Source organism: Gasterosteus aculeatus, chromosome 3, assembly GCF_964276395.1.
Source record: "Gasterosteus aculeatus chromosome 3, fGasAcu3.hap1.1, whole genome shotgun sequence".
In the NCBI taxonomy this organism is placed as follows: Eukaryota; Metazoa; Chordata; class Actinopteri; order Perciformes; family Gasterosteidae; genus Gasterosteus; species Gasterosteus aculeatus.
In genome coordinates, this window is record NC_135690.1 from 12,362,562 (window position 1) to 12,649,628 (window position 287,067).

The following is a 287,067-nucleotide window of genomic DNA, read 5'->3' on the forward strand; positions in this document are numbered from 1 at the left end:
GTGCACACTGAGCAGAGACTGTGACCCCCCCCCTGATGGTGCACCAGATGGAAATATATGGAAAACACCGAGGTGTGAGAGAGCATACATTTCACAAAGCAGCAGATGTTTCTGCAGCGGCTTCCTATGATGAACTCGCCCCCCCACAAACTCTTCTGTCCTATGGTTTGTTTGGGAGGGGGGGGGGGGGTGGCGGTCAGCACGAGCAGGTCAGATTGGGCAGGGACGGGTCAATCTCTATGAACAGGGCACCATCTAGTGTCGCAGGCAGAGTATGAGAGAGATGGTTTCTTTTTTGCTGACGCATTTGGACTTGTTTTGTGGTGTGCTGAGTGCTTTCACCGCCCCCCCCCCCCAAAAAAACAACACTGGTCACTGGGAGGTTAGTTTTTTTTTTGTCAGAGGCAAACAGGGTAAAAAGATCTCCAGTGTACTTTCACGTGACTAAAAGAAAAGAAACACGTGGTCAGTTAAAAGATTTAATAGCAACCGCTTTAATAGTCGTACAAGAGCGTTTGAGGCGAACAAATTGTGTCGGTTTCTCTGCTGCTCGTCCGTCACATCACTGTAACCGAAATATATTATTTACAGAAGGTCGGACGCAACCAAACCTTTGAAGATCTCACCGTAGGATCTGATGAACCCAGGTGGACATTTTATGGACCAAAACGATTAATCGAGGACGCGATCGGCAGGAGAATCAATAAGGAAAATAATCAAAAACAGCAGCAGTGGCCATTAAAAGCTACATGTTTGCTGTTATCTAAGCAAACGACACGTCTTCCCATTTCATTTTTCGAAGGGCTCTGCTGCACTCCTGGTTTGTAAAAAAGAAAACCCCAGAAAAGTTGGAACTTTTAGTTTCGCTTTTACCCGCTCGCCACAGATAGACGTCCTCAAAGGGAACACGGGGTCCACAAAGCTTTCCGCTACAACCACAACAAACCCACCAATTTCACCAATGTGGCAACTGCAGAGGAGCGATATCTCTGACCTGTGACCCCCCCACAAGACACAGACTGCACCGTCAGCGGACTTTGACCGCTGCGACGTGACAGAATAATCTTTCACATGACCCAGTCTTCAGGTGTTTGAGTGGTTTTGGGTGTGGCACATAAACCCCCCCCCCCCCCGTCAAAACAAGAGCCTAAATAATCTCATCAACAAAAACCAAATTTTTGCAAAGACAATAAAACACAGCAAATGGTGTTTATTGTCAAAGTGTAGGAGTAGGACAATGTTATATGTGCATATTTCATTACTGTGTACTCTAATTGTGCAACGAACTACGCTACAGTATATACAGACATCTATCATTAACTGTTGATAGCTGGATGACAGTTATACTGTATAACAGTAAATCTAGTTAGCCGGTTGCTTGGGCGGGAGAGTCCGCGAAGACAATCCGTCAAATGCCCAAGACTTTGGTATCATCTGCATCAAATGCAAAATGGTGACTTACTCTTACAGTGTAATATCAATCAATACAACTAAACACGTCCATTAAAAACATCCACATGAATATACTCAATGCAACAAATGTTATGCAGAAAGATCCCCCCCCCCCCCCTTCTCCCTCCCTCCCCCCCTCCCTACGACCGTTCGGTTTCTCTCTTTTAGCTCCATAAAAATCCAGTAAAGGTTAAACAAACATTTAAATGTTACATATCCCATAAAAAGTAAAAGAATTAATGTTATGAGAACCCCCCAGTCTACACGGCAACGACGCTTTGTGAAAAATATACGTAGAGTGGACTAAACATTTACATGATTTTACAGGTGGAAAGAAAAACGCGGCTTTTGACATAACTCTTCTGAATAATAATAACAATAATAATAATAATACAGCCCCACAGTCTCATGAACATGCTAAGGTCTCTCGTTACTCACTCCGATCATCGTCCGTGTGACGTCGGGCCGGCGGCCCGTCACAGGCTCGTGGTTGTGTCAGTATGTGTGCGGATACTTTTTTAAACATTTTTTAAATTGTGTTTTGTTTTAAATGAATGCTGTGGATGTATGCGGACCACCAGCGCGCCCGAGACCCGGCGCGTCCGCCGGCGCTCAGCAGTCCCCCGAGTTATGCGAATGTGGCCCGGTCTCCAATTTCCAGTCTCTCTGGTCGGCGGCCTCCGCCTGGCCGTGCTGGGAGGCGGCGGGGGACAGGGACATCTGTCTGCGGGGGTTGCCGCTGTGCATGGTGTTCCAGTGGCGCTTCAGGTCCGACGCCTTGATGAAGGCCTTTTCGCAGGAGCCGCAGTTGAACGGCCGCTCGCCCCGGTGCTGCCGCTCGTGGTCCTTCAGGTGGGACTTGTGCTTGAAGGCCTTTTCGCATATCTGGCACCCGAATGGCCGCTCGTTGCTGTGGACCCGCTCGTGCCGCTTCAGGTCGGGCCCCCGGATGAAGGCCTTGCCGCACACCACGCAGCGGTGGGGCTTGAAGCCGGAGTGGATCTTTAGGTGCTCCTTGAGGTGGGCGGCGGTGGTGAAGGCTTTGGGGCAGTGCTCGCAGGCGTAGGGCCGGTTGGCGGTGAGCAGGCGCTCCTTTTTGGCGTTGTGATCCAGGGTTTTGGCGCCGGCGCCCTGGCAGGAGCCGTGGTCGCGGTGGCCGTACAGCAGGTACTCCAGCTTCATGTCGCTAGTGGACGAGGAGCCCCAGCCGTGGCTGTGGGGGTCCTTGCCCATGTTGGTGTTGTAGTTGTGCGGCTGAGACACGTGAGAACCGCCGGGCCCCATCCCCTCCATCCCCTGGTCGTAGAAGCTGTTCTTCCGCACCTCCTCCATGGCCAGCTCCTTCAGGATGGCGTCCTGAGCTCGCAGCCCGTGGTCACCCGGAGCCTGGTTCTCCCGCGTCTTCATGTTGGTCAGCTCCCGTTTCTGGGTGCACAGGTTATCCAAGAAGTTGATGCCCAGGATCTGGCCGGACGACATCATCATGTTGATGTCCTTCTTCCTCACGGCGAGCCTGGCTGTGTACATGTAGTTGAGCACCTCCTCGAAGATGTCCGAGCGGATGAAGTCCAGCTCCACGATGGAGTTGTCCTCTTCGCTCTGTTTCTTAAAGAGCTTTTTGAAGTAGTTGCTGCAGGCCGCCAAGACGCAGCGGTGAGCCCTGAACTCGATGTTCTCCACCACCACCACCACGTCACAGTGCTCGCCTTCCATCCTCTGCTGGTTGAGCATCTTCAGAAAGGTGGCTTTGTGATCATAGTCAATATATCTCAGTAAGTCAGACATGCTGCAGGTGAAATCGGAGCTACCTGCAGGGGAAATAAACACAAATATTTTAGCTTTGCACGAGAAGTAGGGCACGCACGTAACCTGCACGAGCTGAGGGGGTCTGCACTTGCATGCTTCTTGCGAGAATACAAAAAGGGTGCATTCAGGAGCAAAACATTCACACGGGATTATCGCAGTAACTTGCAAACTAACGTTTGCATCGCTTCTGTTGACGGACGACCGATAGAATTGCAGAGATTAAACAGAAGTAGGTGAATCGATCATGCAGAAATGCTTGTTTAAAAAAAAAAAAAAGGAAAAAAAAAAAAAAAGAAAAGCCCCACACACGAAGGCCTGGCAGCAGTAAACGCCGCAGCAGCGCCTGTAAAATGACCTAAACGCAAACAGAAACAAACAGACGGACTCCGCTTAACTTAAGCCACTCGTTTCGGCCGTAGAGTTCGCGTGACAGTCGCGCGGGGCGTGCAGGAAAAGGATAACCTCAGCAGGAATATTTCACATTTCACTGCGCCCAGCCATCTTGGTCCGCGAGCCTCCATTGGCATGTTCCTGGTGCCTTTAAAAAAAAAAAAAAAAAAAAAAAAAGAGAGAGAAAAAAAAAAAAAGCAGTTCACGAGCCGGCAGGAAAACACGCGGCTACGCGCGCGAGCCAACTAACGGCTGAGTCCAAAAACACGACGCGTGCTTTCCCGCTACGCTTCGCTCGGGGAGTACGAAATGTTAATACCTGAAAGCCCGGAACGCGATCCTTGTGTTGTCACGCAAGGCAGTCGACGACGGTCCGGAGCTGTCGTTTTTTCCTCTTCCTCCTCTTGTTGTGACTATCGGTCTTCACAGGAAGCGACGCGCTGCTCTGCCGCCCCCTACGGCACCGGAGAGGGTACTGCAGCGGAGATCGTCTCCGCGGCGAGAGGAGGACTCACGCTTTCTGCGGCGTTGCGCTACATAAAACAAAACATGTTTTTGAATCGAGAAAATTAGAATGTTCACGGCGTGTGTCCAATCTGTACAAAACAAATGCGGTTTATTTAAAAAAAGAAGATCCCATGGTAGATCAAGCAAGACAAAGTGCTCTTTGGGGTGCCATTCCAAAAGGGAAAACATGATAAAGTGCCCTCTATAGTGGAGAATACAAGACGTGTCCTAATGGCAGTCATTTAAGGGGAAGGAAATTTATTATCTCTGGAGGCTACTATTCCAAGGCTCTTAGTTTTAATGTTTGTTGTTGTGCGCCAAAGTAACATCACAATATTAACTTTCACCTGGAAATACACCTGGTTCTGCTATTTGATAATGTGCTAAAGTGGTACTTAATGTGCAATACAATGGACATAATAATTTGGAGTGAACGGTATACACTTACATATAATAAGGTTTGCTATTATAAATACAGAACTATTTGCCATTTCCCATATATGACCCTTTGACCAGTTTATTTTTTGGGGCATTGTGTGCATTTGGTTTGCACATTATTGATATTTTTATATTGCTTTGTTTTACTTCTTTTGTTATACTACTACTACAACAATTTCCTTTACATTATGTATTTTTGCTCTTTACAGAAACCATTTGAATTATATACAGACATTGTGTGCTTTTCCTTTTTAAATATATCTATTTAGACATATATTTTCCAGCTACACTAGTTATATATGTGTTTACCTTTATTATACAGCTTTGCCATTTGTATTAGCCATTCTATTGTTTTGGGGTATTTATTTTTTGTACACATACTTGGGAAATAAAAATAATAAATAAAAATAAAAAGAACGAACAAGACATTTATTGCACAAATAAAAAAAGTCATTGAACCTGTAGCCTTTGATTAACATGTATTAACAGTTTAGGGACCTCTCCATTATCTAATACCTAGATATTACAGTTGCAGTACATCTTATTCATTGCCATTAGTTAAATATTGTTCAGTCAATAAAACAGATTATTCGTGGAAAAAACATTTGACAAATTGATCAACTTGTCCTCTCAATTCGCAGCAGAGTCAGAGTGAGAGCTCCCTTCTTTTGTTTCTCTTTGGCTCACACGCACGTTCACAGCGGGCGGAGCTTTAAACGCTTGCGTGCGTTCAGCATAATTACACTTGGCTCTAAAAATCCTGTCTTAATTACCACGCGGGCGCTTCTTTAAGTGTTTCAAACATTTAGTTTGATTAATAATAAATCGACTATAATTTACAGATCCAACCACCTTCCATCTGTGTATTCGTTTGTAATTCTGGTTTAAGCTTGAAGATTTGAATAACAACACGTTGTCCATCAGGATTTTTTAGTGCCCAGGGATATGAAATCTGCAATGGCTCCTTTAACTAGGCCTGTTCCTGAGCCCATATATTCTAGTTTATGTTTTAATTTGGCAAATAAAATTAAAAAAATCCAAAATTAGAAATTAATATTTAAGGGTCAAACCATTTCTGGGGTATTGTGATACCCATCAAATAACCAGTGCCTTATTTAAAAGGAAACTAACTTTGAAAAGCAAGTATTTAACACTGATCTAATATCAGTGCTAAAAGACATTGACGCTCAATAAATGGTGAGTTTCAGTCCTGTGGTCAACATATTTGAGGGGGAAAAAAGGAAGATTGAAACAAATGCATTTGCCACTTTTATTTCACCTTTTTTGAGGAAAACATGGCTGGTACACGAACAATACTCGGTTATTCTGTTGAACAGATGATGGAGGCATATAGTTGACATGTTCAGGGTGGAGGGGTACGGGGAGTGTGGGGGGTTTTACAGATCTCTCTTGGCTTCGCATCTCATCTGAGCAGAGCTCGGCGTCCCGAGCCCTGGATGGAACTCGGGACTCGACCGTCCATTGGGGAGAGAACATTCAGAGCCCCCGGAGGGACATTCAAACCGAAAAACACAAAACTAAAAACCGCCATTCCTTAAAAACACACCGTGGTGGAATCAAATCGCCGACCGAAGAAACACACGATAAAAACCCGCTAAAAATAGTCTTTAAAAAAAAAAAAAAAAAAGAGGAGAAATGCAATTCAAGTAGACGTGACTAAAAACATCAGGTGTGAGAGACGATTAGCGCCGATGTGCGCAGAGCGGGGTGACAGGTTAAACCAGCGGATGCTGTGGACACGTGTTCTGGAGTGATGGCTTCAATTCATAAATAAAAACGTTGCCATGTGTTCTCGGCAATCATAGAAATGCATTAAGAGTCGTAAGGCAGTGTGTCAGCAAACGGGGGGAGCGGGGGGGACGGGGGGGGGTTTGCTTGCTGCGCACGCAGAGATTCGGCGTGCGGGTCGATAACCACTTTAAAAACTAAATTAAAAAAACAAAAAAAACATAACTTTTTTTCAGTATAATCTTTCAATTTGTATTATAATGCAACATTGCGTCCTTCCCATGCAAGGTGCTTTTATTTAATTTGCAGGTGAGAGTTGACTGGCGGCAGCATTAGGAGAGCGGGAGCCGTTCCAGTCGTCTGGGAGTCCCGGGGTAAAATGTGGAGTTCTGGATGTTGGATTGTGGGCGGTTGATGAGAAAAGCGCCCTCAAGGTTTTTCAATCCTGAAAGAACAGGGGAGGGAAGAAGAAAAAAAGAAAAGAAAAAGGGCAGCAGTTAGTACATAAATGACCACATGGGGCTTATTCAATCACATGTGACCCTTCAGCACCACAGAGAACCCCGAGAGACACTGGATATGAGCCCACTCAAAGGATTGATGTAGTTTTAACACCATAAATAGATTCACTGGGGTCCTACAGTTACACAGAAAAGCACACCACCACATAGATACACACAGGCTCCTTGGCTACATTCTGGCTTGTAGCTAATGTGTTAAATTCAAAAGCACACAGACATTAAGATTAATTCATTAAATATGAGTCATTAAAAGGGGTTAGAATCTACAGGACAACATTTGTGGCCTAATATTGAAAAACATTGAACATTATCTAATGAGCTGAATCTAACGTGAGCCTGATCCCGGCAGCGTGGGTGGACGTGTGGTGGATAAAGCGAGGTGTGCGGGACATTGCCCTGCGTGCGTTTGTTGGACTCCAACTGTTTTTGACACACGACTTCTACACATTTTCCTGTTTGGCCAAAACGCGCTGTGTGTATTTACAGTGGAAAGAAACACCAGAAGAAACCTTTAGTATCCAGTTAATTTTGCTATTCAGAATACTCTTGTGTGTTAATATCGGTGTGTTAGAACCACACACACACACACACACGCAGACACAAAAGGACTGGGGGCAAGTTCCGTAGACACAAAGCCAAGCATTCTCATCTGGTGAGTCACGCATGCTCACACACGCACGCTCCTCGTCCCAAACCTGTGCGCCTTGGGATCAGTTCAGCCAAGAGCTTGTGAATAAAACCGGACCGCTTCAGGTTCTCCAGATTAAGAACCGTGGAGAGAAAGCAGGCGGCGAGGTTGCGACGTGCTCCGGCCGTGCGGTGCAAAGCGAGGTTCCCCTACACAACCGCCCCCCTCCCCCCACACGCTGCCAGCAACACAAATGGCTGCATATGTGAAGGTTGCAATCACACCACCAAAAGGACTGTTGAAACTATTTCCCCCCCCCACCGTCCACACACACACACACACACACACACACACACACACACACACACACACACACACACACACACACACACACACACACACACACACACACACACACACACACACACACACACACACACACACACACACACACGGTAAGAGTGCAACTGAAGAAGCCGCATGTCACACATTGTTTTAGAAGAACGCGTTTCCGAGACACGTCTTGAAAAGGTCAGGATTCCCCCGATGACTCAACATCGCTCCGTGAAACGACTCCACGTAGGCGGCGGTGAGGTGCAACTATTCGTTGATGTTTTATTGAATCAATTATGCTGATCATTTAATTGCAGAGTAAAAAGTACATTTAAAACCGCTATGGTTAACAGTAAATGCTTTGTCTGGTAAAGGCCGAGTAGAAAACTAAAGTAGATCTGTTGACTCAGGATCGGATTCCAAGCACAAGCCGGTTTGGCCGGTATTTAATCGCTCGTCGCTGCCGCTGCGCTTTGTCAACATAACGATGTATACGTGTTTGTACAGCACAATGCACGCCGCGGGGGGGGGGGGGGGGGGTCACTAGAACCGTCTCAGATTTAACGTTTTCCCTCAGCTGCAACAACCAATTTTCTTTACAAAGAGGAAGGGAGACCGACACAGAGAGAGACACTGCGTCACATGTTCAGTACACAGTACACTCTCTCATTAACAATAGGACCGTGTTTCTTTCCAGCAGGGGGAGGTGTTGCATTCACATTATTACAAGAGCTTGCATGAGAGCATCGGGAGCATCGCTTTAAAGCGCTTTGTGTGTGCGCGTGCGTACAAACACAACAGCATGATGCATTAGCTGTAAGTGCTACAGAAGCAGGGCTGTCCGTGCACGTGAGAAGAATTGCCGACGGGAAAAGCTGCGTGCGACAATGGAGACCAGCTTAAAAAAAACAAACACAACAACCAGTCCGACCACATCAAAACCAGACTGACTGAAACGGGACAGGGACGGGACCAGGACTGGGACCTTTGTTGTCTTACCTGCGTCAGTCCTCCCCCTCCTCTGGCGTGATCTCTGTCTCTTTATGTACCACTACTTTGGTCACTGACATGTCAGGATGCTGTTCTTTAGCCTCCTTTATGGCCTGAGCCAGAGCCTACATACAGGAGTGCAGTGCCAGAAGGGGTCACCAGGGGGGGGAGACAGAAAACGGGGAAGGCAGAGAGGAAGGGAGGGAGCAGGGATGTTTCATTGTGAGTCAAGATGAGCCAACAGGGAAGCCACTTTTAGTTACATGTGTCACACTTTCAGTAATTGTTAAAAGTCATGAGTTAATGTTTTGTGCAAAATATCACATGCTTATCCCGTCTACGTCACATGCTCGAAAAGTACAAGACGAGGTCCTGAGGACACCAGCACTTGTTCATGGTCAATGCTCAAATCCATTTATTGACTTAACAAGCAAAGTAAAATAACGAGGTAAGAGGAGAATGAATTAGAATCAGTGTGAAAACTCGAGAGAGACCTGATCGTGGTCGATGTCTGTGTCCCCTGTAATGACAATCCTTTTCTCAATTCTTGTCTCTGATATTCCTCCTTTCACCGTCTGACCAACAGAGAGCAGAAAGACCACTTAAACTTCAAGGCACAAATAACAACACACGGCATATACATTCACATGCTATCTACTCAGTTCCTCGAATGGAATTGTAAAAATAAAATTCAGTGGGACTTGAACATTTTATTATGATTTGGATTTTTGGGACAAAACAGCTGTTCATGAACTTGCAGACCCCACATTACGCGCGTTTCGGTTCGGCAGCAGAGAGCGGCTGGCGCAGACGTGCATCGGCCCGCGTAGAGAAGTGTCATGAACCCAAAAGGACCATAGATGAACCCTGACCTTTGTGATGTGTGTGGTTGTCGTGGTGCTGGTGGTTTCCGAGGTGATTGTCTGAGCACTCAGCAACACCCCAGGGTCCACGTCGCCATTAGTCTCCACCTGTGACGAGCAAAACACTACATTTCACATTCCTACTCTGGATAAAGCAAAAGCTTTAATGGTTCCTATTAAATATGAATGCAACAGAAATTTGTGTTGAAGCTGCATTAAGTGATTTTTTGTCCCAAGCCAACACAGTCGAATAGCCTTCTATGGGACTGTTAAAAGCTGCATTGTCTTCACCAGCTAATCGCTACCACTGCTCTTACTACAGTGCTTTACGGCTGCAGCAGTTTTCACCAGAAAGATCTAAAATCCCACTCTGCATACGAAGACAGTGGGGCATTTAGCCTGAGGGAGTTAGCACAGAGCCAAACAGAGCGTTAATATTTCATTCCACTCATTAGGCGGACACAGACACGCAACTCTGAGCAAATGCTAATAAACTCTGAATGTGAGGTGTGTACATAACAGAAATTACAGCTTTGTTTTTTATGGCGGAGTTCTTTCTTCCGTCATGTTTTTCAAAATGGTGCAGGAGGTAAAATGGAGGTATTGTGCTCTTCTCTACCTCTGCAGACTCGTAGGTGATCGTTTTTGTCTCCGTGTGGACTACGGGCACCTCTTTGGTTCCCACCTCGACGACGTCGCAACCCTGATGGACAAAAAGGAAAACCACACAAGTAAATGCATGCAGGGGGAGCAGAGCAGGACCATCCGTGGTCCAATTCAATTAACTGGGATTTCTGAAAAGGCTCCGCTGTGAACTGCTTTTAGAAACGTTCCACTCGGTCGTACACAAAATCAAATTAACACAAATAAATGCCGCATGCTAATAAACTAAGCCAAAAGAGCATGCAGTCATGCATTAAGAGTCCCTGTTCCGGTGAAGAGGTGAATGCTGGGTAATGCAAATCCCAAGGTTTCAATCAGGTGTGTGCGCCACATTGTATTAAGAGGTCCCCCAATCTGCTCCGCAACACACTGTGAAATTAGACGCATGTCCATGCTATCGGCCGAGTTTTGCCCTGATTATTAGTGGCAGATTGTGTTGGCAGGAGGGAGGGGGGGGCGGTGAGGTTGCAGGGCCGAGGTTGGGGGGCCCCCACCCCTTCGAGCTGATGCCGGGTTACCTCCGACCGAGTCACTGCTGGAGGTGGAGGGCTGAGCCGGCCCTCGGAGGCAAAGGGTTCAGTCAGAGTCACTTTGTGAGAGATGGCCTTCGGTTCCTCATCCTCTTTTTCTCCCTTTTCTTCAGCGTGCACTATTTCTTCCTCTGACACCAGATCTTCCGGAACCTTTTCGGCGAGACAGTATTGGGCAAGTTTCAAATTCAGCTCTTGCTCACCATGCTCCTCCTCCGGTGCTTCCTCTTCTCCATCTGTTGTCTCCACTCCATCTTCTGACCTGTCCATCTGTGCACGGTAGTATTTCTCTTTTTCAAAGGGCAAACGTTTCAAGTTGTCCGGAGAGCTTTTTTGGCTCTCATCCTCGGCTCGTGAGCATTTGTCCCTCTCTTTGTTCGCCTCCTCAAAACCATTTTCCATCCCGGGGGGGAACACGTGTTCCTCGAAATACTGCACCTGATTGGAGAACTGGACTCTCCTCCCATCTACTTCTGTGTGCTTTCTCTCCCCGGTGTCATTTAAACCCAATAATTCCTCCTCCAAGGCCTCCAAACAACTCTCGGCTGCCTCTTCCTCTTCATTGTGTTCGCCGTTTGTCAAAAGCAGCTTCTCCTCATTTTCACCACATCCGACGGGTGCAGCAGCAACAGTGAATCCGCAACTATAATTTCCATGTTTTTCCATAAACGCCTCTCCCTCCTCATCTATTTTATCTTCTGCTGAGGTCAGCACTGCAGACAAGCTCTCATCTAACTCTAAATGAGTCGCCGGCGGCTGTATTTCCGCTGCGAGCTCCACAGATGCGCACTGTCGAAGCGGCTCTGAAAGCGGTGCAGCGCCTGCAAGACCAGGTCTAGCTGGTGCATCTCCTGAACTGATGCCAGGAATATCTTCTCGTGACACATGTACGTCATCTGGCTCTCCCTCTGCAGGCTCTGCTGACATAAATGTGACTGTAGGGTGCGGCGGCTCGGCCTTTACAGCCTCTGTGGACGGGATATTCACCGTTGGGCCTGTCGACTCTGCCGGTGCTGCCTCCGTCTCCGTGGCAACCACCACCTTCTCCTCTGGTTCAGGGGGTCCCTGTGAAGGACAACGATCGCATTAGAGGATGTTTCTGCTTCTCAATTACTAAGATCCACTCAGCCCAGGGCTGTCTCACACCACACCTGATAGAGGAGAACTGTTGTGTCGGTTATACATTCATTATAGAATTAAGACAGGCACGGATATCCAAAGACATTTTAAGTTTATTGTGAATATGAGTGGTCACCTTTTCGGAGGAGGGAACCCATCCCAGCGTAGACTGAGATGTGGACAGGATGGACAAACACAAGAAAGGAAAAGAGAGGAAAGTCAAAAGTCACAGTGAACACCAGACAAAGAGTGAAGGCAGAGTGAGGGAGGGGGCGAGGGGAAAATGAAAGGACTGAAAAAGGAAACATTGTATGGAATACCATCGCGCAGTAAATCCTTAAACCTTTAAATGAGCGTCAGAACGCTGGATCCACCAGCAGCAAACATCCGCTAATCTGCTTTTGCAAAATGGTTACTTAAGAAAAGTGTAATCTCTTTTCAGGTAGGCCCATACAATTCTTTTTTCCCCTGACTAGTTCCGGAGGCAGAAGGGGATTTTTTTGGTGGAGGATGAAGTGGGGAAAGCTGCAGCTGTGGCACTAAGCCGGGGTTAAGTCACTGCTTTAAGGGAACTGATAACAGACCTGAAAGAAAGGAATGGAGCAGCGGAGCAAAAGGGCAGAAAACAAACAGGAGGCAGACATTTCTTTCCTTATCAGCCGTGGGAGCCAGCTGCTAAGGCTAGTCGAGCGGGTTTTAGTGTCAACCAACTGAAAAAAATAAAATAAAAACGTTTGTATTGGGAGAGAAGCAGTGGGCTTGATTGCAACACAAACCGGCAGTTAGGAGAGCTGTGAGCTTTGAGCGTTGAGGGACCGTTAGCCATGCAGAGCGCTCGGTTACACTGCTGTTAGACTGGTTTGGCTGCTGCTGAAGGCAATGGGGCAGGCGGAGGGCGGTGGTGGTGGTGGAGATGTGGAGGGAGGCAGCCAAAACAGAGCGGCTCATTTTAGGATTCATACAGTACCACTGCTAAGGATGTAGTCGAGGATTCGGGAGGTGTAATCTGAGAGGGGCCGGACTTTGACTGCTCTGTTTGGACCTCTTCACCCGGCTGCGGGGCGTCGGAGGCTTTCGTCGACGCACCGACGACCTCGGTGGCCTCGGTCTTCACCACCTCGGATATCCAGGACGCCATGGCCTTTTTAGGCGAGTCAGTACCTTTAATCTGAGTCACGCCATTAGCTTCCATCTTAGGACTCCATATCTCAACTCCCATAACTGCTTCGTTTTCCCCGCCTTCAGCCTCTCCGCGGAGAGCCGGCTCTTCTTCTTCACCCGCGGCGCCCGTCTCTTTGCCCTCGGCGTCTACTTTATCGTCGGCCTCCTTCAAGATTATGAGCGTCCCTTTCTTGTCACTGATGGCCTGGTACACTTCCTGCCTGACAGCTCCCGGGCTGACTTTAATCTCTTCCCTCTCGGCCACCTCGTCCACCTCCCTGAGGGTCCCGTCCATGAAGACGTCGTCGTCCATAGTGGTTGACGGACTAATCCCGTGTAGCCCAGAGGAGGAGGCCAAATCTGTTGCGACGCTATCCCCCACATACTTCACCAGATATTCTGCCGCCTGGAGGAGACACTTGGCTTATTGAAAACGGATCGTTCAGGTTAAAGAGACAAAGGGCATCACAAAAGCCAAGACGACGACAATGAGCTGAAGAGACTATTCATAAGAAGAAGACCGAAGACTGAGCTCCATACGAACTTGGACAAAGATGCACTGTCGGGATCTATTTTGTAACCTAGTTTCTCTGCACACAAATGGTACGATCAGCACCATTCAGCAACATTTCCTATATTTTTAATAATAAACTTAAATGTGTTTTTTCTGGTTAGTTCTTTTCAAGCTTTACTTATGTGATAAGTGTGAATAGAAACACGGCAGGTAAGGGAAATAAAACGGAGAAACTGTGCAAGTGTCCCGATTCGTCTGGAGCTCCATAGATGGAAAAGGGCCAAACACGACACCACACTCACAAAATCCAGGTGAAAAGAAAGAAGGCAGTTTACCTTGGTGGTTTTAGGTTCTACCTCCTCCTTTGTTTCTTCGCTTGCAGGCGGTTCGTCTTTCGTCTAAAGAAGGAAATGAATAAAAAAAGGTCACCGAATGAGACAGACAAGATAGAACATGCTCAAACAGGCACGATCCAGATCCCAGAGCTGTCCCAGTGAATCTGCTTCTCCTCATTTCCGTCGGCCACTGATGTCAGTGGTCAGTCCTCAAATTATGTAACACAGCAAAAGAAAAAAAAGGATAAAACCGCTCCCAACTCCAGCAAGTAATGTCACAGAGCACAACCATCATATCACAGATAAATTACAAATTCCTGTTCCTTATCAGCTGCTGGTGAGATCTATTGGAGACACGAAGGGATAACGGCAAAGAATACAATAAAAAGAATATGCACCAGGGATCATTTTCTGTATAAAATGCACTGCAGACTTTTTGGCGATTACCGAATTTACCGCACTATGACTCATTACGCAAACTTCAGATGGATCTTTGCTTCTGCAAAAATCTCTTAACACACACACACACACACGCCGTCACTCAGCCGGCCCGAGGACCGCGGCTTACATCCTGCAGCTCCAGAGGCTCTATCATCGGCGCTTCGTCCCCTCTGGGCGAGTGCGCGGGGGACGAGGACAGCCTCTTCTCCCACTCCGTCAGGCCCGGCGAGCTCTCGCCCGTCTCCAAGAAGGAGCGCTTCAGTTCGCTGATGTTGGTCTGGTGTTTGAGCATCTCCTCCGGAGGCGAGGTGTCCTACGGGAGCCGTTCAACCACGACACAGGTGAGGTGAGGCCCGGGAGCGGCGCAGAGGGAACGACGGCCATGCTTTATGTAGGCAATGGTAGCTTGCATATCCAACCAATTGCCACCACACACACCCACACACAAAAAAAAGAAGCTTTGGGAAACCTCAAATGCAGTTCTGAAAAGGTCTACGATCAACCAGTGCAGACCTAAAATCTCCTCTGCATTGAACGCTTGATTGTTTGTTGATCGCTACCTGAGCTACAGCGCACACAAAACAGCAACACAATGGAAACACATCCACTCGCAAGGAAGCCGCCACTGAGAAGCAGCTTGTTCTTAAATGCCTTTAAGGAGCATTTAGGATATTTAGGTTATGATATTCATGCAGATTCACAGATTGAGTTGTAAAAGGTTTTTAGTTCAGCACAAAAACTCCCAAATGTCATTTTAAGTTAACACCTCCACAAAAACTGACTTGATTCAGTTTCATACTTTATCTCTCACACGAGTGTATTTGGATGCCCACAGCAAATCCTTTAGATTAAAATCTAATAGTTTTAATTCACACGGAGAATTACTGGTTCGTTAAGATGTATTGTCATCAAACAAAAAGCACTCGCATGCAGGTTTTCTTACCAACCTCTAGCATCAGATTACTATGCCTGATAAAAACGTTTTCCCCAGTTACTCGTCTTATGAAACTATACTGTAAAGACAAAAGAGAGGACATGAAATGTAGTTAAAGGTGCTATGGTCAATTTAAACTCCTGAGACACTGGGAGCTTTGTCTTCAACTCTATAGATGTGAATGCCCTGACGGCATAAAGCGATAACAAAACAACAACTTCAAAACTGTGAAATCGGACTTATAAAATAATAAACACGACTGCACCATCTACAACACTTGGAAATGAGCTGGATGGACGAGTTTAGCAGCAGCAGCAGCAGCAGCAGTCGGTGAGGTGAGTTTAGGCAAGAGGGAATGGTCAGTCTGCTGGGTGGTCTGCTGGTCTGGACATGAACACGGAAGCGGCGGCAGGCAAGCCAAGGTGGAGAGACGGCACACAGTGACAAAGTGGCTCATTGCATCTGCCGGCGGCGGTGGTGCGATGCACTGAGCAGGGACATGTATCGAGCCCAGTGTACCTGAGTCCGCATCTCAGAGTCGTCGTCTGCGTCCGACTGACAGCACGTTAAGAGCGTGTGAGACAAGGAGGAGAAGGGTCGTTAAAACGGGAAGAAAGAAGAGTGAGCAGAAAGCAGCGGCAACATACGGGAGGGTAAAGGTGGTGGTTGAATTAAAAGTTAAAAAAAAACATATTGTGACAGTATTGTGACAGACAGAAGTGTTTTTGCTAAACACGTACACCCAAACTGCATATGCGGATTCATAGCCGTGGCCATCATGACTAGCCGAGCTTCAATTTGCTCTACAGGTTGAATTGGTGTGCGTATAGTTAAAATAAAACCCCAAAAGCTTGAGGAATGGATTAAACAATGTGTTTCTTTGCTGTGACACATTGATATTAGGTAAAGAAATACTTAAGAACATACATAGAAAGTGTATTAACATTAAAGTTCTTTTAATGCTTTGCATTAAGAACATACATAGAAAGTGTATTAACATTAAAGTTCTTTTAATGCTTTGCATTAAGAACATACATAGAAAGTGTATTAACATTAAAGTTCTTTTAATGCTTTGCATTAAGAACATACATAGAAAGTGTATTAACATTAAAGTTCTTTTAATGCTTTGCATTAAGAACATACATAGAAAGTGTATTAACATTAAAGTTCTTTTAATGCTTTGCATTAAGAACATACATAGAAAGTGTATTAACATTAAAGTTCTTTTAATGCTTTGCAAGTGGACGTAACGAGACGAAAAGCATGCGTCGCATGCACAACGTCCTGTAGACAAATTCTATTTAGTGTTTTAATACTTTGTTTCCCGTTGTCATGCCTTTCATATTAAGTCTTTCCACGATGTACAAACCTCCGTGGCAGTCATCTCCCCATCAAAGGCAAAATCAGTTTGTTCACTGTCAGTCTGCATTCGCAAGCAGACCGAAACCGTTCCGAGTGGCAAGCAAGAAAACAACAAGAACCCAACTTGTAAAAGCCGTTAAAAATGCATTTAACATCAGACTCTTCATAACCACAAATGGAAATACACCGGTTGTTTCTGTAAGTCACACGTTATCAAACAACACTGCTGATAAGGTTGGGAAGAGAACAACAAAAATTTAAAAAAAGCAAATGAAAAGTAGGCAAGCAAAACAGACTCAGAGGAAGTTGGAACCTTCTGTCAGTCACTTTGACATTAAAGTGTATTAGTTAATTTAATCTGGATTTTGATACACCTTAATCTTGGTGTGTGTGTGTATATATATATATATATATTATATATATATATATATGTGTGCATGACACATTTGCTGTGTGCTGCATAGTAAGTAAAACAACAAAATGACGAACAGTAACCTGACTTTCAGGCCCTCCTCCCTCCTCTCCATGCATGTTGACAATAGCGGTAATGTGGGTGAATTTAACTGTCACAATCTCTCTGCAACACGCCGTGTCTTACAGTATATCTGTGATTCAAAAAGATGTTACTTAAATCACATAAAAGCATCTTCTCTACAGTCAGCTTATTTTAGCCCTTTTCGGTTAATCAAATTGAAATCATTGATTCTAATTTGTGCTGCTTTGTCTGACTCACTGCAGAGAGACTGGGTGCATGTTTCATGCATCAGTGGATTGATTTTATAGCAACCACTTTCTACACTGTGATACTATGAATCTGGATAACTGAGATGGTTTAAGCACAATACTATGCTTTAAAATAAGATATTTAGCATTTTTACATGCATTCTTTTAGCATTCTTTAAAATATGATATTTAGCATTTTTTTAAATTATAGAGCAACTAGACACTAAACTTTGTTTAATTTGGGACCAAATGAAGACTTTCTTTAAATTATCATTACCTGTAATTACCACTGAGACGAATATTGAAATATTGCCACAATTAACTGTTTTCCACAGTGCACGACTGTTATTGTAAGCTGACTTGTTAGTGATGGCTAACATGTTTTCAATGTCTCAAGAAGACAAATTCCCAGTAAAAAGTCTCTTGTGTCCAACCCGCTTGTCAAGGTAAAATCAAATGCAAGCCAATCAATGAAATGAAAATGGTGGGACTCGAAGGTGCGTCCCCGTGTGATGCGGATGAGGATGTGGTCTACAGGATGAGCGTGTGACCGGGCAGAGATGAGGTTCTGAAAGTAGGACAACTGACAGACACTGGGACAGACGGTCCCCAGGTCGGCTCTACCGGGAAGGATAATAGGGGTTAACCGCGGTAATGATCTGTCAATCGAAGGACAGAGGCGGGTACCGGAACATACAGACGTACGCGCGCGCACACACACACCTCCTCTTCCTCTGAACTGTCATGGTCATGGTAGCCCTGGGCTATGGAAGCGGTCAGGGAGGCTGCCTTGGGCTCCAGGTAGCAGAGGCACAGCGCCAGGGGGAAAGAGAGGGTGAGGGCGTACGGCACCGAGAAGGAGGTGGAGAGCAAGAAGAAGAAGATGAAGAGGAAGCAGGGGATGAGCGACGGGGACTTAATCGCCATGAAGTTCTGCGCGCACATCGGGAGGAAGCGCATCTCCGACAGGTCGGGAAAGGAGATGTAGCCGTCCTCGTCCAGCAAGGAGGACAGGTCGGGCAGGTGCAGGGAGAAGGAGAAGAGCGTGCCGCCGCGGCTCTTGCCCTGCTCCAGCCGCTGCTTGCGGGCCGACAGCAGCAGCACCTGCTCGTCCAGCAGGGCGGCCTTGCGGTCGGCGTGGGCTTGCCGGCGGCGGCACCCGGCGGTGCTCTTGGCCGGACTGACAGACGAGGCCCGTTTACGCGCGTTCTCCCTGCGCCTCCGCCGTACTTTAGGTGATGACACGGGAGATGAGGGGAGTGAGAGCTCTGAGCGGAGGGGGTCGGTTGTGTACACATGGGAGGAGCACTGATGGGAGGGAAATGTCAACGAAGAGAGTGTGTGTAAATGGAGATGTGCGGAGGGGAGGGGGTGGCGAATACGCATGAGCGGAGAGACACACACACACAAGTATAGTGTGGGGTCAAAGGAAGGACAAGAAAAGAAAAGAAAAGCTAATTAGTAAAGCGCACACAGGATGAGAACAAGCACTTAGGCCTTGTCTGCTGCAGTGGGTTAAGCTGAAAGCAACTGGGAAATTATCATCAGCCTTTAAAAAGTCAAATGACAAAGAAACCAAAATCTCAAGAAAGGGACATAAAAAAAAAAAAAAAAAAAATCAAATCAGCTTCTAAGAAACATCTTCTGTTTCTTTGACAACCTGAGGACATATTTGCACACATCCAATCATCATCACACTCTTTGAACCACAAGAAAACACATTTAAAACCTCTATAAAGTCCCAGAGTCCAAATGAGGAGCAGCTCTGACTGAGCAGAACTGGTACCGCAGCAGTTTACCTTTGTGTCGTGTCTCAGCGGCGTTGTCGGTTCCTGCGTCTCTGCGGCATCCGTCGGAGCGTCCTCCTGCTCCGCCTTCTCCTCCTCTGCCTTTTTCTCGGTCGTCACCGTGGTGATAAGGTCTCCCTTAGTAAGGATTTTGGCCGCCCCAGCAGCGGCACTGTCCTTCATCGGAGTCTCATGGTTCTCCGCGATTGGTGCTGAAAGGACAGGAAGACAAAGACATGCACCACATGCATGTTCATATGCAGAAAGCAGCAGCATCTTTAGGGACAAAGGTTATACACACAATCTCAGACAATCTAAATGCACAACTTCAATAGGGAACACCCCAAATTAAAAATGTGTGTAGTTGACACAAAAGCAGTTTAAAGTAAATACCGGGGGCAAAATTAACACATTGGTCACAGACGCACTGCTCCTCACCTCCATCTAAGCTGAGCGACATGTTGTAGCGTTTGCTGGAGGAGCGTTCGACGAGCGGGGCGAGTCTGTTGATCATAGAGCTCGCCCTGCGGCTCTGAGCCTGCGTTCTGCCGCTGTAGCGAAACTTGGAGCCCAGGCTCAGGAACTTCTTCGGTTGAGACTCGGGGGACACGAGCCTGTCACGAGTTACAAACACAAGCATTAATCAAAGCAGAAATAGCATGAATTAAGCTGTCCACTGAAAAACATGAGAACTCCTACTCATTTAAATAGCCTCAAGAGAGGCCGCCGGTCTTGGCTCGTTACTCAAAACAACCCAGAGGGACCAATTTTTTTTTTGCTTAAAGCAGCGCAAAGCAACTTCACGTGTTGTCCAAAAGGGAACAATTAGAGAGCACTGCTTCTATTTCTCTACAAAGAAATCATCCCAGATGATCATCTGTAAACTTGTCTACAGGAGCGAAGTGATGGTGACCTATTAACAACAGAGGATGCTAACGACGGAAAGCAGAGTAGCTTGTGCAGACGGCTCATACTTTTTCTTGCTTTTAAGGGAAATGTTAAATTGTTCATTCCTGCAAGTCGCCATGTACCTGATACCAGAACAGGGCAACAGAATAGCATCTCAGTTAGGGAAGTTTCATTTTTATGCATAAGCATAAGCTACTTTCAGCAGCTTCAAACGCTCAAGAGGTCCTTGGTTTCTCACCTGAAGAAGGTGTGATGCTCCACGCAGACCTTCCACAGCCTTTTGGCAGCGCGGTGATTTGGAAGCTTGAAGCCGATTGTGCTTTCAAACTGCTCAAACTGCAACAGGGAAAAAAACACTGTGGTTAACTTCACCACATATTACACTAATGCATGCCCCTAAGTTACTATGCAGCATCAGAGCATTTCCTTCATAAAACATAATTCAAGTAAATTCAGTGTTTATGTTGGGTCCAGACGTTGGCTGCACCTGTAAAATGCTCCTGAAAATAGAGGCTTGTTATGGTTAGCCTGGCGTAGCTTAAACTAAGATTCTGAGCTGTATCCAGCAGTTCAGCAGATACCTAGTAAATAAAACGCCTTGATGGTCCCCCGGCTCTACTCAGCCATTTTGAAATGCTTGTTTTTGCGCTCACCTCGCCGGGCCGGATTTTGATGTAAAAGTTGTTCCTCTTGTAGGAGATCTTCAGGATTTTGGGCCAAGCGAACCGGTTGATTCGCAACCTGTCTCTGTAGATGAGCAGGCCACTTGAGCAAACTCCCAACATGATCTCCACTCCCTCAGAGTCCTAAAACGACACACACCAGGAAATGGCCAAAAAATTAATATTAACACAAATATTCCTTCGGAATGTTTCACTCTGAAAGATCCCTGGAAATCTCAAAGAAGAAGCCTCTGGCTACACTTTCTTCTTTTTGTGCTCTACACAGTTTAGGCTTCCATTAACTATACGGGATACAGAGGAGGTCCAGGAGCCAGTGCACAGCAGGGTAAAGTAGAATTTAACAGTTTGTGATAAAAACAGGGTAAGGCAGGCAGGTGGAGGAGAGTGGAGTCAGGCATGTGGTACTCTTATCTTCTTTGTGCAGGCTGTGGTTACGTTATAAAATGACTAATAAAAGGAGCACTGAATGGCTTAAGCACCAGTGAACATTTGAGAAATGGTGAATGAAGCACAAAACGATGCTCTCCACTGCACAAAGCACGAGATGAGCAGGTGAAACCAATGCGGACGTTTAAGGGGGAAGCGACGGTCCAAAGCAGGAACAATCGGACTTAGTAGAGTGTTGAAATGAGAACTCATATACTTGTATATAACCATGCATGAGTAGAAACCAAACACACACAAACGCGGGTAAGCACATGAGATGCAGCATCTTACCTCTCCCTCAGATGGAGCCAAGCAACTCCCTACCAACTTTGCATTTAATGAGAGAGGAGAGAAGACAAATAGGGATGCTGGTCTGATATGTGTATACTTTTCTTGTGTTTCAGAACCGACTCCTATATCAAACAGTTGATGTCTACTCAGTGTGATCTAAGGCCGTTTCATCATCTGTCATCTCCTCTATTCTGATCCAAATCGCTGAAGGCAATCTCCTCTCCATCACTCACATCTACACCCATTCTGACTATCAAAGCACTTTTGATAACGAAACTGATGACTGTAATGTTCTTTTATGTTGACAGCGGTCCTGCACTTTCCATCCAACTCTCTGCCGGTGCTCTAATGACTCGTTTGATCCCATCTGGCCGGTGGATTAGAAATGGCCAAAAGAAAAAAACAAATCAAGCCGACCCCCAGACCGCCGCCACCCACCCAATCCACAGAGGCAGCAGTGTTGACATAATGCCAATCAATCAGTGAAACAGGGGCATGTTAAACTGAGGCGTTACTGCAGCAGCCGGCATGTTTTTCAAGCAGCGGTGTTGTGGTGGCAAGCGTCCCTTTCGACTGCATGAGTGAAATGCATTGGTTTTGTCTGGCATAATAACAGTTTAATCATGTGACTTCTTAAAACACATTGTTTAAAAGGGAAGTTGTATGAGGGACTTTCTGTATAAAGAGCGCCGCAGACTGTGAGAAACGGACAGGAGCAAAGCTGTGTCGGTTGTGGTGGAAATGGTGCAGCTGCAAAATGCATTTTAGCCCAAAAAGAATCACTGTAGCCGAGACATTACATTCCCTAAATATTTCTATTTTTAAGAACAACTGAATGTGGTTACCAGGCTTAAAGAGTTTTCCAATTAAATAGCATTGAGCTTTCTCAAAAACCATGTTAATTTTCATTTGGTACTTAGTGGGACTTTGGTAGTGATTTGTTACCTTCGCGTGGTGCAGGTCCACGCCGTACATGGACAGTTTCTTGGCATTTTCCAGGAAGTGTATCTCTGCTTCGGCTGGCGTCATCCCCCTGATAAAACAGAAAAGGTCAGACAAGGACAAACACAACAAAAGATTTGATGCCCTCTGACCGATGTGAAGAGGCAGTGAGAGGGGGATGAATCACTTTTATTGCATAAAAGCTTTTGGAAAATGATCGTTTTAATGGAAGCTATAAACTGAAGCTCGTCCATAGTTAGCATGGAGGACTGCATTAAATTATTCAGACAGGGACAATGAAGGTCTAAGACAAAAAGACAGCCATCTATATCCATCTAAACAAAAACAGGACTCTGATGTCTGGAGACATGCTGCCTATCAGAGCTGTAATCATTCACTCGAGTTGTTCTCAGATTCAGGGCTTAAAAGCACATAAAAACTATTAATCAATTTCATAGGATGAAACTAGACATTGCCGCAGATTGTGGGCGTTGTCCACTGGTTGCCGCAGTGTTACTTCTGCAGCCGACAAACAATGGTGGTTATGACTGGGCGATATTGACTATTCCTCTCACTTTCTAAAAAAATAAATAAATCCTTGTTCTGTCCTTCTTACAAATTAAGCAAAGACTAACTTGTAGGTCTTGTGGAGTTCCATGACCTTCTCCTCAAGCTCTTTGGTTTGGTTGGGTGCGAAACGCAGTTCGCTGATGTAGTCGCTGCCCAATTCCTCGGGGTCGTAGTCTCCCAGTTCGGACTGCACTGCGTAGGAGCCCAGCACCGTGTGGGTGGCAAAGGAGCAGGGCAGACGGCCCGAAACCACGTCATCTCTCAGCTGCAGACAGAGGTAGTACCTGAGAGGAGGAGGCAATAAAGCGGTAAACTTATTTTACTCTTGTTATAAAATGTAAGCTTTCCTTTCAATATGCATACAAAAAAAAAAATAATAAAAAAAAAAACATCGATGACAATGGATCTCAGGTTCCGCTTAAAAGAAGAATGAAATGTGAAAACACATAGTGAAATGTAGATTGGTGGTTTACTCGCCTTGTGATATCCTCAGTCAGCTGGGCGGGGTCGGGAGGATAAAACTTAACGTTGAAAGCAAAGTTCCAGGGGCCGGCTGAGGAGTAGAAGGAACATTGGGTTTTCAAAGCAGCATTTTTAAATTGCATCAACCCTGTTTGGCTGTTGAAGACTAAATACTCAAGTGGCTTTATTAGATTACTTACTCCTGATCTGCTTCTTCAGCTCCTTGCCAGGGTCTATCCAATTCTGCAACACAACCAGATTTGTTGTTGTTAAATTATTACTTTAATATACAATTCTTACTGTGATAATGATTTCATAAACGCTGATTGGCACATTAGAAGGTTTTGATTTACCTTCTGATTTTCTACATCTCTGCAGGTGATGCCAAAGTAGTCCTTCTCCAGTAGATTGAGGTGTTCACATATTTTATCAAAGAGCACATGGCCTCTGGCTCGTTTCTGTGACAAATAAATAAAACTATTTAACAAAGGTTATACTGGAAATCCTCACATTGTTTTATTAACAAGACTATCATTTAAATACAATCATAGCACCAAACTTGTGTGTGTGTGTGTATAATTAATATATATATATATATATATATATATATATATATTAGAGTTGTTCTCATTTGTGATCTTACACCATATTTCAGTTATCCAGACAAAACACGTCATAACGTGACATTATAACAACATACAGTAATTTTATTTATTTTATTTATAACCCAGAGATAACTGTACACATATATAACAACATTCTTTTCAGAAAGAAAAAGCATTATGAAATCAAAACTTCCACTATGTCTCTGGCTAAGTGCTCAGTGGCTCGAGCGCTGTTGCCCTCCCTCCCTATCTCCCTATCTCTCTCCCTCCTCCCTCCCCCGCTGGAGGCGGTTAGACTTCACAGACTCATCTGGTCACATGAGATATTTTAAGGCCTGAGCTTCCACAAACACAGACGCCTCCTCCCTGCACAAAGCTAAAGACGGCTCCTCGCGCCTGGATTTACTGAATGCCGCGGCTTATTGTAGCAGCAGGAGTCATAACACACCGTCTGTCAAATTCACATGTAGCCCATGACATGGGGGTCCAGATGGAAACAAAACACACACATCCACAAGCAAGCCATAACACACATACGGTGAATTTACACCACAGTCCACCCACACGCTTTCACCACACTGGTCGTTTTCTTAGGAGGACAATTTTTTTTTTTAACAGAACCATAAAGCCGCTGAGAGAGTTAATCCCACCAGAACATCTCTGAGGGAATAAGCCCCGCTGTGACAGTGGATTGTCAACGCAGCACTAACACACAGACACACACCTCTGTGTTTCGTCAAACAGTGCTCAAGCCCCGACAAGCAGATCTGTCAGAAGTGCGGCAGACTGATCTGCCTTGTTTTCCGTCTTCCCTCGGGTTGTTCAAGAGAGTGAGCTCTGGAGGATATTTGATCTCTACATGAACCAAACAAGGAATTCAAAGTGAAACGAAATTATTCTAAATATCCATTTAACTGTACTTGAATTGCACATTCAACTAATCCATAAATTTAAACTTAAAGGAGACACTTCGTGTGCATTGTCATGTACGCGAGCGGTGGGATAGAGACGTGCATTCAAGAGGGTGAGTCGTGGGATTTTAATTCCCACATCTCACCCTAGTTTCAGCTGTACTTTGTCACAGAAAATCATGGGATGAACGATGATTGAAGACTTCCATCCGACAGGGATTTGAAGTAGAGTTGAGCTGGAAAAACTACAAAAGGTCAGAGGGATAAAAGTGTCAAATCTTGACATTCTGCACCAGTTTCAAAAAGGATCGGGAAGGGAAAGAGGACTGCCTGGCAATTATCCCAGAGTGCCCTGACCTCGACTGCATCAGTGTCAAACCCCAGGAGCTCTCCTATCTTCTGTCTGCTGGGTTTCACCTTCAGCCGCTACCCAATTTGTTCGCTCAGGAAAAGCTCTGACTCATCATGATTGTGTCACACTGGTTGCTATTACAACTCGATGACAATCGGGCAAGCAAGAAATAGCCTTTCAATTTTTGTTTTTTTTAAACCTTTCCAGTTTGGGTCTTTGTGTGTCCATTGTATGAAACAGTGATTGTTGTCGAGTATCGTCCAACTACCATTATCATCCCAGTGTGACCCAGCATAAACCGTGCGTCATTGAGGCTTTTTATATCATTGCTCTTTCTCGAGAAGTCGAAGCTTCCAGTCGTCACGACCGTACAGAAAAAAAAAAGCACACATGAAAACCAGACAGTTGAGCAGCGCTGACACTAAGGTTGCTTTAGTGCCCCGAGAAGGTCTGCATTGATTCACTCCCTCGGTCATGGGTTTATTTTACTATTGTACCGCAATCCCAAAGAGGCTTTTGTTTTGCCAAATAAAGCAAAATACGCAGTATAATCATTTTATACTTTATGTTAGTCATAGTTCCATTAAAAAGGAAAATAATCAGAGTTCCATTAAAAGGGTAAATAAAACATTGCACATGGAAGTTGGGGGCACCATACGATTTAGAATATTTTTGATTATAGAAAATATTGCATTTCTCGTTTTTAAAGTACCTGTCAATTACTTTGGGCGCGAAGGCAGGTTTCATTAGTGATTATTTATTTTACCTCTAGATATAGGATAATGACTTCAAGCGTATTGTATGCAAGTAGACAGGTATTCTCAATCTCAACATGCAGCCATTTCAGTTTTCTCCTATCAAGTGAACCTTCCTGAAGAAATGCCCCTAATCTGTTGCGCTGAGGAAACCCCACTGTCTGGAGGGCAAGAAGTCCAGACTGACCCCAGCGTCCTGAGGAATCTTTCCTTGGTCACAGTGGGACATCCAGTAATCATGCCGACCCACAGACTCAATGACACTGATTCCCTCCAACAAATGCTCTCATTTCACAGTCTGAACCCTCAACTAGCGACACAAGAACAGCCAGCTAATCCCTCCATCCAAACCCCCGGTGGGGAGGAATCTGCTCGGAAGCAGATTTGAGGAGGAGCATCTGGTACACATTTTGAGAACGAACAAAGTTTAAAAAGAACTTTGAGAAAAGACTCAACTTTCCACTGGGACGGACCGAAATATGTAAAAGTGAAATGTCAAATAAGTTCACTATTCAGATTAGTTCCTGAATTGATAATGCTCCAAGAGAGCGAATGATTGTTTGAAGGCAGAAAGAAGCTACTGTGTTGTGCACCTCTGACATTTACAACAAAAATACATTTCTTTGAAGGCCTCTTCTGAACACTGGAAACTTAAGTCTATAGACAATCTGAAGAGTTGTTCCCCTCAAAGCGACATGGCGCTGCTTTGGAATAAGAAATAGCCTCACCGAGCAATTGATACAGAACAAAACTATATGTACAGTAAAATCCAGCAAAGCAACGGCTTTATTGTGGTTGCCTCCCTGTAGTGATACAACCATCGCAGTCAATTCCATTTTCAACATTGAACGTTTAGTGAAATGGACAGCAGATCAAAATGAATATTCAACGGCGCATCCTCATGTAAGGATTAAGAAACAAACTGCTTTATTTCCTCTCTGCACAAAACCTCCCATTTCCACGTTCATTCTTTCCACATTATGATAGAAGCCATCCTGCTGGTGGAGGGGGGAGAGGGGGAGGGGGGTGACGGGACACGTGTTGCAAGCTTCCCGTTCACGTCAAACAGACACGTGTTTTCCCACCGATTGTTGGCTCTCCTTTCCTCAGACGGTTTATTTCTGTATTGCTTGGAAGTAAGAACCAAAACCAAACTATATCTTAACGCTAGATAGAGAAGCTTCGGAGAGAAGAAGAACACAATGAAAATGTAAATGTTAAGTGAAATCCACAAAACATATTTGTACATATTGATGCAGTATTCAAAGTTGCGGCCGTCCGGCAACCGTGATTCTTTATGTTTTGATGTCCAGGTTTAAATAGTTCCACATGTTTGTTTATCGAATTGATTGCAACTTCTCCCTGAACCTCGTTCACTCCTTTTTGGACAGAGAATGTTCTGATTGTTTCGCTTTGCATACACAGAGTGCAGCAAATAACTCACTCCAGATTAAGCACGCTTAGAAAGGGGAAAACAGACTGTGGTACTAGACTTAGTCGGTTTTATCAATTAAGCTTCAGCAAGGTCCTTTTTCTAATGTTACAATTTTCATCATAATCAACCCTGTTAAGCACATACTGCCCTCTAACAAGACGTCACCCGGTTTCGCTCACCTCCAAATTAAGGGTGAAGTCGGAGCCATCCAGCAGGGCAACCTTACACTCCATGATCTTCGTCTTCTTCACTCCTTTCAAAGGAGACCGGGAGAGGCGACTGATGGAGGACCTGTGGGAGACCTGGTCCACCTCCTGCTGCTCCTGAGAGAGAGAGCGAGTTTAGACTGTAATGAGTCAAATCATTAATTGTAGTTTTCCACTGGACTTCTCTGTTGTCTTTGCTGAACTTAGTGATCCCAGTGAGACGTTTTTGCATTTTATTTCATTGTATAAGTGGCACTCTGATGAAAAACATTGTCTGCCGTTATGTTATCCAATGTAATTTTCTTTAAAAAAAAAAGAAAAAGACTGATTTCCTGCATTGTGTTGTGATGATGTTCTTCTCGACGTGATCTGCTGCTCTCTCATTACATTTTCGTGTCAAATCATGCTCCATTTCTTCCCCTCAAACATTTCCATACTTCCATTTCCCCACATCACGGTAAAAGCCACAGCGGTAGGTCAGTTGTGCTGTGAATCGGAGCGTGCTCCAATTGCATTAACATGCCTAAACAAGCAGCAGATCACAAGAAAGGCCAAACATCTCAAAAGCAGCACGGATTTTTACGGCCTGTCCACATCTGGCTGTGGTGACTTCTGACTCCTCGGCGTGGATGGATTGTATACGAAGGAGGTCTAAATGTTTAAACTCGATACAGCGAGAAGCCGAAGGAATAAACAGGAATCTGCGTCGACTCATTCTTCACATGGTTCTGTGGTAAATCAGTCAAATCAGCTGTCTAGGAATAACACTATTTTGCAATATGCTTGCGCCCATTTTTCAAAATCAAAACCTTAGAGCAGTGACTGAAACACAAGCTCACTTGGACAGACGCATCCGTTGCATCGCCGCTTTGAACACTGAGGTCATGGCGTTGGTTTTTATTTTGTTCATTTACATCTCACACAAAGACACAATTCATTCCGGGCTGAATGGCATTGATGTTTTTTCAAATTCAGGCGAATCTAAAAAGGGAAATTGACATTGTTTACACTGTTGTTCACACCGTTACAAGAGTATTAGGACGAGTATTAGGGGAATATTGAAAGAGTGCATTTTAAAAGGGTCATGCTCTTATGCTGTAGTTATGAGGAGGCTGACCTGTTCTTTCCTGGCCGGGGTGCTGTGTCCGGCTGCGGCGGGAAACTGCTCCGGCTGGTTCTGAGGCGAGGCGGGTTCGGCGGCTGCTGCTGCTGCTGCTGCTTTAGCTTTTCCTTTCTCTTTCTCAGTCTCCTTGTTCTCCCGCGGCTGCTTGGCCTCCGAGTCTGCGCCCGATTCAGTTGTCATGGTAAATCACGCTGGTGCAGGGGAGGGGGGAGAAGAGGAGGGTAAATGGGGCAACCAGATGAGTCAGCCGACTAGTTATGCATTTATCTGCTGCCGCTCTCCAGGCCTGTGTAATGATCCGCTCCTCTCTGATGCCAACGCAAAAAGGTGGTCATTGTTTGACAGCACAATAATGATGATGTAAGCCGGTTTGTTGCAAGTCGCATTTTCAACAAACTCTGCAAACTCTCCAAAGTGTTTTCACTGCTGGCGCCCAGACAACTGCTTAGTTTTAGGAGAGTGTTCATTTTCTTTATGGGGGAAAATTATTTATTTTAAATATGTAAAATTTCAGAAAATAGGAAAATCATATTCATATATTTGCTCCAATGCAAGCTAAGCGTCATGTTTTGTCCAATATATTAGTACAAAACAAACAGCAGCAAGAGAATATCAAGTATTTTAAATCGATGGAAATATTTTATAAGTAAGGTTTTGGCTCCAAAATAATCAAGTAAGCATAAAAAAAAGAATGCTTGATCAAAATAGCATGTTTGTCTGGGACAGACAAGCATCCCAATAGATGAACACCAGCAGTACTGCACGTCTTTCATACCGTGAATGGCAGCGTACCGACGGATAATGTCCCAAGGGCCTAAAACTCTAACGAGAGGAAGCGGTTTGGCCAAACGAAGGTGACAGGTGGGACGGATCGCACCGCACCCACAGCGGTTGGGATGCCGGGTTTGGAGGGACGGCACGTTGGGCCTCCGCTGCAGGGAGTCTGGGGTTTGTAATGTGGATGCTTGTCATTCTGCTGCTGGGCTGCTTCTCCCTCGGCTCTATTTATAGGGCCGTGTTTACTCCGGGAGGATCTCTGACATCCATCCTGGGACAGCAGCCTCTGGATCAACAAAAGCGACAGTGTGGGCCGTGGTGATCCCCAAAGCCACGGCCGCGTTCAACAAAATACTAGGACAACTGCAATGGCAAAAACTCTGGCGACAAAAACATAAGAAAAAAAAAGAAAAAGAAAAAAAAAAAAAAAAGAATAGGAACGTCATGATATTGACTATTTTGAAACCGCTCAAGCAAGAATTTGCTTTAAAAGGGGACCAAATACTTTAGAAATTGTAAGAATTGTAAGAATAAGAAACCTGTCTCTGTCTTCAAAAACACTTGAAAGCTTTTTCAAGGACTAAATTTGGCTCACATGCTCAAGTCCACGTGTCCTGCAGGACTGTCAAGCATTTAACTGGATTTATTATCAGCTGGAGTCCATGCCCTGATCATACCTTGTTACCGTGTAGATTTCTTCATCATGCACTCAGATGCACTCCTGTAAAATACTTGAAGCTGAACTGAGAGGAATGTTTTGTTCCTTTAAAGAGCGTGAGTGTGATTATTAGCGGGGAGACTAAAACAAGCGAACAGCAATGGTTACAGCTCATTATAATGCAGAATAATACACTTCTTAAGTAGGAAATTTGTAGTAATGGAATTAATACAATACGAAGAGAGAGCTGTTGGTGCTTTAACGGATCGGGATGGTGTGGATTTAAAACGGCATTAGACTTGGACGTGTTATTTCTGCACTTGTAGACGTCACAAACATCAAAGGTCACTGAACGCAACATGCTGATCAAACCCTCACTAATGTTTGAACTTCAGGTTCCATAAAAGGTTGTAAGGATGGTCGAGAAGTTGATTACAGGCCTGAGTGGCAGAAATGTGACCGAGGCGATGAGATCACAAGATCCAAATTCCAACCCATAGCTTTAAAAAAAAAAAAAAAGCATGCTTTCCAAATGAGGTTAACTAATGCTAAAACCCCGCTGAGACAAATTCAACCGGAGTCCTTTGGAAAACAGCTGCAGTAGCTGCTGGTACTTTGCTACTGATTACTGGCATTACTGTGCAGCCATCACCGATTACTGAGCCAAACATGACACAGCAAATCGGTGCTGGCTACACAGCTAGCCTTTGCTTCTCTTAAACCACAAAAGAAACAGTAACTATATTGGGGGAAGAAAGGAACATCTTAGCACCATAGAAAACGAGGAAGAATACGTTCAGTCACTGGTGACAGGAACTCTTCACAGGGCCACACAACAGGCCTCACAGTGGCCTTGTGTGTGTCCCTCTCCATGCATGGCGCATACATTACGCATTCAGAAAGATGTATTCACAACTCATTTAGTGTCCTGGATAACTGATGGTATACAAGAGCGGCTGATTATTGTACCAATGTAGCCTTATCATAGTGGCCGAGAGATTAAGCTTGAGACAAAGTCTTTCAAATCTTGTTATCAGTCACTTTATGGTTAATAATCACGTGGCAGCTACGGGAAAGCACAGTTGTAAATTGTATCAAATTTCAACATGGAATTACAGAAGAGGCAATATTTCTTAGAGGTAAAATGTGCGTTAAAACAACCTTTTAAAAAGTCACACCCTAATCATTCTAATTCTTTAAATAAATAATAATAATAAAAACCACCATAAGCACTTTGCTACATTATATGCTTGATCTCCGGCACTAAATGCTGCCCCGCGCATGCAAACCTCCATTTAAAAAAAGGTTCATTCGTGATTGTAATGCATACTGTTGAAAAGCCGTCTGCGCACACACACAGACACACACACACACAGACACACGGATGAGGGATTGCCATCTGTGACATTAGCCAGAGTAAACCACCGCTGGGCCCCGCCCACACACTCGTGACCCTTCCTGGAGCTTATGGAGGTTACACGCAGGGGAATGGTTGCCGTTTTTTTGACACGTCCAGGCCCATCCTGAGTGGGCCTGCAGTTCATGATGAGACCCCTCTACACAGCTGCAGGGCTGACAGCTGTCACACACACACACACACACACACACACACACACACACACACACACACACACACACACACACACACACACACACACACACACACACACACACACACACACACACGTAACAGGATCCCATGTAGCTGGTCTGGATTTAAGTGAGCGGCGCCTCTGCTGAGGAGCCACAGATCCCTGCAACTTTTCAACAGTCCGTACTTTAAAAACAACAAACTCAGTCATTGATTCATCTCATCATTGACATGATTTGCCTGGAATAGAACATCACGTCATGTGTTTGTCTCCAATTTTTCCCTTTTTACCATTTCATCATTAACGTTAGATGGTTGGTGTTCTGTGAATACGTGTAACTGCGGCGACTTATAACACGCATCCTGATCTCTGCAGGCACAGTGTGAGAAGGGCTGTCCCTTCTTAGTTGATTAGCACACTAATCTGTTGTTGATCTTAGTCGAATAAAATCTGTTTAGTCAATTAGAATGATTTAATTATTTAGAAATGAGTGTGCACATACATCCCTGATAAACACAAGACATAAAGTGGTGCTTTCGCGTGACTGGTTTTACAGATCTGTCTATTAAACCAACTAATTCATTAGTTGAGCATTATGAGCATTATGAGCAGTATGAGCATTAGTTCACCAACAATTTAGTTGGTGCCACCGTTAATGGGAACTACTGTTGGTGGTTTAACAGTCACAATAACTGGCCAAATAATTTGGATCAAAATAGGACATCCTGTTGGATGTGCTGCAAGTGATCATTACACAGATCACCCTAGAATGAAGAACAGAGAGATACACTTGAACAGGATTGGAGAGCAGTTATCCTGACTCTATAGAGGGGCCACAGAAATGGTCTAACTAACAAGCAGCATACGGATAAAACATTTGGACGAGGTTGATTTAGGCATTAGACAGCCATGCAAAATGTTTCTCAATAACATCTCACAGCTTTGCAGAGTCCCGCCTTTAACTACTCGAGAAATATAAACAGACCTGATCTGTTCGCTAGTGGGTTCAGCCAGAATATTCTCCGGCTCTGGTGCAGCACAAATTGAGCGTAGAGGCAGTCCTGGCAATAGATGTTCCACTTATAGAGCCAACCAACCGGCAAGCCAATAACCCAATCCTCCATAATAAAAAAACAAACATCCTACGAAACCAAAAACAAGAAAAATGGTAGAAAGAAATCTGAAGAATGACGCTAGTGACAGTTTTTTATGTACCCATCCTTGAAGAAGTGTTGGGACAGATACATAATGTCGCTGCCAGTCTTTTAGTTAGAATTAATGCAGTCCAGTAAAACCATAAATCCTACCGCCATGCATGATTTGGAGAGCGGTTGATTTAAGCTATTAAGACATTTTGAAGACTGTATGTTCGTTTGCTGCTGAAATGTGTTGAAACAAGGCGTTTCTGCTCAGTCAGTCTTCGTTGGAATAATTGGGGCGGACACAATAATAGAAACAGGTGTCACTGGGACACAACGCGCCACAAACTGCAGCCTCCAAAATGATCATGAAGCGTAAACTACATCTCTGAAAGATTCAACCATAACGAAACACTATAATCTTCATGAAAGTAGCACTTACTGCAGACCTGCTCCATCAGGTTGCATTAGTTTCAGATAGCTGAACACAAGAACAGGCAACGGAAAATACAAGACTCCACCTAACCAACGGTCTTTTTTTTTTTTTTTTTTTACATGTCTCACCACAGCTGAAACAAATCTATGCTTGCTTCTTTCAGCGGCTTCGCAAAAATATATTTTTGTTGAACCCTTGTGAACTGGACAAGACCAGACATTTCACAGGGTAAGAGAAGCAATCGGAGGAGGGATTCTGGTCACAAGGTGACTCCAGGCTGAGAGCATTTTGGCTGGGGAGGCCATAAATTCTGTTGTACTGCTGCGTTTACATTCTTAGCCCTACGGTCCGTCGCAGCAAGGCACTCCGGGATACAAGAGACAGACCAGCTAACTTGTTGTTGTCGTCTCAACTTGACGTTGCACTTCATCATTTTAACACATTCACATTGTCTTAGTTGCCGTGCAGCAGCTTAAGGACAAGTATGAGTTTCCTTGAAAGCCCAGAATAAACCTCCATAATGAAAATACCAGAAATATATGTACAGCAGCACTCAGTACAGCAGAAGGATGAAAAAAAAAAAACGTTAATGTAAAAGGATCAGAACTAAATCTCTGAGCAAACAGCTTCTTAGAAGGGCTGACAGGGATTAAGCATTTCATGCGATTAGTTATAAGTCATCAGTAAATTACCTACGTCTCACTAACCAATTATGTTAAAATGTGTTGTTAACATCAGCTGGCACATGCCTTCACCAGACTCACTTGTATAGTTATTTTGGACACTATGCTCATTGGGAAATACCAGAGCCTCGCCTGAGGGAGACGTACTAATGAAGTAGGGCAGCAACTAATGAGGATCACAATTACCCAGAGCCAAAGTTATCATTTTTAAAATAGCTTGTCATATCAAACCAGCCCTCCAGAAGACAAAGACAACCAGGAAAGATTCACATTTGACAAGCAAGACGTAGTATTTCCCCTTTTAAACGTTCAGGCTTAATCTGAGCCCACTGTGTCGTTACCAGTTAATCTGCTAATCATTTTCACAATTCATCAGTTAATGTCTGAAAATAGAGCCAGGACGAAAAGAGGTTGGTAACCTGTAAGGGACTCTATTGCATATCTACAGGACTCACGAGAATTTTTAGAGGGACCACCTCATAATAATTGTACTTTTTTCCTCACTGGGGGTAAAGGGAAATGGGCGTCACATGTTTCTAGCAAATCCTAAGAATAAAGATGTTTTGGATCAACTTGGTTGTTTGTCCTTAAAGCTTCCCTATGCCTACAGAACCAAGACCATCCTGAATATCAAAGCAAGTCAGTCGTTTTTTAAACAAAAGGGCAACCCCCTTTATATTCCAACACTGCTAATAGGTTAAACATATTTTAGGCTGGGATGAAAATGCATCCACTGTGAAAAGCCTGCAAACGGGGCCCACGATGCTGCTGCAGCGACAGCTGTGTGCACACCGATAAAACCGTCAAGTCAGACCCCGGCCATTGCGTTTCGTGCTTGCAAAGGATGCTGAAAAAGAAAAGAGGATGCAGCGCGTGTCATCCTGCCCGCTGACCACGCCTACCGCACTGCAGATCAAAAACACAAGTATGTCGTCCCAACCCTCCGACCATTTGCCCATTCTGAGCCATTGACTGTGCTACAATGTTACCGTGTAAACCGGTGACTCAGCAGCGTCCTTCACTGATGTAAAACACGGAGAGGAGGGAGGGGGTGGGCTGTTTTAAAGGTCGCAAAAAAAACACCTCTATCGTCCCGTTTCCCCACTTTCCGCCTCGTAAACTGCAGCACGTTGAGCCTCCCGTTAACCTCCAGCGGCTTGTTGCTCTGAAAACACCCGACTTTTAGCCCCAGAGTATCGGCCGCCGCACGCTGCACATTCAGCAACAAAAAAACTAACTAACGTGTAACGCAAAAACGGCGACAACAGCGCGGTGACACGGTTAGCGACGACCTCTTCCGCCAGCATGAATCCGGTTGAAGTGCATTTTAATTTCAACGTTAATTATCTGTCATCGGCCGCGGGTGCTGTGGTCGCACGAGCCGAACGGCGCAAACGTGGAGGTTACACGAGCGTACGTGTCTCCCGAAGACTGCCTGACGTAATGGATAAGACGACGGATAAAGCAGCAAAAGCAAAAGAAAGAAGTAAAGCAGAAAAGGGTTTATTACCAGGCACGCCGTCCTCGCTCGGCTGGTTCACTGGGCTTGTGTTTCCTGACAGCGGTGCTACTCTGCTGCAGTTCCCCCGCTCCGCCATACCACTGGGTACAATGGTGGGTTACCAGGACAGCCGGGGCATTATTTTAGCAGCACCCCCCCACCTCCAACACACACACACACACGCGCGCCATCACGCACGCGCCATCACGCCAATTAATGGCATGTTTTTTTCTTGTGTTTTGGTGGAAAGAGCCGCAGATGGAACTGAACCGGTGGTGGAATTTACTCAAATGCCGCCTGAAAGTCCATCGTTTGTAGACGTTGGCGATTAACTCGCGTTATTCCACTTTGTGAAACATCAGGATGAAAATGTTGTCGATCATTCAGCTGTGTCAAGCGGAAAAGAAGAAACGGCCATTCCAGAGTTAAATGGTGCAGCAAAAAGCTTTGATGAGCTCATTAAATATGATGCGTTGCTACAGATGAAGGTACTTAACAGCATACAGTAACGTTACACAGCAGTTAAACTAAGCTCGCCCTGTTTGCAGCCACAGAAAAATACTTCTCAAAGACCCACTGATTGTATCACAGTCTGGAAGACGTTAAAATATTCTACAAATAAAAAACAACTTAATCCAAGACATATTAAAAGGAAACCAATAGTGAGCACATGAACACACACACACACACACAGACACACACAGCTGCCCTCCTTGGGGCACATACCTGTGGTTGTGCGTGCACATATACAGACATAAAAGCAAGTTTTTAATTACTGTCTGGGTTGTTCCCTGTGGGGATTTTTAGGGTTTTGCCTCCCGCCTCACAGTGGGAACTTGACCCGACTCGGTCAACCATTTGACTTTTATTTCATCTAATTGCTTTCATGCTCAAGTAAGATACGGCATGCCAACAATTTACGGTGCACGCAAATATAAAACACACGGTCCTGCGCAGAGAATATTGTGGCGCGGTCATTCATGAACTCCCTAAATAGAGACGGACACATAGCAGGCATGCTCTGCAGATAGTGGAGCTTAAATGAAAGCGCACACAGTTCAACTCTCGCTGGCGGCGAGACAACAGGCTCCTCATTCAGCTTCTAGCCAATTGTAACACGGCCGATAAAAAACATTGGAGACGTGCATTCACAGCTACTTCACTGGCAAGTTTGAAATTCCTAAAACACCAGATTTGACAAGAAGGCGTCAGTGGGGAAAGTGAGGTTTCGAGCAGTCGTGGCTGAACAAAGGATGTACCAAAATATTCCTGCCACCCTCGATGCAGTGAGGAGAGATGATCGGCGAGGAGGACGCTCACCACGAGGGTTTCTTCCCACAGACGTTGTAACAACTCATGACAGCGTCTCCCCAGTAACCATGAAAGGTCTAAAAACGTGTTCTTTTTACTGAGGAAACAGCGCGGAGAGAGGAAGCTCTCGCCACTATTAAACAATAACTTCACAGTTACACGACCATTTCTCAAAAGTACGTTCTTTCACTTCCTTTTCTGGTAACGCACACACTGCACATTAGGAAGGAACGACTAAATGAGCTGTCTTCTGCACAGCCAAACGATGGTTACCTGCGTTTGCCTACAGTGCAGTCTGCTGTGACCAGACGTGTCGTGTGAGACATTGCTCATCGTTGGACCGTCTGGCTGGTGACCGCGCGGCTGTAACGCAGAGAACATCTCAAATGGTAAATGAAGGAATCGCTCGTCTTCCGAAAGGAAATGTCCATTCTCTCATTAAAAAAACAGCTGACTACAGAGTTCTTTCTGTCCTTAGAGATGAAGATAGACATAAAACAAAAGCACAACATTTGGATATATCATATACTAACAGCCAACTAGGCACAGCCAATGTAATAAGAGAGTTAAAGCTGAAATATATTGATGCATTCTTCATTTCTATTCTCAATTCCTGTAATTAAGGTGTGGTATAAATCAGGTAGCACACACAGGCCTTCCTCGGGGAGAATATATAACTGCTGACCAGTTTTATTGTATTCAGTACATAATCTCCACTATAAACTAATGTAGTGGTTAACCTGCTGTTCTTGATCGACAATGGAAAAAAAACCATCTTGAAATGAAACATCTTCAGGATACTGAACACTTTTAAGAAATGTTTGGAGTGAAACCGAAAAAGTCCAACTACAAAAACATCTAATGCTTTTCAGTGTTCTTCTGTCTATGTGTTCTCACTTTATGCGTATAATGACCTGCAGATGAGTGTAAAGTGCAAACCTCCTCAAAGCCTCAAGAACAGCCCTTCGTCAGCATTATGATTAATACCACGCAAGACAGACAACATGTGATCTCTGGACTCTACTTAGCGCATGTGGCTGCTCAACGCTTCACTTTTTTTCTGCTGCGTACAGACACTCAGTTCCTGTGAGGCTCCTCTGCTCCAAAGCCCGACCTTGAACTCGGCTGGCTTTGAATTCCAATGTCTTTTCTAGCTTAAGTAATGACATAAATATTAGGTTACGTTGCCCTTTTCCATAGAAAATTGACGAGCAATGCTGACACAATCTCTTTTATTCTATGTGATTTGTGACGTACAACGAGAAGGTGGCATTATACACATCTCTTGCTTACACAGTCATTTGGTATTTACGGATTAAGAAAGGATTTGAAATTAGTGGTTTATATAAAAACGGTACAGCTGCGGGGGTGTTTATTCAAATCTGGGTATACTCTAAAATCAGTCACATTATGAACACCGCTATCCAAGTTACAGTGCTCAGAACAAGCAAGCGGGCACTTCATCAACACATAACTTCTTATAAGGGTGATGTTTCAATTTAAAAAGTTCCATTGTCCAATGAATGTACTTCTGAATTTTTGCATGGAAACTTCAAATGTAATTGGCTGGGTTTTTTGTCTTACACTTTGAACTCAATGAGAATTCCTGGTCGCCCCCCCCCGCTGACCAGCTTCACTCCTGAAGGGCTGCAGGTCAGCAAGCACACATGCCAAATTAGAGTCAGATTTTGACACACGCAATCAGGGCGACGCTCCCACATCGACGCCCTATCTTGCCCACACTCTCGTCACACTTCCCCTTCCTACGAGAATAGTCATTATTTTCACCTTTGGCTCCCTTCTATGTAAAGCCACGTGTACATAGTGCAGATTTGGCGTGTAAAGGGATTATTAATATGATCATGAGGAGGCCTCCCATTCTTTTTCTTGCCATGTAGATAGCACATCTTATCTTGAGGAATCATAAAAGTGTTCTGTATTCTTAACCTTTGGAAAGCAGTAAGCTAATGATTGTGCCCGTCAAATGATTGCAGAGCAGGCATTTCTAGAGAAAGAGAGGGGGGGAGGGGGGGTGGGGGGCCGCGCATATGTGGTTGAAGACAAAAAACTGCAGCTGCATTAAAAATCCTTCTTGCCTTTTAGAAGTCTGTGTTCTCTCTTCTTTCAATATGTTCAATCAGGTTTTTTTTATGACTCCTTTTGTGTTCTGTGGTTTTCTAAAGAAGGAGTGGACGTGGTCGTTTGTGCCTCTGTGATTCCTCACTACTCGCTCCTCTAGCTTGTGAACCGGACGTCCATCTCAGCGTTCCACCTCCAAACGCATTTTGGGGACTGCGGCGGCTCGCCGGTGGAGTCAGCTAGTTTGAGCAACTCAACCTGTTCAGCACAACGTGACGGGTTGAGGACTTTGAGCGCTGTGTGAAAAAGCTCAGAAAAATCCACCTTGTTGTAAAAACAGTATGACAAATTTGTTTGTACACTACCAAAGTTTGTTCAAACTTTCGACTGGTACTGTATCAAATTGCAACTGCAGATGTGGATGTGTAGAATCATCGCATAGAATTGCGGACGCCACTATCCTTTTTTTGTCAAAGATACTAATGAGAGATAAGAAAGGAAGCATTCAAGCCTGTTTCCTTTGCACTTATAGAATTAGATAAGCTCTTATCAGGACTGCCTGATTAATACTTCCGGCTCTTTTCACTCATTTACGAACCGTTTTCAGCAAAAAAAACGAGGATTGCTCCTTTGCACCGGTGCTAAGCGTCTATGGTCATGTTAGCAGATGTGCGTACAGCATTGGATTTATTGGATTGGCTGTACTGTGCTAAGCTACATGCTAACAACAACAAAAAACGTGCTGATTTTGACACAACCATACATTTACTGTTATTGTCATTAGACTGTGGTGGATCTGTACGCTTCAGTTATACGATCATGGAGAAGATGTGCTACGTGCCGTAGTTTGGGTAAGCGGAGGCCAGGACAAAGGGAAGCTCGGGGTCTAGACGTCCGCAGCTAAATAGAACGTTGGAACCAGTTCAACAGGGTTTTTGGAAGGGAGCAAAAGTTCCTTTACGGTGGCACGTTTCTGGATGACTTCAAGGACTTTAAATACTCTGTGACCGTGGAGGTGCCATCTCACGAGCTGCAGCTTTATAAGGCCACGGCAGCCTTCAAGTGATCAACACGAGGAAGATAACAAAAACTCCCCAACACCCAACGAGATGAGTCAGAGGTGTTATCTCTGACGGCCGCACCGCACTCACGTGTCGAGTTGAGCTAGAAAGAAATCCGCGTTGATGGATTCATTTGCATTTATGCTGCTGTTGAGATTACAGTAAAAATGACCAGCGAGCGGGAGGAAGTTCAGTGTTGATGTTATCGGAGGCGTCAACTTTCATGCACGTACTGGTTGTGAAGAGTTTGAACGTGGAAGTTGCAATAAAACGGTTGTTTAGCATAATAATTTGGTCTATTTGGAAATGTTATGCATGTCGTGTCTATCGAAATTATATTATTATAGAAAATGGCTGCAGATGTTTTTTCCGTCAAGCTCTAATTCTCTCGGTCTCCAATTTATCTAAATATGAGAAGAAGAAAAAAACATGAATAGTATATAAATAGATATCAAACAGTAGGAAAAGACGGTCTTATTCCAGTTCTAGATGTTGATTGTAGTTTAGTAATAGCCCACAATCTTGATCACACTGAGGGCACTCTGTTGGAAGGTCGAGGGCAGAGTGTAATGACTCAATATATGGCTCAGCCCTTTTAGTCATAAGAAGGTCTTAAGCAATGATTCTACTCTGACCCTTTGCGTATCTTATCAGTAAATCTTGATAATGCCTGAGATTTTCAGACTATTACTTTTTACCTTTAGCTTCTAGAGCTAACTCTCTCACACACACACACACACACACACACACACACACACACACACACACACACACACACACACACACACACACACACACACAACAATAATTCAGAGCTAAGAGCTTTGGGGAAGATAAAGTCTTCTCCTCCACTACAATGCCCACAGAGCTTTTCATCAGGAAACTATCGGACCGTAGCACTGCTTCTTAATTTCTAGGATAAAAAAAAAAAACTTTTATCGCTGGAAACACTACATCAAAACAATAGGAGGAAATCTCTCTGGTAGATAAATGTCTGCAGCAGGATGAGCTTTAATACTGAATAGGAACGAATGATCCTGAGTCACAGAATGAGGATTAAATCTTGTTATGTCAGCATGACAATCAACAGTGAGAAATTGAGTAACATTCAAGAAGACATCACAAAGGGAAATACATTTCCCCAATTCAGAGGAAAGGTCATTTAGGGTCAAAATATGTTATCTGATGAAACGGACACTCGTCTGCGTGCCCATACCGACAACCTTCCTGAGCTCAAGCAGCTCGGCTTTGAAAAACCAGACAAGTAACAGTCGCCTACAACAGTGAAATGCACTTTCCCCACGCTGCAGCTGGCATGGCAGTGCTCGCCAGATGTTATCAGAGAGCGCAACTTTCCATTTTGAAGTTACAGCCCCATCTCTGTCTGTCCGTCTCCTCCTCACGGGCCTCGGTTAGAACACGTGACGTCACATGCTGCTTCCATAAAACCCATCCGGATTTAGCAACAAAATCAGAGTCTGGTGACAGTTGATGGGTTTGTCTGGTCACGGTCAGTGTCAATCCGAAAAATAGAGTAGCAGTGTGGAGTTTTAAAACGCAGAAAATGAACCAGCAATTCAGCACTTTCAGTTCCCTTCCCTCAAAGTGGATGTTTCTTTTGGAATGGGTTTTGGATTGAAGGCATCGGTTAACACAAGATCGGGAGGTTTTTAAAGTTTGGTCGTACCACTTAAAACACATGTTGTATCCAACTTGGGAATTCCAGATTTGTGTGTGTGTGTGTGAGATGTAAAAACGTCTATGAAAGAAAGTACTAGATCAAAGAGCTCTTGATTCATGCACATTTATATTTTATGTGCAGGCGGAAACACACGCTGTGATGACTTCCCATTTGTCTGCCTGTGCCCAGCAAAGTTTATCAGGTTAGTGTGTTTGTTCCTAACTCAGGCTCCCTTCAGGGACTCGTTATAGACTTCAGAACAGGTTATTAATGATGGCTGGTCAAATTTGTTTAGCTTTTAAACACCAGACACTTTTCTTTTAATGCGCTGCTTCGACCTTTTTTCCACCCCAGTAGTTTACAAAAGTTGTCTGTGCCCGCGTGTGACCCCTTAACATGGGTCCTTTGGTCTCCCCTTTGACCTTAGCTCCTTCTTTTTGACCTTGGCTCCTTATTTAGAGAAACCGACGTCTCTCTTTTTCATACAAGCGCCCCAACACGTGTCCTTTTTCTACTATGCGTGGACTCCCCCCCCCCCCCCGTGTTTACGTAAAACGCTTCCCACTTCGGTGAAGAGACGCGAGTACTCACCCGTTCACGGTGGGAGTCACGGGGGGGAGAGCAGCGGCGGCGGGCGCGCGAGCGTGAAAAAAGAGACACAGAAACGGATACAAAATGAAACAAAAAACGTTTAGCGAGTGATTGAAGTCTGCTCGTCAACCTTTAAATGATGTCAAGAAACAGGCAACAGGCGAGTCCATCTGGCCCGAGTCACACAAAGCTCAGTTAACTCGCGAAGTTGTAGCGAAGGGACGTTAATACGTGTTTTTACCGCAGTGTTGATGAGAAGAACCGAGCTGCCGGTGCGTGAGACCGGAGAACAGGAATCCCGACGCGGTGCTCGTCCGGGTGAAAGAGACCAAACACCTGTAAGCGCCCTACTCTGGCAGAAAAAACCTCCCCGGAGACAGGACAAGAGCTAACCCCGCCCCCCCCACACCGCCCCCGTAGTACTTGTAAACAGGTACGCCCACGATGACGACGCAGACGGCAAAGTCCCAGCGACACCTGGTGGAGATTCGGGAGGAAGAAGGGACGTCATCGCCGTGTCACATGACCACTAGATGGCCTCGTCAGTTTGAGCTGACTGCATGTAGATGCTTCATGATAGAAGTCTGTAAACCGAAGTCAACGTTCCCGAAGGATGAATGGACGTTTAGATGATGTTGATTAGATAAGTATTGTGTATTTAGGCTACTGCTAACATATACAAATAATGATGTGATGCAGTGGTGGAAGAAGACATCAGCAGCTTAACATCAGTAAACGTAACACCTGAATGTAAATGTAACCATTGCAGATTGACCAGTAAAAGCCTTGTATTCATAAAGGTATTATAAGAAAATAAGCTTTAAATAAAATCCTCCTTCTTTTATTGATGAATTAAGTAGCATTGTAATGGTATCGCTGGTCAAAGTGGAGCGATATAGACGGTTCTATACTTGATGTTTGACCTAGCATATGCAGTGTTTTAAATCTCTAATATCACACCATAGACGCCTTTTCTTTTTTAGCTCGGCCTACAGCGAGCTAAAACTGAAATAAAAGACAAAAGGAGTTGAGTATACGCAACAATTAAAAAATACCTTATTGCCATCTAAGTATACTTTAGATATAAAACCTTACAGTAATATGCAGACTAACTTTAATCCAGTGCACCTGTCAAATAAATATAATGTGGTAAAAAGTACAGGATTATTCTTAAATGTATTTGGTAAAGATATTTTAAAAAGTAGTATAAACTAGAGGTCATCCAGAAAAATACCATCACATTTCACCCAAATAGAGCATGAATTCATCGTCCTTGTTGATTTCCATCAGTTAGAGCTATGAGCAAGGCATTTGTGTAACAACACAACAAAAACCTCTGAATAAAAAGCGCAGAGAGATAATGATTGCACATGTTTTTATACAGGGCACAAACAGCATGAAAAGTAAGTGAATTATATGATTTTCTCTTTGCTGTCAGCAGATCTCAACCCAATCAAACACTTGAGTGAGCAATGTTAGGTTTGTTCTAAAAACACCTTGTCAAGACGTGTACAGTACACTCATTTTCTTCAATGTGTCACCCATCAGAATCAGCGAAAAAGCCGGTTAATTTCCACTTTTTAACTCTGAAGCCAATTATTAAAAAGGCTGCATTAAATGTCACGTATAGGTTACTGGTCTCAGTTCAGTTAGCACCGACAGTGTAACATCAATACCACTGCAGTCTTGCAGTAATGAGAAGAAGTGCTGCTGAAGTGCAGGAAATATAAATCTATTCCATCTGCAGAATTATCACACACGTAGCCACTCACAGTCCCACAGCTTTTCATTTGTTTCCATTTATTTTCATTAAAACCTATATGGAACAAATTTGCTGTTCGTAATCTATTATCAAGCGCATACAACTAGGAGACCTGGCAAGAGGAGTGTTACAGTCAAGTTTATTCAACCATGAATGTTGCTTCTAAACAAGTGTGCACGGGGAAGACCTGGTCCTTCAGGTCCTGATCCTAAACCAAACATCTACCTGAGATTCAATTCAGTTCACCTATTCACGTGGTATTCACATAACGATGTAGAGAAACGGTTCTAGTCTATTTATTTTTCTGCGGCATGTTTCAATGCTACAGTACAACATGTCAGACAGTAGTTCTCAGTGACAGTTTTGGCAATTCTACAGGCTACATTGTTTGCCCTACTTTTATACAAAAGAAAATTGAATACTCGTCAGATCTGATTTTCTTTTTTTGTTGAAAATCATTACTAAATCTTCCTACAAGTATTTAGTATTGCTCTTGCTACATTGAAAAAATAGAAAAATTACATCTGATTATTGAGCTGTGGATGTGATATTTATAAAGAGCCTCGCTCTCAAGTGTTCATGGCTATGTTTCGATAGTCCTTAGCTGCTTCCTCTCCAGATCTCCCGTTTGGCCAGCTTCACATCGGCGATCAAAGAGGAAGGTACGAAGCAAAGAACGAGACATCAAACAGTTTTCAGACACTCATCGGAGAAGAAAAAGTCTACGATTCCGCGCAGGTGACGGATGTCAGCAGGTTGTCCTCTCCCTGAGCGTCTTCCTCCGCCGCTTCCGCGCCTGCGTCTGTTGCTACTTCCTGTCCGGTCGCCACTACAGAAGTGTCCGTGTCCGGGGCTTCGAAGGACTCGCCCCCCAGATCGGCCAGTTTGATGTAGCCCTTACTGTTGGAGCGCTCCAGCCGAGGGCAGCTGAAGCGCCGGGCTCTGTCGCCTTGACGACCCGCAGACACCGACAGGCTGCAGCGGCGTGTGGGCCTGGGCTGATCTGTGAGGGAGTTAAGCGACATCCGCGACCCCGTTGGCCTGGCGACAGGCGATGGAGGAAACAGCTGGCTCCACGGTTGCTGAGGCTCAGCCGCCGGCGCCCCCTGTTGGTCGACCGTGTCCCTGGTCATGTCCTCGTGGCTCTGATGGGGCTGCGGGGAATCCGTCGCCGACGCGTCCTTCTCCCTGGCGTCCGTCTCGACGGTCGGGCTGCCGCCGGTCCGTCCCTCCTCTCCGGCGCTTTCGGCGGCGGCCTCGTCGACGACCCCTTCCGCCGAGCGTCCCTCTTCCGCCGCTCTCTCAGACCCCTCCACCTCGCAGTTGTTCAGTTTGATGACGGGTAAGGTGAACGCGTTCACGGAGGAGGTGACGATGGAAGTGGTCTCCCACTGCCGGGGCTGCGGGGCCTGCTCGCTGCTATTGCTGTAGTCTTTGTAGATGCTGTATACGGTATCCGTGAAGGTCTGAACATCTCTGGACCAGCTACGAGGCCTGCTGGCCGACGACGGGCGTCTCAACACGTCAACGGCGCCCAACTCGCCCTGGGGGCCGAGGCCAGTGGAGGGCCAGGAGCTGCGAGTCAGCGCTCCGCTAGCGGGGAACGAGCCCGGCGGACCCTCCGCACTCCTCGACTGAGTGTAGTTCACCAAACCGTTTAGAGGCGAGTACTCCTTCGACCGTATGCTGTGCAGGTCTATGACAGTGGAGTAGATGTCCCTCAAGTTGATGATTTTTGTCTTCTTGTCTCGGTTCTCGTGGAGGACGGCGTTGGCGCAGATGAAGAGAAAAATGCCGATTCCCATCACCAGCGGTCCGAAGACTTTCAGATTATCTGAGTACAGATAATTATTCAGGAAGTCACACAGGAAGCCACAACGAGGCGAGGGCTCCTGGGCGCTGCTGTTAGAATGGCTCTGGTTGAACAAAGTGGTCTCTCCGGAGGGAGGCTTGTTATGGGTCAAGTTAGAGGAAACAGGCGGACTTTTGGAGTAGCTCATCCTGTTGTGGTATCCTCCAGTTCTGCGGCGATCCTGGTACTGCTGCTGCTGGTTCTTGCTGGGCCAGTAACCCAGCACCGCCATGGAAATCCCAACCATGAGAACTATAAGTCCCAAAGCAGCCACAAACCCGGCCGGGGAGAGCAGGTTGAGCTTCCCCTTCACCACCACCACGTCGTTCTTCTTCTTCTTCTTGCATTTCCGCTTCCTTTTGTTTTCCGCTCGGTTTTTAGAGCGGAGGGAGTCCTGGCGCCTGTTCATGCGCAGCAGGCCACCCGTGGCTATCATGGCGGCGTTCGGACTGCAGGCTCGTCACTCAACCTGGCAGGACACAAAATGGGAACAACAGAAGGTCAGATTGAAGATTTAGATGTTAAGAAAATCGTTTAAACATTTAGAGCCATGGAGTGAATTTGTTCATTTCACTGAGATTAGTCATGTAATCCAGATTTATTATAGATACAAGGATTATCAACCAAACAAAGCTGGCAACTAACCCTGAAGAACCACGGAGATCCATCACATGTATTCGGTGAAAGGCACCGGTACAACATAACTGAAATGTGAAGAGGTTCATGGTATGAAGAACTAGTTCTGCTGAGAACCTATTTTCTCAGTTAGCTTCTCGCTACGATTGCCGGGGAACATGAACACTCATATTTCTTCCAAAATAAGAACAGTTTTGAGAGACTATTTGGGTGTTTGATTGTTTTCTTCGACTAGCTTACTGGTCTGACATGGCAGCATGAAAATCAGTTAGAAAAAGACATTCAAGTACATTCAAGCATCAATCAGGATACAGCAACATTTTAATCAAAATATGAAGAGTTAGTTATCGTATCTGATGAAAAAGACCCACACAGACATTAAGCAGTTTTCTAGAGTTTTAACTATCAAATCCACCTTTTTTTGTAATGAATGTTCAAAGGTTATGGCGAAATGACACATAACATGCATCTGCAGATACTGGATCTATAAATACAATGATGTCAGAGAAACAGAGACAAAAATCCAACTTGACAGTTTAGAACAAGGAGTGCTATTTATCTATATTCAGCTGTGCCGGTGCAAGATCAGCCTATGAAAATGTAATGTGTCCAGACAGGAGGCCAGCGGGCATGTTCTCTCCACCTCGCTCTCGCTTCCATACTCTCCATCCCCTTCCCGCCTCCCCTCTCTCTCTCTCTCCCTCTCTCTTGCCAACCTCTCCTCCTCCTGCTTTCCACCCAAATCCAATCCACTGTCAACCAAACGCAGCCACGCTCCAAGATGACGGCGCCCTTCACACGTGCAGCACCTCACAAAGGGGCAAGTGGGAGCTATACTGGCCATTTGTGTACACAACCAGCACTGTGCGTGCCACGTGAGATGTTTGCGTTCCTTTTATGATCATGCAGCACAATGGTGGGAGCTTTGGTCCAAAGGGCAATGAAGGCACACACTCTTACCAGGATTACAGATATGAGATGATGAGTCCCAACCACATTGGGTGGCTGATTAATTAGACTTTAGCATTCCCTCCTTGATTGCGCTGATAGGTATTTAATTTGACTAATCCTGCCTAATTGTGTATGACTTAGGTCTCGGGTTCATGAATAACTTATTGCACAAATTCCTTGCGGAGAAGCAATTAAAAAGAGGTCGCCCTGGTTGTTGCTCCCTCAACCCCACAGTCCGTGACATCCCTTTATGATCCGAGTTATTGCGGGCACTTCCCACGGACCGCGGAACACGGCGCTCTGCACCTGAGCCTCCTCAAAACAACCCACCACCGATACTCAGCTGCTGCTTGTAACGAACTTCACTTGACTCATCGCATCGCATCCGGCGAGCGCTCCGGTGGCTCCCCCGGGCGAGAGCGCACGTCCTCCCGCACTGGAACGGATGGAGCGAAGGCGGAGCCCGCGGCAGCCGTAACGCGGAGCGGAAGTGGGTGTGGGCAAGTCGGACGGCGTCCCTGTCCGCGGCGCTGAACTGGGAGGCTGCACGCCCAACCACCTTCGCCGGAGGAGCCGCTCGCCCGATGGAGAGGAGGCCGGCGATCGACGCACGGCGCGTCCAACCTGCGGGGGCGCCTGTTTTTCGGCGCAACGTTGCATGAGTAATCGACTGTTGACATTACAGCGCATCTGTTTCCCTTCTGTTGAGGAGAGGGGTGTGGGGGGGGGGGGGGCAAATCCGACGTGCTGTGCAGGTTGGAGGTGCCACTGAAAATGTGCAGAGCCACTGCGACGCATCTCGCGCCAGCAAAAAGCTAAACATTGTATTTTTTGTGTGTGTGTGGGGGGGTGGGGGGCGACAAGGTGATGACAGACACACCTCTTCCACGGCCTGACGAAGCCCAAACGCATGCACCCTTCTCATAGCGGTTGAGCGGTGTTGTGGTTATTCCTTAACGATGTCAAACATTTCACTCATCACTAATCGGTATTTAATTACAACTTCACAGCCTTACAAAAAAAGTTTGACTGGATAAATAAGCTGAGATCCGTCTTCGGAATATTGCTCATTCCACCACCCTTTTCACTTTGTGTCTCTCGCATATTTGACGGATGCAGCCAGATCAACTATCTAAAGCAGACCGACACGTCTCCATAAAATCCGACCACATTACCGTTTCAATCTGAGGCGCATTGTTGTTGACAACAATATCTCTAAACGCAAAATAACGTCCCCCAACTAAACCTGTGCTGTTACACAATTGCTAGACTTCCCAAACCCCTGCTGCACCGAGCCTGAGTGGAATCAGACTCAGCCGAAAACAAGCACGGAAATCCCGCCGTGGCTTTAAGACGAGGAAGACAAAAAACGCTGCAAAAATAAATAAATATATATATATATATATATATATATATATATATATATATATTTAACGAAATCGTAAATCATCGAGTCTCTTACCAGAATGTGTGGTTTGAGAACCTGGCATCTTCAAAGGCGCACTCCTCGCTCAGCCCCGCATGTCGTCGTGGTGCGCCACTTGGGTACCGCGTCTGGAAGAGTCCTCTCCAGATGAACGCAGACTCACAATGGAGCGGCAGGGGCGGGCCAACTGCATCCCCATTGGTGGCGATTATTGGGCAACGTGGAAAAAGGAAAAAAAGAGGAGGGCTGCTGAGGACATTTATCCCGCTGTGCGTTGGTCTCTTAACCCTTCCGGAGCCTTTTTTTAATACATTTTTTTAAATGTATGTAACCAGTAACCTGATGAATCAAACTTGTCGTTTATGAATGCCAGTGGCCATTTTGACGGTGGCATTTATGCAATAATTGTTGCACTATAATCTCAGAATGTGTATATGCTACTGCATATGCATGTCTCTGAGAATATATAGAGGTGGGAAATACGATGCGGTCAATAAATTACGCAGAGGGCAGATGAGGTCAGAGAAAAACGCATAAAAAATACCAAATTCATCATCTCTTACAACATGCCCCTTCCTCTCCCTTTACCTTGCTGCCCTGGGTTGCTTTGCTATAATTGCTTTGTATGCCAATGTTTAACTAAATGAAATACGACACAGTCCAGATGTGTCTCAGTGGGACAGGAGACAGGAGACAGAGGCAGCAGCTACACACATGGCAGGAAGGGGAGCAGGAATTACAAAGATGCTCCAGAGAGCTGACTGACAATTTACGACCCAGAAACGTGTCTTGTTTATGGAATAAATTAGAGGAAAGGAACAGAGAAAACTCAAGCGTGCATGCCGCATGTTACGAGTCAAAGTACACACGGACATGGGGAGTAATCCGGGGGTTTTAAAGAGCCATCTTTAATCCGCCGTGTTAACCAGTGTTGGTCTGGAGGCCTGGAGCAGCTCTCAGTATAGCTCTAAGCTTGTGCAATAGCACTGACGCACAGCAGACATGTCTGTGCTTCTGACAGAGATTTAACATTTTACACTGAAACAAATACTGAGAAATACGTTGTTTTAAAAAGCGTCCAGGAGAGAAAGACAGCAGGGATTACTACAAAAGCATTGACTGAGATTGGTTAGCAGTCATTAATAATATGATTAAAAATAAACTGAATTAAGTGGTTGCACAGGTGGAACCCGATATGGAGCCAAATCCAGAGCAAACGTTTGGATCATTTGAAAAAATAATTTGAACATGAAAGTTACAGTTTTGGTCTTATATCATTATATTATATTATACTTTCAATAATAGGTTAATGGATAAATTACTATTTTACTAGCAAAAATATTCACATCATTGCCATCTCATTGTTATATGAAGTATAGTTTTCTGTGACTTACAGGTAAAAGAGTGCAAATAGCAGACTCTTGCAGAACCAAATGGAGATTAGTAATTTCTGCAGACGCTCCAACTTGCCCTAATGACTTTACCTTCACGCACTTAATCATTTATTATCGGGACACCACCAGGATGATGAAATGGGAATTGTTATTGATGGAAAGACAAAGAAAGATAATGTGAAAGAAAAGGAAAAAAAATGTGTGAGAGAAAGAGAGGGAGCTACAGTACATTTTTTTTTTAGCTTTTTGTTGTGTAACGTACTCCTGACACTTCATATCTGGGAGGAGCATTGCAAACCACACAGCGGCTGTGCTTCAATAATTCTATTAATACTCCGTCATAAATCGGTACGGTTTTTTAAGACAACTGTCTCCAGACCTGTCCGCCTTGAATGATGAGTATCATATATCCAGTTAGGCTCCTATACCATTTTCTAAAGCTTCAAAAAAGAAAAAAGAATCCCTCAAACATCCAGGCTCCCATGGGACGGTGCACTATGGCAGGGCTCACGAAGATAGTTTCAAAAATAGTTCCAGCGAATCTACTCCTGAAATCAAACCGGCTTTGTTCTGCTTTTGTATCTGCACAGACAGAGCACAAACCGCGACCTTCACATTGTCCTCTGGCTTCCTTTACTTGTCCTACACTCTTTCAATGTGCAATGTGCTGGTTAACAGTGTAAATATATATGAAATATCTATATGCTTAGGAGCCGCAGGCGGTTCATTTCATTTCTTCAGCCTGGACTCTACTGGCTAATTGGGGATGTGGAAACTTGAGACATGGGCTTAGTGAGAGATCGTCTCCCTCTGTGAAACTTTTTCATCATTACGTCTCATTTGCTGCAGGAGTCAGAGGGTTTTGCAGTTGGAGAGATAAAAGCGGTGCTCCCTTCTGAGGCCTGAGAAATGAACACACAGTAGCTGATGGCTTGTACATATTTCAGGAAGATGATGGGCCTTCAGTCAAACTGGAAACAACCATCCTTGCATATTAGATATGCAATTAGTACCCTCAGATAAGGCTGTTCTTAATGGCTCTAAAAGCCGATAAATCGCACGAATAGACCAAAAACCAGCAATGCATTATCCTGTCAGTTAGTCACAGATTGAGTTGGGCCCCCGAAGCATGAACAAGAAGTCACAATTAAACCGATTCATTTACAAAGTCACTTATCCTTTAAGTGCATAACCCATTTGTTAAATAATAATCTATTTTACATGGAATATTCTTTTTCAAACTCCAGCATCCTAATGCATGAATCACAACAGATCAGGGCACAAAACAGGGTCAGAAAGAAATAACAGTAAATACAGCTTTCTCCTTCACTAAACTAAATGCTTTTAACAATGAATTAACGCATCAACCCATTGACCTTCATTTTTGAACCGACGATGCCTCATGTTCATTATCGTGCACAATGGCAACTCAAACAGCGGAAAGGAGGACCTCCTCATAAATCACACCAGAGTTTCCCACTGCAACCACCGTTGTCTGCTCAGGCTCTGCAGGGAGAAGACCTTTTTGGGATTAATGGTCGTTCAATCTGCAGCTTCTTGCAAGTTGTTGCTAATGAGATGCACGACTGCATACCGAGCGGTACAGATCAGGGAGACACATGGGCATTTCTGGTCCATCCGTTTCTATGTTCGGCAGCCAATGCGTCTCTGACACCCCGCGGAGCAATGGAAATGGGAACCAGACACCCAGTTGGTTGGCTTGCAGAGGGGGAAAAGAATCAGGTGAGGGTGCACGAGCAGGTAAACACTCGCTCCCGACAGGTAGCCGGTTGGCACTGCTGACCTCGTTCCATTTCCCCCGGTATGAGTGGCTGATGAATAGACAAACCGAGGGGGGCCAGCATTAGCTCACATATTATCTGCTGGTAACACCAAGGGGAATACACAGGTAAAATATGGAGAGCGTTATGGAAGATTGCCCTACATAAAGAACTTGGAAATCTTTTTTAAGACTGAAGTTGTGGCTGAAAAAAGCAAAAACTTTATGTTTCCATCACTTTCTCTGAGGATGCTTATGAAGAGGATAATAAACAGCAATCTGCAGACTTTGCATTTTTTCGAGAAAAAAACAGTAATTACAGCCCTCAACATCAAAAGCTCCAATCCCCCTAAACTGCAGGCTCATGAATCCTGTAGGCTGAGCAAAGAAGCTGTTTTTCCGCTGTTTACCTTCATGGCCGCGTTTTGCATCGCAGGGAGGCAGCGCAATCAGAGCTAATTCTCGTGGTTTGTAAGATTCAAGCTTCATGGAATCCCAGGAAAGCTTTCTTTGATCTCCCATCCTTGATGATATAGGTCATCTCTTCAGGGAGAAACAACAAAGACCAAATGAGGCGGTAAATACCATTGAACCCACCTCGCTTGAGCAGGAAGCAAATAGACCCTCCAATGCATCTTTACAGACCCGAACACGAAGCCTAATGGACCTATTTTCAGGGTCCTGATCTTTTGCGATTCAACACAACTGCCCATCAGACTGTGTCCTGACAAGAGAAAAAAAAGCTGTTTTGTTTTAAATGGGAAGCATTGCATCTGTCACTTCCTATTCTGCTGCCTGTATGGCTCCTCGCCTGTTCAGACTGGGTCTCCATGGCAACCGTTTTATAATGCCTAGCGAAACACCTCAGAAGAGGTTCCTTTTTATCTGGGCTGGAGAGCTGGCAAAGAGGCAGCGAAAAATCAAAAGAGAGGGCAGAAGTGGCGGCTGATGGGTTCGTACATAAAATCTTTTTTTGTCAGCTGACAGCTTTTGAAAGCTGCAAAGGACGTCGAAAAAAAAAGAGCTCAGCCCGAGAGACCAGAGATATGATGACATGAGATATTGTCCATTTTTAAAACAGGACCACATGTCCGGGAAAAAGTCTTTTGGTTGCAGATTTCGAAAGAAACCATCATTGCACGTGATTCACTGAGATATTCTGGCGCTGGCATTCCCTGAGCATGGTCCGCGGCTCCCGGAGGACGAGTCCAGTCATGTGGAATTCAGCAGGCGTGAGCATGATGGGAAGGGGGGTAAACTGCCAGCTGGGTCTTCTGCAGGGGTGAGCTAGAGCCCACGCCAGGAGCTGACAGGACCATCGCTCAGGCGTCATCCATGCATGCTAATCAGCCCGTCAGAGGTGCCGGGGTCGAGGGCACCTGCAGGGGTTCATTGCCATGGATACAGCAGCAGTCACATGATATTACCTGTGCAGGTAAACCAAGCGGAAGGAATGCGGCGTCTTGGCATTCGCTGTATGAGCTTCAGTTACGTCACCGCTTCTCAGAACAGTCAAAGCCCGCAGGATGAGAACGCAAAAATATTCACATTTTGGATATTTTCTTGGATGCTTAGTAGTATTTCCTAATTAATTAAAGGAATACAAAACAGAATATATTTTGTGTTCTTCTCTGAAAACAGAGCTATTGGATCTAAAAAAAAGTGTAAAACAGGATCACAGATTCTAAAGGCGTGTTCATCATAACAACACAACCCTGTGAGTGAAATATTGACAAAAGTGGTGGGTTGGTTTTTTCACATCTCCACTCTCTATTTTCAGTTGTGTGGAACATACAGTGTTTTTAGTTTTTAAAGATTATTGATGGTTTGATCCTCCTTTGGATACGTTCTTTAATCATATTAAAAGACTCCACAGTGTGTGACACAAAGACATCGGTAAACGATAGTTGGAAGTGACTGCTGTGAGTCTTTTGTTTTGTTTTTGAGAACTAAAAATGCTGCAAATTTGTTGACATGGGTTCTCACCCAAACGGATTTGCTTATTCACCTGACAATGCCGTCTTGCATATGTTTAGCACATTAATCACTTATCTCCGTCACAGCATTTCCCAGTTGTGTAGCAACTGGCTGAAAACGTATTTCCAATCCAAAGAGTTCCACCTCGGTGGTCGACCTAACACAACCACTTTTGACTGCTTTTATCTGAGCATCTTTGAGGTCATTCATCCTTTTATATGCTAATACTTTAATCAGCATTTCCCAATGAATCAAGGCTCGGCAGGGCTCGGACTCGGTTGTGTTATCGGGCAAATTAACCTTCACTGCTGGAAGGACATTTGAGAATAGCAGCTGTCGAGTGTATTCAGTAGGTAGTCTATGTAGTGACATCGGCAGTTATTGGTCTGCTTCATCTTCAAGCCGTAGCTGATATCTTTCCACATATTGGATAATTGACCTACATTCAGACTTTCATTAACCACAAAGAAGCAATCAAATTAAACAAAATGAACTGTGAACGTTATGATTGTGAGCTCACTTTCATCACACGGATTGCATTACCGAGAATGAATGAAGGTTGTTGATGTCATTTGTCTTCGTATTCAGGGGGAGGTCGGATGTGACATTGAAACACGGCCTAATCGTCGATCTTATAGATTGAAGGGAGACGTAAAGAACAAGACGGTGGTTATAGCAGAGAAAAGTTTGTGAGGTACACACATGTAGAGGGTCTTGTTCTTGGCAAGGAGGCAAAGAACATCAAAGGCAAAGAATATTTTCAGATCTCTTATGACAATGTTGAAACCGCATTGATATGTATTTTTAGCCATGGTGTGGCAATGCAAGGTGCTGCAAACACAACTCTGACATTCGCCTTATAACGCTGTAGCAAAGTCAACCTTTCTTATTGCTCTGCAGATACAGAGTATTACATTTGCATCGGTCTGGAGGTAGTTAGTTAGTAATGGTCTGCAGGGAAATTATGATAATTATTATTATGTTAATCAGCTTAGTTGCTAGCTGCGTCCGTCTGGTATTTTTTTTCCTCTTGATGCGCTTGATGAAATGTGGAAAGCAGTAAGAATGAACTCAAACCGTTTCAGACTGTAAAACCAACACTATTGGCCCAGAGAGGGGATTTTTTTTTTCACAACAGCACTGAATTAGTTTTATTTTGTTTAATGTTTGGGGTTCAGTATCTCGCCCGAGGAGACTTCTACGTGGAGACTGCAGGGGCCAGTCGATGAACCAATGGCTTTCCCATTGGTGGAAGACCAATCTGCTGAAATGTAATAGATGATCACGTGTGGCCACAGCCTGGCTCCCCTTTTCAAACGGTTTGTAACTGTGACTGTGGCAACGAGGAGCGAATTCTATGTGGTTTATTTGTGCCGAGTTATTTGATACACATGCAATACAGAAATATTGCTAACTAGTAAAACATTCCGGCAGCTAGTCTGAACCATGGAAACCAAAAGCATCCTCCTCCGAGTGCATTGCAGCATTTCAACCGGCGAGTGGAAAATGTGAGTCTTTCAGTTGAGATATATTTTTAGCCATGTTTGCCGCATGGCTCTATAGGGACTGCAATGTCAGCCTGTCGGCCGGTCCGCCAGTCTGGTTCCAACTGGAATATAACTACAAACATAAGATTGTTTTGGTTAATTTGGTCGTATGTCTGCGGCCTCCGAAGGTCTGAATCAACGATAGCCAGTTGTCTGACCTTTACGGTAAACACCAAACAGAAAAAACACCATTTTGTGACAGTGCTGGTTATTATAGTAAACAATCCCCTCTGCCAAAAATCCTCCTTACGTAATGTGTGCGGTCAGCAGAACATGCTGCACACTGCTGTTATCGCCTCCTGCATCTCGGGAGAGCGTGATTTCGAGGAAAGAAAGGTGCCGCGTGGAGGTTGTGGAAGTGAGGTAAATACAAAAAACAAAGCAGGCTGCACACTGGCCCGAGACCAAGCGCTCCCCCGAGAGCGACAACTCATCCGCTTCCTCTGAAACACACAGCAGCGGAGTGCGGCAGGACAATGACCGATTGGCTCTTTTGTTTTAACCACATTATCGACACGGGGCAGTTACTTATGTGCTCTCGCTTTGCTTCATGTTAATGAGCTCTTTTTCTGCATTGTCAACAGCAAAGTTTCACCCTATCTGCTCTTATAGCATTTTTCTGCAGCAGGTAGCTTTTTTTTTTTTTTACTGGAAACGCTCCAAAGAGTGACCTAAGCACAAAATGACAGGCAAATACGGTTGGCACATGGCTGGGGAACATGGCGGAGCATTTGGAGGCTAAAAAGCGAGATATTTCCCTTGGGGAAAGTAAATGAGTGAATTAAAATGTCATTGAAAAATATAATGTTGCACATGATGTGTGGATAAAAAGTTGTTTTTTCTGTTCCACAGGAATACTGGGACAGAGGATGTTGTATGTTATACAGATTGTAAAGCCTTCGAGCAAAATTGGTGATTTGGGGGTGTGCAAAATATATGGAATGGAATTGGAACAAAAAAAACTGAATTAGTCTTTGAGTTTGAGTTGCTGAAGACTGTGCTGGTTATCACTCAGCTTTCAGTGTTGTTTCTTGTCCTAACTTTCTCAACTATCAATCAAACAATCATCTTTATTCTTTATTTCTGTGAAGTTTCTAACAACTCAAAAACTATAAAATGGGTTTAAATTCCTCACTGAAATCCATCATCATTTCGGCAGCATTGTCACAAAAGCACTGAAGTGTGAATGTCTGACAAGGAGTAAACCGAAACAGCTTGAATCGTTTAAGGCACGGGGAGTGACGCCCATGTTTCACAGGGATCTTAGTTCGCTCAACTCAACGGCATCGCTCGCATCCTGCAGAGCTTTCAGCTAAAACATTTACCCAGCAGTTTCATTCCCCTTCACAGCTCATCTCACCGATGTGCTTTATGATATTAGCTGGGACAAAGATGGAATCACTTTGTTGTTCATAGGTCCATTAATGAGTGTCAATCAGTTCATACTGCTGGGAGCTAAACGTTTTCCTGACATCAGCATCTTGTGCCTTGACAATTTCCAGCTTTTGGTCAGTGCTGCTGGTACTTAATCTCAGCAGAAGGTGAGTGACAGATCTGTCTCTCCGGGGCTTAAACAGCTCCTTTGAGAGGGAGGAGTTCCTGAAGGCAATTCCCACTCAGAAGCAGACACTCTTAACAGCCAGATGTTTCCTCCTCACATCTGAGAAGAAACGCTTCAAGACAGAGGGGCCGAGGACCTCCCTGCACAGCCCGGCATAATGAGACAGATTGCTCACACATACGTTTGATGGTAGGATGTGCAGAATGGAGCCCTGCAGGTCCTAATGACGGATGCACATGAGAATTGAGATCAAATGGAAGGCGGGGAAATCATTTTCAGAAAAGAAAAAGAAAGATTAACTCATGCACGGGCCTCAAGACATTGCGTACAGGCTTTTTACTTCTCTTAAGGCACTGGAAGATGCAGAGGTTTTGCTTTCTATTCCAGATGTTGAATGTGTAACCACACGGAATGTGGGCACATTCCTAAATGTTATTTGTCCATGGAATCTGGAAACTAAAATTGGTTAAATTAAAAAAGAAAATTGCGTTCAAAAATTAGCAACTCTATTACTGTCTATAACCACTGGCAATAACAGCATGAAATCCGCCCCTTACAGAACCAACACAATCTCAGTTACTCACAAGCAGAGACACTGGTGAAAACATGACTGTAGTGACAGGAAGTCATTTCCACATGCGTATTAGTTGCTTGCTTTGACATAGTTCCATCTGAAAGTAGATGGATTTCGTGAGGCGAGGTTCTTTACATTTGTTATAAGAAATACCAAGTCACCAAATATAGTTTAAAAAACACCACAGTTGGGGCTTATTTACAATAAGATTGATGAAATACACTCTGGTTTGATTTGGCTGTTTACTCTCGTCATAACGCTACGTGTCATCAAAGCAGCAGTAGGAAGTGAAGTGCATTTAAGCCAGGCTCGCTGAAGTGGACATGCTGGGCTCGCTCTCATGAAACGCTAAGACCGACAGACACAATAGGATTTGTGTCTTTTGAGTATGATAGCAAACATTCTTCTGCAATAGTTCTTCTAGTACTTTGCCATATTTTCTGAAAATTCAAGTACAATTTGATAACGTTTGGAAGGAAATCAGACATGGCAGTTCCTATATTCCTCCAATAAACAGGAAAGAGTGGTCAAGTGATTCGTTTGGCTGTAAATTACCACAAGTAATTTTCCATCTCCTTAATCTGTATGAGGAACAGTTCTCAACTGCTGGGCATTGGTCTTCGGAGGCAGAGAAGGGGAGCCGTAACACACAGACCTTCTTGCCAATAAAGCGCCACACATCCGACGACGACGAACACTGGATCTTTTAACATACAAGTGGCTCCGATCAGAAGACATAAAGGAAGAATCAGCGACGGAGGGCGTGAGACATCATTTAAAAATACAAAGACTACGCTGCAGCGTAATGTGAAGGAACTCCACGCTGCCCACTTCCACAGCATCTACACGTGGCCCTCTTCCTCCTCCCGAGAGGAGCAGCAGCAGCAACGTCGGTCTGGGAAACCAATCACGCAGCCAAACGTGAGTCACGACCGACCTCCGCTTTCTCCTCACAGTGAGGTTACCAAATGGTGGGAGCGATGGTTGTAATCCCAGCACTGCCATCATCTCACTACAGTGGTGAGGATGCACCGCAGAGATCGGTCTCCAAGCGGTTGCAAATGAGTTCGTCTTGATTGTCTTTCTGCTCTCAGAGCGATGGGATGAGCACTTGGCAGACAAATCAACCTCACTTTATGATAACATGGTTATGTGGTGTGCGGTTTAATGCTGTTAAAAAGCTGGAAAATCATCCTCCTTTTTATTTTTATAGGAAATCAACCAAATTGTAAAATACCCCACATGTTTTAGAGGATAGTGAGGTCAGGTTTTATTGCTTGAAGCTTTTGAGATATTCGTATTTTTGCCTGAAACCCGTCCGACAGCTGGGACAGGAACTTGTGTACCCTTCAAAAGATAAAAATGACATATCAAAAATTTAACTTGAACCTTTTTTCCAAAAGGAGCACTTTCTTTCTCCAGAGAACATTAATTCCAAAGTAAACTGTTCACATTTTGTTAAGAGTGAATGAATCCATTAAATGCTTCTTTTCTGTAAATAGTACATTTTAAAGTGTAGCTCTCTGATTTCCTCGTCGCTTTCACTCTTAATCACAGCAAATGAGGTACGACTGCACACAGCTACTCATTCTAATACAAAGTGAGACAGCTGGAGCGTCCACCCCAGGCTACCTGCTCAAGCACGTCTCCAACATGTACCACCTAAGCAGCACCCTGCCCATGCAGCTGAGCTTAGCACCACTCGAGATCTCAACAAAGATGCAGTATCTTGACATCTAGCTTCCACCCCGTTCGGCTCCCTTTGTCTGCACGCCATGTTTCGAGTGACGAACACAGGCGAGCACGGTTCAATATAATGCGTCGGAAGATAAAGGGACTGACTCCCTGCCATGCCAAATCTATCCAGAACGCTATTACGGTGCCATGGCAACAGATGAAGACACGCAGGCCTCTTTGGATGGGGGGCACCGCTGGTTCACTCATCTTCTCTGCTAGACTGACTGGCAGGAAAGCTCTGCGGGGCTGCTATGGCAACAGACTGATCCTATGTAAAGAGGGACCGTCGGCTGCCACGGTAACACGGGGGGCCAAGTCGTTAGTCCCCCCCCCCCACCCATCCCTCCGCCACCCCAGAGTTGCAGGAAACCAGATTGACTTTGACGAGGACTTGACCTCGGGCAAACTCCCAATATTATTTTGTCTCACACGATGGGGACGGACACGCCAGCTGACACCAGCTTTGTTGTGTGTGCTTGTGTGTACAGACATATTTTGCTTGTTGAGCCTACTTGAAGAAGGGTGAAAGGGATGCAATACTCCAGCCACGCAGCAAACTAGGCTATCCACTTGTGGGTTGACACTAAGCTTGCAACTTCTAAAATATGTAGTCTCAAACTACTGAAATATGTATGCCACATCTGCGCCCGGGAAGGCGGTTTCTCCAGTGTCTTCGCATGCAGCATCTAACTAAGAGGACTACGGCAGCAGCAAACTCAGAGCTGACAATGCAATCACATCAAAGGACGGATAGGAACAATGTCAGGGGAGCAGCGGCATCTTACTCTCCCCCCTCCAACGGCATGGAAATAGAGGAAATATGAGATATGGATTTGCCTCAGATGTAAGAGCTAGACAGAGCCGCTTTTTTTGTATGTTAAGCTGGTCCATTGATTGATCGCTTTCTCCCCCTTGGCAAGCGGTCGATGGCAGGGCTGCAAATCAAAGCAAATACTCCGCTGGTGCATCATTCTTTAAAAAAAGAATAACAAGGATCTGGGATTGATCCACAGATTTAAAACGTTCAAACATTACTGTCAAAACGGTTGAGAGATTTTAAAATTCGGCCAATTGGATATGATGTTAAAGGTGACAAATCGGATCACAGGGCCACGTGACGCCCAGTTTTTTGCAGTCACTTAAAACATAAAGAATTCAAAAGTAAAGAGGATGTCCTCTTCTGTTCTCAAACAAATGTGCCATCCAGTCAGTCAGTGCATTTGTTTTGTGGTAGAAAAGCAAGATGGGGTAGTGGTGGTAAAGAGATAAAGGCAGGCGGAGAGAGAGCGAGAGGAGAATAATCCAGTCCCCGGAGATGGAAGCAGGCTGTTGTCCTCCGGTTGCTTCAGCTGCCCTTTGACCGAGGACTATCGCTCTGTAGTTGTTGCATATGTGCGTGTTCACATGCGTGACGATCTGCGATATGATGCACGTGTTGTTTTAAAGGAGGCCGCATCATACGATTCAGCGAACATCTCGATTACGGGGAAGCACAACACTTAATCTTTCGTGGGAAAATTGGGGAGTCATTTATTATTTATTGTTTTTTTTATTACACAGTTGCAGTGTGCGATAGTAATATGAGGCTCATGACTCAAGATGCAGATCAAAAAAATGTAATACAGCATCTGTGAGAAAAAGATCTCGATGGGTTGAATGACCTTATACTTATACTAATGAATACAAACCAGAAATATTCGCTCTTAAACTCATTGGGCCACATTTTCTCTTTCCTGACTCCTTTCCAGGATCCTTAAAACGTTGTCTTCAGGGGATTACGTGTTAATTACTTGAATTGGACATGAGCTTTGAGCCAAATTGAGTGCGTAACAGAGTGCTTAATAGAGCTCGTGCTGCTGCCGGCTTGCTGAGTCGCTGGGAGCTTTGTCTGCACGACGCTGCCATCTACTGCACACGCAGAGCTCAGACGCGGCGCCGCCTGCAACCTGCGACCTTGGGCCTCTCAATGGCAACTCATAAAGGATTCATGCACAAATGTAATGCCTACCATTTTGGAAAAATGTGAAACTTGATCCGTTCAATATGATGTCTGGGATGAAAGTTAAGCCTCCGTGTCAAATTACGACCAAGGTTGTCGAATAAAGTAGGAGTGTTGATTTGTTTTTCCCTCATATTTTGTAGACAATTTATGTTAAAGGTCCCTTTGAGAATCTTCATTTGTAACTCGGTATCTCATTGATGGTATTTAAACTTTGTTTTTTTCCCAGGTTGTTTTGCTGACGATTGTCTGGATTATATTAAATACTATGAGCTGTTCTCATGCATCCAGCAAATTATTTATAGTTATTCAGAATGTAAGCTGAGATAAAAACGAATGTATTATTTATAATTTTATTGCCTTAAATCCAGATGAATTAACTAAGCCTAAGGATTTCACCAGACATCAGACATATGTTGTTCTTGAGCATCTTCAGCCAGGTAACATCTGGTAACATCAAGCCTCTGCAGCAGCTCCCGGTCTCCTCGGTCTCCGTCCATCAGCTCCCGGCTCTCCTTGTGTGAACAGAGAAATAATTCACCAGCAGAGCTGCAATGAAACATGAAACCATCCCTCCTGCCACAGCGCCGGTGGCTCTGACCCACTGGAACAGTGTGTGAGGGGAAAAGATGAGGCACTCGGCTTCCATGAAGACCTGCCAAAGATTCCTCCTTTCAGAGATTCCTCAAGGCGCCGCTGCTGCCTGAATCCACAAACGACTGCATTAAGCGGCAAACAAGCCCTGTGTTTTTAAAGAAATGGACTGTAATCTGCGTATTATAACAGTAGATCTGCAGAGACGGGTGTTGGCACAACAACGGGCCCAATTTGAAGTAAGGACCTTATTAAAACAGTGTTTCCGAGTCCTTCGTGGGCAACACAATGCTTTTACACTGACCTCTGGTGGTTGAAAGTGTGCTGCAGCTCGTGGTCAGAAGGGAGCGCCCCTCATTCTTTGCACTTTCAAACTACCGTTTTGAATTTACAATCAATGCAATCAATGCACCGATCAGCTGACAGCGGGGAACTTTTATATCTAAGAGTTAACAATCCTTCACACAAGGATGGTAGAGAGTTCTTAAAGCAGTGTTTTAATGTGCAGCATTAACGCATTCGGTTAAATCTTTGCACTACAAAATTCCTGATAAATCTGTTGCTTCCTCATCACCACCACTGATGTCACTGAAATAACAACATGGACAAGGATCCACACGCAAACCCGCCAGTTACATCGGTTACAAACAGTTTAACAGTTGAGGTTAATTTGCTGAATTCTTTTAAATAAATTGAAGATTTCGGTTCGAGATTTTTTAAAGTTTTTATGTCAGTAAAACTTGATGATGTTCATATCTGCTGGCCGGTGGTCCCATAAAATTAAGTTTGACCTTGATGTAGACTTTTCGACCTTTTCATCAGGGAAAGCCATGTACTATTATTATATGTATAGTTTAAAACATTACTCAGTTGTAAAACCCGACAATCATCACGGTCATATGTTTGAACGGAGTGAATCATTTTAAATGGGTTAGTACAGTTTATTCTGGGCGAATGTTAAGGGAAGGTACTCGGGGCCACCAGCAGGGGGAGGACGAACCCAAATCTATCAGGCCCTGGAAACAGCAGATTTGAGCGGTCTCAAACACATTTCAATCTAGTAGAATTTATTTTTTCTCAAATGGTGTTTCTAACAGTTTCATAGTTTTACAGAGTATAAAATCTGGATCTACTGAGCCATTTTTACATGAAACGATTCAAAACCAGTCCAGTGGCCTTTTAGCAAACAGACCATATTTTATTTTCAAAGAAACACCTTTTTTTGTTTTCTAAGCATTAAATTAGGTTCAATTTATTTATAGAATTCAAACAAAAAAGACCGCTTTCCTTTACAGTTAAAGGTAAACTTGAGAAACCGGTTTAGCTTATCCACCCTCTTCGGTGCTGCATGTCCTTTTTAGAGGTCAGATCAATTTTTACTCGAAAAACAAAACTACGCAGTATTCTGGCAGACAGTAGAAAGACTAAAATCTTTGTGTCAATCAATCTTTTTTTTAAATTAATCATCTGTTAGAATCTAAAGGTGTTGCCTTCGATTCCAATCTCCCATAGTGCGGATGTGCCAGATAAAAAGCACTTCATATTTCTTCAAGGTTAATACGTGTGCGTCTTGTTTAAAAAGTAATTCGGGGAGCAGCTTTTCAATGTGACCTATGCCAGTACACCAGCACTTACCTCAGCCTGTGTTAGCAATAAATTACCAATGATTACCCCCCGACGATCAATCGCAGAGCCGCTCTATTGGAGAGCTTTTAAGGCTGCTATTACAAGTGTACATTATAATACGTACACAGGGGAGTAATACAAGGCCTTTATTTGAGGATGGTCATTTGACCAAAACAATCACAACACAATCCGGACCTGACATCGGTTCAACAGTTTGATGTAACCTTTTAAAGTAGGTTTAGAATAACATCTGTTTCAACGTCTGTGTATCACCTATTTGTTGTAAGTGGTTGCCGTTGTGTATAGAGTTGTGCCAGTATGGCGGATTATTGCAGAAAGTAAATAGCCCACCGATTGAATGTAATTGGTGCGCTATAAACTGACTACTTGTTAGCAACAGCGTTTTTTAAGACACTTTAAAGCTTCACAATGCACGAGGTACGTATTTACGTGTTTTATATCAAGAGCCAGTGTTTGCTCCATAAACATGGAGGAGTCTATGACAAGAACCCGCTTCCGATGTGACCATGATGGGCTAGTTCTAAACTAAAACACAACCATTCTTTGTTTCAGGTACTTACACGGCCATGAAAAATAGTTATAAATATTAGATTCACTTTCTGCTGATACGTCCTTGTCCTCAACACTAATCCTTTGAAGGATCTCAGATATTTTTTATTATAGGTTCATACATTTTATGATTTTAGATAAAAATACGTATTTTGACCATGTACTAAACGGCAGCAAAAGGGGGTTCTTGTTTTGTGACTGTACCTCCTATGAGAACAAATATACCTCAAAACAATTATTTAAATTAAAAACTATTTGCAAGATTAGAGGAAAGCCCCCGTCCATGTAGTAGCACATCCTAAGTTATTATCAGGAAAACAGCTCAATACCGTGGCGCCGTTAAAAGTTGTGAGCAGGGAAGTGATTGTGTTATTCCCCATCTCCCCATCAGATGTCCCCCTAAAGTCATCTTTTACAGCTGCCCTCACAAGGCAAAAAATACTTCAATTCAATGTTTACATTGCAGATACATTTATATAATACCTTGTTTTCTTTACAGTGGAATTGATCACAGAAGTGACCGAAAGAAAAGCACACAATACAGTCAATAAACCAAACCTATAGAACATATGATTGTCACTTACTGCGAGTCACAAAAAAAGTACATACTGTGAATAAATAATCTACAGAAATATGTACAATATGCACAACAAGAATTCAAATGAAAGAGCAAATAAAGCTTTGGATCCCTGTACAGAAAATAAGGAAAGCAGATGTAGACTGAGCCAGCTGTCCCAAACACACAGTATCAAGCAATAATCATCTAGCAGTCAGACATTTACAAGACATTAAGTAACATCTAGGCTTTGCTTTCCTGCGTTTAATGACCTATAATACTGAGCAAAAAAAAAACCAAACAAAAAAACTAAAGCCAGAGATAATAAAATGAACACGTTAACGCTATGTACAGTGCATCGCATTCCACGCAAAACTGGAGAATATTTAATGCTCACAGTCCAATGAGGATCAAGGACTACAGGCGGCTGAGAGAGAGAGAGAGAGAGAGAGATGCAGGCAGAGAGAAAGAGGGATCCAGAGAGGAGGAGACTCACAGCAGAGGAGAAAAAAAAAAAAAAAAGACCCTCTTTGTGCTTCAGCCGGCTTCCTCAGCTGTCGCCGACAGACACAGGCCGCGATAATTAACACCACACAACTCTGTTACCTTTCCCCGCCAAAAAAGAAGAGACCTGGTTCAAAAAAAGGGGCGGCCGCGTGTATGGTTGTGTGCATACCTCGCTCCTTGTCGAAGTTAGTAAAACACACACAGACACACACACACAGGCGCACATAGCACAATGCACACATGTGAGCTGCGGCCTTCTGTGGCGTCGCAAAATGTCCGAGTCTCTGGTGGCTTCAGCGGCGCCGAGTTACCCAGAGTTCAAGTACTCCAGTGCGACTTCGTAGCAAAACTTGTACTGGTCCTACGAGACGAGAGGAAACAAAGCAAAACATCAGAGAGGCGCACATGGCCGCATCAACCTGCTAGAGTGTTTGACACACAAACGCTTTAACCTCTTGTGTTGACCCAGTTTAAATGAATCAAACCATCTACTGCGATCAGCAAATGGATTGGATGGACAATATCTCGATGCAGGTACTTGGAAAGTTGGGGAACAACAAGTGAAGATCCATTATATTAGTGCAAAACGGACAGGATCGGAAACGATCGGAAATGCGCAGAATTTAGTAGAAGCATTTACCGTGGTTATCAAAGTTCCCAAACTTTGTTGAAATAATATAAATTGCTGTACCATTCCCATGAAATAGCATCTGGTGGATTGGAAGGTTATAATTAACTCAAAAGAGTCAGATCAAAGTGCTGCTGCAATGCTGCTCACCAGTAGGTCCACCATGTTGGGTTTATTGTTCCTCAGTGTTTTGACGGCGTGGAAAACATCCACAGAGCGCTGATGCTGAAGCATCTCACACACAATGCTGATGGCACAGAATGTCCCGCTTCGACCGCCTCCATTCCTAGAGATCACAAACAAGCCAAGCATTAAACAAATATAATGTGAGTTGCATTTAGTACAGGAAGCTATTTGACAATCAAGCTGATGAGGAGTTTTTGATGCAAGGAGGCTCTTCAGTCAGTAGGTGGAGCTGTTTCATTCTTAATGGCAGTGCTGAGTGAAGCGACGACTTACAGACAATGGACCACAGTGCGTCCCTCGCCTCCGTCGTACTCTTCCTGCCACTTGTCCACCTGTCGAATCAGCTTGAGGAAGGAGCGCTTGGACATGGGCGTGTCTCTGTACATGGGCCAGCCCAGGAACTGGAACTGCTGCACCATCCGGTAGCCGTCCTGAGGCTGGAAGGGAAGGGGGATGCACAGGTTATCCCAGGTTAAGAGGTCGAGAGGAGGTGGGGTTAATCGCTGCGGTGAAACCACGCAATCCGACCGTAAAGATGCGACTAAGCTAAGCCTCGGTGGGGACAAGCAGGACGAGGGGATTCACATCAAGAGATGAATAGACGGGTTGATAGATGAGCACGGTCTCAGCTGGAGACGGATACTTAAGAACTACAGACACTCTGAATCACACTCCGACACGAGGATCGATAGCACTTGTTGCTGATCATGTGTGATTGGATTGTATTCCAGTTAACACGGCGGGGGGGGCGGCCTTGGGACACGCTCATATGAGGAGAGATCACAGACAACTGTGGGCAAACTGTAACAGTAAGGAGCTTACGCAGGTGACTGCAGGTCAGGTCCCTTACTGGGCAGTGATGATGGTTGCTCAACGTTAATTAAACAGGATCAATGTGAGCGGTCACGATTCTTTTTTGTGAAATATGCTTGAAATAAAATATGGAAAAAAAACTGTTTGGTTGAGCTGCTTGGCAATTAAACGTGCAACCAAAGGTCATAAGTAGCTTTATTGTGGCGGGGCACAGGAGCACTGGTTCCCAACCTCATTGGCTCATGTCCCTTCAAATCAGAGCAATTGTTGGAAGCCCGAAAGCATCTAAAAAGTGAATATATAGAGAAAATATCCTCTGACATCATCCTCTTGTGAACCGTTTGGTGGGAACCAGAATAACAAGGTGATTTCTAGAAACCACGCCGTGTTTGTTCTTCTTTTCGACTAAACCGGCGACTTCCCGTGTGTGGAGCGTGGTCGCCATGGTGTCACCGTACCCGAGCTGCGTTGTAAATCCGAAATATTCTGCTGATGATGTCCTCCTCCAGGTCGGCAGAGACAAACTCCACCTGGATGGGTCCGTGGCGGTGGACTCCGTTTTCAGGCCAGTACTGTGGGCACAACTAAACAGAACAGGCACGTACATGTACACGCACACACACACGCACACACACACACACACACACGGACGCAAACAAAGAGAAAAAAAACATAAAATGGAGAAGGATTCATTAGTTTTGGAGTCAAAATAATACCAACTGAAGACAGTGACATTGATTTCACCTCCTCATACAAAAATGCTCAAGAGTTTTCTGTGGGATTACAAGGAGGACGTGACTGATGAAGTAGGGAGAGCAAAGGGGAATTGATTGAATGTGAACCGCTTTCTTTTTAGAATTGATGAATTGATTCAGTGCAGAAGGAACTTCAGACAAAAGTCGGGATACATTTTGAAAAGAGCAAAAGACACAGATGTGTTGTAGCGACGGCAGTCTCCTGATCCAATAACCATTTTTTAAAGAAATAAGACACAAATTCCAGGAAAGAGCCTTGATATTTTTTTATCTCCAGAGAAACAGACAAACACGCGCGCACTTTCTCCTGCTTAAAAACCATGAAAAAAAGTATTTTTTAGGCTTAGAGAAAATCTCATAATCTGCTGTGTGCGGATGAAAGGTAATTAAAAGAAGAAGACATATTAAAAGATGGTTGATATAAAAGTAATTGGACATTTACCACTGATAACCACTACTACACTACATTACGTTGAGCTTTTCAAACAGCTTTCCACACAATCAGTCGTAAACAATGGCGATCAGATGTTACAGACGACAAATAACAATATTAATTTTTTTGTTATGTTTAGATGCCCCCTTGAGATTTTGGATGTTTGTCTCACTATCCTTCAACAGTTGCAAGTATACGATCGGTAAATCAATTGAAAAGGCAATACAAAATAATCGATGGCGTTATTGAGTGCAAAATAAATAAACCCCACGGGACAGCATCGCGAGAGCTTCAAAACCTCCTCCATCAACCCCCCTGGGGAGAGAAAAGCCCAGTGAGGAACAAGCACCTGCAGAGCCCACCGCTGGCCTCACAGCACTTAATCAGACAAGTGGAAGTGTGCACGCACAGATGGACAGATTCCGCACAGACATGCACAGCGATAACAGCCCGTGCGTGTAAATGGACGCACACATTTAGGCTTTCTTTGTCTAACGCAGGTTAAAAAAGCCCCAGCGGGTTTACGGCCCGTGTGGCAGGAAGAGCACCGCTTTCCAGCTTCCCAGCTTTCCTTCAGAGCATTCTCCAAATCTGACAAAGTCAAGATGCAAAACACAAAGATGCTGATGGAGAAGATAGTAAGCCTCCACCTCCCTCGCCTCCATCTACCCCCCCGTTTCCTCCCTTCATACCTGTGCTGTTTCCTTGGCTGGCTGGCTACAGTGAGAATATTGAATGAAAGGCCTTCTCTTTTCAGCCAGTCAGCCAACCAGTCAGTCAGTCAGTCACCTAGGGAAGGTGAGGGGGGGGGGATTTGGATGGGGGGAGCGAGCCTGGCTTGAGGCTTTGATCCGAGGGTGTTATGACAGAGCCTCGGGCTGAGAAAAGCTGCATAGGCTCTTCCACGGGCCTGTCTCTCCATCTACCCCAAACTTTCATGGCAAGTCCTCCTCCCACTCCGCGGCATCCACCTCATTTCTAACACATATTGCGTATATGTTGCATTGTTTTCCAGTAGAGTCACATTTATGTTTCCACCCCCCCTAAGTCCATTCTGGAAGAAAACAAAAAAGCAATCCTTCTCTGAATCCCCGTTCCCACGCTGTCCTCTTGTGTTTCTTTATTAGATACAGAAAGGCGCCACCTCATCTGTTTGTCAGCGTGCTTCTTGCGACGTGCCTGAAGGATTATTTCCGTGTATTGCACACGTGTGTTCATGCGCGCATATCAGGTCGGGTTTACCTGGGCCGGATCGACGTCGTTGAGCATTACTATGGATGTGCAGTGGTAATCCAGCACCAATCTCCAGAAGTCCTTCACTGTGTTGGGTAACGGGTGCTGGGTCACTATGAATGCAGAGGGCTGCTTGTAACTCTGGAGGAAGGAAAGGTGGAAAGATTTGAAACACTGCCGCCACATACACCTCGTGCATATCATACGGCACGCAGCATGACTATTTACCAAGAATGAAACCAATAACGTTTTAAAATGACCTGCCTCACTGTTTTTGTTACATCCCGACAGAAAAAGACAAAGGACAAAAAAAGGACTGCACGCGCCTGTCTACCTGACTACGTGCACTTACTGTCCATCAGTGGAGTCTTGCACATGCATCCAGCTAAACAGCTGTGTGTACGACTGCTCATCGTTTACTGGCTTTTAAAGGAGGACTGAAACAGGCTGTCAGTGCTTTATTAGAAATAGCTTTCTTTCAAAGCCCTTTTAATAGTTGACAAAACAATCACACCTGTATGTCTATTTATTAGCATGTCGCGTCCTCAATGATGGTGACATTGTTTGTGTTGAGATTGTTTCTCAATTCTACCGTTTCTAATGTCAAAATAGTAAAAAGAGGAAGAAGTCCATAACGCATGAAGTAAAAAGGGAAGGTGTAACATCTACAATTCCATGACAACTGGCAATCTTTATCTGATAAATGTGATTACAAACTTGAGGACAGAAATAACATTAACCTTAAATTAAAATTTGACCCTCACCTCAACGGTTAATGGTGTAAAAAATGATTTTATCACATAGAGAGACTTGAGACGTGAATAAAAACCAGACACCTGAATATCTTTGCTTTCAATGTGCCTGTCAAGGCTCAAGTCCCTCGTTTTGTGACAAAGGTCAGACTGAATTATACTCCATACACTTATTTTCAACATCTCTTCCTACATAAAGCAAAGTTAATTTCAATGAAAAAATCCCTTTGATTTGTTAATGCCTTCACTTTTGTGGGCGGCTTGTAAAGGGGGCTTTTGATCTATTTCATATCACGCATTCCTTCCTCTGATGCTTCTCCCTGCATCCCGAGCTACAGCGTGAACAACGAGCCCTGCGACTCGTAGTGAACGAATCACGGGAATCCGACTGCCCGAGAATTCCGATGACGCTGCGACGCTCATTCAAGCGACCCCGTCGAGAAAAAAGACATTCCGAAAGCAGGAGAAGAATAGGGGCTCTCACATCCATGAGCGCGGCGTTGATGTAATTGGAGCTCTCCCCGTCGATGGTGATCAGGAAGGGCAGGCAGCGGTCCGGAGGGAGGACGTCCATGCAGCGGTTCTTCTCGTGGTTCCTGGGCAGCAGGGCGATGCTGCAGTCCTCCACTCGCAGCGTGGGAGTCACCATATTCAGAGTCTGTCGACCGAGGTGGAGGCGGGAATTACGCACTGTCAGTCAAACGCTGGAAGGTAGGCACTAATTATCTCCCAATATGGTAATTAACAGTGCAATTCTTTAATCAGTTACATTAGCGAGAGCTGATGGGACTGTGATGAAACTTTGGGGGGCCATGCATCTCATATAACACTGATTGGTCCAATGGGTGGGGTACGAACACAGATTAAAGCAAGGTGATATATTTGCCTCTGATTGGCCCAGAGGGGGAGGACCGCGGCAATCACCAGGAGAAAACATGTTTACTGTTTGTTTTCAACTCATCCTTCACTTGAGATCATGCTTGATTACGGATTTTGCAAACAAGTTGTATTTGCTCACCCTAAACTCCTCTTTAATCGGGCTGGAGTTGGTCTGCGGGTCCAGGCGGTTCATGTCGTAGTACACGGAGCGGAGCTGGCTGGCAGGAATGGTGGTGTCGCCGCAGAGACACGCCTCCAAGATGGCGTCGTGGATGAAGACATACTGCTCCTGCAAGAAACGGCATCCTCATTGCGGATCTTTAAGGCTTCTGAGGCAACGACTTACAAAATATGATTTTGTTTTTAGCAAAAGCAAAGACGCTTGAGCCGGTGCATTTTTGCTGGAAGAATTCAATGACCTTAACGCAACCGGGATTATTCTCTACCCCCGAGTCACTTTCTGTGACTAATATTTGTCTGTGTTCAAAGGTTACATTATATAATTGTGCATATATTTTGGTACAAAACTCAAGAATATGTGACAAGAATATTTAGAGGCCTGTAGGACAGTATATTCCTAAAATTCCGTTAACTTTTCAGGTCAAACCTTTGGTGACCCAAGTTGAAAACTTCATTGTCATCATTGTCACGATCGAAGGAAAAGAACGAGGCTGACGTCTTCAAAACAAAAACAAACCCCGCTGTCCTTAACTTCATGCGGGGCAAACCTGCAAATCTCCTCCTCCTCCTCCTCCTCCTCCTCCTCCTCACATCAGTCAGTCAAGCAGTCGACATGGTGACACTGCTTGAGGCTTGACGCAAATCTATTCTGAAGTGACATTTTTAGCTGACACCTCCCTGTCACTTCGGACCAAAATCCGCACACATGCACACGGGTCACCGGTTTACGCAGAGAAACATGTGCTGCCATTTGTTCAGCTTAGCGCAGGGAGTGAATTGCTGACCGCAGAGACTTTGACCCCCCCCCGGCACTCGGGCCCGGGTCGGCGGCCACGCGGGGCCCTGCAACCCAGGATCCACAGATTGATCGATTGTATCGGAGCTCGTGAACTATAAACAACAACACGGCTTTTCATTTCCCGCGAACACATTGAACCACGTCGGCGAGCTAGTGTGCGGCCGCGGGCTGCGGAGCCGTGCCAATGGGGCCTGAACACCTGCGAGGGAAAAACACGCACACGCACTTTGAAGGTCACTGAATTTGAGGAGAGTGACTCAGGGTGAACAACATTTGGTCTCCAGTTACTCAAATCCCAATTCGGGCGTCAGCGATGAAACATTTGCCCATTAAGCCCAATGACGCCTGTGATTTAAAGGGAATTACGGTGAAATGATGCGTCCGACGAGACTGTGGACACCTCCAGATGGCCGGTGTTCAGGAAAGCGCAAAAGTCCTTTGGTAGTCCGCACTGGCATTGAGCTGGAGATGGAGGAGGAGCCAGCGATGCTCTCAGCCAGCAATATGAGCGGAATGCTTTCAGTTGGAGGCCTCTAAACCCTTTCATTATAGTATGTATTGCCAATCACTTGTGCTTAGCATCCTGGGTGTGTCCAACTCAATGAATGGACATAAAACAGCAATACATCTGCTCTAAATATAAAACACAATTCAGCAGATATTTCACGTCGGTTGAAACAAGCACTGAAGAGCACTCGTGCTACAGCTGCCACATAGAGGTCAATTATGCTTCGGATAGTTTAGTCACAGAATGAAATGTATTCCTATTGTCTGATGAATGCATGGCACTTCAAGTGGCACTTGAAAAATGAAAAACAATTATGCTGCTTTTTAAAAGACAGTGGGCATCATCACTCACTGGCAAAATGGCAAAAGAAAATCTTTACTGACAAGATCTCTTATCCTGCAGAAACATTAACTAATAAAAGTCAGGTGATGATTCATTTTCCTGATAAAAACAAAACGAAAGCTGCTCTCTTTTCTATGAATTCTGAGCGTCTGTTCTCAGGACCTGCTCCTCTGAGGCCACTGTGGGACCCGATCCACCGTACCTCAGTCTGGACCATGTTGACCCTCCGCGAGCGCAGCTCCCTCACGCAGTTGTAAATGTCCACCACCCCCTCCCTCTCCGCCATGTCCAGCATGATGTCGATGACGATGAAGCAGCCCGTCCGTCCCGCCCCGGCACTGTGGGGAAGCATGCAGCTTAATTAATTATTAAGACACTTACTTATTTTGTAAAATGTATTTTTTTTGTTTAACAAACACATCGCTAAAGTTGCAGTGAACACCAACCTGCAGTGAACCACCATGGGTCCAGCATTGGTCAGCGTCTTGGACTTGACTCTCCTAATAAAGCCCAGCAGGCCCGTGGCGTGGTAGGGAACGCCGTGGTCCGGCCACCCCGTGAAGTGAAACTGTCGGATCTCCCGGATCTCGTGAGCCCCTCTCTGAGGAACGGATTCATCAAGTTAAACACACAGAGCGCAGCAGAAGACGGGGAGGATGTGCCGAGGCCACAGAGGATACAGTGTGCAGACGGCGTGAGAGGTCCTTCTGAAGCAAATATCCAGCTGGACTGAATACAAATATACACTTTGTGGGCGGAGTGGAGGACGACTTTGGCAAAGATTTCAAACAGGATGTCCAAGGCCGCTCGAGTTCTGTTTATAAAGCATCATATTATATATAACATGTTTCATGTAGACGTTTTTTTGAAAAGCACTTTTTGGCAGTTTTAGGTAACACTAATATCATTTTACTTTGGATAACAAGGAGCCACATTTTATTAATGATATATGATTGTAACATAAATTACTGTTTGTTCTTCAACATGAATATTCAAAATTAAACAGCAGGATCGTAAAGGTTCGAGAAGGTCTCAGTGGGTCTCACTGGAGAAATGTGTTTATCTCAGTGATCTGGGGAGTGGAGGTTGGGGGGCTGCATTCACTGCTGCCTCCCAAACATCCAAATAACAATAATATTCCATTCCAGAAAAATAAAACAAGAAAACACATCTTAATATGCAGGATCAGGCTGGTCATTAAGTGGAATAAAATGAACTAGTCGTATGCTGTGACCTTGATAACTTGTTTGCCGAGCACAAGTAGGAATGTTTTTTTCCAACCTCTCGGTGGACAATAGAGGATGAAAAAAAAAGAAAGTACCTTCTCTACAGCAAAGGTCCTGATGACGTACTCTGACAGCAGCTCAGTCTCTATCAGCGTCACCTTGATGTCTCTGTAGATCTCAGTGTCATCGGGCCAGTACTTACAGCACTTCACCTGAGAGTGACAAAAGCCCGTTTTATAACCACGGGCACAAAATAACCTGCGGTAAAAGCATTTCACTCACATTAGCGTACATCACAAGGCCTTATTCGACTGCACAGTCAAGAGTGCAGGACATCGTTTTTTTGTTTTTCCTGTAAAGACAGTCACCCCGCATTTGCCACCTGATATTTAATTAGTTTGTAAGTAGAAATGAGATTGCTCCGTATTAGTTTCGAACCCTGATCAACGATTTGCTGCAAATGGGAATCTAATGTATGAAAGGAGAGCACTTTCTCACATTATTGCTTTTTTATTCTCACATCAATAAAGTGAGAATGCCTTTAAAAGGTAGACTGCACAGGATCTGGATCAGAGCAGAATTGACACAGAGGGGATGTGAGATTTGTCCACCTTAAGTTTTTTGACTACCGGTGCGGCGAAATAGGAAAAAACATAAAAAATAATATTGTATTACAATTGGATATAATAATAATCCAATAATGATAGTGACATAATATACCCTCAGTAGTTTAAAACAGATTTCCCAACAGAAACCTAAAACACTGGAAATATTACCTCCCCCGCCCCCTCACCCCGTCTCCCCCCTGTTCAATTACAATGAAGACACTCGGGTAGTAGGGCTGGTGATGGAGATTGAGATCATGGAGGTATATCAGAGAATGATTATTTTTGATGAGAGATAAATGTGACATCAGCCACAACGAGATTAAATCTTTCGTTTCTGGAGTCTTTGCGCTGATTAGGAATGAAATGAGATTTTGGTTTGTGGAGTGACACGGGGCAGAGCGGGACGTTCAGGTCCCTCTCTCTCTCTCTCTCTCTCTCTCTCTCTCCGACACCCCTGATGACTAATCCCCCCGATGACAATCGCAAATCCACCGTCCGCTTCCAGCCAGATTGAATTAGGCAAAAGCCATTACCCTATTAGATCACTCGGAGTCGGATGCCTGGTTTGGGTGGAATTAGCCTTTGGGCTAAAAATCATGCCAGCGTACACGCGGACTTTGTTTTCTCCGGGCGCGCGGCCTTCTCTCATGTGGATGAAGTGTATGGAAAAGAAGCGCGCGTAGCGTCACCTCATCACGCGCTGCCTCCCGAACTCCATCTCTTACACATCAAAGCAGGGAGCCATCGAGCCTCCCCCCTGTGTGCGAAACCGGCGGGACACAGACGCTGTGTGTGCCAGCATTTTCCCAGAGTTCATCAGCAGCGACTGCCGCGAGCAGATGGCCCACTGCGATATGGCGGAGTGATTTTATGGGGCCCTCTGAGGAGCCACCGCCACCGTGACCAACTGTGCCCGCCGCCCGCCATTGGACAAGGATCATGTAACAGACGGTCTGGGGGCCGGGGGAGGGGGCCCGACGTGGACGGCGGCGCTTGCTAAGCAGGTGTGGAGAAGGTGTGGGGCGTGGCGTGGCGTGCTGGGCTCGGCTACTGTGGAGGAACGGCCTAATGAGGTGCCGAGAGACGGGGCCCATGAATCATCGAGGGCTCGGCTACAAACCCCACCGAAAAATGCGCGTCAGCGAATTGAAGACGTTGCCGGTGTTTAACGGGCCTTCAGCGTGAACGCGTTCAAAAAACCCGCGGAGAAAATCCCCAGGCATTCAAAGCATTAGACGGTACTTTGAGACTTTTCATTTTCTCTTGACTGTAACCAAATCCGGAGGAGCTGCAGTGCAGGTTAAGTGGTAACAAATTAGCACTGAAGGTAGACACACATGCTGCATTGAGTAAAAAAAAAAAAAGTATCTAGCATTAGTTTGTGCATTATGAACTATCCTCACCACTCAATAGCAGCAGCTTTTCATCCAAGGAGGACAACATTAAGGGACCTTTCTAGAAGGAGCTGGCGGCTACTGCGGAGTTTAATCTCCTGTTTTAGACCCAATCAGATGAAAGAGTCCTCGGTTGCCTGAATGCCGCCCTGGTAATGAAGGCCATCAATCAGTTTCTTCTCACTTCTCATTGATCAGATAGATGGAAAAAGAGCTGGCAGCACACAAGACCAATGCCTCACTAAGCCGGTACTTAGTGCGCGCGCACACACACACACCGCACACAAAGCAACATCTGGGCACTGATGTCGAAACACACAAAGGCACTAAAAAAAAAAAAAAAAAGATAGCTCCGCTTGCCTTGAGATACAATCAGGCTGTCAGTCGACTGGGGGCCAGGTAATCCTATTTGAGATCTGCGGTTAGAGCGAACATCTAATTAATACCCACCCTGCCCACTTCCACCAGGTTGGTCACCATGACGATAGCTGCCGTGTTCTCCTGCCAGACCATCCTCCAGAAGTCAAAGACCGTCTCCTGCATGGGCCCTTAGAGAGTAAGAGAGAGGGAATTCATCTTTTTTTAAGGTTGTCAATTACATGCACCGTCACTTTTTCACATTCTCTATTGATTCTGTTCCCAGTTTTCAGACGCGTACTCTGTGGTGCATTACATCTGGATCATTCTTAAAAGGAGGCATTTCATTTCAAACACGCCAACACAGTACAGTGTATGGACAGAGGTATGCAGACACCCAAACAACACAGTATGTTGTCTGCTTAACATTACAACCATATATCATTTTTGAACATCTAATTCCACTGAGAACACTTTCCACAATATTTTGAAATCTGGCTGCAGGGATTCATTCAGCCACGGGAGCTTTGTGAATAGTCTCCGTTACCACTGGCAGCAGACGAGCAGCAGACGAGCGTGCCTTTGGTGGGTCTGTACAAAGAACCTTTCCTAAAGAGCTATAAGGAAACGGTTTGTTAAAATGTGACTGTATGCTGGAATATTAAGATATCTAGATGGTTAATGCCAAATCATACAAATTTAAAAAAAGTTATGTGGATATGGTACTTCAGGGGTCTATTTGATGACAGCAAAGGGTTGACTGATGATTTAAGCCTTATACAGACATTTCCATCATGTTTATCTGTTAATCTCTTCCTCTATTTTACCATGACTCGTATCAGTACCATCTAGCGTAATACTATTAATTGTGTGTTTTATCCACTTCGTTCTGTTTACGCACACGCTGTGGCACCATGTTTTTTGATCATAACCTCATGCGATAGCACCTCTGTCTCGGTCTTCACAGGCAGACAAGAGAAGCGGATCAACTTGCACACAATATACTGTACACAGGGGATTTGGAGGTATTACAGCGCTACAGCAACAATGCAGTTTATAGAGCGTTTTCCCTCCGTTTCACTCCGCGGATCCACATTGAACAACTTGTCAAACCAAATATATTTATAGTGCTTCCTACAACAGATTTATAGCAAAGTGCTTACTCCACAGCAAAGGGCTTAAATAAAGATGAAAACAAGAGAGTAGAAATAAATCAAACATTTGGAGATGGGGCTAAGGCCTGTGTGCATCATGTGTGTACCAGTGTGTGTGTGTGTGTATGTGTGTGTGTGTGTGTGTATGTGGCAAAGCTCAAAGTAATTACAACCACACCTCATCTGTTCAACACCAACCTTTCCACTGAACCAGAGACTAACGTGTCTGCTGAACATCAAAATAAATGAGCAGCGAACCATTGACTGCCTCCGATAGTTAAAACTTCACCGAGCAATAATTGTGGATTGATAGGATTTTAATTATTATTCTGGTTAATTAAAATTATTAATATTAGTTTTAATCAAGCACCCAGTGGGGGGAAAAAAAAAGACTTCTGACAAATTAATTAGCGAATGCAAATCTCTGCAGTTGTGCATGCTCCTGCGTTGGACTAAATTACCTGGAGACATGACAAATTATGCAGACACACACAGAGACACGGTCTAAGACATGGCACGGAGACAAACTATTACAGTTTTTTCTTCCATGTTTGCGGTAAGTAAATTCAATAAAAGTCAAGGAAACGCAGTGTGAGAAGTCTCCCGCCGGGGACATTTGTTGCTTGTTTCTCGTCATCATTCCCAATCTGTGGCTCTACATAGTCCGGCTATCAAATTAAGAAAATATGCCCCCATAAATAAATGTTTTTATTACGTATAAACCACGTGCAGTTGTTTGATGACCTCCAAGTTGCAGCTATTCCAGCATCCTTTTCCGTTATTGGACCTTTTTTGGCTTACATCTTTCCCTAAGGGCCCCAGCGAAGTGCATCAACATTTTAATGACTCGATTGATCAAACCGTGTTTGATTTTCTCTGCGGTGCCTAAACGGTTCTTCACTGTCTCTCCTCCGACTGTCCTCAAGCACGGCCCCACGTGACAGAGTTCGAATCGCTTCAATTTTTCACAAACTGAGCAATGAAATTCATGTGACTTTCCGCTGAAAAGAAGATAAATGATTGAAAATGAACCATCGTATCCACCTCATGTCGCTGCTGCCAGCCTGCTCATGTGTCACACTTTGGAAAACAAGAACATTTTGCAGGGTGTAATAGCGAAATCTTTGTGAAAATGAGTATTGAACTTCTGCTTACTTATTTCCATTCCAATTTGATATTTAGAAATTTGGAACAAAGCTCCTTTATATCCTCCATTCGTATTCCAACATTTCCTCTGCTGCGCCCGAGGTGGTTCGTCTCGATTGTAACCGCAGGACCTCAATCTCCAATTCCAGTCACTTCCAGTCTCTCCTATAACTACCCAACGCGATTGAGCCACCCACTCTTCTGCCTCCTACACTTGTCGCCGAGGGAGGATACAGACTGCTTAGAAGTTTGGGAGAGGGAGTCTGAGAAGCAGGACAGCTGGTGTGTAGGACTTTAGTAACACAATAACACTTGGCATTATACGGTAAATCATCCAATGGGAGGCTCAATCCAAGCCAATTTATGTTTCGCTTAGACGAGGAGACAGGGGATAGGTGAGCAGGAGGCGCTGGAAGTCTTAAGGAGGTTGAACGAGGTTCTGGTCGCTTCTGCCGATCTTTCCTGAAATAAAATCTGTTCGGAATCCACCGAATAGAAAGTGACAAATGGTAAGAAGCGGGAAAAGCTCGGGCGAAAGCTTGCTAGCAAACAGCGTTGGACAATGAACAAATTGTGTGACTTTCACACGGGAGGTGTGCAGATGTGCTAATTAAAAAAAAAAAAGCAATTGTTTTCCGAAAGCCCTCCCCTCTTGAGGAGCCAGTTGGAGAAGTTGAGAGGAGGCACTTCACCAGCACTTCCAGCTGTCAGAGAGCTAACGCTGCTACAGCTGCAGTCGACACGCCGTGTTTGGGGAGCAGGCCGGCTCCTCCTTTAGAAACGAGGAGCGTGACAGCTGCAGAAACCCCCCCCAGCCAGGTACGCGCCGCAAAACTCCCTATCCTGCCCATTAATATTACATGCAGCAGACTTTGGCATAACGTACACACGCTTATCATTGATTTGCTATCTCTCTCTTCTACCTCAACCCCCCCCCCCCGTTGGGCCCGGAGATGTTAACCTGTAAATAATAAACTCTGGCGCGCGGCTGGTGACATTTGGTGGGAATGGAGGAGCGACGAGGACCAGAGGGGGAAAAGCCTGATGAAATTGAACCCTTTCCAGCGTTATGAATATTTTTCACATCACCGGCAGGAAGCGTGGGGGGGGGGGGGGGGGGGCGACTTATCAGACCCTCATGTCTGGTCGCTATTTAAACAATCCCCGGGTCATAAAAAATGGACGGAGGGAGGGCGGCGGACTCGGGAGGGTCGAGAGCCGCATGCACAATCCGCCAAGTAAGGGGGGCCGCAAATGGCGTCTGTGAATTTCCAACAGTCAGTTGCTATATTGCTGCAGGAAAAAAATAAAAAAAATCCCCCGGATAAGAGAATGACCTACATAATGACGAGCGGAGCTCGGGTGATGAGCCTTTTATGGAACGACAGCTGTTCTACCTGCAGTTGTCACCTTGACAGAGCAAAGGGAGTCATCAATAAACCCACCGACTAACGAGTGCCATTGTACTTTATAGCATAAGAGAACGTCTGCCATATTAAGCACATACTCAACCACCCCCACAACCAATTTATGACAACCATTTTTTTTAAGTTCATCCAGCACAAGTGCGGGAATCATCATTTTCCTTTGAGCTGCTGCTGGTCCCAGCGGACTCGAGTGGAAGTGTCACTCACTGAGAAACTTTTACAGGAGAGAAAAACCAGTCAGATTTTCGGCAACTGTGCCAATGCCCAGGTGCTCTCTGCAGGAGCTCCGGCAGGCAGTTCGTCTGAGTGAGAGAGACACGTCTGCGACTGGCTTTCCTATCATCTCGGCCCGCTCTTCGCCTCGGTGTCAGCAGACTGAGCCTTCCTTCCCGTCAGTCTGCCGGAGCTGATGATGAATTATAAAAAGGGGGGCTGCTCTCCCGGAGAATACAGATGTTTCCACGTACACGCACGCACACATACACACACATATACATACAGAGAGAAGCGCACCTCCCCTCTATTGCATTGGATGGCTCTACACAGTGCATGCAATAGTGTTGTCGGAAAATTAGGACTTATTATGCAAGCTCAATGAGCAAAGAGGGGCTAATTAGTTTGAATGGAAACACGTTGGGCTTCTCAAGCTCTTCCATTTGCAGCCAGGCTTTCCTTGACTGTTGACGTCCGCGTGAATCTTTCGAAGGCCGATAGGGAATGTTTTTAATGACTATAGCACGATTATGAAAGTCATAATAATCCAGCCGAAATCCTTTTTTAGCGAGCGAATGTGCCCGTTAAAGGGGCTTGATTTTGGTAAACAGAAGCCCCCACAAGCAGAGCGTTGCGGAGTGCTTTGACTCGGTGGGAGCAGGTGCTGCGCCCATACAGGCCGCCGCGCGAGCCGAGCGGCCGCCGCCTGATTGGTATGCCACCCCTTTGCCGAAGTAAGAGCAAACAGAGGGTTGTTTTAATTGAGACACCGAGGAAGAGAGGCGATGCACTAATAAACAGGTAATTATGCAACTCCCAGCTCCGCCGAAGCAGATTGTGAATCCATTAAGGCCTCTACGCAAAACCGCCTCTTCTCTTTTTTTTTCCTCCTTTGCTCCACTGTGTTCTTTTTTTTTTCCCCCGCTCTCCAAAGTGGTGCGCAAAATCCCCGCGCACGCACGCCCGCCCCGTTGTGTGGGAGCAAGGCTCCTGACGCAAAATTCATAACAATTAACCATCAATCAGACTTAACCTCTGGGGGTCACGGTAAGTGCTCCTCGCCCTGCGAATCTGCCGGCCAGATTAACGCAGTGACAAAATGTGCCTGTACATGTCGGCTAATCCATTTATTTATTCAGCTCGCTCCCAGACTGCCTGATTAATGGCTCCCAAACCACCGATGGAAGGAAAGAGGAAAGAGACTGAGGGAGGGAAAGAGAGAGAGAAAGCAGAGGTCCGTAAGTGTGTGTCTGCACGTCTGTCTGCGTGCGTGTGTGTGTGTGCGTGTGTGTGTGCGCGCGCACACTGAGCAGTACCAGATTCCCCGAACACACACTTGACTGAGCATCAAAGAGGAGTTTGCAAGAGCGTATGTAAACAACCATGGGGATGGTCGGGAAAGATATTCCAGAATACCTGCCCACATTCACCCCCCCCCAAACAAACAAGACAGCGTGAAACTCTCACCGCCCACTCATTCCAACCCAGAGCTCAGAGAGTTGCGTTCTCACCTTGAGTGGCGATGTAGTGATTTGGCCTGTGGTAGCCCTGAAAAACAAAAAGAAGAGTCACTTTACTTTCTTTTTACTCGTGGAGGACAAGCTGACGTGAAGCCGTCTCCCTCAGAGAACAGATTTACACAGTATGGAAATGTTGCTCCACCTTCTGTGGGGATGGTTTAAAGGAATATGTGCACTGTGTTTGCTCCTGCGCACCCATTCACGCCACTGGCTCGACATCTGCCCGAGTGGGGCAAACGCACGAGTGATGGATGCTGCTCCGGCTGGAAGGTGCGTGAACGTCACAAATTACGCGGCGCCACCTCTGGAGTGAGCAGGCAAAGGGTTGATAATCCCTCAAGATACAAGTAACAGCCCTGATCTCCACAATGGGCCCCTGGTCTCACGGATTACTCTAATCCCTTCAAGTTTTATTTGTCCAATTCCTTGTCTCCTCTCCAGAGATATGAGGCGGGAGACAAAACGTTAGGACTTAAAGGCTCTTCCCCCGGCCCTGCCTCTTCTTGATTGTCTTCACCAGCCCTCCACCCTCCCTCCCGCCCTCCCCCATCTCCCCCAGCCTCCCCGCTGCTGCTCTGCTTATCTCACTCATATTCAATTTAACTTGGACTGTGATTAACGCTCCTCCAATGAAGGGAGAAAGACACAAAAGGATATTTCCCTCACTCTCCCTCTCATCCACGGGGCTCTTTCAGCTCATTCAACTGTCCTCCATTTTTAATGACTTCTTTATCTCTGGACTGAGGAGGAGATTTGTTTGTGCTTTCATGTAAGTTCTGTCGAGTAAAGTGGGGGCCCGGCACGCCGTCGGATTAGAGTGGGGGAGAGAAAGAAGGGCCCTGACAGTGACTGTCAGGTGAGTAGAGCTTACTATGATTGGACTAGAAGCACGTTGCCATTAGGCGCATGAGAGTGTTTCTTCATGATCAACACGAAAGAGATAAACAGAGAAATGTCCACATTGAAATTATTAATTGAACGAGCTTTGTATCCAGGGGTGTGTAAATTACTGAAGGGGAATTAAATATGTGCTATGCTCTTTGTGTTTCTGCTGCATCGCTCCTAACAACGAGTACTCGTCTATTCTATTCCTTCTTCCCGGTAAAAGTGGGCTGTCAGCATGAAATGTTTTTGCTTGTAGGCACGACTTTTTCTTTTAGCCTGAATATCATTTGATAGCCTAATTTTGTAAATACAGGGTACCAACCATGTCACCTACAGTACAAAATACATCCTCCTTTACAAATACAATTTGTTAAATTAAGTAAGAGTAAATGCTGCCTCTGCAGTGTGTAAGTATAAAATCGTTACGCGACGCATAATTCATAGGGGAGAGCGTGGCTGGGTATCTAAAAGGGGAATGTGAGCCCTAAAGGGAAGTGTACGGACCCGGTTCATTGTGCGTCAGTTGCTTTGATGAAATGTATTATAATTTTGCTGTTATACACAACTAACGCAGCATATAAACTAAAACTACAGGCGTCAGAAGTGGCGTCTGCATTATTAGTTGTCTTGTGGTTTCCAACCTGGAGGATTGAAAAAGCCATGGGTTTAAAAGTAAGTCGCTTTGGATAAAAGCGTCTGCTAAATGACCTGTAATGTAATGTAATGTAATGGAGGACAGGAACCGTCATATGTCTCGCAAGATTCTTTTTTTTTTTTTCTTCATTTTTATTTTCTGCCTGGATATTTATATGTCAAAAACACCTTCCTGCCTGCTGATGTTGACATGGAGCTAAGACCTTAGAGTAGTCTTACTCTGGTAGAAGACTCGCTGTGTGAAATATTGTGTTTTTAGACCTCCAAATGCAGACTTTGCACACAAATGGCTAAAAGTTAAGCTTTTAGCGACACCTTCTCCAGATGTTTAGGAACTGCTGTTGTAAAAATGTACACTATGTGTCTCTTTATCTCCACTGATCAAGCTCCAGATGTCAGGAAAAGCTATTGAGGTAAGAACCGAATCAAATTTGTTGATGGCTGAATAATAATAATAAAACGGTTTGCTGCCATGTTTCAATTGAAATGAAACCGTAAAGATGTTTTGTCACTGCGTTATTTTGGAGCTGACCTGTGTTTTTTCCCTTGTGTGCACACGCACACGACTCTGCAGACAAAAGGCAATAACAACATGTTTGCTGCCTCCTAAATGCTTATGAAAATACTCAATCAGGTGCTGAAAAAAAGACTGCCTCTGCTTACTCGTACATGACGTGAAATAATCGTCGGTATAATAGAGCACAATAACAAACGCTGCGGGAAATGTTCTACACATAAGACTTTATTGGGGAGGACAAGCTTCTAGATGGGTTAAAAAGCTTTCCGAAGAGCAAAAACATCATTACCCATCTGCCTTCATTTCTACTAAGTACTTTTTCAATGAAGCCGGCAGTGCGGCGCAAATCCTTTTCAATAAGAGCCCTCTTTAATATGCGTGTATTCTTATCTTATAATGGGGCCCTCTCCATTGTGAGAGTCTCCTCCGCAGCGCCCCTTTCGCGGCATAATGGTCCATAAACTGAATGGTGGGGAAAGGTAAATAATTTAAGCCGTCTGCATTTGCCGTGGCACACCTTGCATTATGAATTTATGTTTGAAGGCGTAACAAGAGATTACAAATTACCACATTAGAGGGGTGGAGGGGGAGCGGGGGAGGGGGGAGAAGATGGAGAGACGAAGTGAGAGTTCTCTCCCGAGCAGAAAAGCACTTAGGGAGTCAGGTGCATCACCAGGGCATTACACATTGAAGCGGAAGCATCTGCTCAAAGTGAGCCGCTGTGATTGGTCACATCCTGCTATTAACACCGCTATCAGCAGCGAGTCAGGTCAGTTCTGCGCTGTGCGAGTTAAGTGGGTTGGATGTGTTTTCGACATGTCTCACGCCACTTTTGAATGACTTTTGCTTACTGTAAAGGTATGCTTACTCACCGGAGTGCATGTAAGTGCTGTGCTGCAGGAACAAGAGGCTTGTGAAATAACCTCTGTAGGCAGCTGCGGGTTCTGCTTTGACTCACTCGTCTGTGCGTCACGGTTTCTTACTCGAACCTTACAGCCACCCAACGTGGACGTGACGCAGAGTGAGGGTACATCATTCTTAAGACCAGCGTCCCCCCCCCTCCTCATCCCCCTATTGAAGACAGCGCTAGTCACTTTTTCAAATGTTTAAAATGACCAGCGGCAACAATTGAGATGTCACACAGCGAACGCTTGCATCAGCAAACCCTGCAGGAAGGTGACATTGTTTTTGTGTGAGTAGATTATATTCTTCTGTGGCTGTTCGACTAAGACTTTGACCCTGAACATTTAAAAAGGTCGTCGTTTTGATCTACACGATGCACGTGTAAGTGCTATAGTGAACATCGAAAATGCACACAAGCCCAAGTAAATGTGAAGAGCATGTAACCATGACGATCAACTAGACGTGACCAAACAGTGAACAGCGTGAACACTGTAGAGTGGCAAATCCGAATATGTTCACATTGATCATTTTTTGTGACAGCAATATTGTCTTTTAGGGAAAGCAAAGACAAATCCCCTAATTTAGGAATGAGAAAGTAATGAGAATTTCACTAAATGGAATGAAGTCGACAAAACCGAGTAGTTATATAGGCCACATAAAAAGTTCTTATTATTCTAGGCCCTCCACGTTTATTGTGATGTTAAAAGCACTATGTTAAGCCTTTTTTTAAAATCCTTTTTTCACTTTAATCCATCGTTAAAACTTTACTTCTTACTCATCAATGGATTTCTCCTCCTTCTCTCCTCAGTTTAGTTTTTTTCATGATGTGTTGATGCAGTTGTTCAAAGCAAAGTCCATAACTATAACCTCAGTATCCCGTGTGTGCTGGTTTGCCTTTTTTCTCTCCCAGCGCTGTCAGCCTCTGATCTTCATTCCTCTTAATATATCCAACGAATAGTGATACAGCAGCCCTCCAAAGTTGAATATAAAGGCCACTTGTGTCTGTGTCTGTGTGTGTGTGTGCGTTTGTGATGGACAGGCAGCAGGGGCTGCTTTGTCCCTCAGGCCCCCCCACAACGGCGACACCAGCGCCCTCTCTCTCCCCGAGAGGAAGCGCAGTGACCTTTGCGTTGGTGGCACTGGCTGGTGTGTGTACTTACATCAACGTAATTTGCATTAATGTAATCAGAGCTCTGTTCCCCCTCCAGGGTCTGCAGCCTGACACGGGAGTGATCATCTGGAAGAGAGGCGGAGAGGAACCAGCGTTGAATTAATCATATTAACGAGGGCATCAGGAGAAGAAAAAGCGCGAGCGGGACAAAGAGTAAAAGGGAGGAACAGGAAGCGATGATGGAGGAGCGACCCGACTGGCGTCATGCTGGGGCACGAATGAAAACAATGCAACACGGCGAGTGTCATTTTAGCGGTTTGAAATGTGTTCAATGGAAAACCTCCAATTTATGGTTAATAAGATCAGCAGTGAGAACATCATTCAGACACTATAATAATATAACACTATCATGTCAAATAAGAACATGCATTTACGGTCAGACACTTCCATTAAATGAAAATAATACAGCTTTGACTCCATATTGTGGAGAAAGAAATGTAATTTGTTGTAGATGTATCTGTTTTTTGGTTGAACAAGGCGAAAAGCTACTGTCCAATCAGTATAGGCAATAAATGCATTGTGAAATCAAATTCGACATATCTGTAAACATTGCAGAGACATGTCATCTGCCATAAGGCTCAACGGCCTATTTCTCATAACCGAAAAGACACTGCAGAAAGATGAATATAAAAGTAGATTGGAAAGGTCAAAGCTGCTCTCGTTGGCTGATAATAAAACTCTGTTTGAGCAGCTTATAGTTATCCAGAGTCACAAGCCCGGCCAATAAATCAGCCAGAAGAATGGAAGCGGCACACAGAAAAATTCATGAGTGCTCAGGAGGTGCTTTGTACACACATGCAATGATATTCCCATATCGGTTCTTCATGCGGTTCTCATCCTTCTTGGCAGAGTCCCACGGCGCAGACTGTCCCTCAAAAAAGCTCTGAAAAGACAGAAAGCAGAGAACAGAGAAGGCGGAGATGAAATATGGTGTCGTGTGTGAGCACTCTAAATGATAACCAGGCTAAAGAACACACTCTTTCGGCTGCACAAAAAAACAAAAAAACAGGAAAGGGAACATTGGCAATAGAAAGGACGACATGGGGAGAGATATATTCACATCATTTTTAGACATGAAACGCTGAGAGGGTGCTGGATCCCGGGGCGGCTGTGTCAAACGGACAGCGCCATTAGGGCGCCAGAAGCGGCGGGTGTCGCGCTGAAACCTCTCCCCTCTGTGGCGCCTGCCCGCCTGCCTGCCTGCCTGCCTGCCCGCCCGCCCGCCCGCCTGCCCGCCCGCCTGCCCGCCCGCCTGCCTGCCTGCCTGCCTCTTCTGAAGGACTCCATCAGCTCGTCGCGGGGAAAAATAAAGCCAGCTCATCGTCTGCAGATCAAAACCGCGCCCCTGCTCAGATTACCCTCATGAAATATTTATCATCTCTCGCGGGGGACATTTCCATTCTGATGGCACACCAGGCACAATTAAGCCAAATTATGAAAATACGTCTCCGCTGCCAGTCCACCGCTGTTCTGAACGGCGGCGGGTGGGGCTGGCTCCGAGCGGGTTCGAGCCGCCGGCAAAAACTTGTTCTTGGTCTGGCTTTAAAATCGTCGGCTGATGCACACTTACAAAGTCAGCCGATACTTTGGAGTGCTGACCACGTGAGGGTAAAGATTCAGAGGCGTTTATCGGCAGTTAAAAAGATCGCCGGGAGACTTTGTTTTCGGTGCGCCGAGCAAGGCTGCGAGAAGGAGGGGGCATTGTCTTCAATCGTCAGCGTTCCACGACTTGATCGTTTTTAATTCATCTCAGGGCTGAACGGCAGGCAGGAGGCCGTTTGTCTAGCAAATAAAGGCCTTCCGGGTAACGCACAAGGACACGTTCCTATATTAAGTGCAGAGGATCGGTGGTTTCACTGAGGAACAGCTTTAATATGCTAAAAAATATGTCCCATCCCTCCAGTGAAGATGGAAGCTTGTCTCAGAGATGGATTACGTAGGCCTCTGTGGTGGTATGTCTTGAGTAAGCTCCGTCACTCTGAGGGATAAAGGTCTAACGTCGAGCAACGGAAGACAAATCATTTCGAAAGCGAAAGGCGTTACCTGCCGGCTCTGTAATAGTTCTTGCTTAAACTGAGTGAGCCCGCCTGTCTCAGCTGCCATTGTTTCGTTCCTCAGGCTGTTTAGAGGCTGAATTCATGAAGAAATAAATTATGGCGATAAAGTATTGTCCCACGAGGTAGAGATTATATGAAAGCTTTCAATTAAATGTCTGTATACCCAGACTGGGAATCCACAGGAACCGTGTGCTTGGTGTGGTACTTTTCATTTTAGCGCATCTGCAGGTAATTTTTCTACCAACCTTAAATTATTCCCCTTGGCCCAGATCCAAATTGGTGTGTTTTCAATTACAGGCTACCGGCTGCACCACAGTCCCAGCCTTGCTTGGACAATAACCACTTAAAGTGAGTGGAAAACTTTTTCTCCAAATAATCAATACGGGAACTCGCCCAGACAGTACAGCAACAACAAGGCACTCGACATAAAATAAACACAATGGGAAAGCCTGGAATGATAAAATATAATAAAAATGGTGACAACACAAAGAAGCAGAGTTGTTCTGCGAGTTGCTCCTGAATGCGTCATTTACTGTGTGAGACAAGGAGACTCATTCAAAACGGACTATAGTGTTCATTTGTGGTCGGAGCGTCCCCATAAACACAAGCTGAGAAAGAGTGAAATACGTGGAGAAAATAACATTTCAAAGCAGACAAAAAGTACTTTCTCCCAGTGCTTCACACACTCCAACATTTACGTCAACGTGCAGAAGAATTTGGACATGCAAATACTTTGATAGGGTTTATATCAAAGATTGCTTTATAAAGCTTTCACAAAGTGTTTAACATTTAGTGTGAGACGTGCAGTATCCACTTTTCATCGGCTTTTCTAATTACAAGTCAAATTGTATATTAACTTTGGGATTTGGTGGGTTTGGCAAACGTAATAATGTATCAAACTAATGAATTTGTAATTAACTAGTACAATGTCTGCAAATGCTACAAGGGGTTATTTTATCCTCCAAAATAGAATCATTTTTCTATTTTTTCCCATTGGAGTGGTACGCTTTTAAAAGCTTTATAAGTATATATTAGAATGAGGTTATGGAAGATTTATGGATCTAGGAGATTCCCATCATGAAAAAACAACTTTTACATAACTTCTGTTGGTAAATGCCCTTTTCAGACTAGATCCTAAATGTGAGACGATCTAATCCCACAGGGCCTTCAAAATAGCCGAGAAGCACCATCCACCCTTCAAGTTTGTGATATCAACTACAAATAAAAGAAAAAACTCACAAATAGTAAGTATTGGCTTACCTCGTTTATCTGATCCAAAGTTAAGGTACAGAATAACAAGAAGCATGGGTCAGAGAGAGATATAGTACAGTGTAAGTCAACAGGTTTAGAGGCGCACTGGGCTCCAATCTCATCACCAATGATAAACGGTTAAAAAGGGCATTAACCTTGAGACGGATTGAAATGAAGAAGAGCGGAACACAACATACAAATGAATTGCTCCAGCCAAGTGAGAATGAGCTCCATTACACACTTTAAGCATCCCAACGGGCCGAGGACAGATAGGTGACCACAGGGGAAAAGGGGGGGGGCGGGGTACAATTGGCCGTCGTGGCGTTGCCTCCCTTTTTGATTGACTGTTATGCATCCACGCCATGCCGCCTGCGTGAACCCAAAACACCTTTATCCATAATGGATAAGGCCCGGAAGGCAGCCCAAAGCACTCCGGCCCTTCAATGATCTGATGCTGCAGGTAGCATTGGGAGGCTGCATTATTTAGCTGTGAAGCCATGAGGGGGAAGTGGGGAGTTAATTACAGATAAATCTGGCCCGCACATCGGAGGAATGTAACAGGCAGTGAGAGTGGAAAGCAGGGAAAGAATAAAGAAGTAAATAAGAAAAATGACTGAAAAAGAGATGAAGCAAAAGACAAGTAAAGAGAATACATTCAGTGTTTGAAGGAAGGGATATGATGCAAGTTAGAAAATAGAGAGAAGGCGGGATGGGAGAAGGCAAGACAAAACAGAAGATGAGGGAGTAAAAAAGTTGCAATACTATCTGTGAAAAGGGGGATTTCCAGATAGAAAGGCTGGGGTGACACAGATGAGATATTTCAAAAAGACGGCTGTTTAAAGTATAGCTCGAAGCCAGTCTGTTCCAGCACGCCATCAGGGTGAGACGGGGCCGGCTGCTGCGGTGCTGAGGGATGGAGAGGAGGCTGGAGGGCCGCCAAGCCCTGCCAGCCTCCTGCACTAATGAGAGGAAATGAGAGCGATGCTCGTCTGGGGCAAAATCTTTTGTTTTTTTTCGGTGTCAGATAAGGAATGCTGTAGTGTGACAAAAATCCTTAAGAGAGCAGCAAGCCGGACCTCATTCAAATGAAGGAGGGGACGAGGCTAACGCATAGCAGGCTGTACCCTCACACTTTTGTGTCAGTGTGTGTGTGTGTGTGTGTGTGTGTGTGTGTGTGTGTGTGTGTGTGTGTGTGTGTGTGGCGGTTGTATTCTACGTCGTCGGCCTACAGCCGAGGAAACTGGGACCAACAAGGAACAGATGAACGACAAAACGAATCGCACTGTAAACACAGAGACATTAGGCACATTAACAATTTAGCATGAAAGGGCATCTTTCTGGTGTGGGGGTGGGGGGGGGGGACGAAACAGTTCAAGGGAGAGACGTGAGACACGAGAGACACGGGACATCACACCATAAACACACAGATACAGCCTCGTATTAGCCCGATGAACATTTCCACTCGAGAAGTTCTGTGGAGAAGTCACCAGTTTTCACCAGGCTTTATTTGTGTTTTTGGACCTTTACAGCGAAGAAGGGGGGGGGGTCCCACCTCGTACTCCTCCTTGAAGCCGTAGCCCTCGGCGCACTTCATCTGGGTGATGTGCTGCAGGAGGTCCGCCACGCGGATCGCCGGGTGCAGCTGACCCGTCTGGTACGGCACGTCCACCGGCTCCCGCTTCCTCAGCGAGTGAGTGTGCGACTGCACCAGGCTGCTGGTGTCGCTGCCCATGTTCTGGCTCTCGTCTGTCGGGGACACAGAAAACACCAACGGGGGGGGTTTGAGCCAGCCTTGCGTGATGAATCTGTACATCGGCAGCGGGTACGTGCGGGTGACATAATGCCTGAAGCAGGAAACGGCAGCGGCATTTTACCAGTTGAGCGCATATCAAGTAGAGTTTGGTTTGCTTAGGTGTTGCCCCTCTTCAAACATTTGACGTCCCTGTTACAATATTTCCCATTAGCAGATGGCCCATTAGCTCATTTACTGTTAAGCATTATGTCACCACCCTCCAGATTGACAAACAACTCTCAACTAGTAATCTGTTTGTTATGGATGGTCACAACAACACAACATCATTGAGTAATAGGATGAGTCATGTGGTGGGAAGGTTCAGGTCCATCTGTCTCAGTGTGTGGCTGGACACTATGTAATATTAAAGGCCTGCTGTCAGACAGCATGTAGCCGTTGATATACGAGGCCCTTTGAGGACAGCACTTACAATGTTAGCATTTAACACGGCTACTTTCGGAATAAAAGGAAGCAGCGGCCTCCAACTGCAAGAAACGGCATCTAGCAGTTGTAGAAATCGGCATGAAGAGCTGTAAAGCAACACGTTAACTGTTTTTTTTATTTTTTTTTTACTGGCAGTACGGGATGCCGGTTTGGGCTGCAGCTCGTGTTGACAGCCAGCGTTTGTCCAGAGCTCTTTCATACTGTAGGCCAGCCGGTGGCAGACATGAGGCACAGATGCTGTGGGGAGCCAGCGGACGATGGAGGGTGTCCAGAAACATGGTGGAGGAGGAGGAGGAGGAGGATGTGAGTGGGTGCGGCGGGGGCCACAGTGAGCATGTTGCAGCAGACGCACCGTCAGAAGCATCACACAGACACTGCGAGAGTTCAACCCCTGTCCCCCCCCACCCCCCAACCACCCCACCCTCCGCCCCCTGTTTGTCCCCCCGAAAAATGTAAAAACTAAAAATCAAACCTAGAGAAAAAATAATAATAAACAGGAGGGAGACGGAGATGGGAGGAAAATGCATGGGGTGATGCTGCCATGGGCCACGGTACGTTTTTTGACCATGCTTGGCTAATGGTGGCTCGGTTGCATGGCGTGGAGGGTGGTGAGATGCTAACATGTCCACTGGTCATGCAATACATGTCGTAATGTCCATGTCAGAAGCAGCCTCTCACTTTTTGGCTTGCTGTGTGCGTACAATCACCACCTCCTTCCCCAAAACCCAGGGCCCGCTTGGGGAAAACTTACCATTAATGGGCACTTTTTAGATAGCAGATAAATAAGAGGTTACGTATGTAGAGAGAAAGAGAGGAGAAGAGAGAGAGGAGAGAGGGGATAAGCAACAATACAGCATGAGAACCTGTTACAGTAGAGTGTTTTAGAGCTACGCTACAGGGCGAGATCACATGCCTGCTCAGTCCAAACTGCCTATAGGTAGAAAGCCTAGTCAAGGGGGGGGGGGGATGTTGAGTGGATGGATGGGGCAATTTCAACAGTGCAAGACAAAAGTAAAAGAACAAAACAAGGAAGTCATGGATTTCAAGGGAGAAATTAATGGTGAAATACTGGTCGTAAACTGTAATTGACTTGCATTTTTAATTTTTTTTTTTGGAGGATTCTGACATTCTGGAATTTCTTTCTCTAATTGCTATAATTATATTTGCATGTGCTTATGGTGGCACCTGCATTAATTCCAAATCTGTTTTTTTTGTGCAAAAAAAAAAAAGAATCCATTACGAATCCTCTAAGATCCAATCAGTTTTGATCATTATCCTCAACTGATGAGACAATGCTTTGACTGAATATGTCACAACTGAAAGCATGTAACCTTTTCTGGTTGCGACAATTTCATGTTAATTGTTTCATGCTTCATTAAATGTGAAACTAACATAAGCAGCTGTCACACCAGCAATGATGTAAGACACTGCTGTAAGTTGCCGTCAGTAGGAAGACAAAAAGAAAAAGACTGGAAAAGCAGTTAGCGTGTTTGTGGTTTGTGGAGCTGGAGTCGTTGCTTATTGCATCTTTTTTCGAGGCCTTGAGTATTAAATTATTACAGTTCTAGTGCCCCACTTAGCCGCTACATCATGTGCTTCTTTGGTATAAGAAAGCGTCTGCTCGTTTGCGATGCTGCACTCTGGGCTGATGTGCATGTTCGACAAAAGGCGGTAATAATTAACAGGAGAACAAAATACTTTTTTTTTTTTTTTGAATAAACACTGGCAAAAACAAAAACAAAACCAAGTAGGTCAGTAGCAGTTAGCCAAAAGGCACGGGGAGCGACATTAAAAAGAATAATAGAAAAGGTTGTTGTTTTTGAGGGAGGGAGGAAGGGGAGTTAAATGCGTAGTGAGGAGATAGGGGAGGGAAGGGAGGCACCGCGACTAATCTAAGACTTTAGATGTTCAGACCGAACGTATCCCGTTTTTTTTTTTAGACTTTTTGGTGAGTGGGGCCCGAGAGACAGACGTCTTCTGTCTCCTTCTCACACCGTTCAATGTCCGTAGGTCTCTCAGTGCAGCTGCTATGCCTTTCAGCAAACTGTAGCCCCCCCCCCCCCCCCCCCCCCCACAACCCCCCGCTGCCCCCCCCCTCCCCTCCCCCGCCCTTTGGACACTCCTCCGCATCCAGTCCACATGTCTGTCCATGCATATGAGAGGTCAAACATGTATGTGACATCACACGCACGACACGCAATGCGGATGGGATGGAGTGAAGCCAGCCTCAGCACAGGAGAGCCCCTCGTTTGACAAGGAGGGAGAGGAAGAGGAGGGGGAGGATGAGTAAGAGGGAAGGGGGTGGGCGGGCGGGGGGGTAAGCAGCAGGCAGGTATGAGGGTGAAGAAGCCGTCTTTAGTAAAAGAGCCAATCAAAACAAAAATGGGGGGGAAAAGAACAAAACAAAATCTGTGCTTTTTCTTTGTCCTCACAGGTAAGTCTTTCAAACAACCATCTTAGGAATAAAGCTCTGCAATATTCTTTAACGTAGACGAACGTAGAGGTAATCAACAGCAGTGGTAAAAAGAAAATGTGTCTCACCCAAGATGGCAGTTGGCACAAAGGGATCTGCACGAACACCCAACAAGTGCAGAAGTCGGAGGAGGAAAGAAAAGAACGAAACAAAATAAATCCACAAAAATGAACAATGAAAAAAAAACCCTGATTGTTTGGGTTCTTGCCAGCAGCATAACATTAAAAAAAATTAATCATATTTCCCAGAAAAGCTTGTTACACACTACGTTTAGTTGACTATAAATCTAGCTGCCCTTTACTGCACCTAATCAATGAGCTGTGATCTGATTACATAAGACATATAATTATGCATATTATTTGGAGAAATTGAAGTCATGATTGAACGTCTGAATTCCATCTTGGCAAATTGATATAAAACACCACAGATGTAGTGGCGTGTAATCCCATCTAGAGTCAATTTATCTACCTTCTCATTTGTGAAATTGTCCTCTAATTTTTAAAGCATTCCAATATATTCATACCACCCATTACTGTATTAGAATGTCATTTACATAAAAATAAGCCTTACCATGAGCATGAAACTAATTATTACTAGTTTGGAAATGTTGCCACTTGTTGACTCATCTCGCACACTTCTGGTTTCACTCTACATCACTGCTCCCATAGTGAACCCTGAAACGCAGTGTGTTTACCTTGGTAGTAGGAGTTGGTGGGGATGGAGGTACTGAGCGTGCTGGCTTTAGGCAGAGTGAAGGAAGAGGGTGACGATCCAGCTAGCCAAGAAAAAATTACCCAGAAGAAGAAGAACAAAACACAAGGAAATAAATAGTTCAGCATCGCTTTGTTATGGATTTAGAAATTCTAAACTTTCACCTCACATGAAAAAGCAATACCGCCATTTAAAAAAAGGGGTAGTGCTGTATGTGTCTGTTTTTAATGTTAAAAAGGATATTCCTAAAAATGGTACGTACTTGTCAAATTCCGCTAATGGGCATTAATTGTGCGTGGCTTTGCAGCATCTACACACACACACACACACACACACACACACACACACACACACACACTACACTCCTCTTTAACAAGACGATTTGCATGTAAGTAAATGTACTTAGTTTCCGACCATATGTATTATTTATGCACCGGAGTAGGGCAATACAGTAAATGTTTGTCTTCTTCTGTGCAGTGTAGACAACCACCTTGCTAACAGGGTGTGCGTTATCAGTGTGGCGTGTTCAGCACTATAATCTTTCAGCCATGACGCGTTGAGCCCAAATGACACGATTGACAGCCATGTAAGGTCACGGGGGGCGTTAGAGGGGTTACGTACAGTATTGAAGGCATTACACCGATAGGCAGAGTCAAAAGTAATGCATTTAAATCATTTGCCCTGGCAGACAGAGGGCCAGATTTGAAAATCCATGCTAACAGACAGTTAATCAAGGTCAGAGCATCTTTGGGGCTCATCCCCTGCAGGGGTTTGGGGACAGAAGCTGCTGTGGAGTTTTAATCTGACGGTTTTGACTGGGATTATGTCAGGTCAAGCCCTGGGTGCAGACGGCTGAGCTGTCCATCAGCACAGTATTAACTTGAACCTGGGACAGACAAAACGAGCAGTTTAATCGTAAAACAAAGGCACAACAACTGTGTGTTGTTTTTTGTCCTTCTTGAGTTGGAAAAAAACTGCTGAGTTTAGGACCTCGCAACAGACTCGATTATTGATCACAATGCAAAACTTCCTACAGGCTTCCAACACAGTGATATAACTAGTGCTGGTATCAGCAATTTCCTCAAAGTAAATTATTCATATTGCTGACTTTAGTTTACTTTTAGTTTATTTAACAAAAATAATTAAAGAAACTAAAGATATTTAAAGGGAATATATAAAAAGGGTACAACCAAACCCTGAGGGCCTATAAAGAAAAGATCAAGATCTTTCTCAAACTCATATCATAGTCTTTTTTGTCAAATGAAAGTGAATTATATTCAACTCTTATGAATAAGTTGGTTCCCTATTGGCTGACAATAACACTGGTAACAAGGGTAAATTTTCAAAAACTACACAATTACTGTTAAATCATTTGCACTGGATGAATAGAGTCTCTGTTTGAACAAGGCGAAAACAGAAAAAAACAAAGAAGCATTGAGACGGTTCTTCATTAAAAATCCATTTAACACTAATTCATGAAATTGATTTTGGAAAAAATACAGAGCGGGGCACCTTAATCATGTCAAAAAACATTGATATGGTCTCACAGAGACTTCTGAGACCTATTGTTCCACAATTCTGAGATGTCTTTGTAGCGAGTCAAAACAAATAAGATTCCAATCCTGATGTATAAGAAAATACACCATTTCACACTGCAGAGAAGAACAGCCCCTTTTCCCCCCCTGCACATGTACCTAAATCCCCAGTTCACTTTGGAAGAGGACCGAGACTCACACATGTAGCTTGTCCCCATGGAATTATTTCCTGTGCAGTCGAATTTCTTTCTCACCTGATCAAACCAAATAAATTGCTTCCAGCATGCTCGTTGTGTGTGTGTGTGTGTGTGTGTGTGACTGTTAAAGGCAGGTGGGCTGCCGCGGCGTCGCCTCACCTCGCCCGTTGAGGGGGAGCGCGCACTCGCTGCGCCCGTTGAGGGTGAGCGCGCACTCGCTCCGCCCGTTGAGTGTGAGCGCGCACTCGCTCCGCCCGTTGAGTGTGAGCGCGCACTCGCTCCGCCCGTTGAGTGTGAGCGCGCACTCGCTGCGCCCGTTGAGTGTGAGCGCGCACTCGCTGCGCCCGTTGAGGGTGAGCGCGCACTCGCTGCGGGTGTTCAGCGTGTGGTTGTGCGTGTCCATGAAGGACAGCGCCTCGTCGCAGTTGGTGCCCTGCTCCGTGTAGCTCTTGTCCATGGAGTTGACCATCACGGTCATCTCCTGGCGGGTGCTGCTCAGTGTCTCCTTGCGCTTCTTGGCCAATTTCCTTGACGGGGGGGGGGGGAGAAATGAAAACTAGAAATCAGACAAACGCGGCCACGACTAGACTGGAATTGATCCGATATGATGCTGGAAGCAATGACTCATGGGTGTAAATGAGATGGCTGAGCTAATGTGCCCCCGGGTTGTGGTCCTATTAGGCTTTATTAGGCTCCAGAGGCTTTTTCAAGGAGTGCAATATAACAATGTGACACCCTAACCCAAATACATCAGGGGCCCTGATGATTTAAAATTAGCTAAAGTATTTGGGGGCGGAAGTTAAGAGTTGTGAATGGTGAACTGAAACAGTCAACCTGCTTTTATTGACCTACTTTAGGTTGATATGCAGGAGCCTTCCAGCAATCTGCTCCTGATCAAACAGCATTAAAGCATTTTGTACGTGAAGTGAACACACAGAAAAAGAAGCGCTCTCGCACACACACACACACGCACACGCACAAACGTAGCACAGACTCTACTTATTTAAAAGCAGCTGCCGTGCTCACATCCATCCTGTCCTGGCTTCACTTTGCTAACAGATTCCAGAGTTTACTTTATCACCCATGATCAGATTATTATCTCATGTTCATGAACCGTTTACCGCTTCTGCATCATAACGTTTAGAGTCCAAGGGTCACATAGACGGAATATTTGTTCTGGTGTGCGTATGTGCATATGTGTGTGTGTGTGTGTGTTGTCCGTTTTCAAGTCCAAAACATTGAGTATAGTCTCATTGTTGTGTTTAAGTTGATTTGATGTATACTGTAAAACTATGTAATAACGCTGATTTAAGAATTGTAATGTTGTCTCCATCAAACAAGCTTTTCCCCAAAAATATTAGCTTTTTTAAATATGAATGAGTTATATTCTATCATGGTTTTCTGTTCTGAAAAGAGAAAATGTACCTATGCAGTTTTTTTTTTGAGCGACTTGTTTATTAAATTCGGGTGACCGTATGAGACGACAGGAATAACGTGGTTTCCCTTTAAAAAAAGTTGGACTTAAAAACATCAGCTCCCACAGTTCAACGTCTGCAAATCACTGAATAAATAGTCAGATCTATTTTTCCCAACTCTGCGGAAGGGTCGTCAGTGAAACCCCGCCTGCGACGCGCACCCTGCCCTCCCACAGATAGAGCCACTCGCAGCAAAAGAGAAAAGTCCCCGTGCTTTTAAATAATGCACGACATTATCACTCGGAGGAGCTAAACCCACAAAAATCCCACAGTAGTTCAACAACAGAAAAACGACAAACAGCTTGAGCGGGACGTACTGTAAAGCCGTTCTCCTATCTGACGTCTGAGGCTGCTCGGTGGCGGGAGGGTGGAGGGGGATGGGGGGGGTGGAGCGGTGTAAGAATTAACTATGGCAGCCCTCACACTGATCCTCGCACTTTGTTCCTCCCGGTGTGACCCCCGCTCCCTATTTGAATCGCAGTCACTCTCACGGACAACTGCGGTCTAACGACGCACTCCTGCTGCGGTGTTTTTCGCAAATCTCCTCTGTTTATTCAATTCTGACGCTGTCTGGCGCCATATGGCAACGGGCCCCCGCCGCCTCGAAAGAGTCATTTGCTCCGAAGGCCGCGACGTGAGACTAATAGTGGATCCGTTCTTCAGACGGCAAAGTGACAAAGTAGTGACATTTTCATCTGCAGGAATCACTTTTTTTTGGTCTTTAATCTGCAATTAGAGGGGAGAACAATATGGAAATTGTGTCTCTTGCTTCACGTTATAGCTTCATACTGTAATAGGGAGGGAAAGCTGTATGTACCCCGGGCAATGTTAAGAAGGATTCGCCACTGTGTGCACTCGTGGGGAAGACTATTAAGCCCAGCTTTTAATATTGTATCACTATTCTTATTTCTGCCTCTGTTAGGACTTAGATTTCCGCTTTCCTCGGCTGTGTAACAGCTGAAGAAAAAGCGCCGGGGATAAAACGAGGCTGCACAGACGCCACTGCCAAAACGAGAGAAAGCACCAACAATGCTGGGATGTTTGCAAGGAGCCGTGGGTGTTAGATGAAGATTAATTGGCATGCTATTCTTTCCTCATTTGTAAGAGGGAGGAATTTAATGATAGACGACTATAATACAGGGTCTGATGTGCTGACGGAGATAATAGGAGGAAGTGTACATTGGAGTGTTTGTGCATCGTGATGAATGTGAACATTTATCACCTCCCCTGGTAGTTAGCGCGAAGCCGCACGCGAGCGATCGACAACAACAAAAAACACGCATAGGAATGATTGCTGACAAGAAAATCGCACATTTCTGTTTCTACAGGAGTGGATGTGCATTTGAAGGGGAGCAGACAGACGGATGGTGGAGGTGTTTGGGGAAGTAAAGACCGAGCAAACACTCCAGGTGACTATATTAGGCGACGCTCATTAGAGGGACTTTCAGTGAAGCGCTGCACATGACAGCGTCTGGGATCTAAGCGAGCAGAGCTCCTAACTCCACGACTTCAGCTACAACAAAAAGGAAGCAGCGTGAATCGTGTGTCTGTGCGTTTTTGCACAGGATCTCTGTTCTGCGGGAGGTGATGCTGCGGCAACTTCTAAAACAAGAGCTTCAAAACCTTCGAGCTCAGCATGGTGGGCCTCATTTTCGGCGCTAGAGCCGCCCAAACCTTGTGACATTGGGACAAAGAAGGCTTCATTAGACGATCCACACACATCCGCAGTGCACGTGTGTGTGTGTGTGTGTGTGTGTGTGTGTGTGTGTGTGTGTGTGTGCGTGTTAGATGACTGACACGCAGCTGGGTGGGGCAACAGAAGCGTCTTTGATTCACCCAGTGGGGGCATTTCAGCAGTTGTTTGCACTGTGTCTCGTTTCAAACTTTGTCTGCATCTTTGACACGTTCTTCCACGAGGTCAACCGCCCTGTGTCCATCCCTCCATCTTCACACTTACTTTTGTACAAAAAAATTACAATAATAGGCACAATAATTGCTTCATCAATTGATCAAAAAGCAGTTTTGTTTTTCTTCATTAAAAGGAAGTTTATCCTTCTACTATTCATTTTTTAAATACTTTTCTTGCGCCCCATTCTTCCAAACAGGATTTATTTAACCACAAAAATAGATTTGGAGGAGTACAATAACAAAATCATTCATTTTCCTTTTTTTAATAAAACATGTAGATCTTTCAAACTGTGACATTGAAAACCTGGGGTCTAAATTATTTCTGGATTTAAAAGATATCTGTACCATATTTAGCACAATATGCTTGGTCAAGTGGTAGTGGGGTCGATCCTATATTGTACTTAAAATAACGCATCAGACCCCCTGAAACGTCTCGGGGTCTCTGAAATGAAAGACCATTTGTCAGTTGCAATTTTCACTCAAGTGTCTTTAAAAAGCTTACTTATTTTGATGTCATTATTCAAACTGCAAAACATTCATTCAAATATAAATAGTGTTTTTGAGCTTTCAACATTTTACTTTCTCAAGAACAATCATTTATTGCAATCCCGATTTCTCCCTCAATTGCGATGCACTGTCAGTGTTATTCCTACACGTGTTACATGTAGTTGGGTAGTTGAGGACGACAGCCACAACGTGCAGCACAGCGTCAATCTACGACAGACAGATGCTCCGTGAGCCGCTCGTGATAAAGTGTATGCAACGAAACCTCATCATTCTATGCATGACATCCCCTCGCCCTGCCGCTCTTCCTCTTTCCCCGTCCTCATCAACATTCAGTGCTCGTCGGTGCAAAACTCTGCAACGCTTGTACCAATTAATGTGATTCTTGCTGCATGTTCGGCTTGTAAGGTTTAATGAAGGTGTTTGCCCTGAGACCATTTCTGTTAAACACGGTGCGCCTGGTAGGCCTCTCATGAACGATGATTTCTGTGACTGTGTGTGTTTCCAGTAAAATAGAAACAATTTGGGCAATGTTTTCTCCTTTTTCATTATTCATTTTTGAATATAATCAAACTCCCTCCGCGTGGTATCGAACACTTTGCCGCCTGTGCTACAGCACGCGAGTTGATTTGAAACTCCTCCCTGGTTTTAACATGGATAACAACATAAAGCCCCCGTCGTCCTTCTGGAACTGCACAGGTCAAAACAGCGGGCTGACAATTTCCGTGACAGGAGTTGATCGGGATTAAAAACGTGGCTAAAAAAAAAGACTGTGACTATTGGATTTGCATCGGCCAGGTGGCCAGAAACACATCTGCTGGATGTTTGCAATATTTACTTAAAAGGCCAGGTTGTATCATCAACTTGCTTCCACTGCCCCCCAATTGGCCCAAAAGGGGGCCTAAAGCTTTTTGCAGAGAACAGCTGGCAGCTGTGACTGAACACGATGCTGGAATAGCAAGGAGAGCGAACCGAAGCAGGGAAGTGGCCGATGGAAGGAAGACACGTTGCCTTGTCTACTGCAGGGTCAAACCTCCATCCTTCTACTGTATGTGTTTCAGTGTAATAAAAATACGTCCGACGTTTTTTCCCTTTCTAAATTAATCTTTTTCTACAGATCTTCCACCACGGGATTAGTTTACATAATGGGGATAATATAACACACGGGAGGATTTCATGTCACATACCTGTGGTTTGAGGAGCGCGGGACAAACCACTCACAAATGATCCTATGAGCGGGCTTCTATTTAACGCCGCTGCTGCTTGATGGATGGATCCAACACGAGTGGGAATAAAGACCCAATCGGATACCTTGCCCACTGCCATTGATCTCTCTCTCCTGTCCCCGGCAGCAGCAGCAGCAGCAGCAGCGGGCGCAGCCGCCTCTACGGCCACCTGATTAAAGGACGGACGTTTATTTGATCACACATGCAACTGCATCCCGAATGAGCGCGCTGACTGATGTCGTGCGTCGGGAGACGGCCCCCGCAGCCACCTTTGGCAATGTACCGAAAGTGCATATTTTGGCAACCGCGGGATGTTCTCATGCCTTTAAGAGACTTTGATGAATGCATGAGAGCATTAATGGGGGTTCATCAATCATAGAGGTGTTGTAATCTCGCGGCTGGCGAGAAGGCCGGCATCAGAACTGCAGATGAACGCTCCACAGGAGAGCATATTTAGAAAGCAGTCTATAATTGATTTGTTGAAATAAAGTTTGGGCCCAAGCAACATATTAGTTATATTTGTTCACAAGCTGACCTTGGATACCCCACGACTAGTAAGATTAGGGCGGAAAAGGACTAAACACCCTAATTAGAGAGCAACTCACTGTGGTGAGCTACAACATCATCAGCTCAACACCTCAACACCTGCAGGCGTAAATCATCTTTCCGCTAACATGGTTCCACGCTCTCCTAACTTCAAATGCTTCCACCTGCCTTCCAATGACTGACAGAAGAGACGGATATAAAGAGAAGATGAAGAAGATGGGAGGAGGATGGCGGCGGTGCAGTATTACTAATTGGTATATTCTCGCTCACTGCAGCATTCGTCATCACCTGTTTAAAGTAAAGAGCTCGGTTTGACTGGGAGGTTCAGGCCCATTGTTGAACACAATCTGTAAGATGAACAGTTAATTCTAAAGTGTTATTGTTCATTCGCTTCTCTGGCGGTGTGCCATATAACAATTGCATTGGGAATAGGAATATTCTATGTAAAATATGGTTTATTGAGGTAATCTTGATATTTTTAATTAAACGGATTATAGTGTAATTATTTCCAGGCCTCTTGCATGTCAAAAGTTCATATTTTTCCATTACAGAAGTTGCCCAAAGGACAATGTCACATGTTAAGGAAATCCAGGAATCTGAGGTGCTATTTTATATTATTTATTCTGTAAGCAGGTTTTACTATCTAGTGGGGATCACTACTCCTTATTTAATTGTATATCATGTTGTTATCTTATCAACTTCAGACAGGACTCTCAAAATTAGCAGCCGTCTAAAATCTCAACAGTAAAACCCCCGATTCATTTTGCCCCATGAGACTGTAGAAAAACGTCGACCCGATGCTGTTGTAGTCACACGCATTCATTTTTGAAAGGTACGTGATTTGTCTTACACACTCAAACACATCCCGTTAGGTGTGTCGAGCCAGAATATCCAATTCACTAATGTAAAACCTGTCAATCAAAGCACACAAGCCTCAAAAGTAACTCTTCTTTAAGGCGCTGAATAATCATTTTCTCAATCATTACCAAAAACCCGTCTGAAAACAAGAAATTCACTTGTAGACTTAGACCAATTACCTAAGAAAACTATTTGCGTGCCACACTTAAAATAACAAAACTGATACTTTGATTGTGTCACCGACAAGCCGCTTAGCTCCGTCAATGTTTGTGCTCAGCTTTGATGACGCCGCTCCTCCGAGTCATTGAGGCCTACCATTCAAGTCAGCTGTGATCTAACGTGAGTGACACCCAGGGTATTCAGAGTCGTATTATCTCCAGGTGCATTCTGAGATGTTCTTTGATGTGAGGCAGCCCCCATTCTCTCCTCTGATCGCAGCCATCTCCAGACAGATTAGTCGGCATCCGTCACAAAGAGCGCACGGAGAGAGCCTATGAGCTACAGCGGTGACGACAGAGCTGCAGAATAAGCTTCTTTTCCCATTTCGGAGGTGTGACTGGGAGTCACGGGCTCTAATGGCAGCGAAGGCGGGGGCGCCGCGGCGGCTCTTGTTTTAGGATGTCGGAGAGACAACTAAATAGAAAAGGAGGTTATTCTGTGATCACGGCAGCTCGTTCAACAGCGAAGCAAACGGCCTGTCTGCTAAAGACACAACTCCACCAATCACCATGGAATCAATGGGAAGCATGTACAATAACCCCCAAAAACATGCTGGAAAAAAGGAGAGGAAAGAAAGGCACGAGATGGTTTGATGACAGAATGAGGGTATGGAGTAGAGGGAAGAGAAAAAGCAGAAAGTATCACATGCACGTGGAGATAATATGTCAGCCCATGCTTTCATTTCATTTCATAAATGTGGTCAATCCAACACAGCTATCGAGTGCATGGACAGAAATATTTGAACCAGCTCATTGAGGTTCTCGGCACAACTGAAGCATAGATTCACTATGAAAGGCACTTCAAAAAAAAAAAAAAATCAAACTTTGACAAGTCAACAGAGCTGAAATCATTGGAGGCAAATGAAAAATTCACGCTCAGTAAAAATGCAGCAGCTCCTGCATCGATTTTTTTTTTTTTTCCGTTCATGAGACGATTTTGGCAGCCGTACGATCGTTAAGGCAGTTTAGTTCAACATCTGCCAAACAAACTCCTTAAAGGTCTAGCAGAAATAATGTTCCCGTCTAACATTTGGGTGGCAGATTTGTGTCGTGGGGGGGTGTTGCATCCGATGCCATTTTGTCGGAAGTCGTGCCAATGTGACATACAGTATGATGCGCTCATCGTGTTGGGGGATGCATCGGAGTGGCGTCCTCCGCTTCCTCCAGCAGAGCTTACAGTCGGTCCTCTGTAACAGCTCTGAACAGGAGGATGATGACATGGCTCTTTGCATGCATGGGAAACAGCGTGTGGGTGAGAAGCATGGCACTAACATTACACAAAGTGGTTACTTACAGGTAGTAAGTGTAGGAGTGATAGGTTCTTCTGCCGAGTGGGGTGGTGGTAGGATTTAAGCAGTGGAGGAGGGAGGGGATGGAATGAAAAGGAAAGAAAAAGTAAAAATATATTAATGTTTGAAAAAAGAGTAGAAATGAACAAAATCAGATATGGTGGCGGTAAACTAGTGATCATGAGGGCAAAGGTGATCGCTTGGAGTCATGTCATGCTTTGCAAGGGGGACGGAGGGGGAGGGGCGGGGGGGGAGGGGTCACGGGGGGACTCAAGTACAATAAAGTTGAAAACTTTCTAATCGTGTTGATTTTGAGCTGAGACAACCAAAAGCGCCCCTTTTTACAAACACGTCCTTTTGTCTGTAGAAATTACCATATCTGACCTCCAGGGTCGTTACTAACTGAGTGCTTTGAATGTCTAAACACAACTCAATTCCCCCATCGGTAACAGTAAACTACCCAAAATCCCACCAATGAAGTCACCTCCATCTTCCGTTCGATTAAAGCTAATTGAAAACAATTCCATTACTCAGCGCTGATTTTCACACCTACCCACTGATCACTGTGCTGCACAGACAATTTCAGAGGTAGAATCTTCCCTTACTGTCAAAAATAAACATGGATCCTAGTGATTATATTATCACACAACCCTCAGCTCTACTATACGGAACTGTAATTTACCACAAGCTGTCTGGCATTAAAGGAGAAGGAAGGAGTAAAGTAAAGGTAATACATGAAATGCTTTCACACTCTACATATTTAAGGGAGCCAACCGACCGCCAAAGACGTCTCTGCTGGAAGTGACATTGTGTTATTTCGAGCCCTGCTGTGGACTAAAGGGGGGGGGTCGATATTTGCTGAGCGTTTAGCTTCCATGATTGCTGGGGTATGTGCAGAGGACCTTTCCCTCCAGTATGGGGTCCGGGGCTGTAATGTAAGCAGCCTTCAGATACGTGGTCACCCTCTTTCCTTCTGAGCCTTTTCATCGTCTTTTCTTTCTTATCTCCCTCCCGCTTCTCAACACCACGGGCCGCAAAATATGTTTTTCTATTCCCATTCCGGCGCCATTGAAGCGCTGCGCATTTGTTTGAGGGTGCCGTGGAAACGGATTAATTTTTCATGGCACACTAGATCTCATGGTTGTAAACAGCCCTAATGGGGCGTATCAACATAATCAAATTAATTATTCAGTACGACGCCGACAATACTACCGTTTGGGGGAGAAATATCCAAAATGATGAAAGAGAAACTTCTTACATGTGAGTGCTCTGCTGCTACGTTCAACTTGTTCCACAAAGTAGTAGTTCAACGAGTATTACAAAAAAATAAAAAAAAGAAGCTTACCTTTTCTTCATGAGGAGAACCAGTCCTAAAAAGATTATGACGAAGAGGAGGATGCCAGCGATGACCCCGGCAATCTTAACCGTGTGGTCTGTTTGTTTCTCGGGCTCCACCGCGTCGGGTTTGTGAGTGGCTGCTCCTGAAAAAAGTCACAACGCATTGAGATCAAACAAAGAAGGCACAACTCAAAGGCCGTGAAACAAATCCAACGACCCCTTTGCTTCCCCCGGGTGCACGTCCGTACTTGCATATTTTACTTTGGCCTCCTATTGATCCGACTATGCGGAGGATGGAGTTTGATTAATCAATACCGTGGCACTGTGGACTATTAATACCAACAAACAACTTTCTCAGAGTATTCTTTATTCCGAAAGTAAGTGACTCCCTAAAGCTCCACCTTTAAGCTCCGTCCTTAGTGGACATCAAGCTGCACTGGGGGAGATAAGAGTGAACCATCCTTACCCTTGGTTAATCATGTTTGGGGCGAATGGCTGCTAGGCTGTAAAAAGAAAACGTAGGATGCACGGCGGAAAAAAGATAATAACCCAAGAAGATAAAAAAAAAAAAAACGCCTGAAATAACCAAAACATTAACTATCTGCTTGCGCAGGAGATAGCCGACAACAAGAGACACAAAGTGAGAGGGGGGGGCTTTTTGTTTTCACAGCATATGCTCCCTGTGAAGTGATAAGAAGCACTAGGAGAAAAGCGATGTAAGTGGAAGGACGACTGTCCACCTGAACAACACCACCTTTCCCCGTCAACAGGGGTAAATTTAGAATGACAAATTGTTATGTCAGTCCAATCTGCTGCACCGGGCTTCCTGTGCTCCTCAGCAGTGCCATTTTCTCTGGCTATCAAAAAGGTAAATATCTATGCTGGGCTGGTTGTGACATATTGTTCTGCTCCGGTGTGTTGTTATCAACAGCTCGGCCTGCATTTAGATAAAGGCTTTTAAGGTGGAGCTGTGGAGGACTGGCTGACATATTAACAATTATGTCTAGACAAATGGAGAAAATATTGTTACAGGCTAATGTTACAGATATGCGGTCAGTGTCAAGTCCCCATTTGAGCTGCGAGTCAATATTTGTCCATTCTAGCCGGAGAGGATTTGAGACTCTTGCACAGAAACCAAGCAGAATTTAAATTTAAACTCGCCGGATCTTTAGGACGAGCACTTAAGCATCCTTTTGTGTGTTCACAGTTACCTACCAACACTGGAATCTCCCAAAAATAATGAGAAATATTCATGAAAGGGGATTAACTCCTTTCAAAAAACCTCCAACAATGGCACATCAAATGACAATCACACCTCAAACCAGTCTTTCATGTCCAGTAATGCGGAGAGGATGAAAGACGCTATTTGATTTAATCACACTGATTCTATGCAAATCAAAAGGAAAACCACACGCGTGCCGTGCGCCGCTTGTTTGTTTATCCCGCGGAGGGAGTCGTTATTATCGATGCCACGTTACAGTCGTGGCGGGCGGAACACCGAGTCAGAGAAGGGACAGAAACCCGCAGATCTGACCTGTTAGTTGGTTGTCACCGGCCGCGGGGGCGACGCGGACGTAGGGGGTCGTGAGCTGAGTCACGAGTATGGCAGCTGAGAGGAGCCAGTGGATCCAGGGTTGCATGCAGTAAAGAGAGAGAGAGAGAGAGAGAGAGAGAGAGGCCACACTGATGCTGAAAACAGCCACACCAACAATTACAACCATCATGCAACATTGAGGCACAAACATAAACCCATTACAGTGTCAGAACTCATTTGTTTAGTCAAGTTAGCAACAACAATCATTTCACCCAAGTCCCTTTCTTGGTGAGCAAAAATAATGAAACGTATCCCTCCAGGTGATAGATTCTTCTACTTCTAACACGTGCTCTTTTACCTTCGGCCTATCGAAGCAAGTGGGTGGAGATCAGGAACCAGAACGGAGTGTGACCGGGTCTCCCTCTGGCCTTATCAATCCTGCTCCCGGATCAATGGTGCCCCGACTTCATCAGCTTTAACGCGTGAAGCAGGACTTACAGGCAGCATTGCTAAGTACCCGCAGACCTAAATGGGCACACAGGCTGCCTCACAGCCGTGAAAAAACACCCGTTCCAGGTCAATGTATCGACGTGAAGACCACGCCGCACATTTCCGTTTCTCACAAACAACTAGAAAAGGTGCTGGTGTGGCGTAGTACTACGGTAAAGAGCCGTTACAGGTGAAATATAAGAGTATTAAGAAGTCCTTTGCATTCTTTGATATTAAAGTAGTTTTTTATATATAACTTAATATAAGCATGATATTATTTTCAAAAAAATGCATTACTTGATGTGTTACTTCATCTCAGTGTTTTTTTCATGAAATAATAAATTGGAATAATAAAAACTCCCCAGGCCCAGTCATTTTTATGTATTTTTCTACCTACAACGCCTAAACACAACACATTAAACTAACACACTAAATGAAGAATAATGTGGTACGGTTTGGATTATTCAGTTTGTTTCATCTTCATGTATATTGTGTTCGTACATCACATGCAAGTGGTGTTAAGAGCTACCTGCTGCAAACATCATCATCTGATCTGTTCCTACCTTTGGTGGCCACCCGAACACAGTCAATTTTGGTCTCCTGCGCAAACAGAGGAGAGCAGAGAAAAGAATCGCAGTTTAATATGACACACAGGCGCAGACAGCGGACGCACGCTCGCAGCGGCGACGGCACCCATCTAAGAACCCACGCTTACGACAAAACAGCGCGGCCCCGGTTCCACGCCGTCCCCCCCATCATCCCGTCGGGCTCAATGGCTGTGACACGAAACGCAGTTAGGCGAGGGGGGCCTACAGCACAGATTAGTGGTGCTGAGCCGCTGATTTGTCAGCCAACAGCGATCTTGTCGGCAGCCCCGCAAGCTCGAGGTGGTCGGCCAGTGTGGAGAAACCAGAGCCCTGTGACAGGCGACACCAAACTAGCATGCGGGGCTCCAAAATGACACGTCGGAGGAGCCGTCCTGAATACGTGAGGGAGTTTGAGCTCTGACAACGGCCTTCAACGGCATGACAAAGAACAAAAAACAGATCTGCCCGGCAGAGAGGTTTGTTGTCAACAATGGTCTGGGGAACAGGAAAAAGGACACAGGGCAGGGACGGGGCGGCAATGAGTAATGCAACACAGAGGACATGAGAGCCGTGTCCCTGTGTTTGACCCAGCCAAGCTGTCCAATGAGAAATGAGCACACACGGGAGAGACAGCGTTTGGAGGCCACAATGAAGTGGAGAAAGAAAACATCGATGCTTATGTGATCCTGAGTGCACGCGTTTTCAGATTACTGCAGCTTTTAAGCTGTCAGATGGTCCTTTCATTTCGGGAAACATGAGAGAAGGTCATATTTGAAAAGGAAAAATAGAATAAAAAATCTGCGTGTGGATGTCACTCACCTTCTCTAAGTGCATATTTACTTTTTAAATGCCCAAACAAATCATTCCAACACAAGTAGGCCATTAATTAATTAAAAGTAAAATGAATGAGTACATTTTGGTTCCGTGTAAATAAAAACATTGAATATAAGAATACCATTAGAAGTGTCAAACACAAACACAGGGCCCCGTGCTGTGTCAACAAGCGACTCGCTCAAAGATCAGCCCGTTCATCGCCCTCGCCGATTCGTCCACGGAAAGCTGCAGACCACCAATTCTTTCCGCTCAAGAGCAAACTCGCTAATTGGATTCAGCCCCGTTATTTCAATTGCCCCCTTAAAGACGTGCCGGTGTTCCTCGAGGAGGCTGTTCCGCGGCGATTCTAATTCAAGACCACAATCGAGTGAAGTTGAAGTCGCCATTGAGCTGCCTGCCACGGCTCTCCTCGGAGGGAGGGCCCCCCCCCCGCCAAGAGCGACTCCACGACGGAGCCTGCGACCTGTGCGATTGGTGACCCCGGCCACCCCCCCTGTTGATCAAGAGGCTCGTGACGTGACGCTCCATCGGAGCCGGGCAGGAGAACGGGGCCCACGGGGGGGGGGGGGGGGGGGTTGGGGGGGGAGAAGGGAGCGCTCTGCATTCCAGGCCCTGACCCTGCTGCAGCCTCTTACGAATGTGGACAGCGTCGTGGGCGCATCCCAGCAGGGTACTGACACGTCTTATCGGGAGGCCAAATGCAATTGTGCTGCCGCGTGCATGCGTCAGCGGCCGTGTGAGCGGTTACTGTGTAGAGTCAGGGACTTCTGCACTCAGCCACTTCGGCCCCTTTCAGTGGCCCAGTCAATCAATATGCCACTCTGCTTTTCATTCTCATTAAACCCACCGTACTGTTTGACATTGTTTCACGAACACTTGGATATTGATATGATTTAAATAGAGAGGCGAGATTTGACCAGGCAGTATGTCACAGTAAGGCCTCTATAAAGAGACTGCACGAATAAAAAAAAGCACCTCCAGAAGCTACATTGGTCTTTAAGTTGCATGAGTATTTTCTTGTTGGAGTTTGATTAAATTAAGGGTACAAATTAGACATTCTCTCGACTGTATATGCTGATTAGCACAGCGCGGTGAGACATGTGTTAACTGTTGACCTGGAACGCAAAAAAAAAAATGCAATCTAGAGAAAGTGTTCTTTTTTTACCTCTCTTTGTCTTCTTTGTTATTATTCTTTGGTTACAAACAGTGGAAGAGTAATTCCGATACTACTGTCAAGATACTTCATAAAATATAAAATACTCATTATGGAAAGTATATTATTATAAATGTCATAACATGATCTTTGTTACTGAAAAACATATTGTAGTTAATTGAGAAACTTCTTCATATTTGAACCAGTCTTGTGTTTCTCCAGATAAATGTAGTAAATGTAGTAAAGTCAAAAGTTAAAATATTTGCTTGTGGAATGTATTAGTATAAAATAACTCTAAAATATAACATTTTAGAAACTGGAAAAAACACTAAATGGTTCTTAGCTTGCCCAGAACAAAGCTAAAATAAATCAAATGAATCCCAATCATTCTTCCTATCAGAGAAGTGATTAAGTGAAAGTACGGGTTGGCATTCCACCAATGGTTATAAAGAAAGCACCAACTCCCCACATTTTGGCTTCAGTCTAACGCGTACCTAAAAATGACATAAACAAAAATACAAAATCTTCCAAAACACCCACCCCGTTGGCTGTGCTAACAGCCTGGTAATAGATGCTGTAGCTCTTCTGAGGCAGCAGAGGGGCGTTCCAGTAGCCGTTGTAGGTCTTGTTGTCCCCCACGGTGAACGGCTGGGGCGAGTGGATTCCGCCGGAGGGGAACTGAGCTGTGAAGTAGTACTGGGAGTTGAGGAGCGTGGCGTTCTGGAAGTGAATGGGAACTGGGTAGCAGCGCAGGATCTCCGCCGTTCCTCGTGCTCTGCGAGGACGTTCCTCCTCCACCACCACCTGGTACGCACTGCAAACACGAGACACAAAAACAGGATGGTAAGTCTCCAACGGGCCAAACACACAGTTGCAGAACACTGTTGGCAATGCAGGGTTCTTCTTTTTTTTGGCAAAAAATGCCTCTATATGAACATCAAATGAATGCTTTCTGCAAGGCTCCAAATCTCAGAGTACACCAAGTCTCCTGAAAATAGTCTTCATTTGAAGTGCTCATTGAAAGGTTTCATCCAAGCCCTACAATACAGGTAATGTAAATCATCCCAGGCTACAATGTGAACAGGTTACCGTTCTTTGATTTCTCTCGTGTGCAGTCGAGGCAGAAAGCGAGCTGCTGGCGTTAAAGCTAGAATTGTTGACAAAAAAAGTTCAGCTTGAAACGCATTCAAGAGTAAAGGAAGTGTACTGAAATGAATTTACATAAACACACATTTTTTTCTTAAATGATAAAATAAGAACATCGTAAAAAACTCTGCGTGTGACTGAATAGATAAAAGAATACAGTGCAAGATAAAGCAGCAGCGCTACAGGATCGGCTCTGACCTTATTTGCCTTTGTATTATTCAACAACTTAGAAGGTTAACGGCTCTTTCCATTTCCTCTACATCCGAGCGTTGTGTTTATCTTGGATCCAAAATGCAGCCCTCTGTGCCTCTGACAGAGATGACATTGTCCCTGAGCCGGCCACTTAGCTCGAGGGGGAGACTGACTGTCTCATAGACGTTCATCTTAGTATGCATCTCGCATCCACCTGTTAAATCTATTGAGTTGCTGAGTGACAAAGAGTCTGTTTACAGCCGCCTCAGAGAATAACCAGCTATGATTAGGGACTCGGTTCCTTTTCCAAAAGAGTCAGGCAAACAGGTTATTATTACAGAAGATGGAGCAATACTGGTGCGTGAATGAATGCATGAAAACATCTATAAATGTCTGCATATATGATATGCTCGGGTTACCTTGTTTCGGAAAGATGATTTCAAAATTGGATTATATGTTTATAAATGAAAAAGTAATTTGCAGTTTGTTGGACAGATTTTTGTTTTGTTTTGTTGTAGCGAGCACATACATGAGGATGCACATGCAAGCGCTACATTTTATTCCACTACACCGGGGCAGTAAGACGTTGCCACTTTCTGCAAATGTGGGAGGAAATGCATTCAATACATTTTTTAAAAGCTTGAGAAAACTAAGAGCCCCCAGATGGTCCATTTTCACTTGGTATTAACATGTGAAGTGTATCTGAAGTCGCCATTAACTGGAGTTTTTATCTTACAGATACAGCTTCAGATTGTGTGCTAATGTACTAATTGTGTGCATGAGGTAAAAAGATTAACAATACAATTCTACAGTGACCCTCTAAGTATGAACTTATGGCCTTCCCTCAATTTTACAAAAATCAATAATGTTGATTTTTGAAGTTTTCTTCGTACAACTAAAACAGCTTAACTGTGCTGATCAAAGATCAGATGCATCAGAATTAAATTCTGCAAACAGACACTTGAAACACTGAAGCATTCGTATTGGTCTAATCATTTGTTGCATTGCTCGGGACGTAACGCTTTGATGACCCTGAACATTCTCCATAAACCCACATTATCACAAAATGGCCACTGTAGTGGTTGTAATCTTAAGCCGTGTCGTCTCAGTACAAACAGCCCTTGAGCTGATCAATTGTTCCCTGCGGTTGGTACCGGATGATTAAGTGTCCCTGTGTGCATACAGCATGTGCTCCTTAACCCTGTAGTTTATCATAAGGTGCTTCCAGTGTCATTAGAAAATCCCCCCTTCTGCACTTGGTGGGTGTGTCCCAATTCCTTAGAGCTCTCGATTTAATGCTGGCTCGGGAGGCGATGAAATATTTAATCCTTCTGAGGGGCTGCAGGAGAAATCAGCCTTTAATTACTGTCCTCTATTGAGAGCAGAGGTCAAAGGGCAAGTGTAGATGGGTACATGGGAGTGGAGTGGCAGAGAAATGAGCGATGAGCCTGCTTGGGGGGCCTCATCAAAACAATGTAGATCTGATACGAGCTATGACGGGACCACACAGTATTTAAAACCATATCTGATGTCGAGCATGGTAAGTAAAGTGTATCGGATGAACAATAACTACCTGCAAAGGATGCATGTGAAGGAAGAGTTACTACACTTATTTCCAGTCTAGAATTTATGTGATGCCGGCTGTAAAAGGCTAGAAATCCTTTCTTACTCAGCAGCTTTCCCAAATTGCTATTTTCATATTCTAAATCATTCTACAGAGAGTTAAAATAAAAAACAAAAGCCAGCCCCCCCCCTCCCCCCCAGGTGGTTCCTTACTATATGATGATGCGGCTGTGCCATGACTTGATGATCGACACAGTGTGAGTGGTACTGACTTGCTGCCTCGGGCAAAAAAACAATTGCCAAAGGCTATGAAGCTCCAAAGAGTAAGAACTCTTGTAATGGGCGAATCCAAACCACTGCTTTACCTCCACAGAATAGTCACTGCAGTGGGAAAAAGGAGCTCACAATGAATTGGAATGTTCGTCTTGGTGACAATGATACTCACTTTACCTGCTTCATCTAAACTAAACTTGAGAAATATACTGTTCTCACCTCAACTGCTCGACACGAGTTAGACTTTTGCGATGTGTCAAATGCAGTGATTTCTTTTTTCGTAATTACTGATGTCATGTTAATGAGGCTTGGAGCCGCTGACACCTTGTCACCTCATGCTGAGTTCACAATTTACATGATGACTCCTTTTGACGGACCAGAGTTCTTTAGTCACTTTCTTGATTTAGCACGACATGAATGAGCAACAAACAACAGCTGATGTCTCTGATGCTCCGACGCCAAACAGAGGATTGAAAATTACACACATTTGTGTGTGATGGTCATTCAAATGTAGGGTAACTATTTAGATAATTTACTATAGGTAAATGTACTAAGATCACAGTGTAAAAATACTTTACAAATGCATTCAATAAGTTACTTAAAGTCTAAGTGTGGTGAAAATAAATATGTCTCAGATGTATGGACCCTGTGGATCTTGAACATTGCTGAAGAGCCCTCAAGGCAGCTGTTTTTGTTTTATCCTCATCTTATCGCTAAAGTAGCCTCATTAGTAGGCATTGTTAGATAAATGTAGTAAAGTAAGAAGAAGAGTAAACTTCCTGTGTTTTCCTGGGTTCCCATGAATATGAATGACACTGCTTTTTAGTCGCACCAGATGTGAAATAGTCGTCCTGGAAACAGACAACTTTGACCTACACAAACATACAAATCACAGATTTAAACCGCATGCAGAGGTGTGGAATTGTACTTAATTCAAACTCTCTCCCTGAGCAGAAATGGGAAGACAAAAGGAGGAATGAGGGCTGAAGCTGTACGAGCAGAATGGTAGAAGCTGTTAAAAGTGGTGGGCCAGTGGGGCCGGGGGGTCGGGGGGTCGGGGGGGGGTAGACCTGTATTCCTGCAAAAGCGCTGCAACCTGAGCTGACACCAATTAGTCCTCCTCCAGCCTCGCTGCCCGATAGATTTCAGCCCTGCCGCCATGCGACGCCAACCAATTATGGCGGATTGACTCGGAATCGACTGGATTGTGACCTGAAACTCAGATTTATTTTTCATGTGGGCTGATAGGGGAGAACTCAGGGCTGTTTGAGCAGATGAGGTAAGGGGTGTGGGGAGCATTTCAATCACTGTCTCTCTCTCTCACTCTCTCTCTCTCTCTCTCTAATGCTAATCGGTTGGCCCTTGCCCACGTGTCTGATTTAAGAGCGGTTGTAAGTAACACACTTCCCCTGACCAAGCATTCTTTCTCCATGTGTCTGTCTTCTAACTCTTTATATTTCCCCGGTGTCCATGAAGCTATAAAGCAAACAAATTAGAAAGCGCCATAGATTATGTTTGCCATTAAATCGTAGAAAGCATGGAGTCGTGCCACGGTTAGGTACAGCTATTAGCGTTTGCTACGCCGCGATCAAAGAAAGTTACTGCTTATTTTGGGACTGTAGAGAATCACTGATTTCAGGCCGCGGCTGAGCACAGATAATCAGATGCTACAGGCTACAAACCTCCCCAATATGCTACCTGCTATGTATTTTATAGCTTTTTATGTTTATGTGTACAGTATGTGTGTGTGTGTGTGTGTGTGTGTGTGTGTGTGTGTAAGAGCTTGCTTAAGGCCAGCGTTGTGTCAAGGAAGAGAGAGGAGCTGATTTAGTGGCGCGAATGATAAGGAAAGCATCTCAAATCGGTTATTCTTGCGAAAGCATGTAAACATTTATTTTGATGCCACCGAGTGAGGAGGCGTATTCCAGCCCTTTAGGAGAGGCCATTGCAAACATTAGTTCAACGCGACATGACTGATCGACAGTTGACTAATCCTCTTAAAGGAACAGTGTCCCCTCTGGTAAAAATTGTTCCCGGCTACGCGTCGTCCCCAGAGATTATAAGAACCAAATCCAAGTTGGAAATGTTATACTGATTAGCAATTACTCAAATATGATGAAAAAAAATGACTGCCCCCCCCCTCCATCAGTGACGTCTGCCAAAATCTATCTAAAATATCATTTGACTGCAGCGTGACTGCAAGATGCTGAAGCGAAATGGACGTTTGTCTTGTTTTTTTTTTAAGAGCCAGCGCTATCTTGTCATCTCCCAATATGTTTCCCTTCCTGCATTACAGCAAAACATCTGCTGTTTGAAATGTCTGGAGCTCTATTACCCCCTAAAACCCAATCAGCGCGCGAGATTGCGTTATCAAACCAGGCTTCCGTGCGGCTCTGCTCTGTTTTGCTGCGGATCAGGGTTCTCCCTTGTTAAATGACTTTTTCATATGGGCTTTAAAACTGATTTCATAAAGTGTTCAATTTCCAAATGAGCTTCCCACCACTCTAGAAAAGTGAAGGCTACTCTTGCAACATGAGCAGTGGCGCAATATTAAATCCAACTATGCTGTGAAATTTAAGTCCTTGGTTGACAATATTTGAACCCTTCGGCGGACCGACTGGATCCGCTGTCTTCAGCGCACAAGGTCATGGAACAACTTCCAAAAAAAAATCATCTCTTGAATGCATCTCAACTGAAAATGTCACTCAACGCTTTCAACTGGTCTGAACAGATCGAGAATTTGTTAACTTGGTAAATTCGGATGACTGAACTTATCATTATTGGCCAGACGGCAAATACCAACAGACCGACGAAGTTAACGCCTCTGAATGGAAGCCACTTTATATGCATCTTCAATTTTCAAAAGGCACAGAGTCACTTGAGGTGGAAAACACCTTCAAACGCCTGCCAGCGTCACGTCTTAGGCCTTCATCTTAATCTTTCCTGTTTGCTGCCCTCCGCCCCTTCTTCTTTTTTTGCAAATCACATTTTTTCAGACACCGTGTGCACGTCGTATGGTGGCCTTCATGTCTTGCAAGATTTAAGAGAAAGGAGAAGGTGGGGGGAAAGAAAAGAAAAGTGTACCTTGAAACCCCCCGAAGTTTAGACGTTGAGAGGCAACTGATGAATCTTTATCTAGCAATAAAAAAAATTGTTACAGAGTTTATCCCCCATCTAAAGCTGCTTAGATGACAATCCTCACATGTACGCTCATGCTGTGAAGCAATGGTGCGCGGTTACATCCCAGCTCAGTGAAACGGGATGAAGTGAGTCTCAAAGTTAACGTTTTTATCCCCAAAGACAAACCTCTTCCATCCGGTTGCGAGGTGAGCGTGCCTACAAACGGTAAACAAACGAGGAGCCCAGCGCGCTAATTAATGGACGCTCCGGATTCACGGCACTCGGTTAATTATAATTAGGGGTTTGTATTTAGCCCCCGGAAAGAATGGCAGTCTGAATAAGGCCTTTCTGAGTCGTACCTGTGAGAAGATTAAAAAACAATTGCTCGGTCTGTCCTGCTCGGGCCTCTCCGCTCGGCACCGGGGCAATCGCCTGGGCATCTGCTCAGCGGTAAACATGCGCTGACGAGCCTGACGAAAGACCTCCAGGCCCGTAATCTTTGAGGGACTCGGATGAGTAGATGGTGTAGAATTCCGTTTTACACTTGAGCACAAGTGTTTAAACCGCTCCGTAAACCGGTTGAACTGACTGAAAGTACCAATTCACTTTCCACCGCTGATGCTCAATCTTGCCCATGGAGGACTAAAGAAAGGTGTATGTTCCTATAATAAAGATCAAGGTGACAGGTGCTGTTTGTCTCCCCCTGAGCAGCTACTCTGTAAGGATGTAAAACTATTATTCCTAAATTCCATTAGACTCTGCTGTTATGCATAATCCCTCACTGGCTTCCCACTTTCAGTCGTTTTTGATGGGCCAAGCAAGAAGCGCCTTAGCTGGCCATTGCTCATTCAATGTTGACTTGCTCTGTGAAATACAACCAATGGTAACACTTTAAAGGTTTGCTGTTTTCGTGGGAAAATTACTTACTTCGCCTTCATTGCAGTGAGACACACTGTCTTGTGTGAAAATGAGGCTGCATCTTGCCAACCGGCACTTCTGAAGCTCACTGGCCAGGATGCTTTTGTTTGTGCCGAGGGGAGGATTTACCTGCCAATTCCTCCGGCCTACAGCGATAAGCTTAGCGAAGTCTTTCCTGGCAGTCGCTTTGTATTTAAAGCACACATACTGTGTTCAATCAATCAATCTCCTCATCAACAAAGCAAATTTCTAAACATTCCTTTAATGTGAAGAGGGACCGTGTACTGCAACTCCAGCTCGTCCCACTATGTAACAATTTTACGCATCACTAGGCAAAAATAATAGTTCATATATGTGTATGTGAGGAAAAGACCAAGACTTTGGTGCTAAAGAGACCTGGAGAAAAGAAATGTTTCTGTTCACTTCTGAACTTCAAAGGCATCAGATACTGAACAACAGTTGTGTGACTGCCCGACTGACACAGACTAACAAAAAGAGGCCGTGCGCAAACCCAAATGGTGACTTTTGTTAAACAGCTTGGCATTTTCCTGCGCCCGGCGCGGCTGCAGCGCTCCTCCGGTGATCATTAACAAATCCGACAGAGCGCCGGGGTTTCCGGTGGGAGCGAGCGGTGGCTCTCTGTGGGCAGCCAGGTACATGAAAAACATGTGAGGGAGAGAGAGACAGAGAGAGAGAGAGATCCTGAAGCTAGCCTCGCGTTTCATCCTCGCCTTCAAAGGCGGCGTCCTCCTTTTTCAAGAAAATCCACGAGCAAACGGAGATCAGAAAATGAGATGCACACAAGCTACTGAATTCCCCGGCAACATTCCTCACAATGGGGCATCGCCAAACACGGGCGCTTTGATAATTTGCTGTTGCTGATGGTGGCTGCTGATGTTTTAATACGGTGCTTTCTTGCCTTTACTGTGAGCTTTGTGTGCGTATGTGTGTGTGTGAGAGAGAGAGAGAGAGAGAGAGAAAGAGAGAGGGAGAAAGAGTGAGTCCCTACTATTAAAGCCTACCTCACAGGTGCCCCTCTGCTTTGTGCAGGTTTAAGCAGTACAGTGACTGTGCTGTCCGTTTGGTTCAGGGAGGTCTCCTGCTCATACGCCGGCATGGACGGAGCTGAGGAGAAAAACAAAGGAAAGTCGGTTTAGCTGCACAGCTAAGTGTAAGCTCTGAACAGAGCAGGTTTTGTCAGCATCATCTTGATAATGAGTCAATTTGTCCCTTGCACCTCTCAGGCAATTCTGCTAAAACGTAATTCCTCGACCAAGCGGCCTTTATCACTGAATGAGGTAGATGTTTCTCTCAGTCAATTTTAATTGCAATTTGGTCCGGCACATCTACATTAGTGAAATTTGCGTTGGTTAATTTAATATGCAGTGATAGGATTTACCCTCTGAGGCTAAAGAATGAAAACGCCCGGGCCATTTAAATATGCTTGAGTAAAAATCCAGTTCCGAATACCATTGACACATTTGAACATGAAAAACCTCCAGCGGCACTGACAGTAGCGTCAGCCTCACTTAATCGACTCCACCCACGGCCGTGAGTTTGACCCGACTGACCTGAGATCTTGGTGGTGAACTGGGTGACGACAGGGGGGCCGTAGCCTTTGGCCGTGCTGGCGCGCAGGGTGAAGGAGTAGGTGGAGCCCGGGTACAGGCCCGTGAACACGTGGGCGGTCTCGTTGCCCAGCTTCACTATCTTCCCGCTCTGGTTGGAGAGGTCCAGCTCCGGGTCAAACGAGCTCACCGCCTTGTAGGAGATCTAGGGGAGGAAGGGAATGAATATTCCGATAGCGGCCTCTGTTACTACGAGCTCGGGCTCGGATTTGAATTCGTACGGTGGAAACGTTTAATGTCGGAGGCGTCCAAAATGCTCGGCAAGCGGAACCATTTTCTGTACTTACCGTATTATTTTAATTATTAATTATTAATTATTTTTGCCATCAGCCCTACTCGCCTAACACAAAATATATACTCTAAATCTGATGTTTTACACTATCTCTTCATGTTCAGCGGACTTACTGTACAGCTAAATTTAATACAGACATACAAAATAAGAACTGAAGACATAATCATCATCCCCAGCTGTTCTTCGTGTTCAAACACTTAATGTGCTTAAAAATAGCATGTAGTCGTGTGTGAGCATCCTGATGTGTGCAACAATATCATCGTATGATGACGTTACAAAGCATTGTTTGGACATTTTAAGAAATGATATTGGAGCATAACGCCGTCCCAAACCACGACACAGAAGGTGTAAACTGTACTTCTTAGTGCAGCCGAATGAATAGAAGCTTTCCCTTTCACTCGTGAGCTTCTGACTTCACGTCATCGAGGCTTTCAGCTGGCATTTCGGGAATGAGTGAGGCACAAAAGGTCTCCGGACCGGAGCCGCTTGACTGTTTCGGCCGGTAGATCGTACGGTAAGAGCAGTGCTGCGTGTTTTTCCAACAAAGCCGATTCAAGCTTGTGGTTTCAAGGGGAGCGGAAATAACGTTAATGTATTCCGTCTCCATCAATACACACAAGGAACTCTGAAGGGAAGCATTAAGGTGAGTGTTTTTGCTAATATCCATTTTGAATAACTGTAAAGTCCCACTTTAAGAAAATGCCTCTGCTCGTAAAGGAAAAAACCTCCATTATAATTCCAATTAGGGAACACAAAGAGAGTTAGGAGTGCTGCATAATTTGTGTCCATCAAGTTTTGAAATGCTTGGAGGCCTTCTCATTTAGTCTTTGTCTGTGAAATGACTCTGTGATGCCAAATCCTATATCATAACATTTCACGGAGAGGGATTTGAAATGACTCATCAACACTGGGCACATGGACAGGTTTTCGCAATTATAATGGAAGTGGCTGGAAAAATAATAAGAATATTCGAAGAAATTAATTTGGGCTTGCTTGGAGCTATTACTCGATCTGATATATTAAGCTTTTTAAATTGCATTGGTTTCCATTTTTGAGGGAGGAAAATGTTGAATTTATGAGCATTCATAAAATATAAATGCCTGCATAATCTCCAGCACCTTGACTCGTAAAAAAATGAATGCAGCTGAATAAGTGTTGATGATAGATGCGGTGTACCCTTTCCTCTTACTCAAACTCAACTTAAGATATTTAACTCTCTCAAAAGGACCTGCAGGAATGATGGACAACCTAAATTCAAATAATTAAAAAAAAAAACAGCTGCACAAAATTTAATAGGGCGTTTAAGAGGAATAGCATTACCTAATGGCACCATTTGGGTGACTGAAACTACAATTTAGTGTGTATCTATCTTCATCCATACCACAGCATCACTGCGATAAACAAACTGCTACTTCAGATTTAATTTGTGCTGCTAAATATTGTAAAAAGGGATATTTGGAAAATCTGCCGTGCACCTTTAAAGCGAAGCTGGCTCACGACGGCCTGAAAGGCTGCCAACAAAATTGCATCCGCAGATCTTGGTCAGAAAGGAATGGAGCTGAAATGTCTTTGATATCAGTTCTTGTCAGACGCATTTCACTTTGAGCCCTTTGATAATGTCAAATCAAAGCAAGGTCCTGACTCATAAGAAGCAACTTCTGGGGAATACCGGCAGAACAGACTGGTTTATTTTCTGAAGGCAGAAAGTCAGACTTTCTAGGTTTGCCTCATCTGTCCTCCTATTTTAGTGAATACTCCTTTTTACCCTAAAATATCTAGGCAATGTTGAGAAATATGGGATTTGATTTAGTATATTAATACCAGGAAATTGTCAGTGACCTATTGTTTACTTTAAATAGACAAATAACTGTACTGTTACCGGCTTTCCAGACAGAGACAGTAAGTGCTTATGAATGTAGCCTGAACTGGGTATTTTCTAAAGTGAAACACGTTTGCCTCGATGTAAATACAAGTGAACCTGACAAAGCGGCAATGCACACCACGGCGTTTTGCTCTGAATGCTTTTCCTTGTACCATGAAATTTTAAAAAAGATAAACAACTGAAACACGTTGCTCTCAAAGTGATTAAGTGAGCAGTAAACCTACGGGTTTTACAGACATTGTTTTCCTGCACTCAGCCGGCACCTTTGAGTGCCTCTCTGCCATGCACACACACACACAAATGGGGATACACACTTTTCAATGATCAGGCTCTTGTTGTGGTTGTGGGGATTTAAGGACTTTAAATGTAAAGGATCGAAATGTGTATGTGAATGTTTATGACATATTTCATACACCTGACGTCGTGGCAGTGGATGAACCCTCGTTGCGTTGCCTTTACTATTCAATCTGTTGTCCTTGTATGAGAAGCATCAATGATGGCTAACCTAGTCGAAATACAGCGACAACACAGAGAATCCACACGCGAAAATCAATCTTTGAGAAAGGCTGGATTACTTCCACCTTAAGCTGGTTAAGATCAATGTGTACATGTATTGTTTGTGTGTGTGTATGTGTGTGTGTGTGTGTGTTTCCATTATTCAAGACTCAATGCAGCTCCTGGCCAAGGCTGACAGGGGCTGTGTGGAGCCTTATGTCAACATTTGCTTAGTGCCGAATCGAGGCATGTTTCAGGATTGTATTTCCTTTAGTGGTCGCCCACGTGTGGGAGGACGGAGGATGATGGCAGAATGCGGCTTATCCCGTCAAAGTAATACATGTAAATGGTGCTTCATAAAGGTGGCTGAAGAACACCTTACTGAGAAAATACTGTATTTGACGAAGCTAACAAATCGATTGTGGTTGATGCGCATGTCTGTGACATCAAGTCCAAATTCCGTACACATTGAGAAGGCATTGAAAGGGTTGCAGTGACTGTGGCCACCAAGCCATGAATATTCGTCATTCGTTAAAATACAGTAACTAGACATGAGGGTCTGTGAGGCTACATAGCTAAATGCTAGTCAGCATGCTAACATGCGCACAATGACAAGGTGATGTTCAGCAAGTATAATGTACACCATCTTATTTAGCAGTTGTGCAGGTGAGTCTGAAGGTGTTGTCATTAGTTTTTGATCACGAGCCAAACTATCGGTGAGCATGTGGAGAACAAAGTTAATGTAACTTAACTTTGATCCATCAAAGCTGGCAGTATGTTAAGCAAGAACAATAATATAACAACGATGGCATAATGACTGATGAACTCCATTCTGGGGGTTTCTGCTTTGCGTCCCTCAATTGATTCACACTCAAAGACACAAAGATATGCACACGACCCACAAAGTCTGTTTCCTACTAATAAGGCAGGTTCAGCACCCTGGTGCAAGTGTACCTCGAACTGCGTGATGATCCCGTAGGTCTGTGCTGGTTCTCTCCACTTCAGGATGATCTTCTCCTCGTAGGCGCTACCTTGAACGGACTCCAGAGGAACAGACCCCGGGACTGTGGGGAATGATCACAGACACATTTCTCAAAAAGGCTGTGCATTGAAATCAAGATGAACTGTTGTCAATAGGAGCTGGGCGAACGCAAGGCAATGCAGCATTAGCTGTTTCTATGATGCCTTCAAAAATCAAAAACAGGTTCTGCAAGGACCTGCAAAACACAAATGGCCATGAGCCAAAGTTAAAACACCTTAATGGGAATCTGTGAGATCGTTTGAAGTCATTGTCACTCACAACTTACTCCCCGACATGTTTTACAGCAAACCTGAACACTTTTCACTTAGATCGAAATGTGCCGCAAACAGAGATGAACTAGTAGCCCCGAGGGAAGAGCGAGAATCTTAATCTTTATCTTTCCGCAATGTTTACTTGTAGTCAAAACCTCCAGTGAGATCTGGTCCTTTAACCCCTCGTGTGAATCACTTTTCATAGTGTAAGGAAACAAAACGATGTGGAGATGTTTTTTTCTTTCCCCCAAGAGTTATCTTCAAGAAGGCAACCACGGCTCCACCCTGTCTGTAAACTGGCTCTCATGGGAGTCCAAACACGCAGATCCTCAGACACACACAAGTCAGAGAGTGAGAAGCTGTTGCCACTTTCAAGTTTCCAACCACAGATTTCTGAGCCAGACATGACAAGACTTTTTATTTTAGTCAGCTGAGCCTGTTTATTATCTGGCGACCGGGGTTCCTTGAGACTTGCACAGAGTTCCTTTCCTGCGCCTGCTGAGGCAACACGGAAGATCTTTCATCTTTGAAGGAGGTGAAACAACCGTATGACACAGAATGAGCTCTCCTGAAAAAACAAAATAGAATCTTCCTTAATGCAAGTTACTTATGACCAAGATGTATAATACCTCAACTTGGATAATATGTTTCTACTGCTTATGCCTCATCTACATCTTGTGTCATCGTTCCCAGACCAGGACCAGAAGACCTTAAAAAGACCGCCTACCATCCTCATCCGTCTGGACCTCCAGCTCCGTGCTCTCCTTGACCCCCTCTGGATTGCGTAGCACCAGCTTGACGCTGAGGTTGGTGAAGGGCGTCAAGTTGTGGATGGTGTGCTGAGGGTCCCGGCTCCCAGTGTCGTAACACACCTCCTCGCGGGTCTCCTCCTTGCCGGCCACTCTGGACCGGTACTGGACGGTGAGGTTGTAGCTGTAGCAGCGGGTCACGTTGTAGCCCAGTGGCATCCAGCGCACCGTCACTTGCTTGGACTGGATGTCCACCACTTCCAGCCTTTGCGGGCCGTGCATCGGCTCTGTCGGGGTGGACAGAGAGCGCAGTGTGAGCACACATCAGGGTGATCAATTAGGCTTCATGAAATGGCCGGTAGGGGCAGATAGTTTCAATAAAGTCAAGGACAGTACGGTCTTTGAGTAAAGAAAAAACTCTGCTCCATAATTCATCACAATTAAGGCCGAGGTCAATACTTTTTTTTCATATTGAAATACTGTTTAGTCTATTTGGAGTTCATATACACCCAGAGAATATTCTGGAGCCCAGCACTGAGCATTGCCACATCCCATCACCGTTGCTAACTCGGCCTGACTGCAGCTGCACACACCAGGACACCACAGGTCTGTTGGTGAAAACCCCTCAGCAGGCGGCGTATCATCCCTTCAGAGCGTGCCGCTCCTCTGCGTCGTCCACCTCGTCCTCTGCCTTTCCCATCTCGCCCGGTGGCGGTCGGCTATTAGAACCATACTGATACAGAGTCAGCCAGCCTGCCAATCCAGGCAGGACACAACCCCCACCAGCATCCTATCCCCTATTATCACATATACGCTGTTTCTGCTCCCCTTTTCTATTCTACTTTCTACATTTTTCTCCCCACGTTCTTTCTCTTTCGGCCCTTCCATCTCTCCTCTCTTTCCATTCCCTTCTCCATTTCCTCGCTTTTTCTGTGGATACCATATTTCTATTTCCCACTCTGTCTGTCTCCTCGTCTCTCCTCTCTGCTTTCCCTGTCAATTTTGCCTTCCCCCCTCTCTCTCTCTCTCGCTCTCTCTCAATCTCCTACCTATGGGAGGAAAGCAGCCCAAGCACAAGGTAATGGGATCAATTTCCATTCCAGGTTAAATTCGCAGTCCATTTCTCTGGAACTTAACACTTTACCATCTATTAGGAAGAGCCAGGGCTCAATTTCCCTGTTCCCCAGGAGACACCGTCCAGCAATTCAGAGGCTGCCACGGCGGCCATGTTTAACATTCTGGAGGTGCATGGGGGGAGGGAGGGAGGGTGGGGGGGGTGTGTGTCACTGGACTGGAGGTCCGACGTGCCGTTTATTTCTACAGGTTGTACAAAGGGCATAACAGCACAATCTATACGGACGACGCGGCGGGCAACATGTGTACATAAACGTGTACAAAGGAGTGTTTGTGGTGCTACAGAAAATACAAAATACAATTCAAATTTCATTCAGGAACTTACGTCATACCATGTGACATGAAATATGAGGAATGTATGAGGGGGAAAGATAAATGGATGACGAAAAACAGCCCGAGAAAATGAAAGGCGTCTGCTGGTTGAATGAAGAACACTCTGAGATATCACAGGGGCAAACAAACGGATGCGATCTCTCCTCTGCATACAGTGGGTAGATGAAATAGCATTAGAAGGTCAAGAAGGAGGTTGAGGCAGAACTGTTGAGGACAGATGGGCAGCAAAGAGCAAATCAGGCAGGCAGGAAATGCAAAAAAATGATAAAAAAAAGAATGTCAGGAAAACGGAAATAAAATGTATATTTACAAAAGAAAAAGAACGGTAATGAGTGAGAGGGAAACAAATAGCTTAAGAAATACAAATACACATTTTAGTCTGGTGCATTGTAGCTGTAATAAATTTGAATTGTTGGTGAAGACTTTATTGCAAGACCTTCAGCCTCCAAGGGGATCAGCAACTACTCAGCAGTGCTGACAATAAGTGAGCCAGCTCCCCTCTTGCAGCATAGAGCAGTAGGGGGAAGCATTTAAACAATTCATAAAGAGATCTGCTATTTTAAACTAATGTGATCAAACTGACACGGAAGCGGGAGGAATTGACGATGAAAAACAGGCCTCTTCAAATAGGTTGCAATGTTGGCAAAGTCATCCCCCAAAAAATAGAAGTTTAAACCTCTATATTGGTGGAACTATCTTTTGGCCGCAGTCAGTAGGCGACGGTTACACGAAAAAGCACAGAGAATTGAAGGGTGCCCAGGCACAGAAATCAAATTAATCCAGACGCTCTCAAAGTGACAAATGCACCAAAGTGTGAATCTCAAGCAGACGCGCGCGAGCGGCCGGGTGGAAGTCTCATTTCTGGAGCGTTCAAGGAGAATGTCACACTTTCATCTTTGTGGAACATCACGGATGTGGATACATTACACCCTAATTCTGGCCAATGGAGGGATGCCAACATGAATTGGAAATTACCTGAGAAAAATACAATATTTATCAATATATACATTTAAATGTTTCTTTTTAGCACTTGTGGTGAACAAATGTATTTGCTCATAGCAAAGGTGCGTAAATGAATACTGGCCATTTAGTAATCATCTCTTATGACTATTCTATAGCATTTCCCTGCAGAGTTGTTGAGAAAAGGGTAACTGTTTGTCACCCCTTTAGCTCCCTGTGGAGAAAATGCCAGCTGTCCGAGGGAGGCAGTAGAATGTGAGGAACTGCTGCCCAACGCCAAGTCACGACTTTTGACTCAAAATGGCAACACGGGTTTAACCAACAAGGTGGTTGGAGGTTCAGAGCACGGAGTCATTGTTGAGGAAATAGAGAGAGAAAAACACCTTGTACCCTTCTGCCCCAACATCTCTCAAATAAACCAATAATTGACTGATATCCTTTATAAATCCTTTTGTAAATACTGTAGCTGGGAGGACGCAGCCATTTCGAAATAGGCCCATGAATGACAGCTGATGAGATGGGCCTGTTACCCCGGTCTAATGCCCCTGCTAGTTTCATTTTATTGACCGAGGAGTAAGAGGCTCAGCGTGAATCTCAACAAGGAATAACAAGGCTGTCTCTTGAAATCCATACGTTCTTTATTTATTTTTTATAATCTTCACAATCATCATCACACACTGAGGGCATTTTGGGGGTGAAAGTATATGACTCTAATATCCTTCGATCACGGCATATTTTAGTAGTGTAATAGAGTTACGATAATGGCTGTGAAAGCATCCCTCGGAGCAAGAAAATGACCGTGGTCTATCTTGCGCCACACGGAATGAATCCCAGTCACAGCCAGATTGGTATTCCGAGCGGCGGACAAATTATCACCTGCCCCGATCTCGCCGATGTAATTGAATAATTTGAATTTGACATTTACATGGAACAATTAGTGATGTCATTACGCCGTGACATTTAAATAATGTTTTTAGAAATTACCAGCCCGTTATTGCCTCTTGTTATTTTAACAGGGCCTGCGCACACGCTACTAGAGCTTAAAGTTATAACACGATTTCCCCCCAAAAAAGATGACAAATAAAGTAGCCTTCTGTCCTAAAGGGGCCCTCAAATGGTTCACTTAGCCGCTGGGTAGAGCGAGACATTAGTCCTGGATGAAAGGGAACAAATTGGGCATGTCCGGAGTGTGTGTGTGTGTGTGTGAGGATACTGTAAGTTTCCTCGCGGGTTAACAGTCTCATGCGATCAAAGCGAGTGTCCATACGCGTGCGCGCCAGCTAAATGTACAGAAGAACCATTTGCTTATCAGATCTTCCTCGGGCTTTGCAGCATGCGAGTCGTTCGGAAAGCCCCGATCTTTATCTGATTCGCATCGATTAAGAGCAGAAAAGCCTGCCGCTGGCCTACGCCTCAGCCTCCCCGCTCTGCAAACCCAACTGGGATGGAGGGGAGGGGGGTAGTGGCGGGGGGGGGCTACTTCTCCAATGATTAGAAACTCCCCGTCAAGTCAATACGGCTCCTGAGCATCTCCTCAGGATGAAAACGGCGCTCAGGTGGAGGAGGAGAAGGAGGAGGAAGGGGCTTTGCGGTTTGGAGGTGGAAGAAGAGACATGCGTCGACTCTCACAGGACGGCGCGTGGACCGTCGGATGCCTTGTTGGAAGGGAACGGCTGCCGGGCCTCGCCGCTCGCCCGTAGACGCCATCCACGAAAAATCAACGAGACGACGACGGCGGAAAAATGTAATTCCCAGCGGACGGCTGTTTTCGCGTTCCGCTTCAAGCAGCGAGGCCGTCGCTTATCTCTCCGTTCGCTGTGTGTGTTATTCACCGCGCTCCGTTGGAGCTGGCAGGCGAGCACATTTGTTTGCCTCTTTCTATTACATCTCGGGGATGGCGCCGAGGCCATTGAGGTAATGACATGGCTTTTACACTTAGGAAATCATTTTCATATCCAGCAGAAGCGAAGTCGTAATGATAGCTTTTGATAACCGACAATCAAAGCGCCATCGCCCCCAGCTAGAGTGCTGCTCTATGCAATCCTCTGGGGGAAGAGAGAGAGAGGATGGAGGGGGTTAAGGGGGAGGAGTGGAGGGAGTCAATGTGCGGAGGAATTGGAGAGAAGAAGGCTGAGACAGGGGAGGAGGGTTAAAGTGCCAAGGCTTTTGTTTATCGAATGCTAAGAGTCACGCCGGGCCTTGGGTTTGACGTGTGTACACGTGTTATAATTGATAGCACTTTAAAGACACTGTGCATGGACCTCTTGTGTTCTAATGTCACCCTGTGCACCCATTACAAAGTCAGAGACGAATGTCTGCGTGCTCAGGACACACACACACACACACACACACACACACGCATTCTGCCCGCGCACCTCGGAGGCGCGGATAATCACGAGGATTTATTGAATGGCGGTGGTCGCTCCTCACTCTATCAAGTCCTTCTTTATAGGCCTCGTGATGAATGTCACTGCCGCGACGGGCGAGGATGACGGGCGGCAGTTGCCCACGAGGCGCCGGATCCAATTGAAACGGCGGAACGAGCCCCGGACGCTCGGCCCCGGGGCCCTGCTGCCACCTTGTCTGATGACCCCCCCCCACACACACCTGAAGCTGTGGGGGTGGAGATGAACGGGTGAAGCACAGAATAGGAAGGGAGAGATAAAAAGCAGGAGAGGGGAAAGTAAGACGGACCTTAACGGCACAGGGAGATGACGAATGACAAGACTCAAGACGGTCAGGTCATACCGGTCTTTGTTCAGCAGCGACCTTCCTGTGCGCTGCACTAAAAGAGCCAACAAGCTCAATTGTGTAACAGCAAATGGGTCATTTTTGTTTGGAAGCGCTGAGTAACGACCATGGCTTACATTAGCAGTTTCCACTTTACATCCTGCTTGATATCAGAGACAGTGTTTTAATTGGATGATTTAGAGATGAGATCTTAAGATAGGAGTTTTTTTTTAGTTGATCTCAAAAATCCAACAATGTTGTGACAGCAGAGAGCAGGCAGCTCAGATTCCGGTAGTTTATAAACAATCCAGTGCTTTCTGTTATTTATTAATGCAGAATTTGCTGCCAACACTATTGCTTCCACTGGTGATCATACACTTTATACCCTGTATGTTTAAATGGAATCAGTAATTTCATGAATAAATAATGATTACCTACTCTCATCATGTTTTGCATCACACTATGAAAGTGCAGTAGTTTAAAGCTCACTAAAGTTAAAAGAGGTTCTGCAGCTAATTCATTGCGATGTTTAAGCTCTTGCCGTTGGTAAAAAAAAACTACAAGAAGCAAAACAATTCGCTCACAAAAAGTTGCACTTGTCGTTCGCAGTTTTGACACATTTGATTAAACAGAATTTTAATTAAACAGTCTTTTTTAGTTGTCAGTGGGAAGTCATGTCTATCACTGGCCATTTATAAGGATAAAAAGAACAAAGCCACCGAGTCTGGCTCAGGGGCAAAAGGATGAAAGCGAATGGACAGCCATGTTGACGGGAGAAGCCGAGGCAGCGGAAGGTGGAGGAACTGGTTAAATCAATCTTTCATTCCGTTTTCCGACCAATATGCTGTGCGGTGATTGGGGTCAGAGCGACAGGCAGGAGTGACCCTCCCCTACCCCCCGTTAACACAAACACACGTGCCCATCCGCTCATCTCTATCAGAGCCGGCTTCTTTGGGAAAAGGCCTGTGGTTACAGCTTGCACACAGGAAGCACGTAAGCCCTCGCAATTCCTACAGGAGCGGTGGCACGTTACCAAGGTGATTCCTCAACGTCAACACGCCCAAGATGGGCCCCCTGTGCGGCATTGTCATTTGTCGCCGAATCCCCCCTGCACGCGTGGCCCTCGACGCCGGGTGTTACCCAGAGCGTAAATCAAAAGCCAAGCGCTCGACTTTTGTGAAACGCTCGCCGCGTTTTTGTGAGCCGCGCGCTAGGCGAGAGATATATGGGGGTCCAGGATGCGGCTATCTAGGTGGGGGGAATACGGGGTATAAATCGCAGCCTCCCTGACGTCCCCGTCCTTTGGTTGAGGAGGAGAGGCATAAATGTTCTTGAGTCGGAGTTATACAACCAGACTGAATGAGTGCCTCCTGGACGCCCGGCGAGGGGAATGGGACATCTATAATTCAGCAAAGGGATGGAGGAAATCTGTGACAAAAATTACAGCGGATAGACCATGAATAATTAAACACGAGGAATAGAAACATTTAAAGACCTTGAGAGGCGTTTCAGTTCAGATTTTAAAGCGGCAGGAGAAAAAAAAAGAGGGATCTCGCCAAAGCCTGACTAAACTACAGCTCTTCATCGTTCTCATGAGGCTTAAGAGCTGAGCTTACAAACAAGCTCAATGATAATTGTTTGTGAGTAGCTGAAGAGGCGGCTCTGGAGTAAGAAGAGGCTGCGTTGTCACCAGAGTATTGTTTGTGTCTGTTATCGGCGTCTGAATTATTTTGTGTTTGGGAAATAGGTAGATGGAGATGAGGGAAATAATAATAATGAAGCAGCAATAACCCGAATCTCCGTCTGTCTGTGTCTCTCCTTTACAGCAGCGGTTGTTTGAAGACTTGCCCTTGAGAAGAATACAATTTGCCTTCTGCTGAGCCAATATCATAGAACACAGTTCTTCATTCTACCTCCGACTGCCTGGGATAAAAAATAAAAAAAAAATCCCTTCCAGGCCTCAAACAGGCTTCCTGCACATCAAAAACTCAATCTGCCGGCTTTTTTTTCCCTCTGTGACTGACAAAAGGACACAAATTCAATGGGCTTCAAACCAAGGCTTTTCATTCGCCTTGCGACAATATATAAACCCTATAGGTCACATGACAGCCTGCTATTGTGGGGGACAAACCCAGACCAATGTTATCTGAGATGGCCTTCTATTCAAGCCTTAAGGCAACAATGGTGTTAATTAGACTCATCGAACCTTGCAAACATTTTTCTTTAAGGGCCGCAACGACAAATCTGCTCAATCTGAGGCATAAAAAGAAAAGAAAACCATCATTTGTCCTTTAGAAATGCACAAAGCTGTTGAGAGGGAAAAATAGCAGATTTATCTGGCAGATTATTCTACCTTTTTAGATAAAATGTTAGGCCTTGGTTAGACATAACTGGCGAGGCAAAATATACTGAAATTGGAAATAATGTAAGCTGATGGAACTAACCTGGTTAACAGGCTCACAATAGAGTCGCGCTGCTTCAAAACCACACAGCTTTCTCACAAACAAAACATATTGTCAACTCACATATTTGTCCTTTGAGTGACAGCTATGCATCCTTCCTCTGCCTTTTTTTTGTTGTAAATTTGGGATATATTCAAGCAAGGATACGAACCAATCGATTATTTCTGAAGGAAAGGTCAGTAACAGCCTTCCTTTTAAATAGTGTTTTGCAAAAACAAGTGAAATATGACCTGTGAATTTACTAAAGCTTGGTTACTCGACACCTTAACAATGCGTTGGGGGGAGGGGGGGGGGGGGGGCTTTTCTACAGTAGATTACACCTTTTTGACAAACAATGCTTGGAAACATGATTGACTATAATTAGTCATTACTTTGTGAGGTTAAGAAAAGATTTTTCAGCAAATTGCATCAGCGTTGTTAATTGTATAGTTTTTATGATTCTATTCTGTCCATTATTGTATTACAGGGTGTAATTCAGATGTAACTAACAATTAATAATCCAACTTCTAAAAAATGTATCCTACCTGAGAGGAACCTGCAGTGGACGCTACACTATGTGTTTACTTTGCAAATAGTTGTTTGAACTTGACGAGCATTATTCTAGCAACAATCAATTTCATGAAAACGTCTTACATTTAGAAACAAAATGCAGTTATTTAAGAACCCTTATTTACAGGACACAATATAACCAAGTAGGATAGAGAAAACTGTGTCAAATGGGGTTTAAATAAAGACTATGGATAGTTTTTGAAAAGCTACTCATGTTAGCGTTGTAGAGAATTGTTTTACTTGGAACTACTTAATTGAAAGCCCCCTTCTTGACTTTTTCCAATAAAGCCACTAATACCACTAATGTACTATGTTCATGTCATGTTTTCGTTTTTTATTTTTAACAGATTTGAAAAAAATTGCAAAAAATTTCACTTTGTCATTATGGGTTGTTGTGTGTAGAATGTTGAGGAAAATAATACATTTAATCTATTTTGGAATAAGGCTGTAACATAACAAAATGTGGAAAAAGTGAAGCGCTGTGAATACTTTCCAGATGCACTGTATATATTAAGTGTTGTTGCATATCCAATATCAGTGCTTTTAGAACGCAACAGTGTATTTACTCAAGATATACCTGACTAAAAATGGCCTTTCGTGAAGTTGACATGATTTACTGATTATGTAAACGATTTTTCCTAATGGGAAAGAGCACGCTGTTATAAAAGGGGAAAAACCGGCACTTGTCCGTCAGGTTTGTCCCGGTACCAATGTCCCGGATTTCATTTGCCAAATAGAGCAGTTCTGCTAGTCATGTGACTTGTTTGCTTCACAGCAGACCCTGGGTCCTTCACATATTAACCAAGAGGCTAAATGCAAATAACCGACCTTCATGTGGATGAAGATAATTGTAGCGCTCCTCCCTACAATCCACTGCTGTAAACGAATGTTTAAAGCAAGAGCTGATCCCCGATTAACGCTCATCCCCCGGTGTTTAATAGCCCTCGGCGCAACAGAATGGCAAAGTGAAAACAAACAGATGAGGCTACTCCCACGTGGTACTGGAGCGCAGATGGAGAGAACTTATAAACGGAGATGTGGACTTGGCAGAGGCCGGAGTCTGAGCAGGTGTTTGGATCCAGCATGGACATCATGTACTGCCATTTTTTTTTTTTAAGCGCCAGAGCCAGCGAGACGGCAAAAGGCCAAAAGGGTGGAGATGAGGAGAACGGGACAGAAAGGTTTCCGTGGAAAATGGTTACGAAATGATCTTTGCCGCATTCTAAGGATACTTAAGCTCAATTAACTTCAAATGGCTTCCAATAATTGAGTTGATTTGTTTAGACGTGGTTAGCAGTCAGGTTGATCTGACACATTTGGAGAAAGAAAATGCCCCAAATATCAGCTTCTAGAGAGGCCACCAGAAGAAGAAGACCAGAAGCACAACTCAGAGCATCCTTTTTTTAAAGGCCCGCTTCCCAATGAGGCCTTGAAATGGCCCCTCTGCGGTTTCTGATGGTTTCTGAATAGTGTTTCTGAGATGCAGGCCCCCCCTGCTGTGATCCGAGGGCACCACCTGATAAGACAGTGCCTTCCTTTAAGTAGCACTTACCAAGCAGAGAGATCTCTGAAGTGGTAAACAACCTCACACATGTACAGGTTTCCCGTGGAGCAGTGCGGCTTTTAGCTCGAGCATGTTTGCCAAGTCATTTTGACACAGAATGAGGCACATGTTGACAAGCTGGGACATTCAACGTCACCGGACAGGAGGCACAAGCAAAAGTAAAATGATTTTTTTTTATTATTTTTTTTATCATCATCCTGAAAAACCACAAATAACCCCGTCGATCACAGAGCCTGGGAAAGGACGTTCTTTTCATGTTCACCTTTCAAAGCGTCCCCTTTCTTCCTCCGGCCCCTCAATGGAGACGGCGACGTCGTGCATTAGACATTCCCCCATTGTACAGAAGATGGAATCAAAGCATCCTTTGTCATCATGGAACGTTGCTCGTTTGGCCGAGTGACCGAGGCTGTGAATAATCACGCGAGGGAGCGCGCTCTTAAGTGTTTGCAGATTTTCATTAGCGCCTCCAGAGATAGCGGCGCAGGGAGAAGGGTAGCGAGTCTCTGGGCCCGGCCCGTACCCGCAGTGATGTATCACACAGCCTCGAGAGTCTTAACCATTTAATTAGGAGCTCTGCTGAAGCCCGGCCTGTCAGCAGGGGGGGGGAAGACCAGGAGAGTGCCGGACGAGAGCAAGAGCTGCTTCCTCAAACCCACTTCATCGAACCGAGGCCATCAATCTCTTCCCGGCTGTGACCGGCAGGGTGGGCGGGTGTGGAGGGGGGCGGGACCCCCCGCAGAAGCCGGGGCCGGGGCTCAGTCCCTATCAGCCAGACTAGAAATGAATAAGCTTGTGACCTTCACAGTAGGGGGAGAGAGAGGGGGATACACCCTGGCCAGGGAGGGGAGAAAAATCCCATTTTCATCAGCATTTCTCTGGACACCAAACAGCATTAGCCTGAGAAAATGCTGAGTTGGCGTCCTGGTGCAGCATGGGAATTTAGCTGGTTAATGTTGTGAGAAGGGCAATTTGCAGAGTATCTCAAAGCCTGTATGTACACGTTTGAGTTTGAATGCCCAGAGTGTAACAGCCAACGTAACGATGCACGCTGAAGGTGCCACGCGACCCCCCACGTGACATCAATCTGCTTTGCTGGTAAACTGAGAAGCGTGCAAGGACTTCAGAACGGGAATTGCACTGAATGAACAAGCAGTTATGAAGTTAACCATGTGGTGGGGGCAGTCTTCAGCTCTTTCTGGAGCCAGCCATAAATCATGTTGTTTATTGTGACACACAGCTGTTCACAATAGCAAGGGAAGTTCAAATAGTTTATCTGAACTTGTTATTATTTACGGTTTCGTTGGTGTTATCAGTTTTTGCGTAATGCTCTAGTGGTTCCAGGAGCTCAGGCGGAGCACATTACTTAGAAAAGAGCCAATTTATGTCCTTATGCTAAAAACTTTAATGAAGATCTATATGCATAAATTGAAAAAAAACAGAGGGCTTTGTCTATAATTGAAAATAATTACCAAAGTAAAATGACGATGATATATGTTGGACAAGTGAGATGCAGTTATTTGCTTCAAATGCAGTGAAGCTTCAGAGGAAACACATGGAGCTTTACCAACAACGGAGTCGCGATGATTATTTAATGTAAGCTGGAGGGGATTTGTAACAACGGGAATCTTTTTAAAATGTTGTGTTTGTTGTATTAAAGTGGGTGAAGTTTTAGATGTCACATGAAAAGCTGCAAAAACTGCTCTTCCTCGGGCATTTCAGTTGATGAGTAATTCACGAGTCATTCATGTTCAAGCTGGAGCTAATGAGAGAGGGCTACAACACCCGCTCTCTTACGGGAGTAATCTGACTGGATTGAGTAGTATAACACCTCAGAGAAGCCAATGCCAAGTAGGAAGAAACTATAGGTTTAAATGCACTGGCCATTTCATCTAATAATACAACACCAGCTTCTAGTTTGGTTATGAGAGACAGGTAGTGGAGGTAGTACATTTGTTACCTAAAGTCACTGTCATTTACAGTTCATGCAGTTCAAGCATCCAGCCTAGACTGGAGGAGGATGTCAGTGGAAACATGTACAAGCACAGTGTTATTCAGAATATATATGACACGGTTACGAATTTGATGAACTTCATAAAAGCAGCGAGTTTCTCAATTGTCTTTTTTAAGGTCACTCCGGTTATGATGCCAAAAAGAAAAATCCCACATCTCTGTTCGGAAGAAAAAGGAATAAACTCTTAAAGATGATTTAACATTTGGATTCCTACAGATTTTTGGTCATGTGTTGAACATAAATCATGTGAAAGGGAATTGTGTAAGTGTAAAGTGAATTTCCATTAGTAATGTTAACCGCTTAGTATTACATTCATGCCATGGCACAGTTGACATAGCAATCTTAGCCACATGAATTGTTGCGATGTCCTTCTTGATTTCCTTTTTTTGCTACTAAAACCTTCCCCTACTATCCTTGCATTGCATACATTGAAAAAGAAAAGCTGGACCAAATCTTGGAACTTCAGATAACTTCGCTTTGACTACGTCAAGAATTAAAGGTTAAACTTCAAAAAGACACAAATGCCCTTTGCAGAAATTTAAAAAAAGAAATGCATGAATTATAGTTGATTTAAGGAAAAGCATCTGTGTGTTTGATACTTAAGATGGTTCAGAAACTGTAGTGAATTACACTCCATGCACATCATGTGTGAATTGAACCTTTGCTTCTCCGCACCGCCCTGCTACTCCATCAAGCTGTCACAGCTACTGTGGAGCACATGATGATGATGTAATGAACATATTTCCAGTTTATTTTTAGGGAGAAACAAGTATTTGTCCCTGAAGTGCTCAAACCCAACATTTAAGCAGTGGTCGAAAAAAGGATAAAATCGTTTCGTTAAAATCCCAGTGTTGCTTTGTGAGTAATGATATGTTTGAGCCTCACCGGCACATCTGGTCCTGGCCCTCAGCGGAGGTCCGGGGGCTCCGGTGCCTCCCTCAAGCGGTCTGGTCAGCAGAACACTGATCTCGTACTCCGTGTCCGGATCCAGGTGGCCGATCTTGTGCGTGGTCTTGTCCACGGGCTGCAGGTCGTACATTGTGCCGGACACGGTGCGGTACTCCACCTCCCGGTCAACGATGGGGCCGTCTCCGTTGATGGAGTTGGCGTTCAGCTGAATCCAGAGGTAAGTGGCGCCAACGGCAGTCAGCTGGGGGGGAGCGATAGGCACCGGGGGCTCTGTGGAAACACAAATGTGGCGATTGATGTTTATAGAAAAGATAAAATGGTGAGTGGTGGAAAGCCTTGAAAATGCCAAATTTAATTGTGTTTTTAAATTGGATAAAAAGCACAGGAGAAACTGTTAGAAGCAAGAAAACAAGACGCCTAAAATCAATTTCTTCTTCTAAACAATGAACCTCATCAAAGTCCTTTTGAAGCACAAGAACTTTGTGATGTTTCCCAATTATCAAGGTACTCAACAGGAGCCACGTAACAATCAATAGTTCAGGCTTGGTGGAGAATCCTGTCATCAGTAGAACACGGACTTCCAAACCATAGAAAATGTTCTTTATTGAACACTGTATTGATTTAAACCAGAGCATTCATGCCTCCCGGTGCATTCATACCATACACCTAAATGACGCCTTGGAGTTTGTTAACTCTGTTGACAACACAGTTTACTTCCCTACGATTGACTTTATTTGTCATGTGCAGATATTGTAAGAGTGAATGACAAAAATATATTGACAGGATGCCATTTTGTGCATAAAACTATTTAAGTGATCTGAAGTGGAGTTAAGGGTTGCTTTGAGATTAAAACCTCTGGTACCTCCATCTGTTCTTTGATTAGTAGCTTCCTGTTTTGTTGATGTCGTGCACGAGGACTCGCATGCAAGTGAAGCGGTACAAATTCCTGACACAGTCCCACTGAACGGTTGCCTCCTAAAATATGCTGCAATGCACCAGCAAGACAGGGAAGAAGGGGTCTGCAAGCCGGTTGATAAGGATGTAAAATATTGTGTTTGCAAATGTAAAAAAAAGCCAAAGACGTCTGTAACTTTGCTTATAATCGTTTGACAACTTTAATCAACTTCATGATAAACTCCTGCACTTAAAAAGCCCTTATTCATGTTTTGAAATCGACCAGCAGCCAAATGCAGAGTTATTGTTCCTCTGTTCATTCACATGGGCCTGAGATTGGATTGAGGTCCGATAAAAACCTCTGAACCTCAGAGATGGGATGGAAAAGCATGTTTTCTTAAAAAATGATTGCCCAGCTACACTGTTTATTAGAGCCATAAGCCATAAAAAAAGTCATTACTGTCATATTTTCTTCTTTCCGGGAGTCCTTCAAGACCCCTTCAAGACTCCTTGTGAGAAACGTTTGGTTAAGCTTAAAATCATGATCTTTTATTAACATTTTATTTTACAAGTCTTATTTCAAATCTGGTGCCATTTGAGGTCACCAGATCCTATAAAAAGAAATTAAATTTCTGCTCCTTAGTGCGACAAATGTTAGATTAGTGACTCAGTCAGACCAACAGTCACATGACTACAACTGTGTGAAACTTCAAAAGGAGCTGCAGGCTGCTGAACTTAGCGCATTCATATTTATAGCACGTGGAACATCCGTTCGGTAATGCTTGATGCACGGTTACTCAAAATGTTGATGTTCTAATTTATGATTCATGGCATTTTATCGGACAAAAGACATTTTAAAGTGCTCTCTACTTGTAGCCATGGTTTTGCCGTTTTAATAGTCGTACAAGACATTTGCATTGCATTAAAAACTCAAGGTCACAGAGCAGACAAAGAGTACAACTTAGAGATTTAGTTATTGTTGTCCCAAAGAGATTTATAATTGCACTATAGAAAAAGAGAAACAGCTCCACAGACTTCACAAAGGCAGCGTTTTCACATGGATCAATATTTGGAAAATGGACTTGTTTCTGGTCCATTTGGACCTTGAATGAATAAGAAATTAAACTTCTTCAATATAAGTTTATTGCTTTCTGACAAATGGTGTTCAACGGCAACCATCTAAGATTACCTTTACTCTGTTCCGTCACCAACATTTGTATAATCCTGCTAAACCATGTGCCATTTTCCTTTTATAATGAGACTTTTTGAAATGTCATGCAAGGTTTTTCTTTTTTCCCCAAATGTGGGATGTTTGCAGGATAGCATTACTATATAACGGCTAAGAGTTGAGGAGTTTCTTTCATGTAGAAGAATAGTTTTCTACCTTTAGATTCACTTTTTAAAGTCACATTTCACAAAATGCTCGTTCCGTGTTCCATTTTAAAAAAAAGGGACACCTTCACCGACTCACAATGCCTCCCGGTGCAACCAAAAACCAGCCGGCCAACAAAGAGCCGTGACTCACAGCCAGACATTGCTTTGGAATCTACCCTTGTCAACTACTAGAATAACGACTTGTCCCAGAGGCCACGGTGAGTAGCTCTAATGAGCACACACACACACACACACACACACACACACACACACACACACACACACGCACACACAACAACGCCATTAGTTGTCTGGCGGCTTCTCGTGGAGTCGTCATGGAGAGGTTCACGTCTCCAGGCACTCTAGAGCTGAGGTGTCCTTCTGAGAATTGGAGGCTCTCCCTCAGCAGATGGTTCCCCTACGGTGACCTAACGCGCAGCTCCCTAAACTCCCACTAATCCAAGCTCGGAAAAACAATGTCGCTGTCAAACATCACCTAAAGCGAACCGGCTTATCCGGCAGGTCTTCCCGTAGACTTACGCGCACAGCGCCAGTCTGGTTGTCGGTGCCAGGCAAACACAATGAAATGATGCAAAATCTGGCTTGTTTTGATGGTCCTTTATGGTCTGCTGCGTCTTAAAAGGGGTTTAACTTAGTTAAATGGCAATATGCTCGGATTCATTTAAACAACAGAAAGCAGCACAGGCTCAACCGAGTCCTTCGGTCTCTTGAAGTACAATGGAATAGTGAAAATACTGATGTTGTAACGTTGGGAAATTGTCATATTTCAAAATAGGATATTCTTAATGTTGGTGTCAGAGAACAGAGACCTCAGGATCTCATGAAGAATGAATAAGACCAGATGTCATTTATTCTCAATCATCATCGTTATTCATTAGAAATCCAAATAAAAAAGTAGTTTAGAGAAATATATTCTCCTTTTTAAGAAAAAACATCAATACATCAAAAAAGGCAAGTGCCATGAAGGTTGCTACCAGATTCTATTGACACATTTGCCAACACACTCATTATTATGTGACACGTTTTAGGCTGGTGACTCATGACTGATTCACGGCCCACCAACGTTATTATACTGCCTCTTGTGATTATACGCTTCTATCTGTGCTGTCTTTAAGGATAACCTGTGACCAGTGAGATCAAAATGTCCAAGGTATCAAACTCCTCTTCTATAGGGAACATGCTCTTTATGCAGAGATGCCACTGCTGCCTACGTTGCTTCACTCTTCTATGGCAATAGCACTTAGCACCATGATGTATCAGAGCGATACACATTCAATTTAACTTTGGAAAGCTACACAAACATAACAGCAGATTACGCCGATGAAATACTTTGGGTAGGTGCAGTAATCCTCAACAGTTCAGCAGCCATCAGAGACGCAACGAAACACTTTATGATATTAGCAACTCAATTCCCACTGTTCAGGCCTCTCGAGGGTTCCCGAACTGAGCTGCGTGCCGGCTGGAGACAGAGGCCACGGCGTGCGTGCGACAGTGGCGGCCGTACGCGAGGGTCACGCGAGCAGCTGTTGGTCGTGATGTTGACCAGCGCAGGCTAACGGCCTGGCGACAGCTGCGTCCCTCTCCGCCGCTGCACCTGCCTGCCGGCCGGCCGGCCCAGGACGCCGCCGCGTCGCAGTCGCGCGCTCGTGCACGTGTAATGAAGAACCGTCGCTATGGCGATGCACATGGACCCAACGCTGATAGACAGACCCGGTGACAGTTAACAACTGTAACTGTATTCAGTTCACAAAAATTGAACTTCCTTTTCTTCCCATTGACTAATACAATACATTCATGAATGCTACACACACACACACACACACACACACACACATCTTGTCACCACACAGAGAGCAACAATGCGAGCTGCTCCTCTGCTCTGTTGTTAGTCTCAATAAATCCTTCTTTCATTTGCCCGTTACATCCACTGAGCCTCTCTTTGGAGGATGCGAGAGGTCCTCATTACGTTGTGTGCTCTCCTAATTGCGCTGCTGAGGGTAAAGAATTGATCTTCTCCCGATGGCTGCAGAGGTGGCCGCGGGAAAACGACAAGCCTGCCTGGTTTGCCTTCGATTTTTTGTGGCTTTTCTCATTAGCGCTGACAGGGCCGCGCTCCGGCAGCATCGAGTGAGTGGGTAGCGTGGCCCAGAATACTATGTCGGAGTGCTTTCCGGGCTCCAGGTGATTCCAACCAGGCCAAGTAAGGAGCCGGCACTAGGACGGGGCGTAATTATTCCCCTTTCAGAAGCACTGGCCGCACTGCAGGAGACCCGCATGGGGTCGGCGGGTGGAGGGTGGAGGGTGTAGGGGGGAGGCCGGACCTTAAGGGACTGCTGCAGTAGCCCAGTAGGTTTGACGCTCTGCAAAATACATGCAGTGCGCTTTCCACATAGGCGCATAAATCTTGAGTGAGCGCTGGCATGAAAGGCAGAGGTGATTATCGGGGATAATCAAGCATTCACTCTCCTCATGTCGGGGGAAAGGAGGCAGTGTATGCTAATGAGTGGAGCAGGTGGGGCAGGGAGAGCGAGCCGGTGTGTGTGTGTGTGTGTGTGTGTGTGTGTGTGACTGTGGCGCGCTCAGAATCCACGCCATCGCTCGGCGGTCACTCCTCAAAAAAAACGCTCTCTCTCGGAGAGAGAGGTGAATACACATTTGAGGAGGATTTACGACTCAGACGCGTCGCTCGGAGGGTTAAGCGCTTGTTTTATGACCAGTACGATAAGAGGAGATATCGGCTTCCTTTTATGTGTGACACTCGTAACCGTAGAAACGCCTCTTTTCTCCTTTTCGACGGGTTGGCTTACGCCGGCGTCATCGAGGTGTGAAATCTCCGCGGAATTTAAAGCCGGATCCATTAAAAGATTCGACAACTGCTTAAATTTGGGAACATTATTTTAGATATTCATGACGACGGTACTTCACAGCTTAACTGCTTCGTCTTCCGTGGTTATACATCTAGTAACGCATCGAAGGCAAGCGATCAGTGAAAATAATGCCGCATGCATGTGTAAGTGCGAGGTTGTGCGAGTGATTGTGTTGCTGAATTTATGCACGAGTCTGGTTTTGAGTGCCTCCAGTGTGTCAGTAAATTTTCTTTTGAGTACACCACTGAAACCCACTGATCCACTCGGGCAGAGAGACTTTATCTCCCTCCTCACTCCGCCGTGTCTGGGCCCGGCCATTCCCGCATGATTGACAGACCTCGATCTGGACAGCCAGGATTAAACCTATCAATCACATAAAGCTTGGAGACCAAAAAAAAAAAAAGAAAGAAAGAAAGGAGGAAAAAAAAAAACGGGGCAATAAATTCAATTGAGAGCACAGGAAGAAAATTGAGGTGAAGAAATATAGAAGGCCATTACCAGGCCACGGGGCTGCAGGAAAGTGAGGCCTTGCAGGATTCAGTTTCAGACGACTCCATAAATTCATATCAGATGACTGCAGGAGTGAAATATCAGCGTGGTGACTGTAAACCCTTTGTGATCTTTTAGGTGGAATTGCGCTCACTCAAGGACAGCCTTTACGGGGGGGAAGTATCAAAGACCTCTGAACAACAAATCAACATAAAACGATAGTATTTTTAGTATCGCCGTAGAGGACGTTTTCCTCTTCAAACAATCAACAACGGCGGCAGCGTTTCATGCTCATCTCGCGTTGACTTTGCTGAGCGCCACAGGGGTCATGCGCGTGTGCTGGCGTAGATAGACGCCGTTTCTCTCCGCTCTCGGACCAATACTCACGTTTTATGGTCAGTTCCCCATAATTGGACACTCCAACCCCTTTGTCAGAGTGGACGATGCAGCGGTAACGGCCCGAGTCGCCCTTGGTTGTGTTCTCTACATCGAAAGTGCCTATGAAGCGCCGGTTGTTCCAAGGTTTAGTGGCTTTCATCGGGGCCTCCCGTCCGCCGATGCCCTGTTTGGAAACACGACAAACACACACAAGTCAAAGCCTACAAAACCTTGTGTGTTTCAGAAACCCCGGGTTGAGCGTCCTCGTCCTCTGTTTTTCCTGTTCTTTTGTCTGTGTCCTGTGACCATTCCCATCGGTGGCTGATGGTAGGAATACATTTATCACACAGGAATGCACACACACACACACAGTGGGTCCTCCCCAGCTGTCACCCCTCACAGCAGGCAGATGGGGGACATTTGTTCATTAGAAATATTTCTTCATTACTGTCATCGGGGGACTTCACTTAATGTTTGTTTTCCAGCTCCTGTGCTAATGAGGACGTGTTTGTTAAAATGATGGAGTACCTGGCAGAGGACCTTTACCCGGCGTCACGCTCCCACTGATCACACGTGTGACAGTGTGCTTAGCGGCAGAGCCGGCAGGGTTACGTCCGCCAGATGCACTACCTCCTGCCGCTGCTTCAGAACAAGGTCGATTCAAGACTGCTGCGCCGGCGCCGTTGAGCCGGATATAGTACACGGCATCCACAGGGCCGGCATGTATGTAGGTTAAGAGTGCATATACCGCTGAGGATGTGAAACACCTGTAATCCCGTGCATCACACCCACAGAGAATGGTTGGTTGTATAGCTACTTCGATTTTAAAGTTTGCGTGGAAAATAACAAGGTGACATAACATATAGGTGCTTGATTAAATCCCCCACCCCGCGCCCTCGCTAATATGCATTCTTTACTTGGTTATTTCATTACATCATTTCTCATTTAAAGCCGAGGCTGAACTCAGAAATTGTTCGAGGTTAACTGTCAATTAAAGTGGACATCTGCTCGCTAATCAGGGAAATGGCCGTGGTGGCACAGTTCACATTTGGGTCTATGTAATTTGGGGTTAAACGTTTAAAATGACAAAGTACTCTTGCTGCCTGTCTTGCTTTTTTTTTTACCACACTCTCCCTTAAGGGAGCCCTTTTTGATCCAAATAATGTGTCATTATAGAAGCACAGTACTATCAGTGTCTACGGTATTACGGGTTGCACTGCAGTGTTTTTTACATTTTTGTAAATGTGTTTTGTGTATTTGACTTGGTCACCAACAGTATAAATATCAATGGTGGACAATTAAAACATGTTGAAGTGGTAATCATAATGAGAAGTTATCCCCTTAAAACAAACTCTGATCTTCTATCATTCACGACTCCTCGAAGAATGCGCGACATTAAACGCCAAATGCCGAATGCCAGGGGGAACCACCTCTAACACCAATTCCAGCTGCTGATTTAGTCCTTGATCAAGAGAGCGAAATGATAGAAAAACACAACTTGCCTGAAGCCAGAGGTGGAAATTGTCCCTTTTGCGTCCGTTGACGGTGCAGTGAAAGGATGCAGTCTGTCCGGCGTTGACCTCCACTCCCTTGATAGTCAGGAAGTGAGGTGTGTTCACTGTGGAAAAATAAAAGCGTCTACCAGACAGCTGCCAAAAATGATACAAGAGTATATGCTGAGATGCAGTCTGCAACTTCACTATAATGGATCTGTACTTAATGGGAATTAATCACCAGAACCGGGGGGGGGGCGAAGAAGCAGCTTAGCGGCTGCATTAAGATCCAGGATACTGTGTCCACAGATTTCCCAGTTACCCATTTTGATACTCTCATACCAAGATGTTGCATGCAAAATTGAAGAACAGAGAAATCGGCTTCAATGGATATTGCTCTCTATTACTCTATCCGATACCCCTCAGCGCCAGAGGCTGCCGTCACTTTGTGAGGAACATTCCACCTTTATCCTTGAAATGAGACACCAGAGGCCGGTCTTGCACCCAGTTTCCGCTGTTACTTAACTGCGTCTTGCCAGGATCGAGGGGACTTTTTTCCAAAAGCATTATTCTCTGCTACAACTGTGCTCATTATTACCAAGATGCACAAAGAGTGACGTAGTGCACAGAAAGTAACTTATGTAGAACATTTTTGATTGGTATCGCTATTCTGCATCGAAAAATAGGGCAATTCAGTGGAGCGACCTTGATTCGAAACATAACCAAATCTCTAAAGACTTGACGAAAGCTAATTCTATCACTTTCATCATCAAGACTTTCACTTCTTTTTAATATTTTACAACCTTGTCTTTGAACTACACTACACCTCCTTTGTAACTTTGGCCTGTCAATCCCTCTAGTGCCAACAAATACAAATCTATTTTCTCATCGCCAATGTCTTAATGATGCAGGGAGAGGCAGACCACCCTGTGGCATAATCACACCTCTGTGCGAGAGATACCACATGGTCTTATAAATAGAAAGGGGATTGGCTGTGCTCCACTGAAGACTTGCTCTGATCACTTTGCTTATCGCTCAAAGAAACCCAATTGCCACTGAGCATCGCATCGATCCACTCACACTTTTGCTCATTTAAACATTGATCACGTCGCAAGGCCTCATTGATTCACTCAAATACATTTATATGCAACACCTATCGCGACATAAATCCATCTTATTGACATAACATTGGGAGGAATTCAGCTGCATTCAAATGGTTACCAAGTCATTAGTGCCTAACAATCAGAGCTCCAGCTACGAGGGGTAAAAGCATAAATCAATTGATGAAAACCCTCGCGGTATCGATTTAGACGTGGACCGCAGAGTGGGATCCTTGTGCAAACACAAGGAGTGCCTTATGGACTAACGTGACCCTCAGCATTCAAAAGCATAGAAATGACGAATCCTGAAGTGCCCTCATCCTTGTTTCCCCACTGCGGCAAGCTCTCCCAAAAGCTGAAGAAGATAGATCTAAATATGCCCCGTGATTACGTGCTCATTAGCTCCGCAGCGCACTCTGAAGGGCCTGCATTCAGCAAAAGGAAGCAGATCTCCCGACATCTGAGAGATGAGATGCTGCGCTGAATATCCTTGAGGGAGGAGGAAAATTGTGGAATGCAAACAGAAGCAGCAGCAAACTGCACTGTGCCATTTTTCTGTTTTGTGCCCCTTTTTTGGTGCATTTTCCCTCCGCACTCTTTCAAAGAATACATTTAACACAGTCACACCAACATTAAATCCCGAGCACACTTTAACGCGTCAACTGTACGCTCATAAATCTTCAGGGAGCTCGGGGGGGGAGGGAGGCCCTACACTTTGGATTGTCTGTAGCATTCACTCTTGGAAGGCCTTTTGTTTAACTGGTGGGGGGGGGGGCTTGCATACAACAGCGATACAGGTATTTGTTGAGGGTGTCATGGAAAGGACAGTGAATGTTTGATGGTATTCTTTTATGGCGAAGGGGAGAAAGGACTTACTGCACTGGTGGCCCTGGACCACGACGTCTTTGATGGCCAGCAAGCCCCGCTGCCCTGAGGTTACGGCTTCAAACACAATCTGAGGAGGAGAGAGGAGACTCATAACAACAATGATAAATGGCCACATGTCTCCAAATGGCACTTTGAGTGAGGCTGCCCGTGTGCACAGGGAAGTCCAGCTCCAGCTAATGTGATCTGCTCTTAGCTGGGCTGCAGCTGGTCCCACGGCTGCAGGCCACTGACATTATTTCCACAATATGTCACAGTTGATAGGTGTTATGGCATGCGAGTGTTAAATTAAGTTTGAGCCCCGAGACGATTAGTACACAGTCTGTGACAAACACAGGGTCACGTGGATGAGACGGCGCTTATCTGCTGCTTTCTAATCATGTTCCCAATCTCTAAGTTTGCATGTAGAGTACTGTTGTATTCTGTATCTACAGGAAACATTTTTGAACTTTTTGTTTTAAACTGATTTTTGTTATGTAGCCTACTGGTGCTTTTTTAGCTTGACTGCATATCAGGTTTCTGGTCTAGGATGATAAAGGGACTGAACTTATCAAACTTTCTTTGCTAATCTGAGTGTGACTTTGTTTTATTGAGGTAAACATTGTAGAAGAAATATGAGCGTTTCAAGGTTCGCTTTAGGTAACCTATGTAGGATTGTTCGCAGATTTTCGCATCATTTTTTGAAATTACAAATATTTTTATCATATGTAATTTGAAAAAATGTACATAAAAGTGTACATAATTATTACAGGAGTTTGATCAAATGTCAGGTCGGTTATGTTTTAATAAGTCAACATTTGTCAGTTGGTCCACTTGGCACTGAAACTATTTATCATATCTTATCTTACAGGGTGTGAATATTTTGTAACATCTATTGTAATCTCTACGCGTTTGTGTGGCTACCTCTTTTCATTTTGTCATGCATGAATCTTTAAAGTTACAAACAGCTGGAAAATCCAAAGACCGAACTGTTGGCCATTTATATTTATCTAGAACTGCTAAACAGGGCACATGTGTGAAAGGCAATTATCCCAAAACCTGAATAAAAACCCCTCCAGCTGCATGGATATATATTGCCATAGATAAGTGTGAACACACGTGTTGCCTTCAACAGTTGCTCCGCGTCTCGTGTTTCTTGCTGGACATGTGTGTTGCTCTGACGACCGACATTCCCAAATCAAGTACGACTGCACCGTGTGGGAGTAACATCCTTCTATTTTAGGAGTTCGCCTGCAAAACAAATGGTCCTGAGCCCTGACAGAGGGCGTGTCCCGGCAGAATGGGAAAAGTGCCCGCTGGTCTGCACTGGGATAAAAAGGGAGACGGAATGCTGGTCCCTTCCCTAACACAGGGTGTGGTGCTGAGACCCATTAGACACACGCACACACCCAGAATACACATGTTTTACATTCCATTACTCCCTAAATATAAGTCCATATCTTGCAGTAGGTGGTATATAAATATGATATGTGTATATATATTTATATTAAAAGGGACAGTTCACCTCAATATCAAAAATATATATTGTTTTTACATTTGACCTGATATTTGTAGGGCTATTTATCAATGTAGATTATTTTGAAGGGGGTTGCTTAGTTTTGGAGGTATCGGATGTATAATTGAACTTTATGGCATCTGATTTATGCAAAAATCGTCAAAATTACAATGGAGGGTGTCTCAGGAGCATACTTGCTGAAACAATTCAGGAGAGAGACAAGTGCTGGTACCTTCGTTTGACGAGGCAAATATCTCAAGGGTTCAAAACAATCTGGATTTTTAGCGCTGCCGCTACGTGCATCAGCAAAACGTTCATTTTTGATTCCGTGGCAAACCGCCTCTTTAGCGTTCAGTGTGCGTCTCCATACGGGCGATTGTGTCCCGCTAACCGTAGCTAGGCTGCACACACATCATCTCTGAGATTCCTTTTGTAGCCTGGGAATGTGGAGGCGGAGATAGTTACCATTGTCATCTGGGAGGCAGGATGCCTTCAGATAAGGCTGTCTAATTATAAATTTCTTTTTTTGTCTCATGAAATATGAAAGTGAACGTCTTGGGTGCCAATTATGGCCTCATTACAGGCTAATTTAAAGGAAATTAAAAGGCCAACCACTCCATATATCGCCACCAGACAAATGAACTAGCCCCCATTCACTAATTGAAATCCTTTGTTTGTGCAACAGACATCAGTCAGCCTGCCTAATAGCTGTGATATAATGGATTCCAACATCAATGATGGTGCAGTGCATAATTGCGCCTGACCTACAGACTGAAAATATTCACATGGGACGAAAGCTGTTGATGTCGCTAGAAAGTTCAACATTCTCATTTGCCAGAGAGACACACACAGTGAACCCAACATTCAATGTCTACACCACCGCACTGTCCCTGAGGGACTTTGCTAAGTACTCCATTACAACAGGATTGATTAGCTCTGTCACAGGCTCTACTGTATCGAAATCAAGATAGATGGGGACATTTGGGTTTTTCTCTTTCATGCTTTACATCAGGATAAATAATGGGCGTTCATCTTTTGCACAATGCACATATTTTGAGTAATACGTGCGGAATATATTTAACACCTTACATTTATTGAAAGTTATGGCTTTTGTTCAGTGATTCATGAAATGCATGACAATCTCAATTAAAAGTTTTTAGGGATGACCTGAGAGAAGAGTAATTATCAAAGGCCGGAAGGCTCATGATGACTAAAAGCCTTAGCGGTGATTAAAAGAAGAATTTCCAAGTATCTGCTGGCTTCCCTTTGATGATTGAGTAGGTTACTATGCAATTAGAAATACCTATAATTACTGACATGTTGTAAATTTGTGACAATATCCCGCATGTTCTTGACTGTTCATTAGCATCCACACATTTAGATTTGGCTGTGGAAAAATGACAAAGGGTTTAAAGATAACAGATGCTGGGAATTTCAGATGGAAAGACTTCAGGTGGAAAACCAACATCGAAATGCTTCTAATGTTAAAGCGTCCCAAAGCAGCGTGCCATTTAGTTTGAATGTATTTTGTCGCAAAAGCACAGCAAATAAAACCAGTGTCTGAACTGCAGCAATACAAGTTGAGCCACAAATGTCATGTCTTCATTTAAAAAACGGATCAATGACGGCTGTCGCTTAGACTGCAAATTGGACGAACAAACAGAAAACGAAAAACATTTGACCAGACTGGCTTTGCATCATCAATATGTCGGGTCACCGTCTTCTCTCCTTCCACTCGCTCCCTTTTGTCCATGTGCCTCTCATTAAGGCTGCTATCATGCTCTCCTCAGCGGTGTCCCTTGTTAACCAAGTTATCCGGCTGGCTCTGAGGAGCGAGCGAGCGGGAGGGCTCCCCTCAGCTCGACTGTGGACCAGCTCTGCCAGGCCATAATTATATAATTTACCAAGGGACCGTCTCCCATTGGGGGGGGGAGGGGGGAGGGGGTTACGGGGGGGTCTCTCCGCATCAATTAACATTTGCCGGACTCATGGAACACGCCCGGAGAAAACTAATAGCCAGGCAAGTGTGAAATCACCTTGCCCCTGCCAGCAGCCATGTGCATTGGTAAGTGAAAATGAGTTCTCAGAATTGGAAAAAGAGAACCGTCTCAGATGGATGGGAGAGAGAACAGATTACCATGGATACCGAGGTGGCCCCAAAAAATAATAATAATACAATAATCTTAGGTGTTTTGAATGGGCTATTGTGCGATTTGGTTTGAGCCTCCTCACATAATACATTTGTCTAGCTCCACCCAGCGAACGGGATTTAATGACTTTGGTCTCGGCTATGAAAGCTGCTTTCAGCGAGCAACCTGCTTCTGCGATGAGACGTTACGCAAAAGGAGAGCTGGATTCAGAGAAGACATCCTCACCTGATAGAAGTTGGGCCAGTAGGTGCTGATGGCCAGTTCTACCTGTCCCCAGGAGCGGGTGGCTGCAGCGGACACGTTCCAGACGGGCATCCCCATGGGACTGTTGTTTTCTTTGATATAGACATTAAGGTGACCCGGGTGGCTGTTGTCTCGGCCTCCTATGTAGTAGTAGAAGGTAACGCAGTGGGTGTCGTTCTCCCTCAGCTGTGGCGTTAGCAGCAAGGCCTTCTGCCCCGCGAAGCGTCCCGACGTGTTCACCATCACGAAGGCAGAACCTGCAAACACGGACAAGAGCGTTCAGGAGTTGGGCGGACTCGGTCCACTCAGAAGTTCAAACTGCTTCAGCTTACGGCTCCCGCTGATGGCGTATTGACAAATCAGAGGGTCGACCTTAAATCAGTTTGCCATCTCTTTTCTACCGGTCTGACAGCAGACGTCTCCGGTCTCCTTATGCCTGCTCATCAGACCTTTGCCCGGACTTGCCCTTTTCTCACTATATGCTTCGGGTGTCAAATACAACATCACTACAGTAAGCGTTTGACGTCGGAATTCTATTTAACAACCACTGACTTTCCAAAAAGGGTCCAAACTTTCTCTACAACCCTGATTGTGTTTTTAAACTAAAAATGTGCTTCATTTGAGAACAGCTGTTTGCTATGACAGTTTATCGTGAAATAATGGCATCCAAAGCACCGGACGCAGTCACTGTACACACTGTACCTGCGTGTTGAACCTTGGATGCACGTTACTACGTGCAAGTCTATGCGTGTGTTAATTAATGCATGTATTGTATCATACAAGAAAGATGCCTGAGACAGTTGTGGAAGTCTTCTACTGTTCCTTGGCAACATCACGTGTATAACTTGGATATGGCGATGCTTAATTAAAAGCAGGTGGGTATTTACTTAACAGAAAGCCCTCATCTCACAAGAGTACAGCAGGTAAATCACTATATTTTGCTGTTAGCGCCGGGAATTCTAGCATGTGTCCCGTAATGAGACAACGCTCTTATCGTTGGATTGATATAAACTCTCTTTTCATTATAATTCATCAAAATATAAAGAGAAAAAAAATGCTTGGTGTTTTAGATAAGTGTTCACTTCAATGACAGAGAGAAGGGAAATGATGAGAAATCAATAAGTTAAAATCTATTTGCCAACCAAGCACCCCATTTAGATTTTATTGCTTTGGTTCAATATTAAAGGTTAATCTAATTCTCTCCCCTCTTGCCAATAAAACACAAGTGAGAATTATTGTGTTGGCAAAGTTTCAGGGATATGCACAACACATTGTATCTGTCATCATCCCATTTGCCTCGGTTCGGTAATGAAAATGTAACAGCATTTGAGGCAACAACCTGTTAGCCACCAAAGCTCTGCTCTCCCACATGTGAAGAAAGGCAGAACCGCAGTGGGTGGGAATTCTCGCCATTAAATTTAACATCTGGCTGATTCCCTGAGATACGGGTGTTCAGAAAGGGTGAATAACGTTGACTAAACCAGCAGCATTGGTCCCCGAGTGTGTCAGCCGAACAGCCTCTCACAAAACCCCATTTGTTTCATCAATGACTCGGGTTTGCCCACTTGTCTTGTTGTGCTGCACTTGTGACGCTCGGCAATTCCATCTGTCTCCAGCTTCAGATAACGAGTGGGGGTTCTGTCATGTTTACACAATGAAACAGGGGGAGAGGGAGACGAGGAGGAGGAGGAGGAGGAGGAGGAGCAGTGAGTTGCGATGACACGAGTCAGCCTCCTTGGCTTTGTTTGTCAGGTGGCAGCAAGCGGTGGTTAAAAAGGATGTTAACATGAGAGTGACATCACAGGACCAGTGAGACCATGTAGTGCCACTCATGGAACCAGGAGCGTTGAGCGCACTTGTAAATGCAGATAGTGAGGGCCGGGCTTGAATTAGCCTCAGACTATCAACTCTTACTGCTCAATGAAAAAATAACAAGACTGATACTTGTTAAGAAATTAAGACTGACTAAAGGCTTGTTTTTACGCCAAGCAATTGCCGGGAATGGGCCACAGAAGAAGTTGCGCTCATGAATGAGTGCCAAAAACACGAGGCCGATGAGGCCAGTGGAACGCGGTAATAGTCATGATGGCAGATGGACAGACCCCCCCCCCCTCCCCCACCCCCTCACACACACACACACACACACACACACACAACTGAGGGCATTGTCTCTAAAAAGGCATCAACGAATAAAAAGGCCAGCATTAAGGGAAATTGTTGTCCTTGGTTTTATTGAAACGTTTAACTCCAGGTCCACTTTCTAGCTTTTTCCAGAGCTTTCAACTACATCCACTGGGGTTCGTCAGCGGGTGGAGCTTGCGTAGTTCTTGTGGAGATGTTACAGTTGTCACCATTGTGGAACATCAAAACTAAGGGACCGCTTCCATGGAAACTGAACAGTTCCAACGTTCCGTACTTAGATCCCATGATGGAAACCTGAGACATCACCATGACAACTGAGCAAACTATCTGCTGAGGAAGACCGTGAGATGTGGCGGAGAGCCCAGGAAAAAAAAATGTTTTTTTTTTTGGGCACATGAATACATTCTTTTTGTAGATTTGTTTCAGTGGTTTGTATGACAATATTACTTTTTTCAGCCATGTCTGGCTGGGTAAAGGTAAGTGGCCCTTTTGTGTGGCTTCAAGGTAAATTGTGATTAGCCATTTCAGAGGATGATTGTGGCTTGGCCGTGTTATACATTGCCCAGCACATCATGATCCTTCTATTATAATTCACTGGTTGAGCAGCACACAGTTCGCTCCCAAGGCTTTTTAGAGTATTATTCGCTTCCAGTTTTTGTGTGATTCAAGTGTTGAGGACAATCATTTTTGAGGTTATGGACAGGGCAGAGTAGACTTTGAGACACTTGTTTGTCCACTGTTAATCAGGTGCCTCTGTATGAGGGCTGTGAGGTCTCTTTAATAACATTCAGCCATCTGCTTAGGTGCCCAGAACATTTTGTTTTTTTTCCCCTTCAGCAAATGTCAGCAAGTCTTTGTGTGAATTGAACCAGCACTAATAATCAGTTGATGAATTGTTCATTTGGAACTCGTGTTACAATGACGCCGGCCCCACTGCTTTTCCTCTCCGGTGAGACACGGCTGTTTACTTCTCATTTCAAAACAGCCGTGTTGCGACGGTGTTACTGCGTCTACAGCACTGCTCTTGTTGGTGATTAGAGATGAAATATCAGATACTCATTTCTGCGTTAATGAAATATTAATACAACAATTGGCGCTTTTTGCATGTCGTTATAGTCCATTAAAGGCTAAATGCATTGGCTGTTTGTTTAAAGGGCAGTTATCTGATAGAAATGCATGCAAGAACATTTTGTCTTTGCTACCAGACATGTAGCAGAACTTTAGCTGTGACACTGTGACCAAATGTGAGGTCTACAAATTGTCTTGATTCGGGCCAGTGGACCGGAACACAACAAGGGGGAAAAGTCCTTTCTTTCCTCATTGTTGGCGACCATAAAGCACAGCGATAGAGTATTTTGAGGGACAGCGCGCTGTCTCTGTCAAAAGCACATTTCCAGAAGATGACAGGATAGGACTCATTTGAATTCACTTCTTGTGCTCTCGGATCCTAATGACCGCATACTCTGCAGGACCTGCTGCACCGTGACAAGCTAATTAGCCAGTACGACTAAGAGCAAATTATAATGACACTGTGTTAGTGCTGTGCTAATGTGCTAGTGATGCACACGGGTGTTTTCTACCCCTCTCCTCTTCTTTCGCCATCTCTTGTTCCTTAACAATGGAGTGTTCAAGACCAATTAAAAATAGAGAGCTCTCGGCACACTCAAGGCCCGTGTCTGCAACTCTGTAAAGGCCAGGGCTCGGCTATTGTCTGGGGTATTCAGAGGAAAAGATTTATTATTATTCCAATGTAGGCCACCTTCACCTTCCATTACAGTGACGGCTGTACATGGAGAACAAGGAGAGACGGGTATGAAAAATGAATTAGTAAAAGATGAAATGCTCCTGTTGCAAATGCTAGTTACAGGAAATATATGTTGCTGTTTTACAGAAATGAAGGGCACACCGGTGAAATGGAAATATATGACTCTAGATTCTAAGATTAATATTTTCATTCTTACCAGAGACCGTGTTCCTGAGTGAGGACTGTTGCAGTTTAACTAAATGAATTCAATCTGGGTGGCTCTTTATACTCAACCTACTATTTGCACAGTGGTATTTGCTGCAGTATAAGTACATGAGCACAGAATCCAACCATTGGTATCAGGGCTAATAATTGGTTTCCTAACATAATGTAATTTTTAGACAGAACACATTTTAGACCTTCAGGGTGGCATTTATGTTATTCTTTTAATGAGAGTAGAGTGTTTTTTTGGCACTGCTTTCGTATTGCGGAGTACTCATATTTGAGGCAAAACTACGGCAAATTAGGCTGCTTGAGATTAAGGGTAAATTATGTTCTATGAATGAAATGAAAAAAGAAAATAAAAGTGTCTACAAAACAAACGTGCAGACATGCTTGCTCCTAAGGGTTGTGCCACTAACAATTTAGATCTCGAAATTTCGGGTTGTTTTATTGAAGGCAAAAGGTCCCGGGAGCACATCTACAAAGCTGAAAGAAGCTAAAAGAGAGCTGCATGAATTCGGATCAATCGACTCAAATGATGCCAAATTGGTCAGCGTTCGTGTGGGTTTCAGTTGAATACTACTATTTTCAAAATGAAAAAAAAAATTGGGGCACCATGAATGTCTGACCTAACGGTTGGCTGTCCAAGTGCATTGTGGGTAATCTAGGTGTAAGGATTTTCCAGATAGAAAAATACATAGAATAAAAAAGACCACATTTCCGGCTCATTCTACTATAGTGAGGCTGAAAATGTTCTATTACCAAAACCGCACCAAGAGGCTGCTTAAAAGACGTGTTAATGTGTTTTTAGGGTATTGTATGATATAATGAACCCTTCAGATACACTTCAGGGGGAGGCTTCCATTGCCTTGGCAGAGCAGGTGGGAGCTTGTGTCAGGCCTGGTGACAGTCTGGTAATCACAAAAGAACTAAATACCTTAATTTGACGGTGTTCCGGCACCTTATCAAAGACTGGTATTTCCACCCAGGCAATGAGCTTTAGAGTGTAACTCCTCTGACGTTATCCCGAAGAAACAGGCAAAAAATGATGACCATAATCCACTCCAAGGCTAACAAGAGTGGTTTATAGCATGACCTCCTTCTTTTATTAAGCAATCAAACCAAATTTAGAAATGACAGCTTTTCAGGATTATAACAGTATGCAAATACCACATTCTAAATTTCCTGCAATAGTCTTATTTGTCTTGTGTCTTTTCACTATCATTGTAGAAAGCAGGATGGGGTTAGAAGAGAAGTAGGAAGGGAACAGGGACCTGGAACAAATGTCACATGAATCCTATTAACAATTTTCCATGACATTTACTGTATGCGTCGTTGTTGGACTGCAGGAATGAAACGCTTTGAAGAGACCACCTGGAATACAATGTTTAAATAAAATGTTCCTTAAAGACACATGATTGTACAAATAACACAAAGGTTACTAAGGTATACACAAAAAGAATGGTTACATAAGCAGAATAATGCATGATATAGCAAAAAAAGCCTGAGCTGCTTAAGTGGCTGCATTTGTAATAAAAAAAGAAATCAAAAAATTCATAATGAAAATATAGTGCGATATAATTTAGTTCACCGAAGTAGGGTACGGTCTAATCCTAGTTATCAGAGTATATAGGCTGAAGGTATTTAGATTAATAATCAGTTGATTGATGGTCTGAGCGGAGGATATAATTTGCAATAATGACTAGCGCTCATTATTTCTCCTCCACTTAGGTCCTGAACTCTGTGAAAATCATTATGTGGGGGGAAATCAGAATGAAGGGGCACTCTTTGAACCCAAACCCTCCAGGTCTCATTTGCTAATAAAATCCACAGAGGTCACCGCCGCGGAAAAAGCACGGCCGCCGCTTTGGAAATGTCAATGAAGACAGGGCTATTCTCCCTGTCTGTCACCAATCAAAAAAAAACCTCTCGCTGTGAGAGTTCGGCTGTTAATGTGGCCTGCACTCAATTTGCCAGAACTTTCCCTTTGTCCTTTGAAACATGAAAGAGTCCTGATAAAGTAACACTGAATAAGTTTGTGTTCTCCATATGAAAGACCTGCCAGTTTTCTGTGATGATGTCAAACAGATTCAGCCAAAATAATTCATCACGTGACACGTTTCAGCCCTGTCATTTCGGTCAGGTGGAGCCGCTGACCTCCTTTTATGTTGCATGACAGCATCCTTTGTTGCCGCCTGTCAATCAACAGCAATTCTTAATGGCTTATTATGCCATGTTAATATGCAGTATGCTTTATTGTCGCTCCACAGCAATAAATGGGTCATGTAATGGCCTTATAAGAGTTTTAATGCGAGTCACCTAGCTGCATCATGAGATACGGCATGCAAATGGTATGTCCTCCGTCATGGTAGCACAGTGTGCCGTCATGATCCTTTTTTCGAGTCACGGTGGCAAACTAGTTTACTCAGACAACACAAAAAATGCTAAAAAGAAATTACAGGCCATCATCCCCAGGAAATAATTCAGGGAATTGATCAAGCGTTGTAATTGGCCGTCTGCTTTTGTCCCCTAATCACATAATGGGGGTCTCTCCTTAACCTCACAACCTTGCCAACAGCGCGCAAGGTGCGATTTTCACACAAAGTCGCGAATGGCTGAAAAAGCAATTAGCTTATTTTCAGGAGACGGGGCCCCTCCCTCCTCAACATCAAATCCCATCTTTTGCTGATGTGATTTTGAATTTCTTATTAAATTTCTGACGTCCTTCAGTCAATGGCTGTTCTCTCCTCTCATATTTTAAGTGGGCGCTCCTTGTCCAGGCAAGGCAAAGGGGCTTTGGCAATTCATTACCTCCTGATTGAAATGGTCTAAACGGTGTAGAGTTTGACTTTTAAGGTGAACCGTCTCGTCCATATGCAGCGACCTCACTCTAAGGAACGCTTCCCCTTCCGGGGGTCAAGAGTGAGCGCTATTTGCATGAACGCATTACAAATATGACAAGAAATAAGTAGAAAGGGAGAAAATGGCTGTTACCCTACGTAAAATCTCATTTTTTCCAATCCTTCACTATTGTCTAGGTGCCGTTATCGGCCGAGGATGGGCTGTCGAAACAATGACCCCACGCAACAGTCAGACAAAAACGTTTCTCTACCACAACATATTTAGAGCACACATTAAGAATACAACAATTAGTCATTAAGCTGGAGCTGCTTTGGCTTTTGTGCAGAGTATAATACAAAAAAAACCTAATTAATCTCAGTTAGAAGACCTTCTTTCTCCTCCTCCTGTTGCCATTATTCCCCAGAACGAGTCCCACAGGAGAGCCGGGGAGCAGCAGCCCGCTGCTGGCAACATGCGTGACACCGTGGAGAAGTGGAGGCCTCTGTACCAGCTGGGGCTCACTAAATAACAGCTTCCTTTCCTAATGGCATCTGGACACCCTGCTCAGCACCACACAGCAGACCTCACCACCGAGGCTTGATTCATTGTTCTCTGAGACTACCGCACCCTGATCGGGGGGGAATAGTTTGTAGGAAAATTTGTTTTTTTTCGATACACGCTTTTGATTTCAGCGTGGTAGTTAAGGTCAAATGATACGTAATTCAAGCCGACGTCCGACCAGCTCCGTTCTCTGTTTTGGACTAGAATGGTTTCACTGTCCTTGTCCAGGACTGATAACAACAGGACTGACAGTTACAGTTCTGCTGGGGGGCGGGCGGCGGTTCTTCTTCTTCTTCTCCGGTTGTCTCCGGAGAGGGAACACACCTGGGAGCGCCTATGAGCAGACACGCAGAGCCTCTGAACTGGGCTGAGCCGCAGTCGGGGCTGTGCTGAGGGATAAACAAGGCTTCTCTCGGTCCAGACGTAATTAGGGAGGGAGCGGATTGTCGTAAACAAACCAAGAGTTTCAGGCACCTCGTGTCTCTCTTTTCTCTCCGCAGGGCCAAAGGGCTCGCTTCCCTCGTCGCGTTTGATCTCGATCTTACTCCTTTGTTGGGATATTGGGATGGAAACCGGGCCCGTTTGGTCTTTGGTTGCAGTCGTAGCTTTGCATGACGAGTCGTGACATCAAGTTCTGCAAAAGGCGTCTCGTGAATGCCTTCACTGCCCTGCACTTTAGTGCAGAATGTTTCCTATTAATTCTTGAAGTCTTCGTGTGTAGATATATGCGTGGCTTTTAATCTTGAGTTGATATTTTTGCATGATGAACTTGGGTCTGTTCCAATCGATCATATTTACATCTTCTTTTTGGCACTTCTTCTTAAATGTTCAGCCTGATAAAAGTCAAAAGTTCCAGGTCTCTGACAGAACACCTACTCGCCCCCCCCCATTAAACTTAAATATACATTTTTATACAAATAACTACTAGAGATTGTAAAACAAGATATAAGGATGATATTTTGAATTCTAAATGGTTTGATTCCAGGACGGGTTTAAATGATTTGTTTAGTCATGGTGAATAAGAATGTCATATGAAAGAAACACAAAACTACTTTTAGTTTTTCCTAATAGTATAATTGCCAGAATACTGGTATTGGACCACATAAAACTACTGAATTGATGTAACTTGCCCTGATAACTTAGCCAGGTTTTCATCCTTATTTAAATCACACATTTATATTGACATTACGAACAACCTCACTCAGACGGATACTGTCTGCAGCCAATTGCCACCGATGTTTGAGGAAGCAACGCCTTCGCTTTGGAACAATCTGTTCTGTGAGAATGATAAGGGTCGTTTTGTCAAGATTCATAAGTACAGGTGGAGAGTGAGACAGCAATCAGAGGTGAGATAGCTTTCCCACAAGTGTGCCTTTCCCCTAAATGCATTTCCACCCATCAACCCCCTCTCCAGTCGCCCTAAAACAATTTCAGCCGTCAAGTACACTACATTTCACTTCCTCTTTCATCGCGGTCAAAGAGGAAAGATTACAATTTTGCGAGGCAGGTCGAGTGCTCACACTGAGAAATGGAGAAAGAGCTGCAACCTGTTAATTACGCACGATTCCAGCTGCATAGGTAGAAAACCATCCTGTCTGAAGAGCACTCACACCGGGAAGCGCAATCGGGGGCACATCTTTGCCAGACATGGGATTTTAATCAGATATGTTAAATTTAGACCGTGCACGGTGTTAATTTGTAGGTCGAGGCTTTTCCAGATTTCTCTTTGACCTTTGCCCAGCCTCCACGTGTCCCCACATTAATCAATTGTGAAAGGAAAAGCAGACACTTCCCCCTCCATGGAAAGTAATTTCTCTGGGGCGGTTCAACACACATCATTCTGATGTACACACAAACAGGTCTGGCCAGTGGCTGCTTAAAATTAGTGAGGGCCCGCTAATTAATTCCCCCTCTGTCACTGGGGGGGCCCTGTGCAATCTATCTGTGATGCAGCCTTTGTGAGATTAGGCGTCAGATGCGGGAGGAAAACAACATCCATTAGTTTGCAAAGCTACCTTTGTTATAACATGAAAAAAACGTCATTCCATTAGTCTGATTCCTTGTGCGGCGTCTGCTCTGTGGCGGTGGTATCTCCGCATTCCAAATCAAATGAAAAGCAATCAATGGAACATTAGAGAGACAAATTGTGTGCAACAGAGACAAAATGCAGAGAAAGCATTTTAATATGTGTGGCTGAGGAATAGACTTCTTTGATTAAAATAGATCTGGATATTTTGATTTCCAATGGCGCGTTTGTCTCTGGTCATGTGATCTGTGTGGTAGGTTCCTCGGGTGGTTACATGGACATTTTTTATTGATAATAAAAGAAAAAAAACATACCAGAAAATGTCAAATCAGTTGTATGTTTGACATTTATAATCGTTATGGCAACTCGAGTGTCCACGTCCTTACCTGAGGGCATCCACGGTTCGGATGAAGGCTTCTCTCGGGTGTTGACCTGCTCCCAGTCAAGGTCATCGTCTCTGCCTTGGCTGTAGCCGCATGCAGCCAGCGGCTTCTCAAAGTTACACTCGCCTGTGACAAAAGGAAGAGATCCATATGCTTATACAGGCTTTTTTTCCATTAACTTGGTTGTTCAGTTTTTTTCCCATTAACTTGCTGTTCAAATGAATGAATATATAAATTAACTTCTCATCTCTTTTTTTTTTTTTTACCCGGTTTTCATAATGCAATCGGCCAGACAATGAGATGCATTTAAGTGAGACAGAGTGAAGGATTACTGTAGTAGGGGAGGCACAACATACATTACCATCATTAGTGACACGGCAGTCCAATTCCACAATGACAAGTATGAAGTGTCCAAACTCCATCATCGTTAAGCATTATGTTCCAAAACTGCATCACCATCAGGGATAAATTGATTTATTTTCCTTGCCGGCTTGCAGAACTTTGCCGTTCATGCGCCCTTATTCCGCAGAACCACTCTAATCCTTTTTACAAGCTGCTCCCAAAATGACAGCAAGCGACCATTAGAGCCAGGCATCAACTGGGGTTGGCGTGTGATCGATTAGTACAAATACTCCCTTTATTCCTCGCAACTTAAAGGCCACACAGAGAATGAGAGTTGAGATCCCCTCCCAGTGTGCTTTCCAATACACTCATAAATCTGAAAAAAAAAATTGTGGCTGGGAGGGAGTTCATGCTGAGTAAAAAAAAAAAAAGACCTAGGTTATGTTTCATACATTTTCTGTGTAACCTAAAGGGGGCTTTTCACAGTCAGTCGTTTTTGCTTGCACCTTCCTTGCTAATACGTTTTTAAACACGGAGGACATACAAATTGTAATGCCACTGGGTCCATGTCCTTTGAGGCAGAGTCCATGCCGTGCCAGGCCAAAACCAATATCTCATCTCTTATAAGGTCCCTCTGACATGCTGCTGCAAAAAGGCTACTAACTGAGGTTTTTGTTTTCCCATTTATCTCTCTGCTGACATTTACAGTACACGGGCAGATGAGTGGCCAAACGAGGAGAACACAGGATAATTAATATCTAGCTCCGTAGGGCAGCGACTAATGCTATATTTGCTGCTTTGTCTGTTTTTTGAGGGGGTGGACATGGAAAAAAGCAAGTAAGTAGCACAGCTAAAAGGTTGAGGGATTGTTGAGTGTTTGCCCAGAAATCTATTGCCTCCTTTAGAAAGATAACACATTTCCAAATCAACTTGTAGGGACAAGAAGCTTATGTAACTGCAGCTTTACCTGTGGGGTAAGCAAAGTTAAAAAAAATTATACAAATTCAAGAGAGGGAACAGATATTGTTCTCAAGAATCAGCACATCAAACTAGAGTAGTATTTGGAGTAAATCCACTCTGTCTAGAGGTCAGAAATGGTCTAATTCAGCTTTAATTGATCGTTATACGAGTAGGGGATTGTTCTATCCATCTCCCTTAGAGATGCGACGTTGGCAATGCAGCAGATGTCTAGTATTATAAAACTTTGAATGCATGACCATTACTTGTATTAGAGTATTTCTTCACTTTATTATTGGTCATTTTCTTTTTTCATGAAATATCTATTTCCATATCTTTACCTCTATATACCATAGCTCCCCTTCAAGCTATTATTCTAAGCTCATTAAGTCACAGGCGGCCGCTAAATGCCATTCTGTAATTGGGTCCCAGTTAATTCCTTATTGTGTGGGGGCAGTTAAGATCCACATATAGCACCATAGCACATAGCCTGTGCAACCTGTAATGTTAATCAGCAACAGTAAAAGGTGGTTGAAAACCTTTTTCCAGGACTGCCTGGAGTAGGCTCTCTCAACGGTTCAATTGGAGCGGTTCCGTGGCTAACTGTAGGACACTTGTGGCTGTCCTCCTCCTCTCTCAAGCAACTGTGCGGAACTCCAAGAGACTGAGGGCGGTGCTGAAAAGAGAACGCACCTCATGCTTCCTCTCTGAATAAATAAAAAATAGTTGTGTAGGCTAAGTTGTGACTTGGAGAGCATTAAGTCTCTGGCAGCAGCGTCACGGGAACTGGCTCTGTTCCATCAATATTTTGACTCAATAGTTCCAAGATGCTTTGCCCCGTGCCGCCTGCCTTCCCTCTCACAGTATGGTGGAGCTCAAACAAACCCAAACTCGGGGAGGCTCTTATTGGTGTTTGGTATTCAAATTGATGGCATTGGCGAGGAGGGAAATGTATTCAAAGTCAGTGGGTAATGGGAGTGGAGGGGACACTTTGAACATTAAGCGCAAAAGAAATCCTTTAAAAAGTATTTACTCCAAGCAGAGCCATGTCCTTTTCTAATCCGGTTCATTTTGCCTCAACTCGGTGTTCAATAATTGATTGGGGAAATAAAAGGCTTGAAGGTTTTGGTAGGGAACTTTATCCCCTTCAAAGACATCAAAGATCCGTTTTATTAATGATGTTCTTGTTGCTCAGTTACACATAAGATATTAACAAAATATACTGCTTATAGCATCACTATGGTTTCCACTGCTCAACTACAACTATTATACAAACTAAGTGATGCCAGAACTCAATGCAATGAAATAAAATACATTACGTTCATCTAACCAAACCAATCCTAAATGAGAAAAACGCGATTATAACCCAAATCGTGCTGTTATTTATAAATAAACCTATCCACATTCAGCGCTTTAGCTGAGCCTTTTTAACAATGGAGATGGTAGCAGGGTGTAAGCAAGCAGTGGACCGATCGGCGCTGCTTTGATCGTTACATTGGGCACTTAGTTTCAGACTCCAATAACGCCTGCGACGTGTTATTGATCCGCTCGGTAGAACCTTTCTGTCCTGAGGTAAACATTAATGCATCTTGTTCAACAGCAGAAACGACACGGCCACAAGGTCTCTTGAACGTGCGACTTCACCCACGTGAGTTCCATAAATCCACAGCAAAACGTTTTCACCCATCGCAAGTTGCAGCCCAACGATACCAACTGCTGCCTCAGAGTCTAGAGACGGTACAGACGCATGCAGATGAACGCATCAATCAATAGCATCATAATAGTCCTTCCCTCAGTAGGAGGGTTGTATCGCTGCCACTGTTGGGCACAACCCCCCCATATAATCAGCCCTGACAGCTGCTGAAATAGATATCCCAACGAGAGGCTGCCAACTCTCTGAAGGAGATTTAACTTTTCAATAAAAAGCGTCTGTGAGGTGTGGGCAGTCTGGGACCACAGATGAATGTGCTCCACCCTGTCAACATTCCCCCTTTCAAGAGAAGCAGGCAGCTTGAAGCTAAAAAGGTGGCCCCAGATATGTCATGAAACAATTTATTCCTGAGCGAGAACACACAATAGTCTTTATATTCTCACGCAGAGTGCATTTCCAAGAAATCTATCCATCTTTTCCTGGACCGAGCCAGAGGCCAGAATCAATACTGCAACCCCTCAATGCTGGAGCCAATTTCTCCTACAGATTTTCAAGTCAGACTTAAAAGGCCTTTTGTTATTGCACCTGTAACAGAAGTAAACTTTAAGCATTAAAAGCTGTGTTTGTGTGTGTATGTGTTGTCAAAGTTTGGTACCACCGGGGAGATATTCACGCATTCCTCCCTGCTAATGCCAGTGAATGAGTGTAGGAGGGATAGTGAGAGTAGTAATGGAATATTGAAAAAAGCTAATCTGTGATAAGGCACTAAATGGAAAATAAGGTGTATTTGAACATCAGTTGTAATTGGCAATGTTCTGGTTTGCAGCATTTTTGTTTCTTTGCAAAAATTGCACTTGTAAACTTCTTTGACTAATTTAAATGCTTGGTTTATTTAATTTTGGGGTTTGTTTTTTGGCTGCAAACAGGTCCTTGACTAAGAACTGAAATAGTTGGGCATTCTCTCTTATACCAAGCTAACTTAGCTTAGCATTAAAATCTTAAAAATAAAGGGTCCACTTAGCCTGGCTCGGTCCACAACAAAATCCACCTCCCAAAGCCTCTTGAGTTGACTAATTAATGTTTTTTATAGTGTTAATTTAGTCAAAAAATGTGTGAGAGTGTGAGAATGAAATGAAGTAGTCGTTTTACATGATGTTCAGGAGTGTAGTCAGTCCTTGGAGGTTGCCAGGCACCCACACGCTCCAGGAAGTCATTCTTCTAGAAAGGCAAATACTATTATTTCCAAAATACTGAACAATTTCTTTAAATTGTTTTGTTTGGTGTATTTTACTTTTGTGTGAAGGGACATAATACAGAGAAAAAGGACCGAAAAGTTTCTGAGCACAACATGAACTCGGAACTTTGCAGGTACCGAATACGTACAATAATTACTAACTACAACATAATTAGTGGTCATTTTCTACCCAGTAATTTTCCGAGGGTTGCAAATACAGCGTTGGAAAGCAGGCAACTGAATAACAGTACTACCATTACTGTGGTGTGCGTATCAAATATCCTCCCAGTGAGGGAAACGGAGCCTGTTTCCCGTCCCAGTGGCAGGTATCATTGCTTCAACATCTCCTTAGCCCTCTTTGCCAATTCTGCAATTACCAGCTTTTTCAGTCTGTTCTGTTAGGCTGGGAAATGGCAGGTCTGCTCTTTGCCCCAATCTGCCTCAATGCCTGCACTTGTTTTAACAAACATCTTGTCTGCAGACTGAAACCACGAGGCAATCTTGGGTAATTTAAAACCAATGTCGACTATCTCCCTCCCACCACAACCAGTCTAGAGCTTCAGAATCCTGCAGCTAAGCCCCTTAGGAACTGATAGGCCTTTTCACTCTGGCCCTATTTCACTTATCTATTGGCAGCTCCTGCCAAGTCCTATCTCTGCACTGGATTGCATGTATATAAACTATCTGTTTGAAGACGTCGAAGTGAAGGATGAGATTTAGACAATCAATCTCAATATCACGATCAATCTCTTCTTGCCGTTCGCCACTTTTGGGGGGGAAATAAAGAGGCTGGATTGGAGATTTCCTCTGATAATCTGCCCGACTGAGCCATACACTTGTCAGCAATGTTTTGCAAGACAAGACGGACAAATCTCATCTGACAAATTTGGGAAAAAAGAGAGCATTGCAATTGTTGCTTAGAATGATGGATGATGCATGAAGCTATGAGGATTGTTGTTTAAAAAGAATTTTCTTTGTTATACTTGGTGCACCTTTTTTCACAGTTACTTGAATTACCTTTTAAAATGTTCTTTGTCAGGCGACAGTGCTAACCACTACACCACTGTGCCCCCTCTAACGTCAAGGGTTACAATTTGTTATGACTCCATTTTGGAAAATATTTAGATTTTTGCAAAATATTTGGGGATTTTTTCAAACACGGAACCTTTTAGAAAAATTGCAGCTCAAAACCAATTACGTTATAAAAGCCTCTGTGTTTACTTTGTGTTGTCAGCCATCAACTGGATGAGTGTGCTTTAAGCCACGAGTACAACCAAGCTCCTGATCAAATCCTCTCGTGTGCATGGTTAGACGTACATCTAAGATGACAGGCAGCTTTCTCCACAGATATGCTACATTTTGACAGATGACTTTCAAATGTGTGCCAGCGCAAGGCTCGACGTTCTCTTTCACTGCTCCTGTCAAGAACTTCCAGTAAATTACTTTAAATCCATCCATTTAAAACCTTCCCGGGTAACCTGCCAGTCACCAATTAAGATAAATACGCAATCTAACTCGGAAACATGCAAGATCTCTGTTGTCATTTTCCACAAGCAATACAAATGAGGACTTCAGTCTGTCTGCATAGAAGTAGGAGGATATCAGACATTCTGCCAGTTTTTCCGATAGTTAAGGTCCATATATTAATCTCAGCGTGCCAAAAGAAATATTAAGGTTAAATAATATAGTTCAGAGATTCATTTAAACTCAGGTGGACGAGCTCTTCAATGTTGAATATTTATTCAATTTCTGAACCGTTTTCAATACCTGAAGACTGAGGAAAAACCCACCTGCTGTGCCCAGTGCCAAGTTCGGAGAGCGGTGATATTAAGAGAGAGGTGGCTTAGGCGCCATCCGCCTCTTGACTTGACAGCAATAACAATAACAATGGCTTCACCACCTTTTGTTCTCTGCGTCCACGTCTCTATCCACAGAGAGAGCTGCGGTCTGTGCCTCTGCCTCCCGGACAAAGAGAAAGAGAAAATAGGGCTGTTTTGTGTTCGGCTTAATGCACGCTGATGGATCAAATATCAGAATAGGCTTGTTTGTCTTCCCATTGAACATGCCCCCAGAAATGATATGGTGACTGAGCATAAGAGGCGCTTCATTAAAATCACTGTTTGTCTATTGCACTGAGGAGAAGATACATTTTGACCAGCGAGGTAAAGTCAAAAAAAAATCTGCAAAGATTTCCTCATCAAAATACACAGAACGTCCGAGCGCTTGGCAATTGTCGATGCATAGCCTGTGCCAAAGAATCAACTCGGGCCGATGGAATTAACCCTCTTCATTGATCCGCAACACAACAGTAGCAAACTTCCTCCCGCATGGATTCGCGTTTGATCCAGGTGGGAGGGGCCACTGGCCCCAGCTTAAATCAATGAAAAAGTAGGAGAGGAAGAAACTCCCCACTTTCCGGTGGAAAATAGATCCACACCTGGACACGGAGGCTCTCAGAAAGAAAAGGGAAAATCTGTGCTCAATGCTTAAACCCCCTCGGCTCACCCCTGACCATTCACACTGAACCCCTTCAATCCTGCCAAAACCTCCTAAGTCTGCAAACCTTTGCGTTCCGCCTGAAAGCAGCAAAGGAAGGAATGAAATGCTAATATCCGTATCAGCAGCCCCAACAAAACACACTTACTCTTCCAAAAGGTTCCCAGAGTCTAATTTGTCAAACATGCAAGTAACAATGCCAGAAATTAGCCCAAAGGGAGGTTTTCTCCAGAGGAGAGAATGGTTATGTTTGATCATGGAATAAATAAGAACATTATTATCATGCTTTGTTGGTTTTCCTGAAAAAAAAAACGCTTGTTTTTCATGTGTGGAGGAGGGAATAATGCAGGGTTGAATGTCAAATAATTAGGAAATCACTGGGGCTAATTAGAAAAAAAAGAAGAACAGAAGAGAGATTGAATCAATCCCTCTCGAGGAGAGGAAATCTAGGCCACAAGGCAGAGCCTGAACGTTCAGGCAGAATTATCAGCTTGATGAAATGTCATTACTTGGCTTTTGTGCCACGATGTATCGTCGATGGCTTATGTAGTGCATTTAATCCCCTGCCCGACGCGGCGGCCACGTCGAGCTTGGAAAAGTCTGACCGACATGTGGGCGGACAGGTGCACGGGTGGAAAGTGGATCCCAGGCCGGGTGAAAGGTCACCGCGGGGATGTGAACGCCGCCTCGGCAGGTGTGGATGAGGAGATTTCAATCCTAGTGGGAGCTTTTTCAAAAGTGCCATCTTGGGGTCTTCACCTGCACACTTCAAACATCCATTCAGACCATTTGTTTCCCTGCTGAAGCCCAATAAATCAGCTACCTGAAAGGAAAACTCCACGCCAGGCTTAATCCTCCTGGGTAAGGGGGGAGCCAACATGGCAGGGATGAGCCACCGAGATCCCCCCTTTTTCAAAACTACTGTCAATATGAACCTCTAAACTGGCCGTTACACATGGGGGGGGGGCTTTTTCTCTGAGAGATCAATTCACACACACCAATACGTTTTGATTACTTTCACACAAGGACTGATTATTAAAGGCAAAGTTAATTCTCCTCAGCTTTTAGGTTTAAACCAAACACATTGTGCAGAATGGACAAAAAACACAGCTCAGTAGTTCAAACCAGGATGGCAACAGAAAGTAGCTTCGCGACACTTGATCCACCCCTTCTGTTCTCACCTTTCACAATATAAGTGATCTGCTTTGAATCAACCTTGATGTTGACATGTGGTGTAAATCACTTTCAGCGGTAGAAGGACTATGACAATTTGGCGCTTTGTACATGCTAATCCATTTAGCTTAAATATGATTCATTTTGTTCCAAACTTTTAGCCCACTTTTAATATAATAACGGCACGTGTCACCTCTATTTCAGTGAGTGGCAGAATAACGAATTCGACTTCAGCTGGTTTGTTATCAATTCCGACAGTTAAGTGGTATGAATAAGTCAAGGAAACAAAGGAATTCCCTCACTCATTAATATTATACATTTTTAAATCCAATTATGGAATGCCTCCTCGTGACCTATTTCCTGATTTAAGTATACTATCAAAACCCGACACATCGCAGGAAAGAAGCTAGTAGATGCTTCTCAAGCTCCTACAGGGGGCTCCTTTAGGAGACTTTGGTCCTCCGATCAGAGCCACCTTCTGTCGCGTACCCTGCAGGAGGATATTACTATCTAGCAATTGTACTATCCGGATAAATGATCGCAGGTATTAGTACAGAGCACACAGCACCCCTCTGATCCCCCCGTTACACTGCAGGTTCTCTCATTACCGGTGTGACAAACGTCCGTACAAAGTCAGTGCCAGCACGTTCTAGCTGGATGGAATTTGCCGTTGAGGAGAGCCACATGCGAGCAGAAGTGGGGTCCTGTGAGCAAACGTGCCGATTGAAGCAATATATCCTGATTGGTTCAGGGTGATATTAAAGAAGCTTAAAAAAATCAGTAATAGACATTTAAAGACGTCATCGTGGGTTTAGGAAATAATAGTCAACCTTTTTTCAGGTCTTTTCTGATGTTTCATTGAACAAACATCTTTATTTAACTTTATTTTATGATTAAATAATTATCAATTGCAACATTTTTGGCAATTATTTGATAATCAATATAATATAATAATCAATATAATATTTAGTCAGAGCCGTATATAGCACCAAACACTTTCTGGCTCCATGAATAAATACACTGTAGGACAGCAATATCCATAATTACATACTGCAGCATATGCTGCATGTAGTTTACCTTTAATATGTCTCTGCAATCAAAGCAACAGCAGCGATGAAAGAAAAGTACCTATTTGAAAGATGTTTGTCATCACTCACCTTACATTGTCTCAGCTCAAAATGTCCCCTGTGTAACTCAGTGAATGCACTGTAATTTTCTCAAACAGTCGGCGAGTCTCTTTGCCGACTGACATTGAGCATCGAGAATCTGCCGAACTGCTTCGACTAAAAAGTTGTTTTTATTTGGCGGCACCTACAGGCCAACCACTCATAAAAACGGGTGACGTCCGTCCCTCAAGTCGTTGAGTGAGTGACGAAAAAGAGGCCGTGATCCTCCTCCGTTACAGGGGAACGTCTCGTCCAGTCAAACGTCACAACGCGCCGTCCGCTCTGCTCGACCCCCGTCACCCCGGAGGCCTCTCCGCCTATATTGGTTTGGCCTGAAGAGCCAAATCAATCATGGAATGAGGAGAGCTGCCAAAGCCGTCCCTCACACCCCGGCGCAGGCTGCCGTACTCGCTGCCACGTTCGCTGCCTTGTTTGGGCTATCGTGACACGGCCTCAGAAAATGTCACAGACATCATCCGCTGGGACAGCACGCAAAAAACGCCGCGGGGGCTTGTCGCCGCCACGGATACGACCGCGAGGAGATCGAACGAGACGTGGCAAATATTTAATGACACGGAAGAGACAAAGAATGATTTAGATGAGGAGGGAAAAAGTTACGCTTTGGGTGGCATTGGCTTCTTCGGCTGAACGTTTTCCAGCCAGGTTCAGTCAGGTCAAATGTTGAGAAAAGGAAATCATCCCCTTGATGGAATTTCACCGTGGCATCAACCACAAAAACACATGTAAGTGGGCAATGTGAGATTAGTGAAGGAGAGAGATACTGGGAGGAAATAACGGGAATGGATTGCTCAAAATATTGTTAAAAAAGAAGCAATTTTTCCCTAATTTTTCAAAGATTAATAACAACTTGTCAGGGAATCAGATTCCTAATTAGGTGACTGTAATTTAAGAATAGTATATAAGAGGCACAAACAGTTCTTTTTAGTTTCTTTGGGTTTCTTTGAGTTTACCTTTCTCATTGGTGCAGTGGAAAAAGTACACAACGTGCAGCTGGTGGTGCTTTTTACCTCCCATAGGTAAATAATAGTAGTGGAATCAGACGGTTTGAGTAAATAGAGGCTCACACTCACATATTTCTGTGAGGAATGTTATTTCATCTGTTATTTTGACTTTTCAGAAGGACACTGGAAGAAAACCAGGACGTTTTTTTTACCCACTCGACAACGGAAGCCCAGCTTGTTGGGTAACCTTGAGTCTCTTCCATATGGCAAGATGAATCTGAGAGATTAGACCATACACGGTCTGACACAAAATATGGTCAGCTAGACAAGTCGGAGTGGATATAACTCCAACATCCAAATGTTTGAAGGAATTTTAGGCCATGACCATCTGCAGTGCTGACCTGACACTACGGGGGGGGGGGTGGGACACTGCAGGCTTTGAAAGCATCTGAATTTGCATCTTCAGAAATAAAAACTGCACCCTTTCCAAATACAAACATGGATCCTGTGAAGCACAAACACTGGAAACTTTTAACTAAACCCTGTGCATACACAAACAAACAATGCCAGAAATACACAAACATCTCCAGCAGATTGAGCGTTGGCAAACTTCCCACAGCTTCAACATGACAAATTTAAATATGATGATAACTGGCGCCTGGGATGGTTTTGCTCCTTAAAAATGAAAAGGGGAACATTCGGCTCTATTAAAAAAAAAAAAAGAAGCGCATGAAAGGTATTATCCATCTTCTGCATAAAATTAACAAGCCGTGGCTCATTTTGACATTCACAAGCTTTCATTTTCTAATGATTAAGGTGACGAGTTGCAAAGTAAGCGTTAAATTGAGTACGGGATCATTTCTGTGGCTTTCTGCCTCCGGCTTCGGGCGCTTAATGAATCAGATTGAAACTTTTCAAGAGGCATCTTCCGTTTCACACACACATTTCATTAACCTGTGGTTCATTCATTATGGCTGTGGGTGTGGAGGAAAGCAGCAGCCCCAGATATAATTGTGTTATTGGGGTTGTAGGGTTGAGACTAATTAGTGGCTGAGAACACAACACAGGCACTTAGACATCCGCCTGATGGAACAAACCACAATGGCTTGTGACAAGAGCTGTCTTCCCCGGAGTTGCGGGAAAAAAAGACACGATAGCGCAGTAATTCATGACTCATAACGGAATCAAATCATCTCCGTGGCATGGAAGATGACACGGGGACGCTCAAATAAGTCGACAAGTTTACTACGGCTCGACTGTGAGACCCGATCTGACAGCAGGCAGCTAAAACAGGAGGAGCGTTTTAAGACAAGTCAGAATTTAGATTTTGTTTATATCTCCACCTTCAGGAAATCGGCAGCATTCTGTCGTGGTTGATGTGGTCGCTGGAACGCCGTGGCTATGCTAACGTGCAAGGAGTGACCTGGCTGTGAGCTTATTCCAGTTAAGCTGTTTACACAAGCCTTTGATACTCCGAAACTGGGTCTCCTCGTTGTCAGAATATTGTCGTAAAACTGTAGCGTCCTGCCCACTGATACACCAGCCAACGCTAGAGTCAGCTATGGAATTTAAAAAAGGAAAATCAAAACACCTGAATTTTTATCCTACTGAAAACAGGGCAAGAATCTACATAAGTCAGAGTGATGGCCAGATATGATTGAGCGAGTATTTGATATTTTTGGCGAGGCCAAAACGATGGAACCACCAACACGCACACCGACAAAAAGGTAAATACTGTTAAACAAGCCGTATTACTCGGATCGGTGCATGTAAATAAGGCTTCTGACAGATGACGTTGTATTGTGGAGCATACTGACACACCTGTTAAAAATACAGCAGCACAGCGGGACAATAAAGGCACTCAAAGGGCAGTAGCATCAATATTTCCAGCAACATTTATAACCCATGTTCAACAACTTCAGCGGGGTACCAGGCAAAAAAACAAACAAGCGGTAGGTCATGCTTTTCATGCTAAGAAATCCAATTTCTTCCCACTGCATTCTGTCTAAACTGTGCTTAGGACCCGAAAAAATTGGTCTCAGTTCTTTTCAGCCCATTCGTTGAAGAAAAACCCAAAGTAAATGGCCTGACATGAATGGCGCTTATCCCACAAGTCAGAGGAAGCTGGCGCATTGTCTGTCACCTGGCCGCTCTTATCTACTGGCCAACACAATGTCTGACTCATTGCGGCTCAGAAAACTTCACATTTGAAGCTCGAGAAAAGCGCTTTGGAACGAGACGTACACAGGACCGTATTTCCTCACAATCAAAGCCTCACAAAGGAAGAAAAGGAGAGCGCAGACGCTTGTGAGTTATCCTCATGAATATCTGGCAGGGTTTTTTTTTCACCCTCTTGTCGACAGCTTGTCTGATTCTTATAAAAATCCATCCTTCACTCATGTCTTTTATTGAATTGACTGGAGATATCTTTTCCACTCATTGACCTTGAGAAACAAACTTAAGTATTCAACTGTTGGAAAATGTAAATAGTGAAGCACTCAACTTCAGACAAATCTTGATTGTTTTTACTCAAATAAATGAAAAATCGGTGACAAAAAAAATAAGCAAAATCTTTTCTCTAAAACGCCCTCTGCAAAGCTCAGCCGCTCTCGGGAAGATGCTGGTGTCGAGAAGCCAAACTACACTAGTTTATTTTCTCCCTGCCATTTTTATCTCTCTGTTCACATGCTGTTCAGTGTCCATTTATCCGTGGTGAGGGCTTCTCCTTGGCAGGAGCGATCACTTTCAACAACAGGCCCCGCGAATCAGAGCGACGTCTCACATCATTCCAGTGACAACTAACGACTACCAATGTATCTGGGCAGAACGCCAGAGAGCTGGGCTAGGAAACAGCCGAGGGTGGAGGGAGGAAGGGGGTGTGGGGGTGGGGGGCAGGAGATGGTGGAGGTGGGGTCTGCACGCTCCAAGGAGACAGAGGTTTAGCTCACATGTGGCGGCGTTAAAACCTCACATCACATTCCCTCAGTCAACAAAGTTCCACACATATGTTCCGCATATCGATCCGCTTCGAGAGACCGGCTGATACTGAATGTCTGGAGGCCGGCCGAGTGAGGAGTCACAATAACCCAGCTGAAGGGATGGGGGCGGGGGGGCACGACGGAACATGTCATCCTGATTCATCCGAGAGTCAAACCCTCTTTTTCTTCTCCTCCCTTCTGCTCATTTCGATTCCCAAAGTCAGAGGGGTCGAAAGAAACTTTACTTTTTGCATATATATATATTTGTTGCCACCAAGATTGAGAGAAAAACACACTATCCCCATAAATAAACACTAATTGGTGGCTAATTCTCTTAGTTCTTGCCTGGTTGATTCATCGCCGCCGGGCTGGCATGAATTATTCATGCAAGTGGCAAAACAGCTTTATGTAGGAACCTACAAGGCACACATTCATTATGCTATCGTGCCGAGTAATTCAAGCCACTGACTGCTCGTATTAGAATAATATGCATATTGGATATTCTTTTTTTCCTGGGGCATTGGCAGGCAGCAATAGCGCTTCTGTTGGCAGGGGCCGAGAGGGTTGCGACACCCCTCATGGCTGACAACACCGCCTTGTTTGGACGGAGGATCGGGCGAGGAGGGGAACAAGTGTTTTTTGGTGGAGGGAGGATTAGGCCGCGTGGCCGCGCTGCCCGGCGGCGCCGGAGGTCGGCAGATGAAAAAAAAAAGGCAGCGTCTCCCTTTCCGACCGCAGAGGAAGGTCGACTCAAAGGCAAGTATACTGTGAGGCCACAGGTTCTCTCTTTTTTTTATGCTTGGGATTAAGCTTAGTTTTTTCTTCTACTTTTTCTTCCGTATACGCAGGTTTGCGGAGACAGCAGCGGAGCAGGGCGGGGAGCGATGAGTCGGACGGGAGGCGGGTGAAATGGAAATGTCAGTTCGGAGCAGGGCGAGACTGTTAAATGGCAGCAGGCGCCTGGCTGAGGTATCCGTCTTCCCAAGTGTTCCCTGTCTCCGCAGATCTGTCTCTGCGCCGGAGATACCTTGCCTTTCCGGAGGCCCGTGCCACATCCTCAGGCTACACCAGCGTGAGGACAACACGCAGGGAACAGGGGTGGGCCACAGCTGGTTGCCTCCTGCCATGTAGACATCACAGGCAGGACTGGGAGCTCCACATGATTGTGGTTAAGAGAAGCTTATAAATGAGTAAATCCAGGCTGAAGTTCAATGCTTGTTTCTCCACATGTAGTTGGGACCCGTTTCACGCTGAAGTACAGACATTTTAGTGTGTTTGAAACAATGGAGCACTGGCTTCTACATAGATTTTTTTCCAGTATCCAAATGATGTCTGTATATTAGACCAGCTATCATCAAATCAATGCTACAGGAATGTAAAGCTGTACAAGTGAATGTGACAAAGAATTGTGCCATTTTACAAAAAAATGCTGTAAAATGTGAAGTTTTAATGCAGTGAATTCAATTTCTGTGCACTGGTTGGAGTGAGAGACTCTTACAATCACGTGTATTGTAGAAATGCGATTGGTCTTCATACGTTGCGCCTGTACAGTTGTCTCCCTCTGTGAGACCAGAATGCAGTCAGTTGAAAAATAAAAGGTTTATTGCAGCCTGTTTGTCACGCCTGGTATCATTTAAGAGATCTCAGTCAATTTGCCATCGTTTTGTTGGCACCAAAATTCCCTTGTTTGTTCCAGACCTCATTACGACAAAATGTGATCCGTCGCATAGAGCGTGCTTGTTTGTATTTCAAGTGTTCTCCTCATTACGCCGAGGATATGAGTGTGTGTGCTGGCAGATATTAGGGGCCATCAACGTCATGCGTGGCCACTGAGGTGTAATTCAGCCCGTCTCTGGACTTGAAGTGGGAGCCGATTTCCATGACGTTCATTTCTAAAAATTAGACAACCCAGGGCTTGGTCAGGGGATCGGCTCTGCCTTGCAACAAATGTGCTGTCTGGCTCTCATGAATCTGTTACATCGTTGTGCCGATCACTACGCACTGTGGTTTGGAGACCACTTTTGACCGAGGTATTTTTCCTGAAAAATCCTGCCTGGAAAACAGCTGCTGTTGACTCTCTCCTATGAGAGTGGTAGTGTAGATATATTAAATATGTTGAGCAAATCTCTGCACATTCCCAAGTCGATTGAAAAGATGTTTAAAAACGTATTAACGGGAAAAGGATAATATCCCTCATGGAATTAGGGATTGACAGAATTGGAGCAAGTTGGGCGAAACGTTAATTAAGCGCAGGGGTTCCAACAGCGGATCGTCTGGCATCAAGTCCAACTGCATCGCCACAGAGGCCCTGATGCAGGCCTAATGCGCACATCCAAAACGTCAATGCGTATCTTCCCGGCGACTTGCGTAGTGCGCATTTTAAGAAACATCAGCAGTGCGAGACCAAACTATTCAGACGACTCAATCTTCACTCTCGGCAGGGCGAATCTCTACCAGCCGTGACAGGAAGTCACACACTGCCAGAGTGAAACAGTAATGAAACATTGTGATGGTATCTAGATAGGAGGGATATCATAAATCCAGGGGCAGAAACCAAAGGTGAATTTCTCTGAGTAAATGTCAGCTCCTCCCACACGAGGATAAGCCTCTATTCCTCGTCACTGTGCCTGCTCCGTACTGTGTGTGTGTGTGTGTGTGTGTGTATTCGTGTGGAACATGGTGCGCACGTCCAAAGGGCGTCTTATTTCATTTCTGAAAATAGTATCCTTTTACAAGTGTGAAAGATGAACTTCCACCTCACCAAGCTACTTACAACGATTAGAAAGACAATTTCTTTTAAAAATTGTCTTCATCCACAATTCTAGATAATAGTGCAACGAGCGCACAAAACAACCTGACCCCCTCGGCTGACCCTCTTTGTCGGGGAGAAATTGCTTGTAATGACATGCTGTAGCACCGACGCATTAAAACGATTTCTCTTGCAGCTTTGCCAATTGACTTCTTCTGGCAAATTCTCCACATACCATAAATACGGTGCCCACCGTACCAGTGCGAGAGCAGCGAAAATACATTCTTGCCCACAGCAATAATCTTCCATCACTCACCGTAAATCATCGTCTAGTACATGTACATGTGTAATATGACGAATACGCATGATTCTGAAAAGAATTTGGAGAAAATAGCCTGATTTGAGAGGAGTGTGTGCTCGATAGATGCGCCGTTGCGAGTTGCGAGTGTGAACTTGGCCACTTGAAATTAGGAGCCGTCAGAGTAAATCACCTAATTGTCGGAATGTGCGTGAATGCATTTGCAAAAATTAATAAGACTAATCCTAATCTATCCTTTTTTTTTTTTTAGTCGGGTGCTCCTGGAACAGCTGGACAACCTCTGGGGTATTTCTTCAATTAAAAATGTGACACTAAAGCTCAGACCTGGTTATTATAAATCTCACCCCACCTTCGCTTCGTTTTAAAACCAAAATTGCACATTTTTCTGTTGTCACTGCCGAAGAAGGCGCTAATTACAACTCATACATAATCTTTTATGTAAATGTTTTTCGCTTCCTTTGATCTCCCCATGTATTCGAGGACATCCCGGATCACAGACGTGGGCTAGATCTGTCACAGAGGGAAGTGATGTAGAATGAAATCTGATTTGTTTTGGTGTTTGTCAGCCCATGAGCACAGAGGATGTTTGATCAGGTCATTACATGCGCGGGTCTAAAACAACACGGTCCAAAAGCACCCGGCCCTTTCATCCCGATCTTATGGGTCGTGCTAGCTTAGTCTTAGATGTGAACCAGGGAAGACGGAGGACAGACAGGGATTCCGACACCTTTCAGTCGAAGGATTAATCTTTCTTAAGCCGCAAACCAACCGCTCCTACAGTTCTTTAACTTAATGAAACGCTGGCTGTATGTTGGAGTAAGTCATTTTTCATAATTAACTTTCAAATGGCTTGCATAATTCTAAATTTCAAAGACAGATAATGATGGTGCTGGAAGTAAATGGGGCAAGTAGGAGCCATCAGTATCAGTGTGAGACCAGCTGAGCAACACAACACCATACTGTACCTCATTTGTTATTACTCAAAAATAACCTCAAAGTAGCCCCGCGTGGTCCTTTATAGAGCAAAAACACAGCTGGGGGCATGACAGATAGAGGCCGTCTGCATGTTACCCCCCTCTACCAACAGAGAAAGGTCAGGTCTGACACCCCAGAAGGAGCCCCGAAGCTCCGGTGGACATGAGGAAGCCAGACCGGCTTTCTATGGCACCGGGGGGTTTAGGCGGGCAACCGCGGGCAAGGCAGGGAGAACTACCGACAACCATCCAGTTTAAGCCCTACGGGTTGGTTAACCCAGATTAAAAGACACTCGTACTGATTAATAATGGGTTTTTTTTCCATCTCTGATACCTACAGAATAATTCTGCAGCATTAATGTCGTTCTTGCTCGAATGGCAGAACACCATTTTCACCAAATCCTCACCTCTTTGAAAGAAAGAGCAAAAGGGAAAGACTTGCCAGTCTATAATGAAAAGTAGAAGATTGGAAAAGGAAAAACTCCACCGAGTGGCAAATGAGGTTACTGGGGACTATCATCGGTCGAACAGCGGGGAGGGTTTTTTTTTTTCTGCATTTGCAGGATTTTGATAAGAAGAGTAGGTGTTCCCTCCTTCTGCGTGTACTACAAATGAACATGACAGGCTTAATTTAGTGGCACCAGGGCCGAACCCGCTGTCTTCTCCCTTCGTCTTGCCATTCTGGTTACTGCCTCTCTCGTTCCCCCGCGCGCTACGGTGTCACCAATTAGCCGGGGCCGCGATTTCATTAAGGCATCGCCACCGCCGCCTGCCGCCTTCTGTCACTTGCCTGATAATAAGCCCCGAGACCGGGCCGCTATCTGACACGCTGGGAGGAAGCAGGAAAAGCACAGAACAAAAGAGTTCTACACACACAGAAGTGCTCGTGGACCGTCAAGGGACACGCACAAGCGCTGTAAACACAGGCTACGTGTTTATGTGCACAAACGCCCACGCACGCGCACGGACGCAGCTGATCCGTCAGCGCTTGAGCGTCTTTTGTTCAGATAATTATAGAAAAGGAGGCTGAATGATGCAATGTAGAATGATACCAAGACAGGGGGGGGAGGGGGGGTAGGAGGAGGGGAGAGGAGGAATATTCAGCATTGATCGCAAAACCAAAGTCATGGCAGCTCCGCCATTGTTGCGCACGATTCAAAAAGACTTTTTGCTTCTTAAAACGCCCCCCACCGACGAGGCTCCAAGCGCGCTGAGCCGACCCGAGGACGCGGCGTTTAAGCGTCGCAGGCCACCAGCGGGACGTTCTGCGTGAACACACCATTTCAAAGCTGTACCTTTCAATGGCAACCCGCATTCTTTGTTGGATGGATCAACGCCTGCAGAGATTTGCCTCGCAGTTGATGAAGTGCAGACGTTCGGCTGTTGACGAAGGGCATTAGGAGTGTTGCTGAGGCAGCTTTGCTGTGGTGAGAATCTCACCTGAACTGAAGGGCTGCTATCTGCACTAGAATCAAGGGTAATTTCAAGCTAAAATCCTTCAGCGGAAATCATGGCGTATGTTTTGTTTCGGGACTTTGTTTGAAAATGTTCGAAACAGTTGAACAAAGACTAAAATTCTATAGATTCATCACCAGCACCAGCAACCAGCATTTCACAAGGTGCATTATCTGCCCCTCTCAGGCTCCACACGCGTGGTGAGATTGTTCCCTCGTCTTGACGTGACGGAACCACGGAACCATGTTGGCCGCACACTCGTCTCCATCCCGTGCCCGAAAAGGTTCGACGCCCGGCCCTAATTATGTTTGCGATTATCTCATTATTTTTGAGTCCAGTCACACCGCGAGCCCAGCGTACACCGAGCGGTTTCTCCTCTGAACATTTCTGTCATTACCGCCCAGGATTCCAGCCCCGGCACAGAGATTCTGACAGCTTGGAGGGAAAAGAGGACAGCTGGGGTGATGCCGGGGTGAGGTTTTCCCCTGGGAGAGTAACCTGGTGGGTTGAAGGGGAGAGATTTTCAGACACACAGGTGCTGCTGAATATTAGTATCACGGCGATAAGTCTGGGCTCGTGTCAGTGAATTATTCATACTTTTGAGCCCAGCCAGTGCGCCTCTGCCCCACCGGGCCGCTGCGATGCTCATCAGCACCGTTTGATGCGACTTCATGAGGCTTCGGAACAACACTGGCATGTCCAAGTGTGGGAGGGGGGTTTCAATTCATAAATCATCTGATTTGAAGCTGGCATTTTAATGAGTAGGATGAATATGAGATCTGGCATTGACGTTGTTATTTTTGGCTTCAACGAACCTGTTGCGGAGTAGAGGGTGATTTATACTCAGAAGGAAATACAACAGTACCTGCTGCCAAAAGAACCACAAGCAATGTGTGGAATTACTAGTAATATACACCTGAGTGACAAATTAATTTTGGAACATTCAAGCTGTTTAAAGGTCAGCATGTTTTACTGTGTAGAGAAGGGGGAAGCAAGATACGGATACTAATGGGAACGGCAATAGGGAAATTCTCTGTTAGCCCTGGGACTCAAAGACAAAGAAAGGACGTGTTTGCATTAGAGTCAAACCGTCGCTACAGTACTCGGTACTGACGATCACACACGAAGCCTCCGCGCAGAACAATACAGCTGGACAGGCTGCTTTAAAAGTAGAAATCAAATAAAGTAGGATTTCACTCTAATCGTTTATTATTTCAGTTAATTATGTTCTGACTTGTTTCAATGGAAGGCTATTTGTCATGATACTGTAAGCGACAGTATGATACCACTGCTGAAAAACTGCCAGAGGCTTCCCACGTTAATTACTCCTTCGCCCCGATACCGATAAGTCTCTGAGACATTACGTCCAACCAAATTCATCCTCCCGGGCCGGCAACAAACTATCATTATAATCAACTTGTCAGACGGTTTCACGGGTCTGTTTATTCGGATGCGCATTATTCCCGAAAAACATGCGTTTTCAACTCTGTTTCCGCTTTGCGCTGCGGCGATGCAGCCGCACTTCTAATGACTCCTGTGCCCTGTAATTTCTTTAGCGTGACAAACTCTGATTACAGGGTGGGAGTCGAGCTGGGAGCCAAGCATCATCTTTTCTCGTTATTGTTTTTTTTTTCTTTGACGCGGGCCCAGCAGCTGTGTGTGTGTCTCAATAGTCGTTTTCGACAAAGCAAGTGTTTAACACCAAAGTGATTTAGCACGGATCACGGATCACCACGCTGGAGCGGCCCGTGGCTACTGATTTTCAATGCATTGTTAGCTCCAGACACGCCGGCGAATGAAACAAAGGGGCGTGTTAAAAACTGCCCTGACGGGTGGACAGTCTGTGGTAGTTTAAGGGTCCAGCAGTTGGCCATTTGCCCCCAGGAGACCACTGCACTCGCCTCGCGTCACGGGTGAGAACGTCATTCATGTTGTGCTAAGAAGTTTTGCCACGTGGGTAAAAAAACAAAACAAAAATGGGGATTGATATCCATCTCCAGATAATCACACTAGCTACCTCGCTGCCGCGGAAACGCTCTTTCACGTCTTCGTCCTTGTTTTCCGGCGGGAGACAACATCGAACCCGACGCGTTATTCTAAAAAGGCGTGCACACACAACCCCAACCCCCCTCCGGCTGTGGGAGCTCCGGAGTGACCACCCCGCACGGCGCGCAGCGTACAGTAATGCCATTAAGCCCCCCCCTGGGGTATCGGCGGCAGTTTGAGCTTAGGGCCAATACAAAAAAAAGCCCATTTGAAACGGAGCCCAGCCCAGCCGGAGGAGGTCAGGGGGCTGTTTACGGAACAACAGTCTCTTATCGGCCGCACGCCTCCCCGAGGAGTCTCCACCGCCAACAGATAACAGCCTCCGAATGGGCGCCCGAGTGTGACCGATAGGAGCATAATCAGGTACATTCTGCGTTGGGGGAGAATGAAGGGGGGCGGGGGGTGGAGTGCAGGACAGGGCGGATAATTGTGTGTGTGCTCGGCTGTTAGCGGTGAGATCATACGCGAGACGGTACAAACATACAGCGGATAAAAGAAATGTGGCTATGCTCGGCCTCCCTCTCAAAAGACCGTGAAAGCGCATATGCTGGTAAACGTTGTTTTCTTTTGGTCCTTACAACCATTATTCAAAAGGGGACCACTGAGGCGTGTTCATCCTCATGGATCGCTTCATTATTGAACAGTTAAATGGCCAATAGGTTCAGCCAAGGCGGCTTTTAGCACAAGGGCAAATAGACGTGTGTAAAAGCCAATGCAAATAACTGGCACTCAAACAAGGCCTAATGCATTAATGACTGCATGACGTGCGCTAATGTGACGGCTGCAGATTCAGACTGACAGTAATGGGGAATTTTGCCCCTGGTTATACTCATAAGGCCCCGGATGGGGAGAGGAGGAGAAGGGATGTACACCTGCCTGCTGCCTGGGCCTTGACAGAAGCCTAATAAATAACAAGAGACAAGGTGAAACAGCAGTAGCAGCCCCCCCACCTCCTCCTCCTCCTCCTCCCACTGCAGCCCCCGATAACACCCCCCCAGTTGTGTGAGGAGCAGCCGCCTATGCGGACAGATTTTTGGCATGGAACAGAGTCTCCTCCAAGTTAGCAAAGTGCACTTGTCCCGAGAAAGGGGCAACTTAAGTTATTCATGAAATCACCAAAGAAACTTTGCACCTTTTAGCTACGTGACTTTGGCGTCAAAAGCGGCGGCAGGAGTTTTATTTGACAAGGGTTTGAAATTAGAGCTTCACGCTGCAGGTCAAGGCTACACACTCACCTGAACCAAATATCAAAGTGTGCTCTATCAGAATCAATTTCGCTGCCCTTACTGACCCTTTGGCTGTGGGCGACAATGCTGAATTGAAACTAGCTGATTGAACAGCAGCTTTCGAAGATAAGTGAGGCAGGTGCCGGGGTCAATGCAATGCCAGTGTAAAAGACATCGCCGCAACTGCTTCTCTTTGGTTCTGATGGAGATTTAATTCGAAGGATAGCAGGGACTTTTCACATATATATATATATATATATATATAAAATAATGTATTCATAATTCCGAATTAAAGTGAGATGCCTTCCACAATGCCATGCGGATATGAGGCCTAACAATCAATAGAGCAGACACACTGTAATGGGTTAAACTGATTTAAACTGCTTCTCCCACTCCTCCCTCGTTCCCTCCGCCTCCGCGTCGCCATTAATAACAATTGAGACCCTTGGAGCATTAATTAGTGAGACTTTCCTGGCCGCCTCGATTCCATGAGCCACCTACAACGAAGGCAGACCTCCGTAAACACGATCTGCAGCATAGTAAGTTGTTGTTTTTCTACCGAGGGTTGTTTTTTTTCCTCTCTTTTTTTCTTTAGACATGGTGATGAGATCACAGAACTGCTCGAGCGATGCCTTACACACACAAACACTTCCTCTCTCTCTCTCTCACACAAACACTCCCCTCTCTGTCTCTCACTCTCTCTTCATTAGGCAGCCCCTGCGCTGGCCGCGTGTGATTCATTAGCTTTTATCCTCTTCATTTGAAGAAGGAGCTGTGTGTAATTGGAGCATCTCTGTTTGTCCGGCATCCTTCACACAGTCGCATCTCCGGGCCAATTATCATTCCATCGCCGAGCTCGGCCGACCAACGCAGCCGCGTCAGCCGCCTCGAGAACCAACTTCAAACTATTACTGCCGCTCAAGAATGTAAATAAAATCACTTGCAAATCAACAGCTAATGATTGAATGCGGAGTGGCACTCAAGGGATATGAAGATGATGAACCACATTGGTGAGACGTCGTCGAAGGGCCCGCGGTGGGCCGGCACTCAGCTTAACTTCCCCTATTTACAGAGCAGTCTTTGGGTGACAGTGCCACCGTTGTCTCATTTCAAAAGGCCGTCAGCTTCCATTTAATCTCAAATCGAATTTAGTTTCAGCAGCCATTTAATACAAAACTTCCCCAATCTCAGGCAAATCCAGCAGGACAGTGACCTCAAAATGTAGTGAAAGCTCCCAAAGAGCGCTTCGTGGTCGACGGTGGAGTGCTGTTTACAAGTCAGCTCAGTGCTCCGAATGGGTCTGAATCATCATGTTGTTGACCCGCTGGAGACCAGAGTGTCAGCTGAAGCTCAGGGGTCATTGCTCACAAAAGGATTCAACACCCAGTAGCAAACATGCACCGCGTGTCATAGTCGGACGGCGTGTTGGTGGCGGTCTGCGAATGAAAGAACGCAACCAGAACAGAGCGGCGCTTTGCAGGCGTGTTTACGCGCTGTTTAATGTGCCGAGGGCCGAGCATCCAATCGGCTAATCACGAGTCAATGAAATAAAACTAAAGAGCTACACGACGATGATGAGCAGCGTCCATCTGAAGAAGGTTGAAACTGATGAAACTAATTAAAGCTGACATCAGTCGTCCCTGTGCAGATCGATTATACTTTCCATAACCTTCTTAAACCAACCCATAAGACTTTCATTTATTTTGTTTGCCAGAGAAGTTGAATTCTATTTATGAAGTGAAAATCGGTAAACGAGAAAATAAATTAACCCCATGTGGATAGAATTGTGTAAAAAAAAAAAACTGATTTAATTTCTGCATTTGGAAAAGTCCACTTTTGCGCCTCTCTGCCGAAATTTGTGGCGTTGGCCGGTTTCTGTTTTTTGTGAGTAAATGCTGTTTACTTTTTTTCAGACTTTTCTCCAACCTCCCTTATCTCCTTCTTCAGGAACCCATTTCTTACATTTCCAAGAATGCCTCGTGGCGACTTCCAGAGAACAGATGCTGACTTTCCCCATCGAGACAAGGCTGAATAATGCGTCAAGCTGTGTGCCCTTTGCTAAGAATGCAACACGGTCTGTTATAGTAAAACTAACGAGGATTGCGAATCATTAGACGCCTTCCTCTTGCATGATGGATTCTTGGACGGCAAATAAACAAACAAATTCTTGGTCTTTGATATTGAATGACAAAAGCGCTGCTGATGATTCTAATGGAGGATTTTTAAATGATGGTGTGGAAGTATTTCGAAGTGAAATCATGTTGGGTTTATTGTAGTGTGTATATATGGGACCTTTGCTATCGAGTGTAAAACTAAGACGCTCACATAATGAGAGGCCATAGAATGTAAAATATGGTGTTGAGGTCCTTTATTAAGAGACTGGACTGGGTTGTATTTTGCACGTGACCTCACCACTCGTCAGTTCCAGTCACATCAAACCGATGGGCGATGTTACCAACTTCCTAAAGTTTAGTCTTCAAAGTCACAACCTCTGTGTGTACCAGCTGTGATTAGTCTTAAGACTTCCCTGCTGACAAACTCCGTCAAGGCCCTTTCTGAGGAACTCACTCGTGTACCCGCAGTGTTTGAAGAGCTGCAGCAAAACCATGTTTCCACCGCATTCATTATCATCATAATAAAAAGGGTCTGAAAAGCAAAGTTACAGAGGAACGTAGACACCTCCCTTCCTGCTTTGTTCTATCATCAATCACCATGGAGGGTTTTTTTTTTCCATCGGTTGAAGCCATCGAGAAAAAAACCACATGCATATTTAATTTCATTCTCCACTGGCTCACACAAAGGAAACTGCCACCCTTCAGGACACCTTTTTTTGGGGGGGGGGGGGAGTCTCTATTAAATCAGAGTCGGCTGGGAGAAGAGAAAGGAGAAACATTTTGTGAGTGAAAAAAAAAAAAAAACGAAATTACGGCCAGACTTCAAATTAAGTGCCGTTAATCTTCCCGAGCAGCCGATGTGTTGTTTTACTCCTTAGTCACAGCTCGCATGGCAATCGGGATCGGTCAACCCGCACGCTATCAGCGGCCGTCACTCTGCAATGACAAACTGCAGCTCTGCGCTCCGAGCGGGGGCATTATTCTCGACACACGGCTCACCCCTATCAGAAAACAAGGCGGCTTTTATGGCTGCCGGAAAAGGTGGTAAACATAACAAAGCGCACAGCTCCTTGGAATTTAATGAGTATAGGTATCAAATGCCAGACCTTCTAGAAGAGAGAGAAAACAAGCGTCCTCGTAATGTAGAAAGCAGGAGCACTGGCTACAGACAACAAGTGATTTATAGATTGTGGCCTGTTTTTTTTTTTAGTGTGCTTTCACTTTGAACCTGGAGCATCCAGTGGGGCATTGTGAGGGGGGGGTGATCTCGGTGATCTAATCATCACACACCCTCCATAACAAATGTCTCGAGCCGCATGCACGGGCTCACGTTTGGCCTCTCCATCCATCCGCGTGTGGCTGATCCGTCACCTCACCAGAGGGAGCAACACACATCCAATTGATTTTCTCCTGGTTAACATATTTACACACACACACACACACACACGCGCGCTTGTGCAATTAGGAGCCCGTTTATCGATGTCTGTGGCCCCACTGGGAGCCCTACAGTGAAGCCCACTCCGATAAATCTCCCAGTACTGAGGTTGCCAGCTAGAAAAGACTGATGAACCACATGATAAAATGGACTGGGAATACTTTGGGCTGCAGGGTGAGAGAATCATACTACGTGACAGTAACCGTTAATTTACTGTAACTGTTTAAGGCATTATGCCACCTGTGAAAGTATCAGAGCTACTTTTAGGAAGAAGCTTGAAGAAAGTGGGGGACACAGGAATAAAACTAAAATGTCATTTTATCTGTTTTCTTTAAATCAGACTGAACAGAAACAGTTTCCAGAGTGCATCTAGATTGTGATCTATGTTTCTGGCTTGTGTTCCTCCGCTCGGAGCAGCTTGACTTTATCATATGGGTTTCATATTATGTGTGTGCCATGCTGCCCCCAGCAGGCTCTGCAAAAAATGCATCAGTTATCTGTTGAATCCCACGGCACCCACTGAAGCCACACATCACAGAACAAATTCACACACACACACACACACACACGCGCGCACACACACACACAGACACGCACACATTGCTTCCTCAGAGTCTAAGCAGGTAGAGAATGGAAATAAATAAATATGGGGCCCCATTATAACACGTTAACTGTTTTGGCAGTATGCACCTCCATTAGACCGGACATTCATTGTCTCTATATTGATTGGCATGAATATGGGCTAATGCACCTTTTTCCTCATAGATAATGCCATTGTGGAGATAAAAGAATGATCCCTGCAGGGGCTAAATTAGACTCTGAATATCGAGTCCCCCTGGGCAATGTTCTACCATTACAATAAAAAGCTCTAGGAATTTAAATAAGTCTTATCATTGTACCATGGCAGTGCACTTTTTATTTCTCCATGGCGGTGAATATATACATGCAGCACGTATGAATTAATGAGTTATGCCATTAATTCAAGTAGGAGGGTCGTGTTTGTAACTGCAGTACGTGGGGGAGGCCCAGGTCATCAATCGAAAGATAAAACAACAAATCCAAATTTGGAGACAAACTTGAAAAAATGAGACGAAGTAAAAAACTTTGCAGAGAAAAGCAAAAGCATGCAGAGTGCATGCATGGGAAACAGTTATATTCAAATATATACTTTTAACCGGTTCATTTAATTGAAATAACAGTACAGTAAGTGCACATTGGATAGTTTTTTCTTAACTTGAGATGAAAACACTGGGAAGGGTGTTGGGGAGTGTGTGTGTGTGTGTGTGGGGGGCGGGGGGTCTGCTCACCAAATATAATTCATATTTTAGACTTTTATCTCCACGACAAAGTGTCAACATGCTCACCGGGACGTCGTGGATTAAGTTCAGTCTTTGAACAACGACGGTTCAAGGCTCGTTCGGCTAATCGCCTCTCCGCGCGCGCACACGACCAACGGCGCACACGCAGTGACACCTCGGTGCGTGAATCCCTTGAGGTTAATCACATTAGACAGCAACTTATCGAGACAAAGTTAGACACAAACATTAAACTCCTTCAACTCGTGCTCGTGAGTATGGAGCCGGGGGGGCTGACCCGCGGTGCCCGCCGTGGCGCACCTGCTCGTTGCGCAAAAAGCGGCACCAAAGGTGAGAGAGAACAAACTGCCGCTGCGGGTGAAAAGGCGGCGTTGTTGCGCCAAAGTGGCACAAACGGGAGAACAATTAAAGGTTTTATGCTCATTTCTTTCTGTAGAATTGAGACCCCCCCAGTGACGTGCGTTACTTTCCCGCTGGCACACATGCTCGCATCCACGCCACACGCACTGGACACATTTCTTTCTTTCTTTTTTTACATTTGATCAAATAAATTTCACCGCACAATTACAGGTCAAATTGCCTGCAAACCCTTCTGACCAAATATTGCGCAAACTGACTTTAAGTGCCTTCCCCCTTCACTTCGTCTCGCAGATGGAAGCGTGGAAAGCACCACTGCGCGTATGTTCTGTGCGCGCAGACGTTTCCAAGTAATCCTCCTTACCTTTAAAAACTTCCCCTCGTGCCGACAGCAGCAAGGTAATCGCAGCAAACAAGCAATTGATAACTTTATCCATTGCGACAGCGCCGCCGTAGCGTCAAAAACCTCCCCCCCGCAGCCGCGGGGTTCACTGGCAACTCTTCTTTCTTTATGGCAACTTGAATCCTACGCACACTTTTAGGAGTGTCTGATCTAAAGTGTCTTCTCTCTGTCCCCTGGCGTGCTGTCCGGGTGTGCGAGAGGGACACTGTCACCGACACGGCTGCTCCTTGCCGGGCTTGCTCCACACTTGGAGGGAGGAATGGGAGTGAGTCTTGATTCCGGAATTACGCGTGGAGTGAGAGGTCCGGCGTGCTCCGCGGGAGCAGCGGCTGTGCGCGCGCGGTGTGTGTGTGTCCGATAGAGGGCGCGCGTGAGAGACCTGCGGAGGGAAGATGGTACTCCAGAACCCCCCCCCCCCCCACACACACACACACACACACACACACACACCTTCTCAGCATCCTGTGACTGGTGGCGTTCATGTGGACCAGGTGGAGAAGTTTGGTCGGGGCCATTTAAGAGGCTTCTGTTTTCTATTTGACCAAGTCAGACATCATTAATTTAAGGTGGGAATACAGAATGAATGTCAATGATAGATCTTAGAACATATTTAGATTATAACAAAGTCTAACATTAACTAACAGCATTATTGTTACATGGTTATTTTCTAATGAAGCACACTATTCTGCACAATATGTAGAACACAAGAAAATTGCCATGGGCCATTAGTAGTTTATCTTACCAAATAAAATAAAATAAATTACTCATTTTTTGTTGTCAGAAAGTAGTACAAAGACAAAGACATGTTGCTGCATTATATTATCTTACATCGTGATGTCATCTGAGTTGGAGGTCACTCAGCCCATGCGTGATCCAAATCCCTATTGTATGTGTTATGACAGAACTCCGGAAAACAATCATTATTTGAATTTACTAATCGTGTAAAGGTGCAGTATTAAATAAAAGTAATGCGTCAACATATGTAGCAGAATTTGAAAGAGTGTTTGTCAGTTCAGGATTGAGTTTAACAGGAATCAGGAAACATTTATTGCCATAATATGTCAGACATACAAGGAATTTGACTTGGTGGTTGATGCGTAACAGCAGACAGTATGACAATGGACGACAAGACAACAGTGCACGAGGAATGAAATAAAATATAATGCTGTGGGTTATTAGTATAAGGCTATGTGTTAGTTTAACAATAAAGGAATGCAAGTTAAAGTTAAAAAATAAAGTGCATAATAATCTATTGAACTATGAACTAGGGGAATGTCCCGTCATATGGAATAAAACAGCATTAGAACCCAAATGTGTGTCTTCGATGAAGATCACATTCTATGATGCTCAACTTGACCCCTAAATTGATATTTCCTCAAAATCTTTTCACAAGGTGAACAAGGTGTCCCAGCTGGATTAAGAATCCAGCTGGGACACCTTGTTCACCTTGTGCGTCCTTTCTGATTCAAATTCTTGCAATGATCTGATTAGAGGAAAACAGAGGCCAACCTTCAAGACGTGTTATAAAAAAGCCACGTGCTCTCACACACACACACATTTATTTCAGCTCCGATGAACCAATAACAATACCTTACTTTGATTTATGCAAAAATGTGTTACAATTTAGTCTAATCTGAGACGGCAGAGGCAAACAACTGGAGGGTTTTCTCAGAACAATGTCGGACAAAGGGACGGAAAACCAACTAATGACAAAGTCAACCAATGTCATTCCGCCGTTGTTCTAGCATGTACAAACACGTGGTGGTTTCACTTGCACCAGCACTTTCCATTGCTCATTAAAATTTGGCCAAATTGAACTGGGTCTACATTTAGCCTTGGAAACGACCTTGTATTTATGGCCGCAGTTGTTGTTCTTCACAAATTTACGAAACAATGGCTGAAGCGTTTCATAGAAGCGCCACATGTTTTTTGTTCGTGGGTTTTAGGTATTGTCTCGGCTGCGACAGTTGCTGCCAGGAATGCATGAATACCAGTCTGAGCCGAGCTGTCATGGGAATTCACGAGAATGTAAACTCCTCCGATTGGGTGGAGAACTGAATGGATAGCATCATTGTTTGCACTCCCCAATGTAGAGAGAGAGAGAGAGAGAGAGAGAGAGAGAGAGAGAGTATTTGTGAGTATGTGATTGAAGGCTGTGTTTTAGGTTCTTCATAGACACAGCCCCTAAATCCTGTTCACCAAATTGGCTCATATCTTATCTCATCAGCACCAGCCTTTGTCTTCCTTTGTATTGATTTCAAACTGTATTTAGCTTAGAAGTGGATGATCAAATAATCAATGTTGCTGTTTTCGTCAGGTTTAGAGGTTTGTACAACTGCCACTTGGACGAGCTGAAGCTGGACACTTAGGACTCAGACTTTTGTCTGCTTCAAACATATATATCCATTATTTTTAGCTAACCATTTCAACCATTTATCCATTACTTCTGCTTACCTTTCCAACCGTGTATCCTTTGCTTAGATAACCATTTACTTTCCCTACTGCTTGTTAGCTTCTGTTCGAGCCTCATCATCCCAACATGTGGTTTTCAGTTGGCTCAATATGTTGTTAGTTGATTCTTCAAACAAATCATGATTTCCACTTTTGTGAAAGTAATCGAGCCGCCGAAGTGCCCTTGTTTTGGAATCAATAACAACTTCATCTGTGAGGACGGAAACAAGTCTGTGCAATGTACCTCCGACTTGACTTTTTTTCTGCCTGGTAACCTTTCACACGCTTAGGCCGCTTTCATCGCGCTCTCAAAGCGAGGTACCGCGGGGCTTTGACATCTCACTGATTGGACAGGAGGGGAGTTGCTTCAAAATGTACAAAAGACGAGGATCAAAGGATTCCATAGCTAGGCCTCAAGGTTAAAAAGATGCCACACCGTTTCAGCGTATCACTGAAACTGTGTTTTCCCAACAACACACGCTGTGCTGTCGAATAAGGGGACGTTGACGTTTCACTGTCAACATCAACAATCCTGTCAGCCTTCGGAAAATCTGTTCTCACAGATATCTCTCTCCACGGGAACACTTTGAATCAATTGAACACAAGAACAGTGAGCTACATAGCAAGTTGTGGTAATTGGCATAAGTGGCAGTATAGTGCTGCTTGTCAATAATGAAAATCACCTCATCCTGCGTGAGGAGTCTCAGCGGGACTGAATAAATCACAGAACTTGTCCCCGAAAAAAAGTGTTATTAAGCTTCTCCTCATGTGGCCGCCAAACAACAGTGATTTTAACGATTAGATCCAATCTGATTATTCCGTGCCTCGATTGTCAAAAGTTCAAAATGAGGTTGATTAGCCGTCCTTCATTACGGGAAGTCACTGCCGGTGATGCTAAACTGTTTTTCTAAGCTTTGGACTATTAATGCAGAAAAAACCTTTGAATGAAGAACAAGGGTGTCAATCTGTGCTCGTCCAGTTGCTTTATTTTGCACACTGTCTCATTATAAAGTAAAGTTATCGGAGCACGGAGCAATTAAATAGCTTTGTAAAATCCTACAAAGCCTGCTAAGTGCAGTCATGGGTGATCCCGGGTGTACAGCTGACCGCTAGTGAGGGAGAATCCTTTAGTGGAATGAGGGGGGGTCGGCAGACTGCAAGGCTTCGTTTTAAGTCATTGTCAAAAGTTTGTGTTTACTTTCAAAAGTGGTTCCCTGACCCTTTGATTATGAATATATATATATATATATACATATATACTACATATATGTACACATACATTATTACTAAAATAGTAACACCACCACAGAACACCTGAATTCAGGTCATCTGACTCACATTGATGCATTACCTTTAGAGGGGCTTTATTTGACAGCATGTCCCATGATCACTATCTAGGACAAAGACTTATTCAGGAGGCCTTCATCCATCATGAATGCATGGGTTGTTGATACGTGTGTGTGAATGCGTGTCTGTGTGTGCGTGCCTAAGTGAGAGAGAGAGAGAGAGAGAGAGAGAGAGAGAGCATTCACTTTGACTAAAGTAGTAACAGGTACACACCAACAGAGGTCCCCTTTCTGCAGCGCCTCCACTCCTCACTGTGAGCAGTCAGAACTGTTTATGACAAAGCTAAATATTTTGATATTTAAACCAAAGTACATTTTGACACCAAGTCTACACCCGCTCAGTTTAATTTAAAGCAGCAGTCCTGGTGGTATAATAACAGAACAGAGGTACACACTTACATTTAACCAGGCATACCCGTCACATAGTCAAGCTGCCCTTCTGCAGAAGAAAAATCACTACAAGCATCTCATTCTTGGTTGACGGGGTAGAAGTGTACAGTGCTTTGGATTAAAACGTGTTTTTGATGCTGCAGTATGTGATACTTAAAATTAAGAAAAGATGAGGAACCATTTTTCATCCTATTGTTTCAATTACGTGTTTCCTTGCTGATCTACGAGACAAATATTAATCAATTGTTGTGCTTATTTTTTCTTTAAGTACATTTGGTAATTGCTAATCAAAATTAGCAATACCTGCACATGTGTAAGAAATAATCAAAAATGTCCAAGCTACCTGAGCTTTAAAAACATTGATTGTTTTAAAAAAAAAAAAGTTTTTAATTGAATTGAATAATTTGTTCCACAGTAGTCCCCGCTTTTAGAGAAACAATTTTCAATCAAGTTTTTTTTTTTTTTTTCATCGCTTCAAATGCTTTGTGTGACACCCGACAGCCTCAGAGGAGCCGTCGCCCCACACGGCACTGCTCTGATCTGATGGAGTGGAACAACTATTAATCAGATTTTAAGTCCCAGTTGTGTTGTGTTTTATTATTTTGCAGATCTTAAGCCCCCCCCCCCCCCCCCTCCTTCATTCTTTCCACTGACTTTACACACCGGATCCCCATGACCTGAATTCAACAAAGCGGCTGGTGATGTGCAACCGAATTTACCCCCCATGCTCCCTCTCTGCCAGAGGCCAAACCAGATCAACTGACCGGTAATCAGCCCCCAAATGTAGATCTGTGTGAGCCAAGTGACTTGTCCTGAACCCTTTGCTGTAGATTAACAAATGTTTACACATGACACAGAGGTTACTTTAATTAGTTTTTAATTTAACCCAGCTTTCACATTACACATTAAAAAAACAAACAGGAAATCACAGTACCAATGAGTGCTGGTAATCATTTTTGTTGACTGATGGTATCTTAATACGATAATGCCTTTCAGGGCGAAAGACATGGCTCACAGCATGACTGCCACGTGCCGACTGGTGCCAACATCCCATTAGGACTCTTTTAGATGCAGACTCACGCATGTACACACACACACACACTCACACACAAATGCACACACAGCAGGAGTCCCTCACGTGGGCTTGAGGTAGTTATAGAGGGCACTGAGTCCCCCTTGCAGCACCTCCTGGATAGGCTTGAGGAGGGGGTTGTGGATGATATGAAGGCCTTTATCCATTGGGTGGCAGGCCAACCTGCCGAGCCTGCTCAGTAGGTACATTTCCATCGGCACATTTTGCAGATCATTGAAGTCAACATTGAGAAGTTCTAAAGACTCCATGAAGCACAGCGTCTTAGGCAGTGAGTGGATACTGTTTCCCTCCACGATGAGGATCTTCAGGTTAACCAAATCCTGGATCTGGTCCGCAATGGTCTCCAGACGGTTGCAAGCCAGATGGAGGAAAACCAGGCCCTTCATGCTGTAGACGCAGGCGGGGATGTGTGTGATGCGGTTGTGGCTGAGATTGAGTTTGGTCAGGTTGCGCATGGCCGCCAGGCTGCCGGGGAGGCCCGTGATCTGGTTGTTGGCCAGACTGAGCACCTCCAGGCAGGTACAGGAGCCGAGCTCCTCTGGGACCTCGCTCAGGCGGTTGCGGCAGGCGAAAAGCACGCGCAGCTTCTTCAGGAGGCTGATCTCCGCCGGGAGGCTGGACAGGTTGTTACCCCACAAGTTCAAGATCACCAGATTGTCCAAAGCGCCCAGAGCAGGGGGCAGAGAGCACAGGCAATTCATGGACAAGTTTAGCTTTTGCAGCTCTCGCAGCTCCCAAAGCTCAGAAGGGGTTTGATCGAGGGCCCGCATGGCCAGGCTGAGGGTGCTGTAGCCAAAGTGCACCGTGGTGTTTCTACGGATTCTCTCGGCAGCCGAGGAAAGGCTGGGCTGGTCGTCTCTCCCGGATCCCTTCCCGCTTTGACCGGCACTTCCGTCGTTCAGCTCCTTGCTGGAGAAACTGCGAGATTGCCTCGCGCCCATCGTGATTCTGTCAACCTATAGCGAGATGTTAGCCTGCAGTTAGCTGATCACCAACAACAAGAAGACCACTATGGCCGATGGCTGCTGATGGATCTCCAACGTTCTTGAAACGGCCACGCAGAGCATGATCAGTCCCACGCGTTGTCGCCGACGTGCTGACGGTTTAGCCGAATCCTGACTGCGTTTTATCTCCTCGAGAAGACTCGCAGGTTGCTGTGTTTTGAGCGCTGTGGGGGCTCGTGGTCTGCCTCTGCCGGACCAACTGCCTGTCTTACTGGATTTCATACCCCAGCTGGTCCTGTCACTTTGCATGTCCGCAGATAGCCCCCTGCTCCCCTCCCACTACTGCGGGGCCGAGCCGGGGATAGGATGCGGGGTGAGCTCAATCAGACGACGTCATTGGCGCAATCACACGACGTACCGCACGGAAATACACAGCCGCTCACGTGGTGCACATTATACTGTTAACTACACCTGTTGTGTTCTCTATGTGTATTGCATCGTGCAGCTAAAATAATTGAGATATTTGAAATACCAGGGCTGGCCAACCCTAATCTTTCCATTCTTTTTTCGCGTGGTGTCGGTCGCTGATCTCTTGAATGTGGCACCAAGCCGGCAGCCGTTAAAACACTGAATCATCTCTCAAAAAAGCCACAGTTCTTAAAGGTATTAGTGGAACTATATGCAGAGACATGTGCTAGTATAATCTCAAGTGCAAAAGGACATGGAACATTCCGTTGTGTTCCTAGAAAACTCTGCTGCTATTTCAAATCTTATTCATGTGGCGCCGAGAGGACAGTCTCTCTTTGTGTACACGTGTTCACTGTAGAGCATTTGCATTTTTGAACTTGTCTTTGCCCGAAGCAACTTGCACACTGAGGCGAAAAGTTCTTCACGCTTGTTTTCTGAAGAGTTTTGTAAGTACCTGAATGCTTTTTGCTTGTCATTTTAAAATGTAAAATATCATTTTAGAACATAAGATTACTACCGTGTGCGTTTGCCTGATCAGGCCACAGCCATGCAGGCGGTGGAAATATCCCATCATGCATCTGTTCAGAGGCAGAGACATCTGGACAAATACATTCACACCCACAGTACCACAGGGAGTATTTCCATTTCCTGCTACTTTATACACCTATTACACTGTGATTCAGAGCATGATATTGTCTTGTGTCAATTGAAGCAGACTCATCCCAAATGGTTGACTCCATCTCAGCATTAAACTTGCAACGTTCAGGACAGATATACAACAGCTAATGGCATGTTGAACCAATGCTACGCCTTTTTAAAACTGTTTTTAAGATAGATTTAGTGAGGTATGTCAATATTAACAGCAACGTTGATGTTGTTTCATTAAAATACTAAAGTATTATCGTTATCATTGTGCTCCCTCCACCAGTGTCCATTTGAACAATAGGAGGATAACCGCGGTATCTGGAGGAAAACTTAGCAGCCTGCACATTGTAGAGCCCAAGCCAGCCTGTTTTGAAGTAATGTCCCTCCTTGTGTGAGGCAACAGCGCTGAACACGCACAGAAGTCAAGTTGTTTTTAGCTCCACTTTAAAAATGGGTTTGCAAAGAGTTTTACAATCATGTTACGCATTCTACCCTTACGGGTTGAATTCAGATAAAGCAAAAAGAAAACTGATAGACGTACGACAGAGCAACAGAGGACGAACCACCCTTGCAGCATAGATAGACATTTAATAGACATGTACACCGTGTACAGTACAGAGTGTACACTTAGCTCCTCTGCCATACTGCTAGTACTGTGCACTGTAACACGATTCAACCCTGTTAACATGATAATCCTTTATTTTGATTGTTACAGTCATACCTTGATACTCTACTTTCACTTTTGTATTCCCCTCTATGGTATGTTTTATTTGGTCTGTTCATTGGGATTGTTGACGTTAGTTTCTCAAAATCAACAATGTACTTCAAATTTATTTTTATGGCACCGATTGTTTTTTAAAGGGGTGTCAGTCAAGCAAGATTTTTACGATGCGCAGTAAACAACATATATAGACTGCATGTTATCAGTGTAAATGGGAACTTGGAATTGATCCATTTTCCTGGACAGAATCATAAAGTCTGACCAGGACTTGGAGTGGCCTTAGTCATCGTTCTTCTCCCAGCCCAGTAATCAAAGTACCTGGATGACAGTTAGCAGTGATATCCAGCTCTGGGGACTCGGTGGCTCCGCTCTGAGCACGGCTACATCAGCACTTATGAATGACGGGTTGAATTGGTCACCGGAGGGGTCGGGCTGTTGGGGTTGCATTGCCGATTCCGGCAGCTGCTTGTGCAGCATGTCTCTTTGGACAGATTGCATTGAATGTTGACACATTCATATCTAACTTTGTGTGGAAACTGTCTTCTAGCTGACACTTTATCACAGTCACAACCCCGAGAATGTGCAGTTCTCGTGTATATGTGTGCTGCGCCTAATTTCACAAACAGCAGGAATGCTGTATCCTGCCATCCTCTATTTATATGAAAAATGACACCTCAGCTGTAACCATTAGAGCCCTCCCCCCCAGTGCAAACACATCCCCACAGTGGCAACATGAGGCTCAGAACACATGCTGTCAAACATGCAGTAAACTCCTGGCTTCGTATGCATATCAATCTTTGCGGCTTAATTGTAGCACTGCAAAGAAAAGCTAAGATGGCTTGACGGATGGAGGTGGGATGGAAGCTGGATGGGTCGTGGATGAATGGACGGAGTGAATAATGCTCATTTCTGTGATGGAGAGATGTCATCATGACATACTTCCCCATAACACACCGTCACCTAGCACTCCGTCGTAATCCTGTGAGGCATACATCTTCATTTGGTGCTGCTTTTTTATCCCGGGCATGTTTTTTTTTTTTGTTCTCCAAATGAATCTTACTTTCTACCGGAGGAACAGATGTGCGGAAACAGCTTGAGCTTTGATTTACAAGGAAATAGGATTCACCAATCCTATCGGTTTCACGACACCTCCATACAGAGTCCCATTAGAACCAAATGAGGATGAGTTATTCACTCTGAGAACAGTTACACCCTCCAGTCCTCAGGGTGAAAAAAATGGTCTCATTTGAGAAAGCTCATCTGCTTATGTGGCACTATAATGACTCTGGATGAGCTACCTTTAGAGACCCAGGTTCAAGATATATACCATTATCACTTGCTCATTACTGTGGAGGCTCCCAGGGCTGACACATGATATATGGCCCCGCTGCCACCAAATCTGCCCGTAGGTGTCTCTCCACTGTTGAAATGTAAGGAGTACCTGCCAAGACCTGAGGCTCTGTCGACTCCATATTGCAGACCTGCTCCCTGAAGCCAGCACTCATATTGAAGAATATGTTCCCTCCTCAGACAAAAAGCAAGACAGGATTAGATCCAAGAGACAAGAAAGATGCATTTTGCAAGCTTATTGAGTATTCCAGACCAAATTAGTGCCATGAAATGAGACAGAGCATGCGAATGGGGTGGATGACGAGCCACCTGAGAAGATAATCGTCTATTATTCAGCAGGTGCAGATGTGAATATTCACACCACTGGACACTTTCCACTTTCCTTTTGTGCACGCGCGCGCATCCCCCTGGCTAATGGAGCCTGCGGAAGCAGCCCTGTATTTTAGTCAAAAATTGAGGACATGTCAAAAATTTGATTTGCCATCTGGAAATTGGCTGCAACAGTGCTGGGCCCAGATCTGCAGGTGACACAAAGGATCTACTTAGCAATGCAAATTAGTGGGGAGGAAATCTGAGGGAGTGTCCAACAAGTCAGTTTGGAGACTGAACACGAGGCCAAGAACATTTCACTGGGGTTGCCTCTGGCTGTTTGTGCAAACTGTCGCTATGGTAATGACTATTAATCAAGGCAGTCTTATTAAATTCAAGCCTACCGTGAAGACACATTGGTGCTAAAAGCACAAACACAAATACATGACCATTCTGCAGTATTTTTCACCTCCGTATTAACTAACTCAAGCACCTCCGCTGAGTATCTGGTAATCTCCTAATTTCTCTCCCCAGGCCACAGGCCAGGTATCTGTAGTTAGATCTGCAGCGAAGCAGCCAGATTCATCTTCAGATAAACTGGGACAACATGACGAATAGACAATAAAGGCACCCGGGGGAGAGAGCTATCCGGGTTAACTCCGCCGCATAAAGACACTATTTGTGATGATGGCTGGAATCAACGGGGAAGTGCAGTGAGCAAAGCTGCGCTCCAAAGTGACCAAATCAAGTCCCGACTTTGCTGATGCAGCAGATGGGGCGTACGAACCAATTGTGGCTGTGACAACAACCGGCATGGGTGATGAAGTACCAGCGAGCAGTCTATCTGGGTCTCACCTGCTCACTGCTTCTCCAACAGGCCACTGAGTGTCGGCCAGAAACAGTTGGTACAGCGAGCGCAGTCGCAGAGGAATCATGATGAGACAAGCCGTCAATGCTTTGGGACGCCAACGAGGTCCATCGATTTGTATGAGCCTGACCTCGTCACTCCCTGAAAGCTCAGCAGAGGCCGAGGAGGGAGAGCAATGAGCAATGTAAAACAATCAGAATCAGAATATATGTGAGTGTTTTTCTTAATGTACACAACAAGTGCATTGGTGTGGCGTGCACAGGGTGCTGCGGGGAGAGCGGAGGGATTCATCTCCCAGGTCACACGTTCAGATCTACGCTGACAGTGACAATATTTACATGTTGAAAAACTATACTTAGAGGCAAAAAAATTCAAAGATACAGATAGACTGAATGATTCGTGTCCCAGATTTTTCCTGACCTGGATAATGTTAAGTGTTGATCATGGTGTCAGCCTGCCGAAAGAAACTGATATTGCGTCTGGCTGTTTTTCCGTACATTGCTCTGTAGCGCCTACCAGAGGGAAGAAGCCGAGTCCAACATTTTGGACTCGGTTTTCAGTCGAATTCATTTTTCCTTTGGTTGTATTTCCAACAAATTATTTATGTGTTTCTTATTTTACATGGCTGAGTGTCCAAATGTGACCTCACTATAAAATGTTTGGAACATAGTCCCAAAAGTCCAGACAGCCACGCTCTACAGATCGTACACTCGGTTTGTGGCTCGGGTTCTTACGTGATGCACCGCCAGCCAACGGAGTCTGGGACTGACTTGGCAGCAACGCCATTGTTACTTCAAAAAGCCATCTTGAAGTATTCTGGTTCCAGACCACTGCATCGCTGCCCATATGTTGACGTGAGTGACAATGATGGAAAATACCAACGAGCTTAAGCGGTGTGTCAGGTGTGTTGGAGGCACTCATATTTGGACCACAAGCGGCCGCACGCTTTCAGCGCGAATTGCATCACTGAGGACCTTTTCAGCTCATGTCACCAAAACCCGAAACAATGGGATCTGACTAGCTCTGTTCCAGAAATTAGGATGCGTGCCAGGCCGTCACTGCCAGCAAGACATTAATGTTTCATGTGTGGCTGATATGGTAATCATTGGATCCCTACAATGACACCTTGTGAGAGTTGGATAACGATGGCTGTCTTTCAGGCCTGTGGGACTCTGGACTCGGTCCAACAGCTGAGGCACAGCCTGAACTGTGAATGTGCCAGTTAAAAGGGCTGCAACGCACCCAGCAGGTAGAAAAAGTCTCAGAAATTAGAGAAATGAAAGTGCAACGGGTGTCCTCGAGCTATAATGCAGACACGCAGCCTCCCTTTGTGGCATTTGTGGCACACAAATGCACTCCTCTGGGTTAAATATGCATTGGGTTTCACGAGGTTCCGCGAGTGGGTCCAGGTGCCCGTTGGTGGCACGGACCCAGCTGGAGGATGTGGTTGACTCGCTCCACTGGCGCTCGGGCTGGCATACTAACAGAGCCAGGGGTGCTTTCACAGCGAGTTGAAAGAGGCTGGCGCCGGAGCCTCGCGCCCAGGGTTCAGAAACACGAGCTCCAGCTGCATGTCCGCTAGCTCGCGTAGCCGAAGAAATGGGAGGCTGCAGAGCTCAAGTGAATGTTTTTTTAAAAGTGCAACGTGGCAAAAATAAACATTCGCCATCGACCGTCTCGCGAGATTCTGTGAAATTAATTGCTGGGGTGGAAAAAAAAAGAAGAATTTTCCAATCACAAGAGACGGACGCGACAAAAGGCCGACATGTTGAGAAGAGCTTAATGTATTACTTCTCTGAGGCACGTGTAAGCCTTTTATTAATATAAAACGATCTTGTCAGACACCTGTTGTTGTTGTTGCGAGGGGGAAGGGGGGGGGGGCATTTATTGCTGGCCCGGTCAGCACAGTATAATCCCTGTCTCACACACGGCTGTATCTCACCACCTATTCTTGGTCATCATCATTTCTTGAGTGCTTGTGTGAGTGACCGTGAGTGTGTGTGTGTGTGTGTGTGGGGGGGGGGGGGGGGGGAGAGGGTTTCCAGTGATTGCAGGCACCCTTCAGCCATTTCAGTTGAGCTATTTTCTTTTTTTTTTCTTCCATTTTTGACACCCAATGTCACGCAGAACAAATCGCCTATTGCTGACACCAGTGATTTCTTGTCTCCAGCACTGAGAAGCGTGTGTGGAGGCAAAACAGTTGGGTCTTAGAGACGGGGAGTCGGACATTTCTGTGATTAGGTGGTAATAGCCCAGGACGTGACCGGGAAACAGGGGACCTCATTGGTCACATGCCATGGAAAGCTGCGCACCCTTGGATCTATGGGCTATTTTTGAGACAGTATATAACCACCTCAAGAGTTTGGCTCCAAAAATTGCAATTTAGGCTGAATGGAAAAACTATATGGAAATGTCTGCAAGATTTTGTTTTTTTAACCAAGTGCATCATTTTTATGATTTTGCATGACTCAAACTTGATTGACATACTTGAGTAATATTCGTAGAGTCTGCCTGTGGCTCGACCCACTAATTGAGGCCTATGGTATTGTTGCATGCCTGCGGCTGTTTGCAGGCCACAGTTATATTAAGACCTGGATATTTTAACATCTATAACGCAAAACACTATCAGCTCATAATCAGGGATGTACTGTATTTGTGAGGTTGATGAGGTTCCACTGTTTGATGAACAGTGAAAATGCTTACTCAGTTTGAAACAAATACAAGAAATGGATGGAAATAAACAATAATTATAAGGTGCTGTTTTGGCTGAAATACACAACAGTTTGAGCATTGACACACTTACTCGACTGGCAGTGTGAGTGCCTCCTGTGAGAGTCATCAATGGTGTTATGGGGACATCTACTGGCTAACATAAGATAGATGGATGGATTTATCCTTTATTTATCCACAGAGGGAAATTTGTTTGTGGCAGTGGGTTTACAAAGTAAACAAAATACATTCTGTAATGAAAAATAAAAATCTCTCTCTCTCTCTCTCTCTCTCTCTCTCTCTCTCTATATATATATATATATATATATATATATATATATATATATATATATATATATATATATTCAATTTAAGAAACTTTAATAATAAAGAAAATGCACAAAATCGAAACATCATACAGTGGATGAGAAGCATTTACCGTGAAATAGAAGTTAAAGAACAGCTTTTCTACAGTAAATCTATTTCAATCCTCCTAAATATTGATTTTGTGTTTCTGTGCTCTGAGATCTAGTTCTAGCTCTAGTTATCTCATGATAATAGTTTTTTCTTAATACTTTCAACACGTTTGTGTCTGTTGGTGTTCCAAATATTCAAAAAAATAACACATATTGATAGGAAATATGTGATAATCACACAAACTGCTGTATAAGGGTCCACTTGACACCCGCAAGGAGAAAAATAAATCAACTGTTTTACACAAAATGACTGACACGTCACTGAAGCAAAAGTACAAATACCATATTGGATTATTGTGCACCAACCATGTGATGGGAAATTAAATACATTTTTACTCATCTTGGCAGATTGGAGTGAAAGTATACATGGGGATGAAGGCCGGGAGAAGCAGATGCTGTGTGTGGCTTCGGTACAGAACAAGGGGGCGACCATGTGTGTGGATCATTCCTGGTCAGTAAGGACTTGGTTGTCACTGCTGCTGCTGCACTGTGCCAACTTCCCCTTTCTATCTCCCAGCAAAATGTTATTATTGTCGTTTAAGGTTTTAAATGATTTTCACCACACGAAATATGTCCCAATTTTAGTAAATGTACTAATAACCTCTGTATAATCTTATTCAAGGAACCTACTGGTGTTTTTCTCTGCACCAACAATCTCAAGAGGGTTGATAATGGAGAAGAAAAAGAAAGAAAGACAATTTAAAATTGTATTTTATTATGAGCCTCATATTGCAGTAATTATTTGTTAAATGGAAGTGTGATGACTGAAAAGAAGTATGTTAGGAAATTAGAAATTATGTGTTTCTTCCATTGTCTGCGAAGGCCGGACTTGACAACAAAGTACAAACAGTACAAACAATTCCATCTCCAAGATCTGAAATGAATATGAATGAAAAGAAGTAGCTGTGGTAAAGTTGCCGATGAGCTGGGAGTCGATGGTTAACCTCTAAGTCTGTTAACAGAAAGTAAGTAGCACAAATTAACTTACTGACCTTACGCTACTGACACAGATATAATAAATGAAACTGATTTGTAAAAAGTACTGGTGAAGGGAGATCCCAAGTAGCACATACTGCAAATCAAGAACACCGCAAAGTCATTTATATAAATGTACTTAGTTACTATCCACCACTGTATATACTATTTCTATAGGAAACATTGATGTTTTGTTGATACTGAAAATGTACCTTATAGTGATCTTATAGAGTGATAATGGGAATACTATATACAAACTATGGCAACTTTGTATATTTGTAGTGACTTGTTTTATCTTTAGGAAGGTCGTTACAAAACTACTACAACGTGTAAAACGTAAAATTGATACAAACAGTGACGTCTTAATTGTAGCAGTGACGCCAGTAGCCCTACAGATATGAATGACATTGCACCCAACCACCCAGCACCCTTCAATGCGTGTAGTAGCCAATCACATTCCAGGAAGCGGGCAGGACTACCTGACGGACAGGTCTCTTATCCAATCATATTTTTACAACAGGCCTTGCTTCCCGCCTTCATTCTGCTTGTAGCCAATCAGGACACGGCATTGATTACTCATTCATCACATAGCAAAGGGGAGTGACGCAGTCACAGAGCACCTATAGTTGCTCCATGCTTATTTTTTGTGACATGACCTGAAATAACGTTATTTTTTTTCAAGCCGAGAACGTGAAGACCATAATTATTTTTAAAAAGCGCAAAGAAGAAGGACTCCTGCTGGCATCTGGCTGTATGTCGAAGCTCTCCATCCCTTGAATTTGGATGCCATTCCGGTTGGAGGTTGCGGTGCACCCCGAGGACTAGATGCGATAACCTGCACGAGACATGCCGCAGCCAAAATCACGGAAAATAGCCATCCTCGGGTACAGATCCGTAGGTGAGTCCCGACCGGACAACGCGAAACGGAACCGGTGGGACGGCGTCTTTGGGGCCTCAGCGGCCTTTTCGTGTGAATGCAACGTAACGTCCTCCACGCGAGACATTTACGCCTCCCAAAGCTTATTAGACCTAAATTATAGGAATGATGATGGGGCGCCACCTCTCGCGGTGTTTTTATCACATGAGGCCTCTCGCTTCGGTTTGAATGTATGAATACATATATTTTTTCCTTTGTCCTTACTATACGTTTCCATATGATACCGAAGCTGCGTTAGTGTGTGCCATGCTTTCTGAAGGCCGGAATGACCACAAGGATTTGACGCATTGCTGTGCGCTTAATTCTATATTATCAGAAACCCGCCGGAGCGCACTTTGTATGCGGTGAAAGGATGTGCACGAAGGCAAGATGGCACACGCAGATTCAACCAGCCTAAATAATATATTTTAAATATTCCCACAGATATTTGGATAATATTTATTATTGCATACCCACCATATAAAACCCATGTTATTAATCCCATGGTATTCATATCTGTTTTTGATCATTTTGCAGGTTTTGGTTGGTAACTTTGAGTTTGACTCATATTCTGATGATGATTTTATGCTGTGGTTTTCAGTCATTAATCCCCTTGACTTCTTCAAGATGAATATATCTCGAGCCAAAGTCATTGACTAATCAATATCAATATTTGGTAGTTTTTATTTATAGCTTTCAACATTTGTCATGAGATTCCAATATGTAAAACTTCCCCGTTTACAATATCCCTTTGTGTTTTGCAGGAAAGTCCTCCTTGACAATTCAGTTTGTGGAGGGCCAGTTTGTGGACTCATATGACCCGACAATAGAAAACAGTAAGTGTCGATTTAGCTTGAAATCTTCAGTTTAGTTAGCAGGTGACAGCGTGAACGATACGCACACGCATGAACCAGCTTTAACTGCCTTTAATAGTCCCTCTGCTCTTGACTTTTTTTGACTCTTTATGTATCTGCCTGTTTCACGTGTGAGAAACTCACATTTCTTGACACTTGAATGTGCATTTCTTTTTTCGAAGTATGTGGGACACCTTTCCTGCTGTGATTCATCAGTCAATCAGTTGTAAAGTCACGTTTGGTTGTCAGTTGTTCGACTGTCCAAAATCACAAATTTGTCTTAGAGAGTTTTACCATCAGAACAACCTATGAAACATGTGCTTAGACGTCCCATTATCCTGTGTGCTACCTCATGTGATGAATTTGCTCAGTTGCCATGGAGATTGTTTAGTTATCATCATGTGCCCTAAGGTTGTAGGTCACAATAGGAGTTTTTCATGCAACATTACATTACATTACCGGTCATTTAGCTGACGCTTTTATCCAAAGCGACTTACATTACACTTTAAACCCATGGCGTTTACATTTTTGCCTGGGGAGCAATTAGGGGTTAGGTGTCTCGCTCAGGGACACTTCGACTTGAGACATGGGGCAGCCGGGACTTGAACCACCAACCTTGCGGTTCCCAGCACACCTGCTCTACCCCCTGCGCCACAAACTCCAAGGGTACAACTAACAAATATTTGTATTACAAATAATTATTTGCTTTATGACAGGTTCAAAACTCAAAGTCTTTAATTTAGAAAAGAGGAAATCCTCACATTTGCAAAGCTGTAACTAGAACATCTTTGGCAATTTAGCTGAAAGAATGAAGATTGTTGTTTTTCAATGTGATTTCTCGTTAATTGCTGATTGTTACAGCTCTAATACAGCATCACAATGTCGATGTTGTGTAATTATATAATCTCCTGTTTACATTTAATCATGTTTAACTTAATGATTGGAGGATGGGAGAGGAACTGTTCTTATTATATATCTTTTTTAATTTTTGATGTAAAGTTTGCTAGTTATCATCAATGTTGTCACCTCCAACGTGCATCCCGATGACTCCAAGACATGATGCCCCAGAAAGAAGAAGAATGATAAGTCAGAATTGCTTCCCAGCAGGTCACACATTCCCTGCAGAACAGTGGCCCTTCTGAGGCCCTTCTGAGGCCCTTCTGGGGCCCTTTGGAGAACTCAGCCGCTGTCGCGTTTGGTCAAAGTTCAACCTTGCTTGACATTAGTGCAAAAAGTACAAAAATAGTGAGCTTTGCTTCAATGTGTTTAATGTACATTTGAACAAACGAGATGATTCTTCAAACGCCCACACACACACACACACACACACACACACACATGTTTCCGGACTCTCCAGAGATTTGAGTCTAACATTTACCTGTAGGCTGTTTTTCCTTTTCCCGACATGTTTCCTCACATATAGACCCGCGCTTTCGCCAAAGTGTGTGGTCCGTATCTATAAATAATGCCTGGGTGGTTAACATAAAGTGGAGCGTCAGCGAGATGCTGCAGGCAGCGCAATCCCTCAAGTCCTGTAGATAACGCGACCCATCTCCAGGCAGATATCGACATTCCTGTGCGGGATGAACTCAGTGGTACCAAAATGGATCCGTAAGGAGATCCGCGCACCGAAGACGCACTATCATACTGCATAGAGAAGAAGCTGCTGTACGATCCCTATTTGACAAACGTATCTTTTAAGGAAACGTTTCCCCTCCGTCCTTTGAAATGTTTTATTCCTGATTTCGATTATATCTAACGTGTCTTTTCTTTTGACCGTAGCATTTACTAAAATGATCACAATAAATGGACAAGAGTACCATCTTCAGCTGGTAGACACAGCAGGACAGGTATGCCGATTGATTGATTTTTAAAAATGTGTTACTCGCTCCCAAATCCCAAAGCTCGATTTTTTTTAATCCAGACACTATCTTGATGAGAAAGTAGCTCATGTTTCCCGGTGCTCAGAAATAGCCTATCGGAATTCATAATTGAGGAGGTATTCCCTTTAGTTAGACAGATCTTTTCTTTTATTTCTTCTTTTCCAAACCTGTAAATTAACGTAAAAATGTCTCCTCTGTATTTTCCTCTACAGGATGAGTACTCTATCTTCCCACAGACCTACTCCATAGATATCAACGGTTACATTCTGGTGTATTCCGTTACATCCAATAAAAGGTATACTTTCACTTCCCCCCTTTTCTGTGTGATCAGTTGAAGCTTCGCTGAAATGCCAAACAAGCAACTTTCCCTTCTTGTGTTTCAGCTTTGAAGTTGTACAAGTCATCCATGAAAAACTACTGGACATGGTGGGAAAGGTTCAGTGAGTACGGCTTTGTCTTCTTGCTCTGCTGAAGTAGCTGATGTATTATGCATTAATGACAATGCGCCTCGTCCTTTTTTCCTTGGATGCAGAGTTCCGATTATGCTGGTCGGAAACAAGAACGACCTACATATGGAGCGGTACGTCCCGACATTGGCTTTAATTGTACCATAGGTCCACCATAGGCAGTGGGTACACACAGTCATCAATTAGTCTGTGTGTGTGCAGCTCTGCAAACGTGCCTTGTTCAGTCGAGGCAGAATTGAACTCTGCGGCCTTACTCGGAAATACTGATGTGCTTCATCCTGTGGTTTTCCGTTTCTTCTTTAGAGTGATCAGTTGTGAAGAAGGAAAAGCATTAGCCGAGTCCTGGAACGCTGCCTTCATGGAGTCCTCAGCTAAAGAGAACCAGGTAGGAGATCACACTCAGCAGCGTTTTATATATTTACTTTATATAATAAAGAGTGTTTGCCGTGAATTTGATGAGCCTTTCCTGGAGGCCATCGGGTGCATCTTTGTTCTTACCCTCGTAGAACACATTTGTAACAGAAAACCTTTGAGGGCAATTGGTTTGAAAGAGAGAGATTGTATCAAGTTGCATTGTGGGGAATAAGCAGCTGTTCCGGAGCTTGATCTATACTAGGGACCAAAGGTCAGGATATCTCAGCTTCATGTTGTGCTTTTTCTGCTTATATCTGTCGGTTTCCACCGAGTTTATGGAGGAGCTGCAATAAATCACAGCCACAAATCAGGGCCCGCTTTAAGAATCGCACCATAATAAATCCCCTTTTAAATCCCACAATTTATGGCCAGCGTTTGTCAGCATTACCGATTCAAATCACTTTGCGATCTATAACCGCATACCATGTAAAAATGTAACCGTAACCTCTCCCGCACCGGCATCTCATCATGTTACCCCCCTCCCCCCCACCTACCCTGAGCTGTGAGCTGACGAAGCCGCTCTCCTTCTGCTTCGTATTGTTGCTATTGAAGACCACTCGGCTGCCCTCTCATGGGCTGCGGTCATGTCAGGAGTAACTCCAGGAAAGTGTTTCATTAAAATAAACTCACGGTAAAGTAATCACAGGTGTTGCAAATGGATTTAACGACTTTGTGTCACGTAGAAGGCGAAAAATTAGCCGACTGGTTCCCCTCAGCTCTGCGCAATGTTGTTTTGGATGAATGGCCAATCAGTGATTTTTTCCAGGAACAGCAGGACAGGGATTTTCTGCAGAAAAGCAATAATCTAAACACTCCTGTTACCGATGTTATAGAGACTGCAAATGAAGGCCAATGCTGCTGTGTCTTTTAGACGTGTAAATAACCGTGTTCACTGCCTCCAAGGGGGCCAAAAATATCAACATGTTGCATTTCCCTCATTTCCATTCAGAGAGATTGATTTTTGCAACATAGCTAAATTCCGTAATCGGGAGGTTTTGTTGATCTGCAAACCACAGCGCTTGGCCGTCTTTAAATGCACATAAAAACAACACCTCAAAGTCTGTAAAGCGTTCAAATGTGTTGACTGAGACATGTGACAGTATCCTGTGTGTGTGTGTGTGTGTGTGTGCTTCCTTTCAGACAGCCGTGGAAGTTTTCCGGAGGATGATCCTGGAGGCAGAGAAGATGGACGGCGGCGTGCAGCCAGGAAAGACGTCCTGCTCCATGATGTAGAGCCGCCCAATCAACACACAGGACACTGCACTGGGATATCCCGTTACTTGAAGGCTAGCTGCCAGTTCTCCTCCACCTCCGCTGAGTCCTAAATATCCAACACTGTCTATTTATGGCTCTGATTCCCACTGTTATTTATCAGTATTTCTACACCCCTCCCCCCCCCCCCCCCCGTCATCCTCATTTTTCTTTTGTGTGTTTGATAAAGAGAAGAAAAAAAAAGATTTGTGGCGGTTCCCCTGTCTTCTATTTCCCCATAATCAAACCCTCGTCCATCTCTGTGTTCGGCTCTGATGCCAAACACAGAACTTGTATCAGAAAAAATGTTTCCCCGTGCTCGATTATAACGACTATAGTAACTAAGGCCACAGATTGGCTTGATGCATCTTAGCTTCTACTTACGCAGCTTCCATCTAGGCAACACGTCCTTCTATGTTTTAAATAAGAGATAAGGGAAATGTAATGTGGGCCATGTATGAGCTCTGAAAATAGATAAGTAATCATGGACGTTTCTTCTGATACATCAGCAGCTGTTTGGTCTCTCCCATGAATCCTAATTGACCTCTTTTTCTACTTAATCTCCACGCAGCAGCCACTTCTCTGTCCCTCAGTTGGTTTTCATAGCGGTTACTGTCGGCCCCCTCCCCCCAAAAAAATCTGCATCCATTTTCTAATGTTGAAAATGTTGTACAAATGTTTTTGATTGTAATCATTAAAGCAAAAATTGGTTATGTAAAGAAGGGTCGAGTGTGGATTTTTACCGGCTGATAAGTACGATTTTTGTCCCCTGAGAGGCAGAGCAAGTTTATTTTGTTACCTGTATAACAAATACTGTAGCTGCATGGCTTTATAAGGATAGACCCTGCGTATTGCACAAACTGGATAATGAGCTGAGATTCAGTAAAAAAAAAAAAAGCAATACTCAAATTTTAAAGTGTTGTATTTATTGAAACCTGTTGAATAATAACTAAATGCCATTTTTCCATCTTGTCATTTTGAACCATTAGCGTACCACTAAGGGATGACCTGAGATGTTTAAAAGAGCACACAAGACCTCTAATTTGCATATTGCTGCTACATTAAAGACAAATAAGTATTTATAAAGTATTTTCTTTCAATGAGTTTCACTGCTGTTTGTACTGATATTTTTCCATGATAGAGATTTTGCGCCCCCCTCTTTTTTATCCCCCTACTCTCCGTGTTCGAATATGATGTTGTTACTTGTGTTCCAGTTGAACTTTGAGGTAGGTTTTGGTCGTGAATATTAAAAGTAATTAAGGAATGGGGTGAAAGGTCAGTGCAAAGTCCTGTGGGAGCATGAGCTCTGAAAGCGCTGAAGCTGCCTGAGCACCTTTGTTAAAATAACCCAACCTGCTGAAAATGAAACTGTTAACTGAATATGAATCCCCTAACTCGTGCTCTTTGGCCGTAGTATGAAGACTTTGTTATGGACTTCATGTGGATGTCGAAAGGGAAACTTGAGAAGAAATAAGAAGGAGACTCAAACTGCTTTTATTAGTCAGACGATTGACAGACCAAGTTTAGTTTTGAATTCACACGTGCGTTTGCACCTCTGAGATACTCAACTCATTTCAATAGGTGTTGCACATGTCTTCTGTGCAGCAGTTGATATTGATGTAGGCGTTCATCTTCAGCATTTCGCAGTCTGACAGCGCCATGCATTTCTGAAACTCTCCATCTAAGAAAGATTTTTTTTTTTTTAAGGAAAGTGATTCATGAAAAGTCAATGTGCTGTATTTGATATGGAAAATATTCAATATTCACATCTAGCACATCGATATAGTTTATAGCTACGTGAATGTTACCATGCCCGGTAGTGTTTTGCCACAAGAGGTCTCAAGCACATCTCTTTCTCTACACTTTTTTACAGAACTTCCTCTTCCTCAACCTCCTTATTGGTGCCAGTTTTGGTCCCAGATGACATTCTAGATAAACTCACGTGGTGGTTTGAGGAATCTGGCCGCAGCGCAGGCATCCTTCCCTGGTTTACAGGTCTCTACGGAGAGCTCACAGGCTCCTCCGGCCCTCCTGGAGACACACCGGTGGCAGTCCAGAGCCTCACCTGAAGTAAAAAAAAAAAAAAAGCAAACAAGAAGTCATCGCGTGTCGGCTTCTTTGGCCCAGTCAGAATATCTACTATTATATATACTAACTATTGTGGGTTATGAGTTAGATTGAATCTGCTTTGGTGTCAGAGGTGTGATTTAAGCCACATGAGATCACGCTCTCCTCACACAGGGTGATTTTAACGTCTGAGATGAGATGTCCTCCGTTGCCGGAGAGGTCGGCTGATATTGTGTTCCTGAGCGAGTGAAGACTAAAAGATGAAACAGCAGACGTCCCCCCTGCACAGCAGCAAAGGTTGTGTTTATTCAGTGGAGAATCAGTGACATGACTCACCAGCTGTAAACAGCAGGCCGACGGCCAAAGCCAAAACCCAAAACTTCATGGTTCTGTCCAACACTGCAGCCTATGAGAGACAAATCTATCATCTCCTGTTTTTTTGTATCAAATATACAGTTGAAATGATGAAAACGTAAATACATGCGCAGTGAAATTGAAATCTAAAGGCATAGTAAAGAAATGTCAAACTGATATTGACTTGATGTTGATTGTTATTCAACACATTTCTCCCTAAGAATGGCAGGTTAGAGACGCAAACAAAGTATTGTTTCACGTTTTCATACCTTGCTGGTTTGTCTGTGTCTGTTCCTGCCGGCGACTGAGGCGCCTTCATCCGCCTTCCCTCCTTTTATACGCCGTGCATAATTTGGGCCGCCATGGTAACGTGGTGTGAGTGGTGTTTCTCCATGCACGCCCAGCTCCTCACACACCACGGGTACACTGTGTTCAGGGGTTACAGTTTCCCAATGCTCGGATGAATTATGCAAGAGCTGTTCACCCTTTGTGCGCAGTTTATATCATTTATGAGCTTTTTGCAGATCTTAATGTATGCATTTGTCCCAGACTTAGATAACGATTCATATATTAGTCAGATTTAAACCGTAAGTGGAAAAGAGGATATTTGTGAAAGGTACGGTATGTTTGCTTTAGGTGGATAATGTCTATGACCTATGTGAGGAGTGGTGGCTGCAGCCCACTGCTCTATAACTATAACCTTGGCAAACAAAGCCTGAATGGACCTGAAGTAGCACAGACTAAAGAAAGAGGGCTGAAAGACCGGAACCGTCTCTCTCAGCTCTCAACACATCAAGTACATCTTGCACAAGTAGAGGAATATGCTTCCTTTAGTCCATCTTTTAAAATTTGTTTTTACCTTGATCAGATTTTACTGACGTCAAATTCCATTTGATATTTAAACCCCGAGAAAGACAAATGTCCGACACTTGTGATCAGTGTAGAGGCAGTACTGGTTAATGTGAAATTAAATCATTGATATCAATAGAATTATCAATAATCACTAAGATAGTTCACAAAATAAATACATAACGGAGAACCACCTCAAAAAGAGACTAATAACCAAACTTCAAATCATTGAGCGTTCGGAATGGAAGTCGTAAGTTCAAACACCAGCTGTGGACTCGAAGAGGTGTCGCAAGGAGGCCGTGTTTGTTCACCACAGGTGTTCGTTGCGTGTCTGTGGGTAAATCTATATGTGTGATGGGTCAGTAAATCAAACACATCTTAGTCGCCACAGTGAGACACGCTTTAAACTTGACGACGGGTTGATCGAGTTTGATTCCTCGAGACTCAACGTCCGCTTCTGCGGTCAACTCCGTAGACCGTTTGAATGCACCTGTACGCTGATATTCGCGATAAACGCAATCAAGCGGACATGAGACAACACCCGGTTTTCAAAGTAAGATGTCAGCAAAACGTGATGGGAATACGATTTAATGAATTATGTTTACATTTAGTATAAAACATGTTAGCTGAATTTAGTGAGTAAAGAGAAAATTCAATTTAAAAATCACAATTAAGTACACATACTGAAAATTGAGTGATTTTCCAAAGCAAAGGTGCTCCATTTGTATACACTGAACGTTTTGATCAAAGCTATTTCAGCAATATTTCCAGATAATGGTTCACGTATGTGCATTTTGTGTATTTTACAGGTCATTTAGCTGACGCTTACATGACATTTTTACCCCATGGTTTTTACATTACTTGCCCAGGGAGCAGTTAGGGGTCAGGTGTCTTACTCAGGGACACTTCAACATGGGACATGGGAGAGTCAGGATTCAAACTGCCAACCTTGCGCTTCCCAGTGCACCCTCTCTACTCTGTCAACATCTCTGAGTCCAATTATGCTGAACATGAGTTTTCCAAAATAAAAATCCTAAATTTGTATCCTCAAAAATCTCATTTCTGAATATTTGAGATAAAAGGGGTTTTCTCAATAATTCCAAACAATGACTGATGAACATGTTATTCGGGAGACAGACATCTCTGACCGAAAACATTATACTTTACCAATAAAGAGATTTCTTTTTAAAAACTTGTTTAATTATCACTTGAATATTTAAGGTTTTATAAAATCACTTTTCTTAATAATTCTAGACAATTATTGGACAGATGTGTATGTGTTCAGGACATCTCTGACTCTGAATTAAACATTTTTACTGTACCACTTGACAATGTTCTACATTTGTACAATTGAAAAGCTAATTTCTGAATATTTTAGGTGTTATGAATATACCTTTCTCAACAATCCCACACCATGACAACTGTATATGTGTTAAAGTCTTTTATAAAACTGGTGATTTTTGATGTTCAGAACAGGGAGATTCTTCACGGAAGAAGGATACAGGGATCCCGCCTGGATCAGCATGTGACAAACAACAACAGAGAGTGATCTGCGAGGAAAGGATCTGCTTTGGAGTAGGTTATCTGTGCTGCTCTGCTCGTTCTGCTCTCATCAAAATCCAGACAAAGAGATGGGAACACCCATCGTTATCTTCTACATTCTCACAGCTACTTTCCCAATTTGAGACCAACTGAGGGATCTCTGGTTGGGTCACACACGTCCCTTCACATCTGCCTAAACGTTCCTTCTCTGTTTATGTGGCTGCCTTTGCTCCCCTTGTCGGAACACCACCCAAATATTATTCTGCAAACCAGACCAATCTCTCCCCCCACCCCTTGCATTGTTTCCCCTCCCTGAGAGCCAAACTCCAATATCAGCACTGGGACATGTAAGGGAAAGTGTCCATGAGGCAAAATGTCTAAACCCCCCATTGTTGTGCCTTTGTTACCTTCGCCTCGCGATACCACCACCCTCTCTGTCGGCCATATATATCTGGGCGCCCACATTTTTCCACTCTTAGACTGTGCGACTAGTTTGGAACAGCTGACAGTGGAAAATGTCTCAGTACTCAGGAAAGGTGAGTACCAAAACATGGGGAGCGTGACGCAAACGTAACCATGTGAATTACCAACAAATGTCCGTCTCAAGCGTAGAGCGGAATACTTCCCACCGCTCACAGCACTTTCTATACAAGCATTTGTTAGGCACAAAAGTGTTTGAATCTTCACTGCTCGACAGATCGTGTTCTATGAGGGAAAATGTTTCACCGGGAGGAAACTGGAGATCAGCAGCGACTGCGACAACTTCCAGGACCGGGGCTTCATGAACAGGGTCAACTCTGTCCGGGTGGAGAGCGGGGCCTTCATCTGCTTCGACCACCCAGACTTCAAGGGCCAACAGTACGTTCTGGAGCACGGAGAGTACCCCGAGTTCCAGCGCTGGAACGCCCACAATGATCACATGGGCTCCTGCAAGCCAATCAGGATGGTAAGTGTGTGGGCGTGCGTGGGTGTGTTTGTGAGTGAGAGATAGAGTGAGAAAGAGAGAAAGAGAGACAAATATTTAGTTGTTTAAAAAAAAAAGAAATTCAGAAGCCTGGCTCATCAATTCACATCTGTTTTTCAGATATTATAAAGAAACATTCCAATAATGGTAGTTCATAATAACTCCTGAATTCCTCTTTTCAGTGCAGAGGCATATTAACAGCTCGAGCCTTTTCACCTCACATACACTGATACCGTCACTTGAAAGAAAATCACTAAGAAGTCTTGAGACATACTTTGTAGACTGTGGGCTATACATATTGCCCTCCATGAATATTTAACCTCTAGATATCAATTGGCACAACAGTTAGTGCACTCCATGGAGTGCCTGTAAGAGAAAACCTTGATCCCCGGCGGTGGAAGGCCAAAAAATGTCAGCTGTAACTCACTGAGAGGATTTTTCATTGCCCCCCCCCACCAGCATGGAGAGCACTACAGGATGGAGCTGTTCGAGGGAGACAACTTCTCAGGCCAGTGTGTGGAGCTGTGCGACGACTGTCCGTTCCTGCAAGCACGAGGCCTGACGAAGAGCTGCATCAACTCCATCAAGGTTTATGGAGATGGAGCGTAAGTGTCTCTGCAGCACGGGGGACATTTTGTCACATTTAAGCGCTTACATCTGCTGGAATAGTCTAGTTTATTGTAGTTCAGTGATGGACATCAGTGACAGTGAACTACACGGCCTACAGATAGCATTCTATCAGGCACACAGAGCTTGAACATTTCCCCGTTTAACATCTGTTTTAACGTCATTCGTCTGTTCTCACAAACAGATGGGTTCTTTATGAGGATCCTAACTACCGCGGACGCATGTACATCGTGGAGAGAGGAAACTACTGCACCCACATGGAGTGGCAGGCGGAGAACCCCAACATCCAGTCTATTCGCAGGGTGGCAAACTATTTCTAAAGCATCTCACCGTCACAGGCAATGTGCAAGCAGAGACAAAGTCAACCAGCGGGGGAGAACACACCGCACTGTCAACAAACCTCCTGTTGACTCTGTGGGGCTATAAAATAATAAAAGATAAAGCACATGTTTGACATGGCTTGTTGTTTTATTTTTGTACGGAATACTTCGAAGGCTGAAATAAAGTAGTGATCCTACAAAACCTTCAATGGCATTTCCATTTTATTTTTATTTTTTGTTAACATTCGTCCCTGAGTGTGGAACTGTTGACTTAAACCGCCATGTTGCATTGCAGATGATTCACGTTATTGTTGTCTCTTAAAGGCCATTAATAGAAAACCTTTCTCTCTTTCTAATGGATCTATTACCAAGTTACATGAACTATACTCTGAATACCTCTGAACACAAATTAATAAAAGGGTTGAATATTTTATTTTAATGGGAAATTCTGGAAATAAAACTGACAAAGAAAGAGAAAAGCAGTCACTCAGCCATCATACAAGTAAATGTCTGTCCGTCAGCAGTAAATGGTAGAAACTGTGCCCCCCACCCACCACCATACACACACAGTTAGAAATCAGGAGTAAAGGGGAGATATTTAACGGGTTGAAGCATTATCCGTGAACGCCCCGGTAGCTCTGCTACCCCCTAGTGTCATTTATCTATTTCCTCGTGAAGTCAAGACTTTCACCGCAGGGTTTTCTTCGTGTTTGCAGTGTTAACATTCAGGAGCATGACACGAACACATAAACATTGTTGGGTGGATTCTTTCCAAGACGAGACATCGTGACATAATGCACACAACAGGTATTTAACGTCACATTTAACACCCTTTTACAACATAATTAGCTCATACGTTGATGTTTTTTTATGAACCACTGCATCATCCCTCCCAGTGCCCTCATTCTTTTAGGAATGTCACACCATGGTTGCGACCAGTGGACCTTTAATGAGCACTCATGTGCTTTCTCCTGCAACTGTCATGACAACAGAACACCTATCTTTACACGGTTTCACTGTTGGCCTCTATCAAGTTACAGGGTCAATACGGGATGGCTTAATGAGGAGATGCTTGGTCTTGAGTTACACTCGGTGGCACTAGTTTGAGGGCGATTACCTATGGCTAACCTCATTCCTGGGCCATTTGCCGCATGAATCGTCTGGGTGTCACAGGCATGCTATTAGTCAAAGACGAGGGAGAGAGAGAGGGAATCTGAGCGAGGCTTAATGGCATTTCGACAAAGTCATTGCTGGTTCAGGACAAAAAAATGGGAATTCATCTTTTACACAAAGGACCGTTTTGAAAGAGCTTTTCTTGAACGGAAAACAAAGGAAACCATGTGTAGTGATGTTGTACTAGTATTATTAAAATATATATGTTATGTAATGAATAAGCCCTTATTATTTGCTGTAGTGGATGTGTTTTTTCTTAAGTGAGGAGATTACAAAAGCGAAGCATACCTAATTATTGGGTATTATTAGAGGATAATGACTTGAAACGCAACCCTTTTGAGGGAAATATTTCTGAAAGCGGTTGTCTGTTGGCTGGGAGACGTGGTGAGTGGGCAGGCTGACCACTCCTCTCTCACTAACTAAAGTAATGTTACAATTCAGAGAGCAGAAAGGAAAAAACGTTTTGAAATTTGGCAATATTGTTCACACACTTCCTGTTGTGTTGTGTGTTGTGTTGTTGTGTGTTATAAAAATAATACTTAGTGCTTAGTTACATTCATATACATCCATAGTTTGGTTCTATTTTGGTGTTGCTGTGTGAGATATATTTTATATTTAACACTGTCTGGCGGAGGAATACGTTTTAAATAGCATTTATTGTATCTTATTACTCCAAATTGGGTCAGCTATTTTTAGCAACAGGCGCTTATGCATAACAGATCCTTCAGATAGAAATCCTACGAATTTATTCGACAATTTGCGGGTCCGACATACATGTAATAAAGATATACTATATACGTGCAAATGTGTTGTTATACTGCAAATAAAGCCCGTGTGCAAAGCCTGCCTTAGTATATACTGGACGGCAGGTAAAATATTAAAACCCTTTAATAACAACCATTTCTTTTTTAAGCTAACATATGTTCGACGGTCCTTCGTGAGACTAACAGCGAACCTTTGATACCAAACAATTGAATTTAAATCCCGTTTTAAATAATTCGACTGGAAAAGTAGACAATAGGAAATACCACCTCTGACCACAGAAAGTGCAAGTGTTACTATCAGCTGGAGCCGGGACAAAAAAACAACGTGGAAAGCAAATATCTTTCACAAACGCCCCGTGTTCCTTCCGATGGGCTATTTTATTTTTTTCTTTAAAAAAAAAATCTTGAAATGCATCTTGCGGCATTGCAAAACCGAGTCGTCGCAGGCGTGAATCTGCGGAGTCGCGTTAAGGTCACACGCTGGCTGCCTGAATTCCCCTCTTTGTGTTTACACATCCGGGTTCCCCCCCTGTTTGCAGCCCATTCCCCATTTAGAAGCCATTTTGGACACAGATCAGTAACATGCATGTAAACCCCGACCGACCTCCCGATGCAGCGGTGCTACTATCCGAGTAAATAACCTCAACAACAACAGCAAAAAAAAAGAAAAGAAGCGCCGAGCTTTTCGCCTCGGACGTTTTTTTTTTATCGGATTCCTCTCTTGTTGGTCGGTGTTTTTTTGGGGATTCGCTTCCGATGTGAAAGGCTGCACGCGCTAGCGGACTAAACCGTCGGGTTAATCGCTGCCATCTCTTTCTTGCAACATTGTTGCGGCGCCGCGGCTATTGACACGAGTTGTGGCGGCGGTGGCGGCGGTTCAGGCCGCTGGAGGGACCGGAGGCCCGTGGTCCTTTTTGATCTCGGACGGATGTTTTCGGACAACCTGGTTTTTAATGTTCGCGACGGAACGCTGGGGAAATATATCGGTGCTGTGATCCAAACGGAACATGTCTTTTTCATGGCTGACTTGTTCACTTCTTCTGGGAACTTTATGCGCAGGTGAGCTGCTATTGTTGGGATTTTGCAACAGTTTTTGTTTCTTTTTTTCCTTTTAACCCGGAGGGAGACACATTTTTTGCGCGTGTGTTTGTATTTAATTATCTCCGTGAATATCGACCGGGGTTCGTTGTTAAAAGTTTGTTGGCAGTGAATCCTGTCGGTTCAACGGTGGCGATTTTACTCTCTTGCACATAGTGTCATTTTCTCTTTCTGCTTCCACAATCCATATATTTCATACACTGGACTTAATAAAAGAATACCCGTGGCGTATTTCTGGTTCTAAATAATAACACTAATCAGATGAACCAAACCAAATTGAATCACGTTATTTCATGCAGGTTAATTTCCCCCCACATTTATATATAACAATACATTTATGTATAAAAAAAACTGTTGCGCCCCCCTCGCCTTTCTTAACTAACAGTGGCAGGAATAGAAGGCAGCAGCTGCATCCACATCGTGAAACATTATCGGCTGTATTCCGGCTCTGCTGCCGTTGTGTCCTCAGCCTCGATTCGAACCCGCACTTCGGACTGAAAACCTGATTATTATTTTCTTCTTCTTCTCCGTAATCGACGTGCGTCGGGTTCGACGGGACAGCAGCGATGTCGCGTGAGGGCAGCTCGCTCCTCCGCGGTCAGTCATCTCGCCACCACGTGAAATTGGGCATGAGCGTTGTTTTCCTTTTTTGTTGTGTGTGATTCTTTTTGCCAACGTTCGCAACTCCTGGGGGAGTTTTTTGTTGCCCCCCCCAACCAAGCTATATATATAATATATATATATATGTATTCGAGAGTTCTTTTCAAATCTCAATATCCATCTTTCCCCCCATAACTTCTAGTTTTTCTACGCATTGTAATGTATATGGAGTTTAAATGGAGGCCGAGGTGTCTCATGGCCACATCGCGCTGCAGCTAAAAGCCTTTCTGCTTCGTAGATTCGCACCGTGAGCTGCTTCGCACAGAATCCATGTTGTTGTGGCGTAAGCCTCGGTGAATGGCAGGGAGGGAGGGGGTTGGGGCGGTTGGGGAATGATCTCGTAGTAAAAGTCCTCCCGGATCACGTGACCACAGATATCAGAAATGCCATCTTTGCTCAATGGACCATTGAACGTCTCTGCTGCTGTTTTGCGTGTGTGTGTGTTTGCCCATTGCCACCTTTTCCCCTCCATCCTTAATAACGAGCACCATGTTTCCGATATGCTATGATGAAATCCATTGTCTGCTTTTCTGGACAACTAAATGCTAGAATGTGTAAGTAAATCTGTGTGTGTGTGTGTGTGTGTGTGTGTGTGTGTGAGTGTGAGTGTGTGAGCCCTAGCAATGGGGTTGGTGGGGGTAACACTGGGGGGGATGGGCGGCCTCCTATAGGCAGGGATTTAAAGAGACATGCACTATTTTTTCGGTGAACAAAGATTTGGGATGAAGGTCCCAGCAGCACCGTAAACCAGCTGTTTTAGTGCGCTATCTTCCCCAGTATTCATCAAAAACACACGCTTTGCTCTAGGGTGTCCGACATTGAAATTCACAAAGACAAATGATAACCCCCCCCCCTCCGGCATCGTGTGACAGCAGGAGACTGACGGCTATTGTTATATCTCAAGGCTCGGTGAGGGGAAACTATTTCCTGCTACATGACAGTAAAAACCCTTAAAGCAGAAGGTCTTATCTGGCTTTCCAGATGTGTCACTCCAGCAGGATACAGGAGTCTTGCATCTGTGGAAGTAGCGTCCCGGTTGTGCGGCGAGCTTCTGGACCACACCGGGGGTGTCCCATTGTCTTTACTATGGCTAATTCAATTCTGTCCCCCCCCCTTTTTTAGTCATCACTCGCTCAAAACATCTTTTGCTGAATGGGATTATGTCAAACTACTATTCAGCGGCGGGTTTCTTAGCCCAGAGGAGCGGCCTTCCTTACTATGGAGAGCTGCTAAAGTTGGCCGCGCGCCCGAGTGATGATAGAGGCTTCGCTCTGAGACGCCTCGGCGCGGAGCGGGTCCTCCGCCATATGCCTGCGCTTCCGCCGCTTTAAACTTTTCCAATGAATTTGCGACACCGAGCTGACTGCGGCCTTCTGTCCATCTCAGGGTACAGTCTGGGCGAAGCCGAGACCCGGGAGTGTGTGTACTACAATGACAACTGGCGCACGGAGAGGACCAACCAGAGCGGCTTTGAGCGCTGCGAGGGCGAGAAGGACAAGCGGCTGCACTGTTACGCCTCCTGGCTCAACTCCTCAGGGACCATCAAGCTGGTGAAGAAAGGCTGCTGGCTGGACGACTTCAACTGCTACGACAGGTCTGAAATAACCGTGCCGATGGTCATCGCCAACGTGCACTTCCCGTTGACGTTTCAGGCGTCGGGCAGCGAGTGCAACACCGATGTCTGTCTCTGGTTCGATGCGTCTGTATTACTCTGACTTGGGCTATTCCCTTTTGCCGGAGGATTTTGACATCGTATGCTGAAACTTAACTCTCAAATGTGACTCGTAGCTGTTTTTCTCCTCTTTTGTACGTCCCTGATAATATGTTCGGGCTTGTCGAGGCATTTCTAGATCCCAATGCTATCTCACATTTTGGTAACATTTAGATTTTTCTCTTTGTTAAACTGACATTTTACATGGTAAATGAACGCTCATCCAATTTCTCAGTGAGTGCATTTTCCTCTGCCACACAAAAACATGCACGGCCGACAAGGGATGTAGATATTCCGGATATATTACTGAAGATTTACGTTTTTTGAAACCTAATTTGAACCAGTCTATCACTACTACACATGTCAACACATATGACACACACTCAGTCGCCAGCTAATCCTGCAGCCTGGTGTGTAAGATAACGCACCTCATTAATGTACCTGAGGTAAACAAAATAACAGAACAGCCAGTCCGTATAATACAATGCAGTTCAGCGGCACCACAAATGATGTCATTCGAGATGATCGAGGCAGGACATACAGGTTGAGGTGCGAAAGCGAACTCTGTTGGACGGGGATTTCCACGGGGAGGACTTGCTCTGCAAACCTCCTTCTCTGTGGGAGAAAGCAGATAGACGGCTCAGCGTCCACGGCCCCGGTGATGGTAGATAGATACGGTGACACCGGGCCACTCCGGATTTATAAGTCGGGAGGAGAATTTCAAACTAGCTTTATCAGCAGCCGGTGGAGAGCTGTGTGGCACGATCACACTTTTTAGGCTCCAAAATGCTGCAGACAACGGCCCAGGATTACATATCTGTCCGTAAAAGGAATAAAGCATTAGCCGCTAATAATATAGTCTTGATCTTTAAAAAAAAAAAAAAGTATGTGTGTGCCACGGTATCTTTAAAATGAACCTGCTGTTTTCATGATGAATATGTGCACTGTTACGAGTGACGTGTTGTCATACCATTTTGAAATGGAATGCGCAAGAGATTGTTTAGTTAAAAGTCTGTTGAAAGCTTCACTGGAAATACCTACGGCCTGAAATGCTGCTCTATAGGCGTGAAGGGAATAAAAGCAGCTGGAAAAAAAACACATTACATTCTGATCGGTCTAGGTTTATTGTCCCAGAGGGAGATTTGCTTTTCTCAGGCAGTTCAACACAGAAACATTCAGACCGTAGTTCAGAAAATATTCAGAAACGCGTTCATCTCCACGAGCTCCCGACTGTGTCAACAAGGCAGTTTGTGCAGGGAGAGAGTAAACCGCTGAAAGAAAAGCTTCATGTTCTTACAGTTTCTTTAAGTGTATGTTCATGATTGATATTAGACAACGCCCTTTGAAGTAGCCAATAGATACCAGTATCCAATACTTTCGGTTGCTTAAATCGGAACCCGCTTTATTAGTCATGTATGCATACAAACACGGTACATCTGCTCAACAAGGAAAGTAGAACAGATAAGTATAAATATTTAACAACTATACAGAATAAAATGTAAAAAGCATAATTTTGTTGTTTTTTTCAAGGCAATAATGTCATCTGCTTAATTATGCTTAATTCTATTAATTTGTTTTAGGCAAGAGTGCGTCTCTATGGAGGAAAACCCTCAGGTCTTCTTCTGCTGCTGCGAGGGCAACTACTGCAATGAACGATTCACCCACCTTCCTGACATGATTGGCAGTGGCAACCGAGGTGAGCCGCAAAAGTATCCCACATACAGTACAAGCAAAAAATAGGTCTTTGCTTTTCCCGTCCGATTAGTGGAAGAGAAGCTTAGCAGTGCAAATAACGAAAAATGACTGCTGCATGTTAATGTTACAGTCTTTATGATTCATTTACCTTCTTGGCATTTTAGTTTGCTTTAACGTGTAGTTTCAACGGAATCTTTTTTCTTTCTGCACAGTCTGCACAATGCTGACAGTCAGCTGTCAGGTGACACAACAAGGACTTTAAACCCACCACAACTAGGCTCTTTATTTGTTATTTTCATATTGCCTCAGTCACTTATGACGAAGGCTGCACAATCTAGATGAAATGTGTACCAGCCTCCTTTTTTTTTATCCGTTTTTTTCACGGTCCCATGACGGACGCCGGTAATGCCGCGTGCAAGCGGCCATGTCGCAAAGCTGACATGCTGTAATTATTCTGTTCCACCCCGGCAGTGAAAATCCGACCTCCACCCCGAGTGCCGTCCCTGCTCAACGTGCTTGTGTACTCCCTGCTGCCTCTCTGTGTGCTGTCCCTGGCCCTCGTCCTGGCCTTGTGGATGTACCGCCACCGCAAACCTCCCTACGGCCACGTGGACCTGAGCGAGGTGAGCGAGGCCGCGTGCCCGAGTCTGACTCTCATTAAAAAGGGTATAAGGGGGGGGGGGGTCTGTAGCGGTGAGAGAGCATTCGGTCCCCGCATGTTTGTTTCTGCACTTTGCTTATCTACTGATCACCCAAGAACGAGGCATAACCGGCTCTCCCCGTCTTGTCATTCAGGATCCTGGAGCCACTCCTCCCTCCCCCTTAGTGGGTCTGAAACCGCTGCAGCTGCTGGAAATCAAAGCAAGGGGGCGCTTTGGTTGTGTTTGGAAGGCCCAGTTGATGAGCGAGTATGTTGCTGTAAAGATCTTCCCTGTTCAGGTATGTTCATGAATTCAAAGCATTTATCTACGATTTTTGCATTGACAGTAGGTTTGAGTCACCGTGCCAAGCATCTAGTTTGTGTACCCTGATTACGACTCCTAACCATCTGGATGAAGAAATATGCTGACCTTTGCACAATGTAACTTTTTATTTTGGAGTTTGTATTGTTAAACCCAGGTGTTTTTAATGGTAATTGTATTCGCAAAATGTGTGTATTAAAATTTAAGATATTAGAAATAAAGATCAAGAGCATTATAGCAAATAAACCATTAAGACATGTTTAAAATAAAAGTGCTTGATGTTCTGAGCCTGAGACGCAGCTCACAGGAAAGCAGAAGTCCTTAAATTGCAGCTAGAGTTCGAACCATCAACCTGTGAAGTGAGGCTTAAGCAGGATGTGTATGATCTTCATCCAGTTGTTAAAAGCCGAGGAGCTGCATTTGTTCCGATGCAATATAACTTCTAGTCACAACAGTCCCACAATACCGTTTCTTCTCTGTTCTAATTGAACCTCCTTCAACCCGCCTACTTCCTTTTCTTTCAATGCGTTCGTCAGGCAGCCACCAACACACACTTGACGTTTCACCTTTTGTGTATGGCTGCTTGCGCGAAGCGGTCGATACCGCTTTGCGCTCACACGGACTTGTCTATTGTTTAAGACTACAACACATACGTTACAAAACCGACAAAAGTCCTCTTTAAGACCAGCGTGGTCAAGACGATGAAGCGGTTTTAATAGCTGCAGGTGAAAATCCAATGCTCAGCACTTTGATTTCTAATAATATTAACGCACAAGAGGCGCCGACAAGGGCTTGTTTTAATGTCTAAGAAAAGAATCCCAGTGGTTCTACTCATCGTGATGAATATCTCAACACCTTCTGGTCTCCCTGTGTGTTCATGTAGGACAAGCAGTCATGGATAAATGAGCGGGATATATTCCTGACTCCGGGGATGCGTCATGAAAACCTCTTGCGTTACATCGCTGCAGAGAAGCACGGCACCAACCTGGAGACGGAGCTGTGGCTCATCACAGAGTTTCATGAGAGGGTGAGTGCACATCATGTGTGTGTATAATATATAACATATATAATCAAATTTATGGTGAGGTCTATAGGGCGTCAATGTTTACGAGAACATAGGGGCATTTTTCCTTTTTTTCACAACAGAACAGCATCACAGCTTTTATTAAAGTGGGTTTTATTACTTATGGCACATCTGCAATACCCAGTATACCTAAAGTAATATGATTGTGGTGCTTATTGATATAGTATATTTCTTAGAAATGTAGTGCGAAAACTAGACGGGTAATTAAGTTGAATGGTATTATAGCACTAGGTTCACAAATGACTATATATAATATATACTTGTTTGTGTGTGTGCCTAAAATAATATGTTGTGAATAAATGCCTTCAGGCTTCCAGAATAAATTCATTATTGGTGTTCTCGACAAAGGTATTAATACATTAAAACAGGATTATACAATAATTACCATAAGCACAAATGTAGCATTACATTTGTGTAATGACATTCACGGCTTGTGTTCAAAGTACCTTCTATTCACGGTAGTGGCACAAACATATTTAGTTCCAGTAATTGTCTCGGTGCCATCTGTGCATGTGTCGTCTGGTTGTTGTGATGTTTGCAATTTTTGTCCATATCTTTAATGATAATTTAAGCTTTATGGTTTGGATATGGTAATTATATGCTATTTTGCTGGCAAAATGAAACGCAGGACCAAAAGCAGTCTATTGCAGGGTTACGGTCGGCTAACTCGGATGCTACCGTGGTGCTTTTAGAGAAATGGATTCAATTGGATTGTTCTGCGTTTTTTAATCCTTGTTCCTGGATCATGTTTGTTTTGTGTGTGTTGTGTACGCAGGGCTCATTGACCGACTACCTGAAGGGCAACACTGTGAGCTGGAGTGATCTGTGTCACATAGCAGAGACCATGTCCCGCGGCTTGGCTTACCTCCATGAGGACATTCCCAGCTACAAGGGAGAGGGACCCAAACCCACCATTGCACACAGGTAGATGCCATTCTCAACACTAAGGCAGACATATGTTTGGTTGTGCGTGATTTTTAAATTTTCCTCGTGCAACTTCATTGATTTTTCTGCAATACTAAATGTGTCCTGTAATGACTTTTCCAGGGACTTCAAGAGTAAGAATGTGATGGTACGAGATGATCTGACTGCAATCATCGGCGACTTTGGGCTCGCTGTACGATTTGAACCGGGAAAACCTCCAGGAGACACCCATGGACAGGTATCACTTCGCCGCTGTTTTTTATTTTCACATTGGCAGGAACTATTGTCCCCACATTTCTCTGTAATGTTCAGAATGTACTCCTATGGGTTACTCCGCTTCATATCAATACTTTTTGTCGAGGTTCCTCTTTTTTTACATAATATTTTTGATCAGGATTCAAAAAAGCTTCAACAACCAACTGTAATTACAAGTGACAAATTAAATGAGGTGCTTTTATGATATGTAGACGTTAAGAATAAAACATACAGAGGCCCGTTAGTAATATTTTATATATATTTATGTTCATTCTGGCTGCAGAATAAACACTCGTTTGATACCAAAGCGTTGTTTTGTGTTGCTATAACTGGCATGGTTGGCAACATTAAGGACCTTATCAGTATGAGTGTGTTGCTGTTGCTAAGCAACCACTAAAAGAGCGCAAATGTCAGAGTATCACCCTGAACCATGATCTTAAGACCACGAGCTCTCTACTACTTAATAGGTATATCCACAGTTTCAACAGAAATAACGTATCCACTACCTGTTTTTATGTCCGTTATAGCTGTACTGACTACGGTTAGTAAAGACGTATAGCCTTATTCTGGTGTAAAGCAGGAAAAATTCCACCATGAGAGAAAAAACTTGGATTTCAGTCGCTTCAAAAGGAATAAAGTTGATGAATTCAGGGCACGCCTGCAAAACGGCGTCAGGCGCAGAGAGTGCAAAAACACCAGGCGCTCGGCAACGCGCCAGAAGCTCTCTCTCATTAGAACAAAGGGCCAACACAGGCTGCTAAAACATGCTCTGTTCGCATGCTCTGTCTGATCAGGGCAAAGTGTTCTTGTCTCACGTCGGAAGAAAGAATCGAAATGTGCTTGAAACGCAGTCCTGATGCTACCAGTAAGCGCGTGGCGGCATGTGATCCAGGTGTACTCAAGGTTTGACTGTTGTGAACACGTAATTCGCAAAAACGCACGCATGCACATAGGAGCATACCTCCCCGTGAGAAACCTCCGCCGTTCGCATTGCTCACGTGTACTTTGATCCGTTTGTCCTGCCAGGTGGGTACGAGGCGTTACATGGCTCCAGAGGTGCTGGAGGGAGCCATAAACTTCCAGCGAGACTCCTTCCTGAGGATCGACATGTACGCTATGGGCTTGGTGCTGTGGGAGCTGGTGGCCCGGTGCACAGAGACGGACGGTGAGTCAAAGAATGCTGCCTCACCCGCAGGTGAAAGGTCACTGCTTTGGGCTGACCTAATAAACAAAGGATTTTTTTTCCCTTGGAAAGCCATCTGATGTAGGTTAAAAGGTTGCATGTGGGTGGTTTAAATGGAGGGCGATGTTAAGCGTATATAAAAAAAATAAATCCAGATGCGGCACTATTTTCTTAAGCTCACTGTGTAATGCTTTCCATGCTGTGCCCTCGCCTCACCTCTTCAGGTACAGTTGGCGAGTACATGCTGCCGTTTGAGGATGAAATAGGCCAGCACCCCTCCTTGGAGGATCTGCAGGATGTGGTTGTGCACAAGAAGATGCGTCCAGCCATCAAAGACTGCTGGCTCAAACATCCTGTAAGTGACAGCGGAAGAATAGCAATACCCGGCGCATGTCGTACATCCTTTTTTCCAGTGAACGCAGCTCAGTTCTCTGAATTAGTTGTGTGTTTTTGTTGTATCTGTATCCGAATAGCTACACCACAAGGTGATGAGAAAAAAATGAGAGCTCTTTATCCTATGATAAAAAGTAGGGCCCTTTTAACAAAGCAAGGAAATGGAACCACAGACTTACCCTCCCTGAAACTTCCGGTTTGTGGCTACAGGGTCTGAGCCAGATGTGCGAGACCATCGAAGAATGCTGGGACCACGACGCCGAGGCGCGATTGTCTGCTGGTTGCGTGGAGGAGCGCATCGGCCAGATCGCCCGGACGATCGGCAGCACTACCTCGGACAGCCCCGTCTGCATTGTGATGTCTCTCACCAACGAGGACCTACCTCCCAAAGAGTCCAGCACCTGAACGGGGGACACCGTCCTTCACCTGAGCAAGACCTGACTTTTTATTCTTTCAAATCCAAACTCAGCGAATCTCCGTGAATATTTAAAAACATAGAATAAACAAACTAGCAACTTGAATGCAGCTGCTAATTTATCCCACACTGGTCATTCATTTTCTTTTTTGGTTTGGTGTTTAAAGTCAGATCTTACTAACAAATCCATCTGCTGTAGCTTTTGAAGTAGTACTAAGTTATGCGATAGGTGCATCCGATAACACCCATGTGTTGAACCTTAAATGTCGTCATTACCTCATGTATTTCTTTTTTTGTTGTGTTGGTATATATATTTTTTATTACCTCATAAGTTGTTATCTTGGTCGTCTGTCCTGTCTTGGTCATGATCGTCTGCGGCCAAATGAAACTAACCTTTGCTCCAAACCTGGGACGACGTGCTGCACACCTCGGAGGAACCGCTTTGAGACTGTTAGACAATATATATTCATCTTCCTCAGGGGTCGACGCTTCTTGATTTTCCAACTCGAGTGTGCTCCCTCATTTTAAACCTGCGAATGCCTCAGAATGGGAAGAAAAGATTTAAAATAGTCGGGAGTACAGTTGTGTTTATCGCGAGGGAGGAGCTAAAAGGGGAGCTGAGCAGTTCCATTGGACATCTACGACTTTTTGAAGATTTGGGACAAGCCTCTTGTCCCCGGGAGATCTACCTCTCAGGTATCCAGTAGGCTTCTTTGGAACATTTTCTCTAAGTTCAGAGCCACGCTATCCAGCTGGCTATCATGGACATATTCCTGGATTTTATTTTGTTTTTTAATTGTAGAAATTCAGAGTTACTCCTTTGCCAGTGCCAGGGGGCATGGACGGATGCTGTCTGGAGTTCCAATGTTAGGCGTGCGTGCGTGCGTGCATGTGTGTATGTGAAGACTAAATGATGTGAAAAGGATAGTGTTTTTAAAGAAAGAAGTATTGACAGATCGTTGGGGTTTATCCTTGCGAGGTGCATACTTGAGTAAGCAACATGTCTGTTTTTTGGGATTCTTTTTTTTTTTTTTCTTGATTTTCATGGGTCAGACACCAGTCCCCAGATACCTCAAGTCACTATACATCATGCAAGGAGAGTTCTAATGGTTGCCTTTGTCTCAAATGCAATGCCATAGTTGTACCATAACATGAATACCATACATTGAATGTCCGTTATGCTGCTGTGACTATTCCAGGATACTCAAGGATTTGTAGATGTACATGTTGTTGATATAACTAATGATATTATGTGAGGCTAATATTCTGTTTTTTTTGTGTTTTTGACGGTAAGCCCTCAGCTGCTTACTCCTCCAGACTGACCTCAGATATTCTGACAAGTACCTCAGGCTTTTTCTACATGTATATCGAGTTGTGTTATGTATTTTATTGTGTTTTAGTAGTTGAGATATTTTATTGCCAGTTGGGCCTCTTTGTCTGTGGAGATTTCTTTTTTGTTTTTTTAAGAGCCTGACCAGTTGTCACGGTGTGAATGCTGTACAAACCTAAAAAACGAGGCAGATTCTTGTAAATAGACCTGTTCACACAGTTGCCGAACACTAATCTGTTTTTAAAAAATATAAAAGCAGGATATTATTGTTTTCATTTCACAAAAACAGAAAAGGGTTTCTCGGTTCCACCTATACATATTTAAAAGTAATTTTGACATCAAGCCCTGTGATATTTTATATATATATATATATATATGAATATATATTCCTTTTTTTTTCTTCAAGAATGGTGACTTCTATTAATAATGGTATCAGTTCCTCTGAATCAGAAGCTGTGTAGGTAGCACTTGCATTAGAAAGCTTAGTGTGTGTATATCATCATCATCATCAACAAAAAAAATCCCTGATGGTCTGGTGCTGGTGGCTTCTGTGATTGGCCACTTGCTGGAAAGGCCAGTTTTTACAGTATTACCTCAATAATTAACCCGCTGATGTGATGTTCAGACCTGTTTGGTGATAGTTAAACCACGTTGGACGACGCGCAGGCTCATCTGTTGTGCTTTGATTGGTGTTGTGAAAGGTGGTGATTTAAACAGTGCTCCGTGACGCTTGATCCTGTGCAGTTTTGGTTAAGAACGTGTGAGGAAGAAAAAAAAAAAAACATCAATCCATACCGAATAATGTTACGTATTTAGGAATCCAACTACAAGATTGATTGGTAATGCACCCCCCCCCCCCCATGATGTAAACAGTGGCATGTGCGTGGTCAAAGAGTCCAGCAATATTTATTATACAGCAATAGTCACTTGAATATTGTAGTTTAAGTACTTAAACTCAGATGTGACTTAGCAGTTTTCTTTTGTGGATTTAATAAAGTACATCTCATCACACCTGGATCATGTTCTGATGAAGACACATGTGAAGCCCTCTTAATAGAACACATGCTGTGGGTTGACTTGTTGTGTGTGAGCTGAACGTGACCCAGGTGCTTTCACGTATTGTGCCAGAAAAATAACGATCACAAAGGAAAATCTGCCGTGACCGTTCGTTACCTCCAAAAGTCTTACACCCAGCTCTTCTAAACAGAAAACGCCTGTTACCTCGTGCAGTACCTCGTTAGTAACACTAACACGGAGTCAGTCTCATCTTCAAAACAAAAACAGGAAAATATATATTAATGTGTACATATTAACATGACAAACGTAAAGGGTTTTTTCCTTTCCATGTGTGAATCAAAAACAAAATCCTTTTTTTTTTTTTTTTTAATTTACAGTCAAAATATTGTTTATCATTGTGTGAATGCGTGTAGGCCTGAAAAGTGTGACCTTCCCTGTTTATGTGAACTGTGTGTGTGTGTGTGTGTGTGTGCGTGTGCGTGTGGATGGGTGTGTGCTGTATGTTGGTTGGTTTCACTAAAGCAGTACAAATGGGAACTTTATTTGTGTGTTGAAATGCTTAGAAATATAAACTAGATGAGAATTCATCCATCTTTTTGTATATTGAAATAAAGACAAACACTGATTAACCATGCAAAGGAGTTGTTTATGTTCTGTTTGCATCTGTTTTACAATGTTCACAGGCCCACTTTCGTGACAAGTTGCCTCAACAGAATATAAAATAATTAAAAAATAAATACATGCACTAAAGGATTTTAAAGCAAAATTCTGTAAGATTTTCTTGTTTTTGTACATAAGTATTTTATGGTTACATATGAACACTAGATGGCAGTAGTTCAGGCTACTACTCATGACCGTAATTCACTGCACTACAGAATTGGCGGCTCATGTTGAACCTAAATAACAGAAGAGAAAGGATCTATTTGTACGTGAAAAATAGTGAATGCTCCCCCGTGGTCTTTTTCTATCAAATAACTGCCATTGACACAAAAGGTGATCCAATCGGAAGGCAAAGTGATATTACTTATACAAGACTGTGCGGAAGAATTGTCAGACAAATGTTACAAAATGCAGATTTATTTAGCAGCGAGCAGAACTATAATCATGCAAAAGTCCGACTAGATAATAATATGTATAAATGTATATATATGAAGAAAAACGGAAAACTAGTCTTAACTTAATCCTGTTGAGTAAAATGCCCAAACGTCCGCCTGCACCGGAAGGCATCACAGTTCCGTTCCTCTAAAAACATCTGGCCAATCCCTACGCGGCTGCACCGTCACGTGACAGACCCGACTGGTAAATTACGATTGACTTGAAAGTTGCCGATTGTAGACTACTTTCCGATGTACAGTCACTCAAAGCGGGTAACCCTTCTTGGAGTTTTTTTTTTTTCCTAACTCAAATGCTCTTGCGTTTTCACTGTCTCTATTGAACAAAGTTTTGTTCGGAAATCGTCGCCATTATGTCAGAAAACTGCAGAGCAGGTGAGTTATAGTAGCGTTTTTAGCTTTGCCAGCGAAGCAGTTTATGACCCCGGTCGACAGCATCACTTTTTCACTGTAACGTTAGCGGGCCGGTCCGGAGTTTGCGCCGCTTAAACACAAAAGTTATCGTTATTTTTATTTATTTGAAAACTATTACATACCGTTAACTCACAATTAATTGTCATTGGTGTTTATTTTCATTAGTATCGCCTTCGTGTCGCAACGTATGGCTGTGCTTTTAATACGCCTTGACAGATAACGGTTAAGGTTATTTCACCAACAAGCTAGCCGGCTTTAACAGAAAAGACGTTGCGAATCGTTAACGTTATAACCATTAGGAGACGTTTGCTAACCTTAAAAGGGAAATCCTATTGGTGCACAAAAGTAACACGTATTAAAGACACTCCAAAGTCACTAAGCAATTTCTGTTAATTTCTGTAAACTCTAAACGTCACCCAACAGCTAACGTTAAGTATCTGCAACGAGTGTTTGAGTGTTGAAGAGATCTGAGGTTAAGTGAACACATTATTGTTCTCATCAGATTCTTATTTTTATGTTGAGTGACTATTCTTTGGATCGTCTTGTTAGTGCTTTGTGTGTACGTTAAGAGGTCTTTTAACAATCTAATAAAACCGTAGACTGTCTGGAAAGGAGACCCTCCGACACACGATGGCACACATCGTTCTCACCCATCATTCTCTTGTCTTTCAGCCATCCAAGGACCAGGGCAGCGGGTTAAGTTCAGGGGCTAGCTGGCCTGTTCCCCCTCTACCCCTCCTCCCCCCTCCCCTCTCCCTCCCACCTGTGGCAGCTGGACAGGTGGCTTATTGGGATGCTACGGAAGGGCAGTGCTGGTGGTGGTGGGACTAAGAATACCGGGGTTCTGCCACGACCTCTCTCCAAGCTCCACGCAGGGTCCCTGTCCGCTGGATCCACCAAGACCTGGGACGTGGGCCGTGGCCTCGAGGGCCCGAATCCTCTGAGCAGCATGGGGCTGACGCCGCACCCGGTGGGTGCGACCGGAATGGATCCGGACTACGTGATGCGTCTAGTGAACGACGTACGGGGGTTCGCTGATGTGCTGCTCAACCTCAAGGAGGCTTTTCAGCTTAAAGGTCAGTCCGGCTTCTGGAATTCTTACACACCTTTCATATACTTCCAATGACTCCTGGATTAAGGTAAACGGTTGAGAGAGCAATATCCTTAACTCGATAAGAGAAAGACATTTTCTACTTGAATAAGTTCTTTACTTATTCTGTGGAGAAATGTGTCTCCTTGTATAATTGCTGACTATTTCTCTACAAAAAGGAGCCAAGGAGACTATAGATAGCTGAAATTCTCCGCCAGCACATTCCATTGTAGATACACTGGGAATGTATTGACAAGAATTCTTGTCGTTTATTACTATCACAGTTCGGAAACTCACCGACCGCTTTTAAAGTAGTGTAGTGTTTCGCTCCATCCCCGTTTTGCTTTGATGCCCTTCAACTAGCACCCACAAAACCCCAGTTGTAATCGGGGCAGCGTGGAAGTGTGATAGATTAAACGTCTCAGGGAGGCTCCGTGTGTTTTTGCGATGTTGCAGATAGATAAGTGAAGCCCAAAGCTTGCTACCGGCTGAGTGTCGGTTTACAGTGTGATAACCCGTCATCGCCAACGTGCCGGAGCACTTGCAATGTTGTTGGCCTCTTAACAGCTACACAAACCCACACACTGCTACGCACTAGCACAGCAGACGCCAGCGCGGAGCGAAGGCTACTTACTTTCTGTGTGTTTTCCTCACTCGGCTTTGCTCTTGTTTGCAGACGCACTCAAAAACTCCGCCCACACACATATATGCTCACATATTACTATTTAGGCTCCAGAGAAGCATTTACTGATATCACTTTCACAAAAATATGCGATGTTAGGTCAAAAGATGAGGGATCCCAGAAGAGAACTGAATGAGTCGTTGTGAGTAGAACTCTGATGTGGCATTGTGTTGTCTGTGTTACTTCTGGTTGTATCACCGGTGGAGGTGTTTTCCTTCAGTGGAGTCCAAAACGAGAGACATGCGCTATTACTACAACTGCTACTGCAACTGCTACTACTCCCACTACGCTGCTAAAAGACACACGCTTTACACGCGGTTTCACACATGCTGCGGGGCTGGTGGTGGGAGAGCGTTGTTTAGCCATTCCTCGAGCTGGAGGAGTGTGGCCCCTGTGAGTCGACCGGGCTCGCGTCGTGCTGAGTGTTAGTCTGAGCCATCACAAAAACATTTGGGATATTTGCCTCCCCTTTAACAACCGCTCCTTTCGAGCAGGTGGGGATGAAATCATACCACGTGAGACAGAGTCCTTCCGCTATTTGGATTAGCGGTTTATTTTTCTTATGCTTTTCTTAGAGACACTGACACGCGCATCTTGTGTAAGATGCTGCTACTATGGTTTGCTGTCTGGTCAATAGTAAGAGTTGTTTTCATTACTCATTTGTAACCCACTGATGGTCACAGTTTAAATCATGGTCAAGTTAACAGTGCTAACTTTATATATACGGTGATCTGCAACAGGCAACCAAACCTGAAAAAGATACTGCTTTCCTAAAGCGAGTTGCTGTTACTTAAGGTTTTAACACAGACTTTTTAAAGCCTAAAAATTGATTCCAAAAATGACTGTTTTGCATTCATGTTTGCTTACATTTAGAGCCTCGTGTCACATTCTACCTACAGGTGATTTGAATCAGCTACATCTGACCCGATGTTTTTTGTGTGTTTATTCATACATCCATATTAGATTGGATTATTGATTTTACTGTTTTCATGTAAGACGTCACAACAGTCAAAGTCTATTTTCTATTGATTTTTAACAGGCAGTGTCTCTGTTTTGGTAAGAAAAACCTTGTATTTTCCATATTACTAACTTGACTAACTAAAAGGGTGGCATAAAAGTCCAGTTAAGTTATTTAAGCACATCAAATGGCATACATTTTGGATTTTCAAAAGCTGCATTTTACATGTCACCACCATAATGGTCTTACCTCTTCTAATGACCACATAGTAAAATACTAGAGAGGTAAAACATATTTCCTAAAGGAAGATAAGCAGCTGATCCCCACATGTGTTTGAAGAGAGCTGCAGCTATAAGGTGATTGGAGGAGGAGTGGAAGGGGGTAGCGTGGCACAGGTCAGATCTCGTGTTATTCTTTTCCTATTAGGAAAGGTCTGCCACTGGTGCGCGGTGTCAAAACAAAGCTTTTTATTTTTCCCTGAAAGCCATGAGCCTCTATGGATCTGGCTGTTTTGTTTCCTCGCAGTGTGTGTCTCAACGCTCCCCCCCCCGTACAAAGAATACACAGAGAGTTTAGCTTAGAAGATGCTTATGCTTCCTCTTCGGACTCCTGATAGGTTTTCTAGCGGGAGTCCCATGCACGCGGCATGTTTGTATGACTGATAACCACAGGGGAACTTCATAAGGGACCATAAGCTTGACTAGACCACCACGTTCACACCCACCACTTCTGGATGGCCCAGGGTCACATGGTGGGGTCCATTTGCACTTTTTTTTTCTTCTCATAACTGGGAGCTCAAGTCAGTTGCTTGCCAAAATTGTTGCCCAACGATAGTGGAGCTGTCAAAGAATGTGAGGCTGTAGGAGGTTTTCAATAGGGGACCCCTGTCCCTGTCCTCATGCGGCCCCAAGGTTAATCATGTCCACCAGGTCAAATTTATGTTTCTGCATCTGTCATGTGACTCCATGGCACCCAATATACTTTTCCCCTTCAGGCAAATCAACTTTATAGTACCAATACCTGTTTCGTCCACATGTAAATGTCGGGTTCTTAGAGTTGCCCAAATTCAGAATAACTATAAGAGGGCTGTGTGGCAGAATTAAAGGAAACACCACTGTGGATGGGCCCATTAATGTGGGAGTTTAGACAGAAGATCTGAGTAACTTCGTCTATATCATAGTTCTAATGTTGGAAGTCAAACGTTTTTTGTCTTCTTCCGCAACTGTCCTGTCTTTTATAGGACAGAATTGGGCGGCCTGCGCTGTTTTCAGCTCTCTCTTTACACATCACACGCCATTGATCACACTTAACATTTTTATTCGGTTGTTCCTCCGTTTGATTTAAATCATAAGATTTACAATAACGAAATGTTAACTGTTTATAGCAAACCGAAAGCAAAACCCAATCCTACAGTGCTGCAATCAGACCGCTCGGTGAATAACGTGGGATCAGCGTGTCAGCCAAACCTTTTTTCTTAATTTTGAATGACTCGATCACACACAGTATGATTGAATTATAAACGCGTATGGGCAGGAATAACAATAACAGCGGACTAGTATTTTGAACAGCATTGGGGGGGCCGACACGATTGAAAAAGAAAAGCAATGAAAAATATCCGAATGTTCATTTAAGTGTGTGTTGCCCTGCAGGAGACAGCTTGGTTAATGGTTTTAATCAAGTTGAGGGGAGAGGAGTCCTCTGCACAGAGGCGGGCCGCTGTCCCCCTCCCATCCCCCCACTCTCCTGCATACTCTGCATTCCTTTAGAACAAATGTTCACTTGTAGCTTTAGTGGCTTCAATAGTCGGCCGGTAGGTGTGAGGCAGATTGACTCTCCTAAAAATTATTCCGCTTACATTCGTCTTCATAAACACGACTCAGCAGAGGCAACACAGTCGTTGTTGCTATTTCTTTTTTTTAGAAATTGCCATGTTTTTGGATAAGTAGAAAATTTGATAGGATTGTTTTGTGGAATCCGAGTAAAATATCTCAAGGGAGCAGCGTCAGTCCTTGTAACAGATTAAAAACGGCTAAATCTTTCGGAGTATTGGGTCAATGGGGGCTATTGCAACCTGTTTGTGGCAGTCACGGAAAGTTGTTTTACAAAATACCCCTGTTAAGCAAGCTCAATTTCACATTCTTGTTTTGCTTTTATGTACGTGACCACACAAAATGTGCTGTTTTTCTTCCTTTTTTCTTTTATTTTTTTATATCGAGACCAAAAAGGTTTCGAATGTCTGTTGGACTTTTTTAGATGGTGTACAGGTTGGAAGTGGCTTTTGTTACAACAAGTCATTGGGACACTGCGTGAATTTTATTTACTTTTCTGGCCTGACTTGTTTCCACTTTCCAGCCTCAGGAGGGAAAAGAAAAAGGTGCTTCACACCAGGTTTACAGTTCCACTGAACAAACGGCTCAGTGCATAGCTGCGGAGCACGAGGGCCTCAGCTTATTTCCCGCGGATAAACGGAACATACAGTGTGATGCCATGTGAGGTATTACGTGTCTAACGTGCAGCTGGTGCAAAAGTCCTTGTTTCAAGAATGAAAACTGGCTTTTTTTCCCCTCAACTGTTGGTGTCATCTTGACACTCTGATAAGATCGGTCTGTTCTCCAGTTGAACAGCATTGTTCTGTGTCTCACAGAGGCAGCCTGTGTCCGTGCAGGGGTTGCAACTCTCTTTCTTTCTTTTTAAGGGGGGGGATTATTCATGGGACTTGTTCTTGCCTTCCGCTCAGAAAGAACGAGGGCAATTTCCAAAATGTAACTAGTTTTTAAAAAAAGCTGAAAATCCTGCGTACTTGCCACCGCCGCTCCCTTTAAAACAAAGGCAGCAACAGCTACCGCAAACACCTCCCCGGCTCACACAAGTGACCCTTTGCCAACTGAAGTGGACGCTTGCGGGTGGTGCCTTCAATTGAAAGGGAAGACAAATTCAAGCACATAATAGTTTAATGGCCCGCTGCTCTTTGGAGAAAGAAAGGGGAGATTTGTTGGGCTGTAACTTTCTGCTGTGATGCTGAAGGCGGCTTGGTTTGTGCTTCCTGGGGTGGGATTTACGGTTATGGGCTGTGGATGTTTGTGTTGGAGATTGGTCATGGCGAGAGGCTGGATTGGCCAGTGGAGCTTGCCGTTGGGGGGGGGGGTCACTGCTGGCGATTCCGGGCCGACCTGCTGATATTTACAGCGGTGGATAAGGCCCGAGCGGGGAGGAGGGAGGGAGGGGGGTATTTCTTTTTTAACATCGGCCAATGTTATGCTTGTCATGCTTCGAATTGAGAGACACAGAAACCCAATTAGGCCCTACCCGACAAATTCCTAGATCCTTAGTTTCACTTCCCAGAGATTCCCATGCTGTAGTAAGTGAAAGCATTCTTTCAGGTAGGTGGAGAAACATTGTACTACCAACTGCTCCCGGGGAAGCTTCCTGGCATGCACATGGGACCTCAGGGCGCTAGTGGAATATTGCCAACGATAACAGCCTGTTAGCGCCTTATACAATGGAAACAATAAGTTACACTAATTGATTAAATGCTAAAATAAACAATCCTGATCATTAGTTTTAGCTTCAATAACTGTTCTTATTGCGCGTGAATAAAATAAAAGCGCCTTTAAAGGAGATCAGTTACTTTCTTACTAGTCTCACACTGTAATCTTTAAACAGTAGTTAGTGTAAAGAAGCTGTTTTCCTTTTCTGCTTTGTCCCACCTCCCTTTGAACCCGATACCCTGTGACGGACAGTGTGTTGTTTCAAGGACTCGGTCTTCTCGTGCACCTGCTGTAGACATGTGATGTAATGAAGTGTCAAGGAGTCAGGCGGCCTGTGAAGGCCGGACCTCACAGAGTGCGGCGCGCTAACGGGCCGGGAGCAGGTAACTGTTTATGGAGTGCCCGCTGTTTACTGTCTGCGTGATGTCTGGGGCCCACTTGCTCTCCAAACAAGGCTTGGGGTAAGACACCGAGGAGCCCGGCAATGCTGTGTTTGTTCGGACAGGGGGGGGAGGAATTAGTGTTTGGAGATTGTTTCCTGACCACAATTCAACAACAATTCCACCTGTTTGTAACAGTAAGCTCTTAATATTTTTCTGGCCTTGTGCTCGGTGACTGAAGACTCTGTGGGACGGACATAAAGGGGCCAAATTTCCTTTTGTGGGCGTAGCACTCGGGCCGATGTCCGAGTCACCACAGAGACCCACCTGTCACTATCCTGGAATGAGGTAGACGGATACACATAAAAAGTAATTTGCTGGTGCGGCTGTGAATACCTCGGGTAATACCAGCGGGGGGGGGACGGGAGGGGTGTGAGGAGGAGGAGGAGGAGGAGGAGGAGGATGATGATGCTGCTGGTGGTGGTGGGGAATCGTGGCCTCCCTGGCCTTTCGGTAAAGCCCTGCAGCTGTTTCCCAGGCCGCCCAGCGCTGCCCGGGCTTGTTTCATGTCAAGTGGATCGCGTGTGACAGGCCAGTTGATTACCTGTGATTACCTGTTATCAGTGGGGGGGTGGGGGGCGCTGTAACCTCTGTCAGGCCACCTGAAGATTTGGATTAGATCGGCCATTTACCGCACCAGACACACAATGGGCTTCGCGAGACACAATGGGGAGGGACCCCCCCCCCCACACACACACACACAATACCAAACAACAATAAAAGCAAGGACATTCATTTCAAAGGGCAATTGTTCGAGCTTGTGACACCTCAAGTTCTATGTCTTAGGAATCAAAAAAATCACCTGTTACATTCGGAGTGGTGTGTCCCTTTTGGGGAATCAAAATGATTGTTTTTATTAAAAGAAATTTACTCATTGTTGTTTCAGTGAGAGTTAGTTACAGGTCAATCGACCATATTGCCACTTAATTAGCCAGTTAAGTGTCAAACATTTGTCTGTTCTACTGTATTTCTGTGTCGTAAACGCAATCGCAAACGTGCTTTGAATTCCTAAAAGCGAACAAGGTCGGGATGTTGCAGAGAGCTGGGACACCGGCTCATCCCACCACTGTAAGAAAGACGAGGCAGCCTTGAGCCGCGTTGACGTAGTGGAAAGGGGGGGGGGTTAGTCCTCCTTTAAACAATATGGCCCGACTCAACAATGGCAACAAACGACACAATTGGCCGCAAATTTCTAGTGGGCTTTTTGATGCCATTGTTGGAACAAACCACCCACCACTTTTTTTTTTTTTTTACCAGCTCTCTGGGCTCTGAGCATGGATCCCCCATACTATTAAAAGGGCAACAATGGTGATCAGTATGAGCTGTCACACAAAACTGACCCTGTTTTGACAACTTTATTCCTCTTTCTGATTGTTAAATTAAAGTCCTTTTGTTTTGGGGGTGAGGAATTATCATTGATCTAATTAGTAGCCTAATTGCGGTGCTAAATGTGGATGTTTTGTCCTATGCACACTCTTTGACTAAAAGGTAACCATAATATGAAAAACAATTAATTATATTTTTGGGCATCGCAATGCTATAGTTCTTTTGAGCTGTTGCCACATTCGATGAGATAGATAATGTTTTCAACAGCTCAATTAGCTGCTCTCGTTCGTATGATGGACACGCTCTCGGTTTGTTTTGACTGAGCACAGTGGATCCTTCTAACAGCTGCACTTGGATGACAGTAAACAAAGAATACAGCCGTTACCAATACATGAAAAATTCCCTCACCGGCTTCAGTTACGCTGTCTTTGTTGCCACAACATCACAGCTATTTATGTTCCTCACACTTCCAAGCCCGTCGCTTCTCTGAAGAACAAAGTAGTCTAATTGAACCCTTCCCCTTCTTAAAGGAAGGGGAAATGGGGGAACCTATGCAACATAACTGCTGTGATTCAATAGCAGCACCAGCAGCAACGCTCTAATAAGGGGACATTCTCAAGTGTGGACCTTGTTAGGACCGGCTCTCATATGCTGATTGAGGAACAACCCGTGTCTTTGATAAGAAAATCTTCAAACGCTGAGCTAACCTGAAATACCTCAATGACCACAACTATGGGATAAAGGTTAAAAGGAAGGGGAGGGTACTTAATAAAGGCCCATTGTCATTGTCAGTAGGGAGGGGTACCCTGAAGTGTGTGTGTGTGTGTGTGTGTGTGTGTGTGTGTGTGTGTGTGTGTGTGTGTGTGTGTGTGTGTGTGTGTGTGTGTGTGTGTGTGTGTGTGTGTGTGTGTGTGTGTGGCAGGTTCAGGGACCTCTTGCCCTGGGGGCTTGGAGCGAGTTAGCCCCCCTCCCCACACTCTACAGGACACTTTGGCGCTAATCTTGGGGGCTAGTGGGGGAGATTAGTTGGCTTCTAATCAGCATGGTTGGCTCTGGTTTTTGTCTTGTGTCCTCATCATTTCGTCCCTATTTTGAAGAATCTTCAAGTCTTCTTCGGGTTATGTTCCCTAAGGAAACGTGATTGTCAAAATCTTTTCTTGCAGAGTACCGTATGTATATTATTTTCTGTCTTTCCTGCTGTTCCCTTGAAATCGTGTCACAGATGGCAAGAGCTCTTGTCTCAGATGGGGATTGTGAAGAGAGAGAGAGCTTTTGAGGAAGGGAGGAGTAAAATAGGCACTAGTTTTTTTTATATATATATATATATATATATATATATATATAATTACACACACACACACACAGCCTCATTTTCACACCCTCTGTAATTCCTTTAAACGTTCCAATAAATTCGTTCTCTCATCTCATGGTACCGCCTGGGGGGGGGGGGGGGGGGGGGGGGGGACGGTCTTGATGAAAAACAGACCACTTCCAGACGTTGTTCCTGCTACTTCCAAAACAGTGAGTTAGACATGAACTCATCAAGTGTCTGGTGCCAACCTGCAGAGGCTCTGCTGATTGGCCGGCATCAGATTGGGACAAAGACCATCTTCCTCCCCTGATTTCATGGGGCCTTTATTTTCATGCACGCACTTAATTGCCAGTGTGTAAGACACACATTGCAACACAGTTGCACCTTTTCTAAGCAGAATGAAAATAACTGAATTGATCTAAAAGCACACCGTACACTATGTTCCTCCTCAAGTGTCGTCTTCAGAACCCTCAGTGGTAACGTAGAAAAATGCAATATCTTCGTCAGCCTCTTTTTTTTTTCTCCATACTTTCCCCTGGTTGCCGCAGACAGAAACAGCATGCTTGCATAAAAGCTCCCATGTGTGGCACTCCATTAGCCTCTAAAAGGTTATTTCTTCATCCTACGTTGGTACCAGGGCCTTTTTTATTGTTTTATACATAAAGTTAGGCTGAGACGCCACAGTTAAACGTATTCGGCAGTAAAAGGGAGTTAATGAAGATCACATTTAGCTGTAACTCGTGACTCCACCTCTACTTCTACTCAAGGAGGTTGAAAGACACCGTGGCTTTCGCATTCATACACTTTGTGGCTTTTATGTTAACGGGGATGTTTCTCTGAAGTACACGTTTAACAGGCGACCCCCCCTCCCCCCCCCCCCCTCACAAGCACAACACCACAAAAAAAACGTATTTATCAACCCCACCTGTGTGAGAATGCAATAACTGACTACACAGTGGGGCCTGCATAGACGAAGGCCTTTTCCGTTGTACGTGGTGTCACTGTCTTCCTGGAGGAAGCAGAAAAGACGTTTCATCACAGTAATCTTATGCCGCAACACCTGAATGAGTCACCATCTCTCAACAACAACCGTCTTCCACTTTATGTCTGGAGTCCCAAACGTGCACACAGACTGCACAGGCGCACGGTATCAGTTGGCCTGAGGGAAACTGGGTTCAATAAAAAATGCCATGTAAGTTTCAGGATTGCAAAAAGTGTGGCTCGTACAAAAGGAATGCGAGGAATGAATTTAATTCCTGCTAACCTGTGACTCATAATGTAGTGTGATAGATGAAGATGTGTGATTGCAAATCGTGCACGGTAGTTGTGTTTAAGATCCAATGGCGATTTTGTTTCGTCGCGGCGTCAACGTGACTTTACCTGACGACCTGCATGCTTGCCTCTTCTCTCCTTTTCCTCCAGAGAACCTGGAAAGTCTTCAGGTGCTGGTGCAGGAACGTTTGGCAGAGTTACTCCGGGTCCTCAAGGCCATCATCGGCCAACACCAGACCCTCAACTCCGCGGACATCCTGGGAGCAGCCGGCACGGTCATTGCCAAGGTGAAAGGTCAGTAAATACTCACCGCACACAGTACAATGCTTACATATCTGAGCAGGAATGGCCCTTCTTGCAGACTAGATTTGGGAAATGCCCAGTAAGCAATGCTCTGTCGTTCGGTTCCTGGTCAGAGTTGGCTTGGAGGTTTGTTTCTGAAAGGTCATTGCATTAGGAATTATTACTCTTTCAGCAGTCGATCTCTATCCGGTTCCCTTCATGAATACAACAGAATCTCAACCCACAAAGTCTGGTTAGAAATGTGATCCTCTGCAAGCCAATCAAACTTGCACACCGGAATCTCTACGGCCGTAATTTGCATTCCATATCTCAGCGGCCGCGGAGGCTCCCGGCGGGCTGCTCGCCGCTCAAGCACATCTCCGTCTTCATTCTTTTCCAAGTTTCATAAGGTGTGTGCCAGCTTACCTATGCTATCTGAATATCTCGAGTAGTGACCTACTCGTCAGGAATGCTTAGGAATGTCTGACTTTGTGGTCGGCTGAGTAGTACTTTGACAATGTTTACAATGCACATAGCAAACAGAGGAGATGTCACAGCGCAGCACGTCTGCTGCTCAGTGTGCCATTGTTCCTATTTCCACGGGAAAGCCCTGTCTCATCGAGTTGACAAGTTGAAATTTGGAAAATGTGCCTGTCCACAAGGGGGGGGGCTCACATCAACGCACATCCCGGCTGGACTGTCCCTAATGGCCAGCAGGTAACACAATATCGCCGCAGACAGCGAGCCAGAGGAGGACTCAAAAGGAGAGGCCCGAAAGAGGAATGAATCCACGAGACATCGGAGATGAGGACTCAAGGGTTGGGATGATAACAGGCCTCGTGCGCCCCAGTGTCTTTAAAGTGTGTCGTCTCTTCGCCCATGTTGCTCTTTGATGCTCGTGACACCTGGGGCGATTGGAACTGCGGGAATTTACTGGAAAGAAAACCAACCTCCCTCCCCAAGCAAATAGTTGTCTAACCAGTTTCAAATGGCATTTATACATCAGTCATTTTGTGTTTACTACTGGTAGCTGAACTTACCTGCCGACATGGAAAATGTAGGTATATTAAATATGACTAATAATATCAACAGGGATTCGGGTAAAGCGCTAGAGCTGGTGTTGGCAAGTAAAACGGATTGTAAATTGTCTTCTGTAATACTCATTTTATTTTGCTAGACCTACATTTGATAAGATCACATTTGAACACACCATGTAAACATTGCAATCATTTTCTTCCCATGTTTGGAGCGTCAGATAACGACTGTCAGCTCTGGTATGAGCAGGACTGTAGTAGGGAGAGAGCCCTGGTCCATCCATGCAGCACGCATGGGAGTGTCTTATGAAATAATTGTTTTATGTTTTTGATATATTAGATGTCCCTTCTGCACCCGTCTGACACTTCTGCATGTTATTACAATTATTATTATTGATTTTTAGTTTTCTTTTATGTTTTAGTGTTAAGCTCAGCACATAATTTAAGGAATGTCAAAGTTAGTAGATAGTAGTAAAATAAGAATTTTAGCTAATGATTGCGGTTACGCACTTACGACTCAACCGTGTGAAAACAATGGCTCCTGCACTTGAATGATGCAGTTTCCATATTTCAATTGTGACAGGGGAGGTGGGGGGGCTCTGGAATCATTGTTTTGAGACCCACAGGATGTCCTGAGGAAGAAAGAAGTCAGCGCAGAGCTGTACGCTAGCATTCATGGCCAGGGAGGTGCACGACAGGGAGGCTTTTGCCTCTCTGTCTCCCCTCTCTTCGTGTCCTCAGAAGTTTCTCTGGATTGCGGGTTTTCCTCCTCATCGCAGCATGCCAAATTTGCTCTGATGAAGAGAAAATGGAGGCAGAAAAACCGACTGGAAAAGGGAACTTTGTGTAGCTTATTATTTCTGGTACCGGTTACAAGACAACGGCAGCCTGTGACGGGGGAAAAGGTAAGCGTCGTGACAGTAGTGTTCAGTAAGTCACAGAACTCAAGCTGTGTGAGTGTTTCCTGTTGCGGGCAGACAGGAAGTACTCTGCTTGGTTGGATTTTACTGGGTCTCTGCAAACGTATTCTTGCTGAGCAAACTGCTCCGTTATGGCGAAAGGTCTGTGCAGACATTATCGAAGATTTCTGCGACTTTGATGGCCTGGTTCTATGCTAAGTGGACGTTTCCAATACCGCCTTATCCGTGCATTATCAACGTGGAAGCCTGCTTATGGGATCCTAACACACTGCAAACAAAGAGGGAGACTTTTGAATCGTTTCTGAATGTTCCTTGAACAACCATCCTTAAAGATCCTCAAATGCATCCAGAAGAAGACCTTTTCTCATTGGATGGGAGGACACAGAGGGAGCATGTCATTGCCCGTAGACTATTTCTGCACTAATGGTTGTCGGTTCTTAAGCTGTTTTCATAGTCGTCTTTACAACCCTTGACCCTGTGTAACCACACCCTGAGTAAACCTTTTGTCTGTCGTCGAGGAGAATGTCAACACCTATTTGAGACAACTTCAGCCCTGTATAATAAAATCATTTAACACTGGCTTCTGTTACTGCTTATTATAGAAAAAGTAGCAATGCTCTGATGCCAATCGCATGAAGTAACTGCATTTAAATGGTTTTGATCTATTGTCCCTGTGTATTCTTTAATTGTTAGGACCTCATCACTTGGCCTCACCGCCGCTCATGTGTGAATATAGTTGTTGAATGATCGAGTATGCGTGTGTGTTTTATTCCTCTCCACAGCTGTCAACTTCAAGGAAGAGAACCAAGAATACACAAAAGCTATATTTGGCGAGATACACGCATCCATCGACAATTTGGCATTCACGTTCGGCAATGTGTGAGTACAATGCTTGTATAGCTCTGCTGTCACCAGCCAATCTTCAATCTTTAGTTCCTTCCCAAGTCCTCTGTATATAGATCTTTTGAATTGTAAATCTGCTTTTTGTTTCTTAATGGAAGCCATCTCCTAAAGCGCAGATAGTTTTTACATCTACATTTACACATCTTCCCCTCAGAGTTTCTGACTTCCTTATGGGAGATGTGGACAGTGGCTCAGGGTTGGGGATCCCCCAGACCAGGAGAAGCAGGGTGAGATGCAGGTTTTCTTTCCCAGCTTTGGGGCCAGTTATCTTGCTTCTTCTTCTTTTCATTAGTTTTTCAAAAAGGTGCATTTAAAGCAGCAATTTTACCTCTCCTCCATTTAAAAAAGCCTCTAAGACATGCTTTTGGTACTTAATTGGGGTGTTGAAAATCCTGCTGCTTCTGATGTCTGACTTTGATTGCACGTCTGCTATTGCGTCCTTATAATCTGAAATGTCCTTTTCACAGTCTTTTGACAATATCTGCGTGGATCCTGAGGGATACGCTTCAGAGAAAAATGACCTTGTGGGTAAGTGTTATTCACATTCTCTTAATTACTTCTGAGCGACGTGGGTGTGAAATAAATGGATCACAAAGTGTAATGGCTATTAATGGCTCCGTTTTTAAAAAGCGATGTAATGGTCAGTTCGTAGCTCCCTCCCCCCCCCCCCACCCCTCCGGGGTGTCCGAGAGTGTCAGCTTGCGATTTGGCCGAGTGGTTAAGGCGCTGGACTCTTGAATGCCTGAGGTGGACCCACCCTAAGCCGCTGCTTCCACCCCTGTTATTTCTGCTGCTTTTTTCATACTAGCTGCTCGTTTTCCCCTCTCTGGCCACATATCTGACATTCCTTGCCTGTTTCGGAGTAGTTCCGTGTGGGATGGGAAACACATGGGGTTTGTGTTAAATCAGATGGCGAGCGGCCGAGAGAGATGCGCATCACAGGGGGACCACTAAGGGAACATTATGCCGTCGGACTATTTGAAAAGATGCCCGGCACTTTCATATCCTCCTACGCTGTGCACTTTTAACCTGGACGTGTTTTTCCATTTACCTCCCACACATGTCTGTTGGAATAGTAGATCTGAGACACATAAATCCAACGCTTTGCGATATTGTCGGCGCCAGGTGTTTTGATTTAGTTTGACTTGAGATGCGTCTCTCCTCTGCTCACTCTCCAGGCCCGGCGGTGTCGCTCACGCGGGAGGAAGAAGTCGACCTGACCCTCCTGAAGAATGACAGCGGTGTGGAGTCGGCTCTTCTCTATGCCAAAGCCTGGTCCAAATATATCAAAGACCTTCTGGCCTGGATGGAGAAGCGGCTGGCCATGGGTGAGACACTGACAGTGTGCTGGGTTTATTGCATTAGGGCGTTATCCGAGATAATATGGAGGAGAATGTTATTGATCGCTTCTTAACGGAAGGAAATGCACCCTATTCTGTGTTGCAGTGCACTTTTGAAAAAGAAATAGATATTATGTAAATTCTATTTGCCCTGGACGACTGAAGCAACATTTTGCAAATGGACCGCTGCGTCACTTTAAGTCTTTTTACTGCTAATTGAGGTTAGGGTCCAGAAGCGGCAGAACACTTTTAAGGTACTTAACAGTCATTTATTCGTAGCAATGTGGTCGTCAATCAGACACCTCGGCTCAGCCGGTCGGAAATAAAGGCTTTACTCCATTTATATCAGGAGGTAACTTTGTTGAAACTGCAGAGATGGTGTTCCAAGAAACATTTAACTGCTATGCTCAGGGATATGAAAGTTATTACAGAAAACTGAACAACAGCTGTCTGTCTGTTTGATATGCCTTGCTTCTACCATGCATGCGTACTCCCAATATTACCCTAGTCTATGTATGCACACGCTTAGGCTGACCGTATCAACCAACTAGTTTGCTTAACAGCTTATACTTTGTATAGTTTGGGATCCCAAAGGTCTTGATAATATACTGTATATTAATTGATAATCTATATCTATTGTTTGCCTTACTGTTCATAGTAACATCCACTCAGCCCCCCCTGTTCATTATATTCAAGCAAGGTATATTTAAAATACTGCAATGTAATGTAAGCATAAAGAGTTTCACCAGGGAAATTTTAGAAAAGCATTACATAAGTACACTGAAAACACATATACTTTAATTATTCTCTAAACATACTTTTAGATCATTAGTTGAGCGCGATTACAGTCATAAATAATTCCTTTTGGGTTTTTCAAATTTCTTCTCTTTCAGATATTGAGTATGCCAAAAGCTATGCAAAAATGGCTGATTCTGCTAAGCAGCTGGCTAGCCAACAGGTAACACAAGAGCCGTTAACTATCTATATGTATAATTATTATTATAGAAGTGTTACCTCCTTTCTTTGTTCACATAAACATTCTTATGAAACCATTTTCCCAATGTTAATTTCTTTATATCTGTTCTCCAAGGTATATATGCCATTCAGCGAAGTCTACATTTCTACATTCAAGAACGACATTGAATCCAATCAGCTGCTAATTCAAACCGCAATGGCTCTGCAGACGAATAAATTCATACAGGTAAGAAGAATGAGGCGACTGTGGCCCACACAGCAGACACGTTGCCTTGGGTGGGATCGCCTCAGTGTAACTGTTGACCTTTTCCTCTCCTCTCAGCCTCTTCTGGCCCGTAAAAGTGAGCTCGACAAGTTGAGAAAAGACCTCAAGGAGCAGTGGCAGAGGGAACAAAAAAAAATGGTATGTAATGCACACTAGTAGATGCACGCTTTGAGGATTATATCATTGCAGCTTGTTACTTCCCATCCGAGATTTAGTACGCGTGTGGTTATATTGACGATAACGGAGCACGCGATGTCCCATTTTGATCACATGGGCCTCTGTGTTTAATCTGTGTGGTTTTGGCAGCAAGAGGCAGATGCAACCGTGCGCAAGGCGCGAGTACTGAAGGGCCAGAGGAGAGAGGAGTACCAGAAAGCCCGTTCATCCACCAACCGCTCCCAGGAGGAGCAGTCGAATACTGCTAACAAACAGCTGGAGAAGAAGAGGAAGCTGGAGGAGGACGCCCTGCAGAAGGTGGCCATGGGAGAAGATATGGGGAAATAAATGAATGAATTGGCATATCTTAACATTACTTAATAGGGGCGGTCTGCCACGCAAAGACAATTCATATCAACATGTTTTTCTGTCTATGCGGCGGTGCGCTACTCGGGAATTCCCGCACACCCGTCGCACTTGGTCTTTTTATCTATACTTCATCCACATCCTCATGCTACTCTCGTCTTTCATTGGTGTGATCAGGCGGAAGAAGCCCGGGACCAGTACCAAAGCTGTATGGCTGACGCAGGCGTCAGGAGAATGGATCTGGCCAACGCCAAGAGCACCATCCTCACACAAATCCGAGAGATGGTCTTCCAGTGTGACCTCACACTAAAAGCTGTGAGTTCACAGGGCATAATATCAGCGTTTAGCAATAAGAAATGTTGTTCTTATATGGAAATCTCATAACTATAATACAAGATTGATAGTAAACAGCTTCAATTAAACACAACCATCTTTCAATTGAATTAGGACTAAACACCTACAGCACTACTAAATTAATGTTACTATTTTGCTACGGGTAGATAAATGTTTATGATGATTTTTTTTCGTGGTTTGCATATTTCTAGGTGAATACATTGAGCAAAATGAAAAAAATCAAATACTTTGTGTACCTTTTTTAATACCTGGCCAAAAAAGCTAAATCCCATGCTTGTAAATGGTTTGTTGACACGATATAAAGCTAATTTCATTTAAAATGATTTAAGTTAAAGTTAAGTTAAACAGTAGACTTTCTACGGGGGTTCTATGGGAAGTTCATATGATCAAAAAAAGGCTAATTCGGGCCGGTACCCTAACATGCTACTTGTGCTACATGCTGTGCTTCATGTGTTTCACAACCTTTTCACAAAAATGTATTCTAGATTGCTAGAATTTTTTAGATAAAATAGAAGGTCTGTAAAAAAAATGTGTACCTATGAGTTCAAGGCATGAAAAACATTCATTCCGAACCAACCCAGTTGTCGTGTCATCCATTTGAATCAACTTTAAGTGATGTGTCATTCCCCAGGTGACAGTGAACTGGTTTCAGATGCAGCAGGTGCAGAGCACCTCGTTCCCCACCCACTACCAGGCCCTCAGCGAGAGTACCAAGTTGTACGAACCGGGAGAATGTTACGCTGAGTTCGTCCGGAATCTGCCAAGAAATCTGCCTAAAGAACGTGTGCACTTAGACTCGACCTCCTCTGACAATACCAGGTACCAAGTACTGTTTATACAAACATGTTTTATTTATAAAAGTCTGCTTGCTACAATTCTTTACTACATGTAGTTGAAACCATACAGGGCAGGGTGCTGCACGTAAAAGCAGTCAATGTTAAATGAGCCCAGCTGAGGCCACATTTGCATTATTTGAGTGTTATAATGAATTCCAAATTCATTTGGAAATGGTTCATACTCCTGGTTCTCGTTCCAGCAAAGCTATCAGTGAGTCAGAGTCAGGAAACCAGAGAGAGAAAGAGAGAATCAAGGAGAGACGGAATGCGTGTTGAATTTGTTTGTTTCCTCAGGAAATATCTGTGGCGTAGGCTGAATGCAGCAGGGGAGATTGTGAGCGTGAGAGTTTGGCTCTGGGTTTGATCTGTCGCTAAGACTCTACTTAGATTGCGAAAGCCCCCTTCACACACACACACACATTACCAGTAATAAAATAAGCAAAGTTTCACTGTTTTTAATGGTAAGATAATTATGTGGCTGTTGTAGCTCTACAAGGTACAATGAAGTCTAAACCAAGTGTTGACACTGATTGAAAAACACTTTGTGGCTAACGATGTAAATGTAGTTTGCACTGTGAAGCCCCTGGCGTGTGCGTTTGACTTACCAGAATGCGTTTCAGCGGCCTGAGTTCAGTTTCTGTTCCTAATCCTCTCTTTCCTACTTAGTCACAGCTAAAGCCCAACTTCCCTTACTGAAATTCTTTGAAATGTCTCATAACAAATAAAGTGGGCTTTGTTGGGTCTCCAGAGCTGTGAGCCTGTAATGGACAAATCTACACCCGGATACATGTTTTTTTTCCAATTGAATGAATTTGCTATTTAATACAGCAGAGCTCATACATGTGTGTTGTGAGGAAGTCGTTTCATTTTCCTAAGTACATCCTTTCCTATTCATTACAAGTTCTCAGTTCCTGGGGATAGAAATTGTTGAGTTACTGGACAATAATCGTGTCAAATTCCCTCAGAGAACATGTGTCTGTGTGGATTAATAATACAGGATAATGTCAATCCTTACCAATCGTAACCTTAAATGGAAATTACTTCATTTCCCCAGGTTTGTGTTCAACAAAAGGTCTGTGGGCAGCACCCATTCCTCCCACGGCAACTTGTCTCAGGCATCCATCGCCTCCTGTGACGTGTTGAGCGGCGACGAAGCGGACAGTCCCGTCCACCGGCCTGCAAAGATCAGCGAGCGGATGTCCAACAGCAGCACGGACATACAAGGTGCTCGCTCCGCCGTTAAAGATTCTTGTGTGAACTCAAAGGGTGGCACGTCAAACAATGATGGCTTTTGTATTTAAAAGTCGTATAAATAACAGCAAACTTTAGATATCTTCGTTGGTGTGCGTGCTCTCGTCTCCACAGAAGCTGCCTGAGCAAATATTTATCTGTGTGACTCCCGCCCCCACATGCCATTATTCATGCTACCTAAGATGTTCTGCAAGAAACTCCCACTACTACAATACAAAGAGTCACATGCTGCCTACTCGTCATGAGTCCAGAATTTTGGTGTGACCACATGTGTGTGTGAAAATAACTGAAACTAGTGCCAAGAATATCTGTAAACGGGAAGCTGCCATTCAGCCGTCTTTCGTAGTTTTTATTCTGCTTTGTGTGTGACTGGTTGTCTGTATGTGTTCACGCAGCGGTAAGAAGCCAGACCACTCTGGCAACCTGGGCCTCAAGCAGTCAGGGCAGCCAGGGCGGCATGTGCAGCGACTCGGAGAGTGCCGGAGGCAGCAGCGAGTCCAGGTCCATGGACTCCCCCACTGCCAGTCCAGGTAAGAGGATTTCAGTTGAAATTGATAGACTATGAGAAAAACACAAATACAAGTATTTCTTCTTTATTAGTAACTTCCTATTAGTGACTTTACTTCCTTATTAGTACACTAGTGTCACGCACTACTCATCCGTGAGTGCAGTTCCCTTTGTGACTGAAATGACTTTCAGCCCTGTGAGCTGAAGCTTTGAAACTGTGACATTTTCAACACACAATGTACTACATACTGTATGTCGAGCACTACTGTCTGTTCATGGCTACATATACATAAACAAATATGTGCGCAGGTGTCTTTAAGCGACGGTTGCCGAGGACTCCCTCCACTGGGACCATGTCTTCCGCTGATGACTTGGATGAGAGAGAGCCGCCTTCGGACAATGGTATCGCTTGTGTGTGTGTGTGTGTGTGTGTGTGGTGTCTTCATGAACGTGTTGTATATGTCCCCTTCCCTTCAAGCACTTAATTAATAAATTAAAATGAATCTTGTGTATTGACATTTGAGTGCTGGATAATAAGATCGCACAACTATTTATCTCTCTGTATTTTAAAGAGCAGAATATGACCTTCATATGTCGAGATTTAATATTTTATGAAGTGTGTTTTTATGTTCAATTTTTCCCCCCGCTTTGAACCAACAGGAAGGCAGCATGAAGTCAACTGTTTTTTCTAAGTTCCCTCATCAGCTGCTCTGATTTTCAGGTCTGGCAGAGATGGTGACAGAGACGGCCAGTTCTCCAGGTCCCTTCCGGAATGCTCAGATGTCCAAAGCCGCTCAAACCCATAAGCTGAGGAAACTACGCGCCCCGTCCAAGTGCAGAGAGTGTGACAGTTTGGTGGTTTTCCATGGAGCCGAGTGTGAGGAGGTACAGTGCAAATATTCTTTCTTAAGCGGGAACGTTGGCAATTTCCAACCAGCTTTGTAAACGCGGCTATGCAAATGAATAACGTTCAACCTCCCTGCGCGCTGCCGTAGCCCGGAGTGCACGTACCACCCTAATTGCTACCATACAAAGCCCATTGGGCTTTAGAATTTATAATGGCGTTGTGTGTTTGTTTACAGAGTAGATTAGCGGGACGGGAGGCTTTTTCATGATGCGCTGTCGTGTATAGTAGAAATAATGAATGTATTGTGTTCCCAGTTGACTGCCGTCTTGTTTTTCTCCTGAACCAAAACAAAAAGAGACAAACAGATTTTGAATGTTTTGTTTGTAAAAGAAAAAAAAAGAATCGGCTACTTGCCATTTCTTTATTTAACTGTGTCTGTTTTGTTGCCAGTGTTCCCTGGCCTGCCACAAGAAGTGTCTAGAGACGCTTGCTATCCAGTGTGGCCATAAAAAGCTGCAAGGCAGACTACAGCTGTTTGGGATCGACTTTGCCCAAGCATCAAAGAACAGCCTGGATGGCGTCCCTTTCATCATCAAGAAGTGCACGTCTGAGATTGAGAGTCGAGCCCTCAACATCAAGGTGACCTTTATTTAAGGTTCATGTTGCACCTGGGGTTGTAGTACTTATTAGGCCGTACACTTTAGAGAATTCATTTGAAAAAACATGGTTTGGTTTACTTCTTTGATGCGCCGTGATGTTTTGTTATAGTAAAACTGTACCAATCCGAGTGCCATTTTTTGTCTCCTCGCAGGGGATTTATCGTCTGAATGGGGCTAAATCGCGTGTCGAGAAGCTTTGCCAGGCGTTTGAAAATGGGAAGGACTTGGTCGAGCTGTCGGACCTTTCACCCCATGACATCAGCAACGTCCTCAAACTCTACCTGAGACAGGTGGGTGATACATTCTCACTGAAAGGGAGAGTATTTTATGTTGATGTGACAACGGCTCGGTTTTCTAGTATATTCGTCCTAATTGTAAAATGGCTGGTTGAAACAAAGAAGCCTTGAATGCTTTACGTTTGGGGCACAGTTGGTAAGCTTGTGGCTTTCATTCCATTTATTTTGTACCTTTTTAAATGAACATTTTATTCAGTAAAATGCCCTTTTGTGTACAGTTACCAGAGCCGTTGATCCTGTATCGATACTACAACGACATCATCGGCTTGGCCAAAGAGTGCTCGAGAGTGATTGTTGAGGAAGCTGACAAACCCCCGAGCGCCCCGCCGGGGGAGAAGGGGGAGGCGAGCATGCAGCTCAACAGGGTCATTTTCAAGATCAGAGACCTTCTCCGCCAGCTGCCTACAGCCAATTACAGGACTCTGCGTTTCCTAATTGCGCACCTACACAGGTAAGGGCTGTAAACCAGCACCCAGAGCTAGTCCATAATATTACTGACTGCAAAAAAACAACAACGTCCTCATGAGAGGGGAAACAGAGACTTCCCTATAACACAGAGGAAGTGGCACAAAGAACATACAACTCATGCTATTCATAGTCACACCAACACCAATATTTATTTCATTTATTTCGCTTAGCCCTTTTATCTATAATCTCATGATTTTTTAGCGTATTTGCTGTTTTTAATTGCATTGACCCTGAAGCTTGTTCAGTGAAACCTGTACTCCCATCTCATTAATAAAACTCATGCTCACTCTTTACTACCGCAGAGTGACGGAGCAGGCCGAGGAGAACAAGATGACTGCGAGTAACCTGGGCATTATCTTTGGCCCCACGCTGGTCAAGCCGCGACAGGCAGACGCTGAGGTGTCCCTTTCGTCCCTGGTCGACTACCCCTACCAGGCCCTGATGGTGGAGTTTCTGGTGCGACACTTTCAGACAGTCTTTGACGTCTCACTTTTGTGCAGCTCTGATAACACCGTCACTGGCCAGGCGTCGCCCAGACTCACCCCCTTGGAGAAGCTGCAGCGGCTCAGCAGACACTCCGCCTCCCTCACGGACTTCAAAGAGGTGGGGAGGGATTTGAGGGTGTGAAAATGCTGCTCTCACGTCGTACCGTTGGAATGTTTTAATAAACCGTAATCCAAATGTTTTGTGTCCTTCCAGAGTGCCAAAGTGTTCAAAAGATACTCCTCAGTAATCCCGTCCTCGCACATCATGGATGAGGTCCCGGAGGTGCAGCCGGCAACCAACCCATCAGAGGTCTCTGCCCCGGACAGGCTCAACGGGAAGCAGTCACCAAGCGAAGGAGACGTCCAGAGGTCGACCTTAGTGTTTGGTCGCCCCAGCACCACCGTTCCCTCCACCACCGCTGTGCCGCCCAAGGTCCAGTTACGCACCCAGCGCACCAGGAACGTGTCTCGACCGATCAGCATGCCGCTCGAACGCCTGCCCAACCGCGCCCAGATCAGCGAGAGGAATCAGCGCAACGGTGCCACCAAAGATGAGGCGAGCTCCGCTGAGCGGGACCCGGTCTCTGAAACCATCCAAGAGATACCAGAGCCGGAAAAGGCTCGTCAAAGTGGCTCGTCAAGGGTCAGCACCTACTACATCACCCCTTTCTATGACACACAGACAGTGCAGAGGAAGACGTGGGACAGGAAGTACAAGCACTATGATGTTACACCCAGGACTGCTAAGATTGTGGCCAACCTGCCGTCGGCCACCTCTGGAGTACAACCCGTAAAGGCGACGGTGCCGGTCCCGGTGGCCGCTGCCGCCGTGCCCCCCACCACGTGTGGTGCGAGCACGGTTTTCTCCATCAACCCCTACGCGGCGTCGGTCAAGCCTGGCTGGACTTCTAAAAGGGAAGACGACGCGGACAATTCGGTCGGTAAGTCGAGCAGCTCACCGAACCAAATGTTAACGCTCAGGGCGCCGCGGACTCTGCAGCCTCCCCCTGGGACTTTCTATAAGCCCCCCGTGCCCATTAACCACAGAGCCAGGACGCTTCCAAACTGGACTACAGCCGTTACCACCACCACCACCTCCACCTCATCGCTCGCCCCCACCCACTCCACCCAGGTGGTCACCCTGTCCTCTGCCCCATCAAGCCCAACACCGACACAGGACCCCACTGGCAGCGTCATGGACGCAGGGGTCTCGACCTTCGCCACCCTTTCTCCCCCGCAGTCCCCTCCCCCCAGCAGCCCCGACGACCTCAGCCCCACCGAGACCAAACCCGTCTACCAAAGACTGCGACCTCGGCAGATGCAAGAGCCGGAGCGCAGAGAGGCCCATTTCGTCTGACGCCAAAAACCATATTATATCTGTAAATAGTAATGTATCTGTGCCATAATGTATACAATGGAAAACATGTTTTTGTTCATACAAACTGAGAGCGGGAGAAATTTTGGCCTGCGAAATGAAACCATAAAAGTGTTACAAGTACTAATATATTGTATTTTACATGTTCAAGTCAAAATGACCACAGTGGTCGGTCTACAAAGCAATCAAAGCAAACGCATGTGGAAGTGTAAAGCAAACATAAAAAACAAACAAATTGATATATTTCTGTAAAGAATGGTCCTGCCAATCATTTTTGTTGTTTTAATTGAACCTATAAGTTCATGTTCAATGTTTGATTTGTTGATTTCATATACAAAATTATATTGAATCACACAATGCACTTAACACAGGTTCAATTTCTAATGTTGCCTTAAATGTTCAAATTTGCTTAATTTTGTATTTTATTTGGAGGTATTTTTAACATGACATTTTCAACTTGAAAGAGTTAAACAGCTTTTTTAATTGGTCCCTTGTTGCCTGTGATTGGTACATCTTTCCTCCGTATCTAAACCGTATGTATCTGTTTACCTTTTTTATACTCATTCATACACACTGCATGTTCGTCAGTTGTTTTGTCTCATCGCGTTATTGCGACTATACAGAAGAAAAATGACAAGCAACAGTTATTGCTGCAAATTAAAACTGTAGTTCCAACTTTTAAATCGGTTAATTGAGTTTTTATTTCATATTTCCATTCAGTGCCTTTGTAGAAGAAGAATTGCATATGTTTATTTACTTTTTGTGTCCCATTTTAAATTGCTGCCTTCTGTGTATTTCAAAAACTCATGCAATTTAATGTCTCTGCATGAGGGGAATCTGAGAACCTCGCTAGGGCTGCAAGTTCTATTTATTAGTTTGTGAATCATCGATTCGTGACACAAAATGGCCACTTAATCCATTTTGAGTTTCCTAGAGTCAAAGCAGACAAAATAAAGAAAATCATCATATTTAAGAATCCTAAAAAACTAATTTTTCATAGAAAAGTCAAATTGGGTTATTTGCCAACAAGTCAACTATTCGTTTCATTCGTTTTCGTCATGTTTGATCAGTGTGTTCTATACAACACTTTTTGTATTTCTGATGCCACGCAGGTTGTAACACACAAAGTAAACCTGTGTCATCTTGTGTATTCCCGCCATGTATCCAGTCAGAATAATATAATTTAATGTACTTGGAATGTTTGTGAAGCTTGCTGTGTCTGTGTCTTTTTGCAAACCCGTATAACAGCAGGTAAGTAGCTTCTAATTCTCCAAACCTGATTACCTTTGTCACCCGTTCAGCCTCGTCGAGGTGCGAGTCATTGCAGACACCAGCGACAGCTTCCCGTACTCGTCTGAGACAAGGTCAAAACACCGATTTGACCCCAAAGAAACTGTGACCCCCCCTCTCACCACTAGTCTTTCTCGCCAACATTATCATTTCTTTTCCCTCTCCCAAACAGATCCCCCTAATTCTGCCTCAAAATGGTCGACTGTTGTCTCTTTTTTGTTTTTTTTTCTGCCTGCCCATGTTAGCCGAGGAGATTAGAGCAGATCAGATTAAGAGAGTTGCTGACCTGCAGGCAGGAGAGAGAGAGGGAGAGAGAGAGTGGCCAGCGAGGACAAATGCACAGCTCTTCTACCTGACTTAATGTTCTGCACTACTTCAGCCCCTTTCTGAACCGGTTTCTCTCCATGTCGTACGACTTTTACATCATTCCATAACAGGTAAGAGGGACCGCTTTGTTCTTTTGTTGACAAAATGAGACGTGCTGTAGGATGACGTAGGTCATCGACAGGTATGTGGCTGATAATCGCTGTCTGTCCTCCTGCTGCTCAAACAAAATGTCAAGACGTGACAAAGGTGATCCCGCTGGATGCTCTTCATCTTTTGCTTGCTTTTGTTTGGCTTCTCGTATCATGTTACTTAAACATACAGCAGTTTTTTAAAATGCGGTAAAAACATTTCTCTACTTTTTTTCACGTCATTGTCCTGTAATTACTGTTTTTAGAGATGAGGTGATTTCAGAGAAATCCCACATAATGACAGCCTTCGCCCTTCCTTGTTTTAGTCTCAGTCTTTGTCCTCTTGTTTTTCTAGACAAGTATTTATGTCCCCGCGTCCTCCGTCTGCCAGTCTGGGGTAATCTATTGGACATGTCGCTCTGAGCAAATTACTCTGCGTGTCCGACATTCTCTGAGCTCCTGCAGGTTCACGTGACTGACATCTGAGTTCCTTTTGTTGTCATTGTTCAGTTCCAAAATGAATTTGTCTTTGGGAGTACGCTTGAATGAGAGCCGAGGAACAAATTGGATTCATCCGTCACATACCGACGCATGTTGTTTGTGCCAGTGGTTTACAGTGTAGAAAACCCTTTTTGTTTACGTGCGTACACAAGATGTCTGCTTTGAAAGAGGCTCCGTCTAAAGGTTGCAGTCAAGACCACCTTAAGTCCAAGTTAATGCAGAGACCAGGCACAGTGATAGTGATTTAACAAAAGATTGACCATTGAAAATGATCTCATATTACAATGTTTCAGGATATTAAGCAAAAGTCAGGTCAAACACAAACGCAAGGCCAGACCCAATAAGTCTGACGGCTCAATGATCTCACCTCCGGCAGATGTTCAGGTGTCTTTTGTGAGCGCCGCTGATGGAGTTGCCTCCCTGCAGGTTCGTCACAGGCTGATGACCCCTTCCCGGGGTGAAGCTGAAGAGCAATGAAGACAGGTGCTCAAATCCGCCTGTTACTGTGGAAAAACTGGACCCTCCGCAAGAGACAGAAGGTATAATCGTTTTTATGACCCTTTGAAACTCTCCAGCATAATGCAAAACCCAATATATAAACGGCACGGCCCACCGCCTCCAGCAGCCATCTACCAACAGGTCGCCTGCGTAGGGGTCGGATTTGTTCCGGGGGCCGTTGTGTCCGATTAGATTGTGCCGGTGTTCCAATTTGTCTTTGTGTGCGTTTAGTAACTCCCCCCTTGTTTTGTGTCCAGGTCCGCTTCCTGGTGGAGATCTGCTGGCCAGTGTTGTTATTCATTGGTCTGGTGTGGCTGAGGAAGGCCAATCCACTGTACCAACAGCATGAATGTAAACGGAACAACAACTCTTCAAGCTATCGCCAGTCTGTTTAATGAAGCTAACCGTATTTGTGACGTCTTACTCCTTCAGGTCATTTCCCCAACAAGGCCATGCCTTCAGCCGGGATCCTGCCCTGGATCCAGGGCATCTTCTGCAACGTCAACAACCCCTGCTTCAGATATCCAACCAGAGGAGAGTCCCCAGGCGTCGTCTCCAACTATAATAACTCTGTGTAAGCCTATTCATAGCACCCGCTGTCCTTGAAAACCCTCCACAGCACCGGGGGGAGCTTAGAAAAAAATTAGAGGGTACAGAACGATGACTAATTTGACTAATTCTGTGTGTTTTGGGGGCTGGCTTTAGATTGGCCCGGTTCTACGTCGATGCCCAGGAGCTTCTGCTCAATGAGACGGACGTCCGGCAGCTCGGCCGTCTTTGGCACGATGTGTCGTCCTTCTCAAACTTCATGGAGACGTTACGCAACAACCCATCCGTGGTGTCGGGTAAGGAGGCGACGTGACAAGTGGTTCAGGCAGCAGCACTTTCCTTTAAAGTGAGATGGCTAGTCAAAGGTATTAGTTATTGTTTGCTTGAACAACACTGTAATCAGCAGATGATTTGATTATAGATTTTGAAACCAAATGTGGACATGTGTTCCTTTTTAAAAAGGCAATTTGCTTTTAAAGTTGTTATTAACTCTTGACAACACCCTCTCAAGATACCGTAGCAGCACTTTGAACTTAACCGTTATGTGTTGTTGTTTTCTGCAGTTCCTCTATTTCTTGTCGGAGCACCACATTTGTCCTCCATGTTAAATATCCTCTCCTTGACTTAAAAGTATAATTTCTACATAGCAATTAGCTTTAGTGGACGTAAACATCATGCATTAAAACGGTTGTTCTTAATATTACTTCAATTCAAGTTAACAGAACATTTTTTGGCAGGGATACGCGTACAAACCTCCATCCTCTTGCTCACTGGATATCCCTGAAACATCCTGAAAATACCTGCCAATCTTTCTCGCTTTGAATCATTTCCTCTGTGTCGCCCAGTGCCTGTCGGGTCAACGTGGCCTTTAGTGTCTCTAACCTTTTGCCGTCTCTGCTTTTGATGTCCCTCGCAGGCCGTGGTCTGAAGCTGAATGATATTCTGAAGGATGACGAAGTTCTGACTGCCTTCCTTTTGCGAAACGCCGGCCTCTCTGAGTCTATTGTCTACCAGCTCGTCAATGCCGAAATCCGACTAGAAGAGGTGGCGTTTTGGGGGACGAGTGGGAAATGTTTAAGCTTTTGCTAATGTTAAGTCATTCAGCTCGTTTTAAAGCAACACTGAACAACTTTCATATGAAGCGCTAACCAACTCAATGAAATGAGGATTGTTCCATTGTCCACAATAAACCCAGCATTTCCTTTTGTTTTTGTGTTTTTCCCAGTTTGCCTCTGGTATTCCAGACCTGCAGCTGAAAGACATCGCCTGCAGCCAGATCCTGCTGGAGCGCTTCATCATCTTCCCCAGTCGCATGGGCCTCCACGGGGTCCGCAACGCCATGTGTGCCCTCACCCAGCAAAAGCTGCAGAAGATAGAGGACGTCCTCTACGCTAACGTGGACTTCTTCAAAATCTTCAAACTGGTGAGCTTTGTGCTTTGAGAAATATTTTTGAAGTCACAGTGAGGTTGATAAATAAACAATAGTGCGTTACCCGTTCATTATTATTACAATAAATAGTAATAACCATAAATCCTCCTACATTATTTTGTATTTGTCATTGCACACACTTAAAGTCCTCCCTGTTTTTACTTTATTTGACATGTAGTCATTATCTCCAGTCTGAGATCCTCTGAAGTTTTAAAATTGATATTTTCTGTATACACTATAGTGTGTGTGTTCATACTAATAAATGGAGGTGTCACACAGTGTTTTTTAATAATATATGGACAACAATCGAGCTCCAAGGCACAGCGCAATATATCTGTCTTTGGATACTCATTGTTGGTTTTGGTCTTTTTAATGGGATTTGTTGACTAAAATATGAAATATTGCAAGACTTGGAAGAGGAAGGAAAAGTCCTATTTCTTTTGACTGTGTCGCCAGATACATTTAAATTCCCCCTCCAACCTTCATAAAACGTATCTCAATGCTCTAGCGAGTGTAGTGAAGTTGATGCTGTGAACAAACGTTCTGGATTGTTCACTTCCTTGTGAGCACATACGTGCGTATGTGTCGGTGGCTCATTGTTCTTGGTTGAGCTGCTGGTGATGCCAGGACTGCATGTGAGGCCGAGCGGCTGATTCCAGCTTGCTTGGCCAGATCGGCTCACTCACAAAGTCGATGGCTTCATTTTGGAACTAACTCATACGCTTGGTTTTGCATTCTTTACAAATATATTTACGAAAAGCAAGAAACATAGAGGATGCAATAACATAAAGCTTTTCTGAGTGGAGAAAAAAAAACATTTTGCAACATTTTTTATTGAATTTATTGGATAAGTATATTTATCCGTATAGAATAGTTAGGAAAATAAAGGTAGGATTAAAAAATGGACACACATCATTAAACTGTACTACGTTGAACTTGTTTCCCCTTCACAGCCTATAATTTCTTCTATATATGTCTGGTGAGTCAGGTTATAGCTCATGGCATTATCCGTCTTGGCCTGTTTCTCTAATGGGCTTAGCTTGACCCCGCCTACTGTCGGGGAGTTATTCTGTAGGACGGGATGCTGCCACTTGTATACAGGCGTTCCCAACATGTGCCTGTCTGAAGAGTGCACCCGGTCATGTGCTCGTAAAATAGCCTGACTAAATCACTAAGAGCATGACAGGAATGCCGCGTGTTACATTACCTCTTTCTGACGGAGTTACATGATGGAAGCATATTGATGGATGTTGGATTGATGGACTTAATAAAGACAATGATCAACACAGATGGACGATTGTATTACCACAGCTTTAAAATGTATGCAATCAATTTTATTATGCATTCTGTGTTGCTTTTTTATTTTTTTCTACATTAATGTCCTCGTTTATTATGATGTGATTATGATCACTGAGGCCTGAAGGCTATTTGATATTTGATATAAGTATCATATAAACTAATATATTGAAAGAGTGCACAAAATGTACAGCAACACTGGGCTGTTTCTGTGGCTGTAGTTAGCAACGGTGTTGTATTGAAATTAATAATTGTGGTCTAATCTTTTATTTAGTATGCAAATTATGTGATGGTGCATAAACTATATTTAAGACATTTGAGAATGTATGCAAGTCTCTTGACTCTTACATCAAACATGTCCACTACCACGGTGCCACGGTAGCATCTTAGTGGAGATCTATGCATTTATCCCATTTCGCCCATTAGGTTTAAAGCCCAGTACCACAGTGACCTCTCAACACCCTCCCTTTCTGTCCCCCCCCCCCCCCCCCCCCCCCCCGCTTTCTCACTTTCCCACTGAACCGCCGCCCTCCTTCCTTCGTTCATTGAAATGCAAGTGCGAGGAATGCGGGAGGAAGGATATCACATGTTTGTCTTTGCATTCGGGGTTTCCGTTGCCCTCGGCCCTCTGCTCGCACCAGGCCTTTTTCTAACGCCTGCTGCTAATGGTCTCTCAGGATAAAATCGCTGAACGAGGTTTAGCAGAAGTGTGTTTCAGTATCGAACAACTGATGCAGTTGAAGTTTAAAAGAGGTTAATTTCCTTCGTACGTATAGACAACACCTAAATTGTGTGACAAAGAGAATAAAGGCAGAATGGACGATGTGAGGTTGCTCGTTGTACTGTCTGCAAAAAATAGACTCTTCTTTGCAAGAAACATTTAGACGAGCAAATTGTGTTAACCTTGACTGACACATCTCCTGACTGTGTTTCCCAGATGCCGCAGGTTCTGGACCGCAGCTCCGCGGGGATCGACCTGCACCTCTGGGGTCGGGTCCTTCAGGTGACGTCGGAGAAGCTCCAAGTGGTAAGTGTCCCCCGAAAAAGATCAAACTCTCCCCCCGTCCTGGCCGCTGCTCCTCTCTCCTGTTCCTCCGTCAAACAGGATCACAGACACCAATATTTTTAGCCCGGCAGGAAACTCGTCTCTTCCGCTGCTCCCAGTGAGAGAATCGCTCACAGAGGAGGCTGAGTGATGGGCTCAACAATGCAAGGTGTACACGCTTGTGTGTGTGTGTGTGTGTGTGTGTGTGGGTTAACAGCCTGATGTGTCACCACATGCTCATGTGATATGTGTATGGGGACATACGTGTGTATGTGCATCGTGTTTAAATCTGTGCATGTGTGTGTGTGCTGGCAAGTACAGATTGTGTCTCATATGTATAATTGTGCATGTCACTTTATCACTGTATTTATTTCATCAGATGATGTAAAATAACAGAATAGAACCGAATAGTTATTGAAGATGAACAGAATTCAACTTATAGATGAATATAAATAAATATATGAAGTTGTTATTTGAACAGATATTGCAAAGAAACATGATAGAGTGTGAAATCATAACAGGATAGAATAGAACCGATAGACATTGTAAAGAAATATAATTTAATACATCCAATTTTCTTTGTGTGAGCTTTTATAAACTGCACATGAACAAGGTTGTCGAGAACACACAAGAACAAAGACAGAGTGAGTGGGATCGTGTTGTGTGTTTCAGCACGTTCACCACGTGTCCCGGGGGGGTTGTGCATCCCATCATCACCAGGGGCAGGGGCAGGGGGAGGGTGGGGGTGGAGGGCTCGGGGGAGAGACATTCCTCTGAGGTGACATCCTGTAGGTGGGTCCTTTGTATCACTGTGGGGACAGAGAGGCGAGCCAAATGCTGTCATTACCCACCTCTCCTTCCTTCCAATTTACAGTGTGTGTGTGTTTGTGATGAGAAATGAGGGCAGGGAGCGAGAGCAAAATAAATCACATGTGTTATTTTAGCATGTGTTTGTGCGCATGTAAAGACAACCAGTGAGTCATTTTAAACTCTGATCTCTGAAACCACTTTCAATGTTACAATATCATCGTGGTTTGAAAATTGTACGTTTTTTTTTTATAGAGCTAGAGTAATAACCAGGAGGGCTTTTGAACAAATGTTACACCTAAAATTCTGATCCCTTGTGATGACATCTAAGGACAAAAACAACTCAAACATGAATCTCAAAATTGCTGGCAGCCAGCTCGCTATTTCTCCTGAAAGGAAACGATACAAACCGGGGAGAAACACACTTGGATGGAGCTATTTTTGTTCAATCAATAGGAGGATATTTGGTCCGCGTGAGAGGAGAGGCGCACGTCCGACATGTTTGCTTATCTTTCGAACTATTGTTTTGTAGTGATCGTCTACGCTGCGCTATTCACACAGTATGAACAAATATGACGACATGAATATCCCCGGCCTGCGGATAATTATCTGCCGAGAGGTCAAGTAGTTTGAAGCCATAGATTTAGGCTTTACAGCAATACTCACCTTAGATTCTGACTAACTGATTGTCTCTCTGACGTCTTTTACAGCTGATGGAGCGGGAGAGTTCTCAGGAGCTCCTGAAGGCTGTTTCCTCTCTGTTTCAAAACGGGGGCCCATCCTCGTTCACGCAGCTAATGTCCAGCGCGTCCAGCCTCTTCTGTGGTTACCCCGAGGGGGGCGGCTCCAGGGTCCTGTCCTTCAACTGGTACGAGGACAACAACTACAAGGCGTTTCTGGGGGTCAACGGAACCAAGAACCACAACTACGTCTACGACGACACTGCCAGTGAGTACCGAGGCGTCAAACCCGCGAAGGTCCCCATTCTGCAGCGTATGTGCTGGGAGAGAGGAGAACTCTTAGCAGTACAACTTAGTACTAGAATAGACAACTACAATACATAATTAAAAAGGTTGCATTTGGGGGCTTTCATGAGTCATTCAGAGTTGTATAATCATATGCATTGCTTTTATCTCAAGCGTGCAATAGCAGGGCGTACGAGAGTTTTTGGCAGCACGGCATAGAATGGTATCTCGTCATGCTTTGGAGGACAGCGGTTGCAAATAAGAAATGCCGTCGAACTGTCTGCCATTTTTCTGTGGATGCAGGAATGAGAAAGCATTTACGGCCGTCAGATTCCCTTTTCTCACAGTCAATGTTTTTTTGGTGAGACGCCTGAAATGAGGTCCGTGGTCAACACAAGCTTTTTTATAAAGCGGTCTTGTAAATGATTGTAGTCCATCCATGTTCTTCCATCAAACCAACTAAACAACATCAATTCATCCATGCGATTTTAACATTTCTTTCAACAAATCATTTCTTTTTTGGCTATGACAAAAACTCTATCAATGCTACCCACGTCTGGAGAGTAAAAGAAAGTTCCATATGATGCTTTTTCCCTTTTACAATATCTATTTGTATCTTCTAACCGTTGTTTTTTTTTGCTCTTTCATCAGCTCCATCCTGCAACGACTTGATGCAGACCATGGAGTCCAACCCCATCACAAAAATTGTGTGGAATTCAGTCAAGCCCCTGCTGATGGGAAAGATTTTGTACACTCCCGACTCCCCTGCCGTCCACAAGATATTAAAGAGAGTAAGGGAGACCACCTCTTGGCCCGAGCCCCCCCCTCCCCCCACCTCCGACTAACACTCTATGCATCGGCTTTAATGCATCCCACCCTTCTTAGGAATGAGCTGCCTGCCGAGGCAGAGCAGGGGGGGGTTGACCTGCTGCAATGTGAGGCAGGAGGGGGGAATTAAATAATAAAGTGAATGTGAGGGGGATGCAAGCTAACGCAGAATATCTTTTAGTCACATCTCATTTAGTGGTGTTTAAACAAAACAGATCTCCACTTTTGTTAATGAGAGTTCAGCGACCCAACATGATGTTTAACTTGTTTGTTACATTGCGATGTTTAAAGAGTATCGCTGATATGAGCCGAGATCAGATTTCATGGATCTCTCACTGCAGTTAACTGTTTAACTCTCTTTTCATACAATAGAAAACATTAGAATGTTTCATATCAGTTCATATCAATCAGCGTGTTATCAGCACAGAGTGGAGTCAGTCGGTGTGTTGACTCAAAGAACCCGTGAACTCTACATTGACTTGTTAAAGTGTACATTTGTGCTCCTGTGTTTACGCTTGTGTGTTTCAGGCCAACACAACATTCGAGGAGTTAGAGAGGTTGCAGAACATGGCCAAGGCCTGGGAGGAGTTGGGACCTCAACTCTGGACTTTCTTCAACAACAGTTTGCAGATGAACATGATCAGAGTAGGAATACTGCATGTACACAAAGATGGAGTATTTCAAAGTAGTATTAGGCTCTAATTCCAAGGAACATGAGAGTCCTAAAGTAGAATAAGCCTTACTTATTACATAACCAAGAAGCAACCATCAGAAAACATGTGGATAGATGTGGAAGATCTATTTGGATGGATTCATGTCAAATTTGAGCCACAAAGACTTGGAAGAATTATACCTGCTACATTTCTATTTAAAGAAAATAAACAATCTTTTTTATTATTTAAGGCAGAAATTTTGAAATTTGGTTGGTGGAAAATGATGTGTATGACTTGAAACCCAAAGGCATTTTCATTTCCCTCAATATACATTCAGCTGACTAAATGGCACCTGTTATTATGTTGTTCCATGTCATTCGTCTGTATCACACGCAGTCATTTCTAACTCAATCTCTGCAGGACACGTTGAGAAACCCGACAGTGATGGAGTTCATGGACAACAGTCTGGCGGACACCAACTTGACCACCAAACACATCCTCAACTTCCTGTACAACGGTCCGGAGCACCACAGGGAGACGAGCATGCCCGGCTTTGACTGGAGGAACATTTTTAACACCGTCGACCAGACGATACGCATGTTCAACAAGTACGGCGAGGTACGAGTCCAGCGTTCTCTATCTATCCGTCTGTTTTTCCTCCTCGCCGCCAAGTCACCATTTGCCTAATGTTGTGCATTCCCAGGACTAAGTGTTCAGCCTTCTTTGCCAGACCAGCTCTGAGCTCTCCAGACAGGTGCATCAGTCTTCCAGGTCTGCTCCCGGGAGATTGCAGCCGGGCCCCTTTGAAACAGATCAGGCCACTTAGCACCGCCATACAGCCGCTCTCCCGTCCGCTAGGCTGAAAGGTGGGGAGAACAAGCCTGCTGTCACCCCCCCTCCTTTGCGCTCTTTGTGGATCCAGTGATAAAGTGGAGAGTAGGTGGCAGTGAGTCAGCCCCCCCCCCCCTCGCCCCACCTCAATGCGGTTTTAGTGCATGGCCCCCGCATTGAAACAGACCCCTGCGTCTGCGAAATAAAAGAGGGCAAATCACTCTATCCATCCTTCACGCCTTTCCTCTCTGTCTCTCTCGGGCTGATTTAAAGGGGGCCGGCGTTGCGGTTTTCGGTGAGAGCGCTATCAGCGCGGGCATCTCAATCTGTCCTTTGTCTACAAGTTCAGCATCCAGACCCTGCTGAGCCCCACAAAGAAACCCGGGCAGTTTAACCAATTAGGTATAGCTGTCAGCCAGAGCAGGGCCATAGGATAACGAGCGCTGCGGTTAGCATTAGGTCCTCTCACTCCATCAGGGGCATGTTTCTCACAGTGGATTCCCATTGGAACATGTGTATCAGCGGGGGTCTTTCTTCTCAGCCCATCTCTGAGCGAACGTTATTGTGCAGTGAATGTATGGTCCCTTAAAATGAATGGGAAGTGGTCTCTCGTCTTCCTCTGAGCGCTCTCACGGTATTGTACATTAATGTGAATGGAGACATTAGACACGGTATACACATGGGTGTTGGGGGTTAGATAGCCGTGTGTGTGTGTGAAGTGGGAGTTCACATGGCAATTATGCGTGGTTCATTGGGAGCGAGCGAGCGTGTGTGTGTGTGTGTGTGTGTGTGTGTGTGTGTGATAGAGATAACCTAATTGTTTGTGTGTAGCTGTATGGAGTTGTTCTCATGTGTGTCTAGATACACATGAGCTAGTTTCATGTTCTTGCCTTTTCCTTCCTGCGTGTGTGTGTGTGTGTGTGTGTGTGTGTGTGTGTGTGTGTGTGTTTGTTTGTGTCTGTTGCTGAAAGATGAATGCAGTAGCTCAGATTTTCCCATGTCACCAGATCACCTCATTGAAAGATGGTTCGGTTAAGATGGAATGGAAATTCACAAAGAGATAAACAGATAAAATCACCAATGAGGGTATTGTTCAAACTTTTCTGGTCAAACATGATATCTGAGAGACCCCTTAATTTTTCCTTTTGTCTTTAACATAATACCTCAGTTTAAGGAATATAAGCATATTTTTGTGCATTCGTCTTTATTTCAGTATTTCTTGTAGTTTACAGCGAATCAGCCTAGTGAAATGTATATAAATATATTCTCTGCAGTGCTTAATGGATTCAGTTGACCGGATAAAATGTATTTGATCCCCAGACAGGACAATTCCACCGCTGCAGGGCAGCAGTAGTACAAAGAAGTGAAGAAAAATAAATATCGCATGAAAGAAATGAACAAACAACCAAACATGAGTCAAAGAATATGGCAATGAAACACACATAGTAACACACTTTGTAACATAGCTAACCAGGCTAATGTGTTCTGTTTATCAGACTTGGGTCAAATACTATTGGGAAGAGAATGATTGATTGGTATGACTTTGGTGTTACCACAGCAGGACAGTTAATTTTTGTACTTTTGATATGATTTCACCAAGCATGCATTCAAACAGTTCCATTCAAATCTACAACTCACCTGGTTACAGTGCATCAACCTGGATAAGTTTGTTCCCTACACCGATGAGTCCCAGATGACCCATCAGGCCTTGTACCTGCTGGAGGAGAACAAGTTCTGGGCCGGCGTGGTCTTCATGGACATGTACCCCTGGACCACAAGCGTACCGCCGCACGTCAAGTACAAGATCCGCATGGACATTGACGCGGTGGAGCGCACCAACAAGATCAGAGACAGGTTGGTAACAGCTGTGTGGACAGAGGTTTTGTTGCGATGGCGGCCCTCCAGTTTTTTGCTTCTGACGCCTCGAGATGAAGTGAAGCGTCTACTTTCGACTCCGTGTTGTGGAATCTGTGTTTTTGTTTGTGCGGAACATGTTTTTTTTTATTTTTATTTCAGTCCAGTCAATCGTGCTGTGGCCACAGTCCCCAGTCCTCAGTCTTCTGAGGAACCAAACCATTGGTATTACCGCATAACAATTCAGGGTATTAGCATTTTATTAGCCAAGCAAAAAGGCTAATCATAGATGCTTTCGCATACATTTCATTGCAGCTGACTGCAACGAATCAACTGGCAAAGTGTAGAGTACCGAATCCCTCAGACACCTTTTTCACCTTGTTGCTGTAGCAACTTATTTGACAAGTCATACGTATTTATCACATTCCTCGAATGGAAAAGAGAAGACTCTCCAGCTGGCCTCACGGTATTTCCCTAGATCTCTTGGTGGTTCCATATTAACTGGACGCCTGCCCTTTCATCCTCCCATGTGAGGCTCTTGCGTGCTTTTTTTCTTTCGCTTTGCTCTTCCATTCTTAAACGGACTGTATGTCGATATCCTCTGGGGAGAGCGAAATGTTCTAGCTGTTTACAACGCACCAACAGGCTGTAATGGACCCAGTGGGAGTCCTGCTTCTATACAATTGATTTATCAGATTGTAAGAGGGCTTTCGCCCTCGGACATATCCGCTTAGCAGTGCACATGTGGTCTGTGTGTGTGTGTGTGTGTGTGTGTGTGTGTGTGTGTGTTTTTGAGATGATGTACTTTGAAAACGTTTTTACCTCTTTGATAAATTGCTTGGGTAACAGTTTATGTTTATTTGTTTATTTAAAAGGATCCCCATTAGCTGACGCTGAGGCGACAGCTAGTCTTCCCGGGGTCCAAACAAAAAAAAAAAAAAAAAAATACATAAAAGAACAGTAATCAGCAATCACAATTACTCACATATATCATATATAAATACACACAAAAGACAAGAAAAAGTAACAATTCTGAAAGTACTGATTAAAGTAATAAAAAATAATGCAAAACACCAGGACACAGGTATGTGACGAAGGATAATGTAAATATAAGATCCTCCAGCCACCTGTCACTCACCCTCTTTGTTCTCTGTTCAGGTACTGGGACCCCGGCCCGAGAGCAGACCCCCTGGAGGATCAGAGGTACATCTGGGGAGGCTTCGCCTACCTGCAGGACATGATCGAACACGGCATCATCAAGCTCCACACGGGCCAAGACTGGCCACTCGGGGTCTACGTCCAGCAGATGCCGTATCCGTGCTATGTGGACGACCTGTGAGTGAACCGCCACCTAAATGTCCACATAGTCGATGCGTAACGTCCCAAAAGATGCAAATGGAAAACATTTAGCACGAATAATTCCAAAATGAAACAGAATATTTTCTAAAGTTAGCAATAGTTCACCACATAACTAAAAAGGAGCAACCTGAGAGAGTGATCCGTGCATCTCCCTTTGGTTTCCAGCTTCATGATTACACTGAACCGCTGCTTCCCCATGTTCATGGTGCTGGCCTGGATCTACTCCGTGTCCATGACCGTGAAGAGCATTGTGCTGGAGAAGGAGCTGCGCCTCAAGGAGACTCTCAAAGCCATGGGGGTCGACAACGGCGTCATTTGGTACACGTGTTTCATCGACAGCTTCGTCATGATGACCGCGAGCACAGCGCTGCTCACCTTCATCATCATCGTAAGAAAACCGGAGTTAAAGGAGGAGGTTGATAGAGAAACCTTAGCGCCACGTTTTACTCGCTTGGAAGGATTTGAATATTTTTGCAGCGTGCAATAGTGTCCTCTTGTGGATGGTTTTTAAAAGCTCTTTTAATGGAGGAAGATGTTTTACTCATGCAGCCAATGGTCGCGGCGGCTGTGCGCTCAATTACGTGTGTTCCGTTATTTTAGTGAAGGTCTCCTCAATGAAATCGCACGCCTATCTTTTACTTTTCTTTCTTTCAGGGTGGAAAGGTGCTGAATTACAGCAACCCCGTCCTCGTCTTCTTTTTCCTCTTGACTTTCACCGTTGCCACCATCATGCAGTGTTTCCTGATGAGTGTGTTCTTCAACAAGGCCAACGTGGCGGCCGCCTGCAGCGGCATCATCTACTTCACCCTCTATCTGCCACATGTCCTCTGCTTCGCCTGGCAGGACCGCATCACCAAGAACATAAAGCTGGCTGCTGTATGTCCCGATGTGACTTATTTTATCAATATAGGAAAACCTCATTTGCAAGCGTAGAGAGTATTCACAGTAATCACATTTTGTGTTTTTGAGGGAGATTATCTGCAACATGCACGAAAGGATTACTGATGTATATGATCGTTTTTTACAACGGCACAAACGGAAGATATGTGTTCATTTGTCACAAAGGGTATTACCACAGATTTCCTTTTACATTATTATTTCTTTACGTAGACGATGTCCTTCTGTTTCTCTAGAGCTTGTTGTCTCCTGTAGCCTTCGGCTTCGGGACGGAGTACCTGTCGCGGTACGAGGAGCAGGGTTTGGGTTTGCAGTGGGACAACATCATGACCAGCCCGTTAGAGAAAGACACCTACTCATTCCTCACTTCCATCCTCATGATGGTGTTTGATGCTGTCCTCTACGGCGTCCTGGCCTGGTATCTGGATAACGTCTTCCCAGGTTGGACTACTACTAGGCTGCGTTGTTCGCTTCACCGCTTTATAGGTACCACAAGTTTATCACACTGAGGATTACTCCACATTTCTCCTTCACAGGGCAGTACGGCATTGGTCGGCCTTTCTACTTCCCGTTCCAGCCCTCCTACTGGAAAACACAGACGCCCTCGCACATGGCGATGGCCGGTCCAGGTTAGCGTCAGTGTCTCTAAGATCTCCTACATGCCTCACAAGTGAGGAGCCGCCCTGCTACTGCAGGGTTGTTGCTTAACTGCTCCCCAGAAGAGTTTTTAATTCCTGCCTGAAGATTGTGATTGTATTGAAATGATCAATATGATGTTTTTTTAATGAGTAAAATCTCCCCCCGGAGAAAAGATTCCGTCCCTCACCACATGCAGCACTCGCGGAGCAGGAGATGAGTCAGCCTGGCAGACGACAGTTTGTCCAGCTAACATAATGTTTGTGTTTTTTTTAGACCTTTGATCTAAATGCATCATATTTCATAAATATCTCCTAGAAAGCAGTAAATCAATAAAAAGAACAGCAAGCAGAGCACAAGTTCCTATGTAACTTCCCTACCAGTCGTGTAACCTTAAGTTGAAATATATGATATATGGAATAATATGTTTTTTACTAATACCATTCAAATGCTTGAAATGTTTTTTTTTTACCATCACCAGACGTACGTGCAACACTGTGGTCAACTGTGAATATTAAGTAGAAACCTTCACCAGAATTTAGCTCTATGATCTGTCACCTTCAGATCCAGAGAATCTTGGACTAGAGAACGTGGAAAAGGACGTTGATGGCAGGGGCACGCCAGAGTCGTACACCTGCAATGGTTCAGTGGGCAGGAAAGCCTGTAAGCACCAACGCAAGAGGGATCAGCTGGAGAGAGAAAAGGAGCTGCTGAGACAACAAGAGGAAACTCCAAACCAGGAGAAGTGTCAGGAAGGTGAGGACGACAAACACAGAGCTGAAGCCTGAAGGCAAATCCTAAGTGAAAGAAGGACTAAATGCGGGAGACGCATGTGGGGAACACACTGAGGACATCCAGTGGACAGGAAGGGTATCACGCACCGCATAGCAGACTAGAAAATACTGGGGGGGAGAATTGAAAGGCGTAATTGTCTCCTTTCTCATAATGATGAAGAAGAGGACTGATAATAGGATTTAAATAAGCGTTTATATGTTAATCTTAAAATGTTGTAATTGGTAGCCAGGCCTTGGTTAAGCCAGTTAAAGGAAGGGGGAGAACTTATTTAATGGCCTACGGTATTTGAGTTACGTAAAATACCCGTAAATCTGTGGAGTTTCCCCATTATTTTCATTTATTTGTGTGACGATTATATAAATACCTCTTTAAGTCTTAACTCAGTCTTTTTCTATTTCAATGCAGGTCCGTTGTTCTTCGAGCCTGACCCATTGGGCCTGGTAATGGGGGTGCAGATTGAGGAACTGACGAAGGTGTTTGATGGAAGTTCTCGCCCAGCTGTCGACTGTCTCAGCATCAATTTCTATGAAGGCCAGATCACGTCGTTTTTGGGTCACAACGGGGCCGGAAAAACCACCACTCTGTAAGCTGAATCACATTTCACAAGTTACAAATGTCTTTAATAACTCGGTGGAGTCCAAAGAAAATATGTAAACTCAAATAATGACGAACCTGACTGAATATGCTATTTAAACGAGCTGAAAAGAAAAGGTTCAATACAGTACAATACAATTGATGTGTATTTCTTCGCCGTCCAGGTCCGTCCTGACTGGCCTGTTCCCTCCTACATCCGGCACAGCCTACGTTAATGGAAGTGACATTAGGACGGACATGGACACAGTTCGCTCCTCTCTGGGAATGTGCCCGCAGTACAACATTCTCTTCAAATAGTGAGTTCCAGAACCGGAAACATTTCAGTGTAACAATGTGAACGTGCATGCAGTGTTTTCGAGGACATACACAAGACAATAATAAATCATTAAGGAGATATTTATGTTGAAGAACAAACTTAAATTACTCCTATATTGCATTTTTTTTAAGTTTAAGGTTGCTACCGTATGTGAACTTCCGAAAGTTAAGACTTTCTTTATTTTTTAGTAAGTAAGGAACAGGCTTAAAATCAATATATTCTTCACGCGTCGGCTTTGACAGCAGTTCCTGAAAGCCGGGAATGGCAAAAAGTTTCGGATTCACTTCCCCATCCAGACTTCCCCAGCTTTCAAAGCAACCACCCAGTCCAAAATCTGTCAAAACAACAATTACAGACTCTTCCTCAGTCAAGAAGAAAAGAGCATTGTTATCGGTGCCCTGTTTTTTCACCCCCACCAAGTCTCACAGTGGAAGAGCACATCCTGTTTTACTCACTGCTGAAGGGGCGGACGCAGGAGGAGGCCCAGCGGGAAGTTGAGGACATGCTGGTGGACCTCGGGCTGCCTCACAAGAGGGACGACGAGGCCCAGAATCTCTCAGGTGCGCCGCCTGTTCCTCAGTGTTTGCCGAAAAATGCGTTCATCCCGCTCTGAACGGTCGCCTCTCACACACTGCAGGCGGCATGCAGAGGAAGCTGTCAGTCGCGATGGCGTTCGTCGGAGGGTCGAAGGTAGTGATCCTGGACGAACCCACCTCGGGAGTGGACCCCTATTCCAGGAGATCTATCTGGGACCTCCTACTGAAGTACAGAGCTGGTAAAAAAAAGTCAGGTTTAACCCGTTGAGCGCCACATCTTCCCTTTAGAACAGGATTCTTTCTTAACCCATACACATCTCACTCCTATGGTCCACTTTTTTTTTTGCCGAAGAATGAAAGCCAATTATTTCACAGGCTATCGGCTCTCCTGAGGCGCTTGAATTAAGTAGTGAGCTGATCAAACGGAAAAATTCAGCTTCACTGCCACAGCAGAAAAGAAAAAAAAAATGCATTCACAAAATCAATAATCTGTTGGCAAAAGCACTTTAAAGTTATGGTAAGTTGTACTTTTTTGTTCAGGCAAGATTTACAAAAAAGAGTCAAGGGAGAATTTTTTATTCTTGTGATGAGTTTTTTTTGTCTGATCTAAACCGTTTTCTCTTTGTCGTGTTAATGAGGCAAGAACGGTTAGATAAAAAGTGAAGTCATAAACACAAGACGGAAAACTTCTGATTTGCCCTCCATAGAAATGGGCCACTTTGAATTCAAATGACATGCCAGTAAAAAGTGCTTCACCAGACGTGTGTCCGCTTGCGCAGGCCGCACGGTGATCCTGTCGACTCACCACATGGACGAAGCTGATCTGCTGAGCGACCGCATCGCCATCATCTCCAAAGGACAACTCCACTGCAGCGGATCCCCCCTCTTCCTCAAGAACTGCTTTGGAGTTGGTTTCTATTTGACGCTCGTTCGCCGGATGAAAGATCTCAAGAAGAAAGAGGTGAGCGTCATCTATTATCTACAAGATCAGCCAGATACTCTGCTCTCTCTGCCATCGATTTCAAACGAATAATACATACTGTACGTCTCTTGTCTATGCTGCTTTCTACCAGAATGATTGCGACTGTGCCTCCGACTGCTCCTGTTCCTGCTCCATCTGTACCAGATGCAAAGATCAGTCTCAGATTCAGTCCCACCATCTGGACAGAGTTTTGGACGGTAGGTCAACTCTGCCTTTCTTTTACGGTCACTGCATATTCCAGAGTTTCTCCTCTGGTCATCTGTGCGTGTTTTCTCTTGTACTTCCATCCTTTGTAGGACCATCTTGGGATTCAGCTACAGCGAGTTTGGCATTTGGAGAATGTGGGCAAATTATAACTTGACCTCTTCTTCCACTAGCTTTTTAGGGGGGTTAAGACTTCATTTTACGATTACGGATTAGATTGAAGGTTGTGGTGAGGCAAGCAGTTGCCGTGGTTAAAGTTAGGCACAGGAACAAAGGTACTGTGAGGTGCTTAGCTCTGTTTAGTGCCATCTAATAAATATGTTAGTGGGCTGCTATAGAAAACACAGGGAAGCATTGCGGGTTCATATCCTACGCAGGATGGTTTAGTTTAGTCTTTGGAATTCTGGAATAAATGCCCTTAAATCCTCCAAACCTGTTTTTTCTGTCTCACGTCCCATAATACTTGAATACTTGATGATTGTTTTTGGCATAATTAGCATTTTCTTAACTACCGTGCTCCGAAAACGCTGATTCTCTGTCTTCTTCCCCAGGGGACATAGACAACATCACCAGCCTCATCCACCACCACGTCCCTGAAGCCAAAATGATCGAGATGATCGGCCAGGAGTTGACATACCTGCTCCCCAATAAAGGCTTCAAACACCGCGCGTACGCCAGCCTATTCAGGGAGCTGGAGGAGACGCTCGCTGACATGGGCCTCAGCAGCTTCGGCATCTCCGATACATCACTAGAAGAGGTAGTGCTAATGCTGCAGTTAGACTGCATGGAAAGATGGTGAATAAAAGAGTCCAGAATATAACAACGGCTTTCAACGTGGAGCCAATGTTTCTCGTCGGAAATTCTTGAAAAGAGTTGAATTTTCTTTGGAAACAATGTAAAGCTATCTTCTCCCAAAAAGGACCAACATCTATTCTCAAAAACTAACATTTATTTAGTGATTTAAGTCATTTTTACATGTGTGCGTAAATGATGAACAGAATATTTATGTTTAATAAAGTGAAATTTAAAATTATATTACTTCTGAATTTAAAGGATCAACTCTATATTTCATGAATGAAAAAGTCTGGAAAGTCTAAGGCAAGTCCTGTTTTTTCCTCCCAGATCTTCATAAAGGTCACTGCTGATGGAGAAGCCGCGAATAATGCCACCACTCCTGGTAAATACCACCACTGATAGCCCACATGGCCTTTTCCTTGAATAGAATCTCTGACCTATATCTCTCACCCGCCATTAATCATCACGTCCCACAGCTGTCGTATTGCTGCAGTCATTCCCTCACTCTACCTTTAGCTACTCCTCTTGTGGTGTGGTGCACCCTCCTGTCGCTTTTAACCCTGTAGTTTGTGCATGTGTTTTGTGTCTCACCTGTGCGCTCCAACTTCTAGAACAGTGGATGTTACAGCGGAGAAAAAACGGCGGCAAAGTTGGTGAAGAGGGAGACGAAGGTCAGAGACGAGAGCAGAATTCTGGCAATTAAAAAACTTTTTTTTTTAAATGAAATCTGATGGACTTTCAATCATGTAGAATGAAAATAATTATTCTTTATTTAGATTTAAGCTCACAGTTTTTTGCGTAAGCACCTGCTGCTCTCTGATAGTTTTAGTGATCAAGGTCTGAAAACTCGTGATCAAATCAAAAAACCTCAGGTGAGACAAAAGCTTTGTTCAGTTCAAATATTTGACGTACAGGACGCCCTCTTCTACCACAGATCATAATGTGCAGACTAACGGGATTACCCATGGTGCATCAGACAGCAGCGCGGGAAAGGGCTCCAGGCAGGTTAAAGGGTCCACTCTGATCCTGAAGCAGTTCCATGCGCTGCTAGTGAAGAGGTTTCACCACGCCGTACGAAGCCAGAAAGACTTCCTGGCACAGGTACAAGGACACAGCCATGGATGGATTGATTGCATTTTAATTATTGCATCTGGTAAAAAAAAGACGTTAGGTAAAGTTGTGTGCATACATATAGTAACAATTTAATGTGTGTATATTTTATTTATGATAGACTTGTATTTTTGGGGATTCCAGATCGTCCTTCCTGCTAGTTTTGTCCTAATAGCGCTGATCTTCACCACGATCGTCCCTCCATTCGGAGAATATCCCAGTCTGACTCTGACCCCCTGGATGTACGGACAACAGTTCACCTTCTTCAGGTCAGACCTTCATTGGCAGTTCTCCAAGACACTGGCTTTATACATCACATAAACACTGGTTGACAGACGGATTGGGGGGGGGGGGGGGGGAGTTGTAGCTAATTCCTCAGTTCAGTGGCTTAAACCTGTTTTTTTTTTTTTTTACCCCCATTTAGTAACGAGCAACCATTTGACCCCAAAATGAAACGCTTTGCCGAGCGTTTCCTGAGCAAACCGGGCCTGGGGACACGCTGCATGGAAGGAGAACCACTAGAGTGAGTAGGAGGACTGTTGATAGGACCTGATAAGGGCAGCGCTATTGTTCGTGAATGCCTTGCAATGTTTAAATTGTCATGAAGGCATCACGTAACTCAGCGTTTGGCTCCACCCATCTCTCCACAGAATGCCCTGCAATCACACCACATCAGAGTGGGGGAATCCCGACGTCTCTCCTGTGGTCAACAACATCTTACTGAGTCCAGAGTGGAACCAGAGGAACCCGTCGCCCTCCTGCCAGTGCAGCACCAGTAAGAAGCTCACCATGATGCCCATCTGTCCCATCGGGGCAGGAGGTCTGGCCCCTCGCCAACGAACGGAGGCAACAGGAGACACGATGCTGGACCTGACGGACAGGAACATCTCTGACTACCTGGTTAAAACCTACCCGAGTCTCATCAGAACCAGGTGGGTTTCTGCATTCATACGATAGCAACTGGGAGAATTGGAAGTGTTTAAAAAAACCAAACAGGAAGGGTTGCTGAAGGAGACAGAAAAATACTTCTTTAAACTCTTCTGATGATGATGATGGTTGAAACAAAATACACATACCATAATGAACGTTCTGAATTTCACTTCACAGCTTGAAAAGCAAATACTGGGTGAATGAACAAAGGTGATCATTTGTATTTCATCGTCGTCATTCACAGTCTGACTCTTGCGTGGTGGATGTGGGATACTAAGTGTAAACATTTCTTGATCTTAGATATGGAGGTCTGTCAGTGGGAGGACAGCTTCCCATCCTGGACGTCGACCCCAAAGATATCCAGCATTTCTTCAGACAACTGGGACAAATGCTCAACATCACAGCGGTACTCGCTGTTTTCTATTGGTCCTGAGTGTGGTGGTGTGTAAAGGCCAGTTTATAACCCGCGTTCCCTTTCACAGGGTTACTATTCTGGACTTGCACTGAAGGAGACCGGCCCTTTCTTACGATACATGGAAAGTGAATTCAATGTAAAGGTATGTGGGGGGGAAGGATACAGGAGCAGGTTTTCTGCAAATAAGGTCAATCTTGCAACCTGCGATACTGTAGATTAGGAGCGTAATGATCACAGATTGTTGCGTTCAGTGAACTCCGTTCTCCTCTCTCAGGTGTGGTATAACAACAAAGGCTGGCACGCCATGGTGGCCTTCATGAACGTGGCCAATAACGCCATTCTGCGGGCCTTCCTACTTCCATCAGCCAAACCTGTCGAGTTTGGCATCACCGCAATCAACCACCCTCTGAATCTCACCAAAGAGCAGCTTTCCGAAGTCACAGTGTAAGTCTTACTTCTGATCCATTTAATTTATTTACTTGCTAAGTCAAAACATTGCCATAACAGAAAACTATGTTTTCCAATGTATATTTGTTGTTATTTTTTTGGGCTACTATAGAAAAGATATTATTTTTTTCTGAGCAGCCACAACTCAGCGACATTTTAACATTTTCCCCCCTTTTTATTAGAAACAAGTTTACATGACCTTTTGAAAACATGATTACATTTTTCACCGGCATCATATCCCTTTCCAGAATGCGCAGTGCTTTATTGCGTTTTTTTTCCCCTCCCCCCCCTCAGGTTGACCACTTCGGTAGACGCCGTGGTGGCTATCTGCGTCATTTTCGCCTTGTCCTTCATCCCCGCGAGCTTCGTCCTCTACCTCATCCAGGAGCGCGTGACCAAGGCCAAGCACCTGCAGTTTGTCAGCGGAGTCAGCCCTTTAGTTTACTGGGTGGCCAATTTCTTCTGGGACATGGTATGGACGAGTACGGACGGTCCCTGTGAGGGAATATGTGTGTCTCACATTTTCTCTGCTCATTATCTTATTGTGTAATCATTTCTCCCTTTAGGTTAACTACTTTCTCAGCACTGCACTGGTGGTTGGCATTTTCATGGCTTTTGACAAAAAGTGCTACACATCACCATCCAACCTGCCAGCACTAATAGCTCTGCTTCTACTATATGGGTAAGACTTAAAAACAATAAAATAGTGTTATAGTGGGAGAGCACGCAGCGGGCCTCATTAAGAAATCTCTCAACAAAAAATAGGTCCTGAATTCAACAGCAAGGACTTTTATAGTGAGACGGCCAAATCGATCCCATAAAGCAGCAGTGGGGGGGGACAAGTCAGGTCAGAATTGCTGTTAAAAAGTTTCTCTTCCTTACAGGTGGTCGGTGACGCCCATGATGTACCCCATGTCCTACATATTCAGCATCCCAAGCACTGCGTATGTTTCCCTGTCCTGCATCAACCTGTTCATAGGCATCAACAGCAGCGCCATCACCTTCATCCTGGAGCTTTTTGAAAACAATCGGGTGAGGACATGTAGACGACAGTGTTTTGAGAGAAGAAAAACCCGCCGTCGCCTTCAACGCGCAGCGAGGACAGTTCATCTTTTCACACGTCATTGCAGGGTGGACACGGGTGTAATTAATAGCATTAAATGGCCCATTTCCATTTTGGCGGTCCAAGGAATGTGCGTGGCGACTCCCGGGGCAGTGATGAATTAGATCAACCACGTCCGTGTTTACTCTGTTATGAGGTTAAATGTTAAATGGCGGCTGGGAAAAGGTTCAGATAGGCCCTTTTGTAGAATACCAGATACGTGCGACTAATAATTTGTAGCAGCTGAGGAAGCAGAAGGGTTTCAAATCCCTCACAGGTGTGCAAAGCGGGGTACCTGCTGGAGGTGAGGAAGGGCCATACAGGAACATGTAAGAACGTTTTTTTAAGAAAAGACAAAAACTGGGAAGCAGAAGGAAACTGAAGTCGGAAGGAAATTACACAGATGCTGCGGCTGTCCGGGTGACCGTTTACTGTCAACAAATAGAGACGGTCCTTGTAGCCAGATGGTTCGCTCCACTGCTCTGTTCCCACTAATAAATCCCTCAACAGGAGAATCACGAGAGAACAACTGGAAGTGGCATGACACATATGTGGGTTTTTCCAATATTCCAAGGTTGCAGCTTCTTTGTAACTGACAGATTAATACACTCCTATAATTATTTGTCTGAGCATGAATGAACAAATGAGAATCATTCTTTGCTTTCATGGAATACCCCTGTGTAGCAACTCATTATATAATAATTTAAATGTAAATTAAATTGAGTAAGAATTACTTTGGTAGTAAAATATGGTATTTGCGTTTACTGCAGACGGTGTGCTGTTGCTGGTGTGTTGTTGCATAGCTGCAAGTACATGAAATGTTTATTATGTACTTGTTTTTCCCCAGTCTTTGCTGATGTTCAATGAGTGGCTGAAGAAAGGTCTGCTGGTGCTCCCTCACTTCTGCCTGGGCCGAGGACTCATCGACATGGCCATGAGCCAGGCTGTTACTGATGTTTATGCCAGATTTGGTAAGTACGGTTTTAACTGATAAAGTTCAACATCGTAACTATAAGAAAGTTTGAACAATTCCCAACTTTTTGAACAGATTCTTCTTGTTAATACTCAATATTTGCCTATATATTTGTGTCTTTGCATTATTAAGTCATGTCCGATTCGTCAGTGTCAAACATTGCTGCAAAAGAGAAGCTTGTCCATTATTCGTGCCTCAGCTGGCTGGAAAACTATGTACAGCTTTCGACGTACAACAAATACTTTGTATTCCACAAAGGGTTCAATGTCACCGATATATATGCTTGCAGGTGAAGACTACAAACAGGACCCTTTCCGGTGGGACTCTGTCGGCAAATATATAACTTTCATGGCAGTGGAAGGCTTTGTCTACTTTATTTTAAATGTCCTGATCCAGTACCGGTTCTTCTTGGACCACTGGTAAGTTTTACTGTGTACACACAGAACGCACAAGCGTATCAACCAGTGGACACAGGGTACGAAGCTTCGCATCCTTTTCCACGGATGATTTCTTGCACCCTTCAGGTTATCAGACTACAAGCAGACTTCAGTACGAGATGAGGATGACGACGTGGCAGCAGAGAGGCAGAGGATTTATAACGGAGGGAACAAGACCGACATCCTGCAGATCCGAGATCTCTCCAAGGTAAAAGATCTCTAGGCTCAAGCCTGTTTGCCGTAATGAAATCCCTTTTAGTTGGAGGATTCTGGAGTAAACAAAACAGGCCGTAACATTAAAAAATAGAACCTCTCAGCCCTTTTCAATCATTTTCACAGTCCGTAACATCAACAATGTAAACTAATGTAACAGTGCAGAAAAAGTCTTACAGGCTAAAGGCAAAATCCGCATTAGTTGTTGTTTCAAAAAGTACCCCTCAAATGGAGTCCTTTAAAACTGTTGCCATGCCTTCTGTGCACAGACGTACGTGGGCAGGAAGAGGGCGGCTGTGGACCGAATATGTGTGGGTGTCCCTGCAGGAGAGGTAAAGTCACCGAGTTCATTTCCATTGACATTTACTACTTATTCATGTTACTCCATCTTTCCCTTTTTATGTTTTAACAAGTAAACCATAGGGCTGATGACGATTGCACCCACACTGTTACAGATGCATCCTGCATCCTGCATGTGGCATCGTACCGCCATAAGTACATTAACGGTGTCGCTGGTTTTATTTGAAGTGTCTCTTATATTTCTCTTGTAATATTCTTAATACATGTAAAATTACATTTCTAGTCGTTATATGAAGCCAATTACATTATTAAAGTTTCTAAAAGGATATCTGCTGTTATCAGTATTTGAGCAGAATGTGTCTTCGCATCGAGAGCCTGATTGCCTTTTGTCCCGTTAGTGCTTTGGTCTCTTGGGAGTTAATGGAGCTGGAAAAACCACGACCTTCAAGATGCTGACGGGTGACAGTGATGTCAGCTCGGGGGAGGCTACTGTGGCCGGTTACAGGTACTTTAAGAGCAGTCAAAAATGTCCTTGGGTGATATAACACAAATATCCTGCTCGCAGCGCCAGGAAGCGGCCCGTTGAGTAGGAAAGCTCATTCAGGGGGAGGTCACTCTGACATATTCCGTTTGATGATTCCCTCCGACTATAAAACCAACATGTGAGGCTCTGACAATTTGGAACAAACGTTGGGAACCAGGGGTTCACTTGCTTTTGTAGTCTCAAATGTTCTTCTCCAAAGGGATTTTGGTGCAAATTACTCCTCTGTTCCGAATTAAATTTGTTTAATAAATAAATGAAATTCTGGGTTTATTGTTCCCACTCAAGAGTCTCTAGGGACTCTAGGTTGGGATCTTAGACTTAAAAAGTGAAACGGCAGTTAATTATGACGACAACACATTTGACCAATATATGAATAGAATGTTTTCATGTCATTTTGTTCAGAGAGATCCACTTTCATTCGGTTTGGAAAACAATGCTTTACGTACTGACTTCACAAGACCACTTTTTTGTTTTTTCTTTATTTCCTCTTTGCAACAAGCTCAAGCCTGTGCCCTGTTTTACAGCATCCGTACAGAGATTCTGGACGTGCACCAGAACATGGGTTACTGCCCTCAGTTCGATGCCATCGATGAGCTACTAACCGGCAGGGAGCATCTGTACCTCTACGCTCGTCTCCGAGGGGTGCCTGAGTCCGAGATCCCCAGAGTGAGTGGACCTCCAGCTGTTTCCCAGCTCCTAGAGATGTGCCATCCTGCTGTTTCCCTCAGCCCTGCTTAACATCTGCTCTGCTAACCATGTGCTTGTTTTCTGAATTGGTCTCTGAGCCGTCATTCCATGTTCTCTGCGGTTACAGATTTTTTCTTAATGTCACGTAGGACTCAGTCAGCAGCGGGCGTTGCCCATCCTCTAAATGTTTCAACCGAATGGATGCTTCCCCTTCCCCCCTGTAGGTGGCAGAGTGGGGCATCCAGAAGCTGGGTCTGGCGGAGTACGCCAGCCGCCACGCAGGCACGTACAGCGGAGGCAACAAGCGCAAACTCTCCACAGCCATCGCAATGATTGGTTGCCCAGCGCTGGTGCTGTTGGTGAGTGAGCCAATGATTGGCAGCTGGTGCGCCCATTGTTTGGTTTTCTGGGCATTGCACTGGGATTTATCAATGAAATTGGTCTATGGATCCAGATGGGAAGCCATATGGGTTCGGTCAAGCCTGGCCCGCGAATGTTTCATGCATTGGCAGACCACTGCGCGGTTCAATTCAAACCGGCATGAATCGGAGGTCTTTGCCATATGCTGGTAGAGATAAGAATCTGCTCCCTGTTGGTGTGGAATTACGTGCTCGGAGGGTGAAATTTGTTTTTGGGTTGGCTGTGTGTTCAGGATGAGCCCACAACAGGGATGGACCCCCATTCCCGACGCTTCCTGTGGAATGCCATCATGAGTGTCATCCAGGACGGCAGGGCCGTGGTGCTGACTTCACACAGGTTCCACATCCCATAATGAAATATCCGTCCTCGCACGCATCTGCTACGGCAGCTGTGTTAACTCTTCGGCCAACGATGGAATCGTGACTAAAATGGCATTTGTATAATTGTACCATAGAGCTCTATAAATGATGATGCATTGCTCATAAACATGAAATAGCTGCAGTACTAAATGTCCCCCCCCCCTCCCCCCCAGTATGGAGGAGTGTGAGGCCCTCTGCACCCGACTGGCCATCATGGTTAATGGGAATTTCAAGTGTCTGGGTACCATCCAGCATCTCAAATACAAGTAAGAGCTTTGATAAATAATCCAAAAAGGTTTCTCAGCATCATAGTGCAGAAAAGAGGGAGGCTTTAAATTCATTCAACTACGAAGCTTTGGGGGTTGAATTCACCCCTTGCGACAGTAGAATAAATGTATGAGAGAACGAAATGTTTCCTAAAGTTTGTTTTAATATTCCCACACTGATCCTCGATACAGATTTGGTGACGGCTACGTGGTGACCATGAAAATCAAGGCAGCTAAAGCGGACTTGTGCCCCGATCTGGAGCCCGTCGAGAGCTTCATGGAGAGCAGCTTCCCCAGCTGCGTTCAGAGGGAAAAGCACTACAACACGCTGCAGTACGAGATCGCCTCGTCGTCCCTGGCGCGAATATTTCAGCTGGTGGTGGCCAACAAGGAGAGGCTCAGCATCGAAGATTACTCCGTTTCCCAGACAACACTGGACCAGGTAGGAACCAGTGTCAACCTGTGTTTAATGCATTTAAGGGAATTCTTCTATGATTTAATTATGACTATGAATACTTTTTATCATTGTAAATTATTGTTTTTGGTCTGTTTGTGAATAAATGAACAATATTGTTTCTTGTCCATAACTGATAATTCATTTATGTGGATGAACTGTTTTGTTTGTTGTGTGTATTTGGCTACAGTGTGTATAGAGGGTGTTGGGTTCCAGGAAGAAGAGCTATTGCTATGCTAGTGGCAGGAGGGATCCTGGAGAAAGGAACTGCTTCCTTATTGCCTTAGTCGTTTGTACTGAATCCGTTTGTCTCTTTGTGCAGGTGTTTGTCAACTTTGCCAAGCAGCAGACAGGAGAGGACGAAGACATGACTTTACACAGAAGAACAGCAGGTGTAAGAAAAGACATCAAGATCTCCCCAGTGCAGAAGAAGACATGAAAGTGTCCTGTGAATTTACAGAACCACGGATAACACAGTGCTGGCGTCACTACGCCGGCCAGCGAAATCACTTTCTACTTTTAGTAATTAGCTGGATTGCATTGCGTAAGTATGGAGAAAAGTCCGACCCGTTGACCTGCTGAAGTTACTGGTAGAACAGCTGACGTTTCCAGCCAAAGACACAAAATGTAAGAGCCTTTGGCTGCAAACAGGAATAAATCTTCAAACAGCAGAAACTGATGTAGAAAAAGACGCTTCTTCTTGTGAAATATGAAACAAAAGGTGTTTTTTTTTCTTAGATTGACAGGCTTGTAAGATTTTGTACATAATCCATGTGTGATGACCATTCAAGCACTTTAGAAGCAGTATTTTTTTGTAATATTTATATTAACGCACATCACAATTGCGTGTGTCAAATTATTATTGCTTGCTTTCTTTTCAGTAATCCCCTTTTGAGCATTTAAGTATTTCTTTGTATGCACTGTTTCCAACATTGAAGTATTCTACCTGAAGGATTCCAATGTGGAGGCGGGGGGTTAAATAAATATAAGAGGAATTATATTTTATATCTGACCAAATAAAACCTGTTTCATATTTCTAGCTGTTAATGCATCATCATTTCCAAATAAAACACTCCAGAGTTTCCCAAAGTAATATGCGTGTGTGCAGTATTTCTCCTCCAATAAATCCGCCCTTCCTCGATGAAGAGTTTGTGGCTTTTCACACCCATGTCTTGGAACCTAGAGTTCAGAGCTAAAAAAAAAAAGCCACTACAGGCCGGCGGAGTGACTTTACACCGAGGCCAAGGTGACACCTCGCTGAGCGCCTTGTCACAACCTGTGTTTTTCTGACACACGGCCCAATTACTGCCGTCCTGCCTCCAGTGATGGTTTCCGTGCCGCAGGCGGCCCGCTAGCCCGACGTGCTGGTCCTCCTCACAGAAACACAGGGATGATGGCGGGGAGCAATTCGGGGCTGCTAATGAATTCTCTGTCGTGAAGCACATGCTGCTGCCCACATGCTAATCTGGATGAGGCTGATGAGCACCAACAAACAGAGAAAGACAACATGTGTAGATGTAAATGCATGAACACATTTAGCAATATGTGTATATTTATGCAGATAAATCGGCAATCAACCAAGAGAGGTTCTGTGTAATACAATGACAAATAGGCAATAAAAGACACAATCCTTGTTTGCTGTCAATTATTAACAATCCGTACATGCTAGGGCCAGACCACATAGTTAATTAACCACCTACTTATCACAAGCAGCTAATCCATCCAACACACCCGGCTGTAGATCAGAAGGGAACTATTTGATACACTGCTTTTGTTGCAAAATCCATTTTACACAGCAGTGATTTTTATATAAAACTCATAAAAAGTCCATTATCTTATCTTATCCATATAAATATAACTGACATAATAGACTGCTGATTTTGAACTGGACAAATACCTCATGGAAAACTCCACCACATTAATGTCCTTGCTAACGGCATTGCTAAGATTCCACGAAGAACATCTAGAGATGATCTCAAACAGCCTTTGGAGATTCACCGATTTCACATCTAAGAGTAACTTTTTAATGGTTTCAAGACAAGCATCCTCATTTTAAATGTATCTGCAGTATGACTCCAGCTTTATAAAAAAATACAGAGAGATTCAGTAAAATGTTTAAACGTTAGTTAGTAATAATGTATGGCCATTATTGTGAATTTGTGTATTTCATGCAGTGAATAAATTAGATATGATTCTCCTTTTAGTTTAAATAGAAGTGTTAATGCTGTTGAGAGAGTAATGGCTCGGCAGAAATTGCCGTCTTTGATTCACACAAATTATAAAATAGTTTTGCAACAGTGTGGCGGGTATTTTGGGTCGTAAGTTTAATTGGGGCCATGCTTGAGGGATGGAGTCCAATGAGGTTACTTGTGTATATACACAGAGAGCAGCAAAGAGTAACGTTTTGGAAGAGAGAAGAAAATTGCTGTCCAGATGAGCCAAAAGTGGCGATATTGTGCATTGAGGTTGTGTGCGTTCTGAGAGTGAAAGAGATGTACAGATGTACGAAAAGATGAATACACATTCAGTATTCAATCACTGCAACAATCAGTGTCACATATAGATGACTGCAGCTTTATCTTCTGCAGAGAGTGGCTCTATAGTCAGTGATGTTATTTCAGACAAAAGCATGAAAAGGCGACCTTGGAATTGCTATTTTTTTTAAAAGTTTATTCAAGTTTACTTTTCCTTCTTTTTTTTTATCTTTCTTGTGTTAAGCTGGATGTCAAAGCCTTCAAATAGTAGACTTCAGTCAACCTCCCACCCACCCGGCTTTCCACCTCTGCTTAAAATGTCTGGTAACATATTGCTGGAATTTCTCCAACTCACCCATAGAACGGTGATATAAAGAACAGTTTAACCAGCTTCATTTGCAAATAAATCAGCTGCATTGCCACGAACACTGAATGTAGTGAGATGGACAAATCTTTACGAGGCGTCTAAACGACCACAGACTTGTAGAATCAGCTTGCAGAGGAACGACGTCCTTCGATAACGTCTGCGCTGCACAAAAGCTCAGCTCTTTCCTAAAGGAGCTCGATAATGCTGTTTTCCCTGAGAAGGCACCAATCGTCAATCATTTGTGGGTCATTGATCACTTCCTGCGCCGACCATTTCAAAAGCTCACAGTGAAAGAGGGGACGAGCATCCTGGGCTGTTTTCCTGAGGCCTGTGACCCAGAAACAACCACACGAGGGCAGCAGGTTTATGAAAATGCACGCCGGTAAAACCTTGCGTCAAACCCGACCCTCCAGGAGTGGTGTTTGAAGTCTGAAGGATGTGTGGGCTCATTGGTTGCTGATCAGGAGAGGAGGGGGAGGGGGGGGGGGCTTTTAAAGAGCATCATAACCGTGCAGCCAGCCCTCGTTGGTGTGCGAGCTCTCGTCTCCACAGAAGCTGCCTGAGCAAATATTTATCTGACTCCCCCCCCCCCCACATGCCATTATTCATGCTACCTAAGATGTTCTGCAAGAAACTCCCAAAACATATTAAAGAAATGTGCTGGCGGCCTGTTTGCACTTCAGG

General features: G+C 44.5%; 11 protein-coding genes across 71 annotated transcripts; 5 read left to right on the forward strand and 6 right to left on the reverse strand.

Annotated features, from left to right (window-relative positions):
* Positions 1–465: 465 nt before the first annotated feature.
* Positions 466–4,172, reverse strand: LOC120816199 (zinc finger and BTB domain-containing protein 14-like). Its single transcript, XM_040171660.2, has 2 exons — positions 3,968–4,172; positions 466–3,260 (listed from the first exon to the last, which is right to left on the reverse strand). Exon 2 carries the CDS (start codon positions 3,235–3,237, stop codon positions 2,065–2,067), a length of 1,173 nt encoding a protein of 390 aa, XP_040027594.2. The 5' UTR covers positions 3,238–3,260; positions 3,968–4,172; the 3' UTR covers positions 466–2,064.
* Positions 4,173–5,849: 1,677 nt separating this feature from the next.
* epb41l3b (erythrocyte membrane protein band 4.1-like 3b) lies at positions 5,850–42,947 on the reverse strand. 50 transcript variants are annotated; one of them, XM_078099337.1, is made up of 27 exons: positions 42,667–42,945; positions 28,911–29,074; positions 27,767–27,910; positions 23,883–23,987; positions 23,730–23,772; positions 23,545–23,620; positions 23,133–23,351; positions 22,501–22,588; positions 21,556–21,591; positions 20,809–20,961; positions 20,394–20,491; positions 19,685–19,860; positions 19,259–19,458; positions 18,183–18,767; positions 16,744–16,797; positions 15,894–15,929; positions 15,388–15,453; positions 14,568–14,753; positions 14,000–14,062; positions 12,957–13,556; positions 12,126–12,158; positions 11,858–11,935; positions 10,297–10,380; positions 9,687–9,785; positions 9,309–9,389; positions 8,824–8,939; positions 5,850–6,787 (listed from the first exon to the last, which is right to left on the reverse strand). In XM_078099337.1, the coding sequence occupies exons 3-26, from the start codon at positions 27,818–27,820 to the stop codon at positions 8,829–8,831; spliced, it is 3,324 nt and encodes a 1,107-aa protein (XP_077955463.1). In that variant the 5' UTR covers positions 27,821–27,910; positions 28,911–29,074; positions 42,667–42,945; the 3' UTR covers positions 5,850–6,787; positions 8,824–8,828. The 50 variants fall into 50 exon arrangements, with proteins under 50 accessions (XP_077955463.1, XP_077955458.1, XP_077955457.1 ...); XM_078099332.1 differs by having other exon boundaries at positions 28,911–29,107; positions 42,667–42,831; XM_078099331.1 differs by lacking the exon at positions 42,667–42,945 and adding an exon at positions 35,712–36,052 and having other exon boundaries at positions 28,911–29,107.
* Positions 42,948–43,783: 836 nt separating this feature from the next.
* Positions 43,784–49,239, reverse strand: LOC120816197 (transmembrane protein 200C). Its single transcript, XM_040171659.2, has 2 exons — positions 49,089–49,239; positions 43,784–46,508 (listed from the first exon to the last, which is right to left on the reverse strand). Exon 2 carries the CDS (start codon positions 46,473–46,475, stop codon positions 44,910–44,912), a length of 1,566 nt encoding a protein of 521 aa, XP_040027593.1. The 5' UTR covers positions 46,476–46,508; positions 49,089–49,239; the 3' UTR covers positions 43,784–44,909.
* A 15,626-nt stretch (positions 49,240–64,865) lies between these two features.
* Positions 64,866–187,790, reverse strand: LOC120816195 (receptor-type tyrosine-protein phosphatase mu). Of its 9 annotated transcripts, none has more exons than XM_078099373.1 (34): positions 187,402–187,790; positions 160,091–160,213; positions 150,151–150,425; positions 146,272–146,350; positions 144,305–144,420; positions 142,812–142,986; positions 136,756–137,049; positions 124,106–124,414; positions 123,040–123,149; positions 119,360–119,561; positions 118,811–118,913; positions 111,117–111,390; positions 108,566–108,602; positions 107,514–107,588; positions 105,987–106,116; positions 104,647–104,676; positions 96,777–97,144; positions 94,869–94,949; positions 94,243–94,269; positions 91,018–91,211; positions 86,953–87,040; positions 86,147–86,223; positions 82,019–82,055; positions 76,661–76,758; positions 74,304–74,420; positions 73,429–73,583; positions 73,185–73,320; positions 71,293–71,442; positions 70,759–70,932; positions 69,532–69,663; positions 67,560–67,685; positions 66,562–66,725; positions 66,253–66,388; positions 64,866–65,835 (listed from the first exon to the last, which is right to left on the reverse strand). In XM_078099373.1, the coding sequence occupies exons 1-34, from the start codon at positions 187,472–187,474 to the stop codon at positions 65,782–65,784; spliced, it is 4,719 nt and encodes a 1,572-aa protein (XP_077955499.1). In that variant the 5' UTR covers positions 187,475–187,790; the 3' UTR covers positions 64,866–65,781. The 9 variants fall into 9 exon arrangements, with proteins under 9 accessions (XP_077955499.1, XP_077955500.1, XP_077955501.1 ...); XM_078099374.1 differs by having other exon boundaries at positions 71,293–71,436; positions 105,987–106,122; XM_078099375.1 differs by having other exon boundaries at positions 67,560–67,673; positions 105,987–106,122.
* Positions 187,791–192,487: 4,697 nt separating this feature from the next.
* LOC120816200 (uncharacterized) lies at positions 192,488–195,667 on the reverse strand. Its single transcript, XM_040171661.2, has one exon. It carries the CDS (start codon positions 193,659–193,661, stop codon positions 192,762–192,764), a length of 900 nt encoding a protein of 299 aa, XP_040027595.1. The 5' UTR covers positions 193,662–195,667; the 3' UTR covers positions 192,488–192,761.
* rheb (Ras homolog, mTORC1 binding) lies at positions 194,503–208,689 on the forward strand. Its single transcript, XM_040170948.2, has 9 exons — positions 194,503–194,578; positions 201,559–203,083; positions 203,866–203,937; positions 205,738–205,805; positions 206,051–206,133; positions 206,222–206,278; positions 206,371–206,418; positions 206,609–206,690; positions 207,860–208,689. Exons 2-9 carry the CDS (start codon positions 203,032–203,034, stop codon positions 207,950–207,952), a joined length of 555 nt encoding a protein of 184 aa, XP_040026882.1. The 5' UTR covers positions 194,503–194,578; positions 201,559–203,031; the 3' UTR covers positions 207,953–208,689.
* Positions 208,690–209,441: 752 nt separating this feature from the next.
* Positions 209,442–210,804, reverse strand: ly97.3 (lymphocyte antigen 97, tandem duplicate 3). Its single transcript, XM_040170949.2, has 4 exons — positions 210,661–210,804; positions 210,374–210,443; positions 209,913–210,035; positions 209,442–209,651 (listed from the first exon to the last, which is right to left on the reverse strand). Exons 2-4 carry the CDS (start codon positions 210,420–210,422, stop codon positions 209,545–209,547), a joined length of 279 nt encoding a protein of 92 aa, XP_040026883.1. The 5' UTR covers positions 210,423–210,443; positions 210,661–210,804; the 3' UTR covers positions 209,442–209,544.
* A 2,337-nt stretch (positions 210,805–213,141) lies between these two features.
* Positions 213,142–214,902, forward strand: LOC120815886 (gamma-crystallin N-A). Its single transcript, XM_040170950.2, has 4 exons — positions 213,142–213,318; positions 213,480–213,728; positions 214,206–214,351; positions 214,558–214,902. The coding sequence occupies exons 1-4, from the start codon at positions 213,298–213,300 to the stop codon at positions 214,691–214,693; spliced, it is 552 nt and encodes a 183-aa protein (XP_040026884.1). The 5' UTR covers positions 213,142–213,297; the 3' UTR covers positions 214,694–214,902.
* A 2,186-nt stretch (positions 214,903–217,088) lies between these two features.
* Positions 217,089–229,995, forward strand: LOC120815887 (activin receptor type-2B). The gene is made up of 11 exons (XM_040170951.2): positions 217,089–217,689; positions 219,775–219,982; positions 221,680–221,795; positions 222,266–222,417; positions 222,590–222,733; positions 223,640–223,783; positions 224,616–224,764; positions 224,888–225,002; positions 226,046–226,184; positions 226,427–226,557; positions 226,806–229,995. The coding sequence occupies exons 1-11, from the start codon at positions 217,638–217,640 to the stop codon at positions 226,998–227,000; spliced, it is 1,545 nt and encodes a 514-aa protein (XP_040026885.2). The 5' UTR covers positions 217,089–217,637; the 3' UTR covers positions 227,001–229,995.
* A 578-nt stretch (positions 229,996–230,573) lies between these two features.
* On the forward strand, positions 230,574–255,453 carry LOC120815981 (rho GTPase-activating protein 29). 2 transcript variants are annotated; one of them, XM_040171132.2, is made up of 22 exons: positions 230,574–230,844; positions 231,556–231,959; positions 241,602–241,745; positions 244,470–244,566; positions 244,745–244,817; positions 245,058–245,118; positions 245,769–245,918; positions 246,824–246,888; positions 247,021–247,131; positions 247,228–247,308; positions 247,477–247,644; positions 247,870–248,007; positions 248,678–248,865; positions 249,937–250,106; positions 250,529–250,663; positions 250,950–251,042; positions 251,362–251,525; positions 251,938–252,126; positions 252,299–252,436; positions 252,661–252,893; positions 253,213–253,513; positions 253,610–255,453. In XM_040171132.2, the coding sequence occupies exons 2-22, from the start codon at positions 231,677–231,679 to the stop codon at positions 254,750–254,752; spliced, it is 4,125 nt and encodes a 1,374-aa protein (XP_040027066.2). In that variant the 5' UTR covers positions 230,574–230,844; positions 231,556–231,676; the 3' UTR covers positions 254,753–255,453. The 2 variants fall into 2 exon arrangements, with proteins under 2 accessions (XP_040027066.2, XP_040027067.2); XM_040171133.2 differs by lacking the exons at positions 230,574–230,844; positions 231,556–231,959; positions 241,602–241,745 and adding an exon at positions 243,439–243,672.
* A 905-nt stretch (positions 255,454–256,358) lies between these two features.
* On the forward strand, positions 256,359–284,635 carry LOC120815980 (retinal-specific phospholipid-transporting ATPase ABCA4). Of its 3 annotated transcripts, XM_040171130.2 has the most exons (50): positions 256,359–256,497; positions 257,443–257,555; positions 257,772–257,865; positions 257,947–258,088; positions 258,220–258,359; positions 258,980–259,107; positions 259,289–259,486; positions 261,726–261,815; positions 263,351–263,588; positions 264,257–264,396; positions 264,962–265,078; positions 265,507–265,704; positions 267,566–267,771; positions 268,930–269,106; positions 269,296–269,518; positions 269,785–270,006; positions 270,264–270,468; positions 270,564–270,656; positions 271,228–271,419; positions 271,864–272,041; positions 272,217–272,348; positions 272,789–272,928; positions 273,006–273,143; positions 273,684–273,865; positions 273,978–274,083; positions 274,642–274,847; positions 275,213–275,267; positions 275,497–275,556; positions 275,820–275,986; positions 276,140–276,264; positions 276,420–276,518; positions 276,646–276,927; positions 277,103–277,135; positions 277,226–277,331; positions 277,408–277,482; positions 277,615–277,784; positions 278,082–278,259; positions 278,354–278,469; positions 278,672–278,819; positions 279,737–279,860; positions 280,152–280,281; positions 280,387–280,507; positions 280,782–280,844; positions 281,211–281,317; positions 281,881–282,022; positions 282,268–282,402; positions 282,696–282,799; positions 282,996–283,088; positions 283,281–283,530; positions 283,865–284,635. In XM_040171130.2, exons 2-50 carry the CDS (start codon positions 257,490–257,492, stop codon positions 283,979–283,981), a joined length of 6,951 nt encoding a protein of 2,316 aa, XP_040027064.2. In that variant the 5' UTR covers positions 256,359–256,497; positions 257,443–257,489; the 3' UTR covers positions 283,982–284,635. The 3 variants fall into 3 exon arrangements, 2 of the variants coding, with proteins under 2 accessions (XP_040027064.2, XP_040027065.2); XM_040171131.2 differs by lacking the exon at positions 275,497–275,556; XR_013467148.1 differs by lacking the exons at positions 273,684–273,865; positions 273,978–274,083; positions 274,642–274,847; ... (22 more) ...; positions 283,281–283,530; positions 283,865–284,635 and having other exon boundaries at positions 272,832–272,928; positions 273,006–273,022.
* The last annotated feature ends 2,432 nt before the right edge of the window (positions 284,636–287,067 follow it).

Bases quoted from the DNA above. Each gene is read 5' to 3' on its own strand.
- LOC120816199 (XM_040171660.2), bottom strand. From the start codon at position 3,237: ATGTCTGACTTACTGAGATATATTGACTATGATCACAAAGCCACCTTT.
- epb41l3b (XM_078099332.1), bottom strand. From the start codon at position 29,096: ATGACAACTGAATCGGGCGCAGACTCGGAGGCCAAGCAGCCGCGGGAG. The intron at 22,589-23,132 runs GTTAGTCTTTGC...CTGTTTTATCAG, and splicing joins GAACTCCACAAGACCTACAA to GGGGATGACGCCAGCCGAAG. The intron at 19,459-19,684 runs GTGAGGAGCAGT...CTGTCCTTTCAG, and splicing joins GTCGCTCAGCTTAGATGGAG to CACCAATCGCGGAGAACCAT.
- LOC120816197 (XM_040171659.2), bottom strand. From the start codon at position 46,475: ATGATAGCCACGGGTGGCCTGCTGCGCATGAACAGGCGCCAGGACTCC.
- LOC120816195 (XM_040171638.2), bottom strand. From the start codon at position 187,474: ATGGATAAAGTTATCAATTGCTTGTTTGCTGCGATTACCTTGCTGCTG. The intron at 108,603-111,116 runs GTGGGTGTTTTG...CTGTTTGCGCAG, and splicing joins CTGTTAGCACAGCCAACGGG to GAGACCAAAATTGACTGTGT. The intron at 74,421-76,660 runs GTGGGTATTAAT...TGTCACTCTCAG, and splicing joins ACCTGGTGGAAGTGGGCAGG to GTGAAGTGCTGTAAGTACTG.
- LOC120816200 (XM_040171661.2), bottom strand. From the start codon at position 193,661: ATGGGCGCGAGGCAATCTCGCAGTTTCTCCAGCAAGGAGCTGAACGAC.
- rheb (XM_040170948.2), top strand. From the start codon at position 203,032: ATGCCGCAGCCAAAATCACGGAAAATAGCCATCCTCGGGTACAGATCC. The intron at 206,134-206,221 runs GTATACTTTCAC...CTTGTGTTTCAG, and splicing joins TCCGTTACATCCAATAAAAG to CTTTGAAGTTGTACAAGTCA. The intron at 206,279-206,370 runs GTGAGTACGGCT...CCTTGGATGCAG, and splicing joins GACATGGTGGGAAAGGTTCA to AGTTCCGATTATGCTGGTCG.
- ly97.3 (XM_040170949.2), bottom strand. From the start codon at position 210,422: ATGAAGTTTTGGGTTTTGGCTTTGGCCGTCGGCCTGCTGTTTACAGCT. The intron at 210,036-210,373 runs GTGAGTCATGTC...TTTTTACTTCAG, and splicing joins CGGCCTGCTGTTTACAGCTG to GTGAGGCTCTGGACTGCCAC. The intron at 209,652-209,912 runs GTGAGTTTATCT...AATCTTTCTTAG, and splicing joins CAGATTCCTCAAACCACCAC to ATGGAGAGTTTCAGAAATGC.
- LOC120815886 (XM_040170950.2), top strand. From the start codon at position 213,298: ATGTCTCAGTACTCAGGAAAG. The intron at 213,319-213,479 runs GTGAGTACCAAA...ACTGCTCGACAG, and splicing joins TGTCTCAGTACTCAGGAAAG to ATCGTGTTCTATGAGGGAAA. The intron at 214,352-214,557 runs GTAAGTGTCTCT...TCTCACAAACAG, and splicing joins AAGGTTTATGGAGATGGAGC to ATGGGTTCTTTATGAGGATC.
- LOC120815887 (XM_040170951.2), top strand. From the start codon at position 217,638: ATGTCTTTTTCATGGCTGACTTGTTCACTTCTTCTGGGAACTTTATGC. The intron at 225,003-226,045 runs GTATCACTTCGC...TTGTCCTGCCAG, and splicing joins CAGGAGACACCCATGGACAG to GTGGGTACGAGGCGTTACAT. The intron at 226,558-226,805 runs GTAAGTGACAGC...TTGTGGCTACAG, and splicing joins ACTGCTGGCTCAAACATCCT to GGTCTGAGCCAGATGTGCGA.
- LOC120815981 (XM_040171132.2), top strand. From the start codon at position 231,677: ATGCTACGGAAGGGCAGTGCTGGTGGTGGTGGGACTAAGAATACCGGG. The intron at 241,746-244,469 runs GTCAGTAAATAC...TCCTCTCCACAG, and splicing joins GGTCATTGCCAAGGTGAAAG to CTGTCAACTTCAAGGAAGAG. The intron at 253,514-253,609 runs GTGGGGAGGGAT...GTGTCCTTCCAG, and splicing joins CCCTCACGGACTTCAAAGAG to AGTGCCAAAGTGTTCAAAAG.
- LOC120815980 (XM_040171130.2), top strand. From the start codon at position 257,490: ATGAAGACAGGTGCTCAAATCCGCCTGTTACTGTGGAAAAACTGGACC. The intron at 265,705-267,565 runs GTACGAGTCCAG...ACCTGGTTACAG, and splicing joins TGTTCAACAAGTACGGCGAG to TGCATCAACCTGGATAAGTT. The intron at 281,318-281,880 runs GTACTTTAAGAG...CCTGTTTTACAG, and splicing joins GCTACTGTGGCCGGTTACAG to CATCCGTACAGAGATTCTGG.